This window comes from Fundulus heteroclitus, chromosome 15, assembly GCF_011125445.2.
Source record: "Fundulus heteroclitus isolate FHET01 chromosome 15, MU-UCD_Fhet_4.1, whole genome shotgun sequence".
Lineage (NCBI taxonomy): Eukaryota > Metazoa > Chordata > Actinopteri > Cyprinodontiformes > Fundulidae > Fundulus > Fundulus heteroclitus.
This window is the reverse complement of record NC_046375.1, coordinates 26208658-26497015: the sequence shown is the minus strand read 5'-3', so window position 1 is coordinate 26497015 and position 288358 is coordinate 26208658. Positions and strand designations below refer to the sequence as shown.

Genomic DNA, 288358 nt, shown 5'->3' with positions numbered 1-288358 from the left:
AACACTGGATTCTTATTTAAGGCCTTTTTCTGAGGAGGAACCACAATAAGCAAAAACTAACAATACTTAGGAGTCCTTTTCCATCTAATCCAGACAGAGTCAATATTAAACGCAGGTTTAATCCAGGCAGAGTCAAAATACAGAGTGCCATGAAAAGGTGTTTTCCCATTCATAGATTTATTCTGTTTATGCTTCTTTGGCGCACTTAAGAGCATAAAATTAAACACATTTATCAAAAACATCAATATAACCTGAGTGAATGAAAAAAGCAAGTTTCAAATATTTTATTTTTCATCAAAGGGAAACTCTAACCAAGCTAATCTGGCCCCCTGTGAAAAGTCCTTGTAATTTTGTTGGTTCCATTTTACTAGCCACACCAGGCCTGTTTTCTGCCAGACATGTGGAAAGAAGAAATACCTTGAATACAACCTCTTTGACATCATGTAGGTTAAATGTAAAAAAGCAGCACATCATTGCCCAATCTAAAGAAATTCAAGAACAGAAGAGAGAAGAACTCACTGACCATCGGCCTGGAAAGGTTAACAAAGACTTGGGGGACTCCAGGGAACCATTCCCCACAAATGGAGAAAACATGGAACAGTGGTGAAGCTTCCCAGAAGCGGCCGGCCCACCTAAAAGTACTCCAGGAACATATCAACAACTCCACCAGAAAGCCCAGCAGGACATCCTCTAAAGCACTGCAGACCTCATTTTCTTTACTTTAGGTCGATGTTCATGATTGATGAATAAGGAAGACACCGGACAACAATGGCCACCATCGGAGTGGCTAAAATCATATTTGCATGCCAAAACACTAAAGACGTTGTTTTCGTTGTTGTCAGCCAATAATTGATTTTCCTTCAACAAGAAAATTCATATTTAAATGCATCACATGTCCAACAATTACCATGCATCATTGACCCTTCCATACCTGCATCATGTGACCAGGACATCTCACATCTAGTCACATCTAGTCACAGAGGAAAACTAACCAATCAATCATCCAGCTGACGATGCGTTATGAGGGGAGAGCATCCAACGGGAGCCTTATTAAGCAGAGGCTCCTTAGGTCTGAAGGGAAGTCTTAAGGCAGGAATGTGCTTCTTCTTCTAGAATAAACAGAAACAAGTCCGGCAACATGCTTTGTAAATGCACATTGTGTGACATGTCTGTAAGGATTGCAGAGAAACAAGGGAGCAAAATAAAACAAAGTGAGCAACTGCAGTAACTACAGGGGGCTTCACACAGGACAAGCCAAAAACATTGCACACCCCTAGAACCTTTTATGTCTTGTCACCCACCATCTTCACTGTGTTTGATGAGGATTTGATGTGATATAATAACTCAAAGTAGCACTATCAGTTGTGCATTCCCCATATCTGGCCTTTAATAACAAAGCCATTGTTAGGAGGAGACCATATAAAGTCCTGTTTACAGTTTACCACAGGTCGTATAGGGGACAGCAAGAAAGAAGGGGTTCTGGTTCTGTGACTGTAGGCCTACTTATAGACCTACAGTGGTGTGGCTGTGTTTCTTCAGTGGGTCCAAGAAAGCCGGTCAGAGACGATGAGAGGGGGCTACGGACTGGTGACTGGGGCAACAACAAATGGCTTAGATCAAAACATATTCCTGTAACGGCCAAGTCAAAGTCCAGACCTAAATCCAACTGAGAATCCGGGGAAAAACTGGAAGATTGTTGAGTGGATGTTCTCCATCCAGTAGTTGTGCAAAGGTGGTAGAGACCTATCCCCAAATACTTGAAACTGTGGTTCCAGAAAAAGCCGGTTCTACTACATAAACTCCCAATGAGATAGACTGAAGGTTGCGGTTGCCCGATGACAAATGTGAAAATGTGACTCCTTGTGCAGAGTAGGTGCAGTAAGTGTGACAGAGGAGGAATATTCCTGGAATATTCCTGGAACTTTATCAACTAAAGAGATCAAATTACCAAAGAGTCGCTGACGAAAGAACAAGTGAAAAGTGAGAAGTGGTGACTGGTGCCATACAGAATGCTTTCAGGATCACAGGGAGAAAGGCCAGCAGGAAGACCAGGTCTCTCGCCTAAAAACACCAAATGTTGAACAAGTTAAATCCAATGAAAGTAGATCTGAATAAAGTTTTGCTCTGCTTTAAGATTAAAGTCAAATACAACTTAAAAGTAGACTTCAACGGTCAAGACACACTATAAATGGCCACAGAGATTCTGAATCTACGCCTTTACAGGACATAATTGATGGAGTTATAACTGGTCTTTTACTTTGTCACACACTTTGACAGACTAGAGCCACCTTGTGGGAGAAGTGTAAAGCTGCAGCCACTCATCCATCCATGTTCTATACTCACTTATCCATGCAGGGTCACAGGAAAGGTCCTGTGCCTATCTCCAGGAGTCAATGGCGGAGAGGCTATCCGACGGACCCTCCTCCACACACACACACACACACACACACACACACACACACACACACACACACACACACACTCACACACACACACACACACACACACACACACACACACACACACACACACACACACACACACACACACTTAAGGTAATCATTTAAGTTAACAGTCATGTTTTTGGACTGTGGGACAGTGTACCCAGAGAGAACCCACACATCCACCCATCTATCTATCTATCTATCTATCTATCTATCTATCTATCTATCTATCTATCTATCTATCTATCTATCTATCTATCTATCTATCTATCTATCTATCTATCTATCTATCTATCTATCAATTTCTGGGTTTTTGTGGCTCGTTTTTCCAACAGGAACGGTGGTTTGAGAGAGGGGGGAAGACATGCGGTAACATCAGGCCAGAATCTAACCTGGGTTAACCACGTCGAGTACATGGGTCGTGCTCACTACCCCTGCGCTATCGGAGCGTGCCAAACCCAGGACCTTCTTGCTGCAAGGCAACAGTGCTACCAACTGCACCATTGTAGAGCCACAGGCACTTTACTTCGAAGACCAAGTTCAGCTTTGATGAAATGAATGAGTTCTACGCTGAGCTCTGGATGACAGAGCTCCTCAATCTATCTCTAAGGCAGAACCCAGTAAGCCTGCACAAGAAGCTGAGCCAAAGAGCAAAGCTTTCCACTCACTAGTCTGTCTACTTTCTGACTCTCACCTATGGTCATGAGACATGGATCATGACTGAAAGAACAAGACTCCAGAAGGAAACGGCTACAATGAGCCTATTCCGAAGGGTAGCTGGGCTCAGCCTTAGAGCTAGGCTCAGGAACTTCCTGTTCAGGATGCATTTGGAGGTATTCTGGTCATATCTCACTGGTAGGAGACCCCAGGCCAACCCAGGACTTGCTGAAGGGTCTGAATGTACTTCCTGGGCTTCAAACGCTTGAGGTTGAATGAGATGGTTGGTGTTGCAGGGCAGGGCGGGGTATCCCTGCTGGACTTGTTTACCCACGTGCCATAATCTGAGTTGAGGACAAGACCATGGATGGATGATGGCAGAAGGCCTTGTAGCAGGCTGCTGGTTCTGTCCTGCCTTTGGAGTTGTTTGGTATGTACAACCTTCAGATCATCCAGTCCATCCATCCAAAATGTTTCCAATGAAATCCTGTTTCGCACAGTGATTATGAACTTTGAAGCGTAGATTCGGTCATGATGATCGTTTTCATGTTTAACGTATTTTAAAGTGTTGTTTTGATGTTTCAAGGGCTTTGGAATATATTTAGAGGTTGTTTCGTGTGGAAACATTTCCTGCTTTGCTAAAGTTGAGGCGGCTCATCCAAGCTTTAGCCGTCCTTTGCAGAGCGTCCTGTTCCCACGCACCATCTTCCATGCCCAGAAGACCCATGAGTTGGGTTAGACACTATTCGAGATGATCGCATCATTGACACGACGGGGATAATTGGAGCCAGCCAAGAAATCATCAACCAGCACAGTCCGATTTCATTACTTGCATCTTGTGTGACTATTGGGAAACCTCACCTTCTGTTTTGGCTCATTTACCTTCAAGCTTCAGTAGTCTCTTTCCCTGTAAGTGTTGAGAAGAAACATTTCTGTGCAACGACTGAAAAACTGATCCCTGATCCTCCACTAGGACACCTCCCACAACTCAGCCTGCAGGGAACCTCTTCCTGTTTTCTGCTGTTGTCTTGACAGGTATTCTCGGCTGACCTCCAAGTCCGCTCGACCCTTTTGACAGCGTTTCTCCTCCTCAGAGTGACCTAGGCGGATCTCAGGGGCGACAGACCAAGGTTCCTTTGACAGAGAGAGATCAGGAGCTGGAAATGTCTCCTGCCTGCTGGCTGAGACTCTGGGCAGAGAGAACATGGGAGAGAGAACTTCAACTTTCTGCTCTCCTTTAGGTGATATAAGTAATCAAATCAAGCTCAGATCTTTTCATACCAGGTTTCATGAAAGTGTCTTTAAGTGTGGATTACAACGAGAGCTCAATGTATTGAATAAAATTGCTAAACATTGCTTAATTATCAGTGGGGGTAGATTGTTCCAACAGATGCGCTTTTACCTCTTATTTACACATTTACTAAACGCCTTAATGTGATTTTTTTTTATTTTTGTTCTTTTGTCCGTGGTTGCAATTGTTAACCATGAAACAACAGCGATCAGCTGACTCACTAATACACATTAACATTCATGAGATGATTTGTGGTGGAACCAGGTATGCAAATGTTCAGGTACAGCTGTGATCCGTAAAGGAAAAGTGTGTGCTGGCGAGTCTACGGTTTTATAAACCAGATTTTTATTTTTATGAATTTTTTTGTTTCTTGACAATTTTGTTCTTTTTGTATGGATTCTACGCAGTGTTTTATGAATGAGGCCCCTCAGATGACAGAAGCCAGAGGTGGTCAGTGAGACTGAACGCCTTGTGATTTAAGGCACAGCGTTGCTGTCCTGGATCAACATGAAATACCCAGTGACAAGGTTATACAGTCCAACCTGATCAGATCAGAGGATGAGGCCTATTACTCTGACTATACTCAGTAAACAGTTCCCCCAGACATCCAGGAACTTGCTAGAAGTGTCTGACATAGTAAACTTTATCTAATGTCTTAAACACACGAAAATCATATAGTTCAACTGTACTTTCAAACAGACATGGCTGATTTCCACTCCCTCTGTATGACAATCAACACGAGTTCCTGCTGAAGAGGTGCGGGAAGAGTGAGAGCGAGGTTGGAGCATCCCATAATTATCAATTCACCATCAGGAGCTAAATGTCACATGACTATACAAATGAATCAACGTCATCCCAAAAGGCACAGAGTACAGAGCTTTGGGCAAGAGCAGAAAAGATTAGCCAAGGCGCCATCATCTGATCTGCATTTATTACACCTGGCAGAAAAGGAAGGAAAGGTTTAATATAATTTAGTTTTAGAGAAACGTAGGTGATGAATCACTTAAACTGGACTGGCAGTGATCTAGAATTATTATAGCAGGTTTTAAATTCCACTGCTGTAATGTGATTACTAATGTAAGTAGAGGTCCCACTGCAGAAACACTGCATGCTCAGTGCCTGCTGTAAAGCTAGGATTCTCAGCAATAGGAGCATATATGGAGAGACCACGGCGCTTCGGCACAGTCATAACTCAGCCTTGGCTTTCTCTAAATAGGCGTTAGAAATGGGGGAAGGTTTGCCTGAGCAAATAACGACCGAAAAGAAAGGAGTAGTGAGATATATGTTTCAAAAAGTTACAGGAATTTTTGGAGAACTGCCATCTTAATAGTATTGACCGGGCCACTCAATGACAGGGGTGGGTGTCATAGTTTAAGTATTCACTTATTTTTATATTTCTTAAAACACGATTTGGATCATATCTGTGTAAATTCTCCGTTATCCGGTTCCTCCCAACAGCAGACAGGCCTAAATCGGAGGCTCCCGGACTTTCGTCGTTGGCAACAGTGATGACAAGGCACTGGAAGGAGTTAGTGGAGTTTTTAAATGGCATGTTGTTAAGAAGCGGGGTCAAGAAGATCTGACCAAGCCATTAAAGTGCTTTTTGTCCCAAAAAGTTTACAAGATTTGAAAGGGTAGTGAGAGACACAGGGACATCAGTGGTGGTCAGGAGTCAGAGTAAGTAGAGTTTTATCACAGTGTAACAGTATCGGTTGAAGATGGTTTCACTAAGCAGAAATGTATTCATCATTTAAAAATAAATGACCTGGAATAAGGGTGACACTTTAATTGTCCATCTCTACCGGCGGGTTTTAGTGGCTTTGTCGGCTACAGTGACCTGCCGGCAATGTGACACACTCGTTGTTTTCCCGGCATACTTCTCTGTGTGCATTAAAGACACCACACACATTAATTAATATGCAATGACCCTCACACTGGGATAAAAGTAAAAATAAACAACAAACCGTGAAAATTGCCAAAGCACATAAAAGAAAAGATCTCAAAGGATATAGAGGAATCTATAAAAGCACAATTAAAGCATTTTGGACAAAGAATTGTAAAAAAAAAAAAAAAAAAAAAAAAAACATGAATGAATCATATTGCTTATTTATTTTTTCCACTTTATTCAATTTTTTTTAAACAATGACTGACTTCTCCAAAAAAAAGGAGGCACCTTGATGGTTCAGTGGATCTGCAGTGGCAGTTCTTTTCCAGAAGAGGTCAGTGTGCCCTTTCATACTGATGTCTCTGCTCAGGAGAACACAGTTAGAAAAACACCAAGCTGCAGAAATCAAAGTTTATAGAGGAAATGAGTGCAGGGAAACAGAGGACACACACCGAGACTGAGGCATCAAATTTAGATTCCTACCAGATTTATCCTCTGACAGATTTGAATCGGTGGCTCAGGCTTCACCAGGTGGCAAGAAGCCCATTGGCTGTGAGGCCAGGACCAGAGCCTTTCTGCATGGAGGTTCCACAGCTGAATTAGCGCTGTTTTCTAATATTTCTGTCCCACACCTGCAAGGGACTGGACACCTGTCTTAGACCTTCAGCATTTATCTAAAATAAGCAGTATAATGCTGCGTATCAATAACACTGCATCACCTCTGTATGTGGACTACATTCAGCCCCTGCTTGGTGAATTGTGCTTTGTGCTGCTGGTCTGAAACATGACAGGAAAGGCGCTCCAGGAAGTGACGCCCGTCTACACAGACCTGTAGGTCACTGTGATTCACATTCCTGGGAATGGGACTACTTTAGATTTTATTTAGGGGTTTTAGTGGAAAGAGAATGAACACATGCATGCCGCACTTTTCATGACGAGAATTTCAGTAATGAGTTAAATTTACAGTGTCATCTGAACACACCAGTCCTTATAACAGCAGCTCTGAAAAGCCTACACCCACCCGTGAAAGACGCTTCACTCCGGAAGCTCCTCTGCATAAAATATTATTTAATCCTGTAAACAATTCAGGTATAAAACGGTCCTGTTTGGGGAGCTGGAATGTAGACCCATGAAAACAATGTTTGTGTTTAGTATGGTTGTGAGACGTAGAAAATATCCAGACCTGGCTTAAACCATCGACCTCCCAGAGCCTTGCTGGGAAACGTGTTGATGAAACTAAACTAGAATTAGAAAAGCTACACTTGTAGCATAAACAACACTGAGTGTCACTAGAAGAGCACTGTGTCCACAGCGAGGCATGGTGGCCGCATCATACTCTGGGACGGAATGCTTGCTTTTTTCTTGTTTTTTTTCTTATCAAGGTGAAAGATATTACGAAATGTTCTAAATACCAGGCGGTTTTTTAATGAAAATTCAGTGGTGTTCGCTAAATCGGGTTAAAAATGCTTCAGTGTGCTCTTATTTTTACTTGGCCTTTTAATTAGGGTGCGTAGACCTTTCAGAGCCACTGCAGCGTTTGATACGCAGTACATAATTTAGTGGGACTGCATTAACAAACTTTCCCTTTTAAAAAGTCCAGATGAACGACGCGTGGATGGATAATTGTACAGAATGGTCCTGAAGGTCCTCCTTCCTCTGGGGGGGAATGCTTTGCCACCCACTGATTCCTCATCCTCGTACGTCTGCTCACCATTCAGTAGCTGGAGCGTGACGAAGTTGTTAAATTGTAATTTAGCCGTCCACTGATACGGTGTACCCAGCGGGTTAGCAATCACCTACTTGTTGATGTGTGTGTAAACATATCCGGCCTATTTTCAGGGGATCTCGGACCTCCTGGGAGGAAGACTGGAACTTGGCTTTGCTTGATCCGCTGCCACAGAAACCCCAGAATTTATAAAATGTTGCCTCTGCGCATTTCTTTCGTCATCTTGGGTGAAAAGCGGGCCGTCTGAGAAGGAGCGGGGGATTGAAAACAAGTCAACAACAACGTTCAGTTGGCCCTTTGGCGAAGGCTGTTCTGCTCGCATCCTGGGTGGGCGCTTTGAAGTCAGGCACCGACTCACACGCCGAAGCAAATGGCAACGGAATGCGTCGTACAGGAGGGTTCTCACCTGCATACACAGAAGCAGGAGGCGAATGGCATCTTAACACGTTAACATACATGCATAGTTAATATTCTGAAGCCATAAAACATCTGCTGTGTTGGACGTTGACCTTCATTCTGTGGGTTTTCTCTGAACGTCTTTACAATAAACGTGAACCTGCCATGGGGAGTGCAAGAACTTATCACCACCTACTGGTAGCCATCTGCGGCACCCGACACAGCTACGTAATTATTGAAAAAGCTGTTTCAACACCTAAATAGCTTCCTTACAATGACCAACCACTTTGATGTTTTTCAGTCCGGTTTCCGTGCTCACCACAGTACTGAGACCACCCTCATCAAAAGGTTCAATGACATCCACATAAATACAGACTGTGGAAGAACCACAGTGCTAGTTCTGGTGGACCTCAGCGCAGTCTCTGACACTGTTGACCATGATATATTATCAAAGCGGCTGGGTCGGACTCTCTGGTACGGCACTCATTGGGTTCAAATCCTACCTAAAGAACAGGGATTTCTTTGTGTCAAAAGTCACCTGTGGGGTACCCCAAGGTTCACTCCTGGGACTCCTTCTATTCAAAATGTATATGCTCCCACTAGCTGAGGTTATAACAAGAAACAAGATTAGTTACCATAACTACGCAGATGATACACAGCTCTACGTTATGAAGTCACCAGGTGACTCTGAACCCATCAATGCACTGAACGGATGCTTAGAACAAATCAATGCATGGATGTGCCAAAACCTCCAGCTGAACAGAAACAAAACTTTAGTTATTTACTAAAGTTATTATCTTTGGACCTAAAGAGGAACGAACTAGAGTCAGCACGCAGCTTCAGTTATCACAACTACAAACTAGTGATCAGGTCCGAAATCACTGTTGACAAGTCTGCGACTTTTTTTTCACCATTTTGAGCAGAGATTGGTTCTGCAGCTGAGTTTTTACACGCTGATAACGTTGTAGAAGCCCAACCCATATACCATACTTTAGTGCTTATTCATTTATTGTCTGTGTATTTGCCAAACTAAGGCTGGATCACGCTGCCAAACGAAGAACCCTGGAGTTACAGAGTGTCAACACATGCAAGAAGCTGTGCAAAACAATTCTCTTTCAAGGGTATTAAGCTCCTGCCCCGGTTGCAAGCGGAGTATAAGACACAAATCACCTGGAAAATTTAAACCCTTTTCCAGGCTTTAATAAAACGTGTGCATGTGCGTGGATATAAACAGCATGCAAAAAATATTATTGTTGTTGGCGTGTACAGACAGCTCAGGCTTAGATGTGTGTGAGAGAGAGTGGAAAAAAAGAACAATAAAACTTGCGTCTTTATTAAAATGTATTCATTTATACATTAATATATAATATGTCTATCTTTGGTTAAGAGCCAAAAAAAGTATTTCCGCATGAAAACATGCATTTATTTACACATTTATCTACACATTGTGTAAACATTGCTTCGTTATGGGTAATGATTTAGCTTCCTTGGCACAAATAGATGAATTCGGGTGCATGGTGCGGTGGCTGTTCCATTCCCTGATGCCTCTAAGCGTACTAAGTCTGTGCTCCAAGTCCCATTCAACCACTAGGTAGAATGGGACTTGAATAGTAGTTGAATAGAGGGTTGCCTGTTGCGCTTCTTTGGGCTAGATTTTATAGAGCTGGTTGCTTGTTTGTCTCATAATATCTGGCAACACTCCCCAAAATCTGGATGTAGTGGTGAACTCAGACCTGAACCTTCAGGGATACAAAAAGAAAGTTACAAAGTCAGCTTTCTATCACCTGAAGAACATTTCCATGATTAAAAAAACTGATGTCCCAACGAGCATACCCAGAATCAGGACCAGACATGGAGAATCAGAATTCAGCTTATATGCTCCTCAAATCTGGAACGACTTTCCAGAAAACTGCAAAACTACAAGTTTACTACTACTACTAGTTCTCACGTCAGATTCCAAACAGATTCTCTTACCTGGGCTGAGGTGCTGTAATTATGCAGACATGTTAAAGCAACATCTCAAGACACCACCCAGGAAGTTAAAGTTCCCAAATGGGCTTCTAAATAGAAATGCTCACAAGACAGCTGTATGTTTTGGAGTAGCCATCAGAAAGTCCTGATTTTAGTCCCATAGATTTAAGCTTCACCAGTTCTTTCAGGACCAATGACATAAAATTCTAGTACACTATTTTGAGAAGCTTATGCAAGCATACCCAGAATGTTTGTCCCATTAGCTCCCATTATTCTGCCGTTCGGCAAGTAGGAGTATTTTTTCCCCTTTCTGAGCTAAAACAGGCACAGATTAGGCAACGAGGAAAACAGGCTATGTGTCTTTGGCTACGATGTATAAATGTCTGTCTTTAACTGTATTTAACAAAAGCATAACTTAGGTTTATTAGTTCATCTAAATTACCCTGAGGTATGAGTGTGTGCATGCATGGATGCTGACCCTGTGGGTCTCTGTGTTATCCTGTGATGTGCCCACCTCTCGCCCAATGACTGCTGCAGATGGGTACCAACCTCATCCTGTGACCCGTCCTGAGAAGTGCGTATAGACGATGGATGGATAGCTGTTCTAAAATAATGCCTCAAAGAAACCATAAAAAGGCCTAAACGAATAAGGTAATGATGCAAGAGTGCATGTAAACTGCTCATCAAATCTCTATCTCAGATCTAATGCCAAGGTGTTGCTTTCTCTACCTGACTTCTTTTCACAGATGTTGATAAAATCATGAAAATAATAGACCTAAGCTGTAATGAACTGGAATGATCCTTCGGAAGAAAGCACAGCGGCACTGATTTCAACATTTGCCAAGGTGCTTGTTTGTGCCAGGGTGGGCTGCTGCTTGTGGCTGCTTATAGTAAACAGTTGGATGCAAACTCTGTGGGTTTGGCTTTGTGTGTGTGTGTGCGTGTGTGTGTGTGTGTGTGTGTTAGACCACTGCAGGAGCATATCTGGTTTAAGAGGAACTCATAAAAAGGCAAACACGTGCACAAACATCCCGGTGACGGGAAGCACGCTCCCCTGGCTCAGAGTGGTGCTCCCTCCTTGCACCCTCCCTCACACACACAGATCCCCATTTCCCCACATAATGGGCTGGTTTACCTCCAGCTCTATAAAAAGGCAACTTCAGCCAGTAACTGCAGCGCTAGGATATGTGTGGCCCTGCAGCCATCCTGCCCATCCTGCAGAGCCGACAGCGCGTCAGCCCCGCGCTGCAGCGGGAGTGAGCCGCAGGGACAAAAAGCACTCTCTGACACGGCTCTTTTTTTTTTTTTTAGGCGTACATTTGGAGATTACACGCAGAGGGGTTCATTTTCAGGCCTAACGTTCCACTAACCACGGGTTTTCCCTTAAAATTGCTGAGTCAGTGACCCACTTGATGTCAGTTCCTCCCCAGCAACTGAATCAAAGTAGCATCTTTTATCCCGTTATCTCCCCTCCCCCTCCCCCTCCCCCTCCCTTCCCGCCAGTCCGCGTCCACTCCTTTCCGCCGCACGTGCAGGGCAGATGGTGCTTTACCCTTTTATCTGCCGTCGCTATTTGCAGACACGGCTGAGAGAGAGAGAGAGAGAGAGAGAGAGAGAGAGAGAGAGAGAGAGAGAGACTACAGCACGCCAGCTTGCATTAACGCAGGCCGCTCACTGAGGGGGATAAACGCTGTGCACGCCTGGCGTTTGGACACGCTGGCACCGTGACCCGTAACGTACGGATGCGAGTTTGAGCGCTCAGAGCAGACGACTTTGTGTCTGGCACATATGGGACGGTGGATGTCCGACAGCTGGTGCCTCGGTTTCTGACTGAGGTGTAGTCCAGTAACAAGCAGGGCGGCAAACGGGTGACCGATCTCGCCTCAGGCCATGCTAACGACATAAAATACCTGCCACACGCACTGCTAAGTTGTGTGAAGTTTGAATTGTGGAACCTGCAAAGTGACAGTAGAGCTCACATTTCCCTCTTCTTCCTGCAACTCGTCGACTTTTCAACCACAATTAGACGTCAGTAGAAATGTTATTTCCTACAAAATGAGATCAGCGGGCAATTCTGTACTGTCAGTTTTTCTGTGCGACTTTTGGTTGTGTATTCTGTTTAAAATAAAGTCTTTATGTGATATTTTGTGACCTCCAGCTTGTTGAACTACTAACAAGCTGGACATAAAACCAGAGGGTTTGTGCCCCTCATAACTCATCATGGTACGTACATTAATGCATAAACAGATATTAATGTCTTTAAGACATGGCTGTAGTTTGACCCAGTTGGATTTGTCAGAATAAACATAAATAACTAATGTTATCAATTTTTTGTATATATTTTTAATGCATTCATCAAGTGGAACCATACATAAAAGGAAATTGGTCTAAGACCTGAACCCTGTGGTGCACCACAACTACCTCTGGAGTTTTAGAAAGCCCCATCATTAACGTGAACAAACTTTAAATGCATGGTGGGATTGTTAGCCTGCATCAAGAGGTTCCTGGGCTCAAATCCTTTCTGCATGGAGTTTGTTTGCTCTCCTTGTCCATTCATGATTTCTTTCTGAGTACTCCTAGACTTAGACTAAGACAACTTTATTTGTCATTTTGTATGCACAGAGTGCGTACAGAACGAAATTTCGTTGCATACAGCTTGAAAATTGCAGTAAAATTAAATTACAGTGTAAGGTGCAGCAGTTATTCAAAAGTAAACAATTGAAATGTAGACGATGCAGGAGAAAGTCACAGTGTACAGGTGAGTATTTAAAAAAAACACAAAAAAAAACAACATTTGTATGTACAGAATTTGATTTGTACTGGAGCTCCCTTCTTCAGTCCAAAGACATGCATGCATAGGATAATTGCCCAGTAAACTGCAACAAGAGATAGGCACCAGGCATCCCCTAGCCCATCACTGACCTTACTATACAGGTTAGCATCCTATTGGTGTACTGGGTAAAGGGAATCCGTCAAGGAAATGTAATCTAAACCAACATAGTGCAATTCCCCTGACCCCCACAACATTTAATTAATACATTTGATATTTGTTTTAATGAAATGTCAATAGCAACTTGATTATTAGCTTTTTTTCCAGCTACCAGTTTTCTTTGACATATTCAAAGAATGTTTCTATACTTTTTAAGTAATTAATTTGCTCTAAACTAAGACACCTACCAGCCTACAGTGAAAGGCATGAGGTATGTGTTGTACATGTGAAACAGGACAAATAGAATAAGCAGACTGGTTTTTATATATTTATCATCTAAATCCCTTTTGTTATCCTCAGTTAACAGAATTTAGCATCACTTTAGCCTACATGTTAGGTCAGAGGTGGCCACTCCTGGTCCTTGAGGACTCCTGAGCAGGTTTTAATTGTGTTCCAGATCCAACGATACTGACTCCCTTAGTTTGAGTACCTCTCCAGCCTACCACCCAGGGAGGCAAGAGCCTGCTCCTGACCCATTTATTGAAATCAGGTTTGCTGAAGCAGGGAAACACCTAAACACATGCAGGACGCAGAGCTCTCACAAACTCAAAGTGGCCTAGCTTCTGTGAAAGAGGCCATAGACCTCTGTAGGGGCCTATCAGAACCACTCAGACAGCTTGTACCACCACCACAAGCCTCCAAGACTCTGATAACCCATCTGTTGTATGATAAGATGAAGGGATTTTTAACACCACAAGATATCCTTTTAACACAATACAGCTGCCTCGCGATAGATCTAGCGACAGATATTCCTGTTATCTCCGTTTTTTGTCACCATCTAAATGACTTTAGTGGCTCACTGCATTGAAAAAGCTCGCTGTATCGGTGCTGCACATAGAAATCCTATCAAAGGATAGAGATGACCTCCTTTTCCAGATGAAATGGAGATTTGCAGGCTATTTGTAAACAGGGGATGTAGAGCATGCGGCCAACAGACCCGTTAAATTATTCATGTATGGCTCTATGTTATCAAGCACTGACCAAAAACACTTTCGTTTTCACAACAAATCTGTGATTTTTGATTTTGGGAATATTCCGACTTCATGGAAACCCAAGTCTTTCTGAATATGATCATGAGATTGACGACGCCTAGCAACCGCTAATGAACTGGGTAACAGTAGTGTGAGGATGTACCCTATCCAGCCAACATTGACTGGGGGTAAGTACACACAGTGGCCTGAGTGCTGAGTAAGGATGGGCTGAGTGGCTATTATAAGGAAGGCAAGCTGTGAAGCTCAACAAGTTACTCTGGGGAAGAACACGTTAACAGTTTTGGTGTGGATGCTTATCTCACCACAGGCTCCATCAATCTACAGCGAAACTCTCAGTAAAAACTGCCATCAAAGCTTTGGTCAGGCACCAAGGCAAAGGAAACTAGAGTTACTTTCTAGAGCTGGAAAAACATAACCCAGGTACCTGTTAAAACAGCTTTTTTCAGCAGGGTGTGCCAACTAAGGAAAGGCAAAGGAAGCTTCTCCTACTGCCGGTAAATCTGCTCTCAGTGAGGCTGTGACCTCCTAAAGGCTCCGGGTCAATTCCCCGTATCACCAGTCGGCGACTCTATTTAGTCCCAGAACATGACAGTAACATTCCTTTCCAATGGTGCTTTCATTTTATGCTTAGAAACAAACCACTCCAAACTCATAAACTTAAACCATCTGGGATGACTTTATTTTTTTGTTGTAGTTTAAATGTTGCCATAAATTATGGGGAAATAATTGCATCCTGTTTCCAGAAGTCTTTATGTCAAACTCTATTTCCATCATTTTGCTAAACGAATATAACCCTAAATTACCTGCTGTTGTTTAATATGTATAAGTGAGTCAAATAACCACATTTTATTGCGGTACAGTTTGAGAAAAACATTGAAAACGAACCAGGTTTAAAATCTCACATGTATAGATTGACACACGGTGTATATACAAGGTGGACGCCGCTATTTTCTACCAAACGTTGACTCCTAGAAAGATCTGCTATCAGAGTTTCCGAGTTTGCTGTACTTACCCCCCCCCCCCCCCCCCCCCCCCCCCGTGCTCTCTTGTGCTCTCAGGTTCCTCTTTCCTGCTCCCTCGCCCTGGATCTTCTGATCGTTTCAAAGTCGTTGTTTCCTTTAGTGCCAGTTGCTCGACACAGCTCCTTTCTGCCACCTCACCTTGCGTGTCCGCTCTCCAATGTTGCTGGTTCCTCACCAAGCCCAACTCTGGGTCAACGCTCTCCTCCAGACCTCAGCTTTTTTTTTCAGGTTTTTTGTGTCATGTTATTGGTTAGTGTAAAAATAATGAGCCAGTTGTGAAAATGTAAGGAGCTGACAGTTTCAGATAACTGTGTTTAAATGGAGGGAGTTGTATAGCACTTCATCAAGTCCAAGGTCCCCAGAGCGTCTTACACTACAATCAGCCATTCACACGCTGAAAGCGGTGAGCTACATGGTGGCCACTGAGGCCCTGGGCCCAGACTGACAAAAGGGGCTGCCATGCAATGGGCGCCACCCTCTGACCACCATCAGAAGATAACTGTCTTGTCCACGGACACGAAGGAGACAGCCTGAGCAGGGGTTACAATACGAACTCCTAGCTCCTGCACCTCTGTCGCCCCTTGAAAGTAAAAAGTTTTCAGAAAAATAAATACTTTGGTAATGTAGAGATATCTAAAAAAAAAAAACCTCACACGCTACTTCCTACCTCTGGTTATTGCATATCCCCAAGTCAGGGGTGTCAAAGCCCAGCATGGGGACCATTTGGGGCGCTTAGAATGATTTTGTGCTGATCCCTGATTCCAGTGCTGGATGTAATGGTACACATGTGACTGATCAAAATGGACCGCTTTTTAAAATGATTTTTATAGAGAGATTTTTACTGACTAATTCAAATCCGCCTTAAATAGAAAATGTAGGGATACAGGGCTAAGTTCTTGTCTTGTTTTAACCACATTTTTAGCTTTCATTTCAATTGAATAGTAGGAGCAGTAACATCCAGCTACTTTAGATAAAAAAACAGACTCGGAGCATCCATTCCTGAAACTGGGCACGTTATAGCAGTGGTTTGTGAAGGAAGAGTGACCCAAATGTTGCTCTCGTTACTGAAAACAGACAAGCAGTTTTTTCTAGGCCCAAAAAAAACTTTAAAGTAATCTACATGAAACATTGAGGACATTGTAGCTATAGCTCCCATTTAATGGAGAAAATGTTTGAGATGTTTTGGGTATGCAACAAGTTACAGATCCGTTTTCCACAAAGATCAGACTGTTTTTTTTTGTTCAATGTTTAGGTTATTGTTGATGGTCTAACATTTGTCTTTTCTGAACATAGGTGTGAGAAGCAGATTGTTTTTTTTTTTTTTGGTTCCGGGTGAAAAGCTGTTTATGCAGTCAGTGGTTAGCTTGGAGGCCTTTCTGTCATTTGGAGCCTTCTAGCATGCTCATTGCAGGCATTTCTACTAGGAAAGAAGATGAAATTCCCCAAAGTGTGATGAACAATACATGTTTCATTACCTCCACCCCTATCCACTCACTGTTTGGGATCTTTGTAGGGAGGTTCTGTTGAAAGGTTTAAAACGTTTAATATCTGCAGTAAAGAACGTTCACAGCATCTTCATATGGAATAAATCAAAACGGGGGAGGATGTAGCTTCTGCCTGGACACCAAAATATCTTAAAGGTAATCCAAACGTGGCTTGATTAACTTTTTGCTTTGGGTGGTTATTTACACAGACCTATGATCATTGATTTAAACCAAGAGTCAGTGCGCTTCCAGTGATAATCCTGTTTGAAACACAGGCAACTCCAGGTTATCCTGATCTGTTTGAACTCAAATAAAGGCACTATGAGACCTTCTGCAGCTAGTTTATCCCTTTAAGTCCCGGAGTGTCACCACAATCTGGTAGAGAAGAAATGTTTCTTTATTATTATTATTATTCAAGGCTTAAAGGGATTATTTTTTTATTTACTTTCAATCATCTTGAATTAAAAATAGAAAAAAAAAGCCCACACATCAATCATAGGAGGGAATGTTTTCATTCAGACATGTAAAGGCATAACATACCTCCAGAATTAGGACGAGTGGGTTTCGAACCCAAAACCCACTCCTCCCACCAGGACAGTGGATCGAGCTGGGCCTACTGGGACCAGAACAGGTATTTATCCTAAGTCCTCGGGCTTGGACTCAGTCTTTCATCCCAGTCTCTGCTCACCGAGGACATGACATTACAGATCTCAGCCCGGGATCATCTCCTCCCTTCCCCGATTCACAACTGCGGCTCGGTCCACGTGCGCGGACGCTCGCCGAGCCGCCATTGGCCCGACGAGTCGGCAAGCCCCGCCCGCCCGGTTTGACGTCATCGCTGCGCTTGTCTGTGGAGGTCTGCGGCGGGCGGCGAGCCGCACTGCACACCGACAGAACCGGCACAGGGGCGAGGCGGCGTCCGTCACAGCTATGGGATTTAAGCGCAGCGTTCATGAGCGAACCGAGCCCTCAGCCCGCTCCCCACGGCCACACAGAGCACCAGACAGTGCAGCCCAGACCCAGAGCCCCGATCAGCTGCCCTCCTCCTCCGGCGCGCTGAGGAGAACCACGGTGATGATGATCAGAAACACCTAGAGATGAGAAGTGTTACTCAAGCAGACAACTTGGACAAGGACGTTTGCTCGACCCTCCTCTGAGTGTTCTGACCCAGGATGATGCCTGTCATCCATGTGTCCGCCGCGGTGAGTGCATCGCACATCCATCCACCCAACTCCCCGGACCGCTTTCTGTTGTTTATTCTAGAGCCGCCGCCGCTGCTGCTGCAGGTTCTCCATTTAAAGGGCCAGTGCATGTTTTTGGTCTTGCTTCCTCATTAACTTGAATGAATTATCTGAAATGATTTGCCTGGAGGTAAAAACGGGTAAAGAGACTCGTTGATTTTTTAGTGACGGTAAAATGGATTCTTAGCAGGGAATTTAGCGGCGGTTGGAGAGAACAAAGGAGACAAAAGTTTGCAGTTAGTGGATGGACAAAGAAACAGCATCCAGCGGCCCATTGTTGTCCGGTGTTTCTCCCCCAAACGCTGCAGAAATCTCTTTGTTGACTTACTGTCCACATATTATTGTCTAATTCCTTAGAATACCCCCCCCCCCAAACAAAAGAAAGGTTTTAATAATTTCAGTTAAATAAAAACACATGATAGTGTCACCGACAAACAACTTATGTTTGCAAATTTGCCTCATATTGCTGAAATATGTTCACAATTATATATCTTAAAAACAACAACAACAACAACAACAAAAAAAAAAAACAATGAAAACTTTATCTTTGTTTTGGTATTAACTCAATTTAAGTTATATACAACTTGTTATTCGGATATAACGCATACATTTAGGTATTTATAATGCTAGTTTGCCATATTCGTGCCATAATTGTGCTTCCCATCTTACCTCGTAAATGAGCTGAATATGCATATCTATCTGTCTATCTATCTATCTATCTATCTATCTATCTATCTATCTATCTATCTATCTATCTATCTATCTATCTATCTATCTATATATATATATATATATATATATATATTATATATATATATATATATATATATATATATATATATATATTTATATATTTATGTTGAGAGAGAGAGAGAGAGAGAGAGAGAGAGAGGGGGATTTATATGCAGAAAATGTGCAGTGGTCTAACAAAATAATTACTCTCAAACTTTTTCATATCAGCCATGCTACACCCACAAACCTCTGCGTCTGTTGTTAGGATTTTATGTGATAGACCAACACAAAGTAGTGCTCAATAGCTGGAGTGGATGCAGCAAATTGCTGCATGGTTTTCAGAACTGACGCTACACATCAGCATGAGCACATCAAATCTGTGGTGAAACAGTGCAGACACCATCATGCTGTAAGGCATTTACACTGCTTTGTGTTGCTCCATCTCATGAAACCCCAATAATCTGTGTTGTGGTTCTTGTGGTTCAAACATTACAAAATATGCAGGAGTTAAAGGCAGCAGAACACTTTTTGAAGGAACTATACAGATGTATTAACTCCAGTTCAGGCTCATGAACGGTCTTAACTGAAGCACTGGACAATAAAAGAAAGAAAAAACAACCTTTATGCAAAGGTCTATGCGATGTCAGCTTGATTTTTTTCAACCTTTTTGTTAAAAATAAAAATAAAGTTTTTACCTCCTAGGTTCACTCTTGACAAAAACTGGTTCTAAGTTGAAGTACTGGTAGATGACACCATGTGAAAATCAATAAGTGAAAAAGCCATCATATAGAATTTGGATCACGGCTTTGGCTTTTTCTTTCCATATCTTCTCTGCTGTTATCTTTAGCCCCATAAACATCTTTAATGTGGCCAAATTTACAACAAAGCAGCAGATTTACTGCTTGTTTTTTGTTTCTCTAAAGAAAAAACGATAAATTCTGGGATCTCTGCAGTTCCTCCAGAGTTAACATGGGCCTTTTTTGCCTGTCCCGTCAGTTTGTTATCGTCCCACACGCTTTGCAGTTTTAGAAGATGGATTGAACTTTGTGAAATGCTCTGGTTGAAACATCTCCACAACCTTCTCCCTGAGCCGCCTGCTGTGCTCCCTGGTCTTCATGACGCTGTTTGATCTCTAACGTTCACCAACAAACCTGTTAGACCTTCATTGAACATCTGGATTTATACCGAGGTTAAAGGACGCACTTAGTTACCAAGTAGGTCGATTCTGAAGGCAGACCATTGGGTTGGCTTTTATTAAGGGGTTGCAAAGTAAAGGGGCATGAATGCAAATGCATGCCACACTTTTCCTATTTGTGAAAATGTTTTACAATCATGTATCAATTTCCCTCCCTGAATGTGACAAAGCTAGAAAAAGCTTTTATAAGGAACTTTTACTGGTAATTGCTTTTTCTAATTTAGGCTTTTTGTTAGTCTGTAATATTTTTGGTTAGTTTTTGCTTAAAATCCCTCTTAATCAGGAAGTGGCTCTAATTGCAATATATCCACCGTGTATAAAACGTCCCAGAGAGACAGACCTTAGTTCCATGGTAATATTTTTTTCATCACTAAGGATGAGCACAGCTCCCTTGGCCGCGTCCCTCGCTTCAGTCAGCCTGTGCAAATCCTCAGTGGACAAAGCCTCCTGGATAGGTGTCGATGCGTTTTCAGAGAGAACTGAGCGAAGGTCCGGTTGCCTCCGACTTCAGCCTGTCTGCTCTTGCTTCAGTCGTTAGCAGAGAAGTGGAAACGTCCATTCAGACAGTCGTCACCAGTTATTGTCACTGATAAATGTAGTGTGAATGAGTCCAAACAGAGCCCCTTTGTCTGAGCCGTGCTGGTGGATGTCACAGGCACACACAGCAACAGGTGTTTTTGCAAACGCACGTGTGTGTGTGTGTGTGTGTATACAAGGGGAGATAGTTTTATGTTGCTGTTTGGATGTTTTGAGCCCTATTGTAATTGAAGATAATTACATCCTAATGTTTTCAGCTAGAACCGTCCCACCCATCCATGCACATGCATCATTATGTGACACTGGCTGTATAAACACACACACACACACAAACACACACATGCACCATGACAGCAGTGTGTTGTGTTTGCCATGACTTGTGATATACTGCATTTTGGAGTCTTGATTGGCCTTGTTCTGTTTCTTAAAGTTGGATCATTAGTCACTTGTGTTGTTGTAGTGTGTGCTGAGCTTCTACAGCAGCTCCAGATACTATACTCTGGTATTTCCCAGGTATGGATAAATGTGGGAACATGAAATTAAGATCCATCCATCCATTAATTTAGGTTTTCTTATTAAAGCATGGGGCCTTTGGAAATATCTGTCGTACGTTTATAGTGACGTTTTTCCCAATTATTCTTGAACAAAAGGCTCCTAACGACAGAGAACTTTGGGAATCTGAGTCTGGAAAAGTGTGGAACTGTCCACACCCTAAGTTTTGATCATTTTTTTCTTTGTTGTACAAGTGTCATTCATCTCTAAAGTACAGCTAGACAAACAAGCACGGCTGCGCTTAAGCAGAAGTTCAACCTGGCAGCGTTCTGCAGAAAAATAGGTGGAAATGTTATGTTTCCAGAAATTAGCACCATGCGGCGGTATGGAAAAGATAAGGTGGCCAAGAATGGATCCCTGCTGTATCCCTCCAATGGAGTTCAGCAGAGGTGGGGGTACAAGCATTCATGCTGACTTAAATCTTTATCTGAGAAGTCGGAGGACTGAAACCAGATCACAAACATGTTGTCAGCGGCAGGCTGGTTGTGGACACCTGCCCTTGTGCATGCAAACTGTTTATTTCACGATAATGTTTGGAAATGTTAAGAAACTCATGTCTGTTGTTCATCTCTTGTTTCAGCTGGTTGGATTAACTTTGTAGTTCTACTGAGTCTCAGGCTCCGCGCTCCTGCTGAGAAGCTCAGTCCCTGATCTAATCAAATGCGAGACACGACTCAGCATTTCTGCGGCAGTATTCTGACAGAGGGGACCGAACCGACATTGCGTGATGAAGTATGTGCGATGTTGTACCAGCTCACAACATGCCGGACATGTTTATGCTGTCAGAGGCAAACAGGGAAGTGAGCGGACCAAACCACGCGTCACCTCAAAGAGACCCGCTGTCCACAGCTCACATGCGTGCAATTAGATAGAGCGCCACTGGTTTAATCCCACAGACACTGCCGTCGAGGGTTGAGCACTCCTGTATTGACTGGCTCTGTGCGTTGTTTGTGATCGCTTTTGTGTCGTGAGGAAGTCCAACATCAGACAGGAAACCTATGGAGGCTTACGGTCTCTTTCGAAAGCATTCCTACAACAGTTTGTCACGTTACAACTAGAGCCCTCAAGCAAAGCACGGCATAGCTGTAAAGTGGGGGAGAAACCTCCGGTGCTTTTCAAATATAATATGGGTGTGTGCATTTGTATTCACCAATGTTAACTCTGATAACCCTACATAAAAATTCAGTTGACAAGTAGTAGTCAGTGAATAGAGCCCACTTGTGTGTCCTTTAATTTCAGCGTGGGTGTAGCTGTCCCGTGTCTGGCCGCAGAGCTTTGTTAGAGAACATTAGCGAACAAACAGCAACATGGAGACTGAGGAACAAAGCAGGAGGGTCAGAGATAAGGTTGCGGAGAAGATTAAAGCAGGGTTAGGATATGAAACAGCATCGCAGGCTTTGAACGTCTTCCAGAGTTCTGTTTAATCCGCTGTGTGAACATGGAGGATGGACCACCTGCAGACCTTTTTGATCAAACTTTTTATTAAAATGTTGGAATGGCCCAGTCATAAATCTGCTTGAGAATCTGAAGAATCGGCAACAACCTCAGGCTCTAGATGTATAAAGGTGGCTGAGAGAAACTCAAGAAGAGTAGCGGCTGTGATTGCCGTGGAAGGTGGTCTGACAAAATATTGCCTGAGGGGGACTGAATATCAACGCTCACCACAATATTCACAAAGTATCTTGAGAACCATTTGTTATTTTGTTCCACTTTAGATGACTACAGACCCATGTGGGTCTATAACATACCAGGGCCGGATTATCCATAAGGGCCAGTGCCCAGGGGCACCAACCATGGGGGTGGGGCAGCACATGACACATGCTTTGAAAATATATTTTTCATAAATTGTTATATTATTTACTTGAAATTGTTGAAAGACCATGCATTATTCATTTTGTGAACACTGATGTCACAATAATAATAAATGATAAATAAATCAAGATTTTTTTTGATTTCAACATTTTAAAATGAGATATTTGAATATTGCTCACTGCTCATATGCCTACATGTAGTTGTGTAAGTTAGTAAATGGTAAATTACATTACAGAAATCCCCTTGATTATGTCTGATGTTTTTGACCGGAGGAAAGCACGGGTAAGGGGGGGCTTTGAGGTATAGTGCCCAGGGGCACCACATTGTCTTAATACGGGCCTGAACATACACATTTGAATAAAGTACATCAAAACGTGCTGTTTTGATATGACAAAGCTTACAGAATTTCAGGGGTCATGATGACTTTTGCATGGCACTCTATCTCAATGTGGCAACCCAATCAGAGTCAAGCTAAGCATGAAACGACTTTTTAGCGTTCCATTTTGGTCTTTGAGTTTTGGGTTAGAATTCAGGCTCTGGTGATAAACGGCAATATTCTTCAACAGTTTCTTCAAATCTGTGTTTTAACTGCAGTTTGGAGTAAGAATTCAAGACATGGTATGACCCATGCATGTCAGTTCGCTATTCAGGCGTGATATTTGAGGTCGGGGTCAGCTCATTGCTGTGTGCCCAGTTTTAACCCACCTTGAGTCAAGGTGTCTGATTGGTTGGCTGTTCTCTGCACCACACAAATCACATATTTAGTGATGTAGGTGGACTGAGGAGGAGTTGGCTTGAAAACCCCAGGCGTGGCAGCAGAACGTCCGAAATGGATTAATGTAGTGCTGATTAGCAGGCGTAGCTGCACAGCGGCTCCACACAGCATCTCTATGCGGTGTGTGTGTGTGTACTGAGAAAGTGCCAATTCTGCACTTGGTTTCCTCTTCCACCATTGTGTCTTTGATGACTTTGCATTTTTTTAATTTTCTAAATGGCAAACATGCAATGTTATAGTGCTGATTTTCAGTCTAAAGGAAGGCGTGGGGTACTCAGAGGTATCTGACTGCAGAGGGAGGGAGATACAGATATGAACAATCAGCCAATTAGAAGCAGATATTTAGCTGCCATCAGGTCAAGCGCTGTTCCCTTAACACGCTGGATAGCACCTGTCACATTGTTGGCTTCCTTATGTTGGATAAGTGCTAGGGCATCTGGAACTGGTCTGCATAGGAGGTCCAAAAGGAAGGACCTGAAGATCTGCAACACCCACCCCCAATGCATTAAGCTGAAGACACTCTGTTGCTTAATCTGCTAGCCAATGTCCCTGGTTTTACATCCCTGCTTGTGCAGGACACTTACTTCAATAGGTTCATACTCAGTTGTTGCATCTTTGACCTGGACCAGTGAGCACCCTTTAGATTTGACTACTAGTCCCATAAGAACAGCTGGCTATTTCTTCTCAAATAAAAGTGCAAAAACAGCCCTGAAAACCAAATTCTTAGCGCCAATTAAATGGATCTACATACAATGTGTACTAAGCTCTTTTTATAGCATGACCCATGCATGTCAAGCGTGATGTTTTAGGTTGGGGTGAGTTCATTGCTATGTCCCCAGTCTTAACCCACCTTGACATGCTGCAATAATTTGGTTGCACATATCATAACACCTTCAAAGCAAGACGTTGCTGAAGCACCCTTTGATTGAATCGCCACTTTCAGAATTCTTGATATATTTTGGATTTTGGTCTTTTGGACAGTTTAGAGGATCATTGTCATAAAAAGGTATTGGTCAGGGGTAGAATAAAAAAAATCCACACCTTGTAGATCTCAAACTTTTACTTTCAGGAAATTAAAATTGCATTTTTTCTTATCATAAAATTCACGTTCTTTGGTAATTCATCAATAGTTGATTCCTGCATGAAAACAAAAATCAGAAGAAATGGAGATTTAGCATAACAGCAATGATAAAATGGCACAATGAAGTCAGTCATCTTTAATTAGACAAAATATAGGACAATGAAGACATTAAATTAACTGAATGCTTCTCCAAGTGTGAGGAAAAGTTTGAAATAGATCAGAATGGCTGCCAGGAGTCTCAAAGCAGCGCTCAAAGATTTGCAGGAATATCAGGGGTGTACTTGAAACGTTAAGTCATACTGCCAAAAGGGTCAAACCAAAACTGCCTGGTGCAGAAATAGTATTTTTCAGCATCACAGTTAGTACAAATAAATGAAGGAAGAACCTCATAGGAGGTAAAATGAAGAGTCAGAATGACTTAGCAGCTGCATCTGACAGAAATCTTACCGATGAGGTGATCTCAGACTCAGGTCCCATTTTTTTAAGACAAAATCTGGTATTTTAACACAGGTGAGTACACTTCTTGCATGAACCTTGTTTCTCAACTTATTATTAAAGACAACCAACTGGTTTTGTTTTCCAAGGACAACAATTAATCTTATATTTGACTAGTTATATTTTCAGTCTATGTTTTTTTTTTTAGCATATATTCTTTGTTATTTCTCAATGAGCATTTCTTCCCCTGAATAACAATAGTACCTTTACCAACATAAAACATTGTTCCTTAACCAAAGGTTCTTGCTTAATAAGTCCACTGACTTATACAGAACAATAAGAGTCAACCTCTAGATTCTGAATGTCAAACAAACAGAGAGAGCCGTTCTGTTCTGTCCTGGAACACGCTGAGTTTTCTGCTACACATGCTTCATCCCAGCATTTGCCACCTTGAACGTTGATGTGAATGAATGCATTGACATTACTGACGCAACAGAGTCGGGAGCTGCGTGTCGACAGCCCGCTCTGATGTTTATGGATGAGCTTCTAGGAATGAACACAAAGGACTGACTGGGTGTTCTGGTGAAAGGTCAGCGGAGTGGTGGATGAATGGACAACCCTGTCAGCTCTAAAGGGCTGTTTACTGCTTCCGTGACTATTTACTATAATCATTGATTTTTGGAAATTGCTTTTTGTAATATTCCCAATTATACCCCAAATTGTCTTTATTCACCTTTAAACATCATGCTACTATATGCTACCATATTATGTCTCTAAACTGATGCCTTTTGTTCAGTAATTAATAACATCTGTATCATGCATAACTTCAAACCCCCCAGCTCTGTTAGTTGAACATTCATCAGGTTCTGATCTGAGTATAAACATCTTTGCAGTCAAAAGCAATGTCCAACTAACAAGAACATGTATAGGAGGATAAGAAGGGTTAGAGAAGCTAAGTGTCACTGCCTTCAACATACTTTATTTTTCAGACTGTAAAGCGCACTTAAAATCCTTAATTTTTCTCAAAAATGTATGGTGCGCCTTATAATCCGGTGCAATTTATATATAATTACTGACCTAGAAATGCATTCATGTAAAGGCCCGCACATACTTGGGCATAGTTCACTACGTGGAGGTCCACGCATACTCGAGGCGTACTGTGCACGGACTTCGTGCATACAGAAATGTGCAGAGCTAAATTTTTATGACCGCGTACGAGTTGTCGTCATATCGAACTGTTTTATATGCAACACCAAGCTTGATACACTAAGCTGCTACAATCAGGCGGTCACAAGGACGCGCGGTATCACAGTCCCTCTCTTCTCCCTGACAGGTGGAGCCTGCTGGAAAAGAAACGGCTGTAGGTGCTCAGCCAAGCCTAAGAAATCCCAGAACAAACAAAGAAGAAAGGCACTTATATATGTCTGAAAACAACAATTTGGGAGTGCCAATATCCACATATGGAGAACACAGTTGTGAACCTTTCAGCAATAGCAGGCCTAAAAAGGTTTACTACAATCATTCCTGGACGAGCCACTGCATCAGTGGCTCGTCCAGGAAGTTACAATAAATCATCTAAAGGACTGCAGGACTCGCTTGGCTCAGCTAAGGTCTGTGTTCTTGATTCAATGATAAGAAAGAGACAGGGGAAAAATGGCATCATGGGAGAGATCCACGACAAACATCACTAAGGGACTCAACAAAAAGTCCTATTGCACCTTTGCCAGAAAAACCTCTCGTTGTTCCGTGGACTGAAGTCATGGGTCCCTGGTGTAAGACTATAACATCCATCCATCCATCCATCCATCCATCCATCCATCCATCCATCCATCCATCCATCCATGGTCAGTAAATGCTAAAGAATGGAGGGTCGTATGGTGGTACACCTTGGACAGGACACTGGTCCATCACGGGGCAACACAGAGACACACAGGACAAATAATCACAGGCACAGACTCATACCTAAGAGTAATTTACAGAAACATGTTGACCTAACATGTATTTCTGAACATGCAAAATTCATATGGAAACAACCCTGGCCGGTATTTTAACCCAGGATCTTGTTGCACCAAAGGCAACAGTGCTACCAATTGAAAAACTGCACTGTCCCAGACTTAAAAAGATTTCAGAAAAACATCCCACTCACAGTCAGACACTGTGGTAGTGCAGTCTGGGGTTGCATTTCTTCCTCAGGACTTGAAATACTTGCAGAAAATCTTGAAAGAGAATATCAAAACATCATTTTATGAATGTCAAGCACCCCTGGGTTGTGGAAACTGACTCTACATACATACAACATCACATGTATGCATGATTTTGATCCCAGCTAGGGTTTAAAACCAGAGCTCTCCCTGCTATGACGCGACAATTCAAACCCCTACCCCACCATGCAGTCCAGATGCTGTGATCAACTTCGTTTAGAACATGAACTACTCACTAAGCCACATGGCTCTACCATGTAGGAGAGCTTAAACTACCTTTTAGTTACTACAAAAGCAGTAACATACTTCCCTTGATTTCTCTAAAGTGAAAGACCTGTGCCTTCAGCACTCCAATGCTTTCCAGTTAGTATTACAAAAGCATGACTCAGTTTACGTCTGTGTCTTTGAACCTAGAGGTTGTGTGTCATTCCCCTAAATCCTAGGAGTAGACAGCTTCCCAGCAGAGGTGAGAGATCATTCTGCGGAGGAATGGCCAACAGCAACACCCGCCTACACTGGGGGATAAATCTTTAACCGCTGCAACAAAAAGCCCTCAAACCCTTCGTTGCATAATCTAGGATGAGTGAACTAATGTCATTATAAGGAATTCTATAATATTAGAGGACTTAAGGTATAACATTAACTCTCTGTTGTCTACATGTGCAGCCATTTAAAATAAATAAAGACCAGACTTTTCCAGATGACCAGATATGTTGGCTGATAACAAACACATCTTAACGGAGAATGCAGACCACACCGAGTACTATCTAAAGTACTATCTTTAAACAACTGACCTGATGTCTCCTCTTCTCCTCTCAGCTTCTATGTATGCTGGTGGCTGACATCTCAGCCCGAGTTTTGACCACATCCGCCACAGATGACCAGCCTCTCCTCTCCCCGCGCCACTATCAGCACACAGACCGGGATTCGGGCACCCAGATGGTCTGTGATAAGTGCCCGGCAGGCACTTATGTTTCCGTCCACTGCTCCCCGACGACCGTGAGGGAGTGCAGCCCCTGCCCCGAAGGCACCTTCACACGAGGCGAGAACGGCGTCCAGCAATGCCATCGGTGTCGGTCGCCTTGCCCCGCGGGCCTCGTCGAGAAGGTGCCGTGCACGGCCACCCAAGACCGGGTGTGCACTTGTCCGCCCAACAGATTCCTATCAAGGGACAGTGGTGTAGAGTGCAAGCCCTACTCCTTATGCCCTCCAGGGACCAGGGTGAAAAAGCGGGGCACACAAACGGAGGACGTTCTCTGTAAACCTTGCACCAAGGGGACATTTTCTCGTGAGGCGTCCAGTGCCGCGAGTTGCAGAAATCACACAGACTGCCAAGCTCTGGGAATGCTGCTGCTGACACCAGGAACAAGGCAGACAGATAATGTCTGTGGACCCCCTTCTACCACGTCCTCCTCTGTTACTCCAACCACTCCCCTGGGGCCAGCACAGGCTGTGTTTTTACAGCAATCTATGACGTCCTCAGTCACCCCATCGTTGAATGTGCCCGCACACAAAGGTGAGAATGAGGAACTTGTAATTTTGGAAGACTTACCACTTTTCCAGAATGAACACTTTGGTATTTGCTATTTCTTAGTCTCATTAACAGTGAAAAATTACATCAAGATTTGGAGACAGCATTTGAGCTTGTGGGATTTAGGTCTTTGAACCGTTGGCCTCAGAACTCACCCCGTCTCAGGGTTCTTGTTCCCTTTGAGGGTTGGACTGCTACTCTGGCAGAAATATGCATGCCCGTTGAATGATTTCTCGTTTTGTCACATTGAAACCTTAACGTATAAACTGTTTTACTGTGATTTAATGTGACAGACTAGCGCAAAGTAGGAAAATCATGCATGTTTTCCAAATATCGTCACAATACGAATCCAAAACGCATGGCGTGAATTTTTATCCAGATGCCCTTGAATTCCCAAGGAGAATACTACTAAACAATTGCCTTTTGAATTCAACAATGATTCCACCTGCCCTCCTGTCCAAATCCAGCTGCTTTTTGAAGGCCAGCGAGGTCTTGTGATTAGCTGACAGGCCAGGCAAGGGGAGAATTAGTTAGAGAAGCAGCAAAGAACATAGTAGCTCTGAAGGAGATGCGGAGGACTATTGCTCATGTAGGAGACTAAACGAACACGGCATACAGCTCAGGAAGAAAGTTGTGTAGACAGATAAAGCAAGGCTATGAATGGTTTTAAAAATGATCTCTTCTATTACAGTGAGAACAGTTCGGTTCAGAAAGTTCAGATCAGTCCTGCAGATGAAGATGAAATGAGTATGGTACAACTACAAACCTACTAAGATGTAGCCTCCATTCAAACGTACTGGGCAGGCAAGGAGAAAATTCATCTGAGAGGCAGCTGAGGCTCCAATGCAAAAGATGTAAAACTGGGGTTGAGCACTTTAGTAGAACGCCCCCCCCCCACCCCCCAAACATACCGTCAGAGATACAGTATTATTAAAATAGCCCAGTTAAAGTCTAAACATTTATCCAGTTGAAAATCTGTGGTGAGACTTGGAAATAGACGCTCCCCATGATGTCCGACTGAGCTGGAGCTAGTTTGTAAAGAACACTGGGCAATATTCCAGTGTCCAATGTAGAAAGCTGGTAGCGACCTCCATGTAAGGGGTTACAGCTGTTTATGGAATTAAAAGTGGTTCTACTAAATACTGACTTGGTGGGGGGTGGAGTATTGGTTATTTAAAATACATGCCACATTTTTCACATTTTTATTTGTAAAAATGTTGAAGACCAAGCCAGGACTTATCGTTGGTCCATCACATAAAACCCTAATAAAACACATGGTGAAATGTGGGAAAGTTCCAGGGTTATGAAAACTTTTGCATGGCTACAGATTATTTATTTTTCCAAGTGCTACATCTTTGTTTCAAAAATGGCTCTCGTCCTATCCCGACTGGAAGTCTCATTGGAGTGATATCCGTGGCCACGGAAGCAAGGCATCTACTTTGTGTCAGTTTGGCTTTCTATATGTTTCAGGGACACACGAGGTTATTTCTGTCTTTTTTCGTCTTTCTGTTCGTCCTCTTCAGGTGGAAAAACTCTCAGTAAACCCCCTACTTTTCCAATAGTTTCCTATTTGCCTGCCTCCTCCGCCTCGTAACCTCTCTAACCGTTCTTACGTCACGCTTGTCTCGGCCAGCCAAGCAGTCATTTCTCAGAATCAACCATCCATAGATAGCATATACCTCTCCTGCCCACCGAGCCCCCACAGCCATAATACTGTCACTGCTGTTTGTGTTGGCAGGGGATCGATGACCTTAGAGCCAGTTAATTTGACACCGTCTGAGCTGTTAGGAGGATGGTGGTGGTGGGGGATGGGGGGGGTGGCTGAGTGGTCGGGGGTGTTACATACTCGGGGCTGTTATGTCGCACCTGCTATTTGCTGTGAACAGAGAAGGAGGTGGTTAATATTCTTAAAGGGGAAGAAGTCCAGATTGAGTTGTAAAGTTTGTGGAGAGGAAGTCTGTTTGTACTTCCTTTTTTTATAATTCATTATGCACAGAAAATCTGAGGTTACGTCACACATCTCCTAGCAATCAAAAAGCCCTTCAGCAGAGATGTCCCGATGATTGATGATGTATTAAGATGCAATTAATAGTAATAAAGAATGTGGTTTTGACATATTTCATTACTCTAAGACGAGACTGACATTCTGCCCCTTATTTAGTTTCCTGAAACACTTAGCTTGTAAACATTTGAATATGGTAATGTTGTATCAACCTAAAAATTGTAGAATTGCTTTACAAAGTTATCCAATTAGCATAAAATATATATCTAATTGGACTGTGTTTAACTAATTTTTCCACAATCTCCCAGCTGAAAGTTGAAGCATGTCCAAGAAGGGGCCAGTACCCATAGCTGACTTAGCAGTTTTGGAAAACTCAGTTCTCTAAATCTTTAATTCATCATCACGTTTTCATTGCTTCGTTGTTTTTACACTAAAGCCGCTGGCTCCATCCGAATACATCTGATTATAGCTCCTAGCTCCTCTTCCTTGACCTTTCATGGGTTTAGCAGTAAGGATACTATGGTGGGTTGGAAAGGAGCTTCAGACTGCTGTGCGGATTTCGGACAGCCTTTTACTCCAACGTCATTCATTACACATGGATGATGCGAGTCATATCTGGGCCTACAGCCTTCTGAAATTGACCTACAAACTGTGCCCTCTCTTCTCTCTGACATTGTTGTTAATTTATATAAGGTGGGCTATGCTTATATGTCTTGTCAAGCAAAGGATTGTGAGATTCCTTATAGCTCCTTAGCGCTGGTAAGGGACATCGTGAGGTTCTTATGCTAAAGGAATTATGATAGGAAATTCATTCGTTGTCCTACCTCCTTCCTTACTGACTGCACTATCCGTACAGCACTTATCACGGCAAATGATGATGCACTTCCGCTTTGGCGAAAGAGTTGTTACTCAATAAGAGTATTCGGATGGAGGCACTGATTATTTACACAGGAAGTAGAACCGGTGTGCCACCGATCTTCCTGTGTGAGACATGTACTAATCACACCTCATGGTACAGAATGGCCAGAGGAAAAGTCCACAAAACATTGTACCATTAAACCATTGAAATAATTTTCATTTTTGTCTGTTTGGGGTGCGCTGACATCACCACTTTACGCTAGGTTCTGACAGTTTGACTTTTAAAGCTTAGCACTTAGTACATTTCCACACTGGAACGTCATTGTTGCCTCAAACCTCCTTCCCATGTAAATATCAAACAATGCCTGCATGATGACAGTTTAAAGGTTCAGAAAATAGCTTTTGCATTAACTACCATAATGTTTTTCAGATTTGAGTTGTTCTAGAATACTAGGACTCTGCCTTTGTTTTGACCCCCCTCTGAACCATCCCCTTTGGGATTAATTTAGATTTTAAATTATATGAGAGCGGTAAATTAGAAGTGTAAAGCAAATGTAAGCTGTAATGGCTTTGGTAAACGGCAAAAAAATGGATCTTGAGATTTATGAATCTATATAATTCTGAAAATCAACTCTAATACCTAACTAACATTATTAGCAGAATATTCCCTACGGCAGATTAAAGAACAAGAAAAAGAGCTGCTTCCAAGTTAGACTTTTTGGCATTTGATTGAGTTGATTGATTTGATTGATCGATTTTTACAGGATTGCGGTTTTCATAAAGAAGAGGAAGACATTAAAAAAGTAATTTCGACATCAATATATTTTCAGATGTGTATTATGTAGAAAGCAAAACATGTTGAAATGCCCGATATTGTCTGTCTGGAACATGATGATTCAACAAATTGCTGTTTCTCTTTTAAAATTCTACTCTCACTCACTCTGTTGGGGTTGTTGTTGGGTGTCGAACTATCAGTTTTAATTTGGGGATCAGATTTACACCTGGATACTGTTCCGATGAGAGGATAAAAGGGATTATTATACATCTGAATGACAATGTGGAGATTATACAACACGGATCCCAGTGGCGTCAGAAGTGCACAAGGGCAGAAAGCTGCAGGGAGGTGCCAGAGATTGCATTGATAATCAATGGCTGGGAGTGACGCACTAACATTGACAGAGCAGTTGTTTTTTTCCGTGCCTGGAGAACACAAACTATGCAGATGTTGTTTACGTGGGATGCAACAAACGGTGCTAGCTGCCCGTCATCCAGCTGACGCATCCAGCAGATGCAGAGATTGTCGTGGCTGCGAAGCGTTGGACGGGACAACTCTTTAATCTGTTCCTTAAATCAAATAAAATCCTTATTTGGTATGCCCTGACTGTGGTGTGAGCATTTGGAGACTGCATCTGCTGGGAGATTACTAGCAAGAGCACAGTTAGGCTAGTGCAAAACAGTGGGAGCAGACAGAGATTAAGAATCGAACGGCACACAGCTGATGACACATACACACACACACACACACACACACACACACACACACACACACACACACACACACACACACACACACACACACACACACACACACACACACACACACACGCACGTGCGCTCACACACACATGCACACACACTTTTGTTAGGTACACCTGTTCGACTGCTTGTTAACACAAACAGTGAATCAATCTATCAAATTGCAGAAAAAGGGAGATTTTAAGGCTTTAGGTGACTGAACGTGGCTTAGTCATCTACCTTGTTTATGTTAGAGGCTGGAGGGAAATCGGCAAGACAGGTTTGAAATGACAGCACGAGTTTAAATAGCTACTTAACGAAACCAAGGTATGGTGCATACCATGTCTGAGCACGCAACGTTGTAGACCCTTGGAGTAGAAGGACTACAGCAGGAAGGAGGGACTAACCCTAACCCACTCTCACCAGCTAAAACAGCCTAAAATCTACTCAGGCTAAAAAAAAAAAAACCTTGACAATAACAGATAACAAAGGGGAAAAGAAGTTCTACTTTCCCAGTTGGTACTAAGTGTCCCTTTGTCCCATTGAGCATCACTTAAACACAACACCCTACCTGGGCATTGTTGCTAACGATGTCTTTCACTTTAGGATAGACATGGTTAGACCACTGAGTTGTAACTTTCAACGTACTGATCTTCTGATGCCTACCATGTTACAAAGCTGAGATCGCCTCCTGGAACGTGACACTGCATCATCTGTACACCAATGTCCTCCACATACATCAGCTGTCAATCCAGTTGAGCACCTTTTGGGATGTGGTGAAATAGGAGAGAATGTGCGTGATGCTATCACAATAATATAAGGATACGGTGCTTTATTTGTCATTATACATACAAGGTACATACAACGAAATTCCGTAGACCATATCCCGGGACTCGCTTGCTAACCACTGCGCCCACTGTGTCATAATATGGACAAGATAACATTTCGGACACCATTTTTGAAATTATGTTGCCGAGAATTAAACCAGTGCTGAAGGCAGAAGGAAGTCCAAACATATACCGGAAAGGTTATAGGTTCCTTCTGAATAAATGGAGTATACAGGCAGGCAGATACGGAGGATAGAAATGGTTACTGGGATTTGTGTACCAGATTGGTTGCATGCATTTTGATTCCCTCATGTTGGGCCTTCTGCTTTCATGGTCTGGGTAAACAAACCTCCAATTGAGTGACTTTAATGACCTGTGTTTGTGTCTCTGTTGCCTCTTATCTCTTATTTTGGGTCTCTCGAATCCTTTTCGTCATCTCATTACCTTATCTTTTTCTCCAACAAATCCAATGTCTGACATCACAGGTTCCTTGAGCCAGTCAGCAGCCATTCAACTGAGGGGAACTGTAGGTGGAGGAAACAGAGGAGAGGAGCTAGTGCTCACCCATTCTGGCATCTCCATCACACCAAATCAGGACGCCTCATGGACTTCTCTGTCCATGGCTCGGAAACAAGCTGTGGATCTCAAACAGGAGCTGGATGAGTCCACTGCTGAGTCTGAGCCTCGGGGAACTAAGCCAAGTATGGAGGGCCCAGAAGGCCCCGAAGTAGTCAGGGTTGGAACAAGTATCAGCAATGTGGCAAGCCCAGGAAATGGGGGTCCAGCTTCCAGCTACTACAGGCCCAATCGCAGGGGATCCCCAAGACCGACAAGGCACGATCACTTTGACATCAATGAGCACCTGCCCTGGATGATAGTCCTGCTGCTTCTGCTGGTGCTGGTCGTGATTGTGATGTGCAGCGTCAAGAGGAGCTCCCGGGTGCTGAAGAAGGGCCCAATGCAAGACCCAAGTAGCATCGTGGAGAAGGCAATTCATAAGAAGCCGGCCGTGCCTGCAACACAGGCCAGGGAGAAGTGGATGTACTACTACTCCAATGGCCAGGGTAAGCTCACTACCTATTCTTTGAGTTGTAATTTTCAGTCTGCTGCTTTAACTCTGATAGGTTACATTTAAGCCACATTGATGTCCAACATAAGGGATCAGCTGTTTGTGCTGGGTAGGAACATGTTGAACATGTATTGACCGTCACACAGTTGGGATATTTTTGGAATTTCGCCAATGATATCTTAATCTGACACACATTTTTTAGCTTTCACGAATAAATATTGAATTCTTCTTGCACGCTCACTGTTCCAGTCTGGTGTCACGACATGCATCCGTTTTGCTGTGGATCTGCTGATGTGGAACCATCTGTTGATGTGCATGAACTGCTGTTAGCTTCTAACCCAATCAATTGTCCCCCCCTGAGCACATGGTGGTTACAAAAACGAGGACGTGACCCCATTATACCACCACCCTTCTGGTGCTGTCTTCTCTCACCGTCTACGCTCAGGTTCCTTTCCAGATCTCGCTTCTCAAATTTCACCACAGCATGGACTTTCTCTTCTGTTTTCATGTCTTCCATACGAGTCTGATTAGTCGTTTTGTTTATGTCTTTCCACACTGGCTCATTTCCTTTTCGGTCTCTATTATTTCCTCTCATTCTCTATTGTTCTCTTTGCGTTGCACACTATTCTCTCCTCCTTTTCATTCACACTTTCTCTTCTAACATTTGTAAAACAAAAAAAAAAGAAAATCCTATCAGCCCTCTTTCAACTCTCACATTCTATTAACAGCTGGCGAACACGCTTTCTCCACCACTCTCAAACCTCCCCCTAAAACAAAGATGCCCAAAACTCAGGAGACACCTCTCGACTGAGGCACTCGGGTTTCCTCGTTGAAACTTGGTGTGTGTGTGTGTGTCTCTCTCTCTCTGTCTCTCTCTCTCTCTCTCTCTCTCTCTCTCTCTCTCTCTCTCTCTCTCTCTCTCTCTCTCTCTCTCTCTCTCTGTCTCTCTCTGCTCTGTCTGTGACAGCCCACGGAGGACTGGAATAATCTGGTTTCAGCTGAACCAGAGTTGTTGTTTGGTTGGCAAGGCACATTATTGGGTCAACCGGGTCCCTTACGGGACAACAAAGAGATATATGGAGTGACGGAAATGAAGAGAGTGTGGTTTAGTACAGGAGTGTGTATCTCTCTTTTTGTTGTTAGTCAATGAGACTAGGTTTCCTTTCTCGTTGCTTTGCAACTATTTACAGCTGCCTGTTAAGAAGATTGAAACAAACCAACCATGTTGGGAAGCAGAAAGACAAGGATATGAGGACTTTGGCTCGTTAAATAAAGCCTTTGATGTGTCTGACTGTATTTGTTCGTTTAAAGTTGCCTCCACAGTGCCTTGTGAAAGTATCCATTCCCCTTTGTTTTTTTCTATTTGTCATATCACAACCACAAATGTGATGCCTATAGTTAGGATTTTATGTGATAGGCCATCACAAAGTAATCTTGCCAGCAAGCTGAATTTTCGCCGTATTTGTACATTCATAAAAATGCAAGAATCCATCTTGTCCCGCTCTCCCCTCAACCGTTTGGGACCAAACCAAAGACGGTCGGTGCCAATCACATTGCAATATTGTGGTTTAAGTCGGGACATACAGCTATGATGAAAGCAAGAGCTGGCCAGCCCACAGCAGGACCAACAGAAACATGGCAGTGGATCAACCAGCATTACCACAGTCCTCTTGGTTACATATCTTATGGCAAAGATATGTTTGTTATGGTTTTCCTTCAACGTCACAATCAAGCAGAAGGCATGGTTGGTCTATTTCCTGAAATGAAAATAAAATACATTCAGGTTCTTTGCGTAAAAGTCACAAAATCTGAAAAATATCCAGAACAATAAACGCCCTTACCAGGCACCGTATGGGTCAATAGGTTTGAAAGCATGACCAAGATGAAATATGTTTCTGAGTGACGATCAAAGCTGAGTGTTAAGTACAGAAAAGGTTTTTCACGTCAACCTTTGTCTTTCTTGCGTTCATGTGTGTTCTCCTGAGGGGTGAGTAATGCTGCGCCCATATGTGTGCACTTATGTGGACCTATATGTATGCGGCATGCAACTCAAACAGCTAGTTTACGCCGCTATTTATTCTCTGGAACATAAAAAGAAACGGCTTCTTAATCCTTCCAAGGTGCGTGGCTGGCTCCCCTTGAAGGGTGTAATCCACCTTTACTGGAGCAGTTAAAGCTGTCGGGCAATAAAGGGGAAAAGAAAGGGAAATGTTAAACGGATCACACACATACACCACTTGGCATTTGCTCAGAGGCAGCCAGGAAATGGTGAATAATGCTACTCCTCCACAGCAATGCTGAACAGGGCTTTCCGGGTCCAGAGGCCGGGTTTGTTTTGCTGGGATCAGGGTGATGCTGTCACACAAAAGGAATCGCAAAAATGTCTCATAAAGGTCGGGTTCAAGAAGTTCCCAGACTCTGAAACTTTCAAACATTTTTCTCTTAACTAAACTGTACTATAATATTTTCTCCAATATACCTTCCTTATTGGGAATGAAGAAGATCACAGGCTTCAAGGAGAAAGAGGATTTGATAGATGGATGTCTGGACAGGGCAAATGAGCTGAACACATTCTTCACCAGGTTGAGTTCAGGAACAGACTCACTATCCTCCCATCCTAGCCCCAGCCAGACAGACACTCCACCCTCCTTTGACCGACAGCTTTCCAGTCACACCTCAGATGTTTTATCCTCCACCTCAGTCATGGACTCTTCTGCTTCCACTAGTTTGTCTTCAACAAAATGAGGAGATGCTGCTGCTCCCTCCCCTCCCACTTTTCTGTTTCTAGAAGTCAGGTGAAGAGGCAGCTGGAGAGAGTGAACCGGAACAAAACTGCAGGTCCAGATGGTGTCAGCCCCAGAGTCCTGAAGGTCTGTGCAGAGCAGCTCTGTGGCATTCTGCAGCACCTCTTCAATCTAGGCTTGACCCAAGAGAGGGTACCGCTGTTGTGGAAGACCTCCTGTCTGGTTCCGGTACCAAAGAAAACTCACCCATCAGTCATCGATGATGACTACAGACCCGTTGCCCTGACATCCCACATCATGAATGTCCTGAAGGGACTCCTGTTGGCCCACCTGTGTGAGCAGACCAGCACATATCAGGACCCCCTGCAGTTTGCTTATCACTGTGGAGTTGGAGTTGAAGATGCCATCATACACCTTCTTCAACAAACCCACTGTCACCAAGACAGAGCAGGCAGCACTATGACAACCATGTTCTTTGATTCCCCCAGTGCATGTAACACAATTCAGCCTGATTTGCTTTGTCAAAAACTCCAGAAGACTCCGGTGGAGTCGCATGGATCAATGAGTACCTGACAAACAGACCACAACCAGGTGGTCAGCAACACAGGAGCACCACAGGGGACTGTTCTCTCACCGTTCCTTTTCACTCTGTGTAGACTTCCAGCACAAGTCTGACTCCTGTCATCTATAGAAATACTTGGATGACTCTGCAGTTGTTGGGTTTACCAGAGATGGAAAAAGAAGCTGAGTACAGAGAGCTGGTGGACTGCTTTGTGGCATGGTGTGGAAGCAGTCATCTAATTTTGAATGTGGACAAAACAAATTAGATGATTGTAGATTTCAGGGGAAACGGGATTAGATCAAACCTAATTTTCTTCATGGGAGAAGTGGAAGTGGTTGAGGAATAGAAATACCACGGTGTTCATCTGGACGGCACACTGGACTGGAGACGCAACAGTGAAGACATCTACAAGAAAGGACAGAGCAGGCTGTACCTTTTGAGGAAGCCTAGGTCCTTTAAGGTTTGCAGCAAGATGCTGCATATCTTCTGTAAGTCTGATGTAAAGAGCGTTATCTCATCTGTCCTCATCTGTTGGGATAGCATCATCAGAACAATTGTCCTAAAGAAGCTCATCAAGCTTATAAAGAAGTCCAGCGCCATTCTGGGGTCCTGTGCAGAACCTCTGGAGATGATTTAATAAAGAAGGATTCTTCATGAAGACAATGAAGAACATTATTGACAACCCTGAGCATCCTCTTCATCAGACTGTTGTACAACAGTGTCTTCAGTCAAAGGCTTCTCCAGACCTGCTGTGAGACAGACTGCTACAGGCGAGCCTTCCTGACTGCAGCCATCACCATCTTTAACAACACGTTAAAGAAACGTCTGTAACATGAGTTATACCAGCATTTCATTTCCATTTAGGATTAATAAAGTAGTTTAGAATTGGTATTTGAATAGCTCTTAGAATTGCTGCATTTTCTTAATCCAGCCAGAATGCTAAGCTCGGCTAAGCAGCCTCTGCTGAAACCTGGCTCAGGGGCCAAGGCAGCCGGGCCGCTGGGATGGCTGCTCCTGGACTCTGGAGCAGCCTGCCAATTCCCATTAGATCTGCCTCACGCCTTGAGAGTTTTAAATCTTATTTAAAGACTCATTAGCCTATTTCTCCTTGGCTTTTGATCTAGCCAGAGCACGACGCTCTCCATGTATCTATTTATTTACTTTTTCATCATCTTTGTAGACATTAGGTATTTTGCCCTCATCCATTCTTTTATTGTTCTGTACTTTATTTATGAATATGTTTATTATTCGATTTGCATTAGTCATCGCCCCCACCACACACACCATCATCAATGTTTTGTTCATAGTTATTGTTGACTTGTTCGGCACCATGGTCATTTTTAGTTGTTTCCGTAGCTTTGTAAATAAAGTTTTGCTTGACTTATTTACAGTTGTGCATCCGAAGTGCGCTGACAACATTACCGCTACTGTCTGTTGTCATGGAAACCACGCATTCGCGTTTCAGTCATCATGTGAGCATACTGTTCAGGCCTAGTGCAATAATCTCACCTGTGTTTTCTCAGGGATGTAGGATGTTTGTAAAACCCTGACACTGCAGGTAGATGGAGAAGAGGCTGGTGTGCTGCGGAAACATCTTATCACCTCGGTGGGCTTCACATTGCAGGTTTGCATTGACTAGGCAGCCTTATTGTGGATCTCTTCATAATCTTTGATGTATAGACATGACAGTAGCGCTGGGTTTGAACCGGTACTTGAGGCCACTCGCACACTTTGAGTTGATCTGCTCAACGTTTTGAGGCATACGACCCTCCTGCCAGGCGATCGCATGGCTCACTGATTACACGGTGGCTCCACTTGCTGCCACCTTTGTGCCCCCTTGTGCCCATGACGATGTCATGGAGTTATTAAAAACCAGTAACAGTGTTCAAGGTAGCAGAATATTAGTAAACTAAAAGTAAAATCTAGCGATAAAGCTGTTTTTTTTAACCATCAGCATAAAATAAACAGGGTCATACCCTCAGGAGAAGATCAGGTGGAAGCAGGTTGAGCTGGGTGTGGTCCTCAGCCGTGTTATTTACAGCATCCAGTTCCAAGGAAAGATACCGAGGAAAACATGAAGGAAAACAACATTGTACCTGCCCACCATCCTTCCTCGTTAAACATCCACACCTTTAACAGTGCCAAGCTCCAGATCCAAAGCCAGCGGGGAGCTGTGTGTTTGACTCTACGGCTCTGTGCAGGATCAGGGTGGGCCGGGGTAGCCTGGGACTGATTGTGAAGGGCAGAATTTTGAGGGGGCTGTTGCTGGGTCGGAGCTCGGCAGCGCCCGCTGTGCTCCCACACAGCTGCGCACACGTTTCATCAATTTAATTTTGTGGGTTCCTGAATTAACGGGAGAGAACTGTGTCATGTGACTAATTTAACGGAATGGTATTTGTTAAGATGCTGACGCATACGCTGCCCTGCTTCGGATCATGCTACACACAATTACAGGCTACAGAGCTGAGACAACTCGCTGGGTCCAAAAGTCTTATACTGATATTAATTATGTCGGTGCAGCATTGGAAAAGTTGAAATGTGCTCAGAAACGTCAATGTTTTCAGTCAAATTTTGGACAAAATGTCTGATAAAAACATTCAAACGGCAGTCGTTGGCCTATGGGGCTGCGCTCACACTGAAAGAGCCATCCTTAGTGTGACCGTGTCAGTAATTCTGTTAGACGGATGCTGTTACCAAACTCACAACACTGCAACTGCTGGAAAATCCTCAGTCTAGCAGTGCTAATTGCAGGTTATTTGTGGGGATAAAGTAATATGACAGCTACCCAAACTGTGTATCCGTTAAAGTTGGCCCTCAAAACTGTGCAGGAGATCCATTTTTGTCTTAAACGATCAACCAGTTCTTTTCTTTTTACAACTAAAACTATAAATGGCAGTGATCAAAGTAGGCACTAGATATTCAGATTCCACTTCAAAGCTACAATAAGGATTTAATTTGCTCTACCTCATGCTAATGCTAACAATTAGCATGAGGTAGAACCTTTGATTGGGCTTCTTGCAAAATTATTTCCATATAATAATATTGACCAGTTATTGATAAGTTAAAGTTTTCAGATATTGTCATATTACATTGCCAAACCGGTGGTGATTTTAAATGATATGCAAACACTAAAATCTAAAAAGTGCGGGTTGCATCAAACCAGTGCCACCGATTTCCTTTAAGAGCAATGGTTAAACTAAAAGCTAGTTAGTAAATAGAGTCTGCACTGCAAAAAGGGAACTAAAAGTAAGTAAAACTTTCTTGAAATTTGTGTATTTTTCCTTGATTTGAGCAGGTAAATAAGACTATTTGCCAATGGAACAAGATTTTTACACTAAAAATAATAACAATTAATCTCCATCATCTTATTTCAAATACAGGATAGCTAATAATCTTTTTTAGGGGTAAAAATACTCATTCCATTGGCAAATAATTTTATTTAGCTGCTCAAATCAAGGAAAAATACACACATTTCAAGACAATTTTACTTACTTTTAGTTCCCTTTTTGCAGTGTGTCTGTATATTGCCTTCACAGATCCACAGATCTGTGAAGGCCTCTCAGGTCTGTTAATGAATCCCTCACAGAGCTCTGGTCAGGAAACAACATGGCACAGCTGCAAACCTGCAGGACCTGGACGTCAACCTGAATCACAGGTGCTCAGCTCCTGTGGTTGAGATCGGGTTTCTGCAAGCTGTAGAGTCCCAGGATCAGTACTGCTGAGTCACATAATTAGGCCGTTAGTAGGACTTCAGTTCAAGACGAGATTATTCAGTTGCTTCACTCAGGTCTGTTGGGCACATCGAAACGCTGCAGGACTGGAGTTTGACAGTTAGAGAGCAATGATCGCAGAAGCAGGCCAGAGGCCTGTTGGAACTCTGAAGGAGGAGCTGCAGAGATCCAAAGCTCAGGTGGTAGAATCAGAACAACTATCAGCTGTGAGATTCACAAACCTGACCTCTATGGAATAGCAACGAGAAAGTCGCCGTCAAAGAAAGCCATAACAAGTCTGGTTTGGAATTTGACACCGGACATGTGGGGCACCCAGTAAACAAGTAGAAGAATTGCTGACATATGCTGACACCACTATAGGTCCTTTTGATTCAGTACAGATCAAAGCTGATCAGAATGGATACGAGATGGACTAAAGTAAATAAAGGGAAATCCTGGAAGAGAACCGTTAGAGGCTGTGAATGAGTGGAGACCGTCCAGCAGGACAACAGCCAGAGATACGACGCAATGGTTTGGAGTGAAAAATACTCATGTGCTAGAATGATCCAAAGTCCAGACCCAAAACTAACTGGTAAGGGAAACACATTTATTACCGCAAGGAAGGCCAAAAAGTGTGTACTGCCAAGTGAAAAGCATTTTTTTCCCACCTAGTGAGTCAAACAACTTGTTATTCAGTGCAACCGATACGATGAGATCCGTCTCATTAAGCGGCTGTCATGTGAAAGGAACATTCGCCTTAGCAACGTGCCATCGGATAGCTCAGGTTGTCCCGTTTAGAAAACCATATGTCACTTTAAATGACAAGATCTCCACACAGTAAACAGAGAGACACGCAAACACATGATCCAGCCTTACCCTCCAGTAAACTTCTGCATGTTTCTCACTTACCCGGGCTAACGCAGCGGGACTCTGACACACTGAATCATCACCAGACGTATATAGGTCATTTAAAACGAGTCCAGCTTGCCGATGCAGTGAAGTATGCAGAGTAGGGGGATTTCTTTTCTGCCGCAGTGTGTTGGGGGCCGGTGAGGTGGACATGACTCGACAGGCTCTCTGCCCAGAGGGCCGGCACGCGAGCTCCTTTGACCGAGAGAGACATCACGCTAGTATCATCTGGAGCAGAGGCAGGTGTGTGTGTTGTGTTGTGTAATTTAGTTTAAAGCCATGTGGGGCAGAGACGCGGTGTTATAAATGAGGTCAAATAAAGCTGATTTTAATAACGTGATATTCACTCCTGGGTTACCTGTTGATGTTGAGCTTAGATTTGGGGTAAGGAAGTTGGTCTGATTGCTGATTGATGATTGGGTGCCTCTGTAACCAGGACAACACGTATACATTCAATTCAATTCAATCCAATTTTATTTATATAGCGCCAAATCATGAAACATGTCATCTCAAGGCACTTTACAAAGTCAAGTTCAATCATATTATACAGATTGGGTCAGATTATACAGATTGGTCAAAAATGTCCTATATAAAGAAACCAGTTGATTGCATCAAAGTCCGACAAGCAGCATTCACTCCTGGAGAACCGTAGAGCCACAGGGAGAGTTGTCTGCATTGTACATGGCTTTGCTGCAATCCCTCATACTGAGCAAGCATGAAGCGACAGTGGGAAGAAAAACTCCCCATTAACGGGAAGGAAAACCTCCAGCAGAACCAGGCTCAGTATGAACGGTCATCTGCCTCGACCGACTGGGGTTACAGAAGACAGAGCAGAGACACAACAAGAGAGACAAAAAAGCACAGAAGCACACATTGATCTAGTAATCTGTTCTACATTAGATGGTAAAGCAGGTGATCTGTCTTCTCTGGATGATGTCACAGTTAACAGAACATCAGACCAGGTGTACCTACTATAAAGATAAAAGAGAGAGAACAGAAATTAAAGCAGAAATGACAACACATAATGCATAATTGAAGAACAGTAGAACTTTATAGAGTGAGAAAATTAGATCCTGATATCCTCCAGTAGCCTAAGCCTATAGCAGCATAACTATAGAGATAGCTCAGGGTAACATGAGCCACTCTAGTTATAAGCTTTGTCAAAAAGGAAAGTTTTAAGATTAGTCTACATTTTAAGATTTAAGTTTAAGTTTTAAGATTAGTATACATATTGACTTCCCCTCTTGGCTTTTCCATGCCTTCATTTCTCAGTTGTCCTCGTATGTATATATGTGTCACGCCATGAGTTTACCAGCTTACATCAGCCTAATCTCTTTTTTTTTTTCCCAGTCTGAGAGACTCATCCTGGACTTATGCACTTAGCATGTTTGCTGCCGCAGACGCTAATCAGGGATCAACCTGATGCTTAGCAAAACTGAAAGGAATGCCCCTCTGTGCCGGGCTTTCTGCATAAAAAAATGCGTTTTGGAATCAAGAGGCGACATTTCGTCTTTCTTTATGCATCTAAACTTTACATCGGCGAGTGCAACGCAGAGCGGTGGGGTGAAGCTTGGAAGAGTGGAGACATACGGCCTGGAGGGATCAATCCTGTTTCTCTGTCTGGCGATTTAATGACCGGGTCTCGGTTCGGTGGTTGCCAGGTGAACTGGACTTGTCTGACTTCATGGTTTAAGTGTGTGTAAGGATGTTGGGTGTGTGTGTGTCTGGTGGTGGGGGTATGGTTTGTCCTGCAGCATATGAAGAACTGTTGGACAGTTTCATTCTGCAGCCTATTTGGGAACATTTTGGGGACGAGGCCCCAGTGCACAAAGCAAGGTCCACAAGGACACGGATGACTGACATTGGTATGGAGGTGTCTGACCGGCCTTCCAACTTCAACCTGATGGAATACGTTGGGGTTGAATTAATTGGGTTGAAAGATGTAATAACTGTACACAGCGGACGGGCTCCATGTTAAAGCCTATTTATAAGGAGTTTGCTCTCACTAAAGTCCGTGAAGCAATGCAGTAGGTTATTTACACATTGCTTTACATTAAGAGTCAGTTTCTAACTGAAAAACAAGGATTTTATTTAATAAGGCTAACGGATCCCTTCTAAACCTGAATGATAACTAACAATAAATAATAAGCAGCAGGCACAGAGGCTTTCTGACCTCCCCAGTAACTGTGCAGTGCTCCATGCCCAAGTACATGTCTGCAAGCCGGCGCTGTCTGCATTGCTGGTTGGTTGAGTAACAGCTGAGGCCTCCTTCAGGGTGTTTAAACAACGCACCAAACACAACAGCGTCCATTCAGTCAAAGTCATCCATTTCAAATGAGACATTCCTTACCTTTCGCACTAAAGGGAACCCCTTCCTCGCTGCTCTGCGGACTCATTATGCACACACGGAACAGGTGAAGAGTTTGTTTTGTTCCAGTCCCATGCAACCTTTTGACCTAATGTGCTCGCTGCAGAAATGGAACACAACAAGCTCATGTTTCTGCTGCTGACAGGCCTCGGTCCCTCCAACGTTGGGTGTTCCCATCTTAAGGGAAAGGGAAAACATTCCAGTGAAAAGTGCTTCTAATTGATAAACCGTGACTTAGTTTTGACAATGTCAAGCATTCATCTGCTTATTGAGTCTAACATTGTTGTCAAGATTGTCTGATGGAAGAATCCACGTAGTCATCCTTCTCTTCTAGATTGGAGCAAGATAAAACGAGATATTTATGGCTTAAATAATTGATCAAAATCTGAAAAAGTCTTTTTCGTGTGAAAGCAGTGCTGGTTCAACCGCTGGCACTACTCAAGTTAAGCAATGGTTTTCCCTTCCAACTGTGTCGGCTTATTTACGTTAGGATGAAATGCTGATTCCTTGTCATCTCAGAGAATCAGTTTCACTGGGAGGATTCGTTAATGCTAAATCTGCCGTTGCACTTACTGTTTATCTGCCCGCATATGTTACCATACCAAACCTTGGCATCTTTATTTATAAAGAGCTTAAAAACAGCCAAGTGCTGTACATCGCTACAAGCTAAAACACATCCATTAAAACATAAAAAAAAAGATAATGCATGAAAACGCTTAAAATAAACAATAAAACCAATTTATAATATTGGCTCGTTTAAAAATGCTTCTCACTATATATATATTATTGTTAGATATATAATATATCTAACAATTGAGTGCATTTTTTTTTAAAAGGTCCAGTTTGGTCATATCTAAGATCGTGCACTCCTGTTTTGTATAGTACATGAGGGTTAGGATAAAAGGTGTAAGATGTTGACTGTGCTCCTGCTTCAGGATGGAGCACCTTCGACATGACGTCACCGTATCGTTTAAATGTTTCCTGAACTTAATGGTTAAATTTTGCACCAGTATTGCGTGCAAGTCTGAGTTCAAATAAATATTTTGCTATGAAAAATATTTGCCCCCACACAGAATTCTAATTTTGTGCCAATCTTGACCGTTTTGACACAGTAACACCATTTATTTTTTTGTAATACAATTTCCACTGTATCATCACAATCATACATTATACAAAGTAGGGCTGGGCGATATTGACAAAAAGTAATATCTCGATATTGTTAGGCTAAAGGCCGATATACAATATTTATCTCTATGTTTTTCTTTTCATAAAGTATTTATATAAAATTAATTTCTGACTCAAAGCTTTATCCCAAATGTCTCACAGGCACATATTTTAAGAGCTGTAGACACAAAAATGTCCTATATAAGGAAACCAGTTGATTGCATCAAAGTCCCGACAAGCAGCATTCACTCCTGGAGAAGCGTAGAGCCACAGGGAGAGTCGTCTGCATTGTACATGGCTTTGCAGCAATCCCTCATACTGAGCAAGCATGAAGCGACAGTGGGAAGAAAAACCACCCATTAGCGGGAAGGAAAACCTCCAGCAGAACCAGGCTCAGTATGAACGGTCATCTGCCTCGACCCACTGGAGTTACAGAAGACAGAGCAGAGACACAATAAGAGAAACAAAAAAGCACAGAAGCTCACATTGATCCAGTAATCTGTTCTACATTAGATGGTAATAGCGGATGATCTGTCTCCCCTGGATGATGTCACAGTTAACAGAACGCCAGACCAGGTGTACTGTTAACGTTCACGAATGAATGTGCCCCGCGTTCCACCCCACCCTCCCTACCATCACACAGACCAGTTTCAGTTTGATATTTTGATAACTGTGTCTTGAGGTGGTCCAGTTTGTACATCTCAGGCTGTGCCAACAATCTAGGATCATGCTTCTGACCGATCAACCAGTTGTTCCTGCCTGTGATTTTGGTGATGCAACTTAAACTCTCTGGAAGCAGTCAAAACTTTACCTTTGGACGTCAAACTTAACCCTCTCATCACAAGATAAACGCCTTCATCAAACCTTCCAGCCATTTTCCTCTCAGTTGCTTCCATCCTAGAGCTCATAACGCTGGCTTCCAGGTCTGGCTGAGGACCAGAAGGAGTCCTCAACCAGATCAAATAATTGTTGTTGAGACAGCTTTTCAACCTTCTAGTCAGTGAGATTTGTTTAAATGAAAGCACTAAAGTGATAGATCAACCTCCAGGTAATGTGACCATGTAGTCTGTTAGATAACTTATTTGACCCCAACATGCCTATCTAGTGCCTTTCTCTGAACTCCTGGATGGCCTCCCAGCCCCCGCTGAGACTGACTGACGTCACTTGGCTGGGGTTTCCAGGCCTCACAAAGCACCCTCAGTTTCATAGAAGACGTTTCATAATTCTGCGCCATGGCAGTGACCTTCAGTATGGCGGCGATCCCGTTTAGAGCCGCACTGTGGTTCTCGATGGGGAAAAAGGTTTTAAAGTCGTGTCACAATCCACTTTTTGTTGCCAATTTATCGAACGGTCACGCATTTGTTTTTGCTCGTTTAAGGTCCAGTTGAGTTTTGCCCCTTCTATAAACTTTCAGGTTCATTAATGGGCCTCTTTTGAGAAAAAAAAAAAAAAAAAAAAAAACTTTTAAAACAATTCTCCATCTGCATGTGTTTATTTTTTCTGCTCAGGGGTGGACATCCTGAAACTGGTGGCAGCCCAGGTGGGCAACCAGTGGATCGACATCTACCAGTCTCTGGCCAATGCCACCGAGCGCGAGGTGGCCGCCTTCTCGAACGGCTACTCCTCGGACCACGAGCGAGCGTACGCCGCGCTGCAGCACTGGACCATTCGAGACAGCGGGGCCAACCTGGCCAAGCTGATCAACGCCCTGCACCGGCAGCGCCGCATCGACGTGGTGGAGAAGATCCGCTGCATCATGGAGGACAACCCACAGGTACTTTTTTGCTACGGCCGGCTCATTCAGGATGTCAGGAGACTGTGTGGCCTTCACTCGCATCGTGTTTTTTTTTTTTTTCCCATTAAGGGCTCTATCAACATCAGCCTCACATGTTCTGGTACGCGCTGTTCTCCGCGTGTCTCTTTTACTGAAATCTAATCTGTCAGGAAAGGTTTCTCAGAATTGTCCCTGGGGGTTGTGGTTGCATTCCTCGCATTAAAGTAACACTCTTTGAGAAGATGATTTGATGTCTCAGCGCTAATTTTTCCAGCATCCTACAAAGTTTAGGGGAGAAAAAAAAAGAGATAAGGGAGTCTGTGATGCAGGTTTCCTTCAGGATTCTGTATGCGTGTGCGCTGATAGGATGCAGCCTGTTGCATGGACGCTTAATAAAATGAATAAAAGTAAAAAAGGACCCGCTCACATGCCCTGTCTCAGTCTATCCGTGGGATATTGACCTTGCGCTGTACTCTCATAAGGACATATTGGATCATTCGTCGCCATTTAGTTAGCTTCTCCCCTTACCTATCCTTCTGCTCTTGTTTCAACAACTTGTATCACCATATTGCTCTGGACCGTCCCCCTCCAAGGTCAGGGCTGCACGTTTAAAGTCTCTTTCCGGTAATAACACACCAGCCAGATTTCTATGGTTTTTCATCGCCTCTTAATTATCATCTGACCATCTCAAGCCAAGGAGTGATCCTGCAGAAAGGACAGCTTATCAAAACGTTTTGTGCAGGAACTGCCTTATGAAATGAAGGGGATGTGGAATTGTGTTGAACAAAGTAAACGGGCAACACGGTGATAGATCCTGGAGCATCCTGTATTGTTATGAGAAGAGAAGGGATAAACCGACCCCCCCTAGCTAATTCTTCCTCCATCAGGGTCTTCTTCATGTAGAAACATCCTTAGTTCCTGAAAAGCCTTGAAAGGGAGGCAGGCGGTGTTCTGGTCAGATACCCAGATTAATTTAGCTGACTCCTTTCAAGAATTAAGAATCTTTATTGTCCCTATGTCACTATATTGACATTTTGGCGAAACACCGGCTCAGAATTCACAGAGATTCAAACACAACACACAGACATACAACAAGACATGGCGTTTTCAAATAGTTGAATGGACAACCCTTCCTGAGAAGCCAAACGTTTGCGAGTAGTCCTTAGCATCTGATGAGATTTAAATGTTTGGATCAAAAAAGACACGTAGCAGTCACTTTACAGAACAATGTCAGTTTCTGTGCAATTGGATGAATGCCTTTAGACAAAAGATAAAAATGTGCAAATAATCATTAAAAAAAAAGATTTCAATTTTCAAGTTAATTTATGTTCACAATCCTGCGCAATTACTTGAATGTATTAAACAAATATTCCAGGAGAAGTTAAAAAGTGTGCTAATAGTAATTTACAAAAATTTGAATCTTCAAGTTAAGAACTGCACAATTTGCATGGATCTCCAAACAAACGGTCCCTGAAAAGCTAAAAGCATGCAAATAGCTTCATGGGGAGTGTTTGTTTGGACGTTCATGCAAATTGCACAGTTCTTATCTTGAAGATTCCCATTTCTGCTATTGTCAGGGCATACAGATCTCTGCGGGTGCCCAAAAGCCTTCCAAGAAGTTCCTTTTTGTCTTGCTTGCCTCCCCTTGGTCAGCTACAAACTCTTAATAAGAAATCCAAGTGACTCATGGTGGCATTTTTGCTATGGAGCAAATCTGTACAACAGAACCAAATCAAGCAGAAGCTAAAATTCTAAAGACATTCTGGTTCTAAAGAACTTTGTGGAAGCAGGAAGTCTTCACCTCTGAGGTCTAAGGTTAAGATGAACCCTATCTCTTCACCTACCCATTACCCTTTTGGAAGAAATTCTGATTCTGTTTCTTTTTTCGGACATTTAGGGTTTTACAGACCAAAAAAAAACAACCACCAGTTTCAATCCATATAGAAAGCTTTGTACGTTTTGCATCTTTCCGGACCCCTCTCCATTGTTTAGGCGAACCATCTGTGGCTTACCAGTCCATGGCTGACCCTGGAGCCATCTAGATTTTTTTTCTTGGGCCTTTCCTCTAATTGATGCCAGTGTCTTCCTGACCTTTACTGAATATTTCTCCTACTAAAAAGTGAGATAATCCTAATTTATGGGCTTTTTGAGGTCATGACCTTTTGACAACAAAAGTGCCTAATTCACAACAAGTCAGTGTGATGCATTTTAGGGAAGCACCTCAATGCGTCTTCTTACACAACGGAGATATCTGAGACTGGGTTTTGCTTTGTCATGGTGTCCGTGGTTATTCTGCTGACAAAACGGAGCGTCAGCCTTCTGCTTGACGTTTCTATTTTTGTCCGTGCTTCCCCCGTGAGAGCTGAAGCCAGAGTGAAGACGGATGTCATTACCTCTCTTCCCCCATTTCTTTCTTCTGCTCCCAGGAAGCCTAGAGGCGTCCTGTGAGAGAGTGTTTGCAGACTACAGCACCACTTCCAGAATACGTCCAAGCTTTGGATTCACAGCACTGCAGTGGTACAAAAATAGTTATCAGCCAGCAGCTCTGCCGCAATGGAGCATCTGAAACATAGGAGACACAGAACTGCTGTCGGGATGCGGCCAAGATGAACCGAACGGGCCAACCGGAGCCCACTCCACGAACCCTGAGGCGCTACCTCCCCAAACCCTGCCCTAAATACCTGAGCCCTACCCACATGTTCCAGGGGAGAGCAAAGGCACCACCCCCAGCCGGTCATCATCATCATCATCATCATCATCTAGGCTTTCCAAAATTATTAAAAAAGCATATAAATCTTAGCATATGTAAAATTCAGAAAAAATTCATAGACATTCCTTCCCCTAATTTTTCTGACATTTCGCAAATTTAAATAGTTTTGGCAATCATAACTGAACTGAAACAGGAATTGCTTAATCTGATATAATGTCAGATGGGATAAAAAAAGGCTGCAAAAGTCCTCATGATAGTGTGTTTACATTATTATTTCATTTCATGCTTCATTTATTTGAGACTCTCATTGTCCTCCTTAATTTTTGAGGTGTTTTGAGAAATAATTCAGGGGTTAAGAAATAAGGCTAAACAAAAATTCGCAAGTATTTTACCATGTGAGAATAAAAAAAAAGTAACAACTTCCATTGCTCCTTGTAGCTCTCTTTCAATGAATGCCACAAAAATGCCAGAACACCGGATTCCTGATTCGCCTTTTAACCACCAAAAGACACAATCAAAGGCAATTTGTGACATAATTGAGTGTTTATGGCTTACTTCCCATTAGCAGCCCTTTAGTCCCTTCTCTAACAAGCCCCATAGGGTAATAAAATTAAACCACACGCCTTTCTTTCTAAAGAAAAGGACAACAATTTCCAAGAAATCACTGGAGTTCTTCTAAGTGCAAATGAGGGAGATAACCTGATCGTGTGTGTCCCGCGAAGGCGCTGAAGTGGGCATCCCATCCCAAGGAGAGTGAAACTTCATTAAATCACAGTTAAAACATAAAATTCTTAATAACAGGCAACCCAAAGAAGCTAAATACTGCAAAGGAAAATAAAGACGGCTAAAAATAGTAACTATGTAAAAGTTGTTAATGATCAGCACAAAAGTGGGGAGTTAGAGTACTTGAGACACGAGACTTAATAGCCAAGAACAAGTAAAACAATGTCTCCAAAATATGCAAATACAGATAAGGTGGTAGACAGGAACCTAAAACACAACTAAACCAAAACTAGCTTAAGAAAAACCCGTGATCGTATAGAATTAATAGATTGCACAAACCTATTGATTGCAACAAATAGTCATTTTATGCATCGTTTAAGGTAAATCTTGTCCTGATCAGAATATTTTAGATAAAGTGTTGAGAAAATGAACATAAAGTAGCCCCAGTTCTCATGAGTTTTCCATCCTAGCAAAACAAATTAACAAAAAAAAAACAAAACCTCTGTTCTTTGCAGCGACGCGTTAATCTTTTCATCTGCTAAAGTGAAACATCCCCAGAATCTCTCCCCTCTGCCCTTCGTGCTGCTGCAGTCTGCCACTCCTGCCAAGTGCGTCTCGCTGGCACGGTCCCTCAGCGTGTGTGTGTGTAAACAGGCTGTGAGCTGCTGGGGGATTTGTGTGTGTCTTGTCCCCAGCAGGCCCTCGCGCTGTGCTGAAAGCAACGGTCAGCAACTTAGTCTGGTGTTTTTTTTTCTCGCTCACACACACAGGAACACACAGGAACACACAGGGACCCGGAGCTTTCTGGAACCGTCGTACTCGTGTTCCTGTCCGTGACCCCCTTCTCTGCTTGGTCATCCTCTGCGGCTCGATACGCGTTAGGTGTGGTCGGCGGTGCAGGGAAACAGGACTCCCGTTGGTGTACGGGGGGGGGGGGGGGGGTTCTCAGATGGACTGCATAGATGTTTGCATAAAGCTCTGCCTGGGTGGCCTGTCATGCTTCAGTTAGGACAAAGCTTCTGCTGTTCGCCACTGTGGTCTGATGTTCTGCGTACGCCGTAATCTGCTGCTTCATCTCGTTGGTTAAAGCAGATTAACTCGGTCGCGAAAAGCCCGGCGTCGGAAAATGAAGAACCGAAACGTGCGCTGTAAGCACAATGTGGTAAAAGACCAAAGTACGATTCATATGGCCATGGCTTTCTTTGATAAGAGCTTTTTTTACGCAGTAATCACTGCTTGAAGCTGCTCTATGATGCTGTCAGAGCAAGAAGTGGGTTCCTTTGTGGGCGCTCTCCGACTGGTTATCCTCTTAGTGGTTGAACGCATTTTTCCTGGGGTTAGACCAGATAATTGTAGAAGTAAGGTCTGATTCAGTACGCCTTTCCTCCATAGAAACTAATGGTGTATTCTAAAGCTGGTGCCAGCATGTGCCCTTTCTCAAGTTCTTGAAAGCCGACTGGACAAGTAAAACAATTAGTTTTAGTAAGAATATATCTGTTTTAGTAAGAATATATATAGAAGCAAAAAAGCTTCTGTGCTTTTTTGTCTGTCTTGTTGTGTCTCTGCTCTGTCTTCTGTAACCCCAGTCAGTCGAGGCAGATGACCGTTCATACTGAGCCCGGTTCTGCTGGAGGTTTTCCTTCCCGTTAATGGGGAGTTTTTCTTCCCACTGTCGCTTCATGCTTGCTCAGTATGAGGGATTGCTGCAAAGCCATGTACAATGCAGACGACTCTCCCTGTGGCTCTACGGTTCTCCAGGAGTTAATGCTGCTTGTCGGGACTTTGATTTAATCAACTGGTTTCCTTATATAGGACATTTTTTTGACCAATCTGTATAATCTGACCAAATCTGTATAATATGATTGAACTTGATTTTGTAAAGTGCCTTGAGATGACATGTTTCATGATTTGGCGCTATATAAATAAAATTGAATTGAATTGAATTGAATTCATCCACCCACTCACCAAAACTAGAGTAAATACAAGTGTCAGACAAGCCTTATTGAAAGGATTTCAACCCTGGGCAGTTTGGACCATTGTTGTTAGTATTTCCCCATTTCACACTAAATTATGACACAATTAAGAAGATTTTAATACTTTTTCAGATGCATGGATCATTTTAGAGTCCACCTATCCATTTCTATACCCTCTTAATCCTTAAAGGTCTGCTTGTGCCTATCTCCAGGGGTCAAAGGGCAAGAGGTAGGGTTCTTTTTACTAAGCCCATTCTTGAAAGGAACATTTGTTTTCCGTGTATGGCTTGAATAGCTTGTTTGATTGAGCAAATGATTCAAGTCCAGAATACGCTTGGAAGTGCAGCGAATACAGGGGGATACCTCCTGGTCTCTGTTGGATACTAACATATGGGTGACATGGACTGGCTTACTTTACTCAAATAGTGGCATTCAGCAGAACTGAGACTTTTTGCCTTAGATACATTTTAAAAAGACTCCCTGGTTTACTATGAAACATTTCAGGTGTCAACTCCAGCTGAACGAGGACAGTCCAAGCATTCCCTGGGAGAACACTGTGGTCGCAAGACACATAGATACAAAGTCCTCGTCTTTAAAATTTGCCTGGAATTCAGCAATAGACCAAAACGGAGAAATGGAAACCCGGAAAATCTGATAATCAGCAGCTACAAGGGAGCTAAAGATCTGTCTCACCAAAGTATTAGCTTAAATAATGCCAGAATGGTGTCCTGTCCCCTGAAGCTGCTGCTTGGCGTCCCCTGTGGATCCCTTTGTTTTCCTACTGCTGCTCTCAGAAAAGCATTATTCCCAGTTGGATTTAAAAGTGGAATTCAGTGTGTCGTTGCCCTGACTCTGCATGTAGATGGAAACACGGCTTAGCTAGCTAAACAAAGCATTTGCTCTGTTAGACTACCTGTACAGCAAACCAGATGTTAGGGAACCAAGAATGAAAACTGGCCAAATGCTTGAGCAAATGTTTCTAGCAGACTGGATTCACCGACTGAGAAGAATAACTGCGCCATGCTGGGATTTATGCATTAGCCTGCTATACTCTTTCAGCCCAAGCGGGCCTTTGCAGTGAAAAACAAGAAGCGCTCTCATGAGCTCATCCCCAAACCAGTCGCTACTGGTTCTGACCACAGGTTCATTACCACACCAAAGACGGAGACAAGAGGGAGCGAGGGGAGCGGGGGACAGAGATAGGGGAAAGAGACCCAGAACTGGGGGAATGGAAAGACAGGGGGGGGGGGGGGGACTAAGGAGACAAAAGCACTAGCTTAGGAAGAATAGAAGGATGAGGGAAGATTGTGGATAGGTACCACAAATAACCATACGATTGCTTCAGTTTAGTTGTAATGATAAAATTACAGACAACTTAATTTGTGGTTTATTAGAGATCTTTAAAACACAAACCTGAATCTGTCTGTGGGGATGTTATTTGTTCAGACAGCATGTTTACCTCTCCGGTGAGAGTAGAAACTTTACCCTGTTTCAGCTAACATAGGGAAACATTCTCCAAATTCTCCAGCGTTCCTCTCCAAAGATCTTAGCTAAAACGCAAAGGTACAAATATCCGACTTTTTCAGGTACAATATGGGATGTTTTGTCGTACCCACTACGGTGATCTACTTTGAGGACTTTAAAGTAATTTTCTATGTTCCACTGCAAGAAAAGGTTGTAATATGACTAATATCTGCCTGGAGGAAGTTGCTTTTTGTCATCTTGCTTTGATCAGAGGTCATATTTCAGGAGGGAACTGGCCCAAACAAGAATCAGAACCAGAACCAATGGAAATCTGCTGCAAAAAAAAAATTATATTACATGTGAGATTTTACCATTTTAATGGAAAACATGTTGACAACCTTCCCTGAACGAAGATTATCAATACATCATGCAGACGATTCGCTATAGATGTCATCAAACATGCACATAACTGCAGATGTTTTGCTTAAAAGTTGTTTGTTGTGGACCGGAAGCTCGGAGCAACTCGGTGACATATGTAGAAAATGTCAATAATCAGCTAAACTAATGAATGAAAGATTGGCTACCTTCCCTGGATGAAGAATATGAAAATAAATTACATACTTTAAAGACATTTTCACTAGAAATGTCTTTCTTGAGTTTGCTGCTTGTTTGCGACTTCATGATACCCCGAACAATTAGGTTACAAACTATTAGAACACACGGTCATGATTAAAGTTCCCAAGCTAATGATATATATATTTTTAAATGTTATTATTTTAAACCCACTGATGTCTGGTTGAGGCCTAAAACGCCCCTCTCCTCCCGCTCTGTGCAGTTTGACATCAACCAGCTGACGACCACAGTGAATGTAAGCCAAAGCCTCAGCCCCATCCACAAGCTGCTGGACTCCCCCAGCGGCACGGGCGGCAGCGGCGGCAGCTCGGGCCGAACCAGCGGCGCTGTGTCCGTTCAGTCGCCGATGGACCGCACCAAATGTTTCTTTGCTGACGAGTCGGAACCCCTCCTCCGCTGTGACTCCACGTCCAGCAAGGACTCTGCCCTCAGTAGGAACGGCTCCTTCATTACCAAAGGTGAGAGGAGAACACAGCGGGGACGGGGTGATCCACTGATCTGTAAATTAATTACCTTGTAATTACCATGTAATTACCATGTAATTACCATGTAATGCAGAAGCTAGACTTTAGTTGGCCTTTTACGTGTCATGCATGCATGCAACTGTAGGTGGGGCTGTCTACATGATTAAGCGTTTGCTTACTTTACTTGTTCAAATAGGCTGAAGTTATCAGCACATGCTTTCTTGTTCACATTATTATGTATTCATTTGAAAATGAATAAAATAGCTTATCTCCGAATGAGTAAGACGCTGTCAACATTCAAAAGACTCCCAGAGGAGGTGCAATTACTCTTGTTATATAAGAACCTGTTGGAAGTTGACTGATGAGGAAAGAAGTGTCATTTTATGAGTCTGACTTAATATGACTAATGCGTTTAGTCATTCCATGCCAGTTCTACCCAGACAATAGGACAGATCCTCTGTGTTCTCTCGGCGGAGTCACCCCCGTGACTCAGTCCAACGCAGCGAGCGTGTCACCGGGTAACTTTGTTGCCAACGCCGTGAGCATCACTGAGGTTACACACTGCGCTGAACGTGCAGCTTTGTTAACAGTAGACAGAATTAAGGTAACAAGCTTTAAACTTTGGACACGCATAAAGTTACAGAGGCTCACATCATCTCTCTTTTTATCAGGCGTCATCATGGTGCGCAACACAAATGCGTGATTCCTAACTTGCCGTCAGGGTTCAACTGTTTGAGATTCTTCACATCTTTTGCAAATGATTCAGAGTCAGTAATGTTTTACCTGTTGAATCTCAGTTAGAAGCAGGTCTTTGGGTGCCCTCGTGTGGTCTGTTCTGGCCATTACAGTCTATAACTTTATGGGAACAGAATCTGATTGTGCATGTTCTCAATTCAAATTAAAACTCCCTTTGTCTAGTTTTTTTTTATTATGCCACATGCTTTTTGTATTCCAGTGTTACTCCGTCCTTCCTTTTAGCAAAATAAATAAATTATTATACTAAGTCATCTTTAGCCAGTTACGTGACAGTGCAGTCTTTACAGGAGCTAAATCCTTAAATTCAACACAACTGAATTAGAAGTCTGACCGTGATCTTGCTAATATATGCAGCTGTTCCTAATGTTTTAGGAATACCTGAAGTAACTGACTCTGATTTAAACCGTCAAACAACTAAAAGCCGCTGTTTATATAGTGAAATAAAATGTGTAATTGCATTATTTCATTTAGCTGCATATTCAGAACTGATTTATTTTGTAACTGCCATACAGGTCCTCTCCACTAGAGGGCAGCACAAAGTTTGAGCCTTGGAGACGTTTCAGCTGCTTAAATTGGCAAGAAAAACAAAAACAAAACATATATATTCTTACTAAAACTATTCATTGGATGTGCCCACAGCTATTAGGATCACGCAGCTGGAAGCATGTGATAAACCTGATGCTTGACAGGTTGAGTGTACAGTAATTGCAACAAGATCAGCCTTTATTATTATTATTATTCCTCGCCTTGTCCCTCTCCAGAGAAGAAAGACACAGTGCTCCGGCAGGTCCGTCTGGACCCGTGTGACCTGCAGCCGATCTTCGACGACATGCTGCACATCCTGAACCCCGAGGAGCTGCGCTTCCTGGAGGAGATCCCGACAGCCGCGGACAAGCTGGACCGACTTTTTGAGATCGCTGGAGTGAAGAGCCAGGAGGCCAGCCAGACGCTGCTGGACTCGGTCTACAGCCACTTACCCGACCTGCTGTAGTGGAGGAAAGGGGACGGCAGCACACGGACGTAGAAAGCAAAGGGACGTGGCGTGAGGGGGACGGGTCGGACGTGGCGTAGCTGAGATTTAACCTGCGCTGTTATTTCGAACGGACAGCGTTTGGCTCACCGGGCCACTAATGTAACACAATTCCAGCAGGTTATGTACCTTTTGTCTGCTCCCTCTGATGAGTCCGGTGAATCCTAACCACTACTTGATTCCTTCTCTGCGTAAATCCCCCTCTGCCGTGTCACATGGCCACCAGTGTTGCTCATGTGACCTAAACCACGGGGCTTAAAGGGCCCCAACGTTTAAAAGAGCTGGACGAAACGGTTTGAATCATGTCCTGACTCCACTCAACTAGCACTTTATCCATCTGAAACGCCCGACGCCTTCTTGTTTAAAGGACAATACCGGTGTTTTTTCTTGTTTGTGCCAATCATTTGGGCTTTTCTTGCCTGTAGTAAGATTTCAGAGTAAACAGTTATATTTATTATTAACACGGCAGGCAGTGGTAAATGACAGCGGTACATAAGCTATAACTCTAAACAACACTGGTATTATTCTTTGATTAAGGGTCTTGTAAATCAAATCGATTTTTTCCACTCGGATTGGGCTGATCGTTGAGTCATGTGCCTAAACATGTCCCTTCCCACAGCACCTCTATCTTTTCCTTCCAGGTGCCTGAACCTGAGGGCAGCAGGTGTTTTGGTAGCTTCTGACCACCAGCAGGTTGTAGCATTATTCCATCAGTCCAGCTGCACCTCTCACTCCAAAGGCATCGCTCAAAAGGATTCAGGACTGAAGGACTACAGTGCCTTGCAAAGCAATTCATACGACTTGAGCTTTTCCACATTCTGACATGTTACAACCACAACTGGCATGTTACGTTCAAGACCAAACACAAAGTGCGGTGTAATTGTAAAACGGAAAGGAAAGAGATGCACGTTTTTTTTCAGTTGGAATCTAAAAAGTGTGGCGAGCCTTTCTGTTCCACCCTCGTCACTTTGATGAGCTTAAATAGGCCCAAGTGCAACAAATTGCCATCGGAAATCAGCTAACTAGCTACATGCTAACTTGCTATGTGGGGAGCAAAATTTTTTTAAAGTAAGTCAGTGAGAAATTAGAAAAACAGCAGCCTTAAACATAAGGCAGTTTTAGGTCAAAGGTCTCCAGTCCTCTAGGACCAGTGTCCTGCAAATCTTTAAATGTGTCCCTGCTTCAGCACCCCTGAATCAAATCTTTAGATCATTAGCAAGGATTGGTTAAGCTGGAACATGCATTCAGGGTACAGTTCTGCCATGTGACTCTAGCCCCAAGGATTGGAGTTTGAGGACCTTCAAATAGATTCTTGTGTTGGAATGGCCTAGTCAAAGTCCAGACCAAAATCTAATCTATGGCAGGACTTATATTTAATGTTTTAGAGACGCTCTCCATTCAGACAGACTAAACTTGAGCAGTTTTATGAAGAAAACATTTTAGTTTTTAGAGGTGAAACAGAATCCTAGCCCAGAAGTGTATTGAAAACAGATGCATGCCACACTTTTAAGATTTTTTCCAATTCCATGTTTTTAACTCATCCTATTTTTTATTTTGTTGATCTAGCACAGACAACTCTGATAAAGTGCATTAAACCTTGTGGTTATAAGATGATAAAAATGTCAAAAAGCTCAGAGGATATCCATACTTTAGCAAGACAATGTTTTAATTCACCTGGAAGTATAACATTTGGCTTTTTTCTGTTTTGTTACGGACATCGCTGGGACGGCAAAGCACTACCTGCCCCAGCAACCTTCAGTAAACCCAGACGACCACGCGTGATCCTGTGTCAGAGTAGCGTTGATAAAATGTTCTGGTTACATTTTGGAGCTTCCTGGTCTCAGCTGGACACGGGTGTTGATTATTTTACCGCTGCAGCAGAAATCATTCAAATCAAATAAGTCATTCAGTCATTTTCTACATATTTATGTTGTGATATTCAAATCTAACATTCATGCACTAACGATGATTTCTGTATGCGACATACTCAAGATGTTTTTTTTGTTTTTTTTCTAGCTCTGAAATGTTGTTTCCAAACATTTGGTTTTATTGTATTTTCCATACTCGCTTTACTATTATTAGTTATTGTAGCATTTGCATTTGACTGTCCTGGGTGACCTTGCTGGGATGTAACATATGCATACTCCGTACTCTACTTGAAGTCTATCACTTGATCTCACCAATGAGGAGAGAGCAGTCCATCAAGTTATTTCACACTAAACAACAAGAACAGCAAAACAAAAGAATCTTCACTGCTTGAGGAGGATTTATACCACCAGAGCATCCGGTGTCTATCAGAAACTACCTTGTGTGGACTCTCACCTGTTGGAGCAGCATTAGAGGACACGGACATTACAGAAGGCAAAAAGCTGCTTCAGGTATAGCAGCCTGACTTGATGATGATGATGATGATGATGGTGGTGGTGGTGGTGGTGGTGATGAGGAAGGGGATCTCGCTCCCCACCGCCCTGTGAGGATCACAGCTGCAGGGCAGACTCCTTGGATTTCATGACACAATGACGCGTAGATGTGAGGTGGACATGTCTGAGTAGACGATTTCATCAAATTCACAGTTCAAATGTAACCCGTATACTATTCAAATGAACTAATAAAAGCAATTTTTTCAGATTCCTGTGAGGAGTGTTCTCATTTTAAGAATTTTTATTAAAAATTAACCAATTAGACTCTAGTTTAACTCCCTGCTGAAGTCATCTCCCGTGGAAATAGAAGCAGCGTTTACATCAGACAACCTTCCAGGGTGCTCCGTCACAAAGGTTCTCTTTCCACTGAGGACCTGTTTGCCTCTGGCAGATCATTTCAGGTTTGCCACAGGCCTCTTGGAAGCTGTTTAGTCAGTTATTTTACCTGGTAGCATGTCAATTTTTACACATTTTATATATTCAGCTATGAATGTGCACATTAGATCATTCACTAGATCAGTAATGAATCAGAAAAGCTAATCTGAAGTAAATTTCTAAAACAGCAGAGAATGAATTTGTCAGAAGGGCAAAAAAGAAAAAAAGGAAGTGTTGCACAACTGTTGATAATATGGCATATCCAGATAAAAGCGTGATGTTCAAGTTCACTGTGGCTTGATGAGTTGAGTAGTTGTCTTGCAATTGGAAGGTTATGGGTTTGATTCCAGCTTCCCCTTGTCACATGTTGATGTTTCCCTGGGCAAGGCACTTAACCCCAAGTTGCCTACCAAGCTGTGTATTGTGTGTGAATGTGGCTCACACATTTTATAGTGTAAAACACTTTGAGTAGTCAGTATGACTGGAAAAAGTGCTATATTAGTTCAGTCCATTTATCATTTGTATCAATGGAAAGTGTAATCGCAGGGCTGCACAGTAGCGCAGTGGGTAGCACTGTTGCCTTGCAGCAAGAAGGTTCTGGGTTCAAATCCAACCTCCATCTTTCTGCATGGAGTTAGCATGTTCTCCCTGTGCATGCGTGGGTTCTCTCTGGGTACTCTGGCTTCCTCTCACAGTCCAAAAACACTGTTAGGTTAGTTGGCTTCTCTAAATTCTCCTTAGGTGTGATGTGTGTGTGAATGGTTGTTTGTCTCTGTGTTGCCCTGCGACAGACTGGCGACCTGTCCAGGGTGTACCCCGCCTCTCACCCAGTGAACGCTGGAGATAGGCACCAGCAACCCCCGTGACCCCATGAGGGATTAAGCAGGTCAGAAGATGGATGGATGGAAAGTGTAAACAGATCAGATCCCATGCAACCATTAGCATGTTGCACATATGTATTGGTTGTAAGCAGACAAAGATGACTTTGGTAAATAAAATAATAAAAGAGCTGTTCTAAAAATTTTTTTTTTTTTTAAGGAAAAACAGCCTCCAAGGCTGTGCCCATGTGAGAGCGTAAACTACCTCCTGTATGTTAAAATATTAAATAATTGCAATCAGTCACATTTTTTGGTAAGCTTAATTCCGTTTCACTGGCCAGACTCACGCCAAATTACTGTTGGAAAGGGTTAAAAAAAACAATTTCTAAGTCTACAGGATTCAAGGGAACCACAGTGACAGGCTTTATTCACATTTGGAGAATGGACGACTCGTCCAGGAGGAGACAAAATAACCCAAAACACCTTCTAAAACATGGCAGGACTCAGTCGTATGATTTAAATGGTTTACATTTTTTAAATGAAATTATGTGAAGTCCTTATTGATAATGGTTCCCTTAATCTATGGTAGAAAACTGCCATATCACCAGAGACTAATTGAAAAGTCCAGAAAAATGACACCACTTCTCTGCTGGAATAACACAGAGAGATGATATCAGGGAACATTCTCCATAGATGAACAACGCTACACAATGTAAACCGGTATGTTTCAACTCAATTGGTCGAAGCTTTGGGTGGTTAGAAAATGTAAATGATTTGCAAATAATTATTATCTTTTAAGATTTGTTTATTATTCAGAGGGAGATTAACATTTACTGTCTATCCCTACAGCTCTGTTTTCTATAAATAGGCTTCTAAGTAAAAGAGACAACAAACTTTATTTTCTATCATAATTAACATAAAGCAAGCAATTTAAACAAACAACAGACCTTGGACAAAAGTATTTAATTTTCACAGTGTTTTCATTTAAAAAAAACTGAACAAAGGGTGTAACTCACAAATATTCTTATTTAAAAAAAAAAAAAACACATCTCAAAAATGAACTGGCTGCAGGGCCATAAATAGCAACTGTTTTTCAGACCAAATAGAAAGACAATTTTGGAACCTATGAACCAAAATAAAATCTCTGTGAGTTCTGCTTTTTGGGCCTTTTCTGTTTTTTTCTTGGCTTAAGTCAAGCATTTGCGTTCTGAAAAACATATCCCCTAAAACTACTTTAAAATCACTTAAGATCTGAATGGAAGCCACATTTTTAAATATAGATTTGGCTCCTAAAATTCCAAACTTTCCCATACCTTTAAGTGAGTCAAACGCAGTGTGTGATCAATCACTATCATTCTTCATAAAGAAGAATTTAACAAAAAAGTAACTAAACGATTGAGATCTTGTGTTTTAAATTTTCTTCTCATGAAGAGCCTCCAACAAGTTCAACATTTTTTTAAAAAAAGTTCTCATATTCCACTGTACCTGTATGCTTTTTTCCTCCACAATATTGACGTCTGAACATTTTGCCCAGTTCCTAGACAAATGTGTTGCTATTGGGCGCCCCCTTGTGGTCACGTCTAGTCATGTAGCATGAATTCACACATCTTTATTGAGCTGTTACGCTGAGTTCTAGTCATTTTATATCCTTCCCTTCTTCTGTACACCTAACTCATCAGGTATTGAACCACCAACATGTGTAAAGTCGTACCAACTAATTATATATATATATATATATATATATATATATATATATATATATATATATATATATATATATATATATATATATATATATATATGTATACACACACACACACACACACACACACAGATATTTATAAACGTAAAGTTCACAATGTGAGCATTAAGCTTTTTTGGAGATCATTTGTGTCATGCATTTGATCACCACTGGAGGGCAGCAAAATGTAGCATTTCCTCGTTAATTTACTGTATGTTATCAGAATTAGGTTTGTCAAGTTTGTGCACATAACCAAGGAAGATGATTTTGGTTTCACTTTGCTGTCAATGATGACGTTTAAGACAAAGAAAAAGGGAGATGTTCTTTTGTAAATATATGGAAAAAAGTGTTTTACAAAAGAGGAAGACATGTCTAGTCTCAACATGCATGGTACTACAATGGTGCATTGGTACTGCATGCATGGTACTGATATGGGCACCCTGACTATTAAGTCTTCATCAGATAAACAGCCTCTGTGTAGAGCTTGGCTCTGCAAAAGAAAGCAGAATAAAAACTACACCCCAAGCACTCTTAAAAAAATACATAAGATCGTGTAAAGACAATGAGTCTCAGGTCAATTATATCTAAGCAACTAAGCAAGCCTCTTGAAATGATTATTTTGTAAATAAATGCCTGAATATTCTTTCACTGTCGCCATTCCCTCATGTCTTGTCACTGTTGTCTGATTCATCTGTTTGCATCAGTGTGAGTGACAGTTGTCCCTTCGCATCTAAGCTACCAAGGGTGTGACTTTGATGGACAGGTATGAATAAATCTGACCGGACGAAGAATGACTCAAAAAGCGCTGATTACCTAAAAGGACCATCTTTAAGTATTGGAGTAAAGACCAGCATGATGTCACATGGAAGCCAAACGTTAAAGAGGATACAAACACATTCACCTGTCTCACTATTGAAATGTATGGTTGGGCTCTCACAAATTATTAATAAAACTTTCTGAACCCAAGCAGCACATTCTCCTGGTGATCCCTGCTGCTGGAAAAGACGTGGACTGCCTTTGCTATTTTGTATTTATGTATGTAACATGGGCCCAGAGAGGTATGATTTATTCTTTACACAACTAATTCCATCATATATCCGCAGAGAGAGAACAGTGTGGATCATCTCCCCGAATATGTACCGGGACATTTGTGGCATTGACTTGAGCGTGCAGACACCAATCCGGGTGGACAGTGAAACAAGTATCCAGCATTTAAATATCACACACGCAGGCTCAATACATCATCATCATCATCATCATCATCATCATCATCATCATCATCATCATCATCATCATCATCAGTATTGCTTTCAAATGCTGCATTCGGATGGATTAAATCAAAAATGCTGCAGCTTTTGGCAGAAATTACTAAACACAACAGTGGGATTGAAGAAAAACAGAAAAAGAAAAAAAGAAAGAGTTGAATATTTTAGCCTAAAAATATTAGTCTAAAATATTTAGAGTAAAATATTAATTAGGCTTGCAAGCTTTTTTCTTTTCAGAAAAGAAAAATAAATTGTCTCAAGCCAGAAGTTATTGCTTGTGTAATGAAAGGAAAGCAGGCTTTCATGTTTCTCTTTATCTTGCTGCATTTTCTACATACCTCCGTGAGCTCAGAAGATAAGACTTCATGACCAAGTCTCGGTTGATTTGCAGCTGTGCCATACTCTCTGTCAAACTATGTGATATGTTCAGTGTGGGAGATTGTTTTATAATCTAAGATTGTTTTAAATTTCTCTCTTAATGTTCAACACTAATATTAAATTTAGGGCTGGGCAAGTTAACGCGTTAATTTCGCGTTAACTCATTAGACTATTAACGGCGATATTTTCGCGCATTAACGCATGTTGCTCACATGCTTTTATTTTGTGAAGGTCTGTTGCTGCGGTGTAGGGGTTTGAATCAGAACAGTAGGTGGCGATAATGCGCCAATAACCTCGCTGTCAGCCAAGCCTCGGATTCAAAGAAGAAGAAAGGTGCTGGCCGGAAAAAAACAAAGCCGACATGCGGAAGGCGGTGTTTCCCGCTTAGGCGAGGCGGTGAGTTGGCGGCCGGAACAAGTTTTGCGCGGAGCGGAGCGGGGTGGTCTGCTTAGACGCCGTTGGTGAAGTTGCTTCTCGTTTCAAAGTATCCATGTGTTTTTGCCTGTTTTTCCCTGCCATTCACTATATGCACAACAACAAAAAACCGCGTGTCAACGTCAAATAAACGCAAGCAACGCAAGCATATCGAGTTAGCAAGCATTTCAGTTTAAAGTTCTTCCAGCATGGAATATGACAGAAACAAGTTAGTTGTAACCACTGCCAAGTTAAACTTTGGTATTGAACATAAAATGGTAATGCTGCTCCCTGCTGTTACCTCAGAAATTGCCTGTTTTTGGTAGATTTTTTCCCCATAAATAATTCCCTGTCAGTGGCAATAAGCTTTAATTTATTATTATTGCTATTTTTTGTTTTACATGTTTAAGTTAATCTTTACACTAAATATGTGTTACTGATAAGTGCTACAAATGTTACAACACTTTTGTTCATATGGCAGCAGAACATTAAAATAAAAGTGCTCTTTACACTACTTTTGAATTCATTCTTGGAGTTTATAAATACAATGCGATTAATCGCCCTGATTAATCGCGATTAATCAGGGCGATTGATCGCGATTAAATATTTTAATCGTTGCCCAGCCCTAATTAAATTATACACAGGTGAACTCAATTTCCCAATCACGTGCCTTATGAAGGGAATCTCAATTTAACTATGAATCATCATAGTAAATGGGACTTGCGCTGCATTCCATTTACCTCGGAAATAAAAAATATAAGCTGGGAATGGGGTAAACATGAATACACAGCATTTCAGTTGATACAGTCTGAGGAACCAGGATTCCAATATAAAAAAACAAAACAAACAAAAAAAAAACTACATTTTAGTATTCCAAAATGTCTAGGAAAGCTGTTTTGTTCATAGTATCTCCTAGAAACATCCTTTAAAAGTGTACTTTCACATGCAAACTCCACTTTAAATTTTTGTTCAATTCAGAGTTGCAGCCGCTATATAACATTGATTTTAGACGCACTCTTACACCTGTGCCTTGTAAAATAAACATGTTTTCATCATAATTTACTGTTGTTGAGCTGCCATATTGGGTATAATGATCGACCTTAAATATGTTAAACATTTTTGCAAAGCATTGTGACTAGGAGGGACTATTCTGCAGCTCTAACTTTCAGCCTACTGAATCATACAGACAGATTGGTGAAAAAGTTTTCTACCTAAAAAAAAAACAGCAGAGTGCACCTGTTATGCAGTGACAAGGCAGAGAAGCAGGGCATGACAGGCAGAAGGGCTGAGGCTTGAGTCTGTAAGGCAGCCTTGATACCTGACAGGCAGAGTCAAAGGGCTTGGCAAGGTTTGTGGCCATGAAACAGTCTAGTTTTGTTCTGAAAAGATCCAATGAGGTGTCCAGCAGGGGCAAGTCGAGACAAGGAATCCAGAAACTTGATCGTGATGAGAACTTTAGCAAGGGAGACAAGGAAAGCAGAGCATGAACTTACACTTGGCTTTAACTAGTCTGGCAGCATGAGGCTGTGGGAGCCCAGTACATAAAGGCAGGTGTAAAGGTGAACTCAGTAAAGCTATTTAGGCCAAATGGGAGCAGGTGTAGCTGATAATTATTGCTGGGTGCAGAGGCAGATCCACAGACAGCCAGGCCAGAATCATCGAGTCACTGACTAAGCAAGTCGCTTTTGTTGTGTCGTTCACTTTGCAGCAATCACTCATACCGAGCATACACATAGTTCTCTCAAGTCAAAGGTAAAATGTTCAGGATAAATAGATAAATAAGTGAATTGGGAGGGAAGGATAACCATATAAAGACAAGTTTCAATGTATTATCTATGTAAACTATGAAAGTGGCAATATTTCTTTTAAGATTATTTAGAAAATACCTACCAGTAACACATCGATGCTACATGATTACAGAAAATTTAAGAATGCATTTTTTTGTCTGAAGTCCCGTAAACAGTAATCAGATAGCAGAAAGAACTCATGGGTGGAGAACTTCTCATGTGTCGCACATGCCGGACCACATTCCTGAGAGCAATTGACCAGATCACTTTTTGTTACTCCGTCATTATTCCTACGATGCACAACAGACGAGCAGACCGGTTTTCTTTCGCTGACAGGTTGTGCTAATACATTTGAGGTCACCTCCAGAAAGTCAAAACTCAAGGGTAGAACAATCTGCAAATTACAACCTGGTTTAATTAAAGGCTGGCTTTTAAAAATCCATGTTGCCACAAAGCGCAAAATCATACAGGAAAGGAAGACCAAGAGTCACCTCTGCTGCGGAGGATAAGTTCATCTGAGTCACCAGCCTCAGAAATGGCAGGTTCACAGCAGCTCAGATTAGAGACCAGGTCAATGGCACACAGAGTTCTAGCAGCAGACACATCTCTAGAACAACTGTTAAAAGGAGACTGTGTGAATCAGGCCTTCATGGTATGCTGCTATGAAACCACTGCTAGGAAACCACTGCTAAGGACAGGCAACAAGCAGAAGAGACTTGCTTGGGCTAAAGAACACAAGGAATGGACATTAGACCAGTGGAAATCTGTGCTTTGGTCTGATGAGTCCAAATCTGAGATCTTTGGATCCAACCATCGTGTCTTTGTGCGACGCAGAAAAGGTGAAGGGATGGACTCTACATGCCTGGTTCCCACCGTGAAGCATGGAGGAGGAGGTGTGATGGTGTGGGGGTGCTTTGCTGGTGACACTGTTGGGGATTTATTCAAAATTGAAGGCATACTGAACCAGCATGGCTACCACAGCATCTTGCAGCGGCATGCTATTCCATCCGGTTTGCGTTTAGTTGGACCATCATTAATTTTTCAACAGGACAATGACCCCAAACACACCTCCAGGCTGTGTAAGGCCTATCTGACCAAGAAGGAGAGTGATAGGGTGCTGTGCCAGATGACCTGACCTCCACAATCACCGGACCTGAACCCAATCGAGATGGTTTGGGGTGAGCTGGACCGCAGAGTGAAGGCAAAAGGGCCAACAAGTGCTAAGCATCTCTGGGAACTCCTTCAAGACTGTTGGAAGACCATTTCAGGTGACTACCTCTTGAAGCTCATCAAGAGAATGCCAAGAGTGTGCAAAGCAGTAATCAAAGCAAAAGGTGGCTACTTTGAAGAACCTAGAATATAAGACATATTTTCAGTTGTTTCACACTTTTTTAAGTGCGCATGTGTGAATTCATAGTTTTGATGTCTTCAATGTGAATCTACAATTTTCATTGTCATGAAAATAAAGAAAACTCTTTGAATGAGAAGGTGTGTCCAAACTTTTGGTCTGTACTGTATATATAGTAGCGTCTCTGGCATGATAAGTTCAGTTGGGTACAAAAACTCAACACCTATTAGCAGCAACTAATTTCTGTGATTTATACAATTTGACTTTGATCAATTTTAATTGAACAGATAATTTAACATACACCAAAACACTAGATATAAAATTTTATATAAGCTAAATGTAATTTAATTTCTATACATAAGATGTCATGATTTGTAGACTGAACCCGAACACAACCAAACAGAGCTCTGTTTTGAGAGTTTATTGAAGACGATAAATTGTGGAAGATGAGAACCAGGGTCTTTACCGGGCTGGAGCAGGTGAATACTGAGTGCAGGAGCTGGAGGGCTGGAGAGCCCTGGAGAGCTGTGGGTGCCGCGTTAAGAACCAGCAGCACAACAGAGAGGTCACTTGGAGCGATGGAATGCTGGGGTAGCAGGAGAACCAACAGCACGGCCGAGAGAATACTTGCAGGTAGTGATGTTACGTTATGTGCCGAGGCTTCGAGGCGTGTGTCGAGTAATGGAGGGGGCGTTTCCGTGAAGCGCGTATCGAGGCTTGCTTCATTTAGGGGAGGAGCCGAAAACGATGACGTCCGAAGCCTCGCTGGCCGGCTGTACCACGTGACTGCTTCGGGAAGTGGTTCAGATGTTGGCGCGGCTTCGACAGCTTTTAGAAACCCCACAGGCTCCATTCAAAATGTGGGTTGTTGTAGGCGAGTCGCGGTCAGTTGAGAGAGTGGATAGAGTTCTGATAGTTTGGATAGTGGTTATTTAGTTTGAGACAGTTAGTTCGGTGTTTGGAAAGTTTAGGAGAGAGATAGATAGATAGGAGATCAGTGCTCTCAACTATCACGCATTGACCGTCACTGACTTCACACGGTCACACGCAAACATGGCATTTTTCACGCATAAAAATCCCAACGCCCATCTGGGCTGCGGACGATAAAAACTCCGCCTTCTGCTGAGATGTTTCAGCTTCTTTCACAGCTTGTGGCCATCAGTAATTCCTGCTGCAGTTCATGTTAACAGAGCAGCAGGAAGAGCGATCAGAGTTATGAATAATTTTAGTCTTAACCAGTGGTTGAAAGTAAGCCGGTAAGGTCCTGTACTACGTACGCAGGAGGGGAGGGGGCGGGGGGAGAGCTGCTGCCAGATAAAGGCTTCATTCAGAACCAGTGATGGCTGCACTCTGGATCATAAAACAGTTCTGCTCACCAGATGCAGTTTAAAACGCTACGTCTGGTTATAAGTTGTTTTTATTAATTCTGCATTTTTTAACTACATGCACCGTATTTCTGTGCCTCCGCGCTTCGATGCGCTTCTGCCGTGCGCTTTTTTCAGGTGCGCAAAATTACGTTACTTGTAATTTGGGTGCGCGCTTTCATTTTAAAGAACTTGTAACATCAGGAGGCTGATCTCAGACCGGTCAGCGCCTATGATCACTGTATAGGAGCCATTTACAGTTTTTATTTATGCATTCCCCCGTTTATCCCTCGCACGCAGCGCACCATCGGGTAAAATCCTCCCACCTCACCGCCCAGAGCGCACTGAGGAGAGCAATAGAGATTTGTCTGGTCGACTGAGATGAGAAACCTGTTGCTGTGAAAGGTGATATAGGTTATAAACTGTTACTGTCTAGAATTGCATTGAGCTGAAAAGAGAGGAGACATCAGCAGCTGGATCGTGCGTAAAGACGCAGCGGGAACCTCTGTGTGCTTCAGTGTTGCTGCTGAGGGGAAACTGTGGGACCGTATAGTACTGGGCTAATCATCGGTCACAGTACCCCAATCTGTACATACTTGCACTTATTTATTTATGCACCCCGGCATCATCTGTGCCATGTGAGCGTGTCTTTTCAAAGGTTGGAGAAGTAGTATCAAAAAAGAGAAATCATTTGAAACCAAAAACTGTGGAGAAATTGTTGTTTCTTAATAAAAATGCATGAAATCATCCAAGTTACACAAGCATTAGCCTATTCACTACTCCTTCCCTAGTTCCACAAGCACTTTCACTGTCCTCTGCCTGATTAAGCCCATGCCATTTTTCTAGAGTCACAGAAAAACATTATTACACAACATGCCATATCATGTCACTACTATTTTGGGAATAATTACACACAGAGAATACATTCAAACAATATTTTATTGTACACATGTGTTTACAAAATTTATGTAGACAAATGATTTCGTCCTACACCTTCTGTGAAGTCATTCCCAAGAGCCATAATAGACAAAAATGATATGCATCACACGTGTTAAGATACAGCTGGCTGTGATTATACAACTTGCCAGTAGGTGGTGCTGTGTGCACATGAACCGTCAAGAAATGAACCTTTTCTCGAACCAGTTGGCTGAGTGGTTCAATGCCTCATGAGGCTTCATCTCGCCATCACTACTTGCAGGCGGGCAGGCAGGCGTAGACGAAGGGAACTCAGGCAGGACAAAGAAAGGATGAGGTGAGCAGTAATGAGTAGACGATCCGACAGGGAAGAGCTGACTGAGGGAGGTTTAAATAGGAGTGATGACAGGTGGAATAAGTCCGGGCTTGATTAGTGACGGCAGGTGAAACTGATCAGTGGAGCATGGAGAACTGGGGCGTATGGGAGGTGGAAAGTGCCATGAAATGTCCATGGTGCAGCAGGCAAAACTGCACCACTACATAAGATTACAAATAAAGCCTCAATAATACTGTTCATTTATTGAACAGAAAGGTTTCACATCGGTCCTTCAATGAGCCAGCAAGTAGAACCATCAGTACATGGTCGCACACTACCCGGCAGAACATAAACGTAACGTCTGTTATTCAAGTATTTTGATTGGACAGTCTGAGCTTGGGGCCAAAGGATTTGTGCCCCACAGCTGTCTACTGAGTGCGTGTTGGGCATGCGCATTGCAATTTCAGATGTTCGTTATTTAAATAAATGTTGGTGGGCCGGCCCCAATATCAAGGTGCTTTACAAGGATTTAGGCTATGAGCTTGTCAGTTTTCTGGCAGACTTAGATATATAGACACAAATGTTTAACATAACATAACAATTTTATTGGTAACTGAATTGGTTGTTTTACAATATTACTCTATAAAGAACAACCCTGTCCCACTGTTGATTGTGAACATAGTGCTCCACAGCTCTATGTTAGTAGCCAGCTGACAGCACAGGACAACACAGTCTTTTTGGGCCCGCCCTCTACACCTGCCACCACCACACCCACCAACCCCCCCCCCCCCCCCCCCCCCCCCCCCCCACACACACACACCAGGGTTTCCGCGGGGCATTAAAAGTCATTAAATGAATTTTTTTTAAATTAAGGCCTTAATTAGCATTAAAAGTCGTTAAATCTGATTATTGGTGGCATTATTTTTTTCTAAAAAAACACGGTCATAAAAACAGTTTCGTCAAATATATTATCAGATATAAGTAATTCTGCGTGTTTGCGCGGAACTGCGTCTGGTCGATCGTAAAGCAGTTTGTTTAAACAATGTTTGGAAAAGAAGCTTGAGGTGGAGAAAGATTTGGGAAAATGCAAATTTCAACAAAAGTGGATGGAAAACGAGGAATTCGGGACATGGCTGCAGCCTGTCAATGGTAAGGATGAGTAAGGATTTTGCCGTGTTTGTAAAAAAAAAAAAAAGCTGCACAATGGGTGTCAATGCTTCACGATCTCACATGAAGTCGGACTGTGTAGTCCAGGGTGTACGCGGGTATATGGCGCATAGTCACTTATTTTTCTGTCAGCATTGGGTATACCCACTTCTTGAGCAATATTTGTGTCTTTTGTTTGAGCGTGCAGTGAGACAGGTATTCAGCGTTTAAACATCACCCGCGTGCTCAACTCTGATAAACTCTTCTCAACCCACTATGCTCGCTCGTGCTCGGCTCCGTGTCTGCCGTGACCTGCTACTTCCACGCTCAACACAAGCTGTGCGCTCGCTCGGCTATTTTTCCCATAGACACAATATATAATGTCTATGGTTTCTCTGTTCGCTCGACTCTGTCTGTGCGTTGGCAACTTCAAAAACTGTCCACCTCACCCTTCTCAGCTGGCTCCTGCTCCGCTCTGTCTTTCAGACTGAACCTGGACCTCTGCCATCTCTCTGCTTTCTGCTCTTTGGGCACTACGCTCAAGTATTTCTGTAAAAGAAAAGGTGTTTTCCCCTAGCTAGCAGATGCTATACTTTAAAACTACATTGATAAACGCATTGCTTCTTACCTGGCTCTGGGTGGGCAGCATTCCTCTGCAATTCCGTTCCTAGACCTGTTCCTGACTCATCCTCAGTTTTTAAAAATGTATGTACTAATAAAATCCCTCAAGCCTTTCATGTCATCTTCTCTTTTTCTCTGTTCTGTGCACCTGTGATTCCTAGTTTGCAGTGGAACGAACTTTCAAAGTTGCAGCCAGCCATTGTCCTAATGTTCAAACCATTTTATGTTGGGGTGGGGGGAGTTCTAATGGCCTCTTACTTAAAGAGATAAGCCTGTATTTTAATGGTCAGAGTGTCAGTTTTGCCCCCCCCCCCCCCCCCCCCCCCCCCCCCCTCTGTCCTCAGCCTGGGACAATTAACGGTTTGTCCCCCCTGTCAGCAAGCATGTGTCTATCTATCTATATCTATCTATATATACTCTGTTGTGACATATTAAAGCCATGATGAAAATAATTGATGTCAGATTGAATTCTGACCACACAGCCACAAAGGAGAGAGAGTCACCAAGGACAGCCCATGTCTCAGCAGGGTGCCTGCTGTAAACCACCCCCACAGACAAAAGACCCTCACCTTCTCTCAGAACATCTCTCTCAGACCACTTCTACAGGAAAAAGCTCAGCCTGCTTTTTTCCTGGTGCCCTTGAGGAGGGGGGCTTCCCTGCAGGAGCTACATGGGGCCTGGAAGAGGTCAAAGGCTGAGTGAGACATGAGCCTCTCTGAAACTCAGTTCCTCCTGGGCATCGGGAGAAACTGCCAGCCGATCCAAAGATAAGTCTCTCACTTCTGCTTAAAATCAGATGCTGAAGTGAATAATTCCATTTATGTCAGCTTTGTTTTGCTTTCTTAGCGGACTCCAGGCGGAGCTGGTTCCAAGCAACGCAGAGCTGAAAAGCCGGCAGCATTTTCTATGCTGAGAGAAAGAGGGAGCTGACATGGAGACTGCGTGAACTGTCGGTTGAGGCCTTTCCCCCCCGATCACATGCTGCTGCAGAGCTAAGCCACTAGCCGCTGCTGAAGGAACAACGATTCCCTTTTCACTGCCTTCCCTGGATGACCAAAGTGGACTGAACTCACACGAGGCGCCGACAGTTTGGACAGAGGGACCCAAAGGGCGAGGTTAAATGGTTTATTGGGAAATGTTGTGTGATTCGTTACACATTGTCGTTTTAAAACAAAGGGCTAACGGAATAGCTCATTGCTTGCATTCGGTACCATGTCATTGTCGAGTGTGTTTTTATGGTTATAACAAAGGTTATCTCCACAATTCATACATTGATGGGACATTAATGTTTACGTTATCCGGCCCACTCATTATGACTAAAATAAAACCAAAGCTTTTATTTGTTAGCAGCGAAAGTCCGCTAGCCAAAATGCTATTAGCTTCTGGTAATTTCTGGTTCTGGTTTTTCTACAAAAGCCCGTTCCAAGCATAAATCTGGTTTGTTCTGCTCCGCCATCATTCGATAGAGCTATGAGCCTTATTCCCGCATTGATATTGAATATTAATGTCGGTTTAAAGGCAATTTTGATAACTTTAGACTTCGATTTAGTGACCGATCGCTACAGCAACCCCTAGCGCCCAGAGGTAGAATCGTATAAGATCGGCCGTTCCTAATGTAATCATTTTACTTAGCAAACCAGTCTTTAGAATGTTATTTACTCGAAATAATGTTCTGGTTAACTTAGGATTGGCATTGTGAATGGGTTGAAACACATGTCAAATGTTGTTCTGAATTAGTCAAGCTAATTTAACTTTAATTCACATTCTTTAAGTTGAACTTTGGTTCTTTAACACAAACAAAATATTATTTCATCAAATAATGTTTTGTTTAACTCAGGATTCGCATTGTGAATGGATTGAAACACATGCCAAATATTTTCCAAAATTAGTTAAACTAATTTAACTCCATTCCATGCTTTTTGAATTAGATCTGCAATGAACAGATCTCACATTATTCTGATTATGACCAACCACTTTTGTTATGTCTTTTGTTCTGTTTTTGCATGTAAATAGTTCCTTTGCTTAGTTTCTTTTTATCTTCATTTTGCTTAGTAGTTTAGTTAAGTTTCAGCCTAGTAGAGAGGATTTGTTTGAAATATAGTGATAATTAAGATAAACAGCATTACACAGTGATGTTCTCTGGATGTTCATTTTATTTCTGTTATTAAATTCTTGAACTTGAAAAGAAGTTGTCACTCCTTTATTCTATGTGTGTGCAGGTTTTGCTGTTAAAAGATCACTAGTGCTCGAATTCATCCCTTTCAACCATTGTCCTGATATCAGTTTAAGAGCTGATCATCACCAGACAATACTTAACAGACATAGGGTTGTTTAATAAACATTAGATAACTTTAAACAGCATATAATAGCATGACAATACATACATATATACACACACATACACACCTGTTTATTGGTTGCCTATAAACAAAATCCAATATCAGCAGTTGCTTTCACGAGATTTCATAAATACACCTTCCTTATAAATATACCTTCTTTTAGGTCATCCAATGTCAGTATACAGCTGTCTTTGTTTGTTGTTTGGTTGAAGAGATGACTTAAAGACTCAAAATACTGTATATCATTATTTTGACAAAACTGGTCTAAAACAGTAGTTAAGTCCTGTTCGTTGTCAGAGATAAACATGTGGGACTTTGATGTTAGGCTACATTATTACATGTGTTGCAGCAAAGATATTGGAGACATAAAGTTTGGGATGTATCAGTTTCAACATGCAAATAAACTTCCAAACCAAGTCTCTTGTCAAGTACTTGCTGTTGAACCAGAGTCCTGAATAGCTGTACAGCGTGGTAAAAACAACCTAATTAGCTTGAACAAGATGAAGAGAAGCTGAATCCGATGATCTCTTATGTCTTATCTTCTGAGCTCAGAGAGGCATGTAGAAAATGCAGCTAGATAAGAGAAACATGAAAGCCTGCTTTCTTTTCCTTACACAAGCAATAACTTCTGGCTTGAGACAATTTAATATTTCTTTTCTGAAACAAAAACAACAACTTGAAAATCTTCATAACAAGAGTATTTTTCTTATCCTTTTTGCAAATTAAATACTTTGATGGGACAGTGTGCAACTAATTTGGATTTTAATTAACAAAAATCAAGTATTGCTTTTATAAATACATATTCTGGCAAAGTCTAATAACAATCACATTGAAAATGAAATCGTTCTTATTTCTTATAATTAGTACTTTATAAATACATAGGTGTCGGTGCATCTACTGGGAGGTGCCATGTTGCGTTGCCATTTCTGATTTTAGTGGCTGAAAGGGGACAAACTTGTCAGCCATACGTGTTTTACCTGACTGTCTTCTACATAAGGACATGTCGTGGAGGAGTAGAAAACAAGTAAAGAAGACTGTAGATCATTCTACTTGCTGTTTTTTAGTTAAAATGGAGGACCAGTCTCTTTACCCAGTAAGAGAGAAAGGAAATTAACCAAGAAAAGAAATAGAAGTTACAACAGGGAGAAAAAGAGAGTAAATTGGTGCAGCTATTATTACCAGGTGGAGATGAGACAATTTGTGGAGGTAACAAAAAAAATTATGAGTCAAACAATGCCACCTAGTTAAACTAGAGAGAAAAAAAAAACAGGTTTGATATCGCAGGGGTGAGCAGTGTATTTAAAACCAACAAGATTAAACGTTTAACAACTTTAATACGATAGAAATAAACCCTAAAAACTGTCTGGTGCATGATGCCTAAAACCTTAACAAAAAGTGCAACCGCACGTTAGAATGGTTAAAAGGTCCAGCACCAAAACTAAAACATCCAGCAGTCTCAGCAGTCAGAGGGTAGTGTGGATCAGCCGCTCCCGCTTGGTGTGCTTCTGCAGTCCACCCCGAGCTATTGATGCAGCGGTTGAGCCGCTGGGACATGCGTCTCCCCAAGCCTCTTCCCCATCCTGCCCCTGTCCCTAGCTCGGATGGCTCCGCCTCCATCCAGCCAACGTGCGTAGCAACGTAAGTGACAGGTACCAGGTCAGGTGCGCCTCACCATGGCCCCACTACGGCCTCACCACTCCTGTTCCTGGGGTTTACTTCTTTTTCCTTCCCTGATGATGCCTCCGCTGGTTCCTCCCAATCACATCTCGGCTGCCGGCAGGGTGCCGGCAGGGTGCTGGCAACTCACAAATGTAAATACAACTGTGCTGTTATTTTTTCAAAGCAGGGACACCTTCCAGTAAATCTTAAAGGTGCATGAAGCAAGGTTTGAAGTTAATTGTTCATTTTGTTTCCCATGAATGCCCTTAGACTTGTAAAACGTGCAAAATGAGTTTTCTCGTGTTAGTGAGCACGACCCATTTATGGAGGCCTTAGTCCTCATCGTCCTCAGAAGACATTATTCCTTTTAAACAAAAGACTTGTGCTGTCACAGAGGCAGATGCTTTTCCTTTTCTCTCATGTACATGCACAACACCAGTGTCATTTCAATTTATCGCCAGAGGGGGCAGACACCTATAAACTTAAACTATGCTCCTTTAAGGAAGATAGTACTCATGATAATCCACATGACAGTAAACCGTAAGGACTCGTACAGAACACAAGTGTGCCAATGGAATTAAACAAGTTTAAAAAAAAACAATAAAATAAGTGAAATAAAATCTGATTCAAAAAGCTCTGAGCAGATAACACACATTAGTACAGCTCATCTATGCAGCAAAACACAGCAATTATAGAACCATGCTACAGTCAGAGAAGAAGAAAGAGTGAAAGTCCCTAAAAGAAAAAGGTTTCCTGCTAAACCTAACAGGAAACAAACATCTAAAGCTATCTATAGAGTGACGGATCAAATTCATTCATTTCCTACAAACAATAAAAAACTATAAATAGTTGAAAATAGTTGAAGGACTCATCAATAAAAATATAAAAAACTTTTCTCTACCATCTACCACATTAGTATTCTTACATATATACATTTTGTTACATATATACAAATTTATAAAAGTCAGAACATGAAAACATGATACTCTGATGGCCTGTTTTTACTAAATCTTAACCAAAAAGGAAATTTGGGATGTGGTGGAAGTGGAGATTCTTATCATGGATGTCCAGCTTGGGTAATAGCAATGTTTGTTCTGGACTGGTATGCAGTCCTGTTCTTGCTGTTCCAAATTCACTCCATGTGTTGTTCTACAGTACCACACCTCACCAGGCAAGTAGTCACAAAGCTTTATACTGAACCTTTTTTTTTTTGGCTAATATTTCCTGATATCAGGTGGTGATGAAAGCTGGTAATTTTAACAAAAAATATTAACTTTTTCAAAGCCAAATAAAAACTATTGTTGCTCATAGAATTTTTCTTAGAGCGATTTACCCAACAAGGGCCTCTTATTTAAACATTTGTATTACTAGATTATACATGAAAAGCATTAGATGAACCATGTTAGTTACCATTTAGATTACTAAGGTTGTGTCAGGATGTGACAGTTTTTCTTACTTGAAGCTGTTTTTACACCATCATGCTTGGTGTTATGTTACCTCTAAACAGTACTCAGATTTCAGCTTCCACCCTGTTCTATAGATATTTCTCTATAAAGTAAAGAAGAAAAGAGATAATTGAGGTAATACAATAAATCTATTACACTATAGTCTAACTTGCAGAATTGTTACATAAACCCACATTGTTGTGTAAAAGAATCTCCCCAGATAAAAATCTGTCTAAAACTGTAGAGGGATTCAACCTGTTGAGTCAGTACCAGTACAGTTTCTGGCTAATTCACGTTCAGGAAGCTTTTTCCTTGCTGCTTTTATTTTCATTGTTTGAAAGTTTTTACCTCCTGTTTACAAACTGCTTTTATTCAGCATGCTGCTCAAGCACTGACGGCAGGGAACTACAACCGAAGAACGGTGGTAAGTAGGCTTATTATCTCCTGCTCCAGGCAATGTTTTTATCCTTTATGCTTTCGTGAAACTGCTTTTGACTCTGACTTTGTTTCTTCTATAGTGGGTTATGACGTATTTCTCAACAAATGGAATCTTTGCATATTCTTGATCCCCTGTTTGTCCTGTTCCCAAGTGATTTCTATGAACATTTCTTATATTTGAGTGAACAGGTCTAAAATAGGAACCATTTACCTATAGCAACAATGCTTTATCTAGCTTGCTGGAGCAGTAGTGCTCTGCTGGATAAGTAAAACTTCTTGATGGGAACAGTTTTGTAAATTTTACCTATATGCTATTTAACAGCCAACATAGTAAAGATGTGCTATTGATATTTTATGGAATTGAGAGATCTCTAATTACATTCTGCATGGTATAAACTATGTCACAGTTACCATTTAGTTACCATTAAGCTCCAATTCAGCATATCTGCAATAAATTACTATCAGAAACATGTTTCAGATAACAGTTTAATGACAATTTGAGATAGCTTGCTTTTTGTTTTGACAAGTCCTAATTCTAATTAAAGATATCTCAAATGACATCATTATTCAAGTTACTCAAATTAATTTTTAGATATCTAAAGATAAGATTCAGCTTGTATAAATTAAATCTTGAAGCAAATAATGACTAGGCAAAACTAAGTTAGAGCTATCTTGAACACTTTTTATTCCACATAGTTTTTCTATCTTACAATTCTGAATTCATAGAACCACAGGAAACAGTTTGGACAGCTTAATGGTAGCACCAGAAGTGCCTAACATAAATATAATTTAAAAAAGATTCAGATATCTAAAAATGTAATTTCCACTAGCCATAATTAAGTCTGCGAATCATAATTATGGATGTGGTACCATTCAAATGACGACTCCAGTAGCATCATTTGAGATATTTTAAGAGATTTAGAGACATTTTTAAAAGTCAAAATGTAGTTGTTACCAGTCAAAACACATTTTAAGATATCCAGGATGTAATTATGGAAAGTCAGATTAAGCCAATTTTATGCTAAAACCACATGCTATGTTTTAAAGTCAATCTCCAACTCTGATTGACGGGAAAGCCATGGAATAGGAAGGTTGGCTGGGCTTATACCTTGACCGTAATTTTACGACTACGGCGGTCTGGTTGACATTTGGGGAAAAACCAACAGAACATTTTAGAGACTGGTTAGAAGTTGCCATGCTGACAGAGCTCTGTGCAAACAAACAAAGCGAAACGTCTTCAAACTTCGGAAAAAAAGTCCAGTTGTTTTGTTTTTGAACTTTTTTGGAATGACAATGACCTGGATGACTGAGAAGCTTCACCAGCATAGTGGGAAGGACGGACTGAAGACAGGTGGATAAACAGAATGGACTCCATTTCTCAACATGGGAGTCTCTCCAGTTATGGTGATGATTGTGGGTGGCTAAGCAGGGATACCCTAGGACAGGCATGTCCAAAGTGCGGCCCGGGGGCCATTTGTGGCCCCTGGACTGATTCTGTGTGGCCCCCTCAACTGCATTTGGTCTACTGGAAAAATTTGGCTGATGGAGATGGAAACATTTTATTTCTATTAGGCTACAATTAATGCAGACAGGTTTTCATCTTACAACTGAAAACATCTGGTACAACACAATATATTCATGTTTAAATAACCACAGTTTTTACATTCTATTTATTTCATAGTAAATATGACCTCATCTGTCTGAGGACTTTAACTCAGAGGCAAATTGTTGTGCATTTAAAGCTTTTTTTCATCAAATTTTTATTAAAATTAGCTAAATACAGTGTTTTAAAATAAATACCGACCCAAATCCAGTTCTCATATTGCGAGACCAAAAATAATTCAGGTTTCTTTTATTTTCAGTTGAGTCTAACATAATTAGCAAACTGCTTGACCATCTTTTAATAAAGCAAATGTGCAAAACCCGTTTTTAGCTTTGGATCTACAGTGATTTAACATCCTTTTCCTTCAGAAACTCAGAATAATTTGTTTAATTGAAATCATCATATTTTGTGAAGCAGGTAAAATAATCACAACATCATTTCTGGGTTATTTTTATCGTTATTATTATCCATTTTTTGGCCCTCGAGTACTTTAGACTTCAGAATTTCGGCCCACATGCCAAAAGGTTTGGACACCTCTGCCCTAGGACAACAGCTGGCTCATGGGTGGGAAAAAACAGAACGTAGTTTTTAATGGTGACTACCAGATGTGATAAAATGGCTATGGTTGGGGTTTATGGACTATGGGTTGGAGTGAGTTCCTGTTCAGGACAGAAACCTTAATGAAAACAGGCAGCTCAATGAGGGGAATGTTAAGATTACGGACCAGATTGAGACTGATTCAACTCTGTCCAGGCCCAGAATCTACCAAGGCAAAGGTGGTGAACTGTTGGGATGAAGTGACCAATGTGGTCTTGAACCAGAACTGAAGGATTTCCTTATCATGCACTGCGCCCATCAGAACCCCCTGATTAACTGATGGGCATGCAATTTTGGCTGAATGGGAAAATGTAACCTTAAGTGGCCAGGCTGACCACAATACAGACAAAGGTTGGCCATTAGACATCTCCATTTTTTTCTTCACCTCCTTTGCTGCATGCTCAGGGAGAAGTGTCATGCTCCAGAGTAGATGCTCTTACACATCTCTCATTAATTCTTTCCTGGAGTCAGTTATCCACTCGGATAGCTAGATTAATAAGATCTTCTAATGTTATCGGTTTATCTTGGCTTGTGAGTTTGTCCTTAATTTCATCATTTATTGGACGTTTAAATGTGCCTTTAGGTGCAGGTGAGTTCCAAACTGACTCAGCAGCTAGCGCCCTAAATTCCACAGCCTGGCCTTGGGAACAAAGGTTTTTTGAAACTGATCCAGAAACTGAGGACAGGTTGGATTCTGCCCAACGCAATACTTGTCTCCTGAGTAGATCAATAATGAGTAAGATCGTACTCACCCCATCAGTATATAAATGAGGAGCCCACTGAAAAACTAAGGCACATTGGAGGAGAAATCCTTGGAATTTTTTTAATTCACCATTCCATCACGTTCCAGCACTTTATTGAGAACCAGAGCAGAGACAAAGTAATCACACCCCTGGACTGCCACCCTGTCTGCTCCCAGCCCTGGTCTCATCCAAATCCGTGTCTACCTCCTCACACTGCTATATCAGCTGACCAGAGCAGATGTCACATCAAACATCTCAGATCCAAGCATTTACAGTCTCACACAGAAAATATGCAAGCATGGACCGTGATTAACCGGGGGAAGAGTGAAACCGTCTTCTCCCTGAATTTAGCTGTGCTCACATGTTTCCGAGGTAAATAGATCAGAGGTTATTTTAGGACCCCAAGCTTTAATGTTTCCATTTACACAGCACATCAAGCACATGATCTAAGGGTATGTAGACAGTGCCAGATCAACAGCAGTGTTTTCTGTGTCATTTGTGACATAGAAAAATAATGACAATCACTATGTACAAAGTTCTCACCACATTCTATCACATTAGCAATCTTACATATACATTTTCTTTAAACGATTTACAAAACAAATATTTTATTACAAATAAATAATCCATAAGTAAATATTTCTGTAATATGTCTGTCATCAAATTAGATTTTTTGTTGCCTGAATAATGGACTTTGAAAACTTTAGACTTTACATTTACATGACTATAGTTAACATAATTTACATTGAAAGAGACACTGTAATTAAAGATCTTAGAGAGTACAAAACAGAGATATTTTATCAGAGAAACAGACTTGTAGTGAGAACTGTGTTATTGGGAAACATTGCACTAAGATGGAACTTATCAAGTGTAGTTAAATGAATAACTTTACTTTGAACATTGAACGATTTACATAACAAAGGTTCTAAATGCACAGTGTGGAAGTGCAAAGAAAAAGCATCATGGCTTTTGATTTAATTCCCTGTTTTGGTGGAGTTCTCATGTAGCCTGACGTCAACATCGTGATGCTCAGAGCGGATAGGTTAAAGCTGGAGAACACTACATCTGATGCTACTCCTGTTTGGCAACAATTTACACAGCAATACCCACAGGGTCTCATTTTATGCTGGCATATTCAGTTGACACAGAGAGAGAGAGAGAGACAGACAGACAGACAGACAGACAGACAGACAGACAGACAGATAGATGTTTCAACTCATTTCAAATTTCTCAAAACCAAGTATACAAAGTCACACAAATGTGCAAAATATTTTAGAACTAAATTTGTGTTTATTCTGTATATGTGTGTAGTTTTTTTTTTTTATGTGTCCTGTCTGGCAAAGAGAGCCCAACAGATTTACTTTCATGTGGAGCATTACTAACCCCTCCTTCTGAAATACATCTCCAATGGAATAATCCCAGATGAAATCTATCTGGCGAGATTCAGAGCATTACTGCTTTTTGCTATGGCGCTCCTCCGCTTGATGAGTATGCAAAAAACTGTATTGAATATTATTTTGGAATTATTTCAGATTCAATGGACATAGAAAGTGAAAAGAGAAAGAAAGGAAGAGAAAAAGATGAGGCAAAACGTTTAAAGGAGACAAAAAGGTGACAAAAACAGAGCAGAGGAAACAGAGAGTACAAGATAAAATCCTTGGAGTCTGCTTCTACACCTGCTGAAAGAGAGATAGAAAGAACAACATAACCAACAGAAAATATAGGTACAAACAACCAACACCGATGATAACGTCAATGAAAATATGCAGTGTTGTTCAACACAAGATGCATTTAGTGACAGCCAGAGCGAATCATAGGGTTTATCTGGATAGAAGTGAATCTGTAGACACCTGTAGGTGTTTTTGAGAGTGTGCTTGTATATGTAAGGTTTATCCATAAGAAAAACGCTCTATGTGAGATGCCAAAGACACACACCAGAGCACTGTGGTCGCCATTCTAAACAATAACTGACTTCCTGGAGTTATTGAATAAGGAAACGGTGGAGCGATGAAGTTCCAGCACTTTTATTGAGAAACAGAGCAGAGATCACATAGATGGAAAGTAATCGCACCCCAGGGTCCGACCACAAGCACCCAGCCCCGGACACTGAGAGCCATCAACGCATCTCGGATCAAGGCGGCAACCACCGGCAGGGAGCATGGCAGGTTTTTCTGTTTTTGAATTTGTCTGAATTCACTCCATCTATTGTTCTATAATATCACACCTCACCAAGCAGGTGTTCAGAAGACATTAAATGACAGAGACTGATAACGTTTTAGCTATTATTTCTTGATAATCAAGTGGTGCCCCAACTTGGTAATATTAACAAAAATTTGTTAATAATTCCAGGTGGTACTTTTTAATAATTATTCATAGCCAAATCAAACTTACTGTTGCCTAACAGTGTCACTTTTTTTTGTGCTTTAAAGAAATCCACACAGGCGCCTATTTTAAAAAATTTTATTACTAGGTTAGACATGAAAAGTATTAGATAAGCCATGTAAGCAACCATCTGGATTACTAAAGTTGAGCCGGGATGTGATGGTTTTAATGTAGTTTTTCTTGCTGAAGCTGTTTTTACACCGTCATGTTGGGTCTTATGTTACCTCCAAACTGTACTCAGGTTTCAGCTTCCACTCTGTTTGATTAATATTAATAATTCTCTATAAGTTAAAGAAGAAAAGAAATAATTCAGGTAATGCATTAAATTCATTAAATTATAGCCGAACTTGCAGATTTGTGTTACATAAACCCGCATTGTTGTGCAAAGGAATCTCCCCTGATAAAAATCTGTCTAAAACTGTAGAGTGATTCAACCTGTTGAGTCAGTACCAGTACAGTTTCTGGCTAATTCATGTTCAGGAAGTTGTTTTTTTTCCTTGTTTTTTTTTTTATTTTAATGCTTTGAAAGTCGTTACCTCCTCTCTCCTGGCTGCTGTTATTCAGCATGCTGCTCAAACACTGACGGCAGGGAACTACAACAGAACAATGGTGGTAAGCACGCTAATTATCCTCTGCTCCTGGCAATCTTTTTAGTTTTTATGCTGTCGTGAAACAGTTTTTTTTTTCCTCCCGCGCTGTCTGACCTTCTTTTCTATTGTGGCTTATTGTGTACTTTCAGCGAAATGAAAAGTACACTGAAATGTGTTTCCTTTAACACTTCTTTGTCATGTTTTTTATGAACTTTTCTTGTACTTGAGTGAACAGATCCTTTTAAAATAAGACACATTTACATATAGCAGCAGTGCATTATCCAGCTTGATAAAGTTAAACAGCTAGATGGTGAAAGTTTTAGTATTTTTACTTATTGGCCTTTTAGATATCTTATTGTTATTTTATGGAACTAAAATAATAGGAATAGGCTGCTATTCCAATAAAGCTGTAAAACAGGCTGAGATGTCATGAAGTTTTGGAAATGGCTCATAAACAGGGATTTATAGCCTCAGCAGACCTGGATGTTACTATGCGATCTGATTGTGAGGATGTAGCAGTGTGGGTTCTGTGGCACTAAGATCATCTTTAGGATATTTTGTTCCTTTTGCCACTGTATATATTATAACAGGTGAATTAGAAACTTTGAGGCTGTATTTCAATTTTTTATTTTTATGTACCTTCAGTTCAGTTCAAAAAAGACACTCGTTGCGAAAGTGGAAGTGAATGAAAAGCCCTTGAACGGCTTTTTTTGGAGCTTGTGTCTGAATTTATGTCACTTGATATACATCAAGAAATTACTTTTAGAGAATATTCTTTTGTCAAGCTGCTGTCATACCTTTCATATATGTTGGTGTGGCTTAAATGTGCTTCCTAATACGAAGAAATGAAATGCATGCAACACTGATCTAAAGTCTTATAAGGATTAACATTCTCTGATGACACAGTTTACCTTGGTCCACAGCAAAAAGTCCATTCACCCATGTTGATAATTGCGATAGCGTTGATCAGTGATGTGATAACTTTGTTTTAGATAGTCTTGAGCCGATGCAGGTGGAGCATGAGTGAGATGATGTGACGTGATGAGATATGATAAGCTGTGATGTGATGTGGCCATCTGGCAGCGAGTGGGTCAGGTACCTGACGGCAGGTGAACAGGTGAGCAGAGCTGGAACTAATCAGTGACAGCGTGTAGAACTGGTCTGGGCAGATGACTGGAGACTGAGAAGTTTCGTTGTTGCCCGTATGAAGTTCCATGGATCAGTGTTGGTCGTTTTAGTCGGCCATTATGCAGGATCGCTCAAATGAAGTGGGGGATCGGTCTCTGATCCATTCTGCTCAGCCTCTCCGTCTAGGAAGCCAGCATCTGTACTGCAGCTGTGAAATGAGAAAAAGCCTCCACAAATCCACGGATCTGATACAGCTTGTCTAGGCATAGAAGGCTAATGTGTCCTTTTTCTTTTTTTAAATCAGCAATATTGATTTTTTTTCCTTCAACAAACACTTTGATGAACATAATAAAATAGCCAAACAGACTAGATAGATAAGTATAAAGCTCATAGTCAAACCAAAGACACTTTGTCTCCTGATGGATTCAGACCGCTAGGTTAATGCAGACAGTAAAGCTGTATGTGAACTATTCTTACCTGTGTTTAGTACCCTCCAAATGTTATTGGACTGCACAGAATGAATGTAGGTGCCCGGTCTGAGAGGATAATTTGTGGGAAGCAAAAGTATTAGAACTTCAAGACTAAGGAATCAGGTGTTTTTCTGGGTCCTTGTTTATAAAGGAATTATCGTCAAGTATGAAAAGAATGTTATTTTTCCAGATACTTGTGTTAGTTGGCATCTTGGTTTTCTGTTTATCTTTGAATCATGCAAAAGGGGGAATGGTGGCCTGGTGGGTAGAGCAGCGCGCTTGTTTTCTTTTGCAATGACAAATAAAGATTTTTGTTTTTCTAACGTCATTTAAAACGACCCGTACAACTTACATATTCTCACAAATGTTTCATAAAAATCTTAAATATGTCGCCTATCTATGTTTTCAGTCCCTTGAGTCATTTCTTTGTAGAATAATCTTTACAATTGTGGCTGCAAGTGTTTTAAGGCCCTTTTCTATCAGGTTTGCAGATCTCGAGTCTTCATTTTGTCAATGACCTTCTTTGCAAAATAGCTGAAGCTCTTCCTGCTATTGTTAGATAAGCACCGTGTTTCTGGGATGCATAGCTAATAGTTGTCCTGCCAATAGATTCTCCTAGTTTAGCTGTGGATCTCTGCAGCTCCTGCAGAATTACCATCATGGACCTCGTTCCTGCCTGTGTGAAGTCAGTTTAGGTAGAGGACCATATCTTGGTAAATCTGCATTTTCAGAAGATGGATTGAACTATGCTTAACATCTCTTGCTGCCTCAGCCATAGCTTGCTGTGGTCCTTGGTCTCCATGATACTGTTTGTTTCCTAATGTCCTCTAACAAACCTCTGAGGCCTTCACAGATTAGCTGCAGTAATGCTGAGATTACATTGCCCAAAACTGGACTCTAGATTTTGATCGGGTGACTCCTGAAGGCCAATGGTTGAAAATGGATTCCATTTCAGGGTATCAGATTAAATCTGGTCTCACTTTTCAGTTTTCTAATTCTAAAAACATTTTAAAACCATTTTTAATTTTCCTTCAACTTCAGAATTTTGCATTGCTTTATGTAGGTCTATCAGATAAAATCCTTTAAAATGGATTGAGGATTATGGATCGAACATGGCTAAAAGTGAAAAGGGTCTTGGAGCTTCTGCAGCGTACTGTAACCATCTCAATGAGTTCTGATAATATGACTTCACAGGGAAATTGTCTCCAAATGGAGAACATGTATGACTGTGGACGTTTTCTGTGGATGAACTTTCTACATAATTATCTGTTGGTTTTGGTCGGGCTTCACATCTCTGTGTCTTCAAAAACAGGAAACAATGGAAACTAGCAGAATTATAAGTCACTGTGGGTTCTCCTGGAACATTGAGCATGTTTGAACAGTAACTGATTAAATGTTTTACTGGAATGACAGAGCGGTGAAAAACAAGTTTCTGTCAAAGTTTGTCCTTCTTGAGGAATGTTGGAGAAAGCACGTCAGGGATTTTCTGTAGACCTAAGACTGTGTAACTTGTTGGAACAGGTTACTTAACCATCAGAAAGACACTGAATAGCAAATTGTTTACAGTGTAAAGAAATGTTCTATTAGATTCTAGATACCCGTCCTTTATCTGATTTTGATTCCCCTAACGACACATCAATGAAATGATCAGTAAACCTGTTGAGTTTGTCAAGGTTTTCTCTCTGCAATTGTTTGCATTCATATAAAACAGATGGAGCTGGTGCTAAGTGATCCAGAACAATTCTAGGCCTGCAAGCTGCAAATTTCAAACTAAACCCAACAAATATAACCTAATATTACAACTATAAATATAGTGGATGGAATTCATCACCTTGCAAAATTGCTGACAGGGGAAAAGGCCAGAAGACAAAAAGGGACATGCACAGGAAGCTGATCAGAAGCTGTGCCTTAGTATCAAAGAAATGGGGATCAGATGTCTGAGTCGTGGAAGTTTTAAGCCTATTCTGTCAGATGTAACACTGGAACCGGTTTAGTGGGGAATTGCTTGCAGACACACACCTCCAGGGACTAGGACATACCAGTTACTATAATGCAAGTTTGCAGACTGAAATGAAAGCTGAGGATGCGTGGGTTTTCCTATGAGAACACAACATAAACTCCACGGGTCACACCTTGCATCTGAAGCTGATCTCAAAACAGTTTTGTTCAATTACAAAAATTGTTAATAGAAATGAAATCTCAGCTGTAATTTAAGCTATGTTTGAACAGAAAGTTTTACAATAAATAGCAAAATAATATTTTTGTATAAATTATCGGACAGATAACCCTACTGAAACTCAGAACACTTAGAATCTAAGCATTGCAAACAAGACCTCTTTAAAATGAAACAATTGTTCCACTTAAACATCTTTTTATTCTCCTAGATTTCCAACCTGGGATAAGAAACATGATGACCAAATGTTTTTCCTGAAATATCACATCATCCTGACACACGTCCAATGGCATAAAGGAGTTTCTCAGATTCAGTTCAGCTAAGGAAGACAACACTCCATCATAGGTTTGTGAGAAAACAAACTGAGTTATGTGGACAAACGAAAATGTGTCAACAATTTACTAAAGCTGATTACTAAAGTCAAAGCATGGCCTGACACCCCAGCATTTGGTGAGGCATTCCCAAGTCTGTTTACTGCAAACTGCTTTTCTGAACGTACAGCTGCAATCCGAAATGTGTTCAAAACGAAAACGGCTCAGTAGAAACAATTGACAATCGTCTTTTTTAATCAAAGTTAAGGGGCCAGTTTGGATTTTTTAAAAATGAGGTTTGGAAGATAATTTTATCTTACCTGTAGTAAAAAAAAATCATATCTCCTTGAGCATGTTGAAAAAGTAAATAAATCATCAGAGGCGTGGAAGCAAAGAGCTTGCCAAACACACACGTCTGTTTTAGTGGACTCTGGCAATTTAAAACTGTTTAAATTAAAATTTCAGTGTAGATGGGATAGAAGTTTATCTTCCAGGACATTTACAGTCTAAAATTTCAGTCAGTCAGTTGTTACATTTGGTACTTTTTTGCCTCTTTTTCATTAGTTGAGGGTCGATCCGTCTAACAGATTATCTGCAACTTGTCTGCTATCTGTAGCTCCAACAAGAACAGAGTGAACTTTCAGATTTTCCATCAGTTTTACAGCAGCATCGAAGATAATATGCTACTAAACTTTCCCATACCTTTATTTCCAAACAAGGAACAACAGCGTTAGGAGGAGCTAGGGCAGCAGTGGCTACAATGTAGCTTACCACTGTCAGCATCTGAATGTGTGAGTGAATGAGTGAACAGGTGAATGACTGAATGTAGTGTGGAGCACTTTGGGGTCCTCTGGACTTGATAAAGCGCTATACAAGAGGAGGCTATATACCACTTACCATTTGTTCTGACAGATGTCCGATCAACTGATCGCTGAAATGAACTGATTTGGTGGACTGATACAGTCGTTAACACTAAAATAACATAAAAATATACAACATACAGATGTAGTTAAGCTAAACTAAAATGTAACAGCTGTGCACCATGGAATTGTAGGATATTAATGTCTAACATGAGGTCGTATCCTGCTGTTGTCTTCATCTAACCCTATCTTCTGCATCTTCTTTGCTAACAACAAAGTCCTCTTTCACTTGATTCACAAATCTCGTCTTTGGTCTTTGTCTAGGCCTCCTGCCTGGCAGTTACAGCCTCCACATTCTTCTACCAATCTACCATGTCCAAACCATTCCTGTTCTGGATACCTGACCGGCCCATCACTTCCTCATCATCTGTGTTTCCAGCTCCAAAATCTACACAAATCACCACTCTCTCAGCTCTGGGGATATTCTGTATTACTCTATCTTACTCACTCCAGAATATTTCTCTTTCTCCTCTAACTCACACCATACCTGTGGTATATACTACTAGGGGCATAAAGCCCCTGACAGCATAGCTCCTAGGATCATTGGGACACTCAAACCTGTCCACCACGGGAAGGTGGCAGCCCAGAGAGAGGCCAGACGGGACATGTAATGCATATGACAAATATGTATATATATATATATATATATGAACTTTTCTTCCCCAAACATCTATTGACAAACGGGTAAAGAGTATGAGAGTGAGAATTGGTAAATTCTATCACAGCAACAGTGTTTTAGAAAATTACTAATATCAGTGAGATGGGAAATGTCTGATCCGTGAAAGTTTTAGTTAGTTAGTCGATCTTACTACCTGCGTTGAGCGTGTTTTCAGTTGATTCCCCGTTATATTTAAGTTCCATGTTTTTGTTCCTGCGTTGTTGCGTCGTCCTGTTTTTGTCCTGTTTCCGATTCTGTTTCCGTGCCCTGTTTGGTTTCCTTGTGTATTCAGTAAGTTACTGCCATTAAATATCATTATTTCAACATGTGCCTGCGGTTGTCTGGTTGCCGCTTTGGTCCTTCTCCGCAAATCATGACAGGATATAATTTAACAACGTGGTTCTGAACAAATTAATCTGATACTGATGTTTATTTTTTATTGATAATATCAGAATAATTAGAAAGCTTATAGTGCATCCTAGTTCAGGTGACATTTCTGCTAAAAGTCTAAATGGCTTCTTAAAATTGTTTTGGCTTTTGATTTTTTTTTTAGTGTGCTCCTGTTATCTTCTGAAGGAATGGCGATATCCAAGAAAATCTTGGCCATCTTTGTCCTTGTTGTAACACTGCTTGTTTTGGAAAAAGGAAACATCAGCTTTCATTTCCAGGTTCTGGATTTACTGGTAAGGCAGCTTTATTTATTTACAACAGCAAACACAAAATACGGGAATGGTTTACGATCATAGAGCTTTCTGTTTTATATAAATAACAATTATAAATTGTTGTTGTCTTAGGAACCACATGGTGAACCCTTTCTTCCTCACACAAGGGATAAAAGGAATGGTTAGTTTTATGCAATGAATGGCATAATTTAAATGTTTATATTTTGCGGAAAAACTGTCTGCCTGTCTGTCTGTCTGTCTGTCTCTCTCACTTTCTGTATATATATATATATATATATATATATATATATATATATATATATATGTGTGTATATATATATATATATATATATATATATATATATATATATATATATATATATATATATATATATATATATACACACACTTCTAAAAATAACATTGTTTCTGTTTCTCCAAATTTTGCAGCACTTTCAGACCCTGGGATTTTTTCAGCCAACATTTTATTAAATGTATCAAACACAGAAACCTATGAGCAACTCCTGTCAACCCTAAATTCTACCAGTTATCCTCTTCAGCTTGATAACAACACAGAGATCCAAAATATTACTGTCACAACGGGTGAGTGACAGTTCTGAAATAGTTTGTCTTAAAAAACAACAATAATATTGACAATGTTAGAGAAATGTGAAGGTAATCATTTTATTCTTATAAAGTTACAGGCATTTAGTCTGTTTAAAGAGCTGGCTTGCAGGAATGTTCTATTGTCTTAACCCAACACAGGAAGAACAAATGCTTCTCCCAGATGAGGAATGTCTTGCTTTATCCAGCTGTGTATGCTAATCCTACACCTCTTTGTGTGCCGACTCCTGTTGTAAATTGCTGAACCCCCCTGTCCCTTCTTTGAAGTTGATAATAAAGGCAGAGAGAGAGAGGTGGCTCGGGGCAGATGAGCCAAGACGGTCAGGGAGCGTGTTCTCCATTTGGCTGGTCTGCCATTTTCTATAGAAAAGTCTAAACTTGGGTCTGTGTGGTTTTCTTTGTAGGATAATAAGGGGTTATTAAAGGTAACCCTATCAGACAAAAAAAATGCATTTTTATTTTATTTCCATGTATAGTTTGTGTCTCCACTGACACTGGCTTCCAATGTGAGTGTGAAGAGGAGTTTGCTTGGCCGTATAGCACCTGCATCACATATGGAGCTTGTGATCACATATCCAACGGCATCTGTAGATGCATCTCAGGAATTCCAGCTGATGGCTCCTCCTGTCAGCTAATCTCAGGTAATCATAACGTAGTTATGGACAAGATATACAGTGGCACATATGTGTCAGCTCTATATTAATATTACAGTTTGTGAAGATAAGATATCCTAAAATTCAGTTCTTATCTACTCTTTAGTGATGGTACAACATTTTGCATGCATTAATATAATTAATTCTAATATTGGAAAATGTTCAGCACTGGGTTCAAATATCCTGAAACACAGTCATTAATTTAATCTGTCATTTAAAATTCTGTGAACTCAGTTGTAAACTTTTGAAACAATTGAATAACTTAAAAGTTACATCTTGGACGCACTGGGGCACATATGTAAAAGAACTTTGGCAGCCAAACATGTAACAAAATAAATACCTTTGACAGGTGTTGTGTTGCACAGATTTCCATCAAAAGCATTACTTTTATAACATATTTATATATCATATATATTAATAATATTCAAATTTAAATTATAGGCATTCAAAACATTCATTAAACACAAAATGTTGTAGTTTAAATTACAAATGACAAACACCATTATAGGTTATTTCACAAACAACAGAAAACCAATAGCTGATAAATCCAGTGTTAATACGCTTCAGTGGAGCACTAATGTACGCATTAATGTACATTTTAATTCCACTCAAAGGCTTAATTTTACATTTAGTAAATTAGTTGAATAATTTAGGGTTTAGGTTTGTTGACAATGTGTGAGGGGCATCTTAATGCCACGTGTTACTTCAGTTTATAAATAAACTTGATTTTTGTAACAAATCTTACAAAAAAAAATTATTAAAGAATATGACAAATCTTTGAGCTGCCGGTATTCAAAGCCTAGTTGAATTTTAAAATTGTGCTTATTATTTGTATCTCTCGGCACAAAAAAACAATAGCACATATAAAGGTATCAATGTGCAAAATGAAACACTTTCAAGTGTTGGTCAATTATTATTCTAGATGATGTCAATTGATATATTATCTTGCCACGTAGGTTAAAATGTGAATTTCTTTATCTAGACATGTACAAAATTCAGCTATTCATGATGCAATGTTTTATCACATCTTTGGAAATGTGCCAACAAGCTTGTAACCTTCCTACCACCACCGAGCATGACACAGTAGGAAAAATGGTGTATAATTTATAAGATTTTGGCCATTGGGCATTAGTTTATGTGTAAACATTTTACAGAGGTGTGTCATGAAATATTTTTTGCGGAAGTCCAGGCATCAAACTAAACAGAATTTAATGTGTTGCATGTTTTGTTTCCTTGACTTCTAAGATATAAGATAAGATTCTTGTCTTCATTGCGCAGTGCAATCAAATTCTGATGGAATTTTTACAATGGCGCCTGGAGGATGTTAGTGGGGGAGGGGTAGAGTTAAGAACAGTCACAGCTCTGCGGTAAAAGTGGTCCTCATCCTGGATGTGAAGGTGTGAAGAGTTCTGCCACACCTCCCAGTGGGTGTGTGTGTGAGGAGTTTATGTCTAGGGTGTGTGCTGTATCTTTTAAAGAACTGACCAAATCCAGTTGTGGTTCTCACAGGTTCTTTCCCTGTAAAAGTGGTCTTCTCTATTGTAGACTTCTTTAGTGATAAAATGACTTTTGAGACAGTAACCATACTTTAACATATTTAATCTAAGAAGTCAGAAGAATATTGCAGCTTCAGTACTTCCCTCTCCTACACGAAATCATGTGGACAGGTTAAGATCAGCAAGCGGGAGTACCAAACACGCGGTTATGTCAGCTTATATGGATCAGCAAACACCTGCTCCAGAATTGGTCGATTCTTCCCATGTTGTCTTTGGGATACGTGTCACTGTTAGACTGAAAGAGCCTGGCTCCAGGGATTTCCACCTGTCCATTCTGCCCTGAGATAACTGTCCATTTGTTTATGCATGCCACGTCTCTGAAGTCCTTGGTGTCCGTGAGTTATCTGCTATTTTACTGTTAACTGCTTTCGGCAGCTTCAGCTTCTGTGATTGTGTATTCCTTAACAGTCTACTGATGCATTGGGCCTATCTGAATGCCCTTTAGTCTGTGTGTGTGGCTGGGTGCCGTTGATCCTCCCAGCTGCCCGATCGATACGTTGGAGAGCCGTCCTGTGCTTTACAGCGCAGCTAGAGTACCAAGCTGCAAGGCAGTAAATCAGCACTGAATCGATGGCTGACCTTTAAAAGCTCATCAGCAGCTGCTATGGGAGTCGCACTCTCTTCAACCACCTCAGGAAAGGGAGCCTCTGGAGCGCAATCTTGACTGTTGCTGTCATGTGGAGTGTCTAGGTTGCATTGTTGTTGATGTTGACTTAGAGGTACTTGGAGCTTTTAATGACTTCCACTCTCTCCATTGATGTTGATGGGTTGATGGACCAAGGACTTAAGTCTAATCTGAAGTCCAGGATAATTTCCTTCGTCTTGATTGTGTTGAAGATCAGGTTGTTGTCACAGCTCCACCTCTCGTGGATCTCAACCTCTTCCCTGTAGACATCTTTGATGTTGGGCATGATTCTGCCACTGGGGTTGCCTGCAAACTTGATTGTGATGTTGGTAGCGTGAATGGGTTTGCAGTCTGACATGTAAAGGGAAAACAGAAGGGAATCGAGCACATAGCCTTCTGTGCACCAGTGTTGAGGGTGATACTGGAGGAGACCTATTTCCCCATGTTTATCCTTTGTAGTTTGGCAATGATGAAGTCAAGGATTTAGCTGCTCAGGTGCGTGTTGAGACTCAATAGGTCCAGCTAGGTGACCAATTTATAGATAGGGGACGGTGTTGCAGCTGGAGCTGTAGTCGATGAATGGTATGATTACATAATTGTCCTGCTGATCCAAGTGTGTCAGGGCAGTATGGTGACATTGTACCAGTGGATGGCTTTTTTACTCTGTAGCAAAATTGATCCAATATTTCATGTTCAAGAGGGACAAAAAATAACATTTTACAAACACAGTAACAAGACAAGTAACTAAAACATTCTAATTATTTAAATAACCCAATAAAATATGACTTAAAAACAAGAGCAAGTGCATCAGAACATTTATCTTTTTGACTTAAAAGAAATTTAAATTGTCCCAGAGGAATCAAAGTAGATATTGTTTCAGATGCTGTTCTAGAGTATTCTAGGTTGAAGAAGCTGTGTACAAAAATGTTTTTTTCCAAGTTCTAATTGTACTACTGGAGCACTGAAGGAGAATAAGTCCTGATAGTGAGGTTTGTGGCTAGACTGTCTGAGTGACAGGTAAGATGATGATTCAGTCAGCACCAGTCCAAGGACAGCTTTGTAGATGAAAATGTACTATTGCACGAGTCTACGGATTGATAATGATGGCCAGTTCACCCGAGAATATAAATTACAGTGTTGAGTAAGAGATTTATAACCTGTTATGAACCCTAACGCCCCATGATAGACAACATATTCAGAGAGGTGTCAGGTGAGTTCATATACACAACCTCTCAGTAAACAAAAAAGAGGCAGGAAGGTCAATTAAAACAAGATGCTTCCTTACACTGAAAGAAAAGCAAGACCTATTTCTAAAGAAAAACCTTAGTTCTAAGTTAGGGGTGAACCAAGGACTTTTATGTTTATGTTAGGCTTAGGTATATACGGGTAAAGATCAGGATGAGGGTTAGGCTATAAAAAGGCTTGAAGGTGAATGGAAGTCTATGGAAGTTAAGGCATGGTCTTCACTTTCTACTTTAAACAAGGGTGTGCATGTGACAGCAGACAATTTTTTTCTTTTCAAATATCTTACAGAGCTGCTTATTCAGACTGAATACGAAGTCGATTTGGAACTGAATCTAACAGATATTGCAACGGTGGACTTCCTCAGGAGCCTTCTGAACAATAACAGCTTTTTTACCTTGGATGCCATAGTAAATGTTACACAGGTTAACTTCACTACAGGTATGAAGCCATTTTAAAGCCTTTGGTTAAAACCCAGATAAAACATTAAAACTTGAGTAAATTTTGATATGGAGCATATGAAGGGGTTGTGTGTAATAGACATCTTTATCCATCTGATGTTTAATTCTTAATTGTTTTGCCTCCAGTTTGCTCTCCAAGCAGCGGTGATTACCAGTGCAGATGTGAGGATCAGTATCGCTGGCCATGTGACCAGTGTCTAACATATGGATCATGTGACAACATCACTGATGACACATGTGGATGCATCAGTGCCATTCCTGCTAATGGACAATACTGCCAGTCTCTGGATCAACACAGTGAGTTGATTTGGCGCGATGCGATTCGTCCTTTAAATCGAACAAACAGATCAGATTAGCACACACTGTAGCAAAGGAGATGCACTAAAGCAGACCTGGGCATTTTACAGCCCGCGTACTACCTTTGATCCCCGTGTGACATTGTAATAAAAGCACAAATCCTGTTTGCGCTTTTATTACACGATGTAGTTTTTCTTTGGGAGGCTACTATTTCTTGTTTAAGCACATAATGGTGTCTGTGTGTCTAACTAAAGTTAGTCATGATAACAGCTTTCAAGAATTCAGATTTTTGCACTTTGATATGTCAGCTAAATAAAAAAAAAAAATTGATGCAGACTTTTTTAACAAGGTATAGAAGGTTCTAATTTATTTATTTTTTATTGCTAAAAGGTGCCCCAAATTTAAGACACAGTCTTAATCCACTACAGCACAGAGGGACCAACATGAAACAGTGTTACAGATTACAATTTGAACCCATATCGATGTAGAGGCTGCACCAGCATAAGAGGATTTGCACCCCAGAGCTCTCAGATGCTCACAGGATAGCAGATGTGGCCTTTCCTGTTGATGTGACTGCACCAATGAATAAACTAAATACAGAGCTATAAACTAAGGGAATCTTGGCCAATAAAATGTTCAGCTTGATGACAGCTTTCATGATAAATCTGAAGCTTCTTTCAATTCAAAATGAGCACTCACATGCTTACACTGCAGGAAGGGGTTTCAAGGGAAATTTTAAGGGACTTGTAACATCAGGGGCTTCAGCTCAGACCCGTCATTCCCCCTCTTCTCCCTAAAGGCTGCCTTTACAGTCTTTATGAATCTTTTCCCACTGTTTATTCCTCAGGCGCAGCGTACCAATGAGGGGAAAAATTTCCCCACCTCACTGTCTCAAATCGGTATCAGTGGTTATGTTATTCATGGTTAGATACATTTAATGAGGCACCTATTCTGATAGAGTCAACGCCTCCAAACTACAATTTTCTTTGTGAGAGCAGACAGCAAAGAAAAGGTGGAAGAGTGGTTTTCTGGGAAAATTTGATTCTTTTGAATATTTGGCTCTCCAGGGGAGGCTGGTACAAACTGTTCTCGAGTATTTACAGGCCTCTTAAGTCCAAATCAAACTTTTCAAAATTATTTTAATGACTTCCTATCTGTGATATGTGTTGATTATGACTGTTTAATTACTGTTGGAGATTTCAACTTTCATATTGACAACCCTAAAGACAGAGGTGTAAAAGAACTGTGTGACACACTTGATTTAACTCCACATGTTAAACAACACACAAACACACAAACAACAAATGTACTCTATGTACTCACTCTGCCATCATTTGATAGTGCTATGAGCGTTAGTACAGCATTAGCGTTAGGGAAGGTTAATGTTGATTTAATGGTGTTTTGTATAAATTTAGGGTTAACCCATCAAGCGAAAAAAACAACCTTAAACAGAGGGGGAGGGATCAGGTTTCAGCTTTCAAAAACAACACAGCAATAGGTTTGATTCCTGCCAATGCTCCAATGAGACCTTACCTGCAGTTCTATGAAGTTTGGAACTTCACACTACTCCAGACATTTTGAATAGAGAAAGCTTCCTGGATGGAAAGCGAAGGTCTTCAGCTTCAGAATAAAAGTCCAGTTTTATTTTTTAACCTTTTCTGGATTGAGTTAGGCAGCTGCAGTTGATCCAGAACACTGCTGCCCACGTCTTCACCAAGACTAACAAAGTAGAGCACATCACCCCAGTTCTAAAGTCCTTACAGAGGCTCCCTGTATCTCCCCCGTATCTCCCTGTAGTGATGCTACACTTCTCTGGAACAAACTCCCGGAGGACGGTAAAAGTGCTTAAACCCTGAGTTAATTTAAATCAAGGTTGAAAACCTATTTGTTTAGAGTTGCCTTTGAATGTTAATGTTTTAGTTTGTAGTCCAACTTATATCTTAACCTGCTGCTGCTATTGTAATGGATGTGCTTCCCTCTGTAATGTTTTTCTTCCCATTTTTAATAGTTTTGTTACTGAAAAGTGCTTTATAAATAAACTTGCCTTCTATGGACCACTGCACCTTTTATTTTTTCTCGTATTTGAATGACGATAAATAATCTCATCCATGATTGCCTTCTTATTGTCAATATTTACAGACTTTACAGCCTGTTCTTCACCCACAATAACAGCCTCAACGCCTACAAGTAAGACTGAACGGATGTGTAATATGGACAAAAAACTTTGGGCTGTACATCCTTAACAGGTGATATCCTGTGGCTACTGTTGGTTCATGTCTACATTTCATCTTTCATACCTTCCTTTACAGCTCCACCAGTCATCTATGAACACATTCTTTCTGTTAAGCTGGAAACCATAGATGCTACAGCTGCACAACAATTGAGGAGCATCAATTATCCCATCAGCATCAACAATGGGTTACAGATCTCAGAAATGAACATTTCTACAGGTAATAGCGGTAATGTTAGCTCCATTAATGCATCGTCAGCAATGTTATTGGCCTAAACGATCTGTCTGGTTCTCAGTGTGCTCCCCCATCAACACAACCTACCAGTGCAGATGTGAGGATCAGTATGGCTGGCCTTGTGACATGTGCTCCACTTTTGGCAAATGCAGTGACATTCTGAACAATACCTGTGGATGTATCAATGCACTTCCTCCAAATAACACTTACTGCCAGCCACTATCAGGTAGGTGTTACACATCTATCAGAATTTACAATAAATTATTTAATCACATTTTTCTTAATTGTAATCACTTATTATTTTCAAAATTCACTCTTCCTTTTTCAAACAGAACTTGATACCTGTCCAACAACACCGACTCCTATAGGTAGGAAACACAACATTTCTACAGTACCTATATTTGGTGATCATGCTCATATAAAATCAGTTCAGTGTTGTGCTGTATTTGTGAGAAGAAAAAAAAATAACAGGGCAAAAAAAAAAGTGTCTCAAAACCCAACTAAAATAAATTTACAGCAAAATGAGTTTTGTTAAGAAAAGCACTTTCAGTAACGTAAGGCTGTTAAGGGTAGAGTTCTGAGAACCTGATATACTAGCCAGAGAACAGAGTTAAAGAAAGATCAATTAGTTGCTCAATGTTACTACTTCTAGGTTTGAAGGTTTTTGATGGCTGTGACAAGTAAGGTTTGCTACAAAACAGTTACTCTGTTGCCTCTAGTTGAGTTTAGGCTAAAAATAACTACAGGTATTTGCTGCATGAGAGAGATGGGGTTGAATACATAAAACAGCCACAACCACACCCACAGAAACCGCTCTCCTAATTAAAAGTGTAAAAATAATCTGATAAAGACAAGGATTACCCCTAAAGCTTTAATACGTTCAAAGCAGGTTTTAATTGATGATGTCAACTAATTTAATGAGTTAACGGTGCATAGGCACATTATATTCCTATACAAAAAAGACCAAAAACCAGTTAGTCATGATAAATTAAGGCTATATAAACCAAGCCTCTGTCCTGATAATGTTTTGATAATGCTTTTTAGCTTTAACAGAATTCCATCACCAGGTGCGATGAGCAGCTCTAAACAGATGTGCTGCCATCTGCTGGCAGTTCCGCGAAACAACCAGAAAGCCAGATGGTGGCTTTTGACGCAGCTACTTAATAGAGCCCAACCGTCCTGCAATGCCTTGCAGAAAAGCAACAGCTCAGCATGGTTGAAGACCAACCTGACCTACTTACTCAGACTACAAGTTCTAGTCAGTGATGTGTTATGGCCAGCACTAGCCAGCTGTATAGCTGAAGGCTACAAACAGTAGAAAATTATTCATACTGCAATGCATGACGTGACCCACATTTAGATTTGCTCTGATTTCTCCTTCTCTTCACCCTGTTCTTTTTTGTGCTATACTTTATGGGCCGAAAGGTTTTTTACACTCCAATGCAGCCTCCATACTTTGCCAAAAGCAAATAAAAATGTGCTCAGGAAAAAAAAAAAAACACCTAGTCACATAATGTATCCCCCCTTTTCTGTAAAAATCACAGGAATGCCTATTGTTATGGAAAGTAGTCACAATAACCTGGAACCTATCACAGGAGCTTGGAGTGCAGCAAAATATAGTAGGCATAGTAATATGCGGGGGGATTCTTACTTTACAGATTACTGTATGGCTGATTCACACATGATTAACAACACAGAGAATCACAGTAATTATTATAAATAGCATGTGGTCCCTAGGTAAAACCAATCCTGTCAGAATAAGGCTTGAAAGCATTGCTAACACTAGTAGCACTATTAGTAAGGACACATACTCAGGTATCCATCACCTTTGTAGAGACATCTGAACGCTTCCTCAGCTTAAGCTCAGCTTTAGAGAACACCAACGTTCATACGGTATTCTCAGCACTATTCGAGTCTTATCTCTCTTGGAAACATAATATTTTTTGCACTTTTTTACGCTTGATTTTGGACTACTGCTGGGAGTTCCACACTAGCTTGCTCGCCTCCATTGCGTCGGTTTGTTGACCAATTGAACACGTGCGCAGTGCTATACCTCCAGTCACGTCACGTTGTTATGGTAAATATACATAGAAGGGCTTTATTTACTAACAAATTGAGCAAAAACAAAGCATAAAAGACAGAAACAACATACAATACGCCAGCAGAATGCCATAGTTTGTCACAAAACTTTGTACAGAGTGAGCTACTGGCATATTCATTTTGAAAAGTCATATAACATGTCTTTAATGTTAACCTGGAGAATATTGCTATCATTTCTGATACATTGTCTTTACAGGTTCAACACCTGAAGCCACAACTTTGACTGTCACTAATGCGACAGAACTCTCTATGACAACATTTGTGACAAGTAAGGCCTTTCCAAAAAACTGTCACCATTTCTTAATGAGGACTTTCAACAGTCATTGCTGAGGGTTGCAAATTCTGTATTTAAATTTAATAATGGTAACTGCTACATTTTCTAAACAACCATCACTTGACAAATTTTATTATTTTTCCCTGTTTAGTAATAGAGTATATCTTGGGCATATTTCATGTATTTTCAGTTATGCATATCTGCATTGAAGCAAAAAGCTTTGAGGTGCAGTCTGAGTATTTTGAGTGTTTAAAAGTTACAAACAGCTTATAACAGTTCTCTGGTAACTATCTTATGGTAAATAATACATTAATTTTGTTTTGTTTTTTAAGCCTGAAAGGTTTGAATGGTAGTTCCCCCACTTTTCTCTCATCAAATAAAATCAAGTACATTTGTTGGCTATATGGGACCTGAGCATAGAGCAGCACTGATTCTACTATTCTAAGCCTTGAATGCAGGTTCAAATAAATGTAACTGGAGCAAAGAGACGTTTAAGTCCAGCCAATCAGAGGGAGGTCTACCCACAAAATCTGTGTCTATTTTTTTTGTGCAATGTTCCTCATGAGCTAATCGGAAGTTTATTGGAAGTGCCTTACTTTACCTGAACGTGACTAGAACAAAGTCAGCTATTTAAACTGGAGATTATATATTCTTAAATAATCTTGGTTTGTACAATCAGTTGTAATACCCCTTGTCTTTTAGATTCAACACCAGCTGCTACTAATGCAACAACTCCTGTGGCAATACGTGTTACAAGTAAGTACATCTACAGTATGTCAATATTGCTTGTTATTCTAAAAATATGAAACATATAAATGTAAAACCTTGTTTCATTGTTAATTATTATTTTCATTGTTGATATTACCTTTTAATCAGACAGAAACACAATAAAAACATTTTACTAAGAAAACGGACAAAAAACAAACAAGTAATGACTTAAATATAAAACCACTTCTTTCACCTTCAACTCCAGTTGCTACAACTACCTCAACAACTGTAACAAGTTCCTAACTATAACTGAAAGATCGATTAGCTGCTTAATGTTACTACTAGGGATGAAAATAAATAATCTATTCGCAATTAAATGCGGATTAATTGTTAATTACATTAAAGTTTGTTTCACCCGATTAACTGCTAACATCCGTTTAGACCTTTTATAGTGTTTGTTATATGGCTCCGATCCAGCAGAGGGCGGTGCTGGTCATTCTAAAGTGAATCCACACCGCAGTAGTAAGAGAAAAATTAATGGTAGATGCAACATGAAGCGGTCCAAATGGCGTTCAGGGTGGGATTACTTTAGCAATGTTTAATCAGGGTACAAAATACTCTTTAGGCCTTTCTGTTTTAAAACATAAACACTAAACAAACTCCTTAAGCTGTCAGCCAAAAGTACTGCTGATGATGAGGGCTTTCGTAGGGATCATTAGTTTTCATATATTCTCTTCAATTTATTTGTTTCTATTTAGTAACCTAAAAGGTTTCTGTTTCGTTCATCCATCCATCCATCCATCCATCCATCCATCCATCCATCCATCCATTGTATTCCGCTTATCCGGGGTCAGGTTGCGTGGGTAGCAGCTTCAGTATGGAGGCCCAGACATCTCTCTCCCCAGCCACTTGGTCCAGCTCCTCTGGGGGAATCCCAAGGTGTTCCCAGGCCAGCCGGGAGACATAGTCCCTCCAGCGTGTCCTGGGTCTCCCTCTGGGTCTCCTCCCGGTGGGACGGGCCCGGAACACCTCACCAGGGAGGCGTCCACGAGGCAGCCTTACCAGATGCCCGAGCCACCTCAACTGGCTCCTCTCAACGTGGAGGAGCAGCGGCTCTACTCTGAGTCCTCCCCGGATGACTGAGCTCCTCACCCTATCTCTAAGGGAAAGCCCAGACACACTACGGAAAAAACTAATTTCGGCCGCTTGTATCCAGGATCTCGTTCTATTGGTCACGACCCAAAGCTCGTGACCATAGATGAGGGTAGGAACATAGATCGACCGGTAAATTGAGAGCTTCACCTTTTGGCTTAGCTCTCTCTTCACCACAACGGATCGGTACAGCGCCCGCTTCACAGCAGACGCCGCACCAATCCGCCTGTCGATCTCCCGCTCCATCTTCCCTTCATTCGTGAGGAAGATGGAAGATGAAGACCCCAAGATACTTGAATCCTCCACTAGGGGTAGCACATCCTCCCCAACCCAGAGGAGGCACTCTACCCTTTTCCGGTTCAAGATCACGGTCTCGGATTTCGAGGCACTGATTCTCATCCCGGCCGCTTCGCACTCAGCTGCGAACCGCTCTAGTGAGAGCTGTAGATTATGCCCTCATGAAGCCAATAGGACCACATCATCCGCAAATAACAGAGACGCAATCCTAAAGTCACCAAAACGGATCCCCTTAACACCTTGGCTGCGCCTAGAAATTCTGTCCATAAAAGTTATGAACAGAATCGGTGACAAAGGGCAACCTTGGCGGAGTCCAACTCTCACCGGAAACGAGCCTGACTTACTGCTGGCAATGCGGACCAAACTCTGACACCGGTCATACAGAGACCTGACAGCCTTTATCAAAGGGCCCAGTACTCCGTAATCCCAGAGTACCCCCCACAGGATCCCTCGAGGGACAAGGTCGAATGACTTCTCCAAATCCACAAAGCACATGTTGGGCAAACTCCCATGCCACCTCCAGGATCCTGCTGAGGGTGTAAGAGCTTATCCAGTGTTCCACGACCAGGACGAAAACCACACTGCTCTTCCTGAATCCGAGATTCGACTATCCGACGGACCCTCCTTTCCAGAACTCCGGAATAGACCTTACCAGGGAGGCTTAAGAGTGTGATTCCTCTGTAGCTAGAACACACCCTCCGGTCTCCCTTTTTAAATAGGGGGACCACCACCTCAGTCTGCCAATCCAGGGGAACTGCAGAGCCGCGTTAATCAACACAGCCCCACAACATCCAGAGCCTTAAGGTACTCAGGGAGAATCTCGTCCACCCCCTGAGCCTTGCCACCGAGGAGCTTTTTAACAACCTCGGCAACCTCAGCACTAGAGATGGGAGAACCCGACCCAGAGTTCTCAGGCTCTGCTTCCGCAATAGAAGACGTGTTGGTGGGATTAAGGAGGTCTTGGAAGTATTCCGCCCACCGACACACAACTTCCCGAGTCGAGGTCAGCAGCACACCACCCCCACTATAAACAGTGTTGGTACTGCACTGCTTTCCCCTCCTGAGACGCCGGATAGTGGACCAGAATCGCCAGAATCTGTTTTGTTATGTTTTATAAATATGTCCAAGCTTAATAATGTGGAAACAACCATTTATGTTTATTCAGTCAGTATTTAATACAGGTGGCACAATAAAGTATTAAAATATAATGATATGCCTATATTTTAAAATTCAGTAAATAAAAAACGCCCTCCATGTTATGGAAAGGCCCTGTTGATACAAGAGAAATCTAGGGTTTTTAAGAATATGTCCACTTATCAATTAATAGTTAGTTGATCGATAAGATCAATCAACTTTAGATTAACTCATTAATCGACAACTTGCATCCCTTGTTACTACTTATAGGTTTGAAGGTTTTCTACTATATAGTCAGTTATAATACTTTTCTTCCTTCAGATTCAACCCAAGCTGCCACCAATGCAACAACGACAGCTGTGACAAGTAAGGTTTGCTAGAAAACAGGTACTCTGTAGCCTTTAGTTGAATTTAGACTACAGATGATAACAGAATATTTGCTGCATTAGAGATAGGGTTAAATACATAAAACATCCACAACCACACCCCCAGAAACCACTCTACTAATTAAATGTGTGAACACAATCTGATTAAGACAAAGATTACCCCTGAAGCATAAATAAATTTAAAGCATTTAGTATTTAAATGATGATATAAACTAAATTAACAAGTTAACGTAAAGCTGGAGAATAGTGATGCAGTTTCTGATACATTATCTTTCACAGATTCAACACCCGAGGCCACGACTTTGACTGTCACTAATGCAACAGAACCATCTATAACAACATTTATGACAAGTAAGGGTTTTCCATAAAAATGTCGCTCTGTGTTAATGAGGACTATATTTCAACAGACATTGCTGAGGGATAACTAGGTTGCAAATTGTGTATTTAAATTTCATAATAGTAGCTGCTACATTTTCTAAACACAACCATCACTTGACAATTTGAGGTGTCCCTTTTAACATTTTTCCTGTTTAGTTATAGAGTATATCTTGGGCAGATTTCCTGAATTTTCAGTTATGCGTTCCTGCATTTAAGCAAAAACCTTTTAGGGTGGAGTCTGAATATTCTCAGCATTTAAAAGTTGATAATAGTACATGACAGTTCTCTGGTAAAATGACATCAATGCTCAAACAGGTGTTTGGAATAAATATAGATGGGATACATTTATTAGATCTGATCTAAACTCTCTAAATGATTTGTAATATAAAATTAATTTCTGAATGCTTCAGATGTGTGTTGTTAATTATTAGCCTTTTCAGTTTTTATTGTTGATATTAATTTCCAATCAGACAGAAATGCAAAGAAAAAAACTGTGATTAAGAAAATTGACAAAAAACCAGTAATGACTTAAATATAAAACCATTTTTTCAGTTTCAACTCCAGTTGCCACAACTAAAACCTCAACAACTGTAAAAAGTTCATAACTATGACAGAAAGATTGATTAGTTGCTCAATGTTACTACTTAAAGGTTTGAAGGTTTTCTACTTTATAGTCAGTTACAATACTTTTCTTCCATCAGATTCAACCCAAGCTGCCACCAACGCAACAACAACGTCTGTGACGATAGCTGTGACAAGTAAGGTTTGCTACAAAACAGATGAGTTTAGGCTAAAGATGATAACTAAAAGTATTTGCTGCATGAAAGGTGGGATTGAAGCTACACTGAACAACATATCTGCTGCAATACAATGGTCACTACGCACCAATTGCTGGGTTTCTTTTTCATTTTAATTTATATAAACTGACAGCATGCATATGTTTAAGTACTTTTTTATAGTTTGCTACTACTGCCTAAAATACTTCTTTTTACATTGGTTAAATGTATTTCTTTCAAGCCGTCCAACTTTGTTAAATGCTATGTTATTACTATTTATTCTGTGACTGACAACAGCATACACATCTTGTCAGCATACTTTCAGGGGTGGGTTTATTGGCCAACTTTGTGGGTACGAATAAAGATATTGACTTCCGTTTTCATCACTTGCAGCGTTAATCAAGTCTAAAACAACAGGCCAGAGTATATAAAGCCCTCAGCTTTTATTTAGTAAAGCCAATTGTTTTTAAACCTTTTATTTAAAAATTATTCCTCTTGACTTTACAGACAGGCTGCATTCTCCATCTTCATGTCTTTTCATATGCAATGGGTGAACATACCATGTTCTACATCTCTAGCCCTCCATTTTATTTCTGTTTAGTTTCTATAAACACACCAACTATTTTTCATGACAGTTTACAATATTTTGCCAGGCCATTTTCGGTGTGGGACCTCAACTTTTTCTTCTCTTGTTTATGGCGATTCCACTGGTTATGTTGAGTACTGACCTGTGTATTTTTGGAGAATTCTACACCTACGTCCGTGTCAAGTATAAATGTCTACAGTGCTTCTATGGGCTCACACCCCAACGTGCGAGTATTACTCAGCCTTAAGTCTGGCTATAAGGATCATAAACACCTTGTTGTTAAACTCAAGGCTTTTAAAATCGTATGGTTTTGTTCACAATGATACAAGTGAAATAAAGAACAAAGCTAGAAGTACCTAATTACCACCCAATATTTAAAGCTAATCCTATAATAATCATCATCAGTGAACATACAGTCAGAGGGACATAGGGGAGTTAACATTACAAAGAGTAAAGATTGCTTGGTTGACCTTTCCTGTTTCCGTTTCTTGGGTCAAACTTACCAGTTAGAGTTGGCTCCATTGCTTAATACAGCTGCAACTACATGCCCAATAATTTTTTTTTTGAAAAGTACCTAAATAAAACTAAGCATAGCGAGGAATACTTCACAACATTATCCCTTTATTGTTTGTTTCAAAGAAAGACATTTAGATTTTTAAATGAGAGTTTAAAAAGAATGCATCTTCCTTTGACCCACACTGTGGGTCATAACTGTCACTGCTACTAAAGCCGCTTTTCCAGTAGTACCTACTAGACCCATAGCGGTTCGCTATGGGACTTTTTGATTCAGTTGGCTTTGTGTGGTTTTCTACTACAACTGAATGCAGCGCAAATGTGGCCGGTGTTGCTTCAGAAGGACAGTGCTGAGACACAAAAGTGACGTGATGAAACGTAATGCAACATAATACCAAAACGTAGCATGGACGTGTAGCTAAGGGGTACGGGGAGGAGAAGAAGATGAAAAACAGCATATGCGAGCATAATTTAAGGGACAATAAGAGGGAACTCTACCTCCCATTGCTAGTCAGTCTGCTCCCATTTACTGAGTCCATTTGGACGGACCACTTCCTTTTGTTCAGGTTGTGTTGCTCCGGCCGTTGCAGTTCTTAATGGACCAGTAATCACTCTTCATTCTTTTCGTCTTCAGCCGGTAGTGTAGTTGGGGTGCTTGCTGCCTGCCTTCAGCGGCCATCAGTATGGAGCTCCATTAATACCTTCTAACCACGGTATTGATTTGAAAGCTTCCATTTCTATTTAGTATCTTTTAATATACTGCTGCGACTGTTGTGTGTTTTTTAAACATGGCAGGTGTGATTCTAGTTCTGGAGTCGTTGTTGTTATGCAAACAGTGACTCCACCCCATAGCCAATCAGAGACAGACAGCTTTCTGAAGAGAAGTCTCCAAGTCGACATGCTGCGGTTGGAACCCCAGCAAAGAAAGTATTAAAAATGTTGACGGTTCCACATAACCGTTACAAGTGGGAAAGCCTCCAAAGTGACATGTACCGAAGCAAACCACCCTAAGTTGGTACTACTGAAAAAGGGGCATAATCCAATGACACAAACATCAACACATCAATGGTTCATGTAAAAAAAACCCTGAAATGTAATTTCCCTTTCACCTACAACTGAAATCTCAACAACTGTAATGAATCCCTGACTATAAATGATCAATTGGCTGCTCAGTGTTATTGTTTACAGTTCTGAAAGTTTTCTACTATGTTGTAATAATTTTACTCCTACAGATTCAACCCAAGCCCCAACTAATGCAACAACAACACCTACAACAAGTAAGGTTTTCTATGAAACAGCTTCTGTAGGTTATATATATATATATATATATATATATATATATATATATATATATATATATATATATATATATATATATATGTATACGTGTTGATCCACGTTCACTACAACAGAACACATATGACTTTGCCTAGGAATACCAGAATGGGACTAAAGCAAAGAAACATTGTATAATATCAATTCTGTTATGAAAGTCGGGATTTAAAATATAAAATAAAATGTGCTTTTGATGTAATTGTTAATTTTTTATCAGTTGCAAAAATAAAAAAAGGTGGGAATTACTGGTAAATAAAACTTTCTTTGTAGGTTCACCTACTACAACTACTAGACCACCAATTGTAACAAGTAAGTGCATGAATTTAAATAAATTGGGCTGAAACAAAGATTTTACAATAACTAGTTTTAGTATTAAAGTGTGAATGAAAAACACTGCTGAAACAAAAGGAAGCAATTGTTGTTAAGTTGATTCTAGTATTTTTTTCCTACAGATTCAACAGCTCTTGCTAATGCAACAACTACAACAATACCCGTGACAACACCTATGACAAGTAAGGGCCTTTGCTATTGTGGTTTTTAGGTCCCCCGGTTAATATTACGCTTCAACTTAAAAATTGTTTTTGAAGTTAACTTAGCCTTATAAGCAGTACCTTTACATAGTGGATCTACAAACTTAACGGTGACAATCAAAACAGGTTGTTCACAAGCAAGAGAGGACTGGTCTGCTAACATACAACCTTTAATAGTGTCAACAACATCCACACAAAATCAGGAGCCAGGAAGAAGGAAACATTACGCACAAGACAGGCTCCAGAGCAAAGTGATTATCCCCGGTATGCTTTCCTCAAAGCAGACAAGAAACCCAAATAGGACTCCAGCCAGATATCAAGAGAAATGGAGGACCCCTAACCTAGGGGGAGTGGTGGCCGAGTGGTTAGAGCAGTGCGCTTGCGCTCTGAGAAGGATGCAAGTACCCGGTTCTATCCCAGTTGCCTGCACTTTGGGTCCCTGAGCAAGACCCTCAACCCCCGACTGCTCCCCGGGCGCCCTACAATGGCAGCCCACTGCTCCCCAGGGGTGATGGGTTGAAAGCAGAGAACAAATTTTGTTGTAATGTATGTTTCAATTTATGTTTCAATGACAATAAAAAGATTATATTACTGTATTATTATATTATAGACCTGCAGTCATTCTGTATGCTGTGGAAGTTTCAGAGAAACCAATACATTTATTTATTTTTATTTTTTTTTTGCCAAAGAGAACCTAAAATATTTTACTTTCACAAGTGGAGCATTACTGCTTTTGCCATAGTGCTCCGTTTGATGTATATATTCAGAAAGTTTTATTAGATATTATTCTTGGACTATTTCATGTTCAATGGAAACAAAAACCGGAAGGTTCAAGAGAAAAGAAAGAAAAGACAAAATGCCAAAAAGAAGAAAATGGAACAAAAATAGAGGAGAGCAAAAGGGAAGAACAACATAACATCCTCGCAGTCTGCTTCTACAGCTGCAAAGAGATATATAAAAAGAACAGCAAAACAAACCCATATAGTATTAAAGGTACAAACAACCAATGCCTTGATAACGTCACTGAAAAATATTATTTAATACGACATGTATAAAGTGACAGCTGAAGCTAGCAATAAGGGTTTTCTGCATAGAGGTGAACCTGTAAGCACCTAGATCCAAGCACCTGGAAGTATCTGCGAGAGTGCACTTATAAATGTAAGGTTTATAAGAGAAAAGGTGCCCAAGAGGGACCAACACAGGGAAAGGAGCCTCCCCCATCCCAGGGAAGAGCACATAGGAGCCCTAGGAAACCCCCCAACAGCCTCAGTGCTAAAGCCCCTGGGAGCTCCGGTGATGAGCCCGCAGGCTCCGCCGACAGCCTGCTATGCCAGAGTGGACCCAGTCATGGGCCCAGTGACCCAAGGGCAAGGGGCACCTTGGCCCCTGGCATACCCTGACAGAGCATCAGCCAAGAGTGAGCCAGCACACAACCCAGCCCCGGACACCGAGGACAACTAACAAACCAGCAGGTAAAGGCGCCGGCCAACGCAGGGGTGCAGGACGTGGGGGATGGGCCCCACACTTAGTGGAGATGTCCCAGGAGAGGGGGCAGTCCAAACCCAACCTGACAAAAAGACAAACAGAAAACCAGGTACATAGTCACATTCAGACATCCCTAGTGCCTCCACATGTATACATTCTTACAAAAAAGGGACACAGCACACACACACAGGCACTCAACACACACATTCTATACTCCCAGGTCCAGATACTGGCACCTCAGAGGGGTATCCAGCCCCCAGATCCGGGGGCCCACCCATCAGCCCCCAGATCCGGTGGCCCACCCACCCCCATCCCTGTCATCAGGATGGGGTGTGGGTGGGCCACCATCAAACCCAACAGTCCCCAAAACCTGACCTACTCTAGCCCCAACCCACCCCGATCCCATCCCAGACGACCCACCGGCCCATCCACCCTTAGATGGGGCCAACATGAACCAAATGGGCCAGCCAACCAGAGCCCACCCTATGAACCTGGAGGTGCTGCCTCCCCTACACCCTGCACCTTGTACTTAAACCCCACCCCCATATTCCGGGGGAGAGCAGAAGTTCCAGCCCAGCCCCATCTGACCCCCAGGACCCAGCGGCCATCCCCAGCCCAGACCCCGACTAGGCGGCCCAGTCCTCCTCCACGCCCCAAACTCCGGATGGCAATTGGAGAACAGGGGTATCAGAAAGACCCCAAGCCTGCCTCTGGCTGCTCAAATGTCATGTTGTTGCATGTTGTTTTCAAGTGCATTTACAACTGGAAGGGCCAAATGGGGGCTTCTGGTCTAGCCCACTACCTCATCCAGAAGGCAGTTGCCGCCAGCGCAACCCCTCTCCATACTCCCCACCCAGAGCCCTCAATGTCTAATTGCAAATGGGGATAGAGGAAGCAATCATGGGTGAGGCCTACACAATCAACCCCCCCCCCCCCGATTCCCTCCCCAAATTCATGTCCTACATAAGTGTTGTGAGAATGTTAGAAATGAAACTGTTTAAGTTGTACACTAAAATTAAAAATTAAAAATACACCAAGGATGCCACAAGACAGCGGGCTGGGAAATCATCACTGCTCTTCAGCCACGTCCCCACTGCTCAAGGTCCTAGATGTCTGACAGCATGATAGAGCAGGCAGAGGGAGGCATATGGGAATGTGGGGGAATTGACTGGGGAGCAACATACCCTCCCAGGAAACCAAGATGCCCTCCGGGGAGGGTATGCAAGGCAAGGCATATTTATTTGTGTAGCATATTTCAGTACAAAGACAATGCAGGGTGCTTTACATGATTAAAACATAGGAAAATAAAAACAGAATAAAAGCAAGTTGGAATAAAATGGAAACAGAAGCTAGAGACAAGCAGCGAGGCCCGAAAGCCAACCAGAAACCGAAACCAACACCCGAGCACCCCCCGGACCAGGATGATCTGGGGGAAGGGAACCCATCTAGTCAGTCAGTCCGCCCAAACCATGCAGAACCCGGACCAAACCGGCACTGACAGCTGCCGTGGACCTTATTTTGTGCCCTTCTTCCCATTTTCCAGTCCTTTTTATATTAAGGGTACAGCACATATCACTTTGATTGTAAAATTTGCCTAGGAATACCTGAATGGGACTAAAGCAAAGAAACATTGTATAATATCAAGTCTTTGAAATCCAGAGTAATATCTTCTAGCAGATGGAAATGTATAAGTAAATAAATAAATAAATCTTAGGTGGGAATTACTGGTTCAATCGAAACTTAAGCAAAATTGTTTTCACCTCCTCCTACTACAACTACAAGACCAACAATTGTTGGCCTCCAGGTCCAATTGCTACCCTCTTACAATGCTGTTATTGCAAACACTATGCACCCATCAGAGTACTGACAATCTTTTTTTTGACAGATTGTCCTCTTTTGTATGTGAGCAACCAGTTTTGATTGTCACTGTTAAACTTGTAGATCACCTATGCAACGCTACCTCTTATAAGGCTGAGCTTACCTGTAACTCCTCAGAGTTACAGGTAAGCTGCTTTGCATTCTAAATTAAAAATGTATAATTATTGATTTTCTTGACTGGTTAAGATCCTTTCTTTTTCATTTTACAGATTCAACACCTCAAGTGACAACTTTTACTGTGACTAATGCAACTACAGCACTGACAACACCTGTGATCAGTAAGAACTTTTATAAAATTATTGTTCTGTTTTCCTTAGGCTGTTACTAATTAATGTGACATAGCTAGGAAGCATATGTTAAAGAATTAGCAAATTAGTTGCTAACTTGGTAATCAGCCAGTTAGCTGTCTTTTTGAAGAGTTTAATATATGAAGGATACTGTTGAGGACCAAGTCTTCCATATTTAAAAATAAATACAGAAATAAATAAATGCTCAATAAATAAATATGCATAAAATTATGTGCCACCAAAAAAACAATAAACAAATAAATGTAGATAGAAAATAAATTATACAGTGAGACAAAATGTATATATCTCCTTTAATTAGCAACTTTATTTATTAATTACTTATTTTTTTAAGTATTTATTTATGTGCATGTTATAATATTTTTGTCTGTTTTATTCTTTCTTTGTATTTTTTTGCCCTATTTATTTCTCCGATGCTATTTATTTCTGTTTGTCCTTTTTACATTTCTGTCTGTCCTTTTTACATTTCTGTTTGTCGTTTTTACATTTCTGTTTGTCGTTTTTACATTTCTGTCTGGGGGGCCGGTAGACGACAGCACAGAAAACTGGGTCTACGTATCTCATCTCAAAAGACGTAAACTCAAAACTGGGGAATGATGTCTGTAAAAAACACTGCTTACATTTGTAGTCCTGTTTGTAAACAGTCGCTGTGCCTCCACCTCTCCCCGAGGCCCGTGGTGAGTTAAAATAAAAACAATCCGCTGGTACAAGCTCAGATAGAGCACTGGACTCACCAACACTCAGCCACGTCTCAGTCACACACAGAAAATCCAGGTTTTGGTGTCCAAAAAAGTCCCGAAGAATAAAAGTTTTATTCACAAGCGACCTGGCGTTTACCAGGCCAATCCTAGCAGCATTTAATAATCCTAAATTATTAATAAAGGGGGAAGACAGTTTTGAAAATATAAACCTTTAAAGAAGAAGAAGAAGAAATCTTTATTTGTCATTGCAATTCTACATTCCAATGAGGTTTGTCTTCTGCATTTGACCCATCCCTTAAGGAGCAGTGGCGATCACATCAATACAACATTGAGCATAGCAAGTAACAACTGTTTTCAACCTAAAGTAAAGCTTTTAGGCCCTACAGCACTTCTTTTTTGTAACTATGAGCTTTTCAAAGTAAAAGAAATATTTAGCAATGCTTATGTTTAAAATAAAACATATTTCTAAAATCTACAAATTAATTAATCTTTAAACTTGTACTGTTTTGGGTTTTAAAAAAATGTTTTACCCCTCTTTGCTTCAATTACACCTCTCTATCAGCTTTGTCCATCTTGTAAAGCTTTGCCTATCTCTCTGTTCGAAACACCTCGCATTTAATGTTGTTGTCTCCACTAACAAGTTTTCTTCCAGGATAGCTTTATCTAACTACTCATCATCCCTAACTAGCTTTTCTGTCACTGATGAAGGAATGCATTCTCACAACATGATACTGCCACCACCGTGTTTCATAACAGAAAGGATATATTCATGATAATATGCAGTGAGCAAGCACTAATTTGTGTTGGTCAATAGCATATAAATCTCTGAACAATACATTAAATTCAGTGCTTTGGTTAAAATGTGAAAAGAATGCAAGTAATACTTTTCTAAAGCAAATGTGGTAATTTGCCTTTGGGCAAATTACCACTATAAAAAAGTCGATTTTATAAGCGACTTTTCAGATTTTTTATCTGGGATTTTAACCAACTACGAACATGTTCTTATTGTTGGGGACTTCAATATACACGTGTGCTGTCCAAATAAGCCTCTGGTAAAGGACTTTTTAACCCTTTTGGACTCTTTTAACCTGGTACAGGCCGTATCCGGCCCTACACATGAACATGGACACACACTGGACCTGGTCATTTCCTGCGGTCTGCCTGTGACTAACTTGGAAATCTGTGACTCTGTGTTTTCGGATCACCGACCTGTTTTATTCACTGTTACTTTGACACCTACCTCAGTAAAAACTCGCACTGCTGTTCGGCGCTGTCGCATTATTAACCCTTCCACTGCCACTCAATTTTCTACTGCTTTTCTTCAGCTCTGTGGATCATTTGACTTCCTCCACTTCGATACAGAAGAGCTCTGGTCCTGGTTTCATTCTTCCTGTCAAACCATCCTGGACTCGGTTGCTCCATTAAAAACTAGGCAGCCCAGGATTAAATCTGAGCCTTGGTTTGATGACAGAACTCGTGCTGCAAGGAAGGAATGTCGTCGTGTTGAACGCAGGTGGAAAAAGGATAAACTGCAAGTTACTCTTCAGATTTTAAAAGACTGTTGGCGTCTCTACCAGAGCACAGTTAAAGAGGCAAAAAGGGAATATTTGGCAAATATTATTTCTTCAAACAGTCATAATCCACGTGTTTTGTTTAACACCATTGACTTTGTGCTAAATAGTTCTCAGAATGCCTGCTTGGAAGCTTCTCCTGAGGTGTGTGATGATTTTATGCGTTTCTTTATTGAAAAGGTTGGTAGTACAAGGGCTCGTATCACAGCTCCTGACTCTGACCCTTCAATTTCAGTCCCCTGCTCGGCTGCTTTCAATCAGTTTGAGCCTGTGACTGTCTCACTGTTAGAGGACGTGGTTGGCCACATTAAGCTATCCGGTTCCCCCCGGGATCCTGTGCCTCCACGACTTTTTAAAGATATTTTTCCTAGTATAGCGCAGCCTGTTCTTGCAATTATAAATAGCAGCCTGTCTTCGAGTGTGGTTCCCGCTAGTTTTAAACATGCAGTAGTGCAGCCTCTGCTTAAAAAACCTGGCCTTGATCCTACTGTTCTGGCTAACTATCGGCCTATTTCGAAGCTGCCTTTTCTTTCTAAGGTATTAGAAAAAATTGTGTATTGTCAGCTGACACAGTTTTTAGATGACAATGGCATCATGGAGGTATTTCAGTCAGGTTTTAAAACTCTCCATAGTACAGAATCTGCTTTGATTAGAGTTTTTAATGACGTTCTTCTTGCATGTGATTCTGGTCACCATGTTGTTCTGATGTTACTTGATCTAACTGCTGCCTTTGATACGGTAGACCACAACATTTTAATATCGCGATTACACCACATTGTTGGTATTGATGGCACTGTTCTTAAATGGTTCAGGTCTTACCTGGAGGAGAGAACTGTTTCAGTGAATATTAGTGGCTCTAAATCATCTATTGCCTCAATGTCTTACGGTGTCCCACAGGGCTCAATTCTTGGCCCACTGCTTTTCTCTCTTTATATACTGCCTCTGGGTTCTATCCTTAGGAAACATGGGATCTCTTTTCATTTTTACGCTGATGATTGTCAGATTTATTTGCCCATAAAGCAGCAGGATGTACGGTCAATCAAACATCTCCTGGCTTGTCTAGGAGATATTAAAGCTTGGTTGGCCTTGAACTTTTTAAACTTGATGGTGATGGTGTTTGGACCCAGTGGCTCCTGTGAGTCCTCCTCTGTTGACCTGGGACCTTTGGAGGAATATTTTAAACCTGTTATTACAGATCTTGGTTTTAAGGTGGATAGTGATTTTAAATTGGACAGCCAAATTAGAGCCGTGGTTAAGTCCAGCTTTTATCATTTAAGGCGATTGGCGTCAGTGAAATCTTTTCTTTCCAGGCAGCATTTTGAAACAGTGATCCATGCTTTTATTTCAACTCGATTGGACTACTGTAATGCACTTTATCTGGGAGTCAGTCAGGCGCTGCTCTCACGTCTGCAGCTAGTACAAAATGCTGCTGCACGTTTGTTGACAGGTACTCGAAAAAGGGACCATGTGACCCCTGTCCTGGCCTCACTTCACTGGCTGCCTGTATATTTTAGGATTCATTTTAAAATTCTTATGTTTGTTTTTAAATCATTGCATAATCTTGCCCCGGCTTACCTCACTGAGCTTCTTCAACTCCACATACCCCATCGGTCTCTCAGGTCAGCAAATCAGCTGCTCTTGGAGGTACCGAGAACAAAAAGGAAGCTCAGAGGGGACAGGGCTTTCTCTGTTATGGGCCCCAAATTATGGAATGACTTACCTTTGCAGGTCAGAGAGGCCCCTTCTCTGTCCACTTTTAAAGCTCGTCTTAAAACCCATCTATTTAACTTGGCTTTCAACACCAGCGAGATCTAGTTTAAAGTGTATGTCTTTGTTTTTAAACTACTTTTAATTATAATTATTTTTATTTTGTTGTGTTTTTGGATTGTACAGCACTTTGTATCAACTGTGGTTGTTTTAAAGTGCTTTATAAATAAAGCTGGTATGGTATGGTATAATTTTCCTAATAAGAAATTTGGAATGACCATTGAAGTGTGTTGTGCTGGACTCGTCTTTTGTGGCAGGGGATGGAGTTACTCTCTGATATTCATCCCCCTGTCTTCTCCTTGGCTTCTCTATTCATTCCAGTGTCCATCCTTCTAATGAAGAGCACTTGTCGTAAAATATATTCTCTATTCTTTGTCTCTGTAGCAAACTGCTCCCTCTGACGTGTTCTCCAAGTATGTTTGCAAAATCAAGTCATTATGATATTATTTTATCTAATTTAAAACGTCCATCTTTCCATCTGCAGTGTAGCTTCAATTCCATCCATCCGTTTTCTAGACCTTGTGGGGTCATGAGGGGTGCTGGTGCCTATCTCCAGCTGTCAATGGGCAAGAGGCGGGGTACACCCTGGAACAGTCTCCTCTATCGCAGGGAAACACAGAGACAAACAGGACAAACAACCATTCTTGCACATGCTCACACCTAAGGAGAATTTAGAGAAGCCAATTAACCTAACATGGTTTTGGACAGTGGGAGGAAGCCGGAGTACCCTGAGAAAGACCCAAAGCAAGGGTAGGACTTGAACCCAGGACCTTCTTGCTGCATGGCAACAGCACTACCCACTGCGTCACTGTGCAGCCTAGCTTCAATTAGTCAAAACAAAATAAAAATTAAACAATTACAAACTATAATTGTTAAAGCTACAATAGTTATTTCATTTACTTGTGTATTTAACAAAAAATAAAAGAAAATGAGCTTTTGTGATAAAACCCATAACCCCATCAGTTTACTTATTTATTGGACATCAAACCCACATTTGTCTTATCTTAAATATACCAGTTACCAAATATTTTCTCTACAATAAGCAAAGTCAATCCCCTCCATTATTATCCTTAGTACTTTTGTTAATATGATTTATAAGTTACTCAAGTCCCTTTTGTGCTTCATTTGATTTGACTGCACTTCAGATAGAAATTGTTCTGTTTTGGCCTAATTCAGAATGTATCTAAGTCTTTCAGATACTCTGCCAGGCAAACTTTGGAAAGTGTCTGAATGCAGGAGCTGCCGTCTCCAGCATTTATAAACACTTTGACACATTCAAGGCATCAAGCATTCTAACATCAATAACAAAACATAATCTGCTCACACAGACAAACAGCTGTTACAGATAATCAACCCACGTTTAACACATAGACCCACAAGACTAAAAACCATGTAACAAGCAAACACAAGCCATATTTTCCTAATTCCCATTCACACAGCCATGTGATTCATTTTCTAAGGTTGTCAAAATAATTCCCAATCATTCAACATATTTTGCCGTTCTGATTCAGTCATACAGCTTTCATCTCACATGCTCCATCCACACTGGTCAGATTCACTTCACACTCAAGTTTGCAAACTTACTGTCACACTTGGTCCCCTAGGATTTTATGATCAAATTAAAAGTTTAAAAGGTCCCATTGACCAGCTCCCTCAAGTCTGTATGCATGCACACTTGTGTTTTACTTAGAAAGCTATCTCCCAGTCAGATTTAATAAAGTTTCTTTAGGGAAGGGCCATGCAAGGAGATTACTCCCCAGACCCCTACTACTATTTAACCTGCTGATAATTTCATCAGTCTAAATATTTATTTATCTATTTAACATTTTCAAATTTAATCCCATAGCATCATTCTGAGTAGTCATAGTTGTAATTTATTCTTCTCTTATTAGTTTTGATTTCGGTACTCATTCCCAGTTAAGCGCCTGCATTTATTATTTCTTTCTTGGATTTATTTTCAGTTTCAATTTTGAGCTTTAGATTTTTAAGCCTTTTAGTTTTTTTGAGTTTGCTTTAGTCTGGGTGTGTTAAAACTAATCTGCTTTAATAATTAATTAATAATTGCTCATAGGTTTACTTTGTAAGATTTACTGGCTCTAACTAAATACCCAGAAAGTAAAACAAAGTTTGGTATTCTTCAGATCTTAAGCTATAACCTCTTGAAACTAATGATTCTACCGCACTCAAACTATGAACCCCCAGGTCCATGTCACATTTCCCAGTCGTGTTCCTGTCTTGGAGAGTGTCTTTGGTGTGACTGGCATGATGTTGTAGTTTGGTGACCAGCGGGCCAAACCTCATCCCCACACAAGAGAAGCGGGTCTGAGCAGCCGCGTCTGGTCTCAGTCTGTAAATGATGTAACTGCACAGGAGACGCTCCCAGGGGCCGGCCTCATCGTCCAAGTCATCACAGAATAGGAAAGACTGGGGTGGGGTCAAACATACTAGGTTGGAGGTTTGAGTAACTTTCCCTTAATACTGAAATTATCCAGTCAGCCAGCAACTGTCCTGCTTGAAAACATTTCCCCCAAAAAGCCTTTACTGCAGCCTTTCTCTTCCTATTTCCTGCTTCAACTTTCCAAACCCTCAAACACTTCATGTGCTTATCATACATTTCTCCAACATTACTTGGGACCTTCTTTGATTTTTATTTTACAGTAATCATTCTTTTTAATTTTTTTAACTCAAGCAGGTTATTTTGTCAATTTATTAATGCAGACGGACGAGGAAGAATAATAGTGATAGTTTGTGGACTAATTTTAACCGAACCCCCCCCCCCCCCCCCACATAGAACCTTTACATAAGAAAAGGTGTTGGTTAAAGGAGGGCAGACAGCATGAACAGGGGACTTAACATTTGCTGCACTATGATATGGAGGTGAGTTTTTTTTTCTCTCTCTCTGGGTTTCCCTCACCTTGCTTTCTGACGGGCTACACGTCACATTCAACAGACTGCATTCTTGTTTATCTTCGTGGAACAGCCCATATGCTAAGATATCGGACCAAGACAATCCAGCATGTTGAATGTCCTCGATTTGAGGTTGGAGCGGTCCCAACGTTCTACCAAGTGGACCAGATCACTCTTAGCACTCCACAGACGGCAGGGATATCTCTTAAGATTTTCTTATGACATTTTCTTTTGTGATTCCACAGCGGGGAAATTTGTTTCTGTGTTTAAACCATCCCTTAGGGAGCGGTGTCAAACCACCGACCATTGTGGCTTCATGAAGACGCAAATGCTTGGCTCCCGAAAACACTAGACCACCACTCCCGTTCTGCTCGCTACAACATCTAAACACAAAAAACAAAGAACAGGACAAACTTTAAAGGAATTTTCTGAAATCCTGCATTTATTCTTTGATTTTTCTTGTTGCAGCTCCTCCAGTCGTTCGTCAATACCTGCTTTCCTTTGAGCTGAAAACCAAAGATGTCAGAGCTGTAGAGCAATTGAGAAACTTCAACTACACCATCAGCACCAACAGTCTGATACAGATCACTGGTGTTAACATATCTACAGGTAATAACTGGAACTGGAACAATTGTTTTAGATGGAAGAGGGTGTTGTTTGAAATATTGAAACAATCTGTCTGGTTCTCAGTGTGCTCCCCCAATAACACAACCTACCAGTGCAGATGTGAGGATCAGTATGGCTGGCCTTGTGACATGTGCTCCACTTTTGGCAAATGCAGCGACATTCTGGACAATACCTGTGGATGTATCAATGCACTTCCTCCAAATAACACTTACTGCCAGCCACTATCAGGTAGGTGTCGTAAGGTTCTCATACTTTATGTATTACCAGTTTGATCTGTTTGATTTTACATAACATCACTGGTTTTAAACAGATCTTGACTCCTGCCCAACACAAACACCAACAACTGGTGAGAAACACAAAACTATTTATTCTACAACAATCTCAACACTGTGCTGTTCTATGTCACCAGCCTTTAATAAGAGTAAAGCAAAATGTTCAAATTTTATATGCATTTTAATTATAGTTTTCAAGATAGTGTTGACATGTGGGGTAAATTTAGACCTTTCTGTGTTTGTGTTTAACTTCTAAAATATACCACAAACAAAATACTTTTAACCAGGGATTTGAAACGATTTTTTTCCCCAATCGTTTCGTTCCGAACAGAAACGGAATTATAACGTTTCCGGTTATGAGTTCCACCAATAAATTGACGTTCCCGAACCGGTTAGAACAAAAAAATACTGTTCCCGGAACAGTTAATTTCGTTCCTTTCGTTTGACAAATATAGCTATTGATATTGTGTTTTGAATGAGCGTTTTACTTAATGATGGATCATAATTTACCTCTTATTTAAGATGTGTAGCTCTAGTGGAGACACCGCTCCCTCTCCATTCAGTCACCGAATGTGTGATGTGATGTCACACAGGAAGTGAACCTCAGCCGTCATGGTAACGTGCGCTAACCTGACTCCGCCAGCTGTATGTCGCTCCGTCTAGCTTCATTTACATACATCTGGGACACTTCTATAGGAATTGCCTTTATTGAAGGCTGGGCCTTATCAAAAATCCTTGCATATGATTGGATAAGCCACTTGTCTGTCATCTTTACCGATGTGCTATTTCAACCACTCACACCGAAGCTAACCCGTGACGCTGATGAGAGCGACGCGGCTCTAGTGGCATGCGTTTTATTGACAGTGAGCTGACAGGAAGAGGAGGGAAGACAGGCGGCAAAGCGTCGCAGGTCGGAGTCGATCCTAGGCCGACTGCGTTGAGGACTAAAGGCCTCCTAATATGGTTTGCGCTAACCGCTAACCGACAAGATGTCCGCTGCGGACGCGCCTCGGAAAACAAAACTTGCCAAATCCGGTCAGGAGAAGGGCGAAAACATGGTTTCCACCAACAAAAGCCTTCAGAGCCGTTCTCTGATGTTCTTTTAATGAAACAATATTAGGTAGATTGGACAACACGGAAGAAATAGCAGCATCAATGTTAACGCTTGCTTCCTCGACAAGCCGCCATTGCTATCAAAACCGGTCCACGTCATGGTCACATCTCCACTACGTCACATCTATTAAACTCCAGCCCTGCATCCTGATTGGCCAGACCATAAAATTGGTTGGAGAAGGTGGAGCGACATACAGCTGGCGGAGTCAGGTTAAACGTGCGCAGGAAAAAAATTACTTTTTTTTTTAGTTAATTAGGCAACGAAAACTTTGAGGAACGAAATAAAACCCGTATTAACCAATTACCATTATTTTTAAATAAGTGTTCCAGTTCCAGAACATAAAAAATAATAACGTTTCCGGTTTCGTTTCTGTTCCCTGTAAAATACAAAAAGTTCCCGGTTTTCGTTTTCGTTCCTCGAACCGGTTCAAAGCCCTGCTTTTAATAGTATTGAATTAAGCAGTTTGCATAGTAAAAATAATTCAACTTGAAATAATTCACTGACAGCAAAAACATCACATTATGTTGTGAGGCTGTGTTGGTTAACGCGACTCTGCAACATTGCGTGGACATCGGGGGCGGTTCCCCTGGATTGGCAGACTGGGGTGGTGGTCCCCTTATTTAAAAAGGGGGACCGGAGGGTGTGTTCCAACTATAGAGGAATCACACTCTTAAGCATCCCTGGTAAAGTCTATTCCGGGGTTCTGGAAAGGGGGGTCCGTCGGATAGTCGAATCTCGGATTCAGGAAGTGCAGTGTGGTTTTTGTCCTGGCCGTGGAACACTGGATAGCTCTACACCCTCAGCAGGATCCTGGATGGGGCATGGGAGTTTGCCCAATCGGTCTACATGTGTGTTGTGGATCTGGAAAAGGCATTCGACCGTGTCCCTCGGGGGGTCCTGTGGGGGGTACTCCGGGAGTATTGAGTACCGGGCCCTTTAATAAGGGCTGTTAGGTCTCTGTACGACCGGTGTCAGAGTCTGGTCCGCATTTCCAGCAGTAAGTCGGACTTGTTCCCAGTGAAAAGTAATTCAACTTAAAATAATTAATTAACAGCAGAAAACATCACATTAACAATAATAGTCCTTAAAATAACCGCAGCAACATTTGCAACACATACTGTCCTTATTCAACAAAACCAATAAGTTGACCAATAACTGTTAGATTGACCTGTAATAATGACTGAACCAACATTTATCAAAGTTAGAGATAAGTCTAGGGTGTTACTCTTCATAGCCAATGTTATAAATCTGTTCATACTTTAACCCATTGTAATTTGTACAAATGTTTCTGAAGAGCCAATTGTTACAACACCTCTGATCATTACATCAACAAACATCACAAATACAACTGCAGTACCAAGTAAGTAAAAAAAAATGAAGGGAACGTCTTGATTTTAATGCTTTCTTAGTCTGTTGATTATTAATGGAAACACGTTACTGAGAAGATTTCACTGTAAAGGTGCTTTTTATTGATTCAACAGCAGTTCCCACAACAACCATGTCTACGACAACAGCTGCAACAACAGTTAGAACAAGTAAGGGAATGTGAGGAATCACAGGAATCTTCTCGATTAACTTAAGAACCCTTTGGTATTTTTTAAAGGTAGGCCAAATATACTTTTGTTCATAAAGCTTAGACTGTCAATCCTTTTAGCTCCTCCAGTCGTTCGTCAATACCTGCTTTCCTTTGAGCTGAAAACCAAAGATGTCAGAGCTGTAGAGCAATTGAGAAACTTCAACTACACCATCAGCACCAACAGTCTAATACAGATCACTGGTGTTAACATCTCTACAGGTAATAACTGGAACTGGAACAATTGTTTCAGATTGAAGAGGGTGTTGTTTGAAATATTGAAACAATCTGTCTGGTTCTCAGTGTGCTCCCCCAATAACACAACCTACCAGTGCAGATGTGAGGATCAGTATGGCTGGCCTTGTGACATGTGCTCCACTTTTGGCAAATGCAGCGACATTCTGGACAATACCTGTGGATGTATCAATGCACTTCCTCCAAATAACACTTACTGCCAGCCACTATCAGGTAGGTGTCGTAAGGTTCTCATACTTTATGTATTACCAGTTTGATCTGTTTGATTTTATATAACATCACTGGTTTTAAACAGATCTTGACGCCTGCCCAACACAAACACCAACAACTGGTGAGAAACACAAAACTATTTATTCTACAACAATCTCAACACTGTGCTGTTCTATGTAACCAGCCTTTAATAAGAGTAAAGCAAAATGTTCAAATTTTATATGCATTTTAATTATAGTTTTCAATGTAAGATAGTGTTGACATGTAGGGTAAATTTAGACCTTTCTGTGTTTGTGTTTAACTTCTAAACTATACCAAAAGCAAAATACTTTTAACAGTATTGAACTAAGCAGTTTGCATAATAAAAATAATTCAACTTGAAATAATTCACTAACAGCAGAAAACATCACATTATGTTGTGAGGCTGTGTTGGTTAATGCGACTCTGCAACATTGCGTGGACATCGGGGGCAGTTCCCCTGGATTGGCAGACTGGGGAGGTGGTCCCCCTATTTAAAAAGGGGGACCAGAGGGTGTTTTCCAACTATAGAGGAATCACACTCTTAAGCCTCCCTGGTAAGGTCTATTCCGGGGTTCTGGAAAGGGGGGTCCGTCGGATAGTCGAATCTCGGATTCAGGAAGTGCAGTGTGGTTTTTGTCCTGGCCGTGGAACACTGGATCAGCTCTACACCCTCAGCAGGATCCTGGATGGGGCATGGGAGTTTGCCCAATCGGTCTACATGTGTGTTGTGGATCTGGAAAAGGCATTCGACCGTGTCCCTCGGGGGGTCCTGTGGGGGGTACTCCGGGAGTATTGAGTACCGGGCCCTTTAATAAGGGCTGTTAGGTCTCTGTACGACCGGTGTCAGAGTCTGGTCCGCATTTCCAGCAGTAAGTCGGACTTGTTCCCAGTGAAAAGTAATTCAACTTAAAATAATTAATTAACAGCAGAAAACATCACATTAACAATAATAGTCCTTAAAATAACCGCAGCAACATTTGCAACACATACTGTCCTTATTCAACAAAACCAACAAGTTGACCAATAACTGTTAGATTGACCTGTAATAATGACTGAACCAACATTTATCAAAGTTAGAGATAATTCTAGGGTGTTACTCTTCATAGCCAATGTTATAAATCTGTTCATACTTTAACCCATTGTAATTTGTCCAAATGTTTCTGAAGAGCCAATTGTTACAACACCTCTGATCATTACATCAACAAACATCACAAATACAACTGCAGTACCAAGTAAGTAAAAAAAAATGAAGGGAACGTCTTGATTTTAATGCTTTCTTAGTCTGTTGATTATTAATGGAAACACGTTACTGAGAAGATTTCACTGTAAAAGTGCTTTTTATTGATTCAACAGCAGTTCCCACAACAACCATGTCTACGACAACAGCTGCAACAACAGTTACAACAAGTAAGGGAATGTGAGGAATCACAGGAATCTTCTCGATTAACTTAAGAACCCTTTGGTATTTTTTAAAGGTAGGCCAAATATACTTTTGTTCATAAAGCTTAGACTGTCAATCCTTTTAGCTCCTCCAGTCGTTCGTCAATACCTGCTTTCCTTTGAGCTGAAAACCAAAGATGTCAGAGCTGTAGAGCAGTTGAGAAACTTCAACTACACCATCAGCACCAACAGTCTGATACAGATCACTGGTGTTAACATCTCTACAGGTAATAACTGGAACTGGAACAATTGTTTTAGATTGAAGAGGGTGTTGTTTGAAATATTGAAACAATCTGTCTGGTTCTCAGTGTGCTCCCCCAATAACACAACCTACCAGTGCAGATGTGAGGATCAGTATGGCTGGCCTTGTGACATGTGCTCCACTTTTGGCAAATGCAGCGACATTCTGGACAATACCTGTGGATGTATCAATGCACTTCCTCCAAATAACACTTACTGCCAGCCACTATCAGGTAGGTGTTGTAAGGTTCTCATACTTTATGTATTACCAGTTTGATCTGTTTGATTTTATAAAACATCACTGGTTTTAAACAGATCTTGACTCCTGCCCAACACAAACACCAACAACTGGTGAGAAATACAAAACTATTTATTCTACAACATTCTCAACAGTGTGCTGTTCTTTGTCACCAGCCTTTAAAAAGAGTAAAGCAAAATGTTCAAATTTTATATGCATTTTAATTGTAGTTTTCAATGTAAGATAGTGTTGACATGCAGGGTAAATTTAGACCTTTCTGTGTTTGTTTTTAACTTCTAAACTATCCCAAAAACAACATACTTTTAACAGTATTGAACTAAGCAGTTTGCATAATAAAAATAATTCAACTTGAAATAATTAATTAACAGCAGAAAACATCACATTAACAATAACAGTCCCTAAAATAACCGTAGCAACATTTGCAACACATACTGTCCTTATTCAACAAAACCATCAAGTTGACCAATAACTGCTAGATTGACCTGTAATAATGACTGAACCAACATTTATCAAAGTTAGAGATAATTCTAGGATTTTACTCTTCATAGCCAGTGTTAAAAATCTGTTCATACTTTAATCCATTGTAATTTGTCCAAATGTGTTTCTGAAGAGCCAACTGTTACAACACCTCTGATCATTACATCAACAAACATCACAAATACAACTGCAGTACCAAGTAAGTAAAAACAAATGAAGGGAATGTCTAAATTTTTATGCTTTTTTAGTCTGTTGATTGTTAATGGAAACACATTACTGAGAAGATTTCACTGTAAAAGTGCTTTTTATTGATTCAACAGCAGTTCCCACAACAACCATGTCTACGACAACAGCTGCAACAACAGATACAACAAGTAAGTGACTGTGAGAAATCACAGGAATCTTCTCGATTAACATTAAAACCCTTTACAAGGGTAGGTAAAATATACTGTACTTTTGTTCATAAAGCTTAGACTGTCAATCCTTTTAGCTCCTCCAGTCGTTCGTCAATACCTGCTTTCCTTTGAGCTGAAAACCAAAGATGTTACAGCTGTAGAACAGTTGAGAAACTTCAACTACACCATCAGCACCAACTTCATTGCTCTTTAGTGTTATAAATAGGTTAATGTTATTTCTTTTCTAAATGTTTCTTCAGAGAAAATTATTACAACACCTCTGATCATTACGTAACCAATCATCACAAATGCAACTGCAGTCACAAGTCAGTAAAAACAAATGTAGGAGATGTCAATTGATTGCATTTTTATTCTATTGTTTTCTAATCAAGCAGAATTTGTGAAATTATTCTACAGTAAATACTTTTTTAGTTTCACCATCAGCTGGAACAACATCCACAAATACCACATCTGCAACAACAGTTATAACAGCTAACAGCCTTACAGTATCAATAGATGAGTTTCCTTAATAAACATTAGCAGCTATTGTCCATTTTTAATGGTTTAAAGCAGGGGTTCCCAAACTTTTTTAGCCGCGCACACCCTCCCATGTCCCAGCCGGGTTGACGCACCCCCAAGATTATTTTTTTTAATCTATCTATCTATCTATCTATCTATCTATCTATCTATCTATCTATCTATCTATCTATCTATCTATCTATCTATCTATCTATCTATCTATCTATCTATCTATCTATCTATCTATCTATTACCTAACAGCAGTTACCTTCAGCAGGTAAACACGCCCACGACAACACACCTCGGTTCCCCACAGCCTGTTTCTGTCTGAATATGCGCTAAAACTGCCTCTTCAAAATGAACTGCACGGTGCAGCCTGCGCCTGTCTGAATCGCAATGAAAAGTATTACAGATCTGTGCATGAGCATAGCCAAGAAATCGCGTCTATCACCATAATGGTCACTCAAGCAGAAAGATGGCTCCATCATGATTATGTGATCAGTGTTGTAAACTTTAGGTGTGATCCAAGTAAGCTTGTATCTTGGTGCTTTTGAAGAGTTTTGCCTTTTAAGCAAAAGTATGGCTGATGATACGCGTCAACGCAACAAGAAGGATGCTGAGTTGGATCAGGCCTCTTTCATGAATGAACTGCATGCATTTTGTGCCAGAATGGATCAGATGCATACTGCTATGGATAACATGCCCACTAAAATGCAAACACAAATGAAAACAAATGATCTTCAAGGATGCCTAGAAAAACTGATTTCTGACTAACAAGCTACATTTAAAAGTGAGTTGGAGAAGGTGGCACAAAAAAACTGTCAAAATTTGGACCTGGAAGTCAGTTTTTTGTGTTCCCGGATTGACACTATTGAAACAAAAATGCACACAAATCGAGTGTGGGGGAAGTCCTTAGACCCAGACATTTTACTGGTTATCATGGGCTGCCTCAGACTGTGGGCAAAGATGTAGAAGATAAAGTGAAACTTCTGATGAGCGAGGGACTACGCTGTAACCCGGTGCCGAAGCTGGTGGCTCTGGAGCGTGTGAGGGTGAGTGATCAACAGCCTGGGCTTGTCAAGGTGGAGCTCGAGACCGTACAGGACACTGAGTTATTTTTGCCTGACTGTGGAGGAGGTACTGTGGAGGAGGTACAGAATTAATCAAAATACTTAAAGCTGTGGGTGTTGATTGTCTAATGTAGTTCTTGAAAGTCCTAAGTTATTGAATTGATCCAGGTGTTGTTTAAACACTGTTTTCATAGTGGTATTATACCATTAATATGGTATAAATCTATTCTTAAGCCGATTCCTAAACCGTCACCAGAGTCCCTCTCAATTATAGAGGCATAAGTTTGTAAAGTTTTGCTTACAATGTGAACACTGCTGTCCTGAACTACAGGCTTTGTGAGTATATTGAAGTGAATAAAATTTTGGTGGAAGAGCAAAATGAATTTAGGAAAAAAAAGAGCATGCATTGACCACATTTGTGTTTTATCCACTGTAGTTCGAGCAAGACTGCATGAAGGTTAAAAGCACCTTTGTGTGCTGATTTTCAAAAAGGATAACTGGATAAACAGAGACCATATTCACATGCACATTCACACCCTGATAGTGTTAAGTCAAGTTAAGTTTATTTGTATAGCACATTTCAACAGCAAGGCGGTTCAAAGTACTTTATGTGTTGCGCTATGCCACAGACAGACTGACAGAAGCGAGGCTGCCATACATCGGCGCCACTGGGCCCTCTGACCACCGGCAGCAGGCAATTCAGGGGAAGTGTCTTGCTCAGGATGAACTCCCTAACTCCTGCGCCACTGTCACCCAAGCATGCCACTTTGCAGTTTACAAAAAGAAAGTCTAGCATTTTTCAGGTAACATATTGATGAAAGGTGGAAGAGAAGAGGGCATGGATAGATGGTTGAAAATTTGCATTTTGCTCATAACTGTGAGGGTGATGTCACAGGCTGGCTCCTCATTAGCAGACGGGAGGATGTAAGCTACCATAGCTATCATTGGAAGCTGATATGGTCTCATGCTAACAGCTAGCAGCTCTTTATCCTTAGTACAAAAATGTTTCTTTAATTGTAACATGACCAGAGCTGCACCATTTGTAATTAACATACACTGCCACACCACCTCCTCTCCACTTTCTGCTGTCCCTTATTCTGTCAGCCCTGAACAGATGGAAGCCATCCATGTAGATGCTGGTGCCTGGAATTTGGTCTTCCAGCCAAGTCTGTTATCAAATAAGCTGGCCTCTCATTAGACATGCTTCCCATCCATTTCCTGTGATTCCTTCCCCTTATCTCTCAGAGGATTTTTGACTGAAGTGCTGTAGCCAAACTGGACACAGGTCTCGCTTTGTACATCACATAACCCTTATGGATACCCCTGGTACCCTGTAGCCTGGCTGTATCCTCCACAGGAAACTTTAGGTAACATGATCATATACCTGCAGATCCACAAAACATATGTAAACTGGACAAACAACCTCTCATGACTCCCCACGATTTCCATAGCAAGGACAAAAGCCACACTGCTCATCCTGAATGTGAGGTTCCAAAGTTGGTTGGTGCACTCTTCCAACACCCTAAATTAGACTTTCACAAGGGGACTGAGAAATGTGATCCCTAAATAGTGGGAACATACCCTTTTGTCCCTCCTTCTTAAAAAAGGTACCACCACTCTGGTCTGCCCCTCCATGGGGGTTTTCCTAAAATACACCCCCACATTATAATTCCCTCTTCACCAAATATTACACTCTACACAGGGCAGTTAGGTAAGCACTCTGGGGTTGTTGGACTTGATAAAGCGCTATACAAGTACAAGCCATTTACCATTTTACAAGCCCTTTTGATCACCATGTAGGGAAGAATGGTTTATCACTACAGAAAAAAATGACCCATTGGTTTGGATTTTTCTTGGTGATGTGAGGCTTTGATGTAGAAGGTATTGCATTATGCTTTGTTTTTTACTTTTTTTGGAAGGTATTGCATTCAAATCCTGGCCTGGGGCTTTTTGCATATTTGCATGTTTTCCCCATGCATGTTTGCAATCAATGGTCAGGCTTCCTCTCACAGTCCAAAAACGTGACTGTTAAGTTTAGTGTTCTCTCTTAATGGTTCTTATGTGTACATGGCTGTTCGTCCTGTCTTGCCCTGTGATGTACTGGCAATAGTAGGGCTGGACGATATAGAAAAAAAGCTTATTGATAAAAAAATGCATATTGATCGATATCGATGATTATTAAAAAATATTTAAAACGTTATTCTATGTGCAGCTCTGCCTGGACATTTTATGATATTGCTAAATGATTTTATTGTAATAAAGAACACAAACACAGAATTCCAATAAAATCTTTATTTAACCAACTTTTTTAACCATAACAGAATTTTTTTTAAAGAAAAATAACTTAAGCGACCTGAGTTATGTTATTAAATACTGACAATGAATAAACTAAAGTGACCAAAATAAATATAACAAATTAATTAATAGAATAGCCTATTTAGGTGGGAATAGTACACTAGTTATTCTATTTCTATATAGTCAATTGAGAGGCCAATGTAGGGCTGAGGTCCGAGGTTGTGGTGTGGGAAGACGCAGATTGCAGCTCATTTTGCACTGATTCCCTGCACTAGTTCCACAATTTAGGGGGCGCTGTTAGAGAAAAACTTGCGTCCCAAAAATTTATATCGCGAATCAAGAGTGGCGAGTAATTGTTTGAAGCCAGGTTTTTCAACTGCAGACAATAGCAGCATACCCATCACGATGAAGCATGTTACTGCATGCGTGATGTCCTTATGCCGCTTGGACGCTTTATCATTTTATCACAAAGAAGGTAGCCCAGTTTAGCTGCTATACCTGCTTTGTTTTAGAAGAAGTTCCAGAAGATTCCTAAGAAGATGACGCGGTGTCGCGCGGTGCTGACACAGCTTGCGCTGCTGCTGGTTGTGAGCTGCTTACGTGATGAAACAAGTTGGTTGCGATTTTGTTTTTACTGGTTCCTTGCAAATTTTTACAAATCACTGTGGTTTATTTCTGTCAGACTGGCGAACTAGTAAAACCCGGTTTTGGAACAATTCCCTCCGCCTGTCCTTGCTGCAACATATTCACGTGCTCTGTGTTGTGGTTTGAGAGGGCAGCGCTTTGTGACGACGTGCCTGGGTCCGCGATTACGATTGGTTGAGAGGAAGTAGTGACTGTAGCATCAACTAATATGATAGGCTAAGAGAAAGGAAGGAAAACTGTCTCTATATGAAACTTTTATCAACCCTTTTTTTCCTATCGCGCCACACGTCACGTGCCTAGTATAAAATGTATTGAAATGTATTAAATAGAATGATATTGTCTTATTTTAGATAGTTTTTGAAAAGTTATTCACAGTAAAAGCAGTGAAATTCAGATCATCTGTTTCTATAAACAGTTTCCAACTTCTTTGTTTTTCAGACTCAACACTAGCTGCTCCAACAACCATGAACGCAACAACAGCACCAGAACATGTCACAAGTAAGGACTACAAAGTGTTACTAGAGGTCATTTCCCTAAATCATGTTTGATGGTCCAGATTATTTCTTTTTATGTGTTTTGGGTTTGATATGTATTATTATATGCCCATTTAAGTTGTAGTTGTAGACCTCTGGCACATTATTAAATATAGGTATTTGGGTTCCCCTGTGAGGCGGAGCTTTAACTCCCACCTCCGGGAGAACTTTAAACACGTCCCGAGGGAGGCGGGGGACATTGAGTCTGAATGGACCATGTTCCACGCCTCTATTGCTGAGGCGGCTAGTCGGAGCTGTGGCCGCAAGGTTGTCGGTGCATGTCGTGGCGGCAACCCTCGAACCCGCTGCTGGACACCAGCGGTGAGGGAAGCCGTCAAGCTGAAGAAGGAGTCCTACCGGGCTTTTTTGGCCTGTGGGACTCCGGAAGCAGCTGATGTGTACCGGTAGTCGAAGCGGCAGGCGGCTCGGCTGGTCGCCGAGGCAAAAACTCGGGCGTGGGAAGAGTTCGGAGAGGCCATGGAGAAAGACTTCCGTACGGCTTCGAAGCGATTCTGGTCCACCATCCGGCGTCTCAGGAGGGGGAAGCAGTGCAGTACCAACACTGTTTACAGTGGGGGTGGTGTGCTGCTGACCTCGACTCGGGACGTCGTGCGTCGGTGGGCGGAATACTTCGAAGACCTCCTTAATCCCACCAACACGTCTTCCATTGAGGAAGCAGAGCCTGAGGACTCTGGGTCGGGTTCTCCCATCTCTGGTGCTGAGGTTGCCGAGGTTGTTAAAAAGCTCCTCGGTGGCAAGGCTCCGGGGGTGGATGAGATTCGCCCTGAGTACCTTAAGGCTCTGGATGTTGTGGGGCTGTGTTGGTTAACGCGGCTCTGCAACATTGCGTGGACATCGGGGGCAGTTCCCCTGGATTGGCAGACTGGGGTGGCGGTCCCCCTATTTAAAAAGGGGGACCGGAGGGTGTGTTCCAACTACAGAGGAATCACACTCTTAAGCCTCCCTGGTAAGGTCTATTCAGGGGTTCTGGAAAGGAGGGTCCGTCGGATAGTCGAATCTCGGATTCAGGAAGAGCAGTGTGGTTTTCGTCCTGGCCGTGGAACACTGGACCAGCTCTACACCCTCAGCAGGATTCTTGAGGGGGCATGGGAGTTTGCCCAACCAGTCTACATGTGCTTTGTGGATCTGGAGAAGGCATTCGACCGTGTCCCCCGGGGGATCCTGTGGGGGGTACTCCGCGAGTATGGAGTACCGGACCCTTTAATAAGGGCTGTCAGGTCTCTGTACGACCGGTGTCAGAGTCTGGTCCGCATTGCCGGCAGTAAGTCGGACTCGTTTCCGGTGAGAGTTGGACTCCGCCAAGGCTGCCCTTTGTCACCGATTCTGTTCATAACTTTTATGGACAGAATTTCTAGGCGCAGCCAAGGTGTTGAGGGATTCCGCTTTGGTGGCCTTAGGACTGCGTCTCTGCTATTCGCGGATGACGTGGTCCTATTGGCTTCATCAGGGCGTGATCTACAGCTCTCACTGGAGCGGTTCGCAGCCGAGTGCGAAGCGGCCGGGATGAAAATCAGTGCCTCCAAATCCGAGACCATGGTCTTGAACCGGAAAAGGGTAGAGTGCCTTCTCCGGGTTGGGTAGGATGTGCTGCCCATAGTGGAGGAGTTCAAGTATCTTGGGGTCTTGTTCCCGAATGAGGGGAAGATGGAGCGGGAGATCGACAGGCGGATTGGTGCAGCGTCTGCTGTGAAGCGGGCGCTGTACCGATCCGTTGTGGTGAAGAGAGAGCTGAGCCAAAAGGCGAAGCTCTCGATTTACCGGTCGATCTACGTTCCTACCCTCATCTATGGTCACGAGCTTTGGGTTGTGACCGAAAGAACGAGATCCCGGATATAAGCGGCTGAAATGAGTTTTCTCCGTAGTGTGTCTGGGCTCTCCCTTAGAGATAGGGTGAGGAGCTCAGTCATCCGGGGAGGACTCAGAGTAGAGCCGCTGCTCCTCCACGTCGAGAGGAGCCAGTTGAGGTGGCTCGGGCATCTGGTCAGGATGCCTCCTGGACGCCTCCCTGGAGAGGTGTTCCGGGCACGTCCCACCGGGAGGAGACCCAGGGGAAGACCCAGGACATGCTGGAGGGACTATGTCTCCCGGCTGGCCTGGGAACGCCTTGGGATTCCTCCTGAGGAGCTGGCCCAAGTGGCTGGGGAGAGGGACGTCTGGGCCTCCCTACTGAAGCTGCTACCCCCGCGACCCGACCCCGGATAAGCGGAAGACAACGGACGGACGGACGGACGGTATTTGGGTTTATTATTTTTTTTATTTTGCAGAGTCAACAACAAACACAACAACAGGCACAAACACAACAACACCTCTAGCAACAGTTGTAACAAGTAAGACCCTCTTTTAAACTATTCTGTTTCACGTAGCCATAGAAATTGGGCCACATGATTTTATGAAAAAGGATCAGCGTTTTTCTGTGTCATTAACTTTTTCGTGTTACAAAACTTACAGTTTTGTAAAAAGATTTAGATTCAACATTAAATATTCAAGGTAAAATACCTGTTGTTGCGCTAAATCTTATTAATCCATCGTGATATAATGAAAAAAGGGAACATTTCTGGGGACAGCTTTTTGCTGGAGACAGGTCATCCAAAATGGGGACTATCCCAAGAAAACAGGAACTTTCTCCAGAAATTGGGGATGTCTGTTCACCCTAATCATACCCCTTACAGCTAGTTTTACCAACTGATTGAAATAGCTTCAGTTGGAAGTTTCTTGTAGTAATCTGTCAGTCTCTTAGCTCAGTCTAAGGCTGTACATGTAGCAAACCCCTCAGACATCCAACAGCTGACAGTGAGGAGTGGGGCAGGTTTTCCTGTTACACCGCAGCATCTCAATAGAGGTCAGGATCTTGGCTTCAGAAGCTTTCCATTTATTAATTTTTATCCACTTCTTGGGGGATTTATCACAGTGATTTGGGTCAATAGGGTTCTATTCAATATTACAGTGAACTATTTTTTTATAGATGGTCTTATATTTTCCTCAAGCTTCCTCTGATTCACAGAATTCATGATAGATTCTATGAAGGTGATTGATCTGCTACAGCAAAGCAACCCCAAACCAAGACACTTTCAGCTTTATGCCTCATTGGTATGAAGTCCTTCTCTTGGAATGCTGTGGAAGGTTTTTGCCAAGCAAGTACTCTTTTTTAGTGTCTAAATAGCTTTTTTCTCTCTATCTGAGATAACATCACAAATGTCTTGAGATTTTATTACTATGGAACACCCACCTCAAAAGGCTGTAAAGGTTGCTTTAACTAAACACGCAGTCTTCAAAATGGTGCTCTGGCTGCCATGGTTATGCCAAACACATTTGCTTTACCAAGGGAAAATTTGAACCTATAAAGCCTGATTTGACATCCAACCCTTTATTTTTGTTGTTGCTGTTAAATTGTTCTGTACAAAATGATACCAAACATGACAGAGGAAGAGGGGAAGAAGAATAAGCACAGAGTAAGAGAAAGAAAGGACAAAGACACAGAGAAAACTTAAACCGGGGAAAGACAACCATGATCACCTGCAAAGAGACAAATCTATACAAAACAACAACAAAACACAAATAGCAACAACACCAGCAGTAAGGATATGGAACTAACCTGTTACTAATACTGATGATAAGTACTCCTGGCCATCACCACTACTGTATTATGAGCGTGTGTGTGCTTCAACATTGCAAATTTGTGATGTAGGTCTTACATTCAGTTCAATTTAATTTTATTTATATAGCACCAATTCACAACACATGTCATCTCAAGGCACTTTACAAAGTCAGATTCAATCAAATATTCCAGACAGATTGGTCAAAAGGTTTTCTATCTAAGGAAACCCAGCAGATTGCCCTGAGTCTTGAAAAGCAGCATTCACTCCTCCTGAAAGAGTGTAGAGCCACAGTGGACAGTCATCTGCATCGTTGATAGCTTTGCAGCAATCCCTCATACTGAGCATGCATGAAGCGACAGTGGAGAGGAAAACTCCCCTTTAACAGAGAGGAAATCCTCCAGCAGAACCAGGCTCAGTGTGAACAGTCATCTGCCTCGACCAGCTGGGGGTTAGAGAAGACAGAGCAGAGATACAAAAAAAGCACAGAAGCACACATTGATCCAGGAATCCTTTCTATGTCATATGGTAATGGCAGATGATCTGCTCCACTGGATGGTGTCACAGCTAACAGAACAGCAGACCGGGTGTACCTACAATAAGGAGAAAAATTAAAGAGAGAGCAAAAAAGTTAAAAGTTAAAATAACAACAAAGAATTAAAATTGGAGAACAGTAGGAGAACTTAGCAGAGTGAGAAAAATATATCTTGATGTCCTCCAGCAGCCTAAGCCTATAGCAGCATAACAACAGAGAAAGCCCAGGGTAACCTAAGCCATTCTAACTATAAGCATTGTCAAAAAGGAAAGTTTTAAGCCTAGTCTTAAACTAAAAGATCTGCCTCCCATTCTACTTTTAGAGACTCTAGGAACCACCAGTAGACCTGCAGTCTGAGAGCGAAGTGCTCTGTTAGGAACATACAGGGTAATCAGAGCTCTGATATATGATGGAGCTTGATTATTAAGGGCTTTATATGTGAGAAGGACAATTTTAAATTCTATTCTTGATTTAACTGGAAGTCATTAAAAGGAAGCAAAAATTGGAATAATATGATCCCTCTTTTGGATTTTCTCTTGCTGCAGCATTCTGGATCGGTTGAAGACTTTGAACTGCATTTTGTGGTCCTTGTGATAGTAAAGAATTACAATATTCCAGCCTTGAAGTAACAAATGCATGGACTAGATTTTCAGCATCACTCCAGGACAGAATATTTAAAATTTTTGCAATATTCCAGAGGGCCAAAAAAGGAAACCCTGGAAACCTGTTTAATATGGGATTTAAATTATATGTATTGATCAAAAATAACACCATGGTTTTGTACTTTATTACCAGAGGCCAATTTAATGCAATCCAGATTAAGTGATTGATAAAGAAGTTTATTTTTAAGGTTTTGTTGTCTTCAAGACATGCCTGTAGGGAAAGTAATTGATTTGGTCTGGATGTATGGCTAAATATGGCTGAGTGTCACCATCATTAATTAATCCCATGCTGTCTGATAATTTTACCAAAAGGGAGCATATATAGGGATGGGCAACTTAAATAATGGAAGGGGCCACCATTTTTTGAGGACACAACCAGAGGGCCACATCTGCCACACTTAAGCAGATATAATAAAACTGCCATTCCAATACAGTTGTTTATATGTTTATTAAACACAGTGCAGTAACTTGGTAAAATGCATATAACAGTTTTGCTCTTCTATACTAAAAAAGGTTTGAAGCAAAAAAAAAAAAATAACCACTTGCTATGATTTTCTTCAGTGTAAACAGCTCTCATTTTCAGCCTCAATAATAGCAGAAACCTGCAGAACAGCAGGCAAACAATTTCAAGAAAACGTTACAGATTTCAATTTTTTTTTATAGACTGGTTATCAAAGCTCTTTTTTGTGCATCCAATCTGCATCAGATAAAAGAATGGGTCTTCTTAAGCCTGTTCCTCTCTTTAGGTCTGATGTGTTTCAGTGATGAAAAGCTGCTCTCACATACATATATACGTGCTCCCAAACATGCTGGTCACTGAGACAGAAAACTCTTGAAGGAGTGGAAAACGGGACTGTGGAACAAGACTCCAAAATGAAATTCTCTTCTTATTGCGCCTCTCTTGAAATCTGGAAATCTTGGAGACGATGCTCAAACTGCTCCTGCAGTCTGTCAATATCCGCTTTGCATTTATAAAGCCACTTTTCACAGTGCAGAACCTTTTTCAGCGTCTCATCACAAACGGGAAAGTGGGTCAAAACCAGAGGACAAGACGAGAATCCCTCTTTTAACAGTTCTACTTAGCGCTGAAATGCAGTCAGATATGCATATAGGTTGCAAACAGTCGGGTCTCTCCCTTGCTGTGTTCAGGTTATTGAAATGCAAAGTAATTCTACAATTACACTGTTGCGCTGCGCTAAAGGATCCTGTCTATTGCGCAATACGCGATTAATTCGAAAAACTCTGCAAATTATTCTTGCACCTTCCGCAACAGGTTGCTGTCGTAAAAATGGACATGGCTACGACAGACTTGCCTATCTTCTCCGCTTATAAAGCTGCAATCTAATCCTGTTTACATGAAATAAGCCTGCTCGCGAGCAGGTTTAAGCTGGCGCACATGTTGCTATGACAACAACTGCAGGAAGTCTTTCGAAGAACCAAACAATCCAAGATCCGGCCAAATTGTCAACAATCAAATCCAGCTAACTGAGTTAGGGACATACGAAGAACAGACCCCTGCTTCAGTCCTTTTGTTAACTCAGTTTTTCTTCTTCTTCTTACACATACAGCATAGCTTTCTCACATACATATACAGAGCTCCCCCTACTGTCCTTTTCGTGCAATAACAGAACAGAACATTTTCCCTTTTCCTGAAGCAATTACTTACATGTAACATCTGTACTGCATAACGCAATGCAGAAAACTAGGTTTGTAACATTACCAGTTTCAATGTCAGGGCAGTCAAAAGTAGCCGGTCAACGGCGGCAAATCGCCGTCTATAGCAGCTCCTGCTGCCGCCTACTTTTCCCCGATTATACATCCTAAAAATCAGCTTAGCATCTGTCTCCACTGAGAGCAACATTAACGAGTGATTGGGTTCCTTGTTCCAACCGAGATGCGACTTTTCCGATCAAAACACAGACCAGTGTTATGCTGAAAAGTGCAATAAAACCGTGAGAGCCGACGTGAGTTTTGAAACTGCAAAGCTTTGTCTTAAGCGGAAGATAAAACGTGCACAGAAACGTGGTTCATAGACCAGTGTGATGCATTCACGAGCGTCAGAAAGCTATGGTGCATTCAGGAGCAAGGGACATTTCAAACTTACAAGGAAAGAGGCATAAAACGGAATAGAACTTAACTCATACAATAATGTATTTATCCAGAAACAGCGTGGGCTTTCTTACAATACTGAATGCTCTATAATTGTATTTCTGATATTTTTGGATTATGCACATCTGTTAGCTTTTTATTCTGAAAAACCTATAATATTACAGCAGCAAATTATCAAAGTTTTTCAGGGGACGCATTTTGTGTTCGTCTCTAGAATCCTCGCCGATGATATGATATCGTGTGTGTGATGAGTGCAAGTGAAATTAAACTGAGATAAGAGATTTCGAAAAAAGCGATATGACTGAAATAAATTCAACATGTAAATTCAATTTCAAATTCCAACCCTGTATTTTTATCATAAAAATTCGACTTTGTTCGTGAAGAAATGTTACGATCGTTTTTAGAACAGAACTGTGAATAATAATAATAAGATGAATAGACCTCACCTAATCTGATCTGTTTTATGTGGTGCTAGTAATTCAAATTAAACAACTTTTATGCAAATGGAGATTACCTTACCTTGTTAAAACATGATGATAACATCATGTGAAAAAATAATGTTTTAAGAATAATGATAAAAAATAAATGTTTCTGAAGAATTGATCATTCACATTTTTTGCCTTTTATTGAATTTGAAACATGCACTCTGACTCTATTGTTTAAATAATCATCTGTCTTGAAAGCTTCCAAAATATATCAGGGAGACTCTATTTTTCAAAATTCTCCCCTGCGGGGCTCGGGCACCGGCATAAGTGCACCCTCCTACTTAATAGTGTGCGGCCTGCTACTTTAAAAAAGTTTGACTGCCCTGCAATGTTAACCATAAGGTTGTAGTATGAACATTTACCTCTTTATTTTTTCTGTATTTTACTTTAATAGAACAGTAGTATATCTTTTTGTCTTGCAGAACATTAATACCAGCCTGAACTACATACATTTTCACATTATCTTACAAAACCTGTGAACCATCTTGGTGCATTTCTGGATCTCTGACTTCTTCTCGGTACAGCAGCAGATTCATTCATGTTTCCTGGCAGTGCAAAGGTATCGAATAAAGTGTCACTATTTTGTTCTAAACCAGCCACGGTTTGTTTTGGGAAGTGTGCAAGTTTTGAAGCATTCCACTTGCGTCCGTCACTTAGTAAGAAAGTGTTTTGTCCAACTTTTTTGACAGTCCGTGGTTCTGTAAATCTTGAAGATCCTTTGGAAATGTGCTCAGGTCTGCGAATACGAACTATGTCACCCACTTTGACTGTTGGTACTTTAGCTCTCATTTTCTTGTCTGTGTATTCCTTCATTTTATTTTGCTTTTGTTTCACCCTTTTTTGTATTTGGGCATGTGTTTTACTTTTCAGGTCTACTGGGAGTATGTTTAGCTTGGTGCGCATCTTTCTGTTTCTCAGTAGCTCAAATGGTTTTACTCCGGTTGTTGCATGAGGAGTAGCTCGGTAGTTGTGCAGGAATGCTGTGACAGCTGCTTTCCGTGAACTGTGACTTCTTTCAGATGTCTGTATGCAGTCCTTAAGTACTCTGTTGAAACTTTCCACAGCACTATTTGCTTTAGGTTAGTATACACTGGACATGGGTGCAATTTGCTGGGGGGGATTTCCCCCCCCCCCCCTCTGGTTGTGACGTCCCCCCCTCTGGTCATTCGTGTTTTATCCCTGGGGGGGATACATTCCTCCCCCTTCTGATCTGAATAAGTAACATTATCAGGGGTTTAATGTTCTCCGTCGCTGTGAGGGACTTTCGTCATTTGGAAAATGAGTGCAAAATGTTCCGCGTAGACATTTTAACCAGAAGCTGCGCTTAACCATTGAAATCTGGCAGAGCTAGGAATTTAGCCAATCAGAAGGAGAGTAGGGCGGGTCTTTGCAAAGCGGAAATCTACCAGTCTGAGGTTTATCGATGTTCAATCATTTTAACTTTTAAAAGAAAATCTCAATCTGACCACAGATGCATAAATGAAAGTAGCGGTAGTCAAAGGTTTTATTTGGATTTATGTAAACCAGCAGGTCAGAAAGTTCAGTGCATAAAACAGCTGACAACAACTTCCCTTGGTAAGTGTGTCTGTTGCTGTTATGTTTTATTTAAAACTGAAAAAGTAACGCTCTAGATCGGCTAATTTAGCATGACACGCTTTTTTTTAGGAAGAAGAAGGAGGGTCGGAATGTGAAACGATGTCCTGGTTTGACTGGGTCTGATTCGGAAAAAGTAAAAAAAAAAAAATCATAAATATTATTCCACCTGCATTTTTCTGTAACAAAGAAGGTCGTGGAGGGGCTGTTGACAATCTCTAGCAGTAAATGAGCGAGAGGTGGGAACACAGAGGCGCGGATTCAGGCGGGGGCGCAGGGGGTGCGCGCACCCCCCTTTTGGAGACCAAAAGTATTTTTTTAAAGAGCCCGAAATTTTAAACCTCCTTCATAGAATTAAGATTAATAGCCAGTACCTGTCATTTAGAACGCACTGTGACGCCGGCGCAGTATAAATTGTCGTCGCAATCACCGATACTGGGAGCGGCATTTAGTGCCCAAATATGGGCAGTAATGGCGGCCTGACGTCACATCCTGTGTTGTTTCTTAGCAGAGAGGCACTGCGCTCACACAGCTGCGATAAGCAACAATTATTTCGGATTTCCAGAGGACTTCACCATTTAAATTTTCTAGAGCTATTGTTGAAGCAACACTGCCCACGTGCATGGCAGTTTGATGTTGCAATACATCGGGTAAAAGTGGAAAAACATCACAAAAATAAGGAGACCGGCGCTGCCGCAGCAGACAGATTCAACTCACATCGTTCCTTTTTGGTCTCCTTGCCTCAAACTGGTATGGCTGGATTTTGTCAAAAATCAGGTCGCTGTCAAAGTCTTCTATATATTCCAAATCGCTCTCAGATGATGATGATAAATCCATGAAACTCCATCACTATCGGCAATTAATCCATCACTCTCTGGCGCACCGGTCGTGGCCATCTTGGATAATAGTGCGCAGTGACGAGCCTGTTCTTCTTCTACAACTACTTCTTCTTCTTCCTTTTTTTTAATAGTGGTTGGCAAACAACTTTTAGGTGCATTACCGCCACCTTCCAGATTGGAGTATGGATCAACCTTAATCTTATATTCTCCCCACAGAAAAAAAGTATGATGATCGTTAGAAAATGTTGATAATGAGAAAACATTGAGTTCTCACAAGTTGTGTAAAGTTGTAAAGTAATGCTATTTCAGGAAAACTTTTTCAAGTAACGGGAAAGTTATGAAAATAAAATTTTTGTTGCAGTTTTTGAAAAGTAATGAAAAAAGAGTGTAAAGTAAAAAAATAGTGGACATTGACACGCATACAATAGTTATTGTGTAGTGTGTATTGTCTGATCTAAACCTTTTAGTGCCACATGAGTTTTATTGTTAAAACTAAGAATGGTCTCCTTTATGAAAACATACTAGGCTTAAAACTATTGCCAAGCAACTTGCATATGATGAACGATGAGAGTGAGAAAGAGATCTTTACATCATATAAAGATGATCTACCATCAGGATCAACATTCAAGCAGGAAGTGAAGTTGTGGCACACAAAGTGGCCATCATCAGTGGAAAAACCCAGCTCTCTCCCTGAAATTCTAAGGATAACAAATATGAAGTGCTACCCAAACATTTCTATGATTCGTCACCTTCTGTCAGTTATACCTGTCATGAGTGCTTCTGTGGAACATGCTAACTCGGGCCTTAAAGCAGTGAAAACTTTGCTGAGGTCGACTATGGGACAAGAAAGGTTTGTGGCTTTGCTACTTATGTATGTCCACAAGGACATTCATTTAGACATCAACAAAATCATAGACACATTTGCCCAGAAGCGTCCTAGAGGGTTGAAATTCATAAACCCATTATCATTGTCATCATAAAGTTGAAGGTGTTGTAGAAGAGAACAATATTCTTTGTCAAGTCTTACATTTCTATTATAGGCTTATGGCTTAACTTCACCGTACATGTTCATTGGTTTAACTTACTTTAAAAAAAAAAATTCTCAACATGGTTTATCTTGTTAAAATATGTTCAAAAATCCTATATCACTTGATCACTATACCAAACTATTCTTAAGTCCTTGGGTCTTTCTAAGTATTTTTTTCTTAATATAGTTTATATGGTTAAAATATATTGTTAAAATACATGTACATTTTTAAAACTCTTTTGTCACTTGAACCATACCAAACTGTTCTTTAGTCCTTGGGTCTTTTTATTTCATTTTCTGTATAAATATCATTTCTGGAAATAAAGAAAATCTTTGTTTGATTAATTGTTGATAAGGATAATTTTTTCTTCAAACTACTTTTTAACCTTGTCTATGCTGTAAAAAGCATGAGATTTTGACTTAAAAACCCATTTTCAATTACAATAATGTAATCATGCTAATTGCACTTATGTTCATCCATTAAAATTATTATCAATTAAAAAACCCTTAGATGAATAATTAGGGTAGTGTGAAAGAGTAAAGATGGCATTCTTTGATCGTTTAGCCTCACATTGTCTCGACCCCATGACCCTTGACCCTTGAACCCATGACCCTTAGGTGTGCACCCCCCTTTGAAAAATCCTGGATCCGCCCCTGATATCGGATTGATTTATATTGTATGTTACAGTGGAGTTAATGTACAGGTGTGAAGAAGATGATGTAATGATGCAAGCTGCTGTCTTTTAAATTAGCTGCAGTTGATGGAGGGCTTTGAAATTGTAAAGTGGAAAGGTGAGTGGACTGTGGACCAGTTTGGCAAAAGTGCAAAGAAAGAAGTTGCTTGATGCTGCAAATATGAAAGTTAACCAGGTGATGTTATGGATGTGGAAAGTGAAGGGGATTATGGAGAGGGCTGTCCAGGAGGGCGCCGAGGCTCTTAAGCTGGAAGGTGGGAGAGAGACAGGAATTGTCAATGGAACTGTCAGATTTGGTTAAAGTGGACTTGTTACAATAAGCAAATGCGGTTACTAAGGTGGCATGACGTCTACGGCCCGGGAATATATGGGCTGACTAGAAAATGTTTTCAGTCAAATTGATTGTTTTTGCTTTAACCCCTGAATATGATGGATTTTTCAAAATTGATATTAATACATGTATTGTGTCCTTCACATTTGTAAATTAATTTTGTTGTTTGTATTTAAAGAGTATTATTACATTTTCTGCTCAAAGCGGTTAAAGTAAATTAATACCCACTCCCGAATCCCGACAGTAGATGGCGCAAGTTTAAAAACAAAAGTCTAACCTACTGGATCTAGCTAGCTACCTGAAAGAGCACCTGCTAGCTAACCATTATTAATAAAACCTTGATTCATTAATACAACTTTTGAAATTATCCCCCCATCTGGTTTATTTTGCAAATCGCACACTGCACTGGACCTTAAGTGCTGTGTGTCTCTCTCCCTCAGAAAATTATTAAATGCATGGGATGTAAACTGACAACCATTATCTGAGACAAGGTACATTGGATTACCTTCTCTACTGAACACAGTAGCTAAAAATCGAATAACGACATCTGTAGTGACAGTAGAAGCGAATGCAACCTCAGACCAATTTGCTGTAGTAGTCTGTAAGTACAATAGCATAACAGCAGTCCCATGTAGCATTTTCAAATGGACCTGTAATATCTATTGCAACTTTTCCCATGGTTTACTAGGGAATTTAACTGATGTAAGTGAAGCAGGAGCAGTTATGGCTACCTTATCACTGTACTGGCAGTTAACACAGGAAGCAATAACAGAATGTACAAATTTGTCCAGTTGTGGCCACCAGAAAAGTTTACGAAGTCTCTGCTTGGTACGGACAATGCCTTGATGTCCTTTATGTGCTAAGTCAACAACTCTGGCACGCAGTGAAGCAGGAACAACTAGTCGATCTGTCAATCTCAATATCAGTGAACCATGAACTGACAACTCATGTCGTACCTGAAAATATGGAGCAAGGTTCTCTGGAAGACCTTTGTTGCATTTGGGCCAACCTTTTTCAATCTGGTTGTGCAGTAAGGACAGTCTGGGCAGGTTTCACTGGCAGAAATGAACTCTGGAAGAGAAATGGCACACAGTAACTCTTTAAAAACAGCTGTCAGGTTAGTGGTAGTCTGGACAGGCAGTCAGCAGTGAAGTTTTGGTGTCCTGGCTGGTAAGTGACGTCATACGTGAAGCAGAGCAGTCAAGCGGACCATCTGGCGATCCATAGTCCAGCACGGCCAGAACCTTTAGAGGTGAGTAAGGTCGTAAGTGCTTGATGATCGGTACGAAGAACAAAGCGACGACCCCATAGGTAGGTTCTCCACCTTTCCACAGCCCAAATGCAGGCAAGAGCTTCTCGTTCGACCGTGGAGCACTTGCGCTCAGTAGAAGAAAGAGTTCTGGATGCAAAAGCGACAACTCTCTCACTTTGATCAGAATGACACTGAGTTAACACCACGCCCAGTCCATAATCTGAAGCATCAGTAGTAACATAGGTTGGTAACTCAGGTTCATACAGAGCTAAGGCAGGACTGTTGACTATCAATCCTTTAAGTGTAGTGAAGCTAGACTGTGCTTCAGTTGTCCACTTGAAGCTTAAATCTGTAGAGTCTCTGAGCACTGCATGTAGTGGCTCACTAACAGTCGCAAAATCTGGAATGAACTTACTGTACCATGATGCAAGACCAAGGAAGGATCTCAGAGCAGACGTGTCGTGTGGAGCCAAAGCATGAATGACAGCAGTGACTCTATCCTGATCTGGTTGAAGATGTTCTTTTGAAATGGTGTGACCCAGGTAGTTTAGTGAAGGTTGATTGAATTTGCATTTATGCATGTTTAGTTTGAGTCCAGCATCCGTCAAGGCTTGAAGCACTCTCCGTAAATTTTCATCATGTTCTCTTTGTGTAGAGCCATAGCAGATGACCTCATCCAGGTAAGCTTGTACACCTGGCAAACCTTTATGGATAATTGACATCATTTTCTGAAATGCTGATAGGGCAGAAGCTAAGCCAAAAGGAACTCTGCAGAAACGAAAAAGTCTATCATGAGTGATAAACGCTGTAATATCATGACTTTCAGGATGCAGAGGCATTTGGTGGTTACCTGACTCCGCCAGATAGATTTGCTCCGCATATCCATCTGGAAACCTTCCGTTGAAGTAATTTTGGGAAGGGGCGAAAATACTGGTTAGCTGATTGGCCTATGTTGGTGATAGATGGGCCAAATGAACCAATCAGATTCGTCGTCGCTCGTAACAGAGCGACGACGAAAACACAACCACAAGCCAAGCTACTCTTGCTGCTGCAGGTAAAGGCTCGTTAGCTCAGCAAATAAATACTCTGTAATTCCGATAAAACTTGCTCGATAGCCACGCTAACGCTAGTTTCATCGGCTGAAACCGCCATGTTGTTTAGACTGAACTGACGCGCTTCCCGTTGCGTCACACCTCAACCCGCCTCAAAGCCAACGCTGATTGGACGTTCGTTTGGTGAACGGCTCCAAATTTTCTTCAACGGAGAGTATCCAGACTGATCTGCGAGTGAAACCTTGAAAGCTCGCGAGATCAGGATGGTCTCACGAGGCTAATTTGGTGGTAGGCAGAGGCTAAATCAATCATGGAAAACACAGTCGCCCCACGTAGATTTGAGAACAGTTCATCCATGTGTGGTAATGGATAATCAGCAACAATTACTTTATTTGGCTCCCTTAAATCAACACACATGTGTGGCTTTCTCCATCTCTTCTTTGAGTCACAACTATGGGAGAAACCCAAGGAGAAGCATCAATACGTTCAATGATGCCCTTATCCTGAAGATCTTTGAGTTCCTCTGAGACAGCTTGTCTTACTGAAAATGGAAGTCTCCTGAGTTTTTGACACACTGGAACAGCATTTGGTTGTATATGTACTTTGTGTATGAAGTTTTTAGCATAGCCAACTTCCTGAACTGACACTTCTGGGGCATGTTCTGATATAGTCTCTGGTACAGCAGTTTGAACTGTAGGGGCAGGAGGAGTACTAGTAGTAACCACTTTTTGTCCTTGAAGTTTCATTTGTAAGGCCTGAAACAAATCTAAGCCAAGAAGAGCAGTGCCTGACTCAACAACAACAAGAGTACCCGCAGTAGAATGACTAGCATGAGAAATGGTAGCTTTTAAGCAACCTTTTATGGAAGTTTTCTCTTTTGCATAGGTAACAAGAGCAAATGTAGGTTCTGTTAGCACACATTCTGAAAAGCAGGTCTGGTAAATGTCCTCCAGGATAATAGACACCGATGAGCCTGTATCCACAATCAGCTCAACATCTTTGCATCGGCCATTAACAGTGACTTGAACTGTGCAAAGGATCTTGTCTTGTACTGCATTGTTCATGTAAAGAACTGTGGGCTCATTAATGACGACTTCACCTACCTCCTCTTGAGTCGAAGGGCACACTCGTAAAAAATGTCCCACTTTCCCACACTTGTTACATGACATTTTAGCAGCAGGGCATGAAGGTTTGTTAGCAAGGTGGTTGAAAGATCTACAGCAGAAGCAGGAACAGTTACCAGCAGCTTTAGCCATAGCAGGAGCAGGATCCGGTGGCTTTTTCTTCGTGTCCCAGCAGCAGTTTGGCTTTGGTTGCTTTTGTACGGCCCTCACTGGAGCAAAAGCGGCAGCAGCAGTAGCATCAGAAAGGACGTTAGCATCTCTCAATCCAGTTTCAATTTGCAACGCCAATGTAGTAGCTTTAGCAAGTGTTAAGTCCGGTTCAAGTATTAATCTGTCTCTTATGCGAGTGTTAACAACACACTCAATCAGTTGATCACGTAGCATTTTCTCCTCCATGTTCCCAAAATCATATGTAGCAGCCAACTCCCATAAAGAAGCTAAGAATTGGTTTACCGTCTCATCTGGTCTTTGTGCTTGGTGTCAAAACTTGTGACGTTCAGCAATGACGTTCACCTACGGCACAAAATGTTCTTTTAGGGCAGCAATAGCAGTAGCATACGTGTCTCCAGTATTCAGCAGGGTGTAGAAAAGCCTTTGTCCCTCCGTACCCAGGGCAAGAATTAGAACCGCGCGCTTTCCTGCATCAGGCCAGCCATGTCCCGATGCAGCTATCACCAACATGTAGTTATCAAACATTTTTAGCCATGTTGGAAATGGTATTGCTAGTTCCCCTGGGCATGGCAGGAATGGAGCAGGTAAAGACATAGAAATAGACATCCTCGTCGTGTTGTGGTGTTGCTTTATTATAATAGTGGAAAAATAAGCAACCTCAAACGCAGATCAGCTTCAGTCCTTTTTGTTTACTCTGTTTTTCTTTTTCTCCTTACACATACATCATAGCGTTCTCACATACATATACAGAGCTCCCCCTACTGTCATTTTCGTGCAATAACAGAATGTAACATATTCTAAAGACTGATTTGCCCAGTAAAATCATTTAAACCCTTATGATCGAGTTTGTTAATGCGATTCTCCCTCCGGGCATCTGGGATCGCTGTAGCAAATCGGTGGCTAAAAGGTTACAGCATAAAGTTATCAAAATTGTCTTTACACCAACATTAATAATCAATATTAATGCAGGGATAAGGCTCATAGCACCATTGAAGGATGGCCGAGCAGAACGGTTAAACTTTCTGCTTAAAAACAAGGTCCTTTTGACATGTCTGGAACTGGATGTTAGCAGGATGATAGCACTTTGGCTAGCGGGCATTCAGCGCTAACAGATAAAGGCTTTAGCTTTATTTTTTAGTCATAATGAATGGGCTGGATAACGTAAACATTAATGTCCCATCAATGTATGAAACCCTTGTGGAGCTAACCTTTTATTATAACCATAAAAACACAATCAAATGATATTAGCAATACCGTGGAACGAAAGGTAGCGTGAGCTACCTCCGTTAGCCCTTTGTTCTAAAGGCACCATGTGTCCAAACGAGTTACAAACATTTCCCAATAAACTTTTTAACCTGTCCCTCAGCTCGCTATGCCCAAACATGTCTTTTAACCGTGTGAGTTTTGTCCAGTTTGGCCATTCCAAGGAAGGAGCTTTGAAAGCAGGAACGTTGTTGGTTTGTCCAGCAGCGGGCAAGGCACATAGCTCTGCAGCACCATGTAGTCGGGGTTGGAGGCCTGATGTCCTGCAGACAATCTCTGACTCGGTTACAGTCACGATTAGAGCAGGTCCTCCTGAACATTCAAAGTGGGTTCTGCTGCTGGCTTTTAAGCTCTATCTGGGGTTTGCTTTCCGGTAAAGGCTGAGGAAAAATAAAACAGAGCTGTATTGGCAGGCAGGATCTTTTCTCCTGCAACCGGTGACGAGGTTAAGACAGCAAACTTAGCTCTGTATTTGCTCGGACATGTTCTCTGGGAGACGAGAAGTTCCCCCAGGTGCTGGATGTGCATCGGTCAGGCCCGGCCAGGGCCTCACTGTTCAGGCCTTCTCGTTTGTCTCAGCAGTAAGGAAGGTCCAGGGAGGTGAGTTCCACAGAACTGCTGTTCTGGGAGCATGTGGCTTTTGGGTCTTCAGTCACATGGCTGCTGAAGAAAGAAACCCCCCTTCTCATTGGGAGCCCCAGAGGAGTGCTGGTCGTCTGAGGGTTTGGAGGAGTGTGAGAAGAAGAGGCTTTTTGTCTGTGGGGAAAAACTTTTATAGCAAGAGAGGACCCTGGTGAGAAAAGGAGGGGCCGTCCCCACCGGCTCTCTCTCCTCTGTGGCTGTGTCATCAGAATTCAATCTGATTTAGTCAAACCATTTTAATGATCATGGCGGTAATATCACAACACTGCCACTAACATAACAACATCTTTGACAAGTAACTGTTTCTTTGTTTTTGCTGGTGTGTATCTACCAGCTAAGAGTAGGCAGCTGTATAAACAACCTGTACATTAAGTGCAGCTCTAATATCCACATTGTGTTGAGGATATTACAACACATTGTATTTTTTTTAAATGTTATTTAAAAAAATATATTTTTACTTAGTCTACCAAGCTCTAAATACATTATACTACAAATATTGTATTATTATACCAATTAAGTCAGTTCTCACTCAGTACTCCAGCACTATCCAGATGGCAATAAACTATTATTAACTATTGCTATTCACACAGAGTCCTGCAATAATTTACATATGAAACCCATAAGGGTATAAAAAAAGGGTTCAAAAATGGCCCCCGAATAGGAATGTCAGGGACATTGTCATCATAAATTGCTTATATCAGTTCTATGCAGTACAACTGCAGGTAAATGGTTGGACTCATTTGAGTCCTAAGATAAGATAAGATAAGATAAGATAAGATAAGATAGGCTTTATGGATCTCACAATGGAGAAATTCACTTGCCACATCAGCTCATACATGAAGGTGCAGAGCAGGAAAGGTGCATTCAGTTATATACAGTGAATCTTCATATATACAATGGATCAAAAGAATACCAAAATAAATAGAAATGTTTTGGGAACCGGTACCACACAGAAGGTCTTCCACAGGGTGGGCACCACCCCCAGGCTGAGGCTCAGGTTGTAGGTGTAGCTGAGGACCTCGCAGAGCTCATCAGCACATCAGCAGTGTGCTTCAATTTTAATTGACCTACACCCCCAAAATCCAGTCCCCTGGCACAAACAAAGCATGATAAGTGCCAATAAAGTGATATTACCTGTAAAATATGATTGCAGAAACAGGTAAGAGCAATCAAGTGGAGAAGAGGAACAACAGAGACTAATTAAGACAGATGAGCTGTGGGAAGGAGTGTAATAAACAGGAATTAAAGGGGAAACACATGGAAGAAATACAACATAAACAATACAAAATGTATAAAGAATAAACCTACCTGTTTCAGAATTGCTGGAATCATTTTAGGGGAGTCTATGTGTCATTAAGTTGAAAAGCTGAAAAAGTAGGACATGGCTCAATATAGAGATTTATTAAAACATGGCAATACGATTTTTTAGGTATAGGAGTATGAAATCAAATCATATGACATTTTGTGCATCAATCTAAGACAAGATTTTCTGTAGACCAATAAAGATATTTTTATACATGAATAATATGATAAAGCAGAATGAAAGCAATTAGAGTAAATATGAGGCACTATTCTACTTTTAGACTAAGCTAAATCTGCCTTCATGCTCCAATTTATGCATTCCATGGACAAATGGAACCATCCTTAACATTAAGCATACAAGCCTTGTCTGATCTATATTTATTTATCAAACAAAAATGAGGGTGCTATAAAAGAATTGTGCATTCCAAACTAAGTACACCAGTCTAGCTTCCCTAGAAAGTAATAGGAATACTATTTGTATTCAGAGATAATTATCTTTTAATCATTGATACATAAATGTCTTATCTGAATGGCTTCTCTTTGTCTATTTTTAGAGTTTCCTTGTATTTGAAGCTGTTTTTGTAATAGATGGAGTAAGTTCAATAAATTAAGGTTCAAACTTGGGTCTAAAACTGTTGTCTTTTCAGGTGTGAGTGTGACCATCCACAATACAACAATGAACACGACTATGGCTGTCCCTTCAACTCTAGTCCTGACAACCAACAGTACTGCCGTTACCTTCCCTGTAGTCAATGCCACAACTGAGATAACTATTGCCACCATGAACACTACCACAGTTACTACTTTTGTCACAAATAGTACAGCTGCAATTTCTGCCACCATCGTCCCTACAACTAATGCCACGACCGCTGTAGCTACAACAATGACTACCGAGATATCCACCAGTCAAGGTTCTACCAGTGCCCCCACAGCTATTACTAATGCCTCCACAACTACTACCAGTGTGCCCACAGCTATTACCAATGCCTCCACAACTACTACCAGTGTTCCCACAGCTATTACCAATGCCTCTACAACTACTACCAGTGCCCCCACAGCTATTACTAATGCCTCCACAACTACTACCAGTGCCCCCACAGCTATTACCAATGCCTCCACAACTACTACCAGTACATCTATCAAACCTACAGTTCCAACTACTACGCCTACAACTACGACTACCACCACTACGACTACCACCACTACGACTACTACAACTATTTCAACAACCCCTGCTGAAGGTAAAGTATTGAAAAGAAAACCTCTAAACCCAGCCTTTCTTTAAATTAATTTTACTGTGCCTTGAATGAAAATACATAATAATCCTATTTAATTGTTTTATATTCTTTGTGGACCAACTCTGCAAGTACAGATAAATAAATTTTTTCTACTGGAGCTACAAGAATAAAATGTCATTTTGTTTTTGACTCATATTCATGGAAGAACATTTTTCTTCCGTGGTGTCAGACAACTATATCATTGATCAAACATTTAAAGGTAGCGGGTGGGAGGGACCTATATGAAGGTAGATTTGTGTTTTTTTTATTCGATTAAAAGAGGGTTGCTTCAATCAAAAATATATATTTTCAATTAAAAACACCTTCACTTCAATGAAAAAAATAACTTTTCAATCAAAGAAAAAATACATTTGAACACCGCTTTTCTTTGATTGAAAATGTGTTCTTTGATAGAAGTCAAGTTTTTTTTGTTTAAAGCCACTTTTTTAATTGAAGTAACATTGTTTTTTGATTGGACCATATAATGGGTAGAACATTTGTGTCTTTATCATTCCATCAAACAAGAAGTTGCTTCAAACCAACAACAGAATCGATGAAAAAGTCACTTCAATGAAAAGATAATCGGTTTCAATGATAGACAATATTTTTTGAATGCAAATAAAATATTTGAGACTCCAGAAATTGCATTTGAACACTTTCTTTTTTAATTGAAAATGTTCTCTTTGATCAAAGTAATTGGGTTACGACGTCCCACTGCGGGACGTTTGTATCAAAATAATTCAATTTCAATCTTATTTGCATTTGAACAGTGTGTTTTTTTTTTTTTTGATTGAAAATATTTTTTTTGATTGAAACAACTTTTTTGGAATTGAATGATTAAGACACAAATGTCCCACCCATGTATGGCCCAAACACAAAAAGATTACTGCGATCAAAGAGAACATTTTCAATAAAAAAAATAGTTTCAAATGCAATTTTTGGAGTCTCTAATTGATTGGAAATGTTTATCTTTTCATTTAAGCAACTTCTTTTTTTGATTGAATAATAAAGACACAAATGTCCTACCAATCAAAAAACAATGTTACTTCAATTAAAAAAGTTGCTTTAAACAAAAAAACTTGACTTCCATCAAATACATTTTTTTCAAAGAAAAGCAGTGTTTAAATGTATTTTTTTGAGTCTCAACTATATTTTTGCATTCAAATACTTTTTTCATTGAAGTGAAGTTGTTTTTAATTGAAAATATATTTTTTGATTGAAGCAACATTTTTTTTAAATTAAATACTAAAGACAAAAATCTACCTTTATTTTCCAATGGGCACTTCTTAAGAGGTACAAAAAGTTCTGGCCAAAAAGAGCTTTGCTATTTTTCTTGCCACCTTAAGTTAAAGGAAACACATTTTTCTGTTAGTCCAAAATATGATTACAGATAACCCCTGTAACACTCTATAAAGGAAAAATATCAGATCAATGAATGAATTTCTAGCAAAATCACCTCAGACAGATTTACACTTATGTTCAACAATAAATGAAATGCAAGTTACGGGTCTTAATTGAAATTATTCTTTAATGTTAGACACTGAAAGGGGGTAAGAAGAGAAAGAAGGAAAGCGGACAGCATTAAAGGTGCTCTCTCCTGAGTTGCAACAGCTGGTCACCCTGCAGGAAGATGAACATAACTTTCTGATATACATATTCCTGACATCTTGATATTTGTCGAACATTGACTTGGGTTGTGTAAAAGCTGATCTGGTCGGCAAAAGACTGGTAATAATAGCTCACAGCTACATAGTTTCTTGTCATTCACAATAAAAGATTTTGCAAGACCTGCCAATAATCACATGGTGTAAACTTGGCTTTATGCCAGTCTGTAATGTTTCTTTACAAAGTAGCTCACAGTAAACAAAATGGCTAGATCCGATCTATAAAATTGTATATTTTTTTTTTGTTAAATAAGGCTCTTTCAGGCTTGTGGAAAATTAATGATGTTAATTATATAATAATAATAATAATAATAATAATAATAATAATAATAATAATAATAATACACTTTATTTTTATGCATCAAAATGCTACAGTGGCAATCAGATAAAAACAACAACTATGCAGAATAGGCAAGTTGTGTGTTTCATGTGTATGGTTTGATTTGAGAAATCCTGAACTAAAAAGCATGTGTCTTTCTTTAAACAAACAGCAATTGACATGTCAATGTCAGTTGAATTAGCTCTGGACTTTAAAAAAGCGTACAATGACAAAGACAGTGATGAATACATAGAATTTTCATCAAACATTGCTAAAGTGGTGAGTACTTTCCATTTCTGTTACCAGTTTTACATCTGTTTTAATGTTGAAAGAATTAATCTAATCTTCTTTACACAGCTTAAGGAGCCATATAGCAGTCTGAGTACATTCATTAGTGTTTTTGTGACGGGATTCAGGTATGTATTTTTTTCTTAATCACTAAAAGTAACAGTTGGATTAAACATATTTCCAATTGTAATGTTGTTTGGGTTTGCTCTAAAGGAACGGAAGTGTTATTACAGATTTTACTGTCAAGCTATCTGGATCAGTTGAGCCAACTCAAATTACTGAGGCTAATTCAAAGCTTAATGAAGCAATGAAGCCAATTGCTCGAGTTCTTGGCATAGAGCCTCCAAAGTACTACAGTAAGCCAAATATACTTTATCCTACTTTTGTTCTGTTTTTTTCATGAATATATTTCAATCTGACCTTATTTTCTCTTAAAGGTCCAATTCTGATTCAATCAAGTGTAAATGAGTTCATTTATACCGATAAAACAATGACACTGACGTGTGACCCTACCGGTTTCAATATTGGAACAGTTCAAAAAGCCATATGGAGATTTAATGGGTTTGAAATCCGGTCAGAGAGGCACAAAACATCTATATCCGGGAATAAGTACAACCTGCATGTGGAAAAGGTTATTTCTGGTGATGCTGGTAAGTTAAGACCAACTTACTTTAAATAAAAAAATCTAAAAATGTCTTTAAAGGTATATAGCCAAGTTATATGCTGATGAAAAAAGACCAAAAACCAAATGGTTTTTGGTCTTTCATAAAAACACTGTATGTGACCAGAGTGAGCTACTGACTCATACATTAAAAAGGTCAAATAACATGGCTATGCTCCTTTAAGAATTTAATATTTCAGTATAGTCTTTAACTAAGTAGACATCTGGGAAGTCTTGATAGTTTGTTCAATAGAATATTTGGGAAACTTCTTCATCTGAAGGTATCTTAATTTGAAACACAGCCTATTGAATGTGATGTGTAGCCAATCAGATACCAGTGTGAGGGAAACCCAGAAAACAGTCTGATTTCCGGTTAGTGCAGCATATGTAGAGCCTCCCTCCCTGTTCATGCTGTCTCCACTTCTTTATCAAATGCTTTTTCTTTTTGTAATATCTTTCCTTGTGTGAGATTTAGCAAGATTTCCTGTATGGTATCTGAATAATCCTGAGTTAATTATGTGTGGTGTGTTGTCCTTTAGTTGATCAAACTGATTAATCTGAATTTATACAGTTGTAATTTATTCAAAAATTTGGCAAATGTTCAACTGAACAATCCGGTTTGGCCAGTCAGTTCCCCCATTCAGCCCAAGAAATTCTGATAAAATTATGACTTTTTTAGTAGTTTCCTTAAAAGACCACTCAAATATCCTGGAATGTCTCTAAGTAAACCCTTAAAACCATCCATCCATTTTCAACATGGGGTCGCGAGGGGTGCTGGTGCCTATCTCCAACTGTCGATGTGTGAGAGGTGAGGTACACCCTGGACAAGTCGCCAGTCTATCAGGGCAACACAGAGACAATCAGGACAAACCTAGACTAGTTAACCTAACAGTCATGTTTTTGGACTGTGGGAGGAAGCTGGAGTACCCGGAAAGAACCTACGCATGCACAGGGATCTCAGCACTGATGCTGGTTTGATCATTCATTTCACACACCTGCTTAGCTCTCCCCAGTTCCTCATTACCACTCACCTGATCCACCTGCATCTGTCAGTATTTAACCAGTCATCAGTGCAGATTATTTTGAGCCAAGTGAGACTTTTTCCAACATTCTTTTTGTTCTGATTGCCTGATCCTGACCTGTTCTGCCTCTTGACCTCTGAGCCTGCCTGACCTGATTGCCTGATCCCTCTCTGCTTGTGTACTGACCGGACTGTCTACCTGACCGCCGAGCCTGCCTGATCTCGTCCAGCCTGTTAGCCTGATCGTGTACCGAACCTGGAACTGTTACCCGACCTCTTCCTGGATCATCATCGGCGCTTCATCAGACCACTTGGCTCTGACCTGGGACCCTATATCGGCTTCTAGTGCATCCTCCTGATCGTTCTTCCTATGTTCCCATCCATCTGGATTAGCACGCTCATCCTCATGGCTTTAACCATCCACCTGTCCTCCGGACATGAACCTCTAGAGGAGGTCTACCCTGGGACTCTCCGAGCAGCGACCGCCGCGAGCCGTTGGCATTGGCGGCTGGAACCGACACCTATCACTGGACCCGTTCAGTGACCGTGACAGTGACGTCTGTTAACAATGACTCCAAGATAAACGTGGTCAGTAACCTGCTGTCTCTGTTCCCAGAGGTTCCAGCCGCTGATTGCTCCCTTTCAGTTTTAAAGAAACCGTTTTGTAATTCTAACTGTTCCAATCGTAACAGACCCATGGTTGGACTTGAAGCCAAGACACCCTTGCTGCAAGGCAACAGCCTTGTTTGAGAGCTACCCAATGCACCACTGTGTAGTCCCCCCGTATAACTAGTACCAGAATATTAAAGTATTCAGATCCCAGCCCAACTATTATGAACTATAGCCACAGTTCCACCGGCACTCAGAGGCGTTGCTACATTGAATTTCTCCCCAGGCGGATAATTTCTTCTTTTTCTTTCATGTGTGGTTCATGGTTTGGAAATAGTCAAATTATATTTCGGTTTGACCCAGTACGTTCATAGTGGTCCTTAATATTACTGCATTTTTTGGACTATAAAGTACTTAAAATTCTTAAATTTTCTCAAAAATGTATCGTGCGCCTTATAATCCTGTGTACCTTACATATGATTAGTGTTGTGCTCACTGACCAATTTTATGTGGTACAATGTGCTCAAAAATCAGTTAAAATGTGTAAGTACGACTTTGGTAAGAAACAATGCTCCGAATATCCACCGATATTCGGAGCTTTGTTTCTTAGCATTATGGTGCTGTGTACAAGACTCCCCGACTGTAATGTTTAAACTAGAAGAGCATTCATATAAGGCCAAAATTTGATTAAAGTTCTAATTTCAGATGCGTAAACGCTCCAGTTTGACAGATAATAAACAGGAAAACAACATCCAGGAAAACAACATCCTGCATCAATTCACTTCCAGAAGTTTCCCCAAATAAAAGTTTTTGAAAATAAAGCCCCATGGGTGATGTAGTTGTGACAAGCTAATAGAATCAGAATCAGAAATACTTTAGTAATCCCAGAGGGAAATTATTTTCGTTACACGCTCCAGATATTTATGTGTGTGTATATATGTATATATATATATATGAAATAAAGTGATTGTGAGGTTGTGCAAAAACAGTGCAAAACAATGAATTAATGTCAATTACAGGGGGGGGGGGGGGGGGTCTGAATCACTGAGGGAGGCGTTGTAAAGATTTATGACCACAGGCACGAATGATTTCCTGTGGCGCTCTGTGGTGCATCTGGGTAAGAGTCGTCTTCTGCTGAAGGAGCTCCTCTGCTGGGCCAGTCAGACCCTCCTTAGATCCACTATTAGCTCCTCAGTCTTTGTCATGTTGAGCTGCAGATGGGTGACTCCAAGTGACAAACTAAAATATGCGATTCCTAATTGGATAAGGTCAAGACAGGGGCTTTTAGGTGATTAAAACATAGGGTATATTACTGGTAATTTAATACTTTACCCAAATATTACTGGTAATTTGTCTTTCTTTAATTACTTACCCATGTAAAGTTCTGCTCTCCGCAGAATCACACAGCTCTGGAGCATACTTTACAGCATGTGATGTAAATTTATGTTTTTAAAAACACGCCCGTAAGCCACGCTGCTTACGTTACGTGGCCAGTGTATCTCCTCTGTAAGGTGACCAGATTTGATTTCTCTAAGTAAAATTGGGGATGTCTCTGATTTGGCAGAATCTCTGCCTGGGGGTTAATTTGTTTTGTCTGAACTGCAGCACCAAAGGGGCGGGGAAGATGCGTTCAACAAAGCTCTACTACGTCTGGACAGCAGCAAAACCGGGCAAATACCTCTTGTTGCGAAAAACTTTTTCACTTCATTGTGATGTACTGAAATCTGGGATATTTCTGAGGACAGGTTTTGTCGGGGTCAGCTCATCCAAGAAAAAAACCTTCTAATTTCTCCACGCCACTATGCCAATCACTGAAAAGCTCATTCAAAACCTCTCTCAAGTCAGATATGTTTGACCTTACTGTTTAGTAGGCCCAGATAAACCCAGGCAGGCCTTGAAAAAAAATGCTCCTGAAACACTTAAAACCGTGCAGAGCTGAGTGGTGCACAGCTAAACCAAGTCGATGGAACTGGGGCTTATCTGTAACCAATCTCAAGAGGTTTTGGTAGGAAAGATAAGTTAATTGCAGTAGTGCAGACATCCGTCCGTCCGTCCGTCCGTCCGTCGTCTTCTGCTTATCCGGGGTCGGGTCGCGGGGGGAAGAACTTTAGTAGGGAGGCCCAGACGTCCCTCTCCCCAGCCACTTGGGCCAGCTCCTCCGGGGGAATCCCAAGGCGCTCCCAGGCCAGCCGAGAGACATAGTCCCTCCAGCGTGTCCTGGGTCTTCCTCTGGGTCTCCTCCCGGTGGGACGTGCCCGGAACACCTCACCAGGGAGGTGTCCAGGAGGCATCCTAACCAGATGCCCGAGCCACCTCAACTGGCTCCTCTCGACGTGGAGGAGCAGCGGCTCTAATCTGAGTCCTCCCCGGATGACTGAGCTCCTCATTCTATCTCTAAGGGAGAGCCCAGACACACTACAGAGGAAACTCATTTCGACCGCTTGTATCCGGGATCTCGTTCTTTTGGTCAGGACCCAAAGCTCATGACCATAGATAAGGGTAGGAACGTAGTTCGACAGGTAAATCGAGAGCTTTGCCTTTTGGCTCAGCTCTCTCTTCACCACAACGGATCGGTACAGTGCCCGCTTCACAGCAGACGCCGCACCAATCCGCCTGTTCGATCTCCCGCTACGACTGTGGGGCGACTGTGGCTTGGTGGGTTGAGTAGTCGTCTGGCAATCTGAGGTTTGTGGGTTTGATTCCTGCTTCCCCCTGCCACATGTCGATGTGCCCCTGGGCAAGGCACTTAACCCCAAGTTGCCTACCAAGCTGTGTCTCGGTGTATGAATGCGTGCACGTTAGTGAGAGTGACTGGGTGAATGCGGCTATAGTATACAGCGCTTTGGGTGGTCAACATGACTGGAAAAGCGCTATAATAGTTCAGTCCATTTACCATTTTCCGGTTCAAGACCATGGTCTGAGATTTGGAGGCATCCCGGCCACTTCGCACTCGGCTGCGAACTGATCTAGTGAGAGCTGTAGATTACGCCCTGATGAAGCCAATAGGACCACGTCATCCACGAATAGCAGTAGTCTGATCTTTATATTAAACAGTGACTACACAAGAAAAAAAGGACAGTTTGGCAGGTCAGGAATTAGCAGTTCATCTACACCTCAAGTACAGGAGACATTTGTTATAAATTATGAAAAGTCTGCATCTGGTGAGGGAACTGGTTTATTGCTTTTCAGCTCCTACCAAACAGACAAAACTATTTTACAATAAAGCCACATCCCCCAGGCTCATCTAAAAGTGTACACACATTAAAAAACACAAGTGCCTTGCCTAAAAACACATCAACATGTGGCAGGTCATGAAACAAACATGTTTACAATTGCAGGAAAACTACTGAACCACAGTCAAAACTGCCAAATCAAGTTATTAGCATCCTCATGATCAAGTATCCTTAAACTTCTTTTGCTTTTATTTTGTTACATACAAAAATCAACCTCTTTCTAATTACAGGACAATATGAATGCACACTGCAGGGAAATGGTATTAATTTAATTCAAACCAGAACTGTGGGAACAAATGAGATCAAATCAGCTCCTAATGTGCGGGTCCAACCAACAAAGTGGGTTAAATGCAAGGACGGAGGGAAAGAGCCACTTATCTGCTGTGTGCAGTCCTCTTTTAAAGTCAAATGGTATGATGGTTTAAACCCTTTAAGTTCAGGTAAGTATGAGCTAATAATGGGACAGATGTGCCGTATAGTTCTTTTCAACAGTCTAATGTTGCTCTAAGTACTTAATAATCATTGTTTTTAAATGTTCACAGTGGCTGGTGAAGACCCAGGCTGCATCAAGTATGAATATCCTATGCAAAGCTGCAGTGAATCAAATAAACAATTCACATGCGTAGTTACTGAAGATGAGACTTATAAAGAGACAACAACGCTCAGATTTTTTACTGATTGTAAGAACCGCATATGAAACATGAAATATTTTGGTCTGTTTTGTTCTACTTTTCTTTTAAATTCTATTTTTCTTTTACACATTTAAGCGGTTGTGTGTGACAATGAAGAGTATGGGACTGGACGAACTGGTGATTCAGCAACCGCATTATGTGCTGATGGTTTGGAGGGGTTCAAGACTGCCGAGTGTCTGAAATCAGGAAAGTGGAAACTTGTGGAGGACACCTGTATTGTAACGAAGATCAAAGAATTACTTACTGATTCAGTGGTAGGTAGCTCTTTACTGTAGAATTGCAGTCTGATTATGCTTTTTGACAGGATGTGTTAACTTTATGAATCTTTTCACACATTACAGTCAGTTTAACTGACTAATATGTGGAAGAAAAACTTGCAATTAATAATATCTCCTTCTATATAGTTTTCTCTTAATAATCAGCTCAGTATGTGAATTACTTCTCAGTCAACCAATACAAATTTCAACCCAGTGTCACTGAAAAATGTGTAATATCCACGTTGGTCCACAAGGGGAAATGTAGGATTGTCACAATTTGGCTCTTCAATGCGTGTCAGGCTTGCGTGTTGGCCGATTCATTTACATTGGCCTGCAACTAGGGCACGTGACAATCAAGTTTTCCCAAACGAAGAAACAGAACATGGTTGCCATTGCCTGTAGAAAAGTAAAATATAAAGAAAAACTACTCTGTTTATATAATCTTTTATTGTCTTTTATCTTTTATTGTCACCATGTTTTACTATGGTGAAATTACCTTTGAGACACCGGCTTAGTATACACACAAATACCATGACGAACATACACATAAGACTTAGTATTTACAGTTTTTTTTTCCACACAAGTTCGTATCAGACTCCAAGAGCTCTGATATCAGTCCCTTTGTGAGTGATATGAGCGATGTCACATGGATTAGTCCCTCGTTCATGAATAGTAATGAGGTAATTTTTGTGCAGTGATCCTGAGGCTTCATTTACAGAAATGTACAATTTGATACTCTGAGAATCAGTGTGTGCAAATAGGCAATAACAGTAGTGTGATTGTAACATCGATGGACCACAAACGTCGCAGCAGGGGCGATGGCCCTGACACTCTTGGAAAGAAGCTGTTTGAGTTTAGTAGTTCAGAAATTCATGATTCTGAAGTGTTTACCTGATGAGAGAGGGGCAAACAGTGTATTGCCTGGGTGGGTGGGATCTATGGAGATGTCGAGCCCTAGACAAACTTACATTTATTAGTTTTGTCACAATATTATTTCAGAAAGTGTAAATAATATTTTGTTTAGTAGTGTCTCTAACCCAACCCTATCCCTAACCCATTTGTTAAGGCTGTTTCAATGAGAGCTGCTTTCTTTTTTGTCAACACGCAATCATAATACAAAGTGCCAGGGGGCTTTTTTAAGGAGATACATATTTCATGTGCCATTATATGCACTATTACATGTAAACCAGAGGTTCAAATAAACAAAATGTGATGTGCGGTGTCAACTGGCAAGTGACTATTGTGTATATAAGTTACATAATTTTTAGGGATAAAGGTCACATAACAATACACGTATTATAGCCATGGGGTAACCACGGGTTCTGTTATAATACTATTATGTCCTGTGAACCAAACATCACTCATGCTGGTCTTGATGGGACAATCTTTCCATTATACATTCCCTGATATAAAGCAGTCTAAAGGTAATTTGAGCATAGTGTCTACAAGCTGGAACGAGGCAGATCGAACATCTTAAATAAGCTTTTGGGTCCTTCAGTGGTTGTAGCAAGATGCTGCAGATCTTTTCTGTTGTGTAGTGTGTTGTCTCTTCAGCCATTATTTTCTGGGGCAGCATCAGAGTAATTGACTTGAAGAAGGCTTGTTGAGCTTCTTCTTTTTCAAAAAAAAAAAAGACAGCCGGCTCTGTTCTGGGGACTCATCTAGAACCTCTGGAGAGGATTTTAAATGGAAGCATTCTTCCTAAATCAAGACCATTATGGACAACCCTGAGCATCCTCTTAATCAGATTGGCCTAAAACAACAGAGTTTCTTCAGAAAGAAGCGTCTCCAGATCCACTGTAAGATAGACCCCTACAGAAGATCCTTCCTACATGCAGCCATGAACAGCTAAATAAAGAAACTCCAACAACAGTTAAACAAACTTAATTTTCCTTTGGGATTAAGAATGTACTTTTTTCTTAAATTGAATTTAAAACATTGAATAAGTAAATACACATTACAGTTATAGTTTTATTTTACACAATAAGTGATTAAAATTTGTCCTTAATTCTAAATGTCCTTGAAAAATGCTGAGCAAAGATTTATCTGTTGTAGCAGCTATGGAACTGACTGCACTTTGACATGTAAACATTTCTGCAAAGGAAAAGGTTTTCACAACAACAATGCTGTTTATGCTGTTATGTGGAAGTTTAATTTAATATATGATCATGTTTATAAAGTTATACCTCCAGCTGTTTTACACATTAACTTTACACATTTAGCATAAGTGTGATTGACATTCACCAGCCTATAGCACATGCACATGCATTACCAAATGAGAACCAATACCACTATGTTTATATATGAGTGTTTCATTAGACATAAGCCTCTCCTTATAGGAATGAAATAGATACGGGCCTAGTATGACTGAATGAGGATTTTGGGATCTATCTGCTTGCACATTCCTAGAAATTACTTTAAGAAAGTTAAAAGTTCACCTTAAAAGTCAAGGGTATTATGAGAGTCTAGGTGTCTCACATGCAAAGGGGTCTACAATTTGGCAAAATTCAAAAACTCGACATATATTGGGAAATGTATTCCCCATCCATCTTAATAATGGAAATTAGATGTTCTAATGATTTATATGTTCAAGTGTGTATAGAATCAAGCACCAGGCATGCAGACTATATCTATCTACACTTCCTGAAACAATATTATGGAAATATTATGCATACTTTTGCTAAAAATGTCATAAAAATATAAAGAATTGCAGATCCTGTCTTTAAACATTGCATTTTCTTCTATAAGTATGGCGGATGGATATAGAGCAGGGGTCAGCCAACGTGGTGCCCACCAGGTAGCCCACAAGGATCATATGTGGTGCCCACAAGCCTGTTAAAAAAAAGCACATCCCTCCAGTGAGCTGCAATCAAAATGCGATTTTATTCAGTTGCTCTTCTCTTTTAATCATACTTGTCTTTACATAGATTTTAAAATGATAAAAATATTAAAAACTTTATAATTTATATTATGTAAAGTTAAGGAGAGCTTAGACACTTGTAGTTCAAAGGTCAGTACTGGTAGCCCTTCGTACCGATGAAGTACCCCTCAGTTTAAACAAGGTTGGTGATCTCTGATTTAGACTAAATGCAATGCACCTCATTTTTGGTCTGGACTACATGTGGTAGAACATTGAAGCCTTCGGCGAAACTAACAATTGAAAGGTTGTCTACCTCTCGTGAACAAAGACTCTAAATATATTATATAAATGTTTTGCTAAAGATGTCAGCAAAATGCATAGAACTGCAATGTTTGTCTTAAATATTGATTTTTATGAACATGGAAGTCCACGCACGTTGGTGATATAACTGGCTGCCTCCCTGGCAACTGCCTGGCAATGTGATGTGACTGCTTCACCTCTTTCTAAGAAGCAATTACATTTTCGGCGAAGCTAAAAAATTAAAGGTGGTCTAACTTCCGTGAATGACGATTATAAATATATTATGAATACATTTTGCTAGAGATGTCAGCAAAAATACATAGAACTGCAATGTTTTGCTTGAATATTGCTTTTTCTGAATGCGGAAGTCTGTGCACGTCGGTGACGTAACTAGCTGCGTCCTTGGCAAGCGCCAACAGTGTGACATGACTGCTTCATGCACAGACATTGAACAACCATGAAAAGAAAATTCTCTATTATATGCACAATATTTTATACTGTTGAAATAAATAATTGGACATGTACACAACACCAGTTGTAAGTTGTTAAAGAGATTTCTGTTTCTATGGGTGTGTGAGACAAATGTTCTTTCTCAGCTGTTATCCATCATTTAATGATTTTATGTAATAAGGAATCATCACCGTATCTCCAACATTGTGCTTTCACTAAGTTATTCTCAAGTAATTAAGAGACACTTGAGTTGTGCTTGAAAATAATAATCTGCATCTGTTGTGGGTCAGAAAACAAGAAAAGTATTTTATTTCCTTTTGACAGCCCTTTAAACTCATTTATGCATGAACTGTTAAAACACTTAGACCAAAACAGGATTTCATATTGAGCTTTCATTGTCCCATGACTTGTTGGGGGATTCATCTACTGGAAAATAAACGTTTATGCTTACAATATTTATACTCTTTGAGAATCATTCTGGTTGAAATAAATCGGAGGCAACTACACTTTTGCTCAGTTCTTTCTGAAAACGTTTCAGCTCCTATACAGGAGCCTTTGTCAGTTATGGTGGCTCGCACTTGAGCAAACTGCAGTTGGTGTGCAGCTGTTTTTAAAGGACATGGAGGCCATGGCACCACTGCTGGTGTATCTGTCTGGATCAGGTGATGATTCAAGTGACCAAATACGGCACTCACACCAAGCAATAGCTCCTAATGACCAAGGACAGTGACGGGTGGGTCATTCATTTGCATCTGATTTAGAATGCGCCTAGGAGGAAGGGACTCCATGTTCTTTAAAAACAGGGCACCAACTGCAGGTTGCTTAAGTGCAAGCCACCAGAATTGATAAAGAATTATCAAAACATATTCAGAAAGAACTGAGTGACAGTCCGGTTGCCTCCGATTTAAGCCTGTTTGTGGTTGCGATGACTCGGATAACTGAGAATTGGAACATGCATTTTGGTTGAAATGCTGCTCAACGTTCTTCTTTGTCCAACTTTGGTATCTTCCTTTTGATTGTTTCATTTTCTCAGGATCTGAAAGAACAAGAGATTCAGGCATTTACAACAAATCTAAGTAAGGCTGTCATGGATGAAAAAGAGGAAATTTCTAAATCTTCAGCAACAATATCAGCTATTGTTAATATATTAGATAAAATCTCAAGTGTTTCAAAAGAAGTCGATAAAGATGTCATGCAGGTATGTCAACTGTTCTTATCCATTTTCCATTCATATATTCTTTAGGACATGTACAGGTAGGTGTGTTAATATTTTACCCTATTTTCTATCTACAGAATGTGCTAGATACTGTTGACATCATCATTAGTGATGACGCAAAAGAGTCCTGGGACTTTCTGAACACGAATCAAACCCAAAATTCCAGCTCTCAACTTCTGGGTTCACTGGAGACAATCTCTGACAAATTGACTGGAAAATTAGATTTAATTACTCAACGGATCAAGCTGGACAGAACTGAATTCAGCAATTCTTTGAGTGAACAATTGACTTCCAATGTATCTATCAGCCTTCCAAATACAGGGCCCAAAAATATCTTTATTACCACCATTGTATTTTCCACGCTTCACAATGTGATGCCAGCACGGAATTCTTCATTTAACTTGACAGTTTCCAACACTAACAGCAATGCAACCAAACCTGAAAATACCATCAATGCTGCTGTTCTGCTTGTCAAAATAAACGAAACAATTCGCAACGTCACCTTAAGCTACAACAAGCTCAATACCACCCTGGAACTGAACCCACAGTGTGTCTTCTGGAATTTTAACCTCTTAGATAAACGTGGTGCCTGGGATGATGAGGGCTGTAAGTTTGTTTCAGACATAAATGATACTGTAACCTGCACCTGCAACCACCTCACCTCTTTCTCAATTCTGATGTCAACTGATATTCCTGAATCAATCAGAATATTACTGGATATAATGACTTATATTGGAGTTGGGATATCAATGATCAGCCTACTTATTTGTCTCCTTATTGAAGGAATTGTATGGAGAGCCCTAACCAAAAATAGCACTGCCTTCATGCGCCATGTTGCCATTGTTAACACGGCACTGTCCCTGCTGATTGCTGATATCTGTTTCATCATTGGAGCCTCTATTGCAAAGAACCCAAAAGAAAACCCAGATGAGGACTACTATAAAGTGCCAGTGGGACCGTGTAGTGCAGCAACCTTTTTCATGCACTTTTTCTATCTTGCCATGTTCTTTTGGATGTTTGTTTCAAGCCTCCTGCTCTTATATCGAACAGTCATGGTCTTCTCCCAAATGTCCAAATGGGCCATGTTTGCTATTGGCTTAACTGTGGGATATGTTTGCCCTCTGATTATAGCTGTTACTACAGTTGCTGCCACTGCACCTGGGAATGGATACGTGAGGGAAGATCAGGCTTGTTGGCTAAACTGGACTAAGACTATGGCCCTCTTGGCCTTAGTGATCCCTGCCTTGACCATAGTTGTGTTCAATATTTTAGTAATAATTGTGGTCTTGTACAAGATGCTGAGAAGAAGAAGTACGGGAAACACAGCCCAGGCAGATGAAAAACACGCCTTGGTAGTCATTATCAGATGTGTGGCTATACTAACTCCTTTATTTGGACTGACCTGGTGTTTGGGAATTGGAACCATGTTGGACCCAACAAATGCAGGGATTCATATTGCATTTGCTTTCTTCAATTCACTCCAGGTATTTTAACATAATAAGAAATAGGACACCAATTTATTGATGATATGTAATTTACTTTTTTGTTGTGCTTTGTTACTAAAGTAGTGTTTGAACTTCCTCAGGGTTTCTTTATTTTAGTGTTTGGGACATTATTTGACTCCAAGGTATGTTGAATTCACACAAGTAATTTTTGCTGCAAAAATGAATACCTTCTCTGCAGAAGGTATGCACAACTGTAATAGGCAATCTCACAATTGAATATATCTTACAACATATCTCAAGAGAATTTGGGGGTGGAGACTGTTAGTTTGAGTTTTACAGCTTTGCTTAGAGCACACACACTTCACTGCAATTGTGTATATTTATTTGTTTTATTTATATTTTTGGGGGATGTGTTATTAAATGCAAGCTGACAGGAAAAATGAGCTGAGGGAGGGGGAAGATATGTGACAAAGAACAGCAGACCAGAGTCAAACCTATATCTATATATGGAAACCTAAATATATCCATGCAAAGGTGTAAGAGTATGGGTGGTGTTGGTGCCTAGCTCCAGCAGTTATTGGGCGAAAGGCAGGGTATACCCTGGACAGGTCACCAGTACATCACAGTATTGTTTCAAGGGTTCCATGACATGTTGTTTCAAGTGATCAGAGGGCATTTGTCTGGCATCTGTCATAACCTCAAAAGGGTACGCTTTTAAGGTCAATAGTTTAAAGTAGGTCAATGTAGTTTGGGACTAGGAAACAGGGAGGCTGAGAAGTGGGATCTCTCTATTATTGGAACACACCCTCCAGTCACCACCACACTTGTCTGCCACTCCAGCAATGTTGTCCTAGTTCTCCATGTGACATTGAGGAGGCGTGCCATCCATGACAGCCCCACAATGTCCAGAACCCTTGAAAAACTCAGGCCAAAGGTCATCCACACCTGGCGCCTTGCTGCCAGGGAGCTTTTTAACTACCTTGGTGACCTCTGCCACAGTGATGGAATTGGGTTCTCCCAATTCCTCAGGGTTCTGCCTCATCCACATGGGACATGATGACTGGGTTAAGGAGATCCTCAAAGTGCTCCTTCCACTGTCTGACAATGTCCTCAGTCCAGGTCTGCAGGTTCCCTCCCAAAGCATAAACAGCTTGGCATGTTCCCTGTTTCTCTTTGCTTGAACGGAGGCCAACTGAAAGTTTCTCTCCATAGTTTATCAAGATCCATAATGAGTTCCAGATCACAGATCTAACCCATAGAACAAGTAAAAAAACAAGTAGCTCATATTTCTACATTATGTCCCTAGTTAAAGATGAGGAAATTAACTTAGCTAAGACAAGAATAAATTTCCTCTTTTGTCCGGGACAATTTTTTCCCTAATGCTTTTTGACATGAATTGTTAATTGGATTTCTCAGTGAAATTTTTGTCTTTTTGCAGATCCGTTCTTTTGTTTTACGAAAAGTACCTACTTTAAGCTCTACTTCTAACCAAACAAGGGTAAGTTCTGATTTAAAAACATTAGATAAAATTTCACATTATCAGTAATCCAAAAGGTAAAACTGATCAAGCTGTGAAAAAACTATTAACATTTATTGATAAAGAACTTGAGATAGACCTGGGATTTCATTAAATACAAATTTCATTTCATTAAATACAAAACATTTTGCCACAACAATTTGTTCCACACCTACTTTCTACTTTAGAGCACAAGTGCTGGGATTTCCTCCAATAGCGGACTAAATATCATAAGCCGCCTTCGTGGAAGGAGTAAGTTGTTTTATATCATTTATCATCCTTTTAAACTAGAATTTAAGATACGTATTCACAAATGTTTTGTTTGTCTTCCAGATATTTACAGAGTTACATCGGCTTCAAACTCAAGCAGCAACTCTGAATCCTCAACCAACACCTAAATCAGTACAAATCATGTGTGCATATTCACACACAAAATTTGTCAAATTCTTTTGTTATAATTTATTTGCTAATGCTGCTTTTCAAATGGTAATTATGGTTAGTGTAGCTTAAATGAATACTTCTGTACCATGATATTATGAAGGAATTTTATGAAAGAATTTTAACACACTGGTATATCACTTGGTTTTACTACATGACAGGCTGCTTTTGTTTCTTTCTTGCCATTATAAAGACTACAGGTGCCCTGTATTTCTGCATGTATGGGGGTTTGTTACACAGGATGTGTAATGCAGGGGGATAGCAATAAAAACTATACAATAACACCCTCCCTGAAAGTCAGCCATTAACACACATTAAACCAGATATAGACAGTAGCGAGAAAATTTGTTAATTAAAAAAAAATTACTAAAAGGATGATATAAGGAATTGAATTTAAATTGTAAATCAACAAAAAAAGACATACACAATGGTATTGCTTTGGAAAGAAGACTAAAAAAGGGAAATAAAAAGTATTATAATTATTAAAACTGTTAAAGCTTAAATTGAAACCTCAGTGAAGGATTCATTAAAATAGAAATGCATGTAAAATGTGGGTCATGATTTTACTTCTAACCCAAAGATGTAAACATTAGTGGAGTTGCAGAGTCTATTAATAGCTTGCTGTGGAACTTTTCTGGTGGATTATTAACATGTCCTATGAAAAATTTGTTGTTGGAATACAACAACCTATTTTGGAATTACTAATTAACCACTTTGTGTAATTAAGGGTTACTTTTAAGTGTTAAAACATTTAAAGTAGTTATTTTTATGTTGGAAATAACAACCCACTTCAGTAAGGCAGTTTTGGCCAAAAACACCCTTTAACATAGGCCTATCAATTTAATAAGTACGTAATTAGTTTTGGAAACCTTTTATTTTCTTATACTCATAGTTTGAAACTAATTTTGCTGTAATGTAAAGTTGGCCCTGCAATTAAGGAGGGAAAAGAGCATCTTAATTAATTTATAAGGTTTACAATTTAGTTGCTGCTAGTTTTTGCCCGATTTTCTAAAGAGTGTTTTTTCCACTGATGTTCTTATTTGTTATAACCCACAATTATTTAGCTGTGTTAATATAAATAATAGCTCATCAATTTATCTGCTGTAGTAATTATTTCATAAGAGCGATGCCCTAGTGTCAAATTGTGTCATGATTTGAGTTTTTGTTATGGTTTGATTTTGTTGTTTTATGTTATTAGTCAGGGTTCTGTAAGCTTTTAGTTCAGTTTGGTTTACCTGCCAGGCCACTTACCTGTCTTAGTTTGTTTTGTGCCATAGTGTGGGCTCTGGGGTTATTTGGTATTTTGATTCTGTGTATGTTATCAGTTTCATTTACTATCTGACATGTTTTTCTGTTATTGTTTTGGTTTCTGGCTTGCTTCTTTTTTCTGTTGGGAACTCGGCACTGATGGCTGGTTTGATTGTTCTCTTTACACACCTGCTCTGCTCCACCCCTCCTGCAATTATCTTTTACTGGCTTCACCTGGTCTCAGCTCTATATAATCCCTGTTCAGTCAGTCATCAGTTCCAGTTTGTCGGCTCTTGTTTTTCCGTAAGTCTGATCCAGCGTCTATAGTTACCTGTCGATCCTTTCCTTATTTGTTCCAGCGTTCTGAGCCATTCTGTTACCTGATTTCTGTTTACTAGTGATGGTGAGATGAAGCCTTATGAGGCATTAAACCACTTGAGCCAACTGGTTCGAGAAAGGGTTCATTTCTTGGAGTTTCATGTGCACACGGAACCACCTACTGGCCAGGTGTATAATCACAGCCAGCTGTATCTTAACACGTGTTATGCATTGATTTTTGTCTATTATGGCTCTTGGGAATGACTTCACAAAAGGTGTAGGACGAAATCATTTGTCTACATAAATTGTGTATACACACATGTGTATAATAAAATATTGTTTGAATGTATTCTCTGTGTGTAATTATTCCCAAAATAGTAGTGTCATGTGATATGGCATGGTGTGTAATAATCAGACCTCTCAACTTTGATCAAAAGTTAAGAGTGAGATTATGCTAATTTTGGGGGCGGGCGGGCGGGGGGTTATGATCAACAGTTTCCCCTCACCAGCAACACTGAAGCACACAGAGGTTCACGCTGCGTCTTTACGCACGATCCTGCTTCTGATGTCTCCCTCTTTTCAGCTCAATGCACTTCTAGACTGTTACAGTTTATAACATTCTCATCACCTTTCACAGCGACAGGTTTCTCAGTCAGTCGCCGCGCTGACCAGACAAATCTCTATTGCTCTCGTCAGTGCGCTCTAGGCGGTGCGGTGGGCGGATTTTACCCCCGTTGGTGCGCTGCGGGGAAAATGCATAACTAAATACTGTAAAGGGCTCCTATAAAGGGAACAGGGGTATGACAGGTCTGAGATGAAGCCCCCGATGTTACAAGTTCTTTAAAATGACCCTTAAAAGTACGCACCTGAATTAAAGCGCGAGGCAGGAGCCCACCGAAGCGCCACTGATTCTATGTTGTTAAAAACAAAAGAGCATTAAACACAGCTAGTAACTCTTCTATTGACTTTAACTGGCACACGTTGCTACCGATGTGAGGACATTAAACGTAGTGATTCACGTTTTGAATGGTGAACGGTGATAAAAGCACCTGCTCTGAGGGAAAGGAGGGGGGAGCAAGCGCTGAGGCACAGACATACGGTGCATGTAGTTATAAATTGCAGAATTAATAAAAACGAAACTTAGAAACAGACCAAGTGGCGTTTTAAATTGCATCTGGTTAGCAGAACTGTTTTATGATCCAGCGTGCAGCCACAACTGGTTCTGAATGAACCGGTCATCTGGCAAAATCTGAGCCACTTCCCGAAGCAGTCACGTGGTACAGCCGGGCAGCGAGGCTTCCATAGACATAATATAAGAGTAGACGCGTCATTGGGCGCAAGTTCGCACGTCAACGTCACCGCCATTTTGTATGTGGCAGAAAAAAGTTGAGTTCTGTTATTGTGAACGTGGATCAGAGAAGATGCCTCATTCCTGTGCTGCAATAAATACACACACACACACACACACACACACACACACACACACACACACACACACACACACACACACACACACACACACACACACATATATATATATATATATATATATATATATATATATATATATATATATATATATATATATATATATTTGTGTGTATGTGTTATGAATATAAGGATCAATTTGTTAAATATAAAATTGTGGTCTTCATTATTTCATAAAACCATGTCACATGTGAACCTTTAGGAACAGACTTTTTGGGTGAGTATTAAAGAGGTAAAATTAATAACATGAGGAAAAAAAGTCCTAGGTGAATAAAGTAAAAATAAACAAACAAACACAAAAGTGATAATGTTATGATAAAAACATCATATTATGAGAATTAAGGGGGAACATTTCCAGAATAGTCACAGTTTGCAGAATTATTTCACTCCTGGAGTAATAGGGCCAGGTTAGATTATTTTAAATATTTTTATTCTTTACGAGAATAAATTCAGGAGAATTAAGCTAAAGGGATACGAAAATAAACTTGTAATATTACAAAAAAAATACTACGAATACAAAGTATATTCAGAGATTAAAGTCCCTCTGATACTGTTTAAGTGACTGAGTAACTGCAGATTTGCCACATTTAAGATGGCGGACGCTCTGACGCATCGCAGCATAGGCAGAACCCGCCCAACGACGCGTCTACTCTTATATTATGTCTATGGAGGCTTCGACCGTCATCGTTTTCGGCAAGCCTCGATACGCGCTTTACGGAAACGCCCCCTCCATTACTCGACACAAGCCTCGAAGCCTCGGCACATCACGTAACATCACTACTGTTTACCCAACCTGATCCTGTTCCTGTCTAGTAGTGCTCGTCTGTTCCTAGTCCTCCTGCTTAGTTTATTTGTTGCCAACCTCGGACCTGGGCCCCGTTCTTCGTACGTTGCTTAAAACATCCAAGATCAAATGAGACATCCAAGATGATTTCAACCGGCTAATCATGATCCGGCTAATTGGGTTCTTCAAACACACCTGTTGTTTATGATTAGTATGGCTGGATTGAGTTATCTCAGATAACTGCGCGTTCATGCGTCGCTTTAAAAGGGGAAATGTATTGATAGTAAAAAACAATGATCAGCAATGCTGCTCAGCATGGCCAAAAAACGACCACAGTTTTTCTCCTAATCAGAACACAAGTTTTTAATAAGTGCTGTCCATGTTAGATGTTTCCATCACTTTCTACAGAATGTATTTTTGCATTTTAATAATTTCATATTTAATTTGTTATTTTATGTCACAGCCTTAACGGGAGCCACTAGAACATGGGGGAAAAAAGTGAAGTACAAGAATATTCTACAAAATGGTAGCCTTTAATTCTTATACTGTATTTTAAAAAGCAACTTCTTCCTCTTTTGCCACTGTTAAATTATGTGTTTGTCTGTTTATAACAGCCACTAAAAAAAGGCTGAAAAAAACAGGTTCATTTTACTTTTGTTGTATCAGGCACGTTTCACCCTTTTTCTTTCCCAAAAAATGACACAGGGTGCCATTCGTTCCCTGTATAAACGGCTTCTTCAACAAAAAAATAGTATTTTGACCTGAAAAAAACACAAATTAAGGGGAGAAATTGAACTCCACAACTTGAAAAAGAGAAAAATTGCACTAGAGATTGAGTTGATTCAAAAGGACTTTCCGAGTAAGTTCTAATACACCATTTGACAGTAGTATTGCTGACTTTATATAACTATCTCTTATTGCAGACAAAATATGATTTGCTGTCTTTTCTTTATAAAGAATTGTTTAACTAAAACGACAGGAACTAAGAATTATTTATTTCGTCTTTTATTAAACATTAAAAAATGGTGTTCCACAACGGGGATAAGTGATAAGTCGTTTGACACAACGACACCTGTCGCCTGTGTTATCCTAGCGCAGCAGGTCTTGGTGATATCACAGTAAATTGGGCAAAAGTCTGGGCTATTTCTACCCTGCGATGGACTGGCGACCTGTGCAGGTTGTACCCCGCCTCTCGCCCATTGACAGCTGGAGATAGACACCGGCACCCCTCGAGAACCCAGCAGGGATATGTTAGAAAATGAATGATGGATGGTCTGGGCTATTTCTTTTTCCTTGCCATAAAGGTCTTTACCAACTGGGGCCAGAAAATGCTATTATTGGGCTTTCTTCGTCTAGAAACAAATGTTTACAACCCTTTACAGGCGCAGCCATGATAAACTGTTAAACTCGCTCAGCTGACAATACATCGATCTGATTGGCTGAGCAGCAAAAATCGAATCACATGACCTCTTGGACCGGAGCGCAACAGTTTAGATTTTTTATCAGCGATAACTTATTAATGTGCAAGTGAAAACGTGGAAACATTGGTGTTTTGAGATCAATGTGTAGCAACTTTTCCCGGTGGAAGAAAGTTGCCCCCTGACAGTTCATACGAAACTTCTTAAGGAGACGTCCTACAGATTCTGGCCCATGGACTATTGGTCAGTGGCGGCTGGTGCTAAAAAAACTGAGGGGGGCGCACACAAACAAACAAATGAAAAACAAACAAAGCAAATCTTAAAAAATAGCACTATTTGAACATGAATTTTGCCCTCCTTTCCTTCTGCCCAGCAAATTTCTCAATTATATTCTTAATTGTTAAAGTCAGTCATCTCTGTGACTAGTCTTTCCTCCATTGACAACATGGCCAATGCATTCAGCCTGTCCTGAGTTATTGAGTTTCTCAGAAAAGTCTTGATTCTTTCAGAGTTGAAAAGCACCTTTTAGCTTCTGCTGGTCATGGGTGTGGTGATGAGGATCTTCAAGAGCCTGACAGTTTCTGAAAAGACTTCTTCTAGATTGTTTTCCTGATTTTAATAACATTTGCTGCCATTTTTTAAGGCTGTGTTATGAAATGTGTTACAGCATTTTTGTGGGACAAGATTATACAAAATTCAGTAACCAAATGTTTTATTCCCCATTACCCATAAACTTCAGTACAACTTAAATAATAAAATATCTTGCTGACAAACATTACATCAACATACCTACACAGCATAGACACAACTAAAGGTATTTCTAACTACAAAGCACATCTTCCTAATATATTAAATAACATTACTATAAACCAGTGTAACAGTGATTTTCCACAACAACTCACCTCTGCAGCAATCCTTTCATGGTCTTCTACACTGAGTATCCAACGCTTCTTCACTGGCTGACTATTACCTACACTGCTTTGTCCAACCATGGAGTAGAGAGATCACTTGCCTGCTGCTGAATTTGTAAATTAAGACGATCCGGTCCAAGCTCCTTTATTTTTCTTCAAGTGAACGCTTTGTAAAAGCATTTTTTTGTAAAGACAAAACAGAATTTTCTCTCATTTTGAAACTACTCAACTTTGCAGCTGAGCTGAGTCGAATCGGGGATTGTCCAATCACACAATGTTTTTAAAAAAATTAGCCAGTACTGACACTCTACCAGTAATGACGCAACAGAATAGGTGTGTCCGGGACACAGAGCAGTGCGCCCCTGTGAAAAAACCTAGATAACCAATTAAAAGTCAGCCTCAGATCACGTGCTTGCCAAAGTTGACGCGGCTACATTCACTCCCATTAGACCGGCGCCCTGCACATAGGAAGTGTGCACAATGTGAGCAATTAAATAGAATTATGTATTTACTATTTTAATAAATTCTAACATGTCTATTGGACACACAGTATGAATAAATACATTTCTAAGTACTTTGCAGTTCAGAAATCATTTATTATCTAAACGATTTAAAGGGGGCGGCGCCCGAGCGCCCCCTACTGGCCAGCCGCCACTGCTATTGGTGCCATTTTTATTGATCAATGGAAAATTGTCTTATTGCACAATATGAGTGTATTGAAGGGTTGTATTTAATTCAAGGGCTTACTTTTAATCTATAACAGTGGGAACTTTGTTTTAAAGTGACAAATTTTGCCCGGTGATAGACTGGTGACCTGTCCAGGAAAACAGCTGGACACAGGTACCAGCACCCATTGCGACCCCAATAGGGATAAGCGTGTTAGAAAATGGATGGATGAAATGTGTTTAGATGCCGACCTGCATGGAGACTCCTCTCTCTGGCTATTTGTGTTTTACAAAGAGATTACTCATACAATTCCCATTAGGATTGCAGCCAGCAGTTAAAAGGGCTTTAATGCAGAAAAATATTGAATTAATATTTAGAAGGGTAAAATGAAAAAAAGAAGAAAAAAAAGATAGATAGATAGATTACGATGGCGTATTAGGGCCATTTTAGACCAAAAAAAAAGGAAAGTAAATTTCCACCTAAAAACTCAGAAAATTGGAGATTAATTTCACATATTTTCAAGAAAAAAATCGGAAATTTTCTAATTTTGAAAAGTCACAAATCTCTACCTAAAAACTCAGAAGTTTTGAGATTATTTGCACAAATTTTCAAGGGAAAAGGTTGTTCATAGGTTGCACATTTGTGGGGATGTAAATCAAAGGTTTTCATGATTAAAGGAAGATATTTATAACATTTAAACTAGGATATTTTCCAACATTGTTGTCAGAAATTTGCAAGAACAAAACTCTGCAATTTATTAGAAAAAAAAATCCGAAATTTGCTGATATTTTAAAAGCAGATTTTTCTGACAAATGATGCCCGAAGTCCTCTGAGATTGAAGTGGCAAATCAACGAGATGCACTTCTAGACGTTTCCCAAAGTCTGCGGTCGCTACATGTGCTCTCTCTTCCTTGATGAGGTTGACTTCTCTTGGGTGCAGAGTTGACATCATCCGCCTCGGACTTGTCATCGTTTGTGAGGAAGAACCTTCCACATGGCTGCATCAAGTAGGTGTCATTATGCTTCTGCAGTAACTAATGCTTGAGAGTGATAAGTCACTTCTGATTTTCCTCGCAAACAGCTCAGTTAGTCGGTCTTTAGCTAATGCTAATGACATGGTGCTCCGAGCATGGTCTGTTAAGATTTGGCACCAACTTTTGAAATGTTGTTGGACAATGTTCTGATACAAAGACAACTATGTTTTATTCTTCTATATAGACAATGTGCTGGAGTGGTGTGATAAACAACAAATAAGTTGTGCACATCTGTGCAAAGTTGACAGTCAACCTGTTGCCACTTTTAGATATCCACTATTGTGTTACATCTTCACAGAAACGCGCGGAGTGACCACTGTGTTTGAATTTCTTCGTAAGCGCAGAGTTCCAGAAGAAGTCATCAGCCGTTTGGATGAGGAAAAGGTAATAGATGAGAGATCCTTATATGAATTGGAGTGATAATGGTCTTGTCATGATTTCGGCACTGTTGCCTGGTCTAATGTCTCATGTCACACACCTGTTTAGCTCCGCCCATTCCTCATCACTTCAGATCTGTTCCACCTGCTCTCACTAGTATATAACCAAGACCAGACAAGACCAGACAACAGTGCGAGTTTATTTCAAGCATTTTGTGAGACTTATTCCAGCGTTTGTTCTGTTTACCTGATCCCGACCTGATTGCCTCTCGATCTCTGAGCCTGCCTGTTCCTGTCTGATTTTGTTTGCCCGATCTGATTCCTGACATCTGCTTGTCCTGTCTACCTGCTTGATCTCTGCCCTCTGTGTACCGACCAGATTAGTTTCCTGACTACCGAGCTTACCTCCCCTCGTTCAGTCTGTCTGCTGATCTGTGTATCGAACCTGGAACTGTGACTCGACTCCGTCCTGGATTGTCCTTCGGCACCTCACTGGCTCTCTGATCTCTTGGCTCCAAACTTCGACTACGTCCCCAACTTCGTCTTTGGCTTCGCTCTATGGCTCATCCTGCTCACGGTTCTGATCTCCTGCCTGTCCTCCGACTTCCGATACATCTGCCTCTGGGACTCTATGAGCGGCAACCGCCGCACCGGATTGGCGACCCGTCAGCTGGGATCTACCTCTGCTACTGGATCTGAACTGGACATTAAGACCAGGTTAGTGACCGACACGTTTGTGTGCAAACACTTTCAGAGAAGCGTGGTCACTAACCTGTTGTCTCCTCCTGCAGATGCTCCCGCTGTAGACGCTGACACCTCCCGCTCCGTGTCTGGTCTTAATAAACTGTTAAACCCTAACTGTTTGTTTGCCTCGAATACTGGATCCACCTGTTCTGAGCCTAACAGGTCTAGGTTTATGAGTGGTGATTTAGAAAAGATAATAGCACATGAATAAAACATTTATTTTAGCAGGATAACCTCAACACTTTAGGGCATATAGGCCAGTATGTAGGATAAAGAGCCATTTCTGTCCTAGTTGCGAAAGGATGTTTTATACTTTATTTAAAATTACTCGTATTTCCATTCTCCTGTAGCAATTTCTAATCATGATTTGCTAATGTATTTGAATACTCTTTATTTAGAATTAAACAGACTTGATGGGGTGCAAACGTAGATTACCAAAATGTGATTAAGTTGGTATACTGTAATAATAACTATGGGCTCATAAAGGTGTTAGCAGAGAAGCATTATTTATACATGATTTAAAATTATAGTGAAATTGACTGTTTTTTTCTTTAGTCCAAATTTTTTGAATCATTATTCATTTGAGTACATAGCATTAAAATAGAAACTGAAAATGTCCGCTGAAGTATATAAAAAAACTCCATCCAAAAATGTCAGTCATGCCTCACAATGACTTCTTCTAATGTATTTGAATGTGCTTCATTTTGAATTAAACACACTTGTCTATGGTCACAATAATCACGAGAACTTACAAATGCATTACTGTACCAACAAGTTGAAGCCATAATAATTTTTGTCCTCAAATATTTATCAAGCAATCCTTAACTTGGGAATTATTGCAATTCAAAGGTTGTAATTTGTAATAAACATAAGGTGTTCTTAGATTTTATACATGTATAGATCATGACAACAAGTTTTGCATATTTTCTAATATTATTCTCATTTATATCTTACAATTAGCATTTTTCATCAGTAAGGCATGGGGATGATAAACAAAATATTTAAAGTTATTAAATAAATATTCTGCAAAAATGGTAACTTTATTTTTATCTCTTCACAGACTCACATCTGAAATGATGCCCATGACTGATGAGCTAATTAAATTATACTTCTCTATTGAATTTAGTAACAAGGAGATACTAATGTTATTGGCACAGAATCACAGAATAGTGCTAAGTATCCAGACGTTAAAGAGACATTGCCGCGAACTGGGACTGTTCAGAAGAAAACACCATTCAGATCTAGCTGATGTTAAAGCTTTCCTGCAGCAGGAACTACAGCATGATGGACAGATGCAAGGATATCGCTGATTGCATCTTCAGGCAGTTCAGAATAGACTTGTGGTACAGCAGGACACAATACGACAGATCACCGAGTTACTTTATCCTGAGGGTGTGGAATCTAGACGAACTCGTCTTAGACGGCGCCAGTACAACACTAAAGGCCCAAACGCTCTTTGGCACATTGACTCCTATGATAAATTGAAACCCTATGGTATTGGGATTAATGGATGCATTGATGGCTTCAGCCATTTTGTTTTATGGATGGAAGCCTACACAACAAATAATGACCTAAAAGTTGCAGTCAACTATTTTATAGAATGTGCCACACGTGTCCAGAGTGGGTGTCAAGAGAGGATTCGGGAAGACAATGGAACTGAAAATGGACATGTTGCCAACATGCAGGTGTTTCTAAGAAGAAACCATACCGACAGTTTTGCCAAAGACAGCAGTTTCATTTATGGACGGAGCACTGCCAATCAGCACATATAATCCTGGTGGGGAATTCTGAGAAAACAAAGCATTCGGTTCTGGATGAACATATTCAAAACACTTTAAGAGAATGGACATTTCTCTGGGAGCTTTTTGGATAAAAGCTTAGTCCAGTTTTGCTTCCTCAACCTGGTCCAGGTAGACCTCAGTTTTATCATTACTTGTTGCAAACAATAAGCTGCCTATATATTGTCCTAACCCTTTGTTTTTGTCCCTAGAGAGATGTGAATGAAGTAGTGAGAACATGGAATACCCACTATATCAGACCAAAACCTGGACAAGAAGTTGCTGGAGGTCGACCCATCCTCATGTACACAGTCCCTCAGGAGTATGATGCTGAGGACTGTCTTAAAACAGTAGACATGGAGGAGGTTGCGGTATTAAAGGAGGAGTGCACACCCAAGAGTCAGTTTCCGTGTGATGAGACTGTCTTTCAGCTGTGTCTACTACTAATGCAGGAGAGCAGTATTACTTTAAAATCTTTGAACATGCTGATTGATTTTCCAGTTTCTGCATCCTTGCTATTATATGGTGGCAGTGGTATCATAATTATTTTTATTCATTTAAATAATTAATGTTTACTAATGTTAAAACCCTCCTGATGTTTACTAAAACAGTGAAACAGCTCACCCATCTAAGCAATATTATGTTTTTTTTTTTTTTCATGAATTGCCTGGTTAGGGTTCAACAGTGACATGGAACGTGGAATGCCACCTCTCTGGTGGGGAAGGAGCCTGAGCTCGTGCGCAAAGTTGAAAGGTTCCAACTAGAGATAGTTGGACTCACCTCGACGCACCGCTCTGGCTATGGAACCAGTCTCCTTGAGAGGGGCTGGGCATTCTTCCACTCTGGAGTTGCCCCTGGTGAGAGGCGCCGAGCTGGGGTGGGCATACTTGTTGCCCCTCATCTGCACATTAGGGTTCACCCCGGTCAACGAGAGGGTGGCCTCCTTCCGCATTCATGTGGGGGGACAGGTTCTGACTGTTGTTTGAGCTTATGCGCCACACAGCATTTCAGATTACCCACCCTTTTTGGAGTCCTTGGAGGGGGTTTTGCTGGGGGACTTCAACGCTCACGTGGGCAATGACAGTGGGACCTGGAGGGGCGTGGTTGGGAGGAATGGCCCCCCTGATCTGAACTCGAGTGGTGTTTTGTTGTTGAACTTCTGTGCTCGTCATGGATTGTCCATCACAAACTCCATGTTCAAGCATAAGGGTGTCCATATGTGCTCTTGGCACCAGGACACCCTAGGTCGCAGTTCAATGATCGACTTTGTTGTCGTTTCATCTGATCTGCGGCCGCATGTCTTGGACACTCGGGTGAAGAGAGGGGCGGAGCTCTCCACCGACCACTACCTGGTGGTGAGTTGTCTCCGATGGCAGGGGAGGAAGCCGGTCCGACCGGTCACTGTTGTGAGGGTTTGCTGGGAACGTCTGGCAGAGTCCCCTGTGAGACGGAGCTTTAACTCCCACCTCCGGGAGAACTTTAAACACGTCCCGAGGGAGGCGGGGGACATTGAGTCTGAATGGACCATGTTCCGCGCCTCTATTGTTGAGGCGGCTAGTCGGAGCTGTGGCCGCAAGGTTGTCGGTGCATGTCGCGCCGGCAACCCTCGAACCCACTGGTGGACACCAGCGGTGAGGGAAGCCGTCAAGCTGAAGAAGTCCTACTGGGCTTTTTTTGGCCTGTGGGACTCCAGAAGCAACTGATGTGTACCGGCAGTCGAAGCGGCAGGCGGCTCGGCTGGTCGCCTGGGCAAAAACTCGGGCGTGGGAAGAGTTCGGAGAGGCCATGGAGAAAGACTTCCGTACGGCTTCGAAGCGACTCTGGTCCACTATCCGGCGTCTCAGGAGGGGGAAGCAGTGCAGTACCAACACTGTTTACAGTGGGGGTGGTGTGCTGCTGACCTCGACTCGGGACGTCGTGTTTCGGTGAGCGGAATACTTCAAAGACCTCCTTAATCCCACCAACACGTCTTCCATTGCGGAAGCAGAGCCTGAGGACTCTGGGTCGGGTTCTCCCATCTCTGGTGCTGAGGTTGCCGAGGTTGTTAAAAAGCTCCTCGGTGGCAAGGCCCCGGGGGTGGATGAGATTCGCCCTGAGTACCTTAAGGCTCTGGATGTTGTGGGGCTGTGTTGGTTAACGCGGCTCTGCAGCATTGCGTGGACATCGGGGGCAGTTCCCCTGGATTGGCAGACTGGGGTGGTGGTCCCCCTATTCAAAAAGGGGGACCGGAGGGTGTGTTCCAACTACAGAGGAATCACACTCTTAAGCCTCCCTGGTAAGGTCTATTTAGGTGTTCTGGAAAGGAGGGTCCGTCGGATAGTTGAATCTCGGATTCAGGAAGAGCAGTGTGGTTTTCGTCCTGGCCGTGGAACACTGGACCAGCTCTGTACCATCAGCAGGATTCTGGAGGGGGCATGGGAGTTTGCCCAACCAGTCTACATGTGCTTTGTGGATCTGGAGAAGGCATTTGACCATGTCCCCCGAGGGATCCTTTGGGGGGTACTCTGGGACTCCATACTCCCGGACCCTTTAATAAGGGCTGTCAGGTCTCTGTACGACCGGTGTCAGAGTCTGGTCCGCATTGCCGGCAGTAAGTCGGACTCGTTTCCAGTGAGAGTTGGACTCCGCCAAGGTTGCCCTTTGTCTCCGAATCTGTTCATAACGTTTATGGACAGAATTTATAGGCGCAGCCAAGGTGTTGAGGGGATCCGCTTTGGTGGCCTTAGGATTGCGTCTCTGCTGTTCGCGGATGACGTGGTCCTATTGGCTTTATCAGGGCGTGATCTACAGCTCTCACTGGAGCGGTTCGCAGCCGAGTGCGAAGCGGCCGGGATGAAAATCAGTGCCTCCAAATCCGAGACCATGGTCTTGAACCGGAAAAGGGTAGAGTGCCTTCTCCGGGTTGGGGAGGATGTGCTGCCCCTAGTGGAGGAGTTCAAGTATCTTGGGGTCTTGTTCACGAATGAGGGGAAGATGGAGCGGGAGATTGACAGGCGGATTGGTGCAGCGTCTGCTGTGAAGCGGGCGCTGTACCGATCCGTTGTGGTGAAGAGAGAGCTGAGCCAAAAGGCGAAGCTCTCGATTTACCGGTCGATCTACGTTCCTACCCTCACCTATGGTCACGAGCTTTGGGTCGTGACCGAAAGAACGAGATCCCGGATACAAGCGGCTGAAATGAGTTTTCTCCGCAGTGTGTCTGGGCTCTCCCTTAGAGATAGGGTAAGGAGCTCAGTCATCCACGTCGAGAGGAGCCAGTTGAGGTGGCTCGGGCATCTGGTCAGGATGCCTCCTGGACGCCTCCCTGGTGAGGTGTTCCGGGCACGTCCCACCGGGAGGAGGCCCAGGGGAAGACCCAAGACACGCTGGACGGACTATGTCTCCCGGCTGGCCTGGGAACGCCTTGGGATTCCTTCGGAGGAGCTGGCCCAAGTGGCTGGGGAGAGGGACGTCTGGGCCTCCCTACTGAAGCTGCTACCCCTGCGACCCGACCCCGGATAAGCGGAAGAAGACAGATGGAGTGACATGGTTTATCTAGATTAAGTTACAGTAATTTTGTCTTTTAGGTTGGGTGTGCTGGTTGCAATGGTGTCTGTGTTATGTGATATACGAACTGCACTATAACACTGTACTCCAATAAACTACTGTTAGAATTATTTTCACTATTCTCTATATGTTTATTTAATTTTCCATATTTATCGTATTTATCATGTAACAAAAAAGCTTTTTGGTAGAGTTTTGGTAGAGTTGAAGCTCATCAAACAAGAGAAGAGAGATTCTGGCATGGATGATTTGGCTGAGGCATGTAAATGTAGGCAGGTGAACAGGTGAGCATGGCTGACAGTAATTACTGGCAGCAGGTGGAGTTGATGTGGGCTAATTGATGGCAACTGAGCTGATAGGATAGAAAAGTCCATAGCAAAAACATTATCTAAATCATGACAAGTTTGTTTGACATTACATGAAGCTTCAGGTTGTTGGAGCTTTTGGAAAAAAAAGGAAAACACCAGATAATTCACATTGACACTATATCTGTATATTCAAGAAATATTTATTTAGAAGTTTAATCAGATTTCTGATTCTCAACTAAAGGTGTCCTTTCTAGAATTTGCTATTTTTTTGTTACTTTTGAAAATAATTTACTGACAGACTATATAGTTTGTGAGTGTAATCAAGCATTTATTGAATATGAATGACAACTTGCATATTCCCTTTTAACAAAATATGAAGTACTTTTTTAAACAATTGTGCTAAGAAAATAAAGGTGCACTTGTGCTACTCAGCAGAGCATACGAGCAAAAAAAATCTAAATATACAAAACAGTTCATTTGAACTTCTAAGTAAAGTTTTTAAACATTTTTAAAATGCATACAAATTAAACATCAAATAGGGTGTACACACCAAAATCATAAATCCTCCACAACTGGAGCCCTCTTTACATGGCCTAAACCTCCATGTATAAACCACACTGCTTATTTTAGCTAAACAGAAAGGGATGTATAACTATAAGAAAAACATGAATCTGTAGCCATTGAGGAATTTCAAGTAATTATGTAAATATTTATTGTAACTTGAACAATATTGAAATTCTTTGCCTTGGCTCAAAGGAAAGGTTCTCTATCACAAAAAATGGGTACATATAAATGTTAATACACAAATTTGTTTATAAAATGTAAATAAACAAGTGGTGTAATGTCTTGCTATTAAGCAATCATCAAACCCACCTCTTTTTAGTAGCCTTTGTTGAGTATGTTGAGCTGCACAATGTCCATAATTCAGATGTTGCAGTCCAACATTGCATTGAATTCAGACCTGAACTCTGGAAAGCTATCATAGCTATCAGCTAGCTCTAACACCCTTTCACATGAAGGGGAGTGGTGGCCTAGTGGTTAGAGCAGTGCGCTTGCTCTCAGAGAAGGATGCAAGTACCCGGTTCGATCCCCAGCGCCTGCACTCTGGGTCCCTGAGCAAGACCCCTAACCCCTGATTGCTCCCCGGGCGCCGCACATGGCAGCCCACTGCTCCCCAAGGGTGATGGGTTAAAAGCAGAGAACAAATTTCGTTGTAATGTATGTTTCAATGACAATAAAGATATTACTACTACTATTACTATGTGTGGGCTATAAGCCTTCGAGAGAATCTTGACATATTTGTGAACAGAATCTCAATTTGGCCACAGGTCATCACATCACTTCCAGTTGTAAATCTTAGAAATTTCCGCAGTTTCTCTTCATCCAATTCTCTGAGGTATCTCTTATACATCTGTATAAGCTCATCATGCTTAAGGATAAGATTTGACGGAAAAATCTCTCTCCAGCAATCTATAACATACATGGGTTTTTGCACAAGCTCTTTGTGTGCAAACTCCATCAGGACCTCTCTAAGTTTTTCAGCAGCAACTCTTCTTCGACATTCATAGTTGTCAAGGACTTCCAATAAATCATCTTTATCAACAGAGGAAAAATCCTTGAGAGCCTTTAGAAGAATTTCCTTGTCTTGGCAACTGACAAACTGCAACAAGGTTTCAAGAAGCTCACTCTGCACAGCTCCAAACAAGATCTGCTCCAAAACAGGGAGCGCTAGCTTGATGGGGAGGTACTTACATGTTTCATAACCTTTAAGCAGAATTCTGCCAATGGCTAATGGCATCCAGATGTCGCAGGTGAAGTCATGCCTAATGAAAGGGACTTTCACTGTTGTTCGTAAAGTGCATCGGTCATAAAATTCTTACCAGAATGAGCTAAAAACATCTTTCAAAACACCCGAACCACAACCATTTTCCTTTGTATTGTCAGGAAGTAGTCGATCTATAATCAGGTTTTGTGTCAACACAGCTGGATCTGAGAATGCAGTGATCATTTCATTCAGACAGTTGCCATGGTGTAAGGCAGGGATGGGCAACTGGCGGCCCGGGGGCCGCACACGTCCCTCGTTATCATTCAGTGCGGCCCGCGAATAGATCAATAATAATTTAATAATGATAAAAAAAAAAACTAAAAAAAAAAAACTTGTAATTATACTTTTGACCGATAGGGGGCCGTACCCAAACAATAGCGGGCATGGGCCGCTTTGCAACAGCGAGGAAGAAAGCAGTGGAATAAAGGGAAAACTTGACGAAAAAGTCACATTTTTCAGACAAAATGGGAAGAAGTATGGACATGGGGATTTTTTTTTTGGTCTCTTGTCATTCACACACAACATAAACCGTGAGAGCCGACATGAGTTTTGAAACTGCAAAGCTTTGTCTTAAGCAGAAAATCAAACGTGCAGCACCGCGTTCACAGACCAGTGTGATGCATTCGTGAGCGTCAGAAAGCTATGGTGCATTCAGGAGCATGGGACATTAGATTTTTCAGAATAAAAAGCTAACAGATGTGCATAATCAAAAAGTAACAGAAATACAATTATAGAGCATTCAGTATTGTAAGAAAGCCCACACAGTTTCTGGATAGACACATTATTGTTTGAGTTAAGTTCTGTTCCGTTTTATGCCTCTTTCCTTGTAAATTTGAAATGACCCATGCTCCTGAATTTATTAATATGGAGTTTAAATTCCTTTTTTGCAATTTTTTTTAAAGCAAGCAGTTTGTCTTTTGCTTAGGGACATATTAAAATGCATTTATATGCAGAAAATAGTTATATGTTGGTGCAGTAAACATACAGATATAAATTCATCTAAAATTTGTTGTTATTGAGAATAATTTGTAGCGTCTTTCATATCCAATTATTTGAAGTGCGTGGTCATGTGGCCCTCCAATGGTCGTGCTGAAAAAAATGTGGCCCTCTTTATCATGGAAGTTGCCCATCCCTGGTGTAAGGTTATTATCTTTACACCTGTTGACATTGGGGGGTAGAACTGTAGCACCACATCACTGGAAACATTAGAAGTGGAGGGTGACTGTTGGAGCGACACATCAGAATTATATGGTTCAGTGTCATCTTCATCTCCTTCATGCTCACTGACACATGGGCCAAATGTGACTTCAAGATCAGATGATTCACATGCGATGTTTGAAGTACTCTCCTGTTCTATGGTTATAACGGTATAGTTATCATGGATAAGGTTAGTACTTGTGTCACCATGGTAATCAGGTTGTAGGAATGAAGGGTGGTCCATTGAGTAAACTTCTGACTTATGTTGTTGTGAAGGGAATGTTAAGAAAATATCTTAGACAGAAGGTGTGTCCCCCCTCTGTTGCTGGGTAGAATAACAGGGCGTTTTATTTCTACTCTTTATTAATCTAATTGATTAATAAAGAGTAGAAAACCCTATCAGCTTTTGCTCATTTGCAGGCCTGGGACAACACGAGTAAGCAAAACTAAAAAAGTTAAAAGTTAAGGTTAAAATGTACCTTAATGGTGTGGGCAAAAGGATATTGCGGTTGATTTGACAGATTTTGTTAACCCTGCATTTAGTCATGAGTCAGTTTTGAAGTCATCCTCAAATGAAGCAGCTAAAATTGAGGAATCTATGACAAATGTTAATGGCTTGCATCATTTTATTATAGATACTAATATTACAGAACGGCAGAAATTAGTAGAAACTGGAAATATTACGGGATAATCACAGGACAGTCCCCAAATGATTCAGTATATGTATCCACATTTTCATAGTCCCACAAAATGTAGATGCCCTTGTTACAAAGTAATTTAGGAGCCAAGGAATCTTTTCTATTTGTTAATTTGGTAATGTGCAATTTCTGGTGAATAAACTTTTCAACATCGTTGCTGGTGATCGATCGTGGCTGGCAGAATTTGACTTAAAAATTTTCTAAACAAAGGCACAAAACTGATTTTAGTGCCATTTTAAAGGCAAGGCAAGGCAAATTTATTTATATAGCACAATTCAGTACAGAGACAATGCAAAGTGCTTTACGTGATTAAAATATAGGAATAAAAGCAAGTAGGGATAGAATGTAGAAACAAAAAAGAACATTAAAACCAGTAAAAGAGTTTAACTACAACATTCAAAGGCAATTTCAAACAAATGTGTTTTTAATCTCGATTTAAACTCATGCTTTCTGCACTTTACAGTTTTCTGGAAGTTTTTTTTTCAGATAAATGGAGCATAGGAACTGAATGATGCTTCTCCTTGTTTAGTTCTGGTTCTAGGTATGCAGAGTAGGCTGGAGCCAGAAGACCTGAGTGGTCTGGAGGGTTGATACACTGATAACAAGTCTGTGATGTATTTAGGTGCCAAGCCATTCAGGGATTTATAGACTAAGAGAACTATTTTAAATTCTATTCTCTGAGATAAAGGGAGCCAGTGTAAGGACTTTAGAACTGGGGTTATGTGCTCTACTTTCTTAGTCTTAGTGAGGACGCGAGCAGCAGCATTCTGGATCAGCTACAGCTGTCTGATCCACTTTTTAGGCAGACCTGTGAAAACACCATTACAGTAATCAATTCTCCTAAATATAAAGGCATGGATTAGTTTTTCCAGATCCTTCTGAGTCATTAGTCCTTTAATCCTGGAAATGTTCCTCATGTAATAGAAAGCCGACCTTGTAATTGTCTTTAGATGCTTTTGAAGGTTCAGGTCTGAGTTCATCACTACACCCAGGTTTCAGGCCTGATCAGTGGTTCCTAGCTGAAGCGACTGAAGCTGTGTGCTAACTTTTGATATCTACTCTATTGGTCCAAAGATTATTACTTCAGTTTTGTTTTTATTCAATTGAAGAAAGTTTTGACACATCCAGGCATTGATTTCTTCTAGGCATTTACTCAGTGCCTGAACTGGTTCATAGTCACCTGTTGACATGGTGATGTAAAGCTGTGTGTCGTCTGCATAGTTATGGTAGCTTCTTATGATCTGAGCTAGAGGGAGCATGTAGATATTGAATAGGAGGGGACCCAGGATGGACCCTTGGGGAACCCCGCATGTGATTTTTGTCATCTTTGATGTAAAGTTACCTACTGATACAAAAAAGTCCCTGTCCTTTAAGTAGGATTTAAACCAGTGGAGACTTGTACCAGAGAGACCGACCCAGTTCTCCAGGCGCTTTAACAGAATAGAGTGATCGACAGTATCAAATGCTGCACTGAGATCCAATAGAACCAGCACGGTGGTTCTTCCACAGTCTGTGTTTATTTGGATGTCATTAAACACCTTGATAAGGGCGGTCTTTGTGCTGTGGTGAGCACGGAAGCCAGACCGGAAAACGTCAAATCGGCTGGTCGTTGTTAAGAAGGTGTTTAATTGTTGAAACACTGCTTTTTCAATAATCTTACTGATAAAGGGGAGGTTTGAGATGGGCCTATAGTTCTAGAGTAGAAGTTTGTCCAAATTGTTCTTTTTCAGCAGTGGTTTGATATTTGCTGTTTTTAGGGACTGGGGGAAAACACCTGACAGAAGGGACGTGTTTATTATCTGAGTCAAATCAGACGCTATGACAGGTACATTTTTTTTAAAGAAAGCTGTGGGTAGAACATCAAGGCAGCAGGAGGAGGAACTTAGCTGCTGAATGATCTGCTCTAAGGTTTTGTGGTTTATTTGGGTGAATTGGGACATTTTGTCAGAAGTAGTTCCAGCTGAATACGGCATTGGTTCTGGTGTTTATATGGAAGTACAAAGTGATCCTCTAATTTTTAGGATTTTCTCAGTAAAGAAGTCAGCAAATTCATTGCAGGCCCTGGTGGAGTGGAGTTCGGAAGCCACGGACACAGGAGGATTTGTTTACCTGTCGACTGTGGAAAATAAGACACGAGCATTATTAATATTTTTCTTAATGATCTCAGAGAAGAAAGATTCTCTTGCATTTTTCAGTTGTGAGTTATATCTGTAAAGTCTCTCTTCATAGATGTCATAGTGAACCTGGGGTCTGCTCTTTCTCCACCTGCGTTCAGCTTTTCGACACTCCCTTTTTTCACCGCTAACTGCTGGAGCATTTCTCCAAGGAGATTTTTTCTTCCCAAAAAGAACTTTCACTTTAACTGGAGCAATGCAGTCAATGATGTCTGAGACTTTAGACTGAAAGTTATCTACTAGCTCATCTACTGAGTTGCAGCCCAAGGTTGAAGTAGCAGAGTAAGCTTGAAAAAAAGTTTCCGTGGCATTGTCCTTAAAGGTGCGTTTTCTTACGATGTCCCTTTGGCTAAATGAGTCACTGGTAATTATGCTTTCAAAGGTAACAGAAAAGTGATCAGATAGGGCAACATCAGTTATATTGATGTTAGAAATCTTTAACATGTTGAGTTAAACCAAAGTTTCTAAGTGTGTCACACAGTTATTTTGCACTTCTGTCTTCAGGGTTGTCAACGTCAAAGTTGAAGTCTCCCAAAATAATTAAACAGTCATAATCAACACATATCACAGAGAGGAGGTCACTAAAATCCTTAAAAAAGTTTGATGTGGACTTAGGAGGCCTGTAAACATTCAGAAACATAGTTCATACCGGGCCCTTTACCTGGAGAGCCAAATGTTCAAAAGAGTCGAATTTTCCTAAAAACACCTTTTTACACTTTAGTGAATCATTAAACAATGTTGCTACTCCTCCACCTTTCCTTTGCTGTCTGCTCTCACAAAGAAAATTGTAGTTTGGAGGTGTCGACTCCATCAGTATAGCTGCTTCACTAAATTCATGCAGCCATGTTTCTGTTAAAAACATTACATCAAGATTATTGTCAATAATGAAGTCATTAATTAAAAGGGATTTGGTGGTTGATGATGTCTCTGTGACATGTTGCATCTGACAGTTTATGACTTTTAAGTATTTGTTCCTATTTATCCTTTTGTTTTTCTTATTTCTGCCACGTATTATCACAGATATTCCATGATCTCCGGCAAAAGGCCCAAGCTGATTCTGGAAACTGTCATGTCTGGTAAACGTGCGGCCAGGGCCGAATCTGTATCACAGCGAAGTGATTTGGAGTTTCTCAGTACCAGACTGTTCTGTGATACATAGAGGAGGAGGATCTGAGGCTCTGAGGCCTTTGGAGAATCCTGGTTTATTCACAGCAGAATGGCTATGTGGAGAGGATGTCATCTGTAGGCCAATCTAAAATACTTTGTTCATGTTGTGAGAAAATTCCAGAAAAGGAACCTCTGGGCTTTGTGGAGAAGAAGGGGAGGCGGGTTCAGTCTGGACCGGTGTCCGTGACGATGGAGGTTCTTGGTCCTCTCTTTGTCCTGCTGAGATCTGGGATGAATCCTCCTGTAGCTCTGACGAAGCCTCTTTCTGTGTCATCTTTCTGGCCATCTTTATCTTGGCTTGTTCGGGCTGTACTGGGCTTATCATTTGTTTTGGCACTGGATGTACTTTGTTTTGGAACAAACCTGATGGAGCATGGTTCACAGAATAAAAGATGTTTGAAATCAGACTTTTGCACCTGACCTATTTAGAGAGAAACCATTGTCGCTGAACAGATGTCTCCTCTCCCAAAAGATGTTAAAGTTGTTTATGAAGGTTACAGCTGTTTGTTTGCATGTTTTTTCCAGCCATTTGTTTAGCATCAGAATACTGGAAAAAATCTCATCTCCACAATTAACGGGCGCATGAGGGCCACTGAGAAACACTTTGACATTTTTGCCATCAACTAAGTTCAACAGACGAATGTAATCCTCTTTCAATACTTCTGATTTGCTTATCGTATTGACGTCCTTCAGGGCTTCAGCTTGTATTATGAGTTTTTCCAGGGTCAGGTGTTCTTTCAAGACCCTTTGAAGGATGTCTGTTATATCGGACACCCACGACAGTTCCTGTCGTTATAAATCAACACCTCTGTGTTTTTCTTGTTACAGAAATGTTTAATCCCCCTTACAGATCCATTGCATAATATCAGGGTCCTTGGCCCTGTGGCATGTCTTTTCTCTGATGTCTTAGAACGAAAATTGTTGACATACCTCTGATTTTTGTCCTCCTGGGTCACATTTTGGAGCGGAGCGAATCTGTTTAGTAACGGCATTCCAGCATTTCCAGCAGGTTTACTCCTATCATTTGTTTTGAGAACAGCCCGCTGTTGTTTCCCTTGTCTTGGGACATCTCTCTGTAGTCTCGGCCAGTTTTCTTTGTCTAGGTGTGGGGTTCGTTGAACCTTTGGTCTTGCACCCAGAGTGGTCCAGGGATTCTCATTTTCCTCAGGGAACTGTTTGTTCGCTGAGTCGCTGGGCTGGTGGTCACAATTCGGAATCACTGGCAGGGTTGTTTCATTTCCATGTGCGGCGTTTACATCATAATTCACTTCGAGTCGACAGATTTTCAGTTCCATAACAGCTATCTTCTGTAAAAGCTTGTCAAAGTCCATTGTGGTGAAGGAAGGCATCTTTTCAAAATCAAAATAAAAAAATATGTAAAAGAAAATAAATAAAATAACTAAATACAACGTTCTGTGGTTTAGGTTAAGAGATAAAAAGGAGATAAAAAGTAAAAGGCAGGAAAATGCAAGCAAGCAGGGAGCAGAGAAAAAAGCGTCCGAACAGGCAGAGAGGCGGACAGAAAAAAAAATAAAAAAATAAATAAAAAAGGCATACTATGCAACATTTTTCAGTTAATTAATGTGTTCCATACCGTTTTGGATGATTAAATGAGTCATTTTAGGTCGAACAAAGGTTTTCTCGGCCGCCCTGGTGGTCTGTAGGGGAAATACCGTACTTGCAATTGCAGGAGCCCGCACCCACAGGCTCAGAAGTCTGTGCATCGCGAGACTCGGTCTTGCTTTACGGCGAGAACTGCTACACGCAGTTCTCGCCGTGTACGCAGTTCTCGCCGTGTGATCTGGATGGCCTGTGTTCTCATATTTTCTCTTTCTCTTCACCCTTTTGAGTTCCTGGGCAGATGGATTGGAGCTGGTTAATAATTTTTTAAGGCAGCCAGTTGAGCGTATCCCAGTGCACAGGTTTGGGGTTTTGAAAAATATACTAATATCTATTAATTTTTTTGCTATGTAACTGATGTGTTCCTTTTAAACAAGAGTTTTAATTCTATTATGTCCAGGACCATATTGATCATGATTGAACAATATAAGGTTACCATCACAATTATGGGCAGAACATCCACTGGGGTGGGAATATTTTTACGTGCTACACTCACATTTAGGTTTCTGTGAGTTTTCTCTCTGGTTAACAGCTGCATGCCATAAATTTACAAACTGGGAGTTGTTATCAGCTTAGGATTTCCTGGGGAGACAGGTTTATTACACGGGTCTCTCTGATAAGCACATGTGTCCTGAGAGAGACATTCTGTTTTTAAACAACATAGGTTAAACGGATCTGTTTGGTTATTTCATATCAGCTCACAAGTATTGAGATTTTTCTATTGTACAAATGACTGTTGCCTGCTATGATAAACCAACTTTTCACCAGAAGTTGCTATGTTACCAGGTGTTTTATTCAGGTTAAACACAATGTTTTATATGTATTTTGACCAGATACACCACTCTGACTTGGAACATCCGGCATTCTCACAAAACCGACTTGTGTGCAACTGAGGCCATCAGTCTGCAGTCATCATTTCAATGGGTACACTGATCTTACACAACTTTTGAAGGACCTCTTGCAGATATATGGTATGACGAAATTGAATTATATTTTGATTTGGATTCAGGATACAGGGAAGTGGTTTTCCTACTTCAACAAACACAAGTGTATGCAGTTAAATTGTCTCCACTTGACAACCGTGTACTGTTCTCGGTTGATGTTTTTGTTCCATGGAAGGAAAGTACGATAAAAGACAAATAACTACAGAAAATGGAAAGGGGATACCGTTAATTAACCTGGATGAAGGGTTCTTTTGCAGGACCCAAGGGGAGGTATGTGACTGCGTTGTAAATTAGATAATGGTTGTTTAAAATAAACCCATGGCTCTAAATGTTTGTTCAGTCGACTCCTAAGAAACAGGCCGAGACCATAAATTAGATTTAATGGCCGCAGTGTCAGACAGAAGGTATCTGATGGACAAAGACTCCATAAGGGGGGTTAGCTCAACCCCCTAAAGGGTCCTTGAAGGGTTAAACAGATGGGTTATAGAAAGGGGCCCAAGGTTTTAGCAGTACAATACAGTGAATGTTAAATAAAATAGAAAAACTACACAAACTAGAAAAAAATGGATAAAATAGATTAACAGAGGGTAACTTAATGTATAACTAACCTACTTCTATTTAAGACCCTGTTTGATTAGGATTCAAAGCTGCATATCTCGTGTTGATGTTAACTGGATCAGGGTTTGAACACTTGATAGAACGATAGGTCAACAAAATGGGGGTTTGCATTTTCTCTAGGATTGAAAATAGGAACTTTTTCCACAGCACACAGATTGGACATCTGAAATTGGAGCAGAGGTTACAGAGTTTAATGGAGTGGTGGCATACAGCGCGCTAAGAAGTTTTGTGTGCAATGTCTGGTAATTTTTTTGAATCCAAAAAAACATGCTGACATTCTTACAGGATAAATGTAATTTGATTTCAAAACCGCATTAACCACAGCTCCGACTAGCCGCCTTAACAATAGAGGCACGGAACATGGTCCATTCAGAATCAATGTCCCCCGCCTCCCTCGGGACGTGTTTAAAGTTCTCCCGGAGGTGAGAGTTAAAGCTCCGTCTAGTGGGGGACTCTGCCAGACATTCCCAGCAAACCCTCACAGTACGTTTGGGCCTGCCTGGTCAGACCGGCTTCCTCCCCCGCCATGCTTGAACATGGTGTTTGTGATGGACAATCCATGACGAGCACAAAAATCCAACAACAAAACACCACTCGAGTTCAGATCAGGTGGGCCATTCATCCCAACCACGCCCCTCCAGGTCCCACTGTCATTGCCCACGTGAGCGTTGAAGTCCCCCAGCAAAACGAAGGAGTCCCCAGGAGGGGCACTCTCCAGTACCCCTTCCAAGGACTCCAAAAAGGGTGGGTAATCTGAACTGCTGTTTGGCGCATAAGCGCAAACAACAATCAGAACCCGTCCCCCCACAAGAATGCAGAGGGAGGCCACCCTCTCGTTCACCGGGGAAAACCCCAACGTGCAGGCACCGAGATGAGGGGCAACAAGTATGCCCACCCCAGCTTGGCGCCTCTCACCAGGGGCAACTCCAGAGTGGAAGAATGTCCAGCCCCTCTCAAGGAGACTGGTTCCAGAGCCAGAGTGGTGCGTCGAGGTGAGTCCGACTATCTCTAGTCAGAACCTCGCGCACGAGCTCAGGCTCCTTCTCCACCAGAGAGGTGACATTCCACGTCCCAAGAGCCAGCTTCTGCAGCCGAGGATCGGAACACCAAGGTCCCCGCCCTCTACTGCTACCCGTTGTACAATGCACCCGACCCCTTTGGCCCCTCCTACAGGTGGTGAGCCCATCGGAAGGGGGACCCATGTTACCTCTTCGGGCTGAGCCTGGCCGGGCTCCATGGGCAAAAGCCCGGCCACCAGACGCTCGCCAACGTGCCCCAGCTCCAGGCCTGGCTCCAGAGTGGGGACCCGGTGACCCGCGTCCGGGCGAGGGGAACACGACGTCCAATAATTGTACTCATCTGTATGTATGTATCTATTTTACTAAACGTTCGTCTGGGTGAACTAATTCAGTTCAAATTATAAATCATGGTTTCAAAGATGTTCATTTGTTTTGGGAGAACTGCAGCTCCCTAATTCAAATGACATTTTTAAGCATGGACTATATTAACTGAAAACTAAAGAAGGAAAAAGAGAGACTTCAATAACAAAGTTTATTTTTTCCACATTAATTATCCGGGCCGAATTTAATTGATACACGGAGAGATTAACATGGCTTAAACGGAAATATTTCAGCTTTGTTAGAAAATTGTAACTGGCAATGAGCTGTACATAAAAGCTTGTTGGGTTTACTCCACTACAGAATTAGGTAGTGACCCCATCATTTGTTTGAGCCCTAAAGTAATGTAAAATTACTGAGATCTTAATGCTTATAACAATAGTGATTCATCACAAACCAGTCCATTTGAAAGAAGTTTAGAAATATATGATCTTTGATTTAAAAAGATGTAAAAATAAAAAAAAACTGTGCTTTGGCTTTGAACAAACCTGTATGGAACTAAATATGGTTGCTTTTCTAAGGGTTTTCTTTTCATTTATTTTATTTCTTTTTTACTTGGAATTTGAATGCAACTAATGAGAAATTTTCAGAAAACTATGTCAGAAGGGAAAAAAGACAGCTTCTGAAGGGTTTAATGCTAATTCTAATCTCAGTTTGTTTTGGGCAGTCTTCTCAATGTACTTATGGGAAAACCCTTATCGTTTATAGAGAAACACTAGAAGCTCAGAAACCTAAAAGACAAGATCATTGCTTTAAGGTTTAACCCTTGACCAATTGAGATTTGGGAAGTTATGTATAAATAAATGTATTACTAACAGCAAATACACATGGTCAATGGATCAGAAGGATATCAAAAGTTTGTAATAAGTCCAAAAAGACATTCTCAGGTGCGAGTGAATACCAAAACGGTGCCGCAGTGACATGGGGGCTGATCCTTGGGACAAGGAGAAAAGGTGATGTCATTGACTTCAGCCTGATCCGGTTTTGAGTTTTATTTTGTCAGAGGCAAAATTTGATTTATTCTTTTAATTATTTTATTTCTTTTATGTTTGTCATGTTAGAGGGAACACAGTGGTTAAAATGTTTGTGACTGCTTTGCTGTAATTTCTTTTCAACCTATGGAGCGTTTCTTTGGCAAAAAATGCTGGCAGAATTCATTCTGTTTTTCAGTTGCGAGAACTGGAGGATGGACTCTTGAAGGGAAGGAGAATGTTGTGCTGCTGAACTCAGACATTGGACTGAATATGGACAATGAAGGACTATGACTGAGGCATCGGGCAACCTTCGACAAAAAACACGGATGAGTTCGGCAGACTCGACTTCATACATTTCACTTCAGATTTTCTTGTACACAATTAAAACAAAACACACATTACAAAACACATTAAGATTATGTAAAGGTGAAAACTTTTAAAGAAACAACTTGATGGAATCATAGAGCAACCTAATGAATTAAGTGGGTATTATATCAACAGTTGAATAAATAAATAAACAAATCAATTGGTTTTCACTATATAAGCAGAGTAACCTGAACTTTTAAATTAAATTTATATTAATGAACATCTCAGAGTAAGCAGATTTCTGCAAATCCGACAGGCATCAATAAAACGGTAACAAAAGGTTACTGGCTAAAATGGGTAAGGTTGCAATAGAATTAGCATAATGACACATCCTATTAACTAACATGGGTAAATTTGGGATTAAAGCATCAGTGTACAATTGTTACAATATTTATGGAGATTTAATATCTCTCGACTAGAACAAATAACTCAATAGTTCTTTTAACTGGTTGTCAAAACCATAGACATCATACACGTAGACGCCCTATTGGTCGCTGCCGAACGCTTGGCTGACGTGCCTACAGGGCGGCCATCTCAGACCAAAGATCAGACAGCTGCTGTCAAAATTAATAGGAGGCAGCTCAGATCTCATTTTAATCATATGTTCACAATGCTGGTGACATTTCAGACAGATTACACATCTTTATTCAGAAACAAAACTATTTAAACTGAAGTCAAACTGGATGAAAAATGTACACGCACTTATATATTTTGCAGTTACATATTAATCTAATATACACACAAATTATACACACATAAATCTCTCTCTCTTTCTCCCAATATATATATGCTATATACACAGACACCGATCTACAGACAACAGCACTGATCTACATAGGAGCAAAACTACAGACAAGTGAGAGCAAAGGTGCTTATAAAAGCATTTAAAAATGATATAATACAAACCGCAATCTGGGGGGGGGGGAATCAACAAAAAACCTAATAACGCATCTTAGAATGAAATACATTACAAAAGCATAGCAACCCCCCCCCCACCCATAAATCATGTCTGTCCAGTAATTTAGGACCATTTTGTTTGTTTGTGGTGTTTAATGTACTTTTCTCTACTTCCATCCCTGCTACCCATTAGCACAAATTGTGTTTATGCCGGAAAAACTGTAACTGTAAAGCATGAGGATTATCTATCATAAAATCTTCCTTATGGAAGGTAATTCCCCAGGATCTGGTTCCTAGTGCCCTTTTATTTGCGCCCCCATAAGCGGAGTAAAAGTCGGGCATCCTGGGACGTAGCTCTGAAAGTTTGCTAATTTTCAATACAAAATCAAAATTATTTATTAAGTTAAACAATAATTTAATCCAATCAATTGGTCCCATGTAGCCCCTAAAGGGGTGACGTTTTCAGTCAGTTGATTTATCTGGAAATCGGGTGAGAATTCACCGGATTCAGAGTGTCTGAAAACATGAAGTACATTTTCCTGAATTGACGTGTATTCTCTCTGAGCGCAGCTTGGTCTGACCTAAGATGGCCGCTCTGTCGGCACGCCTCTCACCCGACGACAAGGCGTCTAGGTATACATGTCTGTGGTTAAAACATCCTAAGGGGAAGAACACATAAAACAGAGGTTAGCTAACTGTTAACCTAGAGGGCTTTTAGATCAGTATATGGTTATCCTCTTACATACAGAAAAGGAGTAAGATTAATTTAATTAGATTAAATTATGGAGACATTTTGGATCTGGTCAGGATTGCTGGGGGCTGTGATGATAAAAGGGTAACAGCTTGAAGGTGATATCAATGAATGAAGGTTTTCTCTGAGGAACAGCAAAGCAGCAATGACATCTCACATTGGAACTCCTGTTGTGTAAAGAACATCTTGAACGGGACATAAGGTGAGATCCTTACAATGAGACGTTCCGCACACACAGGGGGGTGTGAAGACCCCTGGGGCACAGCACCCAGGGACGAGCTGCTGTGGTTTGCCGCTGTTGTAAACTTGACACTGCTGGTGGAACCTGGCTGGAACCAAGGTAGACGATGAGGTGGTCCCACAGATTACCTGACACCTAACGCTGACTGTAAAGGGTTTTGGATTTTTAGGGTTGCTGTAAACAGAAAGCTTCAGAGAACCTTAACCTTTCCTGACCAGGCACTCAAAACACATAGATCAGATTACCGGGCCTAGATAAATAGGACCGCAGAGACACGTTCATCCAAGAACTTCTTAATCAAAGTCCTTAATCCTCAGTTAAGCCGGGCGTACACTGTACAAGTTTTTCAGTCATGGTACTTATATACATCTCAAACTGTGCGACTGAACCGCGGGATTTAAAAAGTTCACCGCTCACGATCTGTGCGGCGCGACGCTCGGACGAGACCGGACTGCTCACACTGTACATGGTGTCCCCTCTAGCCCGCACCCCCCCCCAGCAAGCGGAGGAGTGCCGAAGCAGGCGGCCAGTGCGTTGCGCGGACCGGACGGCTCGCCCTCCCCAACACTGGCCGGAGGTTGCTTCAGGGACGCCCGCTTCCCTCCCTCCGCTGGCGGGGACGGAGAGGAGGGGAGGGTGCCCCCTCGTAGCTCTGCTTGAACAGCAGGATGCGCTCACGAAAACCTCACGACAGCCGACTGAATTTCAAACATGTTTGATTTTCACCGATCGTCCGATTCCTGATCGGGAGGTAGTCGTGAGAAGCCAGTCCCCCCTCCTTCCCCCCTCTACGATCAAGCTGAAATTCGGCCCGATTCAAAAAATGCTCGCACGACTGAAGAATCGGCCCGAAAAGGGGAAAAACTCGTACAGTGTACGCCCGGCCTAAAATAATGGCAAATATTCACATGTATGGTTTACTTTATTTTAGAATTAAATTGGGAACTAATTCTGAATTGCTTAAGTAGCTTTGGTTGTTCAACAATGTTAGAACGTTTTCAAAAAGCTTCTGTTCTCTACCTCTCCTGCTCGCAGGGGCGTAGCCAGGGGGTGGCCAGGGGTGGCCCCGGTCACCCTTGGCGATGTCCTGGCCACCCCACTGGCCACCCCACTCGCCAGTGTACATGGTAGTAGCGTCAGTTTAGCATTTCATCGCATTATGCACAGCCGCTCTTCTTGACCTTCTTGCGCACCGTAGCTCCCCCTGCCGCTCCCCCCTCCCCCGCACGTCCGCCCTCCCTCTCCCTCCCCATCCCTTCTAGCCGCTGTTGCGTTCTCATGATAACTACGGCTCAGCGCGTGCCAGCCTTCAACGGTAATAAAAGGAATAGAGAAAGCGAATAAGATTACCGGTAAGTAAATAAGTCAAATCATTAGTTTGTAAAAGAAGAAGGGGATATATGAACTGTATCAGCTCCTGTTACAGCGGCTTTTGGTATGTTTGTGACAAGTTTTCAAAGAATTACGTAGCTACCGCTGTTAGCTGGTGCTTCTGTATGGTTTGTCAATTTCCAGACAACGAAGTGAAAGTCCACAGACATCTCTTCTTATTTTAAGAAAAAAATAACAGCAGAAGGAGACAAAGAGATGACAGGGGAGCAACAGAGAACGAGGGAGGAGGAGGAGAAAGAGGAGGTGGATGGAGGGGAGGAACAGAGAGCAGCATGATAGATAGATAGATAGATAGATAGATAGATAGATAGATAGATAGATAGATAGATAGATAGATAGATAGGGCCTTATTGATCTCACAGTCGAGAAATTCACTTGTCACACATCGGCTTAATAAACAAAAGAAGGTGCCAAAGGAGGAAAAGGTGCATAAGGTATATACAGTGTGTCCACATATGTACAGTGTATAAAAAAATAAAGTAAAAGTACAAGGGAAATAAAGGACATATTTAGGATGACTTATGTACACGCAGGTGACTTATATACAAATAAAATGATGTACATTAGGTGCTACCAGGTAAGAACAACAGTGAGGTAATGAGATAACTATATAGCTGAAGTTGTTTATTAAACAGGATTATTTAACTGTATTGCACAGGTTTTTGCGCAGTGTGATAAATAGAATTGCACAGTAGTTATTGCACATAGGACACAGAGCCAGCATTAGTAGAGAACGGTGATGAGGAAAAACATCAGACAGCAGCAGATCAGGAACAGTCAGCACCATTGATCACAGAAGCATGGCAGGACTCAGCGAAAGCAGGTGTTCCTGGACTGACAGGTAAAGTTATGACCATGTGGCCATAATAATGAAATTAATGAATTGAGTAATATCCTCTAAAAAAATGTATGTTTTGTTATGTGTATTTGTTTTTTTATTGTGACGGACTCACTTACATTATATATATATATATATATATATATATATATATATATATATATATATATATATATATATATATATATATATATATAAATTTTATTTGTCTGAATCGAAATGCCTATAGGCCATTAATACAGCTAGAAATGATCATTACTACGGGGAGGCTGGTATTATTTATTGTTATTGTCATCATCATTTTAATGTCAGAATAACGGACTTTCGCTCCTTTTTCATTATAGATATATCCCAGTCAAGACTAGAACGGCCCAAGCAGCCACAACTAAAAATCTTCCCTCGAACCTGTCAAAGGGACAGAAAAAGATGCTTTTCTAAAGACTGGTACAACACATACATGGCTTGAACTGAGTCTGGTAACCAGAGTTGGAGACCATGGATCTTTGCTGGGAAGTTATTTTTGTAAAAGTAATTATTTTTGTTTCAGACTAAGTAAAGGTATAACTGTTTCTTACACATACAGTATAACCTTGTAGTCAAAATATGACTGTTGTTCCCTGTTTTCCCTGAAATTCCTGTTACATAAAATATGTGCTTCTTCCTATGATATTTTGTCCTTGCTTTCCAAAAGCTTTCAAATATGACTTGGTCAATTATACAATGAGGCTAACAATGTGCAAGATAAATAAATTATTTACTTGTGTTTTTAATAGTTCATATGTAAGAAAGGTAAATCCATAACCTGTTTGTTTCATACGCAAGCACTGTAACAGCAAAAATGTCTTGGTTACTGCAAGACTTAAGAAAATTACTTTTTTATTGGTTCATGCCAAAATTTGATGTGTTTTTTTATGACTGTCTGTTTTTGAACTTTAAATAATGTACATTTGTGTGAAGTATTTGAGTCGATTATTTTATGTATACAGGCATATTGCCATCAGCTACTTTCTAAACTTGCGTATTCTTGTTAAGTGTTAGCAAGAAGGGGTTGGGTTGTGTACTGTATATAGTATAGTATATATGTTTGTAAAGGGTTTTCTATTGACCACCCCTCACTAACTTTGTGCCCCATGTGGCCACCCCGGTAAAAATATTCTGGCTGCGCCCCTGCCTGCTCGCTGTTTTGTTTTGTAGAACCTTGGCATCCTTGAACAGTTACTGGCATTGTATAAATATTTTGTCCTCTCTGTGCAGAACAGTGCCTCTTTCTCTTTCTTTCTTTAAAAAAGAGAGAGAGAGGGGGGAAAGGTTTGATGCAAGGCAAGCTGAAGTTGAAAAAGGCTTCCACATGGGAAGGTTTCGGGGCTGCACAGTGGCACAGTGGGTAGCGCTGTTGCCTTGCAGCAAGAAGGTCCTGGGTTCGAGTACACCCCTGGTGTACTCGAACTCCATGTACTCTGCATGGAGTTTGCATGTTCTCCCTGTGCATGCGTGGGTTCTCTCCGGGTACTCCGGCTTCCTCCCACAGACCAAAAACATGACTGTTAGGTTAATTGGCTTCTCCAAATTGTCCTTAGGTGTGAGTGTGTGCGTGAATGGTTGTTTGTCCTGTTTGTCTCTGTGTTGCCCTGCGACAGACTGGCGACCTGTCCAGGGTGTACCCCGCCTCTCGCCCAGTGAACGCTGGAGATAGGCACCAGCACCCCCCGCGACCCCATGAGGGATAAAGCGGTTCGGAAAATGGATGGATGGATGGGAAGGTTTCCTTTTTTCTCAGCTGGGTTTTCAAAATAAAATGGGAAATGACATGAAACAAATATGTTGATGAAATTATGTTGCACAGAACTTTCAAATGTCAGACAATGAAAGTTAAGACACACATTGGATGTATTCTGTTAAGAATTACTAGGAGAGTACTGCTTAAAGATTAAAGATTACTCTTTTAATTAATAATTAAATTGCATAATTCTGGCAGCTAAATAATTGTGCACAGAAATATCTTGAATTGTGCTTTGAGGATGTTTTTTAATAAATTACACATGAATGGGGTTTTTGATAAGAACACTAATTACACCTTGTTTCTGTTCCCCATTAGAAACAAGGGCTCGTGTCTGCAGACGATCTTCGAAAAGTGTTTTATTAGAGAGAAATGCAAAATAAAATGCTCATGGCCCAATCCAGAACCGAATGCTTATTACCATCAGCTCGATCGACCAGCCTACGAGGAGGAAACAAGAAGAGGACTGGGGATGAACAAGCCAGAGAACTCTGATTTCGTATTCTTCAAACACCTAAAGGAGTTGCCTAAAGAGACCCTAAGCGCAATTGGATTAATTTCTGCCTTGTGCCATGAAAGGCCTGAAGGCTTTCTTAACTTTGCGTTCTTGATGTTCGGACTCTACTCATATTGTGTTACTGTTTGTTTAACTGCTCTGTTCCACTGACTCACATGTTTGATTTTTTTGTGTTAAGACATCTACACTATGATGTCGCATTATGTTCAATATGGTTGTATGATAAAGAATGGAAACTGTTTGCTTCAGACACACAAAGACCTACGGTTTATGCAATGTTTTGCCTAGATATAGGAAGAACCAGGGTCTGATTGGCTCTAAAGATCCTTTAATATTAGCTGGTAATGGTAACACCTAGTTTTAATATACAGGGACTTCTTGCTCAGGATTGGCCGAGAGCGGGATTTCCCGAGAGCGGGATTTCACCTGGGGTCAAATCAGTTTTTATCATCTTTTAGAAAGGATGAATTTTTTTGGAGACAAAGGCCCAGCCTGCCCGCTGATGCCCCTCAATGGTACTCCTGGATTTGTAAGGTATGAAAGTGATGGATGATTGTCCACAGGAATGGTAAATGGAGAACAAAGTAAGGGGTTTTACAGGGTGGGGTAGAGTGGACGAATTCGACCTTGGTTACTGAACAGTTTTATCTTACCTAGTCTAATGTAAAATTCAAATAATGTGCCAGAGGGACCTAAAACAGGCCTTACTTAATTAGATGAACCCTAAATTGTAAATAAAAGCTAAACCTTTCTTCTTGTGTGTTACAACTCTATGAAGCATTCATGTTGATCTGTACTAAAAGTTACAGCACTGCCCGGTTCCAACACGGGATCCTTCAATGTTGCGGAAAATATTATTCAGCTGTACGGAAGATCACGGTTGCACCAAAGGACTCTATTAATAAGCTGCTACTTTTTAAAAGAAAGAAGACATCATGAAAAGGAGTATATTAAACGATAACCGGGGGAATGATATAATTATTCTTACTATTTCTACATATTTATGTTATTTACTATTTTCATTGAATTTATCATATATATTTACTCTTTACTACTAAGAAGTATTAAGGTTTTAGATCTCTCTCTTATAGTTGCAGAAGGCCTGCAGAAAGCAGAGAAATATGTTGTTACTATGATAAGTGTTTTTGTAAACTCTATTCAGTCATCTGGAGTGCTGCACTGTGTGAACTGCTTGGTTTTATCTCGAAGGTCACAGTTGTTTTGCTTATCCCTACCCCTTAGCTTGACAATGGAACCAGGGATTCCTTTTCCTAATAAATAGAGAGGGATGACGGATTTGCTTGAGATCGGATTCGGAGATCTGTATTAAGCATCTCCGTTCGATCTCCTTGCAAGATTATTTGAAAACCAACTTCATTGTTGTCTCTCCTTCTTATGTTTTTAATGAATGTTTTAGGTGTTTGAACCTGACAGCTCAAACACATAAAAGCAGGTCCCCGGGGGAGAAGGTCGTCTCGGTCTCCACAGAAGAAGTCCCACAGCTGGTCCTCCCTTGACGTGTGGGGCTCTGCTAGGTGGAACGTTGAGCTTCACTCGGGGGGGCAAGCTGCGAGTCATAGAGGTGACGACCGAGACGACAAGACGCTGAGCGGCTTCTCTTCTTGTGCTCCGGGCTAGCCGTAACAATGCCCACGTAAACCATTTGGGGAGTGGAGTCGGCCTTGATCGGTGGTGCAGGGTCCCGGGAAGAAGCCATCTTGGCATACCTCTCTCTCTTCAGGTGTTCGCACATGTCCAGATATGCGCGGATCTCCGGTGTGTCAGCCCCTGCTGGTAAGTCCCATGTGGTGTCTAAGTTCATCCTTTGGCTGGTGCGTACTGTCAGGATTTGTTTATCGATGAACTCAGAACACACACACAGGACAAAAGTTTGAGAGGTTTATTGAAGGGTAGATGATTGATGGAAGATGTAACCAGAGGTGCAGGAATTCAGAGGCTCAGGGGTGCAGGTAGTGATGTTACATGATGTGCCGAGGCTTCGAGGCGTGTGTCAAGTAATGGAGGGGGCGTTTCCGTAAAGCGCGTATCGAGGCTTGCTTCATTTAGGGGAGGAGCCGAAAACGATGACGGCCGAAGCCTCGCTGCCCGGCTGTACCACGTGACTGCTTCGGGAAGTGGCTCGGAGTTTGCCAGATGACCGGTTCATTCAGAACCAGTCATGGCTGCACGCTGGATCATAAAACATTTCTGCTAACCAGATGCAGTTTAAAACGCCACTTAGTCTGTTTACAAGTTTCGTTTTTATTAATTCTGCATTTTTTAACTACATGCACCATATTTCTGTGCCTCAGCACTTGCTCCTCTCCCCCTCCTTTCCCTCGGATCAGGTGCTTTTATCACCGTTCACCATTCAAAACGTGAATCACTACGTTTAATGTCCTCACATCGGTAGCAAAGTGTGCCAGTTAAAGTCAATAGGAGAGTTACTAGCTGTGTTTTATGCTGTTTTATTTTTAACAACATAGAATCAGTGGCGCTTTAATTCAGGTGCGCACTTTTAAGGGCCATTTTAAAGAACTCGTAACATCAGGGGCTTCATCTCAGACCTGTCAGTACCCCTGTTCCCTTTATAGGAGCCCTTTACAGTATTTAGTTATGCATTTTCCCCGCAGCGCACCAACGGGGGTTAAATCCGCCCACCGCACCGATGAGAGCAATAGAGATTTGTCTGGTCAGCGCGGCGACTGACTGAGAAACAGTGGCGGCTGGTGCTAAAAAAACTGAGGGGGGCGCACACAAACAAATGAAAAACAAACAAAACAAATCTTAAAAAAATAGCACTATTTGAACATGAATTTTGCCCTCCTTTCCTTCTGCCCAGCAAATTTCTCAATTATATTCTTGTTAAAGTCAGTCATCTCTGTGACTAGTCTTTTCTCCATTGACAACATGGCCAATGCATTCAGCCTGTCCTGAGTCATTGAGTTTCTCAGAAAAGTCTTGATTCTTTTCAGAGTTGAAAAGCACCTTTCAGCTTCTGCTGTGGTCATGGGTGTGGTGATGAGGATCTTCAAGAGCGTGACAGTTTCTGAAAAGACTTCTTCTAGATTGTTTTCCTGATTTTAATAACATTTGCTGCCATTTTTTAAGGCTGTGTTACGAAATATGTTACAGCATTTTTGTGGGACAAGATTATACAAAATTCAGTTACCAAATGTTTTATTCCCCATTACCCATAAACTTCAGTACAACTTAATAAAATATCTTGCTGACAAACATCAACATACCTACACAGCATAGACACAACTAAAGGTATTTCTAACTACAACGCACACCTTCCTAATATATTAAATAACATTACTATAAACCAGTGTAACAGTGATTTTCCACAACAACTCACCTCTGCAGCAATCCTTTCATGGTCTTCTACACTGAGTATCCAACGCTTCTTCACTGGCTGACTACTACCTACACTGCTTTGTCCAACCATGGAGTGGAGAGATCACTTGCCTGCTGCTGAATTTGTAAATTAATATGATCCGGTCCAAGCTCCTTTATCCTGTTTTTTTTCTTCAAGTGAACGCTTTGTAAAAGCATTTTTTTGTAAAGACAAAACAGAATTTTCTCTCATTTTGAAACTACTCCACTTTGCAAACGTAAATGTGAATCAACCTAACGAACTGCAGCTGCGCTAATGAGTCGAATCGGGGATTGTCCAATCACACAATGTTTTAAAAAAAATTAGCCAGTACTGACACTCTACCAGTAATGACACAACAGAATGGGTGTGTCCGGGACGCAGAGCGCTGCGCCCTGTGGAAAACCTTAAATAACCTATTAAAAGTCAGCCTCAGATCACGTGCTTGCCCAAGTTGATGCGCCTACATTCATTCTCATTAGAACGGCGCCCTGCACATAGGGTAGGAAGTGTGCACAATGTGAGCAATTAAATAGAATTGTTTACTATTTTAATAAATTCTAACATGTCTATTGGACACACAGTATAAATAAATACATTTCTAAGTACTTTGCAGTTCAGAAATCATTTATTATCTAAACAATTTAAAGGGGGCAGCGCCCGAGCGCCCCCTACTGGCCAGCCGCCACTGCTGAGAAACCTGTCACTGAAAGGTGATGAGAATGTTATAAACTGTAACAGTCTCGAAGTGCATTGAGCTGAAAAGAGGGAGACATCAGCAGTTGGATCATGCGTAAAGACGCAGCGTGAACCTCTGTGTGCTTCTGTGTTGCTGCTGAGGGGAAATTGTTGACCATAATCCCCCCCCCCCCGCCACCCCCAAAATTAGCATAATCTCACTCTTAACTTTTGATCAAAGTTGAGAGGTCTGATTATTACACACCATGCCATATCACATGACACTACTATTTTGGGAATAATTACACACACAGAGAATACATTCAAACAATATTTTATTATACACATGTGTATACACAATTTATGTAGACAAATGATTTCATCCTACACCTTTTGTGAAGTCATTCCCAAGAGCCATAATAGACAAAAAAATAAATAAATCAATGCATCACATGTGTTAAGATACAGCTGGCTGTGATTATACACCTCGCCAGTAGGTGGTTTCGTGTGCACATGAAGCTCCAAGAAATGAACCCTTTCTAGAAACCAGTTGGCTCAAGTGGTTCAATGCCTCATGAGGCTTCATCTCACCATCACTAGGTGCAGGTGAAGGCAGGAGCTGACGGCCAGGAGAGAGAGAGTCCAATGAACCTGGGTGGCATAGCACAGAGCAGAGCCTTCTCAGAGCGGCTAGTCAGGTTAGCAGATCACTGGAGACACCATGGCATCAAGCTGAGCTTTCCCAGAGCGGCTAGTCAGGTTCGTTGATCACTGGAGACACCAGAACACAGAGCAGAACTTCCCAGGAACAATGGTGAGGCACAGAGTCTTTCAACGAGGCAGGACTAACCTTAAATCAGAAAACCGAAATAGATCTTCCAAGGCAAGGACGAGGGCTGTCGTGGAGTGGATGATAACAGAAGACGGACCAGCACTAGAGTGAGGCAGAGGGAGGCTTAAATAGGAAGGCTAGCTGGTGAAATGTGTCTGATTGATTAACTACCAACAGGTGTGACTGACTGCAAGGAGAGTGAAGTGAAGGCTGGGTGGAAGGGAAGGAGGAAACTAAAAATTAACAATGATTAAAGTCAAAACATAACTAAAACCCAAACAAGGTGGAAAAGCTGAGAATAATAGTAAACCAAAGCTGAATCAAAACTAAACCATGACAGTTATTAGCTCCAGGTATCAATATTAACAGAGAGAAGCACTTGAACATATATGTCTCTGTCTGTTATGAATCTACAGTTCTAAGACAAAGCATTTACCCCATTAAAGATGGATTATTCTCATGTATTTTTATCACACATTAAAACTCCCCACAATCAACAAAATGCTAATATCAGAGAACGATCACCTGAATAGATAAAAAAAAACAGTTTTCAGTTTCCAAATGATGAGGTCAAATACCCCAAACTACCTGGGGTCTCATTTATAAAGCTTTGCATGGAATCCATACTGAAAGTGTACGTACGGCACGAACAACAAAATACTGTATGCCAAAAATGTTTTTTATAAAGCCATGCGCACCCACACCAGCACACACTTTTCCTTTATATATATATATCACAGCTTTACCTGAAGATCTGCGTACCAGGTTCTGCCCTCTACATGACCAGAATCAACCATAAATGGTCAATGCAAAGCACCTCATGAACATTAATGTATATTAGAAAGGGGTCAGCTGATTTTTATTTCTTAGTGAAATGGCAACCACAGAGAAAAAAATCAGAGAGGAGTTTATTAAATGTGTAAATCAGGGTTAAAGGCATATTGGCATATTTAATGTGGACAGCTATGTTGTCCACATTAAAATAATTTGTTGAAAAGTAAACTTGATTGCAGTTTTAAACAAAATCACATCTGAAGACAGTTGTCCTCTCTGTGCTGAAATTCCTCTGAGGCTGTGCCTCCAATCGACATTCAAAGGCAGGAGGGAGACCAGGAGGAATGAGAGGTTTCCCCCCCAGATGATTAACTGACTAAGAACTAATTCCTAATTCTCCCATTTGCACATCCTCCAGCAGTGCCAATGCATTACACAAGTGTATTTGACTGTTTACAGCAAATAAAGTAATTACTGCACACCTTGTCACAATCTATGAGTTAATTTCACTTGGTGATCATCAGGGAGAGGAAGGTGATAAAAACTTTGGTGAGACTAAATTGATCAAAGCAAATAATTTAGCATATGATAAGGAATCTTACAACATAAAGATGCAGGAAAATGAATTTCTCTGCTAAACAAAACACTCATCTCACATGATAACCCAAATTACTTGAAATGTGACACCATGATAGTCTGGGTCACCCAGGTGCTGGTTAATCAGTTAGCAGCGCCCCTACATGCAACACAACTCACCCCCATTCCTCCAGCCAGTTGGGTTGACATTCTCTAAACTGTTCCAGATATGTCTTCAAAAGGTGTCCTTCTAGGCACCTGGCTGTAAATCTCCTCCTTGAAAGAGCTGTATTCCTCTCACTACCCTCCTTTACCTGTGTTATATTTTAGGGTTATTATTTATATTCAACTGCACTTCTTAACCTCAATTCAAAAAGTCCACCACACCTTGAAAAGAGGTATGTGGTGGTAAGATAAGACCTTTAAGAAATTCTGTATACTGCATGGGTTCAAATAATTATTTATAGGGTTCACAGAAGGCTGTTACAAATGTTTTCTATTTAACTACTAAAAGTTGCAGAAACCCTACAAGAAACTAATTCTAACAATAGAATAAGAATTGCTTTATTGTCCCGCATTGGGGAAAGAGGCATTCTAAGGTTAAACTGGTTGGAACAGTTGTATAGCCATGTCACATATCTTCAATTACGTTACTTCACTTTGAAATTCTCTGCCAATGGAATAAATTTAAGGAGAGAGCTTTGATAAAAAGCAAATTTAAAGTGTGTTTTGGTCATCCCAGAATGAAACATGAAATGATTTTTGTAACTAAACCGACCAAGTACAATGCGAAACCAATGTAATGATTTAATTATAAATTAATCATAAGTCTTAAAAAAAGAATATTAATGTTCTCTTTGCCTGTTTTCATGAACGGGGGAGTAGATAAGGGCTGTTTTAACACAATAGACAGTTACCAGAGACTGTAATATTTTTGGACTGTGGGATACAACTCTACCGTATAGCTTTTCATGTCAGGGAACCTTGCTTAGTTCCCACAGAAAGCCACAGTAGCCAAACCTGATCTCCCAAGGGTGAAATTCATTGACGTAAAGGTTTTTTGACAGTCACCAATCAAAGCCAGTGAAACTAAAAACCAGGCAACACTGATCATCACACAATTTATCACTGCATCTTTGTGTAAATTTAGCAGCCATGTATATGCTTCCTAAATTGTCTCTTTTTTAGATCAGGTAGGAAACTCGAGTAAGTAAAAAAAACAGCAGTGTTTCAAGAATACATTACTCTGGTGTTTTTACAGGTGTGTACAGACATTACACTAAATGGTTAGAGCTGTCCTATAAGCCATTACTAAATTTTATTTATTTTACTCATCTCTTCTCAGGCTTTTATCCTAACATGAGAAACATGACATTACCTGACCCAGTACGCTGTCCAGGAATGCAGGATTTACTGGAAACGCAACCAATGCTGTGTCGAAGCTTGGTTCACTTCAACTAATTCATTTTGAAGAGCATAAATCATTGAAGGTGTGTATTGTTATACAACATTGTTAGGTAGACACAATATTGAAACTGTAACAATAACTGCATAGACATATTGTGTGGTCGACTTGCATGGACGTTTATATTCAAACCTGCTCTTTTATATACATACAGGCAGCATAACTATGATACATTAAGTCTCATACTAGTAATAAATAGCCTTTTTGTTTTTCAGTTTTTTCTCATCATACTTGGGTAGAGGTGATAATTTGACCTAAAACTTTCCAACGTAATCACTTAATCTGATCAAGATGTTTTAGAAGAAATATCTCATTTATAGTAGGTAGTTGTCTGAACAACCTCAAGAGCAGTTTAAGCTGAATCATGTCCTCACTCCACCTCTGTATTTTGTCAATAATGCCTCATTTAGATCAGATGTTTTAAAGTAGGAAAACTTTTGAAACGTGTAAGCCACTAGCCCTAATAGATAAGAACTGTCCATCCCTGAATAAAGACGGAAAATTTAGCTTTTTAAGAATAATCACAAATAACCTAAAAGGTGTGACATGCATTTGGATTTAGCACCATTTACACCTCAAAAAATGAAATACGATATACTGCCCTCAGAAATCATCCTATTAATATTACTGTTAGTACTGACTCCACCTGTGCAACAGCTGTCATGTGAAGGCCTCAGAGAACATCAGTGAACAAGCATCATGAAGATCCCAGCAGAGAAGTCAAGGTCAAGTTGCAGAGAACCTCTGGCAAAGGGAGCAGCCGAGAAGCAGCTAAGAGGCTCACGTGTATTCTGGAGTAACTGCACGGACCACAGTTCAGGCGTGCATGTCACACTTTTCTGGTGTATTTTTAATGGTACAAAGTGCTGAAAAACAAGTACTATCTGTCCTTTGTGTTGGTTTCCAACATACAATTCCAATGAAATAAATGAAAGTTTGTTGATTTCAAGCGACAATAACATTTTGGATGTCTCAACACTTTAGTGATTACAAAAACAAGCAAAAGTATCTGGAATGCAGTTAAATACAACCACCATAGACTGCAAATAGACCAAATCCAAATTATAATGTACTTATTTCTATTTATTGTGAACAATACTTACTAATATATTCGTCAATGACAACACTGGTAAACCCAGTGTAATAGCCACGTTGGTCCACAAGGGGAAAGAAAAGATAAGAATTCCTTTATTGTCCCGCAATGGGAAACTTTGGGGGTGACAGTGACAAAAACACATGACAGTTAAACACAGTTATTAGCATTGAGAAAAAAAGAGAAGAAGAAAAAGACTTTTGACTTTTAACAAAACTTTATTTACAAAAGGTGATATAATAGAATCCATCCATCCATCCATTTTCTGACCTGCCTAATCCCTCAGACGCATCAATATGAGGTCCTTCCTGCAGTCTGTCTCTACGGGACAGATAAAATGCCCTTTTTGCTTCGCTGATGTTTCTTTTGTTTTGGCAGACTCCTCCAATAAACAGAGAAGTCGTAGAAACGGTGCCAAAAAGACTAAAAACACTTAAAGGCTGAAAAAGGTCTGTAGTCTGATGCAGTCCATAAAAACTGGTCTAATCTAACGTTAGCCCTAAAGAAACACCAAGAGTAGAAGATAAGGGTACAGTAAATACCGGAGTAAATATTGAACAAAGGAAAAAACTATCTGACAGTGTAAAATCTGAGGAACTTTCCCCTGCCAGAGTGCCTGATCTGCTTGCAGTGCTACAATCCATTTAGCCTTTGATAATTCCTCCATATTTTTATATTTTGATGACAATTCTAGCAGAAGTTAGCATATTCTTTACAAAATCTTTGTTCAGTGAGTATAGGCAATATTCAATTTTGTAGTTTCCCTAACCGTGTAAATTTCCGTGTACTTTCCTGTAGTTGATATTGCTGCATATGTAAATTTTCCAAAGAATATTATTAAAACATTTAAAAGATTGTCATTTTGTCAGGCCAAATGTCCCTCCTCAGTAAAAGGGTTTGTAGCAGTAATGATATGCAGCTCTACCAAGTTGACTTCATTCTGAAACCCGGCCCCCACACCCCTTTCCCCTGGCTAGTAGCATTATTTGTGTTGCAGGATGTCAGACAGGTGAGGCCAAGCTGACTAAAGGCTTTAACCTGGCAAAACGATTCAACACAGTGGGACTGAAATACATAGCCATATAGTGCACGGTATCGCAGCGGAGAACTTGCTGCGGTACCGCATGGGTAATAACAGCACTGTGGTTGCCACCCTCCGTATTGGTACAGAAGTTTTGTTTTAAACCTCTTTGTTTGAAAACCCTAACTTAAACTCCCCCACAGGAAAATGACTTCAGTAAAGTCTTCATAAATCAACTTCAGCAACTCTTCTGGAATTATCTCATCCTTCAGGAGTGAGTGGAACCTATATGTTGTGCAATTATACACTGTTTAAAGTTATTTAATGTTTATTAAATAACCCTCTGTCTGTTAGGTATTGCCTGGTGATATTCAGCTGTTAAGCTGATATCAAGACACTGGTTGAAAGGGATGAATTTGAGCACTAGCGATCTTTTAACAGCAAACCCTGCACACACATAGAACAAAGGAGTGACAACCTCTTTTCAAGTTCAACTAAATAAATAAAATGAACATCCAGAGAACATCCCTATTTAATGCTGTTTATCTGAATTAACACAATATTTTGAAGAACAAATCCTCTCTACCAGGCTAGTGAAACTTAACTAAACAACTAAGCAAAATGAAGATAAAAAGAAGCTAAGTAACTATTTACATGCAAAAACAAACAAAAGACAAACAAAACTGGTTGATCATAATCAGAATAATTCAGTGAATCCTTGTTAACTGCAGATCTGATTCCAAAAAGCATGGAGTGGAGTTAAAAACATTTGGCATGTGTTTCAATCCATTCACAATGCGTATTCTGAGTTAAACAAAACCGTATTTGATGAAATAATATTTTGTTTAAGTTAAAGAATCAAAGTTCAACTTAAAGAAGGTGAAATCAGGGTAAATTAGCTTGACTAATTCAGAACAACATTTGACATGTGTTTCAACCAATTCACAATGCAAAGCCAAAGTTAAACAGAACATAATTTTGAGTAAATAATATTTTGAGGAATGATTTGCTCAGTACGGCCATAAGGTAAACACCTTATGGCCGATCGTATTAATGCAATTCTCCCTCCGGGCGCCTGGGGTCGCTGTAGCGATCAGTCGCTAAATTGGTTAAAGTCTAAAGTTATCAAAATTGCCTTTAAACTGACATTAATATTGGATATTAATGCGGGAATAAGTCTCATAGCACCATCGAAAGATGGCCGAGCAGAACGGTAAAGCTTTATGCTTTAAAACAAACTCCTTTTGAATTACCGGAACAGGATGTTAACAGGAGCTAATAGCATTTTGGCTAGCAGGCATTTGGCGCTAACAAATAAAAGCTTTAGCTTTATTTTTAGTGATAATGAGTGAGCTGGATAATGTAAACATTAATGTCCCAACAATTAATGAAACCCTTGTGGAGATAAGCTTTGTTATAACCATAAAAACATACTCAACAATAACATGGTACCGAATGCTAGCAATGAGCTACCTCCGTTAGCCCCTTTGTTCAAAGAAACCCTTGTACAAACGGTTTACAAACAGTCACCAATCAAACTTTCCCTTTTGGGTCTCTCTGCCAAACCTGTATTTTGCCTCGTGTGAGTTTTGTCCACTTTGGCCATTCCAGGAAGGAGCACTGAGTTGTTGGCGGGCTAGCGCTTAGCTCTCTAGCAGCATGTGGTCAGGATCAGAGGCCTGGTCTCTGCCACGTTCTCTGACCTGGATGCAGTCCGATTTAAGCAGATTCTCCTCACATTTGAAAGCGGGCCCTTTGTCGGCTTTCCAGCTCCGTCTGGGGTTCACTTCCCTGTAAAGGCTGAGGAGAAATACAACAAAGCTGTTTTTGGCAGGCAGTATTCCTTCCTCCTGTTACTGATGATGAGGTTTAGACAGCAGACTTAACTCTGATTTGCCCGGACATGTCCTCCGGGCGACGAGAAGTTTCTCCCAGATGTTAGTTCGTGTGTCGGTCAGGCCCCGCCAGGGCCCATGGTCCAAAGTAGCTCTTTCCTTGTCTGCTCCAGGGAGAGGTGGTCTGAGCAGCTGGCCAGGAGTGTGGGAGCTGCAGAAGAGAGTGGTCACAAGCACCCTGACCTTTTTTATCTGTGGAGTGTTTACAGAAGGACTCTGCTGAGAGAGAGGGGCCATCCCCACTGACTCCCTCTCTTTTCTGGCTGTGTGGTCAGAATTAGATTTGACCTCAATTATTTTCATGGCGGTAATATAGCATAACATATATGTGTCATGTTTAGCCTCTGACTCTAAATGAGCACAATCATGGAGGCAAAAATCAGTTAAAGGATTTTATTGAGAATAAATGGTAAAGAGGAGTTGAAGTCGGCTGGCTGGGTTTCTGGGTTCTCCTGAGAAAGGGGAGGTGAGAGGTGAGCAACTGGAAGGTGCGGGTCTGAATGATGAGAATTTGAGATGAGCACAAGAACTCACTGAGCAGGAGGATTGTTTGAGCTTGGGAGGGTGATGTCCAGGGACTTAGTGGATGGTGCAGGTCTAGTGGGCATTTTCCAGGTGTGAAGTTAGAGGGTGGACAGGCAGGCAAGCTCAGGCAGGAGGGCTTCACGGATTCTAGGAACATCTCGGAGGAGTCTCCAGAGGTGTGTGAGTCACAGAAGAATGGTGTCTACTTGGGATCCAGGGTTCTAGGAGGAGGGAAATGAGAAAAAGATTAGGCTCGGGTAACACAAGGAATCAAGGAAAGTTCGAAAGACGCAGGAGCGTTAACGAACTGACGCCCTCCTTATGAAGTAAATGGTAAATGGACTGAACTTATATAGTGGTTTTCCAGTCATGCTGACCACCCATAGCGCTGTACACTATAGCCACATTCACCCAATCATTCTTAATAACACGCACACATTCATATACTGAGACAAAGCTCGGTAGGCAACTTGGGGTTAAGTGCCTTGCATGTTGCAAGAGAAGCTTGAATCGAACCCACAAACTTCTGATTGCCAGACGACTACTCAACCCATCAAGCCACAGTCACCCCTTAAAGGGTGGTAATCAGCTCAGATGTAGAACACCTGCCTGTCCAGCCCTGCTGAGAAGGGAGAGAAAGAAAACCCGACCTGCACCTAGGCCTGGACTATGACAATATGCATTTTTGACCACTCGGACATATCAGCTTCCCTTTTTAGTAATTGCGGTGAAGTAAATTTTTTCGTGGCTTCTGCATTGACTTCTTTGTGTTTGAGCCAATAAGCTGATCTGCTCGTTCCTCCGCCTTCCACCTCTTAAGTCGGACACGTTAACGCAACTCACGGTGCATCAGCTGGGGGGTGGAGGGGAGATAAAGGGGAGTGGAGGGCAAAGGCTGTTTGCTTGATGGTGTGCTCTGGTTGGAGAATATGAATTAGACAGAAAGACAACCTACCTAGAGAGAAAACCCGATTTCTGATCTGATCGTTTTTGGGCAAAGTAACAAAGCTGACTGCCCTTGAGTAGGTCCTTTGATGTTCAGTTTTGACATTCACACAGCCTCATCCAGAGTGCACAACAAATCATACTATATACCCGAAACCTCAGAAAAATACAATTTGTTTTTAAGGGCTGTTTCAGTAGAAGATATATTTTCTTTAAACCTTTTTATTGAAAATAATAAGAAATACAGAAGAACAGCATGTTCATTAGTCATCAAGTACACTAATCAACACACAACCTTAATACACAGTGTCAGGAGGAGGAGGTACATAATTCATTATTTATACACAGAGATTTTCAATGGGCTGGATTTTCTTTCTTGCACTATTATGCACCACATTGCATGTAAATCAGAGGGGTTGATAAACATGAATATTGTGTGCAGCATCATCTGGCAAATGAGTATCTGAGTTAAACATTTTTGGAATACATGACTTACGTTCTGTTTGCCTACACAGTGCAATATTGATTATGTGTCATGTTTGGTTCAAATGATACATACTCGTGTCCTGGGAACCAAACTTCAGTCTACCCTACATACAATCCTTGATGGGACGATTGTACCATTACACAATCCCTGTCACAAAGCAGTCTAACAAAGGTCACGAGGTATAGTATCTACAAGAAGGGGCAGAGCAGACTGGACTTCTAGATGAAACTTAGGTCCCTCAGTGTTTGCATCAAGATGCTGCAGATCTTTCTGTTGTGTAGTGTGTGATATGCTTCGCCATCATCTGTTGGGGTAGCAACATCAGAGCAATTGACGTAAAGAAGCTCAACAACCTAATAAAGAAGATTGGCTCTGTTCTGGGTACTCCTCTAGAACCTCTGGAGCTGATTCTTCATAAAATCAAGAACGTTATGGAATACCGTGAGCATTTTGTTCACCAGATTTTCATATATCCAACAACAGAGAAGCTTCTCCTGATCTGCTGTAAGAAAAAACGCTACAGGAGATCTTTCCTGCCTTAATTCAAAATGTCTCTGCAGAAGTGTTGAGCACAGTTCTGTTAAAGTTTTTTGCAAAGGGAAAGATTTTTACAAATATTTTAAGGTGAGGCATCATAAAGTTATACCTGCAAGTGTTTTACATATTTGGATCTAACTTTACAGATTTAGGCGTAACTGACATTTACAAGGGCAAAGATGGATGTACAGATTCTATTCCAGACACCCAGTGGTAGTTGGGAGGTCTTCACACAGATACCAAATGAGAGCCAATATCACTATGTTTATATATAAGTGCTGAGTTAGACGTAAGGCCCTCTTGATGGGAATGAAGCAGGCCTAGTATGCGTAAAGGATTATTTTTGTGACTTATCTGCTTGCACATTCATGAAAACTGTTAAAAGTACACCTTAAAATCAAGGCAAAAAGGGTAACATGAGAGTCTCTGTGTCTCTTATGCAAAATTAGGTCTACAATTTGGCCAAATGGGAAAACTAGACATACTCTATATAGCAAAAAGTATTCACTAATTTCTTTTAAGGGAATTCCCTGAATGAAGATTATGAAAACATTTTGCATGCTTTTTGCCAGAAAATTAATTAAAATGCATATAAATGTAAATGCTTTCTTTAAATGTAGAGTTTTCCACATAAAGTACAGGGAATCATGGCCATTGTGACAATATTATGTTTCCCCCTGTGGAACAACATGGCTGTTACGTGTTTTTCAGAGAAACTGGGACTACTGGTTGTCGTAAAGTGTATTAACAAAATCTAAATGAATATCCTTTTCTCTCTCATTCTCCGATTTCCTCAAAAGGAATGGCATTATCCATGAAAGTATTGGCCATATTTGTCCTTCTAGTGGTACAAGGACAAACAAGGAACCTCATCTCTCAGTTTTACTTTTCTACCCTGGACTATCTGGTAAGGTCACTTCATTTATTTACTACACAAAACAAAAACATGCAAGACTCAAATTTGTCATGGAACATTTTTATTTTTAGATAAATAATTATTAATACATTTAATCTGTCTTAGGAACAGCGTGAAGAACATATTCTTCCTCACCTACGAGAGAAAAGAGATGGTTAGTTTTCATGCTGTGAAATTATTTAATTTAAATCCATTTATATTCAACATATTACTTTATATGCATCAAGATCAAACACAAACAGAAATATTTTTTCCTCATACATATTTATGACATTACTCTTTGCAGTGCTCTCAGACCCTGGGACTTACACAGCAAACATTTTCTTCAGTGCATCTAATTTTGAAACATATAAGCAAATTTTATCAACCCTAAATGCTACAAGCTATCCTCTCCAGCTTGATAACACCACAGAGATCCAAGAAACTATTCTCTCAACAGGTGAGGGACACCTTCACAGTAGACACCAGTAAAACAATATTGTATACTCACACTACTACATATTTTACACTACAGTTTGTGTCTCCAATGACACTGCCATCCAATGTGAGTGTGAAGAGGAGTTTGCTTGGCCATATAGCACCTGCATCACATATGGATCTTGTGATCACATATCCAGCGGCATCTGTAGATTCATCTCGGGAATTCCAGCTGATGGCTCCTCCTGTCAGCTAATCTCAGGTAATCATCGTATGAACAGAAAATTGTAATGGCTCACATCTTGTACAGTATATTATGGTTCATATAGTTGTAAAATGCTTTTTGTGTGGACAGTTGGTAGGCGAGTGAGCATTTATTTGTCGTATTTTATGCATAATCTTTAATGTCAAGCTGTATAAAATTTGATGTTTGCTGGATTTAATTGTATTAGATGAAGTTGTGGTATGTGCAGAAATATTAGTTATTCAAATGACTGAAAGGTCAAAGGTTTAAAGAGGTCCTTAGCACTCTTAAAATGGTCAAAATTGTGAGAAACATTTCAAGAAACAAACCAAAAAAATTAACTGACAAAGATTTGAGAAGAATCAAACATGAAGCTAACCTAAACTAACATACTTGGAACCCAGAAGTACGAGATGATGAGGTCTGAGATGTGTTAAAGGAAAGGAATGCGGAAAAACTAAAATTACTGAACAAGACGCATTTGTTAAAATGTCAAGACTGGGTTACGAAATATCTAAAGACATAATTTCTAATTGTTTATGGACTGATGGGATCAAAGGAACATTTGATTGAGCAGGTGGATTGGCCCGTGGCTGGATCAGTATTAGGCAGTGCTTCACTTTGACTCAGACTCCAGCATGGGGTACTGATATGGGCTGGAATTATTCAAGGTGAGGTACTTTGACCTTTTTAGGTTGAAAGTAGACAAGGAGCAAACTAAAGGGAGCTTATATAGGGAGGCTGGCAGTTGAAGTGAATTCAGACTAATTAGTGCCTAACAGGTGTGACTAATTGCTGAAAAGTGGAGGGTGAGCTGAGTGAGAGGAGGAGGTACTTGAAAATAACCAGGAAAACAGCCAGATGAAAACTAAACCATGACATACAGAAGTGATACAACGATCACCTCCCGTATTCAAACTGAAAGATTTAGACGGAGAGCCGGTTCAAGGTTCTTTTTTGGAGCTTCATAAAGTAAAATTGTCAAAAAACAAAATGCATGAAGTCGGTGACAAACGGACCCTGCGGGAAGTCAGACAGGTCTTAGTACGTTGGAAAAATTGTCCGGAGAAATTCAACAACTGGGAGAGAGCCGATGACCTGCGAGATGTATAAAAGAACGCATTGGTCGCCGACGGCTGACAGTGCAACATGGACCACATAACTGAGGACGAGGGATTTTACCTGACGCTACCCTCCAAAGCTAGTCCCAAACTCTTTAAGGATAATAACATATCCAGTTTCCGTGTGGATTTAGCCGAGCATATCAATTTACAAGGTAAGTGGCATGTGGCTTTGACAGATGTTTCTTATACACACACATACGGCATAACGTCCCCTCAGAAAATGCTTATTTTGAATGGCAGAAATCGGACGAGGAAAACGTCCATCGCATACAGATTGCAAACGGATACTACAGTAATTTGAATCAGCTTATAACAGAGATTGAAGCCCATCTGAGAAAGAGAGATTCAGATATTTATTTGAAGGTTAACCGGCTCACAAACATACTCACCTACCAAGCTGGAGCTCAGTACCATCTACGTTTTCACGCTCCACTGGCCTGCATGTTCGGTACGGAACCCAGAAAATGGGTCGAATTTGACCACTGGCATGCCCCGCACTGTAATATTCTAGGTTCTGTTTTGGTTTGTTCACTCTCCTGCCTTAGGTTCTCTGGCTGCTTTGAGTTTTGTCTTGTCTAGGTTCCTGATTTGCTTGTTTACAGTTAGTTTATCCTGTTTTGGTCATCTGTGTTAGTCTTGGCTTTATCTTCTGTTTTAGTTTTATACTTCGGGGTTGTTTCTTATAAGGTCTGGTGTAGTTTGTTTCTGTCCACTTGTCCTCTCAGCTTTTTAGGTTTGGTTTCTGATCTGTTCTTGTTTTGAGCCTCAGCACTGATGTCTGGTCTAATTACTTACTCTGCACACCTGCCTAACTCCACCCCTGCTGCAATCACCTCTCGCCAGTTTCACCTGCCTCCACCTCCATATATACTGTTGAGACCAGACATCAGTGCCAGGCCGTCTTGTTGGTCTTGTCATGTTTTTGGGTGAGTCAATCCTGATCTGATGTTTGTTTTTGGAATTTTGACCAAGTTTTTCCCTTCCAGAGAACCTGAGTTATTTTGCCATGTTACCAGTCAGTTTCTGTTCCTATGAAGTTCTGGATGTTTTTTATTAGTCTTTTTGATTATTCAGTCCTTTTTGCATTGCTCTGCTTTTTGTTAAATAAATCCCTTTTTTAAGAACCTCTGCTGGTCTGGCTGAATTCTGGGTCCGCTGCCGTGATTCATTACACGCACCCTATAGATTTTAAGGCCGGCTTCTACCGGCCTTAAAATCACCTTGCTGCACGTCCGTCTGAAGATCACCAACGCAGATGGAAGCAATCTGGCAAACGACGCGGCCGTCAGACTCATAAATTACCCGCTGAATACAATGTTCAGTCAATGCGACATTATTCTGGAAGACAGATTAATTTCACAGTCGAGCATGACTCACCCGTACAGAGCAATAATTGAAACTTTGCTCAACTATTCAGAAGACATGGTAAAGAGTCAATTTAGTGCAGGTCTCTTTTACAAAGACAGGGCGGGAGCTGTAGACTCGATTGTTATGACTGACGGTCCGAATACAGGAATGAACCGGAGAACCTCTATCACCGCTAATTCGAGAGAGTTACACCTGATGGGGCCACTTCACACAGGTATTTTCTTCTGCGAAAGACTCCTCTTTAATTCTGTCGATATGAAGGTTAAACTAACCAGGATCAGCGATGCGTTCTCTCTCATGGGACCTCATGATTCAACCTTCTGTCTGAAAATTCTGGGCGCTTCTCTTTCTGTGAAAAAAGTTTCAGTGTTCCCAGCCATCCTGCTTGGGCACGCCTCAGCCTTAATGAGAGGAAATGCCCTTTATCCGCTTTCGCGCGTGAATGTGAAAACATATTATATCCCTGAAAATTCCAGGATATGTACTCAGGACAATCTCTTTTTGGGAACTGTGGAATGTATTAACTCTGATCCATTTCTTACACTTTTATGAAGGTTTTCCATGGTTTTATATGCTTTTATATAGCTTTTAAGACAGCTGGCAGAAAGCTTCAAAACCGCGCCTGTTGGTATGAAGACTGGATTATGCAGAAATGTTGTTGGTACTAAAAGGTTTCGGGGTTGCGGTCAGCAGCTTGCAAACAATGACCAGAAGAACCAGTGCATCGGGCAGCCAAAGAAGTAGCTCCATATAGGGTAGTGGTAGTGTTAAGGTGTGGAACTGATTGTGCAATGGTGTGTGTCATTCGCTCATGTAACTCTGTGAGACCCTCCCCTTTGAAGTTAATAAAAGAAGCCTGCACAAGGAAGACGGCAGAGTTGTTTTGCTCGCAAATGTTGGCTGGTGCAACTTCTCTCCCTTTGCAAAGGCGAAACTTGAATTCTGTTTCCTTGGCTGAGTTTTTATTGCACTCTTGAACTAAGTCCTTCAAATGACTCAACGGACCTGGGGAAGTGAGACGGCTTCAACATAACCACGCCTAAATATGTCGTTTTAGGTATGGTAAACCACGAGGCATTCATAGGAAGGGGAAGCTTGTCACCTTTCAACTTTAGGCATATGGATGTGGAATATATGGCTCTTTGCAAAAATGGCAGACAAGTCCCTGCTAAAGCGTTTCAACCCTAATTCAACAACGGTATTTCAGTCAGGGAGTATTACAACATGTTCACCGCTACAGGTCGTCATTTAAAAGACCTTCCTTTAGGAATTGCTCGTGAGGAATTTAACAACGGCTATTCCCTGTTTGTCTTTAAATGTCAATCTGAGCGAGGACACTGACGTGCTATTGCCAGACTGGAAATGAGATTCAGGGCCCCATTGCCTCATACAACCACCGTGATTGTGTATGGGTGTTACGACACAATTTTGGAAATCAACTCAAAAAGGCAGATCTTGGTGGATTTTTATTAAAACACGAATAACCACAAGCTCGAGAGTCTGATGCATCATCTGTTGGGGGACTTATTTAACGCCGTTTGGGCATCCAATCACCTCCCGCTACTCAAACGCACGTACAGACGACCTGCCTATTTTATCGTCAACACTCATCCTTCACAGATGCCTGGAGAACACTGGCTAGCTCTGACTTTGGAAGAAAATGATCAAGCCACCTTTTTTGACTCTTACGGATTCCCTCCAGATTTCGATTTCTATCCATCAAGCATAGTATTATTTTTGAAAGACATCATAATCGTCAACTTCAAAACACTATCCGTCGTGTGCGGTCACCATTGTGTTTATTATCTGTGTCATAAAGCCTGTGGGCTATCGATTCATGAAATATTGGCTACATATGATGATGATGTTTATAAAAATGATGCCATGGTATTTGAAAAGTGGGCCTCGTGCTCATTTAATCATGGAATGTGTTCTTTACAAATGTTTAAAGATTGCTACAAAAGAAAAGACACTGTACGTATTAATAATTTGAAACAATACTGCTGGCTGATAAAAGACTTTTAGGGTGAAAATTTCAACCATCCTGGGCTTTTTACTCTTTTGCTTCGAGCTCGTCTGTATATTCAGCTGCAGTTTATCTCTGGGGTTCTTAAACAACACCATATATTTAGTGTTAGGCTGATGGTGCGGCTGTACTTGCCTTGATGAAACACATTCTGAGTCAGCATATTTCTATGATGTCTGTATTGCATAAAAATCTTGACCACTTCTGGATGCTCCAAAGCCTGGAAAATTACATCGTCCAAAATAACCAAATGGTTCTGATCAGGAGCAAACAGATTTTCATCATCAAAAGAATGAGGTAGTCCCTCGACAAATTTAACCTTTTTATTCCTTTTTTGCAATTCAGGGTACATCGGCTAGAATGAGGTGTAAATCCATACAATATTTAGAGGTAAAACATCCATAACATGGTTACAATTTTGCAAAACACTTAACAAAGAAGGATTTACCCCATCCGCTCGGACCTGCTATAATGTGTGAAAAAGGGGTTTTGAATCTAGGGTCAAATCCTTTGTTTCATGGGAGAGCGACATTTGCTCGGTTAACCTTTGGTAACCAAAAGGCAGAGTTGTTCCGTAAGGAAAAAAACTTTTCTTGTCATACACCACGTGGAACTTTTTCTGAAATGTGGCATTTTGAAGCTGAAAGCTTTTTTTTTTTCATCCCACTTTATGGTACGTTGTGGAGCTTTTAAAACGTCCCCTGTAGACCCTCGCAAATAACCTTCTACCAGGCCTTTAACACTGTCAAAATTCACCCTCTCACAGCATTCGTGAGTTTGAGTGATGCCTTTAACCTGCTTCACAACCTTTTTCTGGAATCTGGTCTGATATGCGTAGCTTTTGGGCCCGGCTGATACAAATTCCTGAATCGTGTCGCCTTCCAGTTCATCTGTTAAATCATACCCCCAGCTCAAGGGAGTTCTCGCCCGGTTTAACAACGTAGATCAGGCTGTCCGTGTCTATGTACAAAAGCGCAATGCTGAAGTCAATCGAGACAGGTGCACAGTTTCAGATGGGCGTACCCCATGGTGAACGCTGTGATAAACACAATATTCACCTTGTTGGGTGGTGAGATGCACCCAGACCCGGCGGCATGGGCGGGCTTTGGGGGGCCGTGCCCACCCGCTGACCCAGCCATGCCCACCCTGGAAGTCGTTTTTTTTTAACCCCGGAGTGGCCATCATTCTATTAGTACTATCTTTGATGTGTCAATCATATAAAGCAACCAATCACATCAACGACTAAAGGCCACATGCTAGCCAATTACAGCTGTAGAGGGGCGGGACACTGAGTCATATGTTCATAGCCTTGAGAAACGCTGCGGCTGAGGCTTTGCTATGGTAACCGTTGGTGTTGGTAGTGCGGGATGGAAATTCGGTCTTATTACCAAACAATTACAAGAAATGATCGCGGGGCGATCTGGAAGCAGTGCTATTAATTTCTGTTTGAAACTTCAGCATTGAAGTAAACACTGGAGTAAGCATTTAGCTAGGAGGGTTAGCTAGACAGTTAGGAGCACAAGGAGCAGAACTAAGCAGTAAAACTCTGGCAAATTGAAGGGTTACTTGGTGGCAGAAGGGAACTCGGCTTTGTTCTGCTCCTTGTGCTCCATAGCTGCTGTAATCACAGAACCTCCTCTAGTTTGATTTTTTACATCAGTCAGTGTTCATCAGCCTGACACCAGTGCCCATGTTTATCAGCGTATAACTTATGCTTGACTTTTGACAGGTTGTCTCTCTGTTGATTTACAACCCAAACCCAGCATAAAACCTGCCCAATTTAAAAGACAAAAACAGGGCCAAATCTCATAATCTCTCATGTTAAAAGCACAGAACCATTAAACACATAAGAACATGCCATTAGCACACAACTGAGCTGAAGCAAGGGAAAAAAAACTTGTTTTCTACAATCAGACAGCCAAATAACACACAAGATCATTTTAACAATCATGATATATCAACTGGAAAAAAACTTTTATCAATAGCTTTCCAACAGGAGTTTTAAAGCTACCTTAATATAATTTTTATTCCTCTTACAGAGTATTACGGAGCCCGGGAGAGCTCACTTTAAGTGATATTTTTTTTCAGGTCGTGATAATTTGTGAGCACGTTTTCTTTAATTGAGCCCTCGAATTAATTAAACGTGAGCACGTTTTCATTTAATTGAGCACTTGAATTATTAAAATGTGAGCACGTTTTCTTTTAATTGAGCCCTCGAATTAATAAAAGGTGATCCCGTTGTAGGCCTATTTATGCGAGCACACGTTTTAATTATTTGTGGGTGCGTTTTGGTAGATCGAGATCTCGAATATACCATAACGTGCTCATGTTTACATGTGTCAAGACAATATTGAGTGCACGTTTTACATATTGTGGCCACGTTTAAGTAGATCGTGCACACAATGTTCTATAACCATGTTCACTAAATTGTGCTCTCGTTTTAATAAATTGTGCCCTCGTTTTAGTAAATGGTGCGCTCGTTTGAGTAAATAGTGCACTCGTTTAATAAATTGTGCCCTCGTTTTACTATGCTTAAAATCAGAGCTCAATTTAGTAAAATGAGCTCACACTATAGTAAAACAAGAGCACAATATAGTAAATTGTGCACAAGATTTAGTAAAACGAGCTTACGATTTAGTAAAACGAGTGCACAATATAGTAAAACGAGTGCACAATATAGTTAAACGAGAGCACAATTTAGTTAAACGATAGTACACTTTAGTAAAACGAGCGCACATTCTCTCAACATGCAAAACATTTTGCGATGACCCCACTAGGGCTCCGTAGAGTATAGCTCAATCAAACATTTCTCTTTCACAGTCATGAAATACTTTTGAAGTTGATCAGTAGAACAAAAAGGTTGATCAGTAGAACTCAACCCCTCTTGGGCGTTTACATTCACCGATACAATTTCATAGTGACACTTGATTAACCATTATTCTTTTCTTGTTTTATTATAACAATCAATATTATTCATTACAACTTTTATTCATTGATGATGTCAGATTTGACAGATTCTACTCATTTAAAAAATACATTTATTGGTAAAATAAGTTGAAGGAGATGACATTTTATTAAAATAGTTTTAGTTTTCTGCTAGACATTGACAACTATTTTGATATATTTTGTCATTAATTCTTTCTAAAAGAAAGAATTACGTTTTGGTAAGCTTTTCACAACAAATGTTGTGAAAAGCTTCCTAAATGTTTACAACCTGCCCATAAGCTTTTTTTGTTCCAGCTCAATGTGTTCAAAAGAAGAACACAAAAAAGGGTGGAAACATGCCAAATTTGGCAACACTGACTACACTATTGCTTTTTGTTTGTCAATTTTTTTTTAGATTTTGGGATGATATTGAGAATTTCTTTCTCAGCACAGTAGGAGTAGTCACAGAGCCACTGTTCAGCCTGAAAAATATACATTTTTTTAATGGGCCCCCTAAAAAAGTTGAATGCCCCCCCCTGTAATATGTTTCTGCAGCCGGGTCTGGATGCACCGCTTGTTGTATTTCCACTGAACCATACACATTTCATCGGTCAAAAAGTAAAAGTAGCTGTGTATTTACCTGAGAAATGAAAGTTAAAAATGTCATCAGGCTCGCTCACAATGGTAGTTTGAGCCAGGTCATTTCTCTGTGCAAATTTCCCCAAAAACTGTTCAGACAAAGTTTAGCAACTTGTCTTTTACCTGGGTTTACTTCAATAAATATGTTGTAATGATGTAATGTTAACATAGTGCACCGCTTCCTCATACCCAGCCTTGTAGCTCAGTCTGAGAGCACATGTTCTGCCTCCGTATAACGCTTCTCGCGGGGAGAGAGGCTCTGGTGCATTGAAACATTCCAGAAACCTTTTGACACCCAAGTGCAACGTTTTAATTTTGGTCCAATCATGTTCCCACATAACCTCTAATTGCATGCTGTAAACTGACTGCGTGGAAGGAACACTCAATCACAGTTTTGACCCCTTGAACCTCGGTATAACCGTCCACATAATAAGGGGCAATTTTCCTTTCCCCTTTACTTAGCGCATGCTGGATGTCTATGCCCCTGGCCTAAGCTAACCATTCCAGCCACTGAATGAGGCAATTGTGATGCATTTAAAAGGATCCATGCTTGTCTCTTTAAAGAACTCTTTTCTGAATTTCACACAACCCTTGAAGAGAATTTCAACATAATTTTGACAATAATAAAGAGCTTCTTTCTGAAAGTCAAAGGGCTGCTTGCACGCCTGGCTATACCAGTTGTTAAATCGCTCCGGCTCTGCGGATACCCAGCTGGACCATCACACTCAGAATCAAGTAAGAGCAGGGGCGGTTTTAGACAGGGGCCAACAGGGGCCCATGCCCCTGTAGAAATGGTCCTGGCCTCTGTTATGGCCCCTGTACTAAAGACATGATATTAAATACACTTCTCATAATTATTTACAATGGCAAAAACACCATAACTGATTGGTCATATTGACCAATATTATTATTATTTTTTTACCTATACAGTTTTACTCTACTTAAAAAGAATTTAAAACTTAAGATGTTTCACGTTTAGCTTCAGCTGTATTGAGCTGGGGGCAAAGTATTAAACTGCTAGATCAGGGGTCTGAAAACTGCAGTTCCAGAGCCACAAGTGGCTCACTTAATATTATTCCACAGTTAAATATTGCCATTTTATTGTTGTTTTTTTTATTTTTTTGTTCTGTGCCCCTGTGAAAAAACAATGGCCCCACCTTGGCCCCCCTGGTAAATTTGGTCTAGAACCGCCACTGAGTAAGAGTCGTGTCCCCGGACATTATGGGCTAAAAATGTGTAACCCCTGTACCAGGGTTTCCTGAACTGAAGCAGAAATTCCCTGACGCAGTTCACCCCATAAGCGTGCCAAACGTGTCCTTTCAATGTTTTGGTACACACGAGAAACGGAATGTGCACGCTGCTCTGGTCTGTAAAAGATTCAAAATCATAAAAAACAGTTTATCACTGAGCTCACGATTGGTCAGGGTAGGTTGAATGTAGCACTGATGCTCGTTTAACATTATATCAACACCACGCGGCACTTTCTCACAACAGACTTTGCATTTTATCGAACAGTTGTGACGCCTGCTCTCTCCGCCTGCTGATAGATTATAGAGTTTTTTACACACAGGACTGAATTTGGTTATCTCGCAATTACTCACAAACTTCCCGAGTTTAGGTTTCTCACGAGGTCTCTGTTATTATCAAAGCACAATGAATTACGACAGACCCGGTTACAATCTGCATAGTGTACAGGGCGGTACTCTTGGAGAGTACAGCTCGGGTAGTGGCGTACTGAACAACGATACTTACAGTTATGCGTGGTAATGTTTTCGAAACCCTTAAAGCAGTAACTGCAGATGTGCACCGCGCTGGTGAAACCCGCCAGGCTTTTTATCCCGTAATAATGGTTTTTGAACAAAAACAGAAAAAGAGGATTTGAGCGGTCTCGAATTTGCAAAGCAATGCCTCCCCATCGTTTTTATAGAACACGACAATTTTCCTGTTCACGATCTTTTCAGATATTTGCACATCGCTGAAAGTCAAGGGGGTTTGTTCAGTGCGACCGGCCATACGCTGCCACTGTCTGGCTTGATGCACTGCTTCCGCTTCTGTAAAAGATGGGTTAAAGAGATGTGCTAGACCAGGGGTCGGCAACCTGCGGCTCCGAAGCCGCATGCGGCTCTTTGATGGCTCTGATGCGGCTCAGGTGTTGAAAATAATTATGTCACGGAGCTGTGTGCCTCATACAGGCAGTCGTCAATGCTGGCTGACGAACACTCCTCACCAGTTGGTGGTGGTAATGCACACTGAAAAGATTTTTGCTCCCCGTCAATAAACTCAAGAAGAAGAAGAAGAAGAACTGGTAGTTTACTCGCTGCATTGACACAAACACAGCGAGGCGGAGTTTTGTAACAATGCTGCTTTTTTGTAGTAAATTCTACAAATGACAAGGGCAACACGGTTACCTAAATTAACATGGAGTCATTGAGGGTGACGAGAGCTAAACAGCAGGGTAAGAGTCGTTTCTATATCTGTCGTTTGTTCATTTTTTTTTTCTTTTTTTTTTTTCCCCAGTGTCCTGTCTAGCAATATGGCAATAGGAATTGATATCTCAATGCCAGATAGAGCTCGACAGATTTTGCTTTTACAAGTGGGGCAAACAGCTTTCGCCATAGTGCTCCACTTGATTTATGCTTGTAAATAGCTTTATTATGATTCCTGCAAGGAGAATTTCAAATTATATGGACATGACAATGGGAGAGTAAAGGAAGAACAAAAAGTGAAGGAAAAAAAAAAAAAAAAAAAAGAGTAGAGGTGAAAGAAAGAGGAGATAAAAGGAAGAGAATGATAAAACGTCCTCTGTCTGCTCCTCTGTTTGTTCATTTTCAAAGTGAGGAAAAGCGAACAGCGCTTGGTTCGAAGCTGTGAGCGGAGTCCTGCGCGGCTGAAGTGGAGCTTCAGCTGCGCAGGACTCCGCCTGAACGTCTGATAGTTCGTCTAATGCAGCTGTTAGCTGGTTAATGACAGGAGCTCGTTTACTTTCGCAGATGTGATTAAAATGTGTTCTGATTAAAAGGAAAGAAAGTATTCCGGATGAACCATTTGTATGGGCTGAAAATCAAATAGTCCGACCATGATGTGTTTTTACTCGCACCAAGCTTTATTCAAAATAAAAACTCTGACATTAGCAGAGTTGATGATTTCCATAAAACAGTAGAAGTACAAGCTCAGAGATGCATTGGTTCTGGTGCGGGTCCATTCTGTTGCAAAAAAGCCCTTATGTGCAGCGTTATTTCATTTAAAATTTCAAAAGGATTTTATACTTTATTATTACAGGCTCAAGGCCCACAGAAGACAGTATAGTACACAAATCAATAAAACAACACACATTTGAGGATCCCAGTGTTTTCTTTACTGTGTGAAATGGGTCCAAATGGCTCTTTCAGTGGTAAAGGTTGCCGACCCCTGTGCTAGACTGATTGAAAAACAAAGCTGATTAGAACGGTCGCCAAAGATAAACAGTTGACAACGTTTTTTATGAATCAGCTCAGTCTAATGGTTTTACAGCCTTACGTTTTGCACCTTTACAACCTGAAGAATCAGTTCTATGTTGTGAGGTGCTGGAAGCTCAGTGTTAGACTGTACAAGCTCCTCTAAAAATTCCTGAAATACAGACACTTTTAAATCACGCTCATCATTTACTTAAAGGATTGCATGACGAGAGAATCCTTCCTTGCTTAATTCTAACTGTACAATATTGTTACAGGATGCTAATTGTGCAGCAGAGTCTGCAAGCTCGATGAGTTTATTAAATACCTGTGTATAGAATTCTGCAGGATTAGGAACGTCATCGAGGCACGAGGCAATCACGTTGAAAGGAGGTCTTATTTCTGTAACATTGAAATGTTTGTGCACAATACAGGGTGCATGAGTTTCCGGAGTCTGATCAGGGCTGTCTAACACCTAGTGATCGTGACTCGTGCTGGGTTGAACCACTCGGTCAAGTGTGGGGGCGGTGGGGGAAGGAGCAGTCACGCCTGGCTATCGAGGTTGGCTGGATGTGGGATTTTGCAAAACAATATTCAAAGAATCAGTCTCATTATGTTCAACGCTCTCTACAACACGCTGATTTATATGCCCGCCATGCTGCTGCTGAGACTGACCGCTTGTGCGATTAGTTCTAAGTGTTTGAGAGACAGAAACGTTTCATTCATGGAGGGCTTGTTCAAGTGAGAGTAAACGTTCATAATTCCAGCCCGGGTCTATCGGCCCCTGCTGTCTAACAGGCGAGCCTGGGTATACATTGATAAATCCAGATACATGCTGAACAGGGATGTTTTGGAGGCTATTTACGACTTGTGGGATTTCATTCTAAGCATCGGTAGCTTGCTGTTGAAACTGTAACAAATCATTTTCAGGCGAGAGTGGTTGAGAGACAGAAACGTTTAATTCATGTATGGCTTGTTCTAGTGAGAGTAAACGTTTATAATTCCAGCCTGGGTCTATCAGTCCCTGATGTCCGAGAGGAGAACCTGGATATACAGTACATTGATAAATCCGGACGCATGCTGAACAGGGATATTCCGAAGGTCATTCACAGCTTCCACAATTTCATTCAAAACATCTCTCATTTGCTGACTATGTATATTTACATAGGTCACAGTTTACTTTGTTAACTGCAGTGTAGTGTTGGTAGGTGGATCAGTTCATCCAACAGAAGCCTGCAGGTTCTCAGAAGCACAGCAGATTTGGAACGGTAGGCCGAGGCTTGACTTGGCGTAGAGGTCGGTATACATTCTGTAGTCTGTAATAATGCAGAAAAATTGTAATTCTATTTGTGTCATATATAATCAGGAAAAAATAAAACATTTACTTATTATATCACAAGCTAATTGTACAAAGAAAAGACATTCTTTAATACGATTTCATAAACTAATTGTAGAAAACACAAAAAAAATTAGAACTTTTTATTTAACCATTTTAGAAATTTTACATTACATCTCCTGACAGAAACTCAAATAGTACACATCGCAACAAACACAAAATACCAAAAGACTTTACAATTATGACAGCAGGCAGAGCAAACAATATCCACAATCTGTAATCTGTGGCCAAGCAGGACCCTTTCCCAATGAGGAATTCCATCAGACCCCTCCTTCAAGTAATATCTTGTCCCCTCGTCCTCTCCATCAGACACCAAGATTTTCTGAAATACAAGTCCACCTTCGTATAAAAGTGTCCATAGTTAGCTGTAGGCTTGTAGTCATTCGCTCCATTGTGTAAACATGTTTCAGTCTCAGGGCCCACTGATTTATAGTTGATGGTTTTACATCTTTCCAGTGCACAGTAATCATTTTCTTTGCTACCAATAAAAGAACCCTCAGTATATATCTCTAATCTGTGTTATATTTGCTTTTAGGTATGGCTCCCAACAAAAACACCACAGGTTCAGGCGTCACATTTACTTTCAATATTTCCTCTTTTTCCTTTTTAATATTGTCCCAAAATCCTTGTATTACAGGACAATCCCAAAAAAATGTGTGTGGTGTCTCCGATATTTACACAATTTCACCAACATAATGCTACACTGGGGTTTTTAACAAATGAGGAAATGATAAAGGGAGTAATAACACGTTTTCGCTAACTGTTGGCTGCAGACCATTTTATTTGCCCAGAGAATTCTCTGCGGTTATTATAACAGCGGTCTCGGCAACTCGGGGTGAAAACACTCTAGACCTGGTCTACACAAATATTAAAAGCGAATTTAAGGCGGCTCCCCGCCCCCAACTGGGCACTTCAGACCATCTATCTGTTATGCTAATTCTTGCATACAAGCCCCTGCTGATCAGAGCTAAACCTACAGTAAGGCAGGTGAGGGTGTGGACTGAGGGAGCAATGGAAGCGCTCCAGGACTGTTTTGAGTACTCTGACTGGGACATGTTTAAAGATGCAGCAACCTATGACGACAAGATCAATGTTGATGAGTACGCCATGACTGTGTCAGCCTACATCAACAAATGCATTGAGGACGTCAGCACCACCAAGACCATCCTCACCCGAGCGAACCAACGACCCTGGATTACTGTTGAGGTCCATCAAGCGCTAAAAGCACGGAACTCAGCCTTCAAGTCTGGTGACAAGGAGGCTCTGAGGACAGCGAGAGCCAACCTGAACCATGCCATCAAGTTAGCAAAGCGGAACCACACTGAGAAAATCCAGGAGCTTTTCCATGACGCCAGCGACACCAGGAGCATGTGGAAAGGCATACGGGCGATCACCGAATACAACACGCCCTCCCCCCCCGGTGGGTAAAGTTGATGCTGAATGGAACAAATAACTTCTTCGGAAGGTTTGAGGCACTAAACAGCACTCCAGCAGTGAAAGCTGTCCCCCATCAGGAAGAGAAGGTCCTCCGCCTTGACACTGATGACGTGTGGAAGACTTTGAGAAAAGTCAACCTGCGGAAGGCCCCAGGTCCCGACAACATACCTGGGCGGGTGCTCAAAGAGTGTGCAGGTCAGCTGGCTGGTGTCCTCACAGACATTTTTTACACCTCGCTGGACCAAGCCACAGTGCCAACATGCTTCAAGTCAGCCTCCATCATTCCGGTGCTGAAGAAACCTCGAGTCACCTGCTTCAACGACTACCGGCCTGTTGCACTGACTCCCATCATGATCAAGTGCTTTGAAAAGCTGGTGAAAGAACACATGGTCTCCAGCCTCCCCCAACACTGGACCCGTTCCAGTTTGCCTACCGAAAGAACCGCTCCACTGAGGACGCCATCTCCTCTGCTCTCCACCCGATCCCTAGCGACCTGGAGGAGAAGAACACGCACGTGCGGATGCTGTTCCTGGACTTCAGTTCAGCGTTTAATACCATCATCCCATAGCACCTGGTGCCAAAACTAGAACATCTGGGCTTCAGCACACCCCTTCGCAACTGGCTGCTAGACTTCCTCACCAACAGACCTCAGTCAGTCCGGGTTGACACCTCTGATGACACCTCTGATGTCATTACCCTCAGCACGGGCTCCCCTCAGGGCTGCATCCTGAGCCCCCTGCTGTTCACCCTGATGACACACGACTGCGTCCCCAAGTTCACCACCAATCACATTGTGAAGTTTGCTGACGACACAACGGTGGTGGGCCTGATCAGAGATGACAACGACCAAGACTACAGAGAGAAGATGGAGCAGCTGGTGGGCCGGTGCAGAGACAACAGCCTGATCCTGAACGCAGAGAAGACGAAGGAGATCATTGTGGACTTCAGGAAGAACCGGCCTCGCCACGCTCCACTGCTCAACAGCTCAGCTGTGGAGGTGGTCAGCAGCACCAAATTTCTGGGGTGCACATCACAGACAACCTCACCTGGTCTGTGAACACCACGTCACTGGTGAAGAAAGCGCAGAAAAGACTGTACTTCCTATGGAGGATGAAGAGAGCCCGCCTGCTCCCGCCCATCCTCAAGACCTTCTACAGAAGCACCATAGAGAACATTCTGACCAGCTGTCTCAGCCGAGTGGGAGAGCATGAGGAGAGTGGTGAGGACAGTAGAAGGGATCATCTGGGCTCCTATCCCCTCCATCAAGGAAATCTCATCACAGTGGTGTGTGTCCCCAGCCCGTAACATCATCAGGGACCCCTCACACCCCCACCATGGACTGTTCTCCCTGCTGCCCTCTGGGAAGAGGTTCTGCAGCATCTGCTGCAGGTCCTCCAGGTTCTGCAAAAGCTTTTCCCCGGTTGCCATTAGACTGTTGAACTGCTAGTGACTCTGGGCTGTCGAGGCCGAAAAACGGACTCTGTACCACATTCACATAACTGCACATTCACACTGCACATATGCTTCAGAATGCAGGACTGCAGAATGCTGGACTGCTGTAGCCACTAAATGGACTGTGAACAGCTGAAACCCAAAATGGACTCTGCACCACACTCGCATAACTGCACATCCACACATTTGCACATATGCTTCAGAATGCTGGACTGCTGAAGCTACTAAATGGACTGTGAACTGTTGAAACCAAAAATGGACACTGCACCACACTTGCATAACTTCACATTTACACATTTGCACATATGCTTCATGCTGCTGAACTGATGAAGCCACAAAATGGACTCTGAAATGCTGAAGCCACAAATAGACTATTGCTTACAGTGTTACATTGTTTTTTATCTCAATTGTTTACATAAATCGCTGCTGCATATTTGTCATGAAAAATACTGTGATTTTTAGAGTGATTTCTAGAATGATTCCTTTTCAAGCTGTATGCAAACGATATTTCGTTCTGTACGCACTGTGTGCATACAAAATGAAAATAAAGATGTCCATCTATCCATCTATCTATCTATCTATCTATCTATCTATCTATCTATCTGATCTTCACTTTCCAGTCAAATTCTTTCCATAGTTGGCTGCTAATTCCCCTATGACAGTCGGTACATATGTCCACCCATGCAGAGTCTTCAATTCTAACATTTCTATCTAATTCCCATTTTTCCTTGATATTGTTCATGCTTTGTAATGTGTCAGTTACCAACCTTTTGTATATATTAGAAATGTGTTTTTTTTGTCGGGAAATGCTTCTCTATAACACTGATAAAGTACTCTTCTATTACATTTGGGTTTGTTCTGACCAAATGCCTTTCTTTATGACTTGTGATATAATATCTTATCAGAAGGTATCTATATAAATCATTTGATGGGATGTCAAATTGTTCTTGAAGTTGAAAGAATGATTTGAATCTGTTCCTATAAAGAGTTGATTGATTGTACAGAGACCCTTGTCTACCCATCTTTTAAACCCCTTATCCCACACCGAAGGAGGGAATTGTATGTTCCCTAATTTTACATGGCCCTTGAGATGGACTCTGGTCCCCATAGCAATTTTTTAACTGTTGTCCATACTTTTAACGTGTGTTTTATCCATTCGTTCTGTATTCAAATTTTTTGAATTGACTTTGTATCAATAAATGGCAATATAGATAGAGGAACAGCCTTAACTCAATCTTGCTCTATTTGAGTCCATATTGTTTCCCGGTCATTTTCAAGCCACACCACAATTGCATTTATTTGGGCAGCCTAGTAATATTTTTTATGGTTTGGGAGACTCAGTCCTCCTCTGTCCTTAGGTAATTTAAGGCAATTCAGTCTAACCCTCGGCCTCTTCCCTTGCCAGATAAATGTTGAAATTAGTTTATCTAAGGTGTTTAGAGTAGAGGCAGGTACTTTTACAGGAAGGGACTGAAACAAGAATAGAAGTCTAGGCAACAGGTTAATTTTTACAATCTCAACTCCACCAATTAAAGAAAGAGGAAGGACCTCCCAGCGTGTCACATTATTTTTTATTTAGACTAATTGATTTGTTATAGTTGGCCTGAAACAGCTGAGTGGGGTTAGGTGTAATAATAATTTCCAGATATCTAAATCCTTGTTTGGACCAGCGAAAGAAGACACTGTTATTTAGCTGTACAGGCCAGGTGCCTGAAATCATCATGGCTTCTGACTTAGTCTCGTTAACATGACAAGTGACATGATCACTTGTTAATTTTTGGAAAATGGCTGCCGTGTAGGAGTGGTGGTACGACTGAGCTCCAACAATCCAAACTATATCAAAGAAATCACTCAACATCCACCCTATTTTAACATGTTTTGAGTGGTTCAAGACACTATCGCCACTGGATTAAAGAGCATTTCTTAATTTGGTGAAATTTTTGGACTTTTTCAGCATAAGGAGCAACTTGTTGGTAAGCAGACACCATTACCAATTTTTTTTCTTTTCTTTACAAACCATCTAAGGAAAACATTTGGTGAATAAATGGCTACTGAGAAACTGGTACAAGAACTGGAAGAGATAAAGAAATCTCTGAATTTCATGTCAAATGAAATAAGTACAGTATCAAAACAACATAGAAGTCTGCAAGAGGCCTTGGATCAAATCAAACAACTAAAGGCTTTAATGCGAGAAAAGGACAAAACATTTAACTGCTGGAAAGAAGAATTGATGACTTGGAGCAGTATTCAAGGATGGATGATCTCCTGATATCAAGGCTTGAAATACACCGCACTTATGCGCAGGCCATAGCTGGTGACAAGAGAGAAGACAGTGAGCTACCCCCTGCTCATAATCTGGATTCTTCATTGGAAGATCAGGTAATCAAGTTCCTTAACAGCAAAGACATTAACATTGATAGTAAAGCCATTGTTGCTTGCCATACTTTGGCTAAAAAATACAGCAAAAAGCCACATGTTATCATTAGGCTCGCAAGTAGGAAACTCAAAATGGAGGTGCTGAGAAATGCTAGAAAATTGAAGGGTACAAACGTATATGTGAATGAGCACCTCACAAAAAGAAATTCTGAAATTGCAAGACAAGCAAGGATCCTAAGAAAAGAGAAGAAGGTTTGTGACACCTGGACAAGAAACTGCAAAGTATTGATAAAGCTGAATGGAACCCCGGAACAAGCAAAGATGATAGTTGTTAAAGATACCACAGAACTTGAACAATATAAATAACACTTCATGGGAATTAACAAGGAAGACACGATTAACACAACTCATATCATATATGGATGACAAAGAAATAAGACTTGCAACAAATTTGGATGAACCAAAATCCTTAGCTACTAAGATAGCAAGAACAGAGACTGTGAATCAATGTTTTGAAAGCCTACATTTGCAAATGTTTGATTACACTGAGTATAGACAACTGGATATGCAAGATGATATTGATCCAGAAAATAATTTTTACACTGGAGTACATACTCATTGTGAATATTATACTGAAGACCAGTTTGAGAGCAGTGTGATAACTAAAGACAAAGTATCTGTTATGCATTTCAATTGTAGAAGTTTAAATGCAAATTTATCTAAGATTATTTACTGGTTGAGACAAACCAAAAATAAATTTACTCCTATAGCAATTTCTGAAACTTGGCTTCATGAAGAACAGTCTTCTATGTTTCAAATTGAAGGATATAATATGTACTTTACAAGTAGAAACGGTCAAAAAGGTGGGGGTGTCGCGTTGTATATTAATCAAAACCTTATAAGTAAATTAGTGAACAACATGTCATTTTCTATTAATACAATTATGGAGTGTGTTACTGTGGAAATTGAGATGGAAAAGTCTAAGAATGTAGTAATCAGCTGTATATACAGAAAACCAGGATCCTGTGTTGAAAAGTTCCGGGAAAAAAATAACTGATATGTTTGATGGCATAAACAATAAAAAAATGTGTTTTGTATGTGGAGATTTTTACACTGATCTGTTGAATCCTTAAATGCAAAATGCCAATACAGATTTCATTAATTCCATGTGAAGTTTAGGATTGTATCCATCAATCACTCGACCAACTCGAATAACAAGAAATAGTGCAACATTGATTGACAATATTTTCACTAATGTTATTGAAAGTGATGTGTTTAGTGGACTTCTGATTGCTGACATATTTGACCATTTACCTGTTTTTACAATAGTACAAAGGCCTCCAAAAGTCACCAAAAGCAAAATATTATAGTTTTAAGACAAAAAACTCAAGAGGCAATAAACTCGTTTAAAATTGATTTAACTAAACAAAGCTGGGATGAGGTTTATGTAGAAGATGTAAACATGGCAAACGATATTTTTTTAAATATTATTATCACCCTGTATGAGAAATGTTGCCCCCTAGTCCACAAGGTAAAGATAAATAAATATGCTGAAAAGCCATGGCTAACCAAGGGTATTCAAAAAGCTTGTACAAAGAAAAATAAGTTGTATAAAGACTTCTTGAAAAATAGAACTCAGGAAGCAGAACAAACATATAAAGTCTATAAGAATAAATTAATAAGCATTATGAGATCTAGTAAAATAAATTATTATAGCAAAATTCTGGAAGAAAATAAATCAAATATTAAAAAAACATGGCATGTACTAAATCAAATAATTAAAAAGGGTAGCAGTTCTAATTCTCCTAATTACTTTTTAACAAAGGAGACGTGTAAAATCAGCCAATCTAATGACATTGCAAATTAATTTAATAAATTCTTTACTGATATTGGGCCACACTTGGCAGACGGGATAAATTCCAATTGTGATGACAATGATATTGTAGGTAATATAATAAATTTAGATAAAACTATATTTTTACAGGGTACAACTGAAAATGAAATTATTACAATTGTTAAAAAAATTAAAAGTAAAAAATCAGAAGACTGGAATGGATTAGATATGTCGGTGTTAAAATAAATCATTGAGTATATTGCCAAACCACTTGCACACATTTGTAACCAGTCCTTGCAGTTAGGCAGGTTTCCAAAAAAGATGAAAATTGCTAAGGTTATTCCTATTTATAAGGCTGGGGACAAGCACGATTTTTCTAATTACAGGCCGATATCCCTTTTATCTCAATTTTCCAAAATATTGGAAAAAATATTTCATAAAAGAATATATAATTTTATTGTAAAACATAACATTCTCTGTGAACAGCAATATGGGTTCAGACCTGATAGGTCCACTACTCTGGCACTTGTTGATGTTGTGGAAAGAATATCTGATGCCATTGATAATAAACAATACACTGTAGGAGTGTTCTTAGACCTAACAAAAGCTTTTGATACTGTTAATCATGAATTATTGCTTAAAACACTTTGTAGATATGGAATTAGGGGTGTGGCTCTTTCTTGGATTAAGAGTTATTTGGAGAATAGATCACAATATGTCCACATTAAAAATACTGATTCACAGTTACTGACAATGACCACTGGTCTACCGCAGGGGTCAGTGTTGGGTCCTTTACTATTTATCCTTTATATTAATGATATATGTTTAGTCTCAAAAATATTACATTTTATATTATTTGCAGATGATACTAATATCCTTAGTTCTGGTGAAGATTTAAAAACCTTATTGGAGACAATAGAAAAATAATTAAATATATTAAAGTGTTGGTTTGATTCAAACAAATTAACCTTAAATCTAAAGAAAACAAAATTTATAATATTCACAAATCGTCGTATTAATGTGCACACAAAATTGAAAATAAATGACACAGATATCGAAAGAGTAAGTGATGTAAAATTTCTTGGGGTAACAATACAAAATAAGTTAAGTTGGAAACCACACATTGACTATATCAGATCAAAGTTATCTAAACATTTGCAGTGTTATATAAATTTAAAGGTCTTTTAAATCAAAAAACATTATATCTCTTGTACTGTTCATTAGTTTTGTCTTACCTGATGTACTGTATTGAAGTGTGGGAAAACACCTATAAAACTAATTTAAACCCATTGTTCATAATTCAAAAGAGAGCTATTTGAATTGTAAATAAAGCAGATTATAGAGAGCATACAAACCAATTTTTTGTACATTTAAAAACATTTTAAGATTTGGTTTACTTTAACACTGCTCAATTTATGTACAAAGTAAAAAATAATTTGTTGCCAGCACACATTCAGGGTCTGTTTTCGATCAGGGACAGTGCTTATGATCTCAGAGGGTATAAAATGTTCAGAAAACCAAAAGCAAGAACAAATGTAAAACAACATTGTATTTCTTTTGTTGGGGTTGATGTATGGAACAAATTAGTTCAGGAGCTAAAAGACTGTACAACAGTAAAAAAGTTTAAAAACATATTTAAGAATAATACGATAAAAAATTATGAATCATGTGAATGCAGTTAAGAGCTTAGATACTGGGTGCGTTACCTTTTTTTTTTTTCTCTCGCAATATGTTATTATTGTAGAATAATACTTTTCCTAAAAATCATACGTTGGTATGTATTATAAACAGTAGCCATCTTTTTATCTTTTTCTTTGTTTTTCTTTTGCTTTCTAGTCCAATGTAAATTTGCTTTGCAGGGTGGGCATTATAAGCTTATTGCTTCTGCCAATACAACCTTTTTCAGACTGTTTTAATTTATGTTATATGGATATATGGACATATACTGTCGTTATTATATACTTGTGTGTCTGAAATAAATAAATAAAATTAAGTTAATTTTGTAACCAGATACCAACCCGTATTTATACAGGCATTTCATAAGTGCAGGGATGGAAAGAAGCGGATTTCTCACAAAGAGTAAAATATCGTCCGTGAATAGAGCTATTTTATGAACTGACCCCCCTTCATCTGCTATCCCTTGAATATGTACGTTTTGGCGTATTGCCACTGCCAGAGGTTCAATACTTAGGGAAAATAGGATAGGAGACAACAAATCCCCCTGTCTCACACCTCGCTCAATCCTGAAGAAACTGGGGAAATGACCATTAACTCTAACTTTGGAGCTGGGCCCTTTATACAATAGATTGATTCAGGCCACAAATTCTTTCCCAAAGCCCATTTATATTAGTGTCTGCCTCAGAAACACCCAGTCAACTTGGTTGAATGCTTTCTCAGCGTCCAAGCTAAGAAACATTAATGATTGTGTGTCTTCTCATGCTATTGTCTGCAGGAGCAGGGCTCTCCTTATGTTATTTGTTCCTTGACGTCCTTGTATGAATCCTGTTTGATCTGGTTGCAGTGATGTAGCACTCGAGTCCGAGACTCGAAATCGAGTCCGAGTCATTTGCTAAATTTAGAGACTCGTGACTTGACTTGGACTTGAGCACTGATGACTCGAACTTGGACTCGGACTCCTACATTCAGATCATTCTGACTCGGAAATTGAGAAAAAGACTCATATATATATATATATATATATATATATATATATATATATATATATATATATATATATATATATATATATATATATATATATATCATTAGGCTATAATTTTAATATGTCATTAGAATATTATTTGGTGTATGATTTTAATATCTAAATGGCGTACCGCGCACGTGACGTCACCATCTCATGAGCAACGCCCCTTGCCGCTAAGGTAGGGCAAACAGTGTCAGAGCGCACGTAGCAACCAGCCATTACACATGCAACAGATGCAACCATATGACCGACTTTTCAGCTGTAAAACTATCACAAGAGGATGTCCAGGCGCCCATTTTACTGGTAGAACTGTGGAACAACATACCAACGTTCAGCTCAAACGATGGATTGTGTGTCGAGGGCTTAGAAAGACTGGAAAACGGGCCGAGTTGATAGAACGGTAAGTCGATGTTTTTCTCCTGCTCGGCGTTCATGGCGCCGGTGGACAAATGCATTATCATTATCCAACGGCTGTATCTCCTCACTGCATCGACCGGTCTGCACCAGATTTTTTGTGAGTCATGGGCCGGAGCCGCGGTGGTGCGCGAACCCCGCCGGCCGGCCGGAGCCGCGGCCAATAGGCTGGAGCGCGCTTGGCTTCGAGGGCCGGTCGACGCCACTTGCGGCTTTAACATCCTTCATATGCGGCCTATCAGCGTACCTCGAGTCGCTGTTGCACGTTCCATAACAACAATGTTTAAAAACCACGGTTAGGAGACGTCTTAGACTTGGAAAAAGCGGTAGTTTTAACGAGTAAAACCAAGGGTAACTACAGCGAAAGAGTGGAGGAAAACGCATATTTGCCCTGTACGTGATATGACGTCACGTTCTAAAAATAGCTCGCTCGCGGAACGCCATTATCAGTGCAATGGAATGTTACTGCTTCATGTCATACATCACACGTCACGGCATGTTCCTACAACGAACTTGGATCAATAGTGACTCGACTTGGACTTGACTCGGATGAGCAGTGGACTTGACTCGGATTTTTTTTTAATGACTTGGACTTGAACACTGGAGACTCGAACCTGGACTCGGACTCGAGGCATAGTGACTTTACTACAACACTGTCTGGTTGTATTAATTTCTTAATATTTTCTTGAATCCTGGTAGCTATTATGGAAGTCAAGATTTTATAATCCACACAGAGTAGACGTATAGGGCGATAGCTGGTACATTGATGAGGGTCCTTCCCCTCCTTATGAATTACCGTTAATATGGCTTTGGGGGGTCTCCTGATTTTAGTACATAATTATATAATTTACATAGTATGGGGGCGAGTTCATGCACAAATATTTGTGCATGATGGTATTGGGGCAGAGAGGTGTGACCTACCCTCTCTGTGGAAAAAAGCACACACAGTACAAATATGACCAATATCACACTAACATATAAAAAAGGTCTCCACTCTGGGAAGAAAGTGTATTCCACTCACCAACTCAAACATAGCCTCCTTTGGGCTGTCAAACACATGAACTTATTTTGTGACAACAATATATATTAGGATCATAAAAATTTGACGCTTTATTGTATTCCTATGAGTCCATTAGTTATAATCAGTGTGGGGTTACCGACCTTATCACTGGTTTAGTTGAAACAACCTTTTTATCCGTCTCAATGGTAACATCCCTTTAGTCTAGGTCTGGTGGGAGTTTAAGTTCCTTCTGGAGTAGATCCTTTACGAAACCAGCCATATATCTTCCCTTACTGTCCTCTGGGATTTTAAAAATCCTGATATTGTTTCTTCTCAGCCTGTTTTGGAGATCTTCACACTTTGCCGAAAGTTCAATATCGCAGTGCAGCAGGTGTCTTAGCGCCCGATGGTGGTGCAGCTCCGTGTCTTCCACTGTGCCGAGTCTCTCCTCAAATCTACCCATTCTTTCTTCGTGCTCCACCAGTTGGTCTTTTATGTCCAAAACAGATTGTTCCACGAGGCTAAGAACCATCTTAGTGTGGTTATGTCCATTTTTTATTTTTATTTTTTGAGTTTTCTCAATTCTCCCAGCACCGTTAAGTCTGATTGACATGTGTTGCTACTAGCCGTGTGTTTGCTAGTCGGGCTCGGTGGATTCGGCTTATTATTGTCTTTTCCTCTCGAGGGGTCCAGTTTATCTTGTCTTCGTTTTCCAGTGGAGGAACTCATGTTTCGTGAATATATTTTTTATATTTCAGCATCAAGTTATTTTATTTGTCACTCTTATTTTAAATGACACCCAGCGGAGCTCAATTCACATGCTGCAAGCGCATCCATAACGTCACTGGAAGTCCAGAAAACACTATTTTAATATGAATATCCATCCATCCATTTTCTGACCCTCTTAATCCCTCATGGGGGTGCTGGGGCCTATATACAGCGTTCACCGGGCGAGAGGCAGGGTACACCCTGACAGGTCGCCAGTCTGTTGCAGGGCTAATATGAATATCACAAGCTAATTGTAAAAACAGTCATTCAATATATAAACAGACGTGAAAATACATTTATTACAATATCATAAACTAATTGCAGAAAACACTAATTTAATATATAAAAAGAACGACATGACAATACATTCATTTATTATATTCCAAACTAATTCTTTGAAAACCTAAACACTGAATTTGAAAGAGGCGGTGAAGATGTACCCGTGATAATCCGTTGAGCCGTCTACACCTTGGATGCATTTCTGGTAATAACTCGCAAGGTCCGGACTGTCGAACGCAGTTTGTTAAAACTGGTTGTTGTTTTCTTCTTTTTTAAGGAACGCCTTGCCTGGTTGATGGCGGAAGCTACTGTGAGTAAAAAAACACACCGAATTTTAAACGCGCTAATTCTAGAAAATATAATCAAGGGATAGCTTAGGATTTATACAGATAAAAAGGGGTGGAAGAGGGGGAGAGACATGCAGCAAAGGACCGCGGGCCAGATTCGAACCCGGGTCCACCGCGTCGAGGACTACAAACAGGGGATGCGCTGCCGGCTGTGCCACAGGCCCACCCCCACAAAACTTATTGTTAAACTCACCAAGTAATGACGGCTGTCGCTCTGATGGGCTTTTGTATCAGGGTTTTGTGCTTCTTCTGCGGGGAGCAAGGAACTCGTTGCTTGTATCAACAGAGAAGTTACTGTAAATTAAAAACCACACACATGATTGAAACGCGCTAATTCCGAAAAATACAATCAAGGGATACTTTTAGAGTTATAAATAATAGTAAACTTACGAGGCGCTGGTGATGGAAGCGATGTACCTTGTTCTGCTTTTGCCGTTTGGAACAGGCAGTTTGACGTTATGGCCTCGAGAGCTGAGGCACGGAGGACGTTGCGCGGTGGTGAGGGAGCACTCGTTACCGGAGGAGAAACCAATATTAATGACGAATTGTGATGGTCTTCTGTTTACGGTCCTTGCTTGGGAGTCAATGTATTTTCAACAGCAATGTCAGGTAGTAGCCTCCTTCTGGTCCGGTTTAGAGACAACTTCCCTTCGCCTGTGCAACGCGTTTTATCAGGGTTCAGTTGAGATAGAATTCTGGGTAATTTCCCTGGATAAACACCGTTGTCAGCATGGGAGGCTCGTCCGTATTTTTAATCGATTAGGCCTTTTGGATTTAATAAGTCTGGAATCAAACATTTAATAGAAAAATTAAAAAAAAATATTTATTAGTATTTTACAATGATATATTTAAATAAAATTGAATATGAGGTTAAATTATATTTTACCGTAGTCCGATTGTTTTAAAACAAAATCTTTCAGTTCGCCAGCCGTGGGTTCTAAGAAATAATTAAAATATATTGTAATAATGCCTGCCCTGCGACAGACTGGCGACCTGTGCAGGGTGTACCCCGCCTCTCGTCCGGTGAACGCTGGAGATAGGCACCAGCAACCCCCACGACCCCATGAGCGATTAAGCGGATCAGAAAATGGATGGATGTAATAATGCCGACAGAAGATATAGCTCCGCAAACATGGTTTAACTGAATGAGTACGAATGAGGTTGCAAGTATGACATAAACTAGCACACTCATAGCTTCACATAGCTTCACATAGGTTCACCACTGACTTCATGCTAAACCCCAGCGTGACATGACTAGGCTATCAGATGACCGGTAATGTCAGACAGGGAATCCCAGTGGCAACTTAAACACATAACCAAAAAGGATCCCAACAGATCTAAAACGGAGAATCGTTACAATACATTCAATAAAATGGTAACTTACTGGTGAATATCGCATTAAATTCCTGCGACAGCGTCGGGGGAGCGTTGTGGATCTGAGCTGAAACGATACGTGAAGAAGGAGCTTCAGACATGTTCCCTGTTTAAGCCGTGCTTCAGAGGGCTAGTTTCCGGAAGGGGTTTATATATCCGTTAGGAGCCCCAACCCTCCCGGCTCCTAAGGGATGTCACTGGCTGGCATAATCGAATAAGCTTTGATCTGAATTTTACCCAGTATGATTGTGCTGATTCAGGCTGTCATGTTTGTTTACCGGTGTACTCAGGACGCGCACACGGGACTGAAGGTTTTTAAAGAGTTTTATTACAAGAGGTTGCTGGATGGTGGATGATGAAGTCCAGAGGGTTAGGGTTGCAGAGGATCAGAGATGTAAGTGACGATAGGAGCTGACGGCCCGGAGCTAGAGTCCATAACGACCAATGTGGCCAGGAAGCACAGTAGGGAGAGCACAGTAGCAGTTCTCAGGAGACACTGGTTCAGAGCAGCGCATCTCCTGGGCGGCTAGTCAGGTTAGCAGTTCTGAAGAGACACCAAGACACAGAGCAGAAACTTCTCCAGGAAAACACAGAGGGTAACAGTCCTTAGAGTGACTGGCTGGACTAACCTTAACGACAGGAACAAATCTTCAAAGGCAAAACGAGGACTGGCATGGAGAGGTGGTGACTGAAGACGGACCGGCACAAGAGTGAGACAGAGGGAGGCTTAAATAGGGAGACTAGGAGGTGAAATGCATCTGACTGATTACCAACAGGTGTGACTAATGGCTGTGGGAGGGAGAGCTGGGTGAACTACAAAACAAGAAAGAGGCCAGACAACTTAAACCATGACACAGGCAGGCGCGTCACACCGGGCATCTGTCTCATCACCCCGTGCTGGCGTCTGTTAAAACATCTACGCCGGTACGGGTGCAAGCGACCCCTTTTGATTCTGTGCTGATTCAGGCAGGCGCGCGGCGCCTTGAACTACCCCTCAGGGGTAATCTTTAAAAAAAAATGTGTGTATGTACACAGCATTTCTTATGGTTGCATAATATCTGATAACTCTTAAAATCAATCTCAGCATCCCATAGTGGCATCTCCTCTAAAATAACTCAGTAAAATATTAAAATATAAACCACATAAAAATCGGAATTGAGCATTAACACCTGCAGTGGGAACATAGCCTAAGCTAACCCCAGGGGAACGAGAGTAGTGTTTCTCAATAACTTTGGCTCACAATGCAACTTTGATAAGGCATGTCAGATTTATTGCTCCTTAGCAGCCCTCTTAGTGGGTCATACTTTTTAGGTTGCGAATCACTTTTAGGTGAATGTAGGTGATAATGAATAAACTCCTAAGTCACATATGGAAAGTTACCAGCTCTCATTTCAGGTTATCGTGAGACAGTTACTGATCAACAGACTGTAAAAGTTCAAATGATGGACACTTTTTTCTTCTTCCATTGTTTTACCCATTTATCTTTATTAAAGGAACAATGAGTAATAATGACATCTAGTGGTAAAAATTGGAACAACACATACACAATGCCTTTCACAGAGACCCATCATTTACTCAACGGTCCCATTACTGTGAAACTCCACTCAATTTTTATTTACACAGGACAGGTATATTATGTCATGTTTTTATCTATTTCTGGTCCACTTCTCTTATTGGCTTCCATGTTTGCATGCTGCTACTCTTTTGCCAAGATAAAATATATCAAATTATGTGCTCCGTTCTAAAAACCCAGTGAACTTTCATATGATTGGCTCGGGAACCAGGAAGTAAACATGGGCTACACTCTGAACCGAAGTAGTTCCAGACCATACCTCTAGCTTGGAAAGGAGAAAAATTTGATTAAGACATTGTTGATGGAGAGGACTGACTGTTTATATGGAATGGTACTTCCATCCGATGTGACAACTGACAACTTTTTAGGTTAATTTTACAATTCATATTTTACTTATAGCTCCTTTGAATAATTTCCTCTAAAAATGCCTTACATACAATTTAATCTCCCAATGTGATACAAGTTGTAACTCAAACACTCACTACCTGTCCTCTGAACAAGAATTCAATTCAATTCAATTTTATTTATATAACGCCAAATCATAAAACATGTCATCTCAAGGCACTTTACAAAATCAAGTTCAATCATATTATACAGATTGGATCAGATTATACAGATTGGTCAAAAATGTCCTATATAAGGACACCAGTTGATTGCATCAAAGTCCCGACAAGCAGCATTCACTCCTGGGGAACCGTAGAGCCACAGGGAGAGTCGTCTGCATTGTACATGGCTTTGCTGCAATCCCTCATACTGAGCAAGCATGAAGCGACAGTGGGAATAAAAACTCCCCATTAACGGAAAGGAAAACCTCCAGCAGAACCGGGCTCAGTATGAACGGTCATCTGCCTCGACCGACTGGGGTTACAGAAGACAGAGCAGAGACACAACAAGAGAGACAAAAAAGCACAGAAGCACACATTGATCCAGTAATAACTCTTCAGAACTTTAAAAATAAGTCTTTCTGTTGCTTTTCAGTATAAAACAACAAACTGATATATCATTCTGAAAACAGGCATTATTAATGTAATGTTACATATGATCTAAATACTTGTAACCACAAGGTTGTTCCTCTTCAAAGATGAATCATAGGGAAATTGTCCACTCTCTTGTTATTTCCTTCTGTAAAATCAGATGCAGAATGCGTAGTTTGGTTTGAACCTTTTAGATTAAATACTGCTGATTGTATGATAGCAAAAGTAAAAGTTAAGTTCTTTAACATGCCAGGCCAGATTTTAAAGTATTAAATGTTATTGAAACAAATTCAGAAAAAAATCCTCCTGCACGGCACATAATTACTTCTGTAAATAATAACATTCAAACACTGCCATCTGCTGTTCAGAAAAATATATGACAGATATTTCCCTTGGCTTGACTGTGAGAGAGCCCGAGACAACACAACTTCGGGTTAAACATTCACCACATAAAGGAAAGAAAATCTACAGTTTATCACCTCTTGCAATTTTCACAATAATCTAAAAAAAAAATCTATAGGTGCGTTACCGCCACCTTCCAGACTGGAGTATAGATTAGATGTCTTATCACTATAATCTTCCCATAAAACCTGATTTCCTAAGATAACTAAAAATGCTATTAAATATTACATCTTCAGAGGACCTTTGCAGCAGATTTTTAATATCTAAAATTACTTTATTTCTTTTTAACTCTCTGACTAATATCTCTCTTTCCCGATTGTACTTATCACAATCTAGAAAAATATGCTGCACTGTTTCTGACTCTCCACAATAATTACACAACCCTGTACTATGTTTATTAATTATTTTCAAAGTACTATTTAGCCCCGTATGCCCAAACCTTAATCTGGATATAATATCCTCTTCTTTTCTATTCCTATTACCTTCCCTACATTCCCCTACTTTTCTTTGAATGTTATAGTAAAATCTTGCCTTTTCTTCTCTATCCCATAATTCCTGCCATTTCTTTTTAAAATATATTTTACTAATATTCTTGACCTCATTTCTACTTATTTTGATATTTACCTCAACATTATCCCTTTTTGCTGCATTCTTAGCAAATTGATCCGCCAATTCATTTCCTACTATCCCAATATGAGCAGGAATCCAAATTAACTTAACCCTAGATCCATATTTTTTAATTTTAAAAATTGATTGGTTAATATTCAATATGATATCTTGTCTCGTTTCTGAGTTTTGTTCTAAGATACTTATTAATGCACTGCTTGAATCTGAACAAATCAATATTTCCTTCTTCCTTGTTTCCTCACACCACTCTAGAGCCATTAATATAGCCACTAGCTCACCTGTATAAACTGTCATTCTATCTGTTATTCTTTTATTTTTCATAATGTTTAAGTCCGGAATTATAAATGCTATTCCAATTTTATCATTTAACATTTTAGAAGCATCTGTAAATACTTGTAAATATTCAGCATATTCTTTATTTATATACTTTTCCACCTTTTTTTTTCTATTTGTCTGCCTTTTCCCAATAAGTTTAAATCAACTTCAGGTTTTCCACTTACCCAAGGTGGAGTATTTGGAATACACATCACAGGACTAATTAAATAATGATTTATTCCTAACTCACTTATCTCATTATTTATAATCCATCCAAAACTATTGATTCTCTTTTTTTTTTATTTTTTCCTGACATGGTTGTAACATAACATTTGGAGGAAAGTTTTCCTTATGCCCTTTTACATTTGCCCAATAATTTATGGCTAGTTGTTTTCTTCTAAGTTCTAGTGGCATCTCCCCCATTTCAACTTGTAAAGCTGATACTGGGGTTGTTTTCATTGCTCCACAACAAGTTCTTAAAGCCTGATATTGTATTCTATCTATTTCTTTTAGTAAACTATTAGAAGCTGAATTATATACAATACATCCGTAATCAATTACTGATCTAATTAGTCCTATATATATTGTTTTTAATACCTTCCTATCAGCTCCCCAATCTTTACCTCTTAAACATCTCATTATATTTAGGATTTTTTTACTTTTCTCAATTATTTTTTTTATATGCATCTTCCACGTAAGTTTTTTGTCAAACCAAATTCCTAAATATTTAATCTGATCTATGCTTTCTACATCATTCTCATATAATTTAAGATTTACATTTGTATTTATTTTCCTATTAGTAAAAGTAATGAACTTAGATTTAGATATTGAAATTCTAAAACCCCATTCTAAAGCCAAATCTTCTACATTATGTATTGCCTCTTGCATTTTCTTATTTATAAATGTTAGATTTTTCCCCCTTTTCCAGATAAGGCCATCATCTGCAAATAATGATACTCCAAAATATTTATCTATTTTACTAAAAATATCATCAATCATTATAACAAATAACATAGGACTTATTATACTTCCTTGAGGAGTACCGTTTTCAATTTGATGTTTTGAACTTACTTCACTACCTATTTTAACTTTTATATTTCTTCCAGTTAAAATTTTTTTTATCCATCTATAAATTTTACCCCTTAAACCTATTTGTTTTATTTTAATCAATAATCCTTCTTTCCACAACATATCATATGCTTTTTCTATATCCAAAAAGATTGCTATTAAGACCTCTTTATTCACCTGTGCCCTCCTAATTTCATGTTCTAAATATAGTATAGGATCTATTGTACTTCTTCCTTTCCTAAACCCAAACTGATATGGTTTAATCTTCTCCTTGGATTCCAGAAAATATATTAATCTGTTATTTACCATCTTTTCCATCACCTTACCAATACATGATGTTAATGCTATCGGCCTGTAACTCTCAGCTAAATGTGGATCTTTGCCAGGTTTACAAATGGGAATAATTATAGCTTCTTTCCATTTATCCGGTAAAATTCCTTCCTCCCATATCTTATTATACATTTCTAGTAATATCTTCTTACTTTTTTCACTAAGATTATTCAACATAATATAATTAACTTGATCCTCCCCAGGTGTTGATTTATTAGAATTTTTTAATGCTCTATTTAATTCCATTAAAGAGAATTTCATATTCATAATATTCTCATCATCTTCATCATTACACAGCAGCTCACTGTGATTTTTTAATGTCGTTTCCCGTCCTTTTTTTTCAGTATTACTAAGATTCTCCATACTATGTATCTTAGTAAATGCTCTTGCTAACAATTCAGCTTTATTCTTATTATCTATTATAGTGTTACCATTATCTTTTATTACTGGAAAGAAGTACTCTTTTGATTTACCTGACATTTTTTTAATGGTATTCCATACCCTGTCTAATGCCGTATTTTTCCCCAATGACTCGCAATATTTTCTCCAATAATCTCTCTTAGCATTTCTTATGATTTTCCTGACTTCTGCTTGTTTTCTCTTATAATTAATTAGATTTTGGAAGCAAATATATTTTTTTCAGATTTTTATAGGCCTTGTTTCTTGATTTAATCGCCATTGAACACTCTAGAGTCCACCAAGGAACTATCTTCTTCTTTTTAACCCCTTTACTTCTAGGAATGACTTTTTTTGCTGCATGAACAATACTATTACTAATTTCTAAATTTAAATCATTTATTGGTTTATTTATATCTATCTTTACCATACCCCCTTCACTTATTCTTTTATAATTTTCCCAATTTGTATCCCCAAATCTCCATTTCCCTTGACTTTCTACCTGCTCTTCTTCTATATCCATTTCTACTTCAACAAAAATTGGGTAATGATCACTTCCTATAGTGTTATTTTTATATACTTTCCAGCTACAACTATCTGCCAAAGATTGTGATACCAGTGTCAGATCAATGGCTGATTCTTTACCTCTTATCAAATCTACCCTAGTGCCTACACCATTATTTAACACTACCATTTCTATTTCCTCAATCAATTCTTCTAAGATTCCACCATTATAATCATCTTGTTCTCCCCACAAAGTACTATGTGCATTAAAATCCCCACACCAAATTATTTTCCCTCTCCAGTGTCTAAGGATCGTTTCAAGTTTTGCTTTCTCTATTTTCTTACAAGGATTATAATAGTTTATTATTTTAATGACATCATTATTTGTCCAAACTTTAACCGCATTTAGTTCTAGATCCGTATTTATTTACATTTGAATAAATTTTATGTTTTCCTTTATAAATATAGCACATCCTCCTCCTCCACTTCCATTTGTTCTATCTTTACGTAAAACTGCATAACCATGAATACTGAATTGCAATGTTGATTTAAGCCATGTTTCTTGAATACATATTATGTCTGGTTTTATACTTAATTTGTTAATGAACCCTTTAAATTCCTGTCCGTTAGCTATTAAACTTCGAGCGTTCCATTGTAGTATTAGAATTATGTAGTGATTTGAGGGCCTTCATTTTCAGATGGTCCTTCTCCACATCTAAGTTCATCCTGAATTTTTTCCCATGACAGATCTTTGACATTAAAGAATTTTGTTGCTGCCTTTACTATAATTTTAATTTTTTCAGTCTTAGTCCTTACTTGTTCTGAACAATTAATGATATATGCTAGAAATGGAATCAGTTTTTCTAACGTGACATTATTTTGAGTATCTTCTGTCTCCTTTCTCCTTTCTAACTTTGTTTTGTTAGCATTTCCCGTACTTTTCACCTCTTTCACTGCTTCAGCATAAGTAATTTTTTTATCAGTTTTAATTTTCTGAACTTCAGTTGCTTCTTTCCTCACCACACAACCTGCATAAGCTGCAGTATGATTACCTCCACAGTTACAACATTTAACTGGATTCTCTCCACATTCCCCATAAGGGTGTTCACCTCCACATCTACCACACCTTTGTTTTCCTCTACATACATTTGCAATGTGACCATATCTTTGGCACTTATAGCACCTGAGAGGTGGTGGAATATAAGTTCTTACACTGAAACTCATGTATCCAATCATCACTTTATCAGGTTTAACTTCATCTTTGAATTCCAGTAACACAGATGTACTATCCACTCTTTCCCCATTTCTAAAAGCCTGTAATCGTTTTATGTCTGAAATCTCTCCTCCTTTTATTATTCTCTTTAGTTCTTCCAAGTTTTCTCCTATCGGGATCCCTGATATTACTCCTTTTGTTCCTCTTTCTTCCCCCACTACCTTCCTTTCCACCACTTCTTTTTTACACACTACTTGGAGTTTTAATGCCTTATTCTTTTGTTCAGCATTCTTACAGATTATAAGAAGGCTCCCATCCCTTAAAACTTTAGCCATTTTCATATCTCCGACAACTTTCTTTAGTCCATTTGATAAATTGATCGGACTCACCCCAATCATATCTTGTCCTGTTTTAAATTTTAATATAACCTTGAATTCTTCCATCATTTTTTTCTTCCTCACCTCAACACTTTCTTCCTCATCTTCCAAAGATCTTTTACCTATATTTAGTCCTTTTTTACTCTTGTCTCTCCCTCCTCCCCCTTTTCTATTTTCTACTAACGCCCAACCTGTATCCATATTTTCATCTTCTGAACATCCCCCACTACAACTAGCCATCTTAATCTACTCACAGTCCAGATTATGCCAAAACCGCCTTAGAATTTGACTTTTTACTCGCCAGAAATCGCTTAAACTCTTCCACTCTTAGAAATCCGCGTTCTCCAATCTCGCACACCTGCCGCTGTCCAAACCCACCAACACTCCCGCTTCTGGCCTCACAGCAAAACAGGAACATCCCAGTGCTGAACTGAAGGCAGAGGCAGGTTAAATAGAACACTTCACAGGTGGAACCAGGGTCTGGCTAATTGACTGGTAAATGATTATCAGGTGTGACTGACTGCTGAGGAGGTGAAGTGAAAATTGACAGAAAATAACTGATGACTGAAAACTAACAATACATAAAGTCAAACCTAACCCAAAAGAGATGAAAAAATGAAAATAACAGAAAAACAAAGCCAAACCAAAACTCAACCATAACACATCCTAGAGAGAATAAAGCACCAATTGCTGTATGATGAGGTTATAAATTTAACTTCCATAACAATATTAACGTATTATATTTCATTGAATTGATGAATAATGAAGAAATTAGTTTTTTATGTAATTTTTATTTTGAGGATTCGAAAAAACAACAATGGAACATGCTCAGTAGGCCTCCTACAACTTCAGACCTCCCCATGGAAATAAAGTGCAGTTATGTTTAATACTCACTAACACAAAAACCCCACACCCCTTATTTGAGCAACAGAGTGCAATAAAACAGGAGCCCTTTAAAAAGGTAACGTATATAAAATAAAACAATAAAGTTTTAGCTTAATTTCTGTGTATTATCCTCTTCTCTTTGGTTTAGTGCAAATTAGGCTGTGGGCCAGAATCTGTAGGATGACGTTCGTATGAACTGTCAGGGGGCGACTTTTTTCCACTTGGATCAGTTGCTACTGTAAATGACCTTTCTATGTTCAGTCATAATTAGTTAACATTTGTTTATCATTTATTCCAAGCCGATGCTTTTATTTGAAAGGTTTAAAACCGGAAATTGGTTGTTTTAAACAATGGAGTAATAGCGCTAACTCTAGTGAGCAGAGAGGTGGTATGCTCCGTGGTTAAACGGAAAATATTGTAAACTTTAAAGGTACATTAGCACCTGGTTGATAAGGGAACGAGGTTGGTATTGACTTTTTCTTTTATAAATGTATATTTAGTTATATTTCACGGAGCATACAGGTTGCTATTAAGTGTAGCAGTTTCATTTTCTTTCCAGTAGGGAGCGTTCATTTTGCACAGTGAGCCAGTCATGTTTAGTGATATAAAAGTATAAGTTTCATTGTTATATGATGAGAAAAGTCACAGGCGCTTGCATTTTGATGCATCGCTTAATTTATTTTGCAGTACGGTAAAATATTAAAGGGCACTGTTAAATGTTAAAGAAAACATACTGTGAGAGTTATTAGTGTATTTGTTTTGTATATGCAGCTCTTACGGTGTGTTCACAAGCAAGGCTTTTCAATAAAAGGATTGTGAACCATCAGTTTGAGAGACCATCTTTTCAACCGGGATGCTACAGCTACAGATATCAGTGATCTCAAAAAGCCAATGTTCCCACATTTTCACTTGCACGCACATTAATAAGGTATAGTCAACATAAAATACAAACCGTTGCACTCCAGTCCAAGAGGTCACTTGATCTGAGTTTTGCTGCTCGCTCAACCAATGAGCTGCACAGTGGCGCAGTGGGTAGCACTGTTGCCTTGCAGCAAGAAGGTCCTGGGTTCGAGTACACCCCTGGGTCTTTCTGCATGGAGTTTGCATGTTCTCCCTGTGCATGCGTGGGTTCTCTCCGGGTACTCCGGCTTCCTCCCACAGTCCAAAAACATGACTGTTAGGTTAATTGGCTTCTCCAAATTGTCCTTAGGTGTGAATGGTTGTTTGTCTCTCTGTGTTGCCCTGCGACAGACTGGCAACCTGTCCAGGGTGTACCACCCAGTGACTGCTGGAGATAGGCACCAGCAACCCCATGAGGATGCTCAACCAATCAGATTGCTGTATTGTCAGCTGTGTGAGTTCAACCAGTTCATCATGGCTGCGCCCTTAAGGTGTTATCTGTTTCCAGATGAAATAGCCCAGTCCATCCATCCATTAATTTTCAAACACGTCTATCCCTTGTGGGGTCCTGAGGGGTGCCGGTGCCGATCTCCAGCTGTCAATTGGCGAGAGGCGGGGTACACCCTGGACAAGTCGGCAGCAATGTTCCCCCTAATTTTTCATGTGTCTGAGCAAACAAACAAACTCCTTGAGCGTTCACTTGACCTCTGTGAGTAACATCACACGAGCACACTGAGGGTACATTACGCCTGTCCAAAACCTGAGGTTATATCAAGTTACATGGCTTAATTAAAGAATCAAGTTACAGCAATAATTTCTTTTAGGTTATTAAGTTTAGATAAACCAGATTTAGCCCGATTATACGCAAAAGACAACACTCTTGGATTTTTTTTAAAGAGCTGTATAGCATATTTTTATTTACGAATATGGGTCCTACTAAGGAAGAACTGAGAGATGTGCACATCTTTCAGAGTTCCAATCTTATTTCCATTAAATTATTTACATTTTCTGCAGTGAGATTGAGCTCAAACATGTGGTGTTGTGCAGCCTCTTGTCTGTTAGTCTGCTCCAGGGCAGCTGTGGCAACTAACATAGCTCACCACCATCAGGGTGTGAATGGGTGAATGATTGACCAGTGTAAAGCACTTTGGGGTCGTTAGATGATTTATTTCAATATTCTCAGCCGCACATCGCTTTCCTAACACGAGGGAACAATTTCTTTGTGCTGCTCCTTTTTTTACATAACAACGACAGCTTTTTAATAACATAGGAGACACGGAAAATCTTTCAGAGGCAGCATGTTTAAAGTTGTTCCATAGTCAGAGGGCTACGGCAGATTTCTTCACTTACATAGCGCCACCTTTACTTCAGCTGAAAATATACATATAGCCTATATGATTAATATAAAGGTGGCACAATTTAAATACCTACAAGACAATTAGTGTCAACTAATTTTAGAAGGATGGGTGAACAATACTGGCAAAAAGATGAACATATCAGTTATTTCAATAACTCACACCATCCCATTATTAATTGCATATGTTGAATATAGCCAATTAATGATTTAGTTGAGTATGTTTAAACAAAAGAAAACTTAACCATACCTGATTAAACTTCATCAAGATTGGCTGCCATGTCCTTTCAATGCTTTTTGTAATCAATGTGCCCTCCCCACTTCCCCCTTTTTTGTTGAATTACTGAAGTGTGAGAAAAACAGCTTTAATTCTCCATCAAATAACTCTCATATCAAGCCAACTAGCTTTTCAGCAGAAACAGAATTATTTCTTATGGTTAAATATTCTCCATATGCCTTCATTAAAAATGTCTAATTCCACTCGCGGGAAATGCGCACTTTAAAGGCATACTATGCAACATTTTTCAGTTAATTAATGTGTTCTATATCGTTTTGGATGATTAAATGAGTCATTTCAGGTCGAACAAAGGTTTTCTCGGCCGCCCTGGTGGTCTGTGGGGGAAATACCGTTCTTGCAATTGCAGGAGCGCTCGGCCCGCACCCACAGGCTCAGAAGTCTGGTGCAAGACCGCGAGTCGGTCTTGCTTTACAGCGAGAACTCCATGTGTTTTTGCGCTGCCATTCACTATATGCACGCGCGAAAGCAACAACAAAGAACCGCGTGTTAACGTAATAAACATGCAGTTTTTTATTATTATTATTATTTATTTTTTTTTTGAATGTTGGCGAGGTGGTAGCGTGAGTTTGGCGAGGCGGCCGCCTCGCCAAGATAGCGCTGCGGGAAACCCTGATGTTCATACTTTCACTGTGTTAGTCATTGTTTGTACTGCCGTTTTTTCCACTTTTCGTTGCGTTCGCCTGTGTGCTAAGCTCAAAACAACCGCGCCTGGCTTGACGGAGAAACCAGAACAGCTGAGCATCTTTACGACAGTGCACTTTTACTTTCGCCCTCTGGGGGGAGCCTCGCTGAAAAATCAACCCCGGTTGCATAGTATACCTTTAAGGCTTATTTCCTGTCGTTGCCATGGTGAAGCATGTTATCTGCGTTCCATTGATCAGGGCTTTTTTCATGCTTCTGCTCGCGTTGAAGTGATGGTTGGTAGGACACTGAGTTTAGTTACCTGACTGATATCACCTGTTCTGAAACCGAAAACCCGAGTATTTCAGAGGGAGGAAGAACTACTCAGAGCAGCAGCTTTCTACTTAAGGTAGATCAGCCATTTTTTCTGAAATGGTCCCAGAACAAAGACGCACACCGCAACCTGCCCAACTATAAAGGCGTCTGCCCCACCCATCCATCAGTCGTGCGCTCTGATCAGCACCTGCCGCTCACAGAGCAGGACCGTGGAACACCATCTCACCAAAGTTGCAAATTGGTACAAAATAACTTGGTTTATTATTATTTTGTTTTCAGTTCAGCTTGAATTTTATTTTCTGTGCAGCATAGATTCGCTGTGCGCACTGAATCCAGATGCCGTGCGCAATGGGGCGCGCGCAGCTTAGAGGGAACACTGGTCGCCAGTCCATCGCAGGGTAGAAATAGCCGTCTTTTGCCCAATTTACTGTGATATCGCCAATGAAAGCAAATTGTTCGGTCCAAGAACTGTTGAATCCTCTGTTCTCCTCAGCTATCTTTCTCTTTTTCCCTTTGGGATCCGTGGCTCATCTCACACACCCACCGGTTTGTTTACAACAGTGACCTGCCTAGCACTACGTCGAGCTGCAAGAAACGTGTGTCGCAGCTTATGACGCAAATCTCTGTTGACAGATATTTTGACATGTAATATGTATTCTACACATTTTACATCATTGGAAAACATTGAGAATGTTTGTCTCTGGGTTTTCCCAGAAACCACACTAAAATGGAAAATATATTTTCCATCTCGTCTTATTCCATTTTCATACATTTTAAAAAAAGCTCCAGGGAGCCACAAGGGCGGCGCTAAAGAGCCGCATGCGGCTCTAGAGCCGCGGGTTGCTGACCCCCGCCTTGGTGGGTGGGATCAGTGGAGATGTGTCTGGCCCTCCTTTGGACTCGTTCTGCGTAAACTGAGTCTAGATCCTGCAGACGGCATCCCACAATCTCCTGCGCTGTTCTCACCACTGGTGCCAAGTACTTCCTCTCTAGGTCCTGGCTATACAACTTTTAGCCAGGTTTAAAGTTTAGCCTTGCATGTGATTTTTTTTTCTCCACAAATTTTTTTTTGTTCAACAAAATATTAAACTACTGGGTCACATTTAGTTTTTGTGCTTCTCAGAGGTTTTCCTATCTGTTTAAAATTGTGTGCAGATTTGTGGGTATGTAGATCTTATTAATCTAAATATAAGCTGTGAAACACATTTTAAGCAAAGCTACACATCACTTTCAGCTGAATGTGCAAAATATTTAAACATTTTATATTTATATTTTAAACAAGGACCTTATCACACTGCAACATGGCTGTAAGAAAGCATTTCTCCTGTTTGATGTTTTACAACTTGCCTCCCTTAGGATCTTTAGGGGACACAGGGAGAGCAACACTGCAGAATTATTTGTTAGCATCAGTAAATTAAGATAAGATAAGATAAGATAAGAGAAGAGAAGATAAGATAGGCTTTATTGATCTCACATTGACAAACCACAACAGTCTTGATACAGGTTTCTTGATCAATGTTGTAAACATGCAAACCTAGACACAGTTACAAGGAGTGAGTGGTGTTAAGGTGAAAGTTACCATTAATATCAAAATTAAGTTTAACAAAAAATCTAAATCTCTACCTTTGTATCTCCTAGCAATCCCAACAAAGGTGACATATTTTAATTACAATGGTTTAGCCTCTATGTCCATGCAGTGCTTGTTCATTTGTGCTAGAAATTATGGTTGGTGAGTAAAACTACTAATTATACTTTTCTTAATTTTAGGAAAGTATCAATGTACGTTAAGGGGACAAACAGTTTCAGTCCACCAGTATAGGTATGTGGTATTTGACAAAAACCTCAAATCAGCTCCCAATGTGCAAGTAAAGGCTACAATGTTTGCTAAATGTAACCTTGGAGGGACAGTACCGATTGAATGCTGTGTCCAGTCCCCTTACAAAGTCAACTGGTTTTCTGGTTTAACAGCTCTAACATCTGGTAAGCATTTTCAATTCAATTCAATTCAATTTGATTTATATAGCGGCAATTCATGAAACATGTCATCTCAAGGCACTTTACTAAGCATTCATGGATAAAATAAACAAATTCCAATTTCTTAGAAGCTTGGGATAGTTTTTGCAATTTTTAACACAATCCAAAATGTTTGCAGGTCAAAGTACAGACCCAAATTGCATCACTTATCAATACCGAATGCAAAGCTGTTCAGAACCTAAGGAGGAAAGGTTCACATGCAAAGTTGAAAATCCAAAGGGCTATCAAAAAGAAACACGACTGACAATCTTTTTAGACCGTAAGAGCAAAGAATGAAATGTTGTTTTATTTATGCTGTTTTATTGTTGCTTTGACTTGCTTGTTATTTTTAACCTTTCAGCTATTATCTGCAATGATGCAGAGTATGGAGCTGGAAGAGTAAATGACATAGCAGAAGGAAAGTGTGAAGAAGGTCAAACAGGGACCAAGACTGCAAAGTGTTTGGAATCAAGGAACTGGAAACTTCTGGAAGACACCTGCATCGTAACCATAATCAAAGAATTACTAATTGATTCAGCGGTAGGTATATTCCATATTTTTCAATAAGTTCTGATTATGCCATTTGAGAGATGTGGACCAATGAATCCAGTGATACCTTAGAAACAGGTATCCAGGTATCAACTTTATGGTTGATACCTAGTAAGTACTACACCCATTTCAACGTTAAAGCTATATGGGAACCTTGTAATGCTGCATTATGTAATACTGCAGCATTATGTAATAACGTGATAAATTTGGACTTCAAAATATAGTAAAATTTCACTGCAACCTCATTTTGTAATAATCACCGCAAAATGTAATAAAATATCTGAACACATTTTGCATTCATTTCTGTTGCTTTATGGTATAACATTAATACATTACAAGGATTATTTCAGAATTGGGTGGGTCCTCATTTTAAAAAAATTATAATGCAATTTAATATTATGCAATTGAACAATTACAAACATATTTTTGTGTTCATCCAAATATATATACATTCAATACCTGTTATGTTATGACTCCTAGATATTTCATTATTTGAAACACTGTTAAATAAATGCCAAACTTTGGTTCCTTCAGCTTCACTACCTACGCAGGAACATTGAAATGTGTAAACAGCTTTTTTCAGTACATGGACTTTAAGAACAATTGCATCCAGTACTGTACAAACAAGAAAACAAAAGAAAAACAGCTCAATGTTTCTCAGAAGCATTTGATCATGCCATTTAATAAAAATTACACTTTCCTCTTTTAACTCTGAGGAGGCACGTGATGTGAGGTAGCGAGCAGATGACACCTATTATTAGGTTATAACAGAGTCATGACGCGTCCTGTGAGTTTCCATTAATACTTTCTGAAGTTTAGTCATAGTTTACAGACTCTTTTGCAGACCTTTTTTTATTTAAAATCTAAGCTTAGACCCCTTTTAGACCAGGCAAAATATATAGACTTAAACCTTGGCTATAAATAACTGTTGAGTCATGTAAAATCAGGTCTATATTTAGCTTCAATATTTAAATCAGGTTTATTGCTTGCTGAGTTGTATTCTGCTTATTCCAGAACCGGTTACAGAGGTAGCATGGCCGTAAGATAAAACATTCATAATTACTAAATCAGTTACAATTTTTTGGCCCAATCCCAAATACATTTCTTTAAAACACTGTGCTCAAACTTGTTTATCAGCAACCTATGCCTAGCAGCAAAGTCCAACAATAAAATGGCCTGTGATATTTCAGGTCCCTGGACCTACTGTATATCATGGGGCCAGTACTGGGTCTGTAGAGGCCTCTCCTTTCACATCTCCTTGGCCAGATGGCCCTAGCTTGTTTGATTCATCTGAATAGCTGCACATTTGTTTCTTACCTGATTTGCACTAATTATACACCTTTTGTTATTGTTCAATTTATTTTCGTTCAGGATCTGAAAGAAGAAGAACTTTCAGAATTTACTGAAGATTTAAGTAACGCTGTCGATGAAGAAGAAGAACAAATCACTAAATCATCTTCGACAATCTCTGCTATTGTTGATATCCTAAATACCATTGCAGATGTTTCAAAAGATGTAAAAGAAGATGTCATGCAGGTATGGAGTTTATTTTATGTCCTCTAAATACGTTCTTTATAGCTAATATGTGGTTTTGTGTTTGGGATATTCATTACATATTTCTTCATCTACAGAATGTACTGGATACTGTTGATGTTATCATTAGTGATGATGCAAAGGATTCTTGGAACTTTCTGAATTCAAATCAAACACAAAATTCGAGCTCACTGTTGTTGGGTTCATTGGAGACCATTTCTGAAAGACTGAATGGAACATTTGAAATAAATACTAAACGGATTCAGCTCAGGAGAACCACATTCGTAGACTCGTATAAGGAAGAACTAAACTCCACTGTTTCCATAACCATTCCATCAACAGGCCTTGATGACACATTCGTCACCACCATTCTTTTCTCCACCTTGAATAATGTTCTGCCAGCACGGAATTCTTCATTTGACTTTAGCCTTTTTAATGACACCAGCAATGAAACTGACACTGGAAACGCCATCAATGCTGCTGTTCTACTTGTCAAAATAAATGAAAAAATTCGCAATGTCAGCTTAAGCTACAACAAGCTCAATACCACCCTGGAACTGAACCCACAGTGTGTCTTCTGGAATTTTAACCTCTTAGGTAAACGTGGTGCCTGGGATGATGAGGGCTGTGAGTTTGTTTCAGACATAAATGATACTGTAACCTGCACCTGCAACCACCTCACCTCTTTCTCAATTCTGATGTCAACCGATATCCCTGAATCAATCAGAATATTATTGGATATAATGACTTATATTGGAGTTGGGATATCAATGATCAGCCTACTTATTTGTCTCATTATCGAAGCAATTGTATGGAGAGCCCTAACCAAAAATAGCACTGCCTTCATGCGCCATGTTGCCATTGTTAACACGGCACTGTCCCTGCTGATTGCTGATATCTGTTTCATCATTGGAGCCTCTATTGCAAAGAACCCAAAAGAAAACCCAGATGAGGAGTACAAAGTTCCAGTGGGACCATGTAGTGCAGCAACCTTTTTCATGCACTTTTTCTATCTTGCCATGTTCTTTTGGATGTTTGTTTCAAGCCTCCTGCTCTTATATCGAACAGTCATGGTCTTCTCCCAAATGTCCAAATGGGCCATGTTTGCTATTGGCTTAACTGTGGGATATGTTTGCCCTCTGATTATAGCTGTTACTACAGTTGCTGCCACTGCACCTGGGAATGGATACGTGAGGGAAGATCAGGCTTGTTGGCTAAACTGGACTAAGACTATGGCCCTCTTGGCCTTAGTGATCCCTGCCTTGACCATAGTTGTGTTCAATATTTTGGTAATAATTGTGGTCTTGTACAAGATGCTGAGAAGAAGAAGTACGGGAAACACAGCCCAGGCAGATGAAAAACACGCCTTGGTAGTCATTATCAGATGTGTGGCTATACTAACTCCCTTATTCGGACTGACCTGGTGTTTGGGAATTGGAACCATGTTGGACCCAACAAATGAAGGGATCCATATTGCCTTTGCTTTCTTCAATTCACTCCAGGTATTTTAACTTAATAAGAAATAGGACACCAATTTATTGATGATATGTAATTACTTTTTTGTTGTGCTTTGTTACTAAAGTAGTGTTTGAACTTCCTCAGGGTTTCTTCATTTTAGTGTTTGGGACATTATTTGACTCCAAGGTATGTTGACTTCACAAAAGTAATTTTTGTTGTGAAAAAATATATACCTTCTCCACAGAGGGTCTTCACAGCTGTAATGGTCAATCTCACAACTGGATATATCTTAACTTGCTATATTTCTCATGAGAGTTTGGAGGTGTAGACTGTCCGTTTGACTTTTTACAGCTTTGCTTAAGGCCCACAAACCACTGCATTTTCCAACAATGTCCAGAACCTTTCAACAACTCAGGCCAAAGTCATCCACACCTGCCACCCTGCTGCCAGGGAGCTTTTTAACTACCTTGGCGACCTCTGAGCCAGTGATAGAATTGCGTTCTCCCAATTCCTCAGGCTCTGCCCCCACCTCATGGAACATGGTGACCGGGTTAAGAAGATCCTCAAAGTGCTCCTTCCACCACCTGATAATGTCCTCGGTCCAAGTCTGCAGGTTCCCTCCCAAAGCATTAACAGCTTGGGATGGACCCTGTTTCCCTTTGCTTGAACGGTTTTCCAGAACTTCCTTGAGGCCAACCGAAAGTCTCTCTCCATAGTTTTTCCAAATCCCTCCCATGCCCAAGTTTATCAAATTCAATGGCATTCCTAAAATATTTGTGTCCTAATTTAACAATTCTGGTTAATGTACTTATGTATTTGAATTTGTATGTATAATTTCAAAATATTATATATTATATAAAATTCTAATTATCTGTAAACTTGTGAAAACCAGTGGATTTGTTGTATGACCTTTTCAACCTGAAACAGATAATTCAAGTTGATTAAACAATCAGATCCCCAAAAATAATTTTACATCTATGCCCCTTTTGCATTTATGATAGTTTTCTATCAGAATCTGGATACAACTTATAAATAAGTGAATTATACTCCTTATCAAATTATTTAGATTAAGATATAGACTGTAAATGAATCACCAAGATCCATGATGAGTTCCAGATCACAGATCTAAACCATGGATCTTGTGTAAAGAACATGTAGCTCATATTTCTACATTATGAAAATACTTCCCTAATTACAGATGAGAAAATTATCTTAGCTAAGACGAGGATGAATTCCCTCTTTTGTGCTGGACAAATCTTTTTCCAATGCTTCTAATTTTCTTTTTGTCATGAATTGTTAATCAGATTGCTCAGTGAAATAATTATGTTTGCAGATCCGTTCTCTTGTTTTACGAAGAGTACCTGCTTTAAGCTCTACTTCTAACAGAACAAAGGTAAGATCTAATTTAAAAACATTAGATACAATTTTACATTTACGATAAATGTTAATAGTTTTTTCATAGCTTGATCACTTTTACCTTTTGGATTACTGATAAAGAGCTGGGATTTAATGAAATACAAATAACACTAACATTTTCCCACAACAACTTATTTCACACCTACTGTCTACTTTAGAGCACAAGTGCTGGGATTTCCTCCAATAGCGGACTAAATATCATAAGCCGCCTTCGTGGAAGGAGTAAGTTGTTTTATATTATTTATCATCCTTTGAAACTAAAATACTTATTCACAAATGTTTTGTTTGTCTTCCAGATATGTACAGAGTTACACCGGTTTCAAACTCAAGCAGCAACTCTGAATCCTCAACCAACACCTAAATCAGTACAAATTATGTGTACATGGTCACGCACAAATTTTTTTTTGTGTTAATTTATTTGCTAATGCTGCTTTTCAAACGGAACTGATGGCTAGTGTAGCTTAAATAAATACTTCTGTACTATGATATTATGAAGGAATTTTATGAAGGATTTTTAACACACTGGTATATCACTTGTTTTTACTACATGACAGGCTGCTGTTGTTTCTTTCTTGTCATTGTAAAGTCTACAAGTACCCTGTATTTATGTATGTATGGGGGATTGTTACACAGGATGAGTAACAGTGGGAGGAAAGCAACAAAACAATACAATAACGCCCTCTCTCAAACTCAGCCGCTGACGCACATTAAACCAGATCCAGATAGTATAGAGAAATTTTTTATGTAAAAAACAAATTAAAGACTGTACTAAAAGGATTATATGAGGAATTGCATTTAAACTGTAAACCAAAGAACAAAAACATACACAATGGTATTGCTTTGGAGATAAGACTAAAAGGGGAAATAAAAAGTATTACAACTGTTAAAGCTTAAATTGTAACCTGAGAGAAGGATTCATTCAAACAGAAACTAATGTAAAATGTGGGTCATGATTTTACTTCTAACCCAAAGATGTAAACATTAGTGGGGTTGCAGAGTAACTCAGTAATTATTTCATAAGAGCAATGCCCTAATGTCAAATTGTCTGCTCTTACAGCAAACTGATGTAGGTGCTTTGACTTCCTCAAAGTAAAATTATTTTCTCCCCATGTATTTAGGTTTTAAAAAGGTTCCCTAATTTTATAGGCATACTTTACATTGTTACTCAGGTTTTTTTTCTTAAACTCAGACATATTCCCATGTTCAGGACGCTTCCAATGTATTTTTGCTTGCAAAACAATAAACCTGCAGAGTGATTCAATCTTTGGCTGCTGCATATCATTAATTTAATCAAAAAGGTTTTCTTTGCTGCCATTTTTTATTGATCAACAGAAAATTGTCTTACTACACAATATGAGTGTATTGGAGTGTTGTATTTAACTGAAGGACTTACTTTTAATGTACAACTATGGACTTTATTTTAAAGTGACACAGACATTTCCCCTTGCTGGGTTTGATAACTTTATACAGGTGTGTTTAGATGCAGACCTGCTTGGAGATACCTTTCTCTGGCCTTTTATTTGTGTTTTACAAAGAGGTTACTCATGCAGTTCCCATTAGGGTTGTAGCCAGCAGTTCAAAGGGCCTTAATGCAGAGAAAGATTTCATTAATCCTTGTTAAGATTTAGTACAGTAGCCTTTGTTTGCAATTGCAGAGACCAAACGTTTCCTGTAATTTTGCACCAGGTTTGCACAAACTGCAGCAGGGATTTTGACCCATTCCTCCACACAGATCTTCTCCAGATCAGTGAGGTTTCTGCATTATCGCTGAGAAACACAGAGTATGAGCTCCCTCCAAAGAGTTTCTATAGGGTTTAGGTCTGGAGACTGGCTAGACCACTCCAGAACCTTGATATGCTTCTTACGGAGCCACTCCTTGGTAATTCCGACTGTGTGCTTCAGGCCATTGTCATGTTGGAAGACCCAGGGTGTTTCTCAATTCACTTGCCAAGACCAAACTTGACAGTCTTGGGAAGACCACAGGAACATTGGACTTCGGAAGACCGCGAGCACGCAGAACGTATCTAAGTGTATTGGAACAGAAGTGTACTTGTGACTTCATCACACGGACAGTACTATAGCATTTTTTTAACATTCAAAACTATTTATACACTACATCATATCTTATTGAAACCATTTTAAAAGATTTTTTTAATATCTAAAAAGCCCAGAAAATATTTAAAAAAATTACAGAATTGTTGGTATAAAACCAGCAATGGTAGGAATTTCTTTGTTGGGAGTTGTACTGGTCATAGTTGTAGAGGCGATTAAATCTTTAAAAAATCAGCACTTTGTAGAAGCAAAATGAGAAAATATTAGCAAAATTGCTGTTGCTTTGGTCGTCGGTCAGCTATACCACAAGGCTGAACAGGAGGTGGTGCAACTGAGGAGGCAAAATGAGCAAGGAGAAGATTGATGCAATCAGAGGAGACTCAGAAGGCAGGCTTTGCTAGACCATCTGTACCAACTCAGAATCAGAATCAAGTTTAACTGGTAGGCATTTTAAGATTGACACCCTATTTCCTACTTTTATCTTAAAATAAACATTGAGAATAGTAATAAACAAGTTATAAGGTTGAAATTGTGACTATTTCTCTATAAATAATTAACATGAAAACACAATTTTAACATTAGTAACAGTATGGCAGTAAGGTTAAGCTACTTTGTTGCACCTATTGACCTTCACAGCATTGATCATTAAGAAAGGTAAAGTAATTTCTATGTCTGCCCATCTTTACAGTGATTAATCTATAAATTATGAGCAGTTCAGCTCATTCTTTCAGTGAAATGGTAAAATTACAGAGAAGGGAAGCCATTTGTTACATTTACTATACTTGACTAGTTTTACACCACTATACATTTTACTTTTTCTTTCTTGAGAACTATATTAATTTGCATGTTAACCAGGTATATTTTTATGCTGTGGATAGGTGAGAATTAAAAAAAACAATTATGGTAACGTTTGGCATTTTTTATTTACAGGAAGAAACAGAAACAAAATATGTGAAGATAAACACCTCTGTGCCAATCCTCCAAATATTTTTTAATGAAGGGGACCTGAAACCAGCCTTCAGGCTAAACAGGGTCACCATCGTCCTCCTCCTTCAGCTGCTGCCCATCCAGAAGGAGATAGAGGTGCTGGCGACCCTCTACTGGCTGGCCTGTGGGGCATCCTATAGGGCAACAGCCGGCATCTTTAGATTTAGATTTAGACATGCATCTCGAGGAATTGGGAACTGATATATGGATATAAACTTAAAGACATAATTATCAACTCCAAAGTATATAGTATTATACATTGCTGTATATTGATTATTTTAAACTCAAGAATTGAGCAAAATAGTTTACTATATATAAAGATATTGGAAATTAAAATATAATTATGTTCTTAGTTAAAGAGTTAGTTTTCCTAATTTGTATTATAGTAAGAAATTCGATGTATGTATAATTAGGCTGAGAACTATGATGGTAATGGAAGTCAAGTGGAGTTCAGCTCACGTATAGCAACCTGACAACTAGAGTGGCAATACAAAGCGGTATGTCTGAATCTAAGTGTATAATTGTATATAAGTTTTTTAATTTAGTTGTTTTTTGTGAATTGCTTTGCTCCAATATAGAATCTAACAGTATGAATCCTAAAGTACATAATCTTCAGTATGTTATTTAAATTACCTAAGCAAGGTCTTAAAATTGCCCATATTAACATATGTAGTCTCAGAAATAAATTAAGTGATTTAACAGAAAGTGATTTAACAGAAACGCCTAGGGAAGGAACGGGCGTACACAACGCCAAAGGGAAGGACTGGGCGTACACAACGCCAAAAGGGAAGGAACGGGCGCGCACAACGCCAAAGGGAAGGAACGGGCGCACACAACGCCAAAGGGAAGGAACGGGCGCACACAACGGCAAAGGGAAGGAACGGGCGTACACAACGCCAAAGGGAAGGACAGGCGGACTGATACGTTAGGGCTCAACAGCGTAAGGGAACGCTGAGGCACAACTAACGCACAGAGACGCCGGGGGAAAGAACGGGCGTGCCGAAACACCAAGGGGAAGGAACGGGCGTATGGAAACGCCAAGGGGAAGGAACGGGCGTATGGAAACGCCAAGGGGAAGGAACGGGCGTATGGAAACGCCAAGGGGAAGGAACGGGCGTATGGAAACGCCAAGGGAAAGGAACGGGCGTATGGAAACGCCAAAGGGAAGGAACGGGCGTATGGAAACGCCAAGGGGAAGGAACGGTGTATGGAAACGCCAAGGGGAAGGAATGGGCGTATGAAAACGCCAAGGGGGGAAGGACAGGCGGACTAATACGTTAGGGCTCAACAGCGCAAGAACACGCTGGGGCACAACTAACGTACAGAAACGCCGGGGGAAAGAACGGGCGTGCGGAAACGCCAAGGGAAGACACCGCCGGAGCGTGAGGGAACCGCCGGGGCGCAAGGGAGAAATTCGCCAGGGCGTGAGGGAACCGCCGGGGCGCAAGGGAGAAGTTCGCCGGGGCGTGAGGTAAACGCCGGGGCGCAAGGGAGAAACTCGCCGGGGCGTGAGGGAAACACCGGGGCGCTAGGGAAAGATCGCCAGGGCGTGAGGGAAACGCCGGGGCTCAAGGGAAGAAATTGCCGGGGCTTGAAGGGAATTTCTACAAAATACCAGGGACCAGAGGGTGTCCTAACATGCCGGGAACAGGAAATCTAAAGACTAGGAGTCAGAGGGCGTCCTAACACGCCGGGAACGCAAAATCAAAGCACTAGGAGTCAGAGGGCTTCCTAACACGCCGAGGAAACAAGAACGGAGGGCGTCTAAACACGCCGAGAAACCAAGACAAACCTAAACACCAGGAACTAGAGGGCGAGCTAGGCAGCAACAGGCCAGGTGCGCCAGAGGGCACACACGGTGACACGGATGCACCAGAGGGCTCTGGCAGCGACAAGCATGCGCTGGGCAGCAACTGACCGGGTACACCAGAGGGCACAGACGACGACACAGAAGCGCCGGAGGGCTCTGGTGGCGACCTGCGTATGCTGGGCAGTGACTGACCGGGTACACCAGAGGGCACAGCCGACGATTAATGAAACGTCGGAGGGCTCTGGCAGCGGTATCTAAACTGGGCAGCGACAGGACGAGAGGACCAGAGGGCTCAGCCGGCATAAAGGTGCGTCGGAGGGCTCTGGCGCCACCTCCCGGGGAGGGGAAGAAAACAGGAAAAGGTGATCGGAAACCAGAGACCTTGGGATGCCCAACTAAACGGAAACAGAGGACTAACCGAACTAAACCAGGGTACAACAAGGAAATAAAAAGAAACAGGGAAGTCTAAAATGAAACTAATGGGGGCTCGGAAGCATCAAACTAACTAAACAGGGGAACTAAGAGTGTAGAGACTCTTAAGAGCTCAGGGACCTTTTTAGAGCGCAGAGAACCTTTAACAGCGCAGGGAACCTCTTTAGAGTGCAGGAACCCAGACAGCGCAGGAACCCAGACACAGACATTAAGGGGATAAAACAACAAAACTAAGAACAGATACGGAACTAAGACCTGAATTGACAAACTAGACAGGGATCCACAGGGAAAAACAGAAAACTACTGGGCCAAACAAGAACTACAGGGGCTACAGCTAGAAAACCGAAGCAAACCAGAACACTAGGAAGGGGACCAAAACCTAAAGAAAAACTATGAGACTAAGCCAAACAGGGAGACAAGGGCAGGGGCAGCTCAACTAATAAACAACTAGATAACTAAACTAGAAAAAAGAACACAAACAAAAAATAGGTAAAACTAGAATTCAGAAACAAAACACGAAAGACTAAAGACAAACCCAGAACAATAGAACTGAGCTGAAAGAAATAAAACCCCAAGCAAGACAAAAACTCAAGTAATCTAAGCAGGAACACAAACCGAAACTAAAGAACTCTAAGAAAAACTCTAAGGAACACTGAAAAAACTCTAAAACCAAAGATTGTTAAGTAACTCAAAATCCCAGGGCAAAAATAACTCAAAACAACAACAGAAACTAGAGAACTAGATGTCTAACTAGAAAACGAGAGAACCAGGAAACTAAGGCAAATCTGGAAAATAAAGCTAAGCTAGGAAACTAAAGATCTAAGGCAGGAACTTGAGCACGCAGACAGGAACTTGAGATCGCAGACAGGAACTCGAGAGCGAGGATCTTGAGATGCGGACAGGAAGTTGAGCACGCAGACAGGAACTTGAGAACGAGGATCTTGAGACGCGGACAGGAAGTTGAGCACGCAGACAGGAACTGGGACGCTGACAGGAACTTGAGACGCTGGGCTGCGTCGGAGGTGGGCTCCGCGGAGAACGGTCCCTCCAGCGGAACTCATCCAGCGGCGAAGGCACCCACGGAGACATTTAACTGAGGCGGAGCAAATCCTGCCAGCTCCTGCATCGTGACTCTGTGCATGCTCGGGTACACCCAGTGGCTGGCTCGTACTGTCAGGATTTTGTCGAGGGTGAACCCGGACACAGCACGCACACACAGAGTAGGATTTAAGAGAGTTTATTGCAGGTGGATGGTAGTGACATGAGGAACCAGAGTTGTTACCAGACGGAGGTGAATGATGCAGGAGCTGACTGGCAGGTACAGAGTCCACGAGACAGAGAGGAGCTGGGCTGCTGCAGGACCAGAGACGAGACCAAGACGAAGAGACTGAAGCCATCAGCGCAGCCCAACAAAACCAAAACTTGACGGACCAGGAACCAAGACGGGGAACAGGTGCAGGCAGACACGAGGGAGAGCAACAAACACTACGAGCCAGCGGCGAGGAGACAACAGAGGTGAGTTTATAAAGGGAGCCTGGCAGGTGACGGGAATGAAAACTAATTAGAGTCGGTGTGACTAATGGCTGTGGGAGGGAGAGCTGGGTGAACTACAAAACAAGAAAGAAGCCAGACAACTTAAACCATGACAGTTTTAGATAAGGCAAGCATCTCAATGTTTGCAGATGATTCCACCATATATTTAGCAGAAACTAATATTAGTGAGTTAAATACAAAACTACAAAGAGAGCTACAGTTAGTGGTGGACTGGATAAGGAGTAACAAATTGGTTCTCAATGTATCTAAAACTACCTGTTTAGTGGTTGGAATTCCTTTTTCTTTAATTTCCAAACCGAAACTTAAACTCACCATAGAGCAAAATGCTGTGGATCAAAAACAAGAGGCTAAACTGTTGGGAGTGATAATTGATAATAGATTGTGTTGGGATAGACATGTTCAAAACTTGTTAACTAAAATCGGTAATAGTTTATTGGTCATTAAAAGGTGTTCACATCTTGATTATTGCTCAGTGCTTTGGTCAAATACTTCATCAAATAATATAAAAAAACTACAAGTAATTCAGAATAAAGCTGCACGTGTTGCCCTTTCATGTGGGTTTAGATCAAATGTGGACAAAATGCATGATAGTGTAACGTTCTGTTGTGGTTTAGGTTATTTTCAGTTAGGATTTATTTCTGTGTTGTGTTGTTTTTGATTTGTGCTTAGTCTGTTTTTAGTTTTTTGAGTCCGCCTTTTGCCACCTGGATTTTGTTAATAAACCCCTTTTTTAAGCTCCAGCTCTGTGTCCGGCTTACTCTTGGGTTCTTTCATCACAAAACATTACAGATAGTCTTTTATGGTTAAAAGTTAAAAACAGATTGGTGTATTCAGTAATGGTATTTCTATATAATGTTATAACAAATAAAACGCCTTTCATTTTATATACAAAACTATCCTTTAGTACTGATACACATTATTATCCAACAAGACATGCAGTAGGAGGTAGTTTTATTTTACCTAGAGTTAAAACAAAATTAATTCAACGTTCAGTTAGGTACAGGGCAATGTGTCAATGGAATTCACTCCCAAAGACTATCATACAACAAAACTCTCTCTATGGTTTCAAAACTTCACTTAAGAAATATTACCTTTAAAGAAATTTGGATAGTTAATGTTAATTTTATTAAGGAGATATTGTGTAGGGTTCTTGTTAGCTAGCTCTTTGATATAGATATATCTGGAGTAGCAAAATTTTATGTTAATTATGTTTATTTCTTTATTTACATTTAACACCTTTATATAAAAGGTGTTAAATGTAAATATGTATTACATTTTGTGTAAATGTCTTGTATGTATAGTGTGTAATGTGATGTAATACATTGTATTGTCACGTGAAAGACTGAAGGACCCCAGGAAGAATAGCTTTTAGCTGATGCTGAAGCTAATGGGGATCCTAATAAAACAAACAAACAAACAAAATATAACATATGTAAAAATTACTTACTCCCATCCGGTTTTGGAGGAGTTTTTCCTGCCAGTAAATAGGCCCTCATTGGCAATACGCCAGTTGATGACGGCCTATGTGGTCCCTGTTTAAAATATAAATGTCAATTATATAATACTTCATAATAAACAAAAGACGAACAGACATTAGAACCTCTGATAAACCTAAAAGCAGGCCCATTTTATGACTGCTTCTGCTATGTTTAGCTAACATGGCTGATAGCTGATAACTAACTGCTTCTTCTGCTTACAGTTATGCGTTTTGTCCTCAACCTCGGCCATGATGGTGTGGATGCTGCTGTCGTCACTGGGATACATTTAAAATTTATTCCAGCAAGTATTGAGTTAATAAAGCAACATAAGTCAGTCAAAACAAAACACACAAAAAATGAACGTTTTGCCAAAATAAATAGGAAAACGGCATCCAAACCAGCAGTACTTCACATACGACTAGGCCGAGAGAAGGGAACTACAGACGGGCTAACATCAGCCCTGGGTGCGGTAACCCTCGGAGGTCTGTGGGTCACTCTGGTCCGCTCAACGATGGACTTTTTTTAAAATTACATACTAACTCTGTAAACGGGCCACATAGGGAAGCTTAAATGTATAATGTTCTCGCCTCAAACGATCTGAAAACGTACTTTTGACATTTTTAACTTACCCCTGTGAGCTCTGTTTGCACTGTCCAGAATCAAGCTGCGGCCGCGTGGGATTCTGGGAAAGCGGTCAGTCTGAAGAACGCACAAGTCTGCTCTGATGCAGGCTCGATAAAGAGGGCAGGGCGAGACCAACATCCAGGGATTTGGTCCGTTCTCGGCCTGGTGGTCTCGGCAATTGGAACAGTGCTTGGGCTGAGGCTGATGACGTGTCCTGAGCACACGAGACCGCTCAAGTACACATATTGAGAAACAGCCCCAGCCACAACCCATCTTCAATGCTCTAACTGAGGGAAGGAGGTTGTTCCCCGGAATCTCGCAATACATGGTCCTGGTCATCCTCTCCTTGATACAGTGCAGTCGTCCTGTCCCATGTGTAGAAAAACACCCCCAAAGCATGATGCTTCCTCCTCCATGCTTCACAGTAGGGATGATGTTTTTGGGATGGTACTTTTCATCCCCATCCTCTAAATGGCAAGTGGAATTAAGACCACATTTTTTTTATTTTGGTCTCATCTGACCACAGAACCTTCTCCTATGACTCCTCTGGATAATCAAAATGGTCATGGGCAAACTTAATCCACAAACAGGATCCTGTTTGTGGATTTCAGCTCTGCCTTCAACTCAATTCTCCCAGCTCTGCTTCAGGAGAAACTCTCCCAGATGAATGTGCCTGACTCCACTTGCAGGTGGATTAAAGACTTCCTGTCTGACAGGAAACCGCACCTGAAGCTGGGAAAACATGTCTCCGACTTACAGATCATCAGCACTGGTTCCCCCCAGGGCTGTGTTCTTTCTCCTCTACTTTTCTCCCTGTACACCAACAGCTGCACCTCCAGTCTTCAGTCTGTCAAGCTTCTGAAGTTCGCGGACGACACCACTCTCAACGGACTCATCTCTGATGGTGACGAGTCCGCCTACAGGTGGGAGGCTGACCATCTGGTGACCTGGTGCAGGGAGAACAACCTGGAGCTCAACGCTGTAAAAACAGTGGAGATGGTTGTGGACTTCAGGAAGAATTTAGCCCCAGCTACCCCCATCACCCTCTGTGACTCCACCATTGACACTGTGGAGTCTTTCCGCTTCCTGGGAACTATCATCTCCCAGGACCTAAAGTTGAAGCTGAACATCAACTCCCTCACCAAGAAAGCCCAGCAGAGGATGTACTTCCTGCGGCAGCTGAAGAAATTCAACCTGCCAAGGACAATGATGGTGCAATTCTATTCCTCCATCATTGAGTCCATCCTCATCTGGTACACTGGTGCCCAGGCCAGCTGACAGCTTTGCTAGGGCCCGGGACAACACAGTCTTTTTGGGCCCCGCTCTACACCTGCCACCACACACACACACACACACACACACACACACACACACACACACACACACACACACACACACACACACACACACACACACACACACACACACACACACACACACACAAACAAACAAACAAACAAACACACACACACACACACACACATACACCTTTTAATAAGACAAGAATGTACCTGCAGAAGATGGGTGGTGAACCTGTACTCAAATCCATCAAGGTATAGCTGCCATACTTGGCTGTATGCCCTGGTGAGAAGCAGCGACCATCTCCACCCAGTCTGAGTAGTATTCCCTTTCTCTTTATTAACATGGCTTGTTGCTTGGTGTTCCAAGCAACAAGCCATGTTAATGGAACATGGCTTGTTGCTTGGTGTTCCAAGCAACAAGCCATGTTAATGGAACATTTCTACCCGGGGCTAACAGACTCTTTCCCTGCATGGAAGTGGAGTGAGCACATGGCCTGTCGCCCATCCCCCACCCACATACACTTCCACGGAGATATACCATACAGAATCACTATGTACAAAAGGCTGCATTTAATATGGGACAGAGGGCAGCATTTTACATTGCAGGAAGACAATACATGTACAACATGGAAGACAATACATTGCAGATGGGATTGCAATTGTCCTTGGCTCATTCTGGAACCATGGAGAACCAGGGGCGGCCAGAGGAGGGCCAGGGCCTGGGGGGGAACCATGGAGGAACCAGGGACTGGACAGTGCTACACTCTGATGGTCTTACAGAACCACTATGTACAAAAGGCTGCATTTAATATGGGACAGAGGGCAGCATTTTACATTACAGGGCAAACTCCAACATGAAAAGCATTACATTCAACATGGGATTACTAGGGTTTTTGGCTCGGCTCAATCTGGGACCATGGAGGAACCAGGGGGGGGCACCACGGAGGTCATTTACCCAGGAAGGAAGCACCACTGGCCCGCAACAACCCCCATGGAGCTAACACCCCCCTCCCTGGAACACACTCTGGGTCCTGGAGGAACCTCCAGGGTCCTGGAGGAACCAGGGGAACCACTATGTACAAAAGGCTGCATTTAATATGGGACAGAGGGCGGCATTTTACATTACAGGGCAAACTCCAACATGAAAAGCATTACATTCCACATGGGATTACTAGGGTTTTTGGCTCGGCTCAATCTGGGACCATGGAGGAACCAGGGGGGGGGCACCACGGAGGTCATTTACCCAGGAAGGAGGCACCACTGGCCCGCAACAACCTCCCTGGAGCTAACATCCCCCTCCCTGGAACAGACTCTGGGTCCTGGAGGAACCTCCAGGGTCCTGGAGGAACCAGGGGAGGCACCACGGAGGTCATGTGTCCAGGAAGGAGGCACCACTGGCCCGCAACAACCCCCATGGAGCTAACACCCCCTCCCTGGAACAGACTCTGGGTCCTGGAGGAACCTCCAGGGTCCTGGAGGTTATTCCAGGGTCCTGGAGGAACCAGGGGAGGCACCACGGAGGTCATATGTCCAGGAAGGAGGCACCACTGGCCCGCAACAACCCCCATGGAGCTAACACCCCCTCCCTGGAACACACTCTGGGTCCTGGAGGAACCTCCAGGGTCCTGGAAGAACCTCCAGGGTCCTGGAGGAACCAGGGGGGGGCACCACGGAGGTCATTTACCCAGGAAGGAAGCACCACTAGCCCGCAACAACCTCCCTGGAGCTAACACCCCCTCCCTGGAACACACTCTGGGTCCTGGAAGAACCTCCAGGGTCCTGGAAGAACCTCCAGGGTCCTGGAGGAACCAGGGGGGCACCATGGAGGTCATGTGTCCAGGAAGGAAGCACCACTAGCCCGCAACAACCTCCCTGGAGCTAACACCTCCTCCCTGGAACAGACTCTGGGTCCTGGAAGAACCTCCAGGGTCCTGGAAGAACCTCCAGGGTCCTGGAGGAACCAGGGGGGGCACCATGGAGGTCATGTGTCCAGGAAGGAAGCACCACTAGCCCGCAACAACCTCCCTGGAGCTAACACCTCCTCCCTGGAACAGACTCTGGGTCCTGGAAGAACCTCCAGGGTCCTGGAGGAACCAGGGGGGGCACCACGGAGGTCATTTACCCAGGAAGGAAGCACCACTGGCCCGCAACAACCTCCCTGGAGCTAACACCCCCCTCCCTGGAACACACTCTGGGTCCTGGAGGAACCTCCAGGGTCCTGGAACAGACTCTGGGTCCTGGAGAACCAACATCCATAACGCACACACTGATACATTGGACTGCATGTACCAAAACACTTGGTCTAACACACGTTTAATTACCACATGTCACACTTTACACCATAATGGACACACACACACACACACACACACACACACACACACACACACACACACACACACACACACACACACACACACACACAATAATTCCATATACTGCACTACCAGTACTAACCCTAACCCAATAGAACCCATTTGATAGCCTCCTGTCACCAAGTGGACCCTACTGACATTCTCAAAAACGTAAGGTAAGGCTGCCATCCAGTGGCCACTGTTCAGTATTGCATGTGCTCCCTAAGGACTTTCATGAGCCCTGGCGGCCCATTCAAATGAACGCTCTAATGGCTCCACGTGAGTTCCCTGAATTTAGGGAGCATATTGCGCCATGTCCCCGGAAAATACATGGGACCATAGAGACAGGGGGGACGAGTCCTCTAACCCATATGTGGCCATTTCCAGTTTGGAGCCCTCTCAGCAGTGGTACACATGTATCGACTTGGCGAAAGCATTTTTCTGTCTTCCTTTGGCTGAAGAATGCAGATACATTTTTTCATTCACTTATAAAGGTCGCCAGCTGCATTACACCAGACTGCCACAGTGATTTACCCTATCACCAGGTATCTTTTATCAGGTTTTGAAAGATGTTTTGCAGACATGTCCTCTGCCGAGAAACACCACCCTTATTCAGTACGTGGACGATCTGCTGTTGGCTTCACCAACTGCTGAGATCTGCCTTCAGGCTACAGAACTGGTTCTGAGACACCTCCATGAACATGGGTTCAAGGTCAGTAAGGATAAACTGCAAATTGCCAGAAAACAGGTTTCTTTCCTGGGCCGTGTCATCTCCGCAGGAACAACCAGCATGTCCTCCAGTCATAAACAGAGCATTTTGGCATATCCTAAACCGCTGCGCGTGAAAGACATGCTGTCTTTTGTGGGATTGACTGGTTACAGCCGTAACTATATTCCCGGCTATGCAGACCTGACGCAGCCTTTGAGGGACCTCGTAAAGGTGCAAGGTATGAGAAAACTAAATAATGTTTTGATTTGGACTCAGGAAGCGGAAGAAGCATTTGTTCTGCTTAAACAATGACTTGCATCTGTTGCTGAATTGACTCTTCCAGACTACTCTATCCCATTTTTTCTTGATGTTTCTGCAACCAAATTTGCTTTAAATGGCATCTTGTTTCAGCGGAAGACAGGCGAGAGAAAAGTTTTGATGTATATATTAGTCATGTTGGATAACGTGGAAAAACGTCACCCCCAATGCACACAATATGCAGCAGCAATAGCCAGAATGATTCAAAAGACTGCACATTTAGTCATGGGACACAGTCTAGCCATTTTGACAACTCACAGTGTTGTGGCTTATGTAAATTCACAAAGCTTCACTATAACTGCGCTCAGACAACACAGGCTGTCCAAAATCTTGGAAGCACCCAACATTACATATACACATGAAGGTGTGAACATGGCGGATGGCATGGCGGATGGCGAACCCCATCAATGTGAAGAATTGGTTTCCAGGATGGAGAAGGTGAGACCAGATCTAGAGGCTAGTCCTATTGAAGGCTCACAGGTGAGACAGTTGTTCACAGATGGCTGTTGTTTCAGACATGAAAGTGAGGGACTGAAAGCAGCCTATTCTGTTGTAGGGCGAATAGGCTCAGGATTTGTAACAAGGAAGGCAGAAAGGTTACAAGGACCTCAGTCAGCGCATAGAGCAGAGCTAATAGCAGTGATTGAGGCATTAAAGTTGGCAGAACAACAGGAGGTAAATGTATATTCAGATTCAGCATATGCCACAGGTGCAGTTCATATGGAGTTATGTCAGTGGTTGAGAGCCGGATTTTTGACAGCGGGGGATAAACCTATAAAACACGAGGTGGAAATGAGAGAGCTGGCCGATGCTTTGATGTTACCGGCCAGAATTGCCGTGATAAAGTGCAAAGGACACGATAACAGTAATTCAGACATTGCATTAGGGAATCGGGCTGCAGACCAGGCTGCCAAAGCAGCCGCTGGATATGTGCCTCAGATGATGATGGTGACGGTGGAAGACGAGCTGAGAGAAGAGTTGAGCATGAGTAACATTAAACAGTTGCAGAGCAGAGCAGCTCCGGAGGAGAATAATATGTGGAGGCTCAGAGGAGCCTCAGAGCAGGAAGGTTGCTGGAGAGGGCCAGATGGCAGACTGGTTTTTCCTCCAGGTTTGAAACAGGAGGGGGTTTATTAGGTATTTAGGGGGAGGGGGGGGCTCTGGCCGGGTGGCTCGTGCGGGTCGTGTTGGCCCGCCCTCTTGGGGGGGCCCGGTCCGGGGGGCGTCTGGTCTGGGGCCGGGGCCGGGGGTCGGGCACAAGCAGTCGTATAGTCGATTTGGGGTGACCCCACCCCCCCCTTTGGTCAGTGTTGGATGTGAGTGTTATGTGGGAATGTGTGTACAGCGTCTTTTTTTTTTTTTTTTTTTTTTTCTCTGTGTGTGGTGAGTGGGGCACAAGGGAGGGATGGGGTGAATGAGTTTTCCTTTTTTTTTTTTTCCAGGTATGGGTGTGGTCCGCTCCCTCTCCCAAGAACATCTCAAGTCTTCTGGATGCGGAGCCCATCCCCCCACGTCCTGCCCTCCTCCACTTCGTTGGCGGGCGCCTTGGCCCCCTGGCGCATTGGTTGGCTTCGGGTTTGGGGCGGGTTCCCGGGCGTGCGCCGGCCCACTCCCGGCGGCCTCTTCGCGGGGCCTGGCCCCCCGGGGGGCGGCCGGGGCCCCCGTCGCGGGGGCGGGGCGCCCCTGGGGCCTCTGGCCCTCACGGCCCATGGCCGGGACCACTTCAGCGGGGCAAGCTGCCGGCGGAGCCCACGGGCTCGTCTCCGCGGCTCTTGAGGGCGTCGGCATTGCGGTGGCTGGGGGATTTCCTCGGGGTCGTCTCTGCTCCTTCCTTGGGGGGGGGGGGGGTTGCAGATATCCTGTGTCGGCCCCTCATGGGCGACCTGCTTTAGGGACCCCTTTGGGAGTCCGGGGTTACGGGTCCCCTGACGCCTGCCTCTGTGCTCGGGGAAGGTGGGTCTTCGGTTCTCCACAATCACTATCAAGCTATTTCTGGATAATCTTCACCTAAACTAGTGCACTTTCACATCTCCCACAGGTGCTGGGTCCCAGGTATTAAGTGTTCACTTATATACAGTAATCTTATAATTTATTTATTTATTTATTTATGTTCTTTCACTTTCTTTTTTCAAATATCACATTACACATGTCAGCTTACATAATAATATATATGATTTAGCAATGGCATCTAGGTGTTATTCGAGTGTATCTGTTGCTTTATGTCTGTTGGTTGTGCTGTTCTTTTTGTGTCTCTTTCCAGGTGATGGAGCAGACAAAGAAGGTTTTATCATTCTCTCCCTTTTATCTCCTCTTTCTTTCACCTCTACTCTTTTTTTTCTTTTCTTTCACTTTTTGTTCTTCCTTTACTCTCCCATTGTCATGTCCATATAATTTGAAATTCTCCTTGCAGGAATCATAATAAAGCTATTTACAAGCATAAATCAAGTGGAGCACTATGGCGAAAGCTGTTTGCTCCACTTGTAAAAGCAAAATCTGTCGAGCTCTATCTGGCATTGAGACATCAATTCCTATTGCCATATTGCTAGACAGGACACTGGAAAAAAAAAAAAAAAGAAAAGAAACAGGAGCTTTTTTCTGAGGCACATTGTGTTGGGCATGTCGGCGTCAGACAGATGATGGACAACATGAACCATTGGTGGCATCAATTTATGTCAGATATGGTCAAACATTTTGTAAAAAGTTGTACACTGTGTGGGCAATTTAACTCAAAGAAGACTTTGAAACCTTTGCAGGGCAGATTTCCTTTGATCACAGTTCCTGGGAAGGAAGTGATTCTTGATTATACAGACATGGTGACCCCTGCTGGAGGCTTTAAGTATTTGTTGGTGTGTGTGGACGCTTTTACAGGATGGCCAGAGACCTGGCCTGCTAGACGAGAGGACAGCAAAACGGTGATAAAATGCCTCATTAACCATTACATTCCCAGGCACGGGTTCCTTGAAAAGATAAGGACTGACAATGGAACCCACTTCAAGAACCAGGACCTGCAACGAGTGGAGTCCAGTTTAGGGCTCACACACAGGTTTGGAACAGTGTATCACCCGCAATCGCAGGGCAAAGTGGAGAGGATGAACCTGAACTTGAAAAATAAGTTGGCTAAAATCTGTGCGCAAACGAAACTATCATGGGTTGATGCCTTGCCTCTCGCTCTGATGTCAATCAGGTCTTCGGTTAATTCAACCACAGGATTTACTCCTTACGAGCTGGAGACGGGAAGAAGCTTTCCTGGGCCCCAACGTCGACCACCGGGAACTGCAGGTGACCTGCAGAGTCTGACAAGTAAGGAGTACTTTTCACAGTTGCAGGCAGTGCTGGAGGCGTACACCAAGATCTGTGGACATCCCAAGGAAGGAGAAAGAGGAACACCACCTCCGGACGTCGACTGGGTTTGGCTCAAGGTCATCAAAAGAAAGTGGTCAGAGCACATGCGGTGAGGTTGGGAGGAAAAGGTAATATGTGGTTTCATTGGAGCCAGTGTGCACCAGTAGCAGAACCTCAGAGGTTGTTGACGGCGGTTCAGGAGGTTTAAAGGAGCGGTTCAGCTGATTGGGCTCAGTCAGCTGTGAATAGAACCAGACTCAGGGTCATAAGAAAATCCTCTGGTTCTTGACACCACAGGCAGTCTACCTGTGTGTTGAAGATCCAGCCTGCAGATTCATCACGTTGTATTGAGTGGCTGTGGGACGCCACCCTTCTTCTAAGAACGTCTGGAAGAAAGAAGTTGATGTCATTGTGAAAAAAATAGAACGAAAACCTTGTAATCATTTATGTGATTTTATATGCTTTTTATCTTTCTAGCTTTAAATATAACAAATGTTTTGATCTACTTTTTACAATATTTTTGACCTTATATTTCTATAATATTTTGACTTGTTTGGGCTGGTACACAGTCATTAGGTTACATTTGCTGGTGAAGGACCTTAATGGTAAGTTGGTAATAGTTTTAGGATTTGTTTGATCTTACAAGAGGGTTGTTTTTGTTTATTTTTTTGTCATAACATTCTTTTTTAGGTGTGGGGGCAAGTGTACCCTTGGTCTATAGATTTGATTTTTTATATTTTAGAATATTCCGGTTTTTGTCTGAAGTTAAACATGGAGCAGAAATTGGGTACTGGATTGGTTCAGCGGCAGCTGACGTTGGGTTAATGGGTTTTGATTCTTATGTTGTGCATGCTTGTTTTCAGCATTGCTATTCAAGAAGCAGGTGCTGCTGATCCTATCAGGCGTCAGGAGTGGGCCATTCAGGATAAAGATGATTGTCTGACTCAACATCGTGGTGTTGAACTGCATTACACTTTAGGAACAAGGGTTGTATTTGAATTCGATTTATGCTCAGTGGTAAATTGTGGGAGTGACCCATCAGTCTGGCAGGACTCTGATGTTTATGCTTGTGTGTCGCCGAAGGGTATTCCAGAACCTCCTTTTCGTTGGTGTTACTACTGGGCTTATATGAGATGGCATACCGGAAATAAGGCTGTTCCGGTTTGCCATGGTGGGTTTGATAAATTATTACAAGAAGCATTAACCATTACTAGAGGTCCTAACAAGGTGTTAATCCTATTATCCTGACCATTTCTGGGTTGAACATTAATCCTTATTTTGGGGCATACACTGGGGTTTATTCTGCATATACTAGTGGGGTTACTAAGCCCAAACCTTGTAGTGTTAGTCCGTCAGGATTTTATCTTGTCCTTGGAGCAGGTTCACGGGATGACGGTCCCCTTTGTTTGATTAAAATTTCTCTACATAATGCGACTACTTCTTTATTATTTCTATGATGCTTCTTAACAACGACCAGCCGATTTGACGTATTCCAGTCAGGTTTCCGCGCTCACCACAGTACAGAGACCGCCCTTATCAAGGTGTTCAATGACATCCATATAAATACAGACTGTGGAAGAACCACCGTGCTGGTACTATTGGACCTTAGTGCAGCATTTGATACTGTCGATCACTCCATTCTGTTAGAGCGCCTGGAGAACTGGGTCGGCCTCTCTGGTACAGCTCTCCACTGGTTTAAATCCTACTTAAAGGACAGGGACTTTTTTGTATCAGTAGGTTGCTTGTTGCATCACTTCCTGTTTGCGGTAAGGCGTATTGTGTCACTTCCTGTTGTTGCTGTGTGAACAACGGAGCTTTGCTCAAGGCTCTCTCGCTTTTTATCTTTAAACCTCTTTGCTGTAACATCTGTTTCCAAACATAAGCACTTTTAAAAACATTGTCTGTGGCTGCTCATCACGTTTGGGAACTCCTCGTGTTTCACACGGTTTGTTCTTTGGCGTGATAATAGGGCGTTAGCCTAGCTTTAGCCTAGCGTTAGCCTAGCGCTAGCCAAGCCTTAGCCTCATAATGGCTTCTCCGGCTCTGACTAAGTCTCCTATCTGCTGCTCTCTGTGTCAGATGTTCAGTTATTCCTCTGCCTCCTATAGTGATGATGGTACATGTAATAAATGTAGTGTTTTTGTAGCTTTGGAGGCGAGGGTGTCAGAATTGGAGACCCGGCTCCGTGCTGTTGAAAAACCAGCTGATAGCCGCTCTTTTGCTAGCGCGGAGCCGCATAGAGTAACTTCACGTAGCGAACCTAAAGCAGTAGCACCCGAGCAGCCTGGTAACCAGGCTGGCTGGGTGACAGTTCGTAGGAAGCATAGCTCTAGATTACAGACCCCAGATCACCACCAACCCATCTGCGTTTCTAATAAATTTTCCCCTCTGAGCGACAATCTCGCCGAGGAGCCGACCTTAATTATTGGCAGCTCCATAATGAGAAATGTGGCACTAAAGAAACCAGGGACCATAGTTAAATGCCTACCAGGGGCCAGAACAGGCGACATAGAATCCTACCTAAAACTACTGGCTAAGGATAAGCGTAAATACCGCAAAATTGTTATTCACGCTGGCGGTAATGACACCCGGTCACGCCGATCAGAGGTCACCAAAGTTGGTGTTGCTTCGGTTTGTGAGTTTGCTAAAACTATGTCGGACTCTGTAATTTTCTCTGGTCCCCTGCCTGATCTGACCAGTGATGACATGTTTAGCCGCATGTCATCATTCAACCGCTGGTTGTCTAGGTGGTGTCCAGAAAACGACGTGGGCTACATTGATAACTGGAGAACTTTCTGGGGAAAACCTGGTCTGATCCGGAGAGACGGCATCCATCCTACTTTGGATGGTGCAGCTCTTCTTTCTAGGAATCTGGCTGGATTTATTAGTTCTCCTAAATGCTGACAACCCAGGGTCCAGACCAGGAAGCAGAGCCGTAGTTTAACACACCTCTCTGCAGCTTCTGTACTGTTACCCACCCATTATCCTATTGAGACGGTGTCTTTCCCACGGCCAAAACTTAACAGATCAAAAACTGATCTAAAAGGAACAAATCATAAAAACCTAATAAAAATCAATATGGTTTACCTTGAACCTAAAAATAAAATAATAAAATGTGGTCTATTAAATATAAAGTCTCTCCCTCCAAAGACTTTGTTAGTTAATGAATTGATATCTGATAATCAGATTGATTTGTTTTGTCTCACAGAAACCTGGCTACAAGAGGACTACGTTAGTATAAATGAGTCAACCCCCTCCAGTTATTCAAATTTCCACATTCCCAGATCTGTGGGAAGAGGAGGAGGAGTGGCAACTATCTTTCAGTCTGATTTATTAATTAGTCCCAGGCCAACTAATAATTACAGTTCTTTTGAACATTTAACCCTCAGTTTCCCTCATCCAAACTGCAAAGCAATAAAACCTCTTCTGTTTGTTGTTTTGTATCGTCCACCAGGCCCTTACACTCAGTTTTTGGATGAGTTGTCAGATTTCTTATCTGATTTGGTGTTAAATACTGATAAGGTTATTATAGTGGGTGATTTTAACATCCATGTTGACACTGAATGTGATAACCTTAGTGTAGCCTTTAAAACTATCCTAGATTCAATTGGTTTTGCTCAAAATGTGCATGAACCGACGCACTCTCGGCTCCATACTTTAGACCTTGTTCTGACATATGGCATTGATTGTGAAGAATTAACAGTATTCTCTCACAACCCTGTCCTGTCTGATCATTTTTTAATAACATTTGAGTTTAATCTAACTGAATTCTCCACCCCCAAAAGAGGGTTCCATTATAGTAGATTTTTATCGGATAATGCTGTATCAAAACTTAAAGAGTCTGTCCCCTATTTAATATCCTCCGTATTGCAGAAATGCCCTGTAGATGGCAGCATTGCTGTTTCTTCCCATTCACAAATCGATACCTTTGCTAACAATGTGACTTCCTCATTGCGTTCTGCATTAGACAATGTAGCTCCCTTGAAAAAGAAGGTGATTATTCACAGGAAGCTGGCTCCTTGGTTTAATTCAGAGCTGCGTTCCTTGAAGCACAATGTTAGGAAATTGGAGAGAAAATGGCGCTCTACACACCAAGAGGAATCCTACTTAATCTGGAGGGACAGACTATTGTTGTATAACAAGACCCTCCGCAGAGTTAGAGCAGCATATTTTTCATCATTAATTGAAGAGAATAAAAATAATCCTAGATTTCTCTTTAGTACAGTTGCCAAACTTACCCAGAGCCACAGCTCTGTTGATCCATCCATTCCCTTAGCTCTTAGTAGTAATGATTTTATGGGATTCTTCATAAATAAAATTGATGCCATTAAAAATAAAATAATTGGCATCCTCCCAAACATGATTACCTCGTCCTCAGTAAGTGAGGCAGCATTGGAGGAATCTTCAGAATCTGCGCAGTGTTTGAACTGTTTAGAAGCAGTAGAGCTTTCTGAGCTATCTAAAATTTTAGCTTCATCTAAACCTTCTACCTGTATGTTAGACCCAATCCCAACCAAGTTGTTTAAGGACATATTCCCTTTGATCAGTGGCACTATTTTAGACATGATTAATCTATCCTTAGTAAATGGATATGTACCACAGGTTTTGAAAGTAGCTGTTATTAAACCTTTACTTAAGAAACCTTCTCTTGATCAAGATGAGTTAGTAAATTACAGACCTATATCTAATCTTCTTTTCTTATCTAAAATTCTTGAGAAAGTAGTTGCTAATCAACTTTGTGAACATTTACAAAGTAATGACCTACTTGAGGAGTTTCAGTCAGGCTTCAGAGCTCATCATAGCACTGAAACAGCTCTGGTGAAGGTCACTAATGATATTCTCATGGCCTCAGATAATGGACTTGTGTCTATACTTGTCCTGTTAGATCTCAGTGCTGCGTTTGATACAGTTGATCACAATATTCTCCTACAAAGACTTGAACATACTGTAGGGATTAAGGGGAAAGCATTAGGCTGGTTTAAATCTTATCTGTCAGACAGATTCCAATTTGTTCATGTTAATAATAAATCTTCCTCAAACTCTAGGGTCACCTGTGGAGTACCACAGGGTTCAGTCCTTGGACCAATTCTCTTTACTATATATATGCTTCCGATAGGCAAAATTATCAGACAGCATGGGATTAATTTCCACTGTTATGCTGATGATACTCAGCTATATTTATCCATAAATCCTGATGAATCCAATCAATTACTTCGACTGCAGTCATGTCTTGATGACATCAAAAGCTGGATGACTTTAAATTTCCTGCATCTAAATTCTGACAAGACCGAAGTTTTAATCTTTGGGCCAGAGTCCTCAAAAAATAAACTTCTTAACCAATCACTTAATCTGGGTGGCATTAACCTGGCCTCTGGTAATAAAGTAAAAAATCTTGGTGTTATTTTTGACCAAGACATGTCATTTAAATCCCATATTAAACAGGTTTCCAGAGTTTCCTTTTTTCACCTCCGGAATATCACCAAAATTAGAAACATTCTGTCCAGGAGTGATGCTGAAAAACTGGTCCATGCATTTGTTACTTCAAGGCTGGACTATTGTAATTCTTTACTATCAGGAAGTCCACAAAATGCAGTTCAAAGCCTTCAGCTGATCCAAAATGCTGCAGCAAGAGTTCTGATGAAAATCAACAAGAGGGATCATATTTCTCCAATTTTAGCTTCCCTTCATTGGCTTCCTGTTAAATCAAGAATAGAATTTAAAATTCTTCTTCTAACGTATAAAGCCCTTAATAATCAAACTCCATCATATATCAGAGCTCTGATTACCCCGTATGTTCCTAACAGAGCACTTCGCTCTCAGACCGCAGGTCTGCTGGTGGTTCCTAGAGTCTCTAAAAGTAGAATGGGAGGCAGATCCTTTAGCTATCAGGCTCCTCTCCTGTGGAACCAACTCCCAGTTTTGGTCCGTGAGGCAGACACCCTGTCTACTTTTAAGACTAGGCTTAAAACTTTTCTTTTTGACAAAAATTATAACTAGTGACTCATGTTACTCTCAGCTACCTTTATAGTTTTACTGCTATAGGCTTAGGTTACTGGAGTATATCAGGATCTAATTTTCTCACTATATTGAGTTCTACTGTTCTTCAATTATGCATTATGTGTTGTCATTTCTGCTTTAACTTTCTGTTCTCTCTCTTTTCTCTTCATAGTAGGTACACCTTGTCTGGCGTTCTGTTAACTGTGACATCATCCAGAGAAGACGGCTCACCCGCTACTACCATCTAATGTAGAACAGATTACTAGATCAATGTGTGCTTCTGTGCTTTTTTGTTTCTCTTGTTGTGTCTCTGTTCTGTCTTCTGTAACCCCAGTCGGTCGAGGCAGATGACCGTTCATACTGAGCCCGGTTCTGCCGGAGGTTTTTTTTTCCCGTTAATGGGTGGTTTTTCTTCCCACTGTCGCTTCATGCTTGCTCAGTATGAGGGATTGCAGCAAAGCCATGTACAATGCAGATGACTCTTCCTGTGGCTCTACGGTTCCCCAGGAGTGAATGCTGCTTGTCGGGACTTTGATGCAATCAACTGGTTTCCTTATATAGGACATTTTTGACCAATCTGTATAATCTGACCCAATCTGTATAATATGATTGAACTTGACTTTGTAAAGTGCCTTGAGATGACATGTTTCATGATTTGGCGCTATATAAATAAAATTGAATTGAATTGAATTGAATAGGTAACTTTACATCCCAGACGACAAAAATCACATGTGGGGTTCCCCAAGGGTC

The 288358-nt window shown here is 41.0% G+C and overlaps 4 protein-coding genes and 4 long non-coding RNA genes across 9 annotated transcripts; 7 read left to right on the top strand and 1 right to left on the bottom strand.

Moving 5' to 3' along the window:
• Window positions 1–17350: 17350 nt before the first annotated feature.
• Window positions 17351–18113, bottom strand: LOC118566063. Its single transcript, XR_004932754.1, has 2 exons — window positions 18025–18113; window positions 17351–17948 (listed from the first exon to the last, which is right to left on the bottom strand). It is a non-coding gene; the product is annotated as an uncharacterized LOC118566063 (long non-coding RNA).
• Window positions 17942–60832, top strand: tnfrsf21 (tumor necrosis factor receptor superfamily, member 21). Of its 2 annotated transcripts, XM_036147086.1 has the most exons (6): window positions 17942–18059; window positions 28238–28934; window positions 34637–35215; window positions 48186–48451; window positions 56157–56412; window positions 57936–60832. In XM_036147086.1, the coding sequence occupies exons 1-6, from the start codon at window positions 18030–18032 to the stop codon at window positions 58163–58165; spliced, it is 2058 nt and encodes a 685-aa protein (XP_036002979.1). In that variant the 5' UTR covers window positions 17942–18029; the 3' UTR covers window positions 58166–60832. The 2 variants fall into 2 exon arrangements, with proteins under 2 accessions (XP_036002979.1, XP_036002980.1); XM_036147087.1 differs by lacking the exon at window positions 34637–35215.
• Window positions 60833–84856: 24024 nt separating this feature from the next.
• Window positions 84857–151816, top strand: LOC105919020 (uncharacterized protein PB18E9.04c). Its single transcript, XM_036147652.1, has 26 exons — window positions 84857–84930; window positions 88891–89024; window positions 91122–91251; window positions 91363–91411; window positions 91681–91833; window positions 92331–92495; window positions 96222–96371; window positions 96518–96688; window positions 98828–98875; window positions 98998–99138; window positions 120627–120791; window positions 120874–120909; window positions 123244–123309; window positions 123431–123484; window positions 123604–123744; window positions 123826–123990; window positions 124073–124108; window positions 125175–125240; window positions 125362–125415; window positions 125535–125675; window positions 125757–125921; window positions 126004–126039; window positions 126558–126623; window positions 126745–126798; window positions 131787–131872; window positions 151667–151816. The coding sequence occupies exons 3-26, from the start codon at window positions 91147–91149 to the stop codon at window positions 151814–151816; spliced, it is 2463 nt and encodes an 820-aa protein (XP_036003545.1). The 5' UTR covers window positions 84857–84930; window positions 88891–89024; window positions 91122–91146.
• On the top strand, window positions 99303–106336 carry LOC118566061. Its single transcript, XR_004932752.1, has 7 exons — window positions 99303–99379; window positions 99486–99521; window positions 101450–101521; window positions 102230–102283; window positions 105140–105184; window positions 105484–105555; window positions 106284–106336. It is a non-coding gene; the product is annotated as an uncharacterized LOC118566061 (long non-coding RNA).
• LOC118566062 lies at window positions 109069–120473 on the top strand. Its single transcript, XR_004932753.1, has 4 exons — window positions 109069–109101; window positions 109245–109304; window positions 112895–112963; window positions 120405–120473. It is a non-coding gene; the product is annotated as an uncharacterized LOC118566062 (long non-coding RNA).
• An 8745-nt stretch (window positions 151817–160561) lies between the features above and the next one.
• Window positions 160562–180575, top strand: LOC118566224 (adhesion G protein-coupled receptor F5-like). Its single transcript, XM_036147651.1, has 7 exons — window positions 160562–160595; window positions 165242–165406; window positions 165502–165700; window positions 165833–166908; window positions 167010–167051; window positions 179802–179988; window positions 180502–180575. Exons 2-7 carry the CDS (start codon window positions 165296–165298, stop codon window positions 180573–180575), a joined length of 1689 nt encoding a protein of 562 aa, XP_036003544.1. The 5' UTR covers window positions 160562–160595; window positions 165242–165295.
• Window positions 180576–259181: 78606 nt separating this feature from the next.
• LOC105924500 lies at window positions 259182–265911 on the top strand. Its single transcript, XR_004932744.1, has 9 exons — window positions 259182–259661; window positions 259834–259974; window positions 260056–260234; window positions 261615–261779; window positions 261875–263278; window positions 263379–263420; window positions 264568–264627; window positions 264809–264872; window positions 264947–265911. It is a non-coding gene; the product is annotated as an adhesion G-protein coupled receptor F1 (long non-coding RNA).
• Window positions 265912–280940: 15029 nt separating this feature from the next.
• Window positions 280941–281724, top strand: LOC118566223 (uncharacterized protein K02A2.6-like). The gene has a single exon (XM_036147650.1). It carries the CDS (start codon window positions 280948–280950, stop codon window positions 281722–281724), a length of 777 nt encoding a protein of 258 aa, XP_036003543.1. The 5' UTR covers window positions 280941–280947.
• The last annotated feature ends 6634 nt before the right edge of the window (window positions 281725–288358 follow it).

Coding starts and splice junctions, on each gene's coding strand:
- LOC105919020 (XM_036147652.1), top strand. CDS start 91,147: ATGGCGATATCCAAGAAAATCTTGGCCATCTTTGTCCTTGTTGTAACA. Junction 120,792..120,873: donor TTACTGCCAGCCACTATCAG/GTAGGTGTCGTA, acceptor GGTTTTAAACAG/ATCTTGACTCCTGCCCAACA. Junction 120,910..123,243: donor AACACAAACACCAACAACTG/GTGAGAAACACA, acceptor ATGTTTCTGAAG/AGCCAATTGTTACAACACCT.
- LOC118566223 (XM_036147650.1), top strand. CDS start 280,948: ATGGTCAAACATTTTGTAAAAAGTTGTACACTGTGTGGGCAATTTAAC.
- tnfrsf21 (XM_036147086.1), top strand. CDS start 18,030: ATGATGCCTGTCATCCATGTGTCCGCCGCG. Junction 28,935..34,636: donor GAATGTGCCCGCACACAAAG/GTGAGAATGAGG, acceptor CTGACATCACAG/GTTCCTTGAGCCAGTCAGCA. Junction 35,216..48,185: donor CTACTACTCCAATGGCCAGG/GTAAGCTCACTA, acceptor TTTTCTGCTCAG/GGGTGGACATCCTGAAACTG.
- LOC118566224 (XM_036147651.1), top strand. CDS start 165,296: ATGGATGAAAAAGAGGAAATTTCTAAATCTTCAGCAACAATATCAGCT. Junction 165,701..165,832: donor TGAATTCAGCAATTCTTTGA/GTGAACAATTGA, acceptor TTAACTTGACAG/TTTCCAACACTAACAGCAAT. Junction 167,052..179,801: donor GGACATTATTTGACTCCAAG/GTATGTTGAATT, acceptor TTTTGTCCCTAG/AGAGATGTGAATGAAGTAGT.